General features: G+C 47.2%; 7 protein-coding genes across 11 annotated transcripts; 3 read left to right on the forward strand and 4 right to left on the reverse strand.

The window, feature by feature from the left end:
- Window positions 1-18,924: 18,924 nt before the first annotated feature.
- GNPNAT1 (glucosamine-phosphate N-acetyltransferase 1) lies at window positions 18,925-33,485 on the forward strand. Of its 2 annotated transcripts, none has more exons than XM_082219996.1 (6): window positions 18,925-19,055; window positions 25,371-25,567; window positions 26,139-26,201; window positions 27,267-27,394; window positions 27,488-27,549; window positions 32,281-33,485. In XM_082219996.1, exons 2-6 carry the CDS (start codon window positions 25,396-25,398, stop codon window positions 32,426-32,428), a joined length of 573 nt encoding a protein of 190 aa, XP_082076122.1. In that variant the 5' UTR covers window positions 18,925-19,055; window positions 25,371-25,395; the 3' UTR covers window positions 32,429-33,485. The 2 variants fall into 2 exon arrangements, with proteins under 2 accessions (XP_082076122.1, XP_082076121.1); XM_082219995.1 differs by lacking the exon at window positions 18,925-19,055 and adding an exon at window positions 19,325-19,347.
- A 1,042-nt stretch (window positions 33,486-34,527) lies between these two features.
- Window positions 34,528-53,433, reverse strand: STYX (serine/threonine/tyrosine interacting protein). Its single transcript, XM_082219940.1, has 11 exons — window positions 53,002-53,433; window positions 47,397-47,429; window positions 45,420-45,473; window positions 43,414-43,511; window positions 41,942-42,002; window positions 39,998-40,034; window positions 38,362-38,401; window positions 38,221-38,271; window positions 36,787-36,859; window positions 35,927-36,011; window positions 34,528-35,050 (listed from the first exon to the last, which is right to left on the reverse strand). The coding sequence occupies exons 1-11, from the start codon at window positions 53,056-53,058 to the stop codon at window positions 34,980-34,982; spliced, it is 660 nt and encodes a 219-aa protein (XP_082076066.1). The 5' UTR covers window positions 53,059-53,433; the 3' UTR covers window positions 34,528-34,979.
- A 6,587-nt stretch (window positions 53,434-60,020) lies between these two features.
- Window positions 60,021-82,004, reverse strand: PSMC6 (proteasome 26S subunit, ATPase 6). Its single transcript, XM_082218927.1, has 14 exons — window positions 81,844-82,004; window positions 75,985-76,064; window positions 75,684-75,723; window positions 75,346-75,398; window positions 74,760-74,827; window positions 73,120-73,234; window positions 71,815-71,902; window positions 68,556-68,617; window positions 68,333-68,456; window positions 66,472-66,533; window positions 63,446-63,566; window positions 63,271-63,351; window positions 61,167-61,238; window positions 60,021-60,520 (listed from the first exon to the last, which is right to left on the reverse strand). The coding sequence occupies exons 1-14, from the start codon at window positions 81,926-81,928 to the stop codon at window positions 60,402-60,404; spliced, it is 1,170 nt and encodes a 389-aa protein (XP_082075053.1). The 5' UTR covers window positions 81,929-82,004; the 3' UTR covers window positions 60,021-60,401.
- An 11,360-nt stretch (window positions 82,005-93,364) lies between these two features.
- Window positions 93,365-131,093, forward strand: ERO1A (endoplasmic reticulum oxidoreductase 1 alpha). The gene is made up of 16 exons (XM_082219369.1): window positions 93,365-93,624; window positions 102,738-102,857; window positions 103,574-103,657; window positions 107,193-107,234; window positions 110,555-110,631; window positions 112,234-112,307; window positions 115,313-115,433; window positions 118,237-118,283; window positions 119,179-119,196; window positions 120,768-120,794; window positions 121,049-121,141; window positions 122,367-122,613; window positions 125,833-125,902; window positions 127,778-127,864; window positions 129,429-129,562; window positions 130,741-131,093. Exons 1-16 carry the CDS (start codon window positions 93,529-93,531, stop codon window positions 130,799-130,801), a joined length of 1,398 nt encoding a protein of 465 aa, XP_082075495.1. The 5' UTR covers window positions 93,365-93,528; the 3' UTR covers window positions 130,802-131,093.
- GPR137C (G protein-coupled receptor 137C) lies at window positions 128,897-165,912 on the reverse strand. 2 transcript variants are annotated; one of them, XR_014218650.1, is made up of 8 exons: window positions 165,300-165,912; window positions 154,302-154,345; window positions 149,052-149,280; window positions 146,239-146,388; window positions 144,863-144,988; window positions 142,179-142,288; window positions 138,452-140,229; window positions 128,897-128,955 (listed from the first exon to the last, which is right to left on the reverse strand). XR_014218650.1 is itself a non-coding variant. In XM_082218926.1 (7 exons), the coding sequence occupies exons 1-7, from the start codon at window positions 165,651-165,653 to the stop codon at window positions 140,064-140,066; spliced, it is 1,179 nt and encodes a 392-aa protein (XP_082075052.1). In that variant the 5' UTR covers window positions 165,654-165,912; the 3' UTR covers window positions 137,972-140,063. The 2 variants fall into 2 exon arrangements, 1 of the variants encoding a protein (XP_082075052.1); XM_082218926.1 differs by lacking the exon at window positions 128,897-128,955 and having other exon boundaries at window positions 137,972-140,229.
- On the forward strand, window positions 165,439-212,455 carry TXNDC16 (thioredoxin domain containing 16). Of its 2 annotated transcripts, none has more exons than XM_082217133.1 (21): window positions 165,439-165,545; window positions 167,146-167,389; window positions 175,240-175,440; window positions 176,318-176,400; window positions 179,278-179,351; window positions 180,506-180,580; window positions 182,814-182,935; window positions 183,479-183,566; window positions 185,376-185,532; window positions 187,674-187,840; window positions 190,097-190,157; window positions 190,322-190,472; window positions 192,073-192,219; window positions 195,499-195,558; window positions 199,146-199,314; window positions 200,200-200,312; window positions 204,583-204,667; window positions 207,106-207,238; window positions 208,978-209,138; window positions 209,886-210,079; window positions 211,548-212,455. In XM_082217133.1, exons 3-21 carry the CDS (start codon window positions 175,278-175,280, stop codon window positions 211,847-211,849), a joined length of 2,505 nt encoding a protein of 834 aa, XP_082073259.1. In that variant the 5' UTR covers window positions 165,439-165,545; window positions 167,146-167,389; window positions 175,240-175,277; the 3' UTR covers window positions 211,850-212,455. The 2 variants fall into 2 exon arrangements, with proteins under 2 accessions (XP_082073259.1, XP_082073258.1); XM_082217132.1 differs by lacking the exon at window positions 165,439-165,545 and adding an exon at window positions 166,143-166,267.
- Window positions 212,456-243,489: 31,034 nt separating this feature from the next.
- On the reverse strand, window positions 243,490-266,562 carry PTGER2 (prostaglandin E receptor 2; the record flags this gene model as incomplete). 2 transcript variants are annotated; one of them, XR_014218743.1, is made up of 3 exons in its annotated part: window positions 243,490-244,483; window positions 244,820-247,767; window positions 265,645-266,562. XR_014218743.1 is itself a non-coding variant. In XM_082218943.1 (2 exons), the coding sequence occupies 2 exons, from the start codon at window positions 266,560-266,562 to the stop codon at window positions 247,519-247,521; spliced, it is 1,167 nt and encodes a 388-aa protein (XP_082075069.1). In that variant the 3' UTR covers window positions 244,672-247,518. The 2 variants fall into 2 exon arrangements, 1 of the variants encoding a protein (XP_082075069.1); XM_082218943.1 differs by lacking the exon at window positions 243,490-244,483 and having other exon boundaries at window positions 244,672-247,767.
- Window positions 266,563-284,726: the final 18,164 nt, after the last annotated feature.

Below are 284,726 nucleotides of genomic sequence, written 5' to 3' on the forward strand. Positions count from 1 at the left end.
TCCAGGTGCTGTTTGGGCACATATGAAGAGGCCTTGGACTGTCCCCTCTCCAGGAAACGTTTCCTGGCTCAACTGTCACAACATTTCTCCTGCCAGATGACACACTGGAAGCAGCTTCCAGGGGTCTGGAGGGAGCCCTGTGGCCGCAAAGCCATTCCCAACATATGGCTAGTCTTCTTGCCTTCCCAGCTCCACTGAAATAACAAAAAGGGGTGAACCGAAAAGCAGACAAACTAATCCCCCTATCCTTCTAGAATTTTTTTCCCCCAGACAAACTGCCCTGGTGAAATTCATCGAAAAACACACCTCTTTATACTTAGCAGAGAACAATACAGTCATACCTCGGGTTACAGATGCTTCAGATTGAGTTTTTTCAGATTACGGACCTGCCGAAACCTGGAAGTACCGGAAAGGGTTACTTCCAGGTTTCGGGGGTCGCGCATGTGCAGAAGCACTAGATCACGCTTTGCACATGCGCAGAAGCGCCGAATCGCAACCCGCACATGCACAGACGTGCCACTGCAGGTTGCGAACGCTGGGGATTGCGAACATCCATGCCGCACGGATCATGTTAGCAACCCGAGCATCCACTGTACAGAGGTTTCTTCCTATATACATAAAACGTAAGGGTGTCGTCAAGCTGCAGTTGGCATGGTTGCCAGGAGGCAGCCATGCAAACTCCAGGGGGATGACAGAACATCAGGCAAGCAGGTGAGTGAACGCACAGGGCAAGTGGCCGTTGGTCGCAGAATTGTACATTTGGAAGGGATCCCAAAGGCATAGCTGCCAATGTTTCCCCTTTTTAAAGGGAAATTCCCTTATTCTGAATAGGACTCCTCGCAAGAAATGGGGAAAGTTGACAGCTATGCCCAAGGGTGCCATCATCATAGCTGTCAGCTTACAGATTTGAAAATAAGGGACCAGCAGCCTCGAAAATAAGGGATCAGCAGCCAAAATAAGGGATTTTCCAAGCACAGGTATGTTCAACTTCCGAGCCCCTCCAAGCCAAAGGCAGAAAGCCCAGCCAGCAGCCAAACGAAGCCTCAAGCCTCAAGGAAAACCACCGCCACCTCTCTGCTGGGAAGCGCTGAGCAAAGGCGAGTCCCCAGGCAACGCTCCACCCCCCAGTCGTTCTTAGACTCCTTATTGGGTGAGCAATGCAGCCAAGCAACACAGTTGGAGACTTCCTCCTCCCTGGCTGGCAGGGAGGGAGGGAGAGGAGCTGCTTCCTTTGAAACCCGGGAAATTTAAGGGACATCATCAATAAGGGACAGCAGCAGGACATGGCGCTGGGATAAGGGACTGTCCCGCCAAATAAGGGACGCTTGACAGCTATGGCCATCATCATCATCATCATCATCATCTAAATGAGCTGGACTAAAAGAGCCATTGGCTTGACCCAGCAAGCTCTTGGTATGTTCTTATGAAATGTCTGAAGGGCACCAGGTTAACAAAGTCTGCACTAACGGATCTGCTATTGAATCTATTCATTCGGCGAATTCTTCCTGGTTTAGAGGGTTGGGTGTGGTTCTTTTCTTTTCCTTGTTGCTGCTGACATTGCATTTACTTGACAGTTGTGCCAAAGCAAGTCCGGAGAGCATTTTGCATGACAATATCACTAGAGTGTAAACAGCACCACCTAGAGATGGGCTGATCTCCATGTCACCAAGTCAGTTCTGAGAAAGGAGCTGGAGGAACAGATTGTAGACGTGGATAGCGAATGGAAGCATGTGCTGGGCTGTGACCCAGGGGGGTAAAGGTAAAGGGACCCCTGACCATTAGGACCAGTCGCGGATGACTCTGGGGTTGCGGTGCTCATCTCACTTTATTGGCCAAGGGACCTGCATACAGCTTCCGGGTCATGTGGCCAGCATGACTAAGCCGCTTCTGGCGAACCAGAGCAGCGCACGGAAACGCCATTTACCTTCCTGCTGGAGTGGTACCTATTTATCTACTTGCACTTTGACGTGCTTTCGAACTGCTAGGTTGGCAGGAGCAGGGACCAAGCAACGGGAGCTCATCCCGTCGTGGGATTCGAACTGCCAACCTTCTGATCAGCAAGTCCTAGGCTCTGTGGTTTAACCCACAACGCCACCCATGTCCCAGGGAGACCCAGGTTCGAATCCTTGTTTGCCCATGAAGCTACTCTGCAGGACTGTTGTCAGGATATTGTGGGATTTCCCCCAGAGGTCCTTGGAAAGACAAGTGCAAAGGCATCTTTCTGGACAATTTCAAGATGAATGGGGAGATGACGTTCTTCTCACCGTTTGAGGGAGCTCCTCAAGGAGTGTAGCCTTGAAACGCAAAGGATGGTCGATGCAGCCTGACATCAAAGGCCATTTCCTGCAATCCGGAAGAGGCAGAAAGTTGCAACAGACGCATTTGGGGCCGATGTGGTTTGAGTTAAATGTAAACTTCCTCCCCTACAGAATCTCATGGTATTTCCTGATTCCTACACAGACCCACGCTCACCCCACCCAACCCTGGTGTGATTCCCACAGTTTATTTTTCCCTAAGGGAATTTTGCTTTATGGAAAATCCTGGCACGTCAAATTCCGTCCTGGATTTTTGCATGATTGTTATCTTTTAAATACTTGCTGTTGCAGATTGAATCTCACCACTTCCTCTTAGAAATAATCTCTTGGTCCTTTTTCCTTCCAATCCACCCCCCCATCAAAAAGGTAACTTAAGATGAGGAATGAACGGGGTAGTTTTGTTGGAATAGAGCAGTTTTATTTATTTTTATTTCACCACATTTATATACTGCTTGACTGAAATAAAACATCTACGTGCTTAACAAAAAATCAAAAATCAAAACATCAGAAACATCAATAAAAGATAGTTAAAACATATTTTAAAACATTTAATATATACAGGTGAAACTTGGAAAATTAGAACATCGTGGAAAAGTTAATTTATTTCAGTAATTCAACTTAAAAGGTGAAACTAATATATGAGATAGACTCATGACATGCAAAGCGAGATATATCAAGCCTTTATTTGTTATAATTGTGATGATCATGGTGTACAACTGATGAAAACCCCAAATTAACAATCTCAGAAAATTAGAATATTAAATGAAATCAGCAAAACAAGGACTGCAAATAGAGCAATATTGGACCTCTGAGAAGCAGAAGCATGCCCAAACCAAGTACTGAGCACATGTGCATTTTCTGAGACTGTTAATTTGGGGTTTTCATCAGCTGTATGCCATGATCATCACAATTATAAGGCTTGACGTATCTCACTTTGCATGTCGTGAGTCTATCTCATATATTAGTTTCACCTTTTAAGTTGAATTACTGAAATAAATGAACTTTTCCACTATATTCTAATTTTCCAAGTTTCACCTTGTCAGAGCTGCCACCCAGTCCCAGCTCACATAGGACCAAGTCCGCCAGCGTTCACTTTATAAGAGTCTTTATTAAGTTACAGGTTTCATTTCCGAACTGCAGCGTGCAGCTCTACACCTTCTGCCCTAGGTCGGCGAAGACCCGTCTGAGTCCCCGCCTCTTGCACACCAGCTTAATACCCTAGCCTTGCTCCACCTCCTTCGCCTCTCCCTACGTCTCTGGGTCCTTCTGCCCCCCTGGGCCTCCTCCCTTCTACTCTCCTCTGACGCTGACCCCCCTGATCCTTCTGCCTCCTTGCGGCGGGCTTTAGGACCTGGCTCACTCTCCGGGCTGCTTACTGCTCCAGCTTCCGCTGCATTTGAACTTGGCGCGCGCGCCCAACTCTCTACTTTCCTCTTAACCGTTGCCTCGCTCTCTGAGGAGGGCGTGACCACCCCTGACTCGTGCCCTCCCTCCTGCTGACAGCCTCCGGAACCCGATGCCTGGCTACCTTCCTCCCTGCTGCTCTCAGTCTTGAGCGTGGGTCCCGACTTCCAGCTGCTGCCGCCCTCAGTTATGAGCGTGGGTCCCGACTTCCAGCTGCTGCTCTCTGAATCTCCTCTGTTCCCTTCCTCCTGGGGTGTCCCCCCGGATCCCCCCCTTGCTCTGCTCACTGGGGCTCCCTTTTGGGAGTCCTCTGACTCACTGCTTAGGCTTGGAGATCTCGGGTCGTCATCATCACTCATTTTCCCTTCGGATTCCTCCCCCTCGCTCTCTGCTTCCTCCCTTCTCTGCGTCTCTGCTCCTGAACCCCTGACATCCATCCCCCCCTCGAAGCCCCCCCTTCCCCCCTCCCCGCTTTCAGGTGTGGGTGCTGGGTGCTCCATCATCACGGGAGGGAATGCCGGATACAGTTCGCTCCCCGTGGTTGGCCGCCAACTGAAGACCTCCGAGTCTTCCTCCTCTCGGTCGCCGACGTTGACCTGTTCCGCTTCCATCTCTGTACCGCCGTGCTCGAACCCAAGGTCCTCCCCGAACACGTCCATGTCAGTCTCTGCGTCGGTCGCTCGACCTGGCATCTCCAGCCACTTCCGGCGCCATTGCTCCTCCGGTCGATCGTCCCACCAATACGAGGTGTCTGACGCCGAACCCGCCGGCGATCCTTCTGGGGAACGGGTGCTCAGTGCGGGTTCCCCGTCCGAGTCGAATCCATGGAACGTGCTGGAAGAAAGTGTGGGCGTGAACAGCCAGTCGTCGAAGAAGCTCGCTGGCATGGGTCTGTGTGGGAAAAGGGCATGAAACTCGTCCTTGAGCAGGGGTTCCTCCAAAGCGTAGTCTGGCACCCAGCTATTGGCGCTGGCCCGGGTGCCCTCTCTGGCTAGGAGGTATTCGACTCCCTCTTCTCCCCATCTGGAGTCCAAAATCTCCGTGACCTCGTTGATGGGGTCTTGCTGCGTCACCCCTCGCGTCTCCGTCCGCTCCCGGAACGGACTCGGTGCCGTCCCTGGCTCCTGGAATCTGTGAGGTGCCTTGTAGGGAGTGAGCACCGACCTGTGGAACACCGGATGCATTCTGGAACCCTCCGGCAGCGCCAGTCGGAAGGCTACCGGGTTGATCTGTGCTTCGACTTGGTACGGACCAATTTGCTTGTGCCCCAACTTCTTCTTGGCTAGTGACCTGGTCGGCACTGCGTGGGCTGCCAACCAGACCCAGTCTCCCACTTGGATCTCTTCGCCAACCCGCCTGTGCTTGTCAGCTTGCACCTTGTAGGCGTGCTTAGCTAGCTCCAGCTGCCGTCTGAGTTGATCGTGTACCGCCTGCAACTCTGACGCGAACGCGTCCGCCGTCTGTGGTTCTCCGTCCCCCACTCTCTCCCGTCCCGGGAAGGTTCTGGGATTCCTCCCATTGTTGGCGAAGAACGGCGTCACCCCTGTGGACACGTGCTTCGTGTTGTTGTAAGCGAACTCGGCGAGCGGCAGGTAATCCACCCAGGTCGCAGGTTGTTGATTGGCATAGCATCTCAGGTACTGCTGCATGATGGCATTGACCCTCTCTGCTTGCCCGTTGGTCTGCGGGTGTCTTGCTGATGCCAGATCGACCTTGACATTTAGAAAACTCATCAGCTTCTGCCAGAAATTCGAGACGAACTGGCGCCCGCGGTCGGACAGGATAGACCGCGGCAGACCATGCACTTTGAACACGTGATCTATGAACAGTTTGGCTGTTTGTTCCGCCGTGGCCACCTTCGCACACGGAATGAAATGTGCCATCTTGGTGAACAAGTCCACCACCACTAGTACAGCTGTCTTGCCTCTCGAGCTGGGTAGATCCGTAACAAAGTCCAGGGCCACTCTCTCCCACGGTTCAAACGGCGTTTGCAGCGGTTCCAGCAGTCCCGCCGGTGGTTTGTGCACCGGTTTGGCCCTCTGGCAGGTGTCGCACCTCGCAACGTAGTCCGCGACTTCCCCTCTCAGTCTGGGCCACCAAAAGTCCCTTGCGACTAATTCCACCGTTTTTTCCGTGCCAAAGTGCCCGGCCGTGGGTGCGTCGTGCAGCTGCTGCAGTACCCTGGCGCGAAGTTCGTCTCCCGGCACGTAGATGGCCCCTTTACGTAAGAGCAAGCCGTCTCGTATCTGGAACTCGTCGCCCTTCGCCGTGCCCTTGTGCACCTCTGCCATCTTCGCCCGCGCGAAGGAGTCGTCCTGCAACGCCCGCCGCACCGCATCCAGGTCTACTGTGGCTGAAGCGCACGCCCACGCTGTTGGCGCGAAGATGTGCATGGCTGCCGCTGGCGTCGCCTCTTCGAGGTATTGCGGTTTGCGGGACAGTGCATCCGCCATGACGTTGGTGTCGCCTGGGACGTACTCTATTCGGAAATTGAAGTCAGCAAAGAACTCCGCCCAACGTATCTGCCTCTGGTTCAGGAACTGAGCCGTGCGCCAGTGCTCCAGATTCTTGTGATCCGTGCAGACCTGCACCGTGTGCTTGGCGCCGATCAGGAAGTGCCTCCACGCCTTGAAAGCTGCATGAATGGCCAGCAACTCCCTGTCCCAGATGGTGTAGTTCTGCTCCGACTTGCTGAGCTTTCTGGAGTAGAACGCTCCCGGCCTCCAGACCCCCTGTGGGTCCCTTTGCAGCAGGACAGCTCCCACTGCTCTATCGGACGCGTCTGTCTCTACCCGCATCGGTTTGCTGGGGTCGATATGCAGCAGTTGCTCTTCCGACGCGAAGAGACGCTTGAGTGCCTGAAAGGACTGCTCCGCCTGCTCCGTCCAGATGAATTTCTTTTTCTTGGAGCTTAGCGTGTCCGTAATGGCCGCCGTCTGCATCGCGAACCCCTTGATAAACTTGCGATAGAAGTTGGCGAAGCCGACAAACCGCTGGACCTCCTTCCGATTGCGCGGGCTCTTCCAATCCAACACCGCACGAACCTTGGCGCTGTCCATGGCTAGCCCCTTGTCCGACAACTTGTAACCCAAGAAATCCACCTCCGTCGTGTCGAACTGGCACTTCTCCAGTTTGGCGTACAGTCTATGCTGCTGCAGCCTCTTCAGCACCTCCCGAACATCTTGGTCATGGGCTTGCTGCGAGTCGGAGAATATCAGGATGTCATCCAGAAAGCAGACGCACTTCTTGTAAAGGAGTCCCGCCAACACATGATGCATGAAAGCTTGGAAACAGTGAGAACCGTTTTGCAATCCAAACGGCATCACTCTGTATTCGTAGGTGCCCAGAGGCGTGAACATGGCTGTCTTCCACTCATCGCCCTCCCTCATGCGGATGAGATTGTACGCACCTCGCAGGTCCAACTTGGTGAACACGCGTCCCTTGCGCACCGTCGCTAGCAGGTCGTCAATCCTGGGCATGGGGAAATCAGAAGGCTTGGTCATCTTGTTTAAGAGGCGAAAATCCACCACCAGTCTTTTCTGGGGCGTGTCCTTCTTCTTCACGAAGAAAACAGGACTGCCCCCTACTGCCCTGGACTCCCGGATGAAACCGCGCTGCAAATTGTGATCTATGAACTGTTTGAGTTCCTGTAATTCGTCCTCAGACATGGAATACAGCTTCCCTTTCGGCAGCGTCGCCCCTGGTAGGAGGTCAATCTTGCAGTCAAATTGCCTGTGCGGTGGTAGCTTGTCAGCCTCTTTCTCGCAGAAGACCTCCAGAAAGTCCGCGTATTTGTGGGGGACTGCTTGCAACGTTCCCAACTGCAGTTGTGATTCCTCCTCCTCTCCCTCCTGTCTGGGCAGGATGCAGTGTTCTGCGCAATAAGAGGAGCCGAAGATCAGCTGTCTCTGGTACCAAGCCAGTGTCGGACTGTGCCTGTCCAGCCAACTCATGCCCAACACAATGGGCGTGTCCGACAGTTGGGTGACATTAAAACTGATGACTTCCCTGTGGTTGCCAAGGCGCATCACCATCGGTGGCGTTTGCTTCACCACCTGCCCCCCTAGCAACTCTCTGCCATCCACTGTGACGACTTGCAGGGGCAGAGTGGCAGGCAGTAGCTGTATAGCGTGCTGCTCCACAAAATCCTGCGCTATAAAGTCTGCGTTGCTTCCAGAATCCACAGAAAGCGGCACTTCGATAGTGACGCCATCGGGTAGCTGGAGAGATGCTGTGAGCTGCACTACTGGTTTGGGTGGGAGGGGGTCCGTGGGTTGCAAGATCGCTGGGGACTGCTTCACTGATGCGTCTGGCTGGGCCCCAGTGCCTCTGTCTCCAGCCAGACATCGTCGTTTCCCTGCTGTGGTTCTCCTTGCTGCGTTGCTGCAGTCACCATTGCTGAGGCTGCAGTGTGCTTGTGGAGCCTCCGGGGACACTCTTTCGCCAAATGGCCTGGATCCTCGCAGATGTAACACTTCCTGTTCCCTCTAGGAGGCTTCGCTTTCACTGCTGTCGGTGCTTGGGCTCTGGCTGCTGACTGAGCCCTTGCACCTCCAACCTCCATCGGTTCCCCTCCCCCTCCTGGCGGAGGTGTGGATTGCGCACGCGCTGCTTCTCTTGGAACGAAAGAGAAACTTCTCGCCGCTTCGCGCCCTCCACGTCCTTCATCTCTGCACCAGGGACGTTCTTCCAGCCTCACCCCCACAGTCAGCGCCCTTTGGACCACCTCCTGCGTGCTTCGGGGCCTCTCCCCCCTTGCAATTTCATCCTTGACCGCTGAGCTTAGACCCTCCCAGAACAGGTCTCTGACAGGGGGCGAATCCCGGTCCCACTCTAAGGCACTGACCAGCGCAAAAAAGCGGGCGTGGTACTGCCGGACGCTTGCCCTCCCTTGTTTCAGTCCATGAATCTCCCGTCGGGCAAGATCCACATCAATAGTAGACAAAAAACACGCATCCATCGCTTTGATAAAGGCATCTGCATTCTGAAGCGCCGGATCTTTATCCCTCCACAAATTGCGTAGCCACGCTTTAGCATCCCCATGCAAATGGGATAGTATGAACCCCACTTTCTCTTCCTCATCTCTAAAGTCTTTTGCCAGCAGTTGCAGTGCGCACATTACGTCTGCTCGAAAATTGGGGTACTGTTGTAAATTCCCATCGAAGTGAGCCACAAGCCCTCCTGCTCTCCGTGCCAACCCAACCCCCTCCGGTCTGGGTCCTGGCTGCCCGTGTTTAACCCATGCTTCAAACCTGGCGTGGAGATCTCTGTAGGCGGCTGCCGCATCCTCCTCCCTCTTCTGGGATGCCAGTACCTCCGCGTTCAATTGGGTAACTGCCTGTTGCAGCGCTGCAACTTTCTCTGCTTCCGTCATCTCTGCTAACCGTCGTGAGCTTGCTCCCAAACACCGATCCCCTCCTCCAGCTGCCTCTCTCTCCGCTGCGAGATATCAGGTGTCCGAAGCTTTTTAAGTGACGGGTCTTACTGTCAGAGCTGCCACCCAGTCCCAGCTCACATAGGACCAAGTCCGCCAGCGTTCACTTTATAAGAGTCTTTATTAAGTTACAGGTTTCATTTCCGAACTGCAGCGTGCAGCTCTACACCTTCTGCCCTAGGTCGGCGAAGACCCGTCTGAGTCCCCGCCTCTTGCACACCAGCTTAATACCCTAGCCTTGCTCCACCTCCTTCGCCTCTCCCTACGTCTCTGGGTCCTTCTGCCCCCCTGGGCCTCCTCCCTTCTACTCTCCTCTGACGCTGACCCCCCTGATCCTTCTGCCTCCTTGCGGCGGGCTTTAGGACCTGGCTCACTCTCCGGGCTGCTTACTGCTCCAGCTTCCGCTGCATTTGAACTTGGCGCGCGCGCCCAACTCTCTACTTTCCTCTTAACCGTTGCCTCGCTCTCTGAGGAGGGCGTGACCACCCCTGACTCATGCCCTCCCTCCTGCTGACAGCCTCCGGAACCCGATGCCTGGCTACCTTCCTCCCTGCTGCTCTCAGTCTTGAGCGTGGGTCCCGACTTCCAGCTGCTGCCGCCCTCAGTTATGAGCGTGGGTCCCGACTTCCAGCTGCTGCTCTCTGAATCTCCTCTGTTCCCTTCCTCCTGGGGTGTCCCCCCGGATCCCCCCCTTGCTCTGCTCACTGGGGCTCCCTTTTGGGAGTCCTCTGACTCACTGCTTAGGCTTGGAGATCTCGGGTCGTCATCATCACTCATTTTCCCTTCGGATTCCTCCCCCTCGCTCTCTGCTTCCTCCCTTCTCTGCGTCTCTGCTCCTGAACCCCTGACACACCTGTATATTTTTTAAATGAAGCAGTACAAGGAGTCATCCAACCGCCATAGGGACTCTGCTCCAGATTTGTGTAGGGTTTACTCTCGAGCCTTTTCCCGAAAATATCCCACAAGGTAGCAGAGGTTTCGGATCAGTGAGTTCCTTCTCCTAGATGGGCTCCCTTCCCAGGTGGACAAGCCCCATCTGCCCCTCATTTCCTTCTACGGCATTAAAAGATAGATTTATTAGACGTTTATTTATTAAACGGGTATTATGTGGCATAATAGACAGCATCTTAAAAAGCAGAGACATCACCTTGCCAACAAAGGTCCGTATAGTTAAAGCCATGGTTTTCCCAGTAGTGATGTATGGAAGTGAGAGCTGGACCATCAAGAAGACTGATTGCCAAAGAATTGATGCTTTTGAATTATGGTGCTGGAGGAGACTCTTGAGAGTCCCATGGACTGCAAGAAGATCCAACCTCTCCATTCTGAAGGAAATCAGCCCTGAGCGCTCACTGGAAGGACAGATCCTGAAGCTGAGGCTCCAATACTTTGGCCACCTCATAAGAAGAGAAGACTCCCTGGAAAAGACCCTGATGTTGGGAAAGATGGAGGGCACAAGGAGAAGGGGACGGCAGAGGACGAGATGGTGGGACAGTGTTCTTGAAGCTACCAGCATGAGTTTGACCAAACTGCGGGAGGCAGTGGAAGACAGGAGTGCCTGGCGTGCTCTGGTCCAGGGGGTCACAAAAAAGCCGACACGACTAAACGACTAAACAACAACAACAAATCATGTGGCACCTCTAGCTGTGCCACTTCTGCAGATCAAAGTGCCCAGGTGGTGCCACGCAGGGTCAGATGATCTGCAAGCAAACCGGTCCCAAGGTGCTAAGGGCTTTATATACGAAGAGCATCATCAGGGATGATGTGAGCTAGCTTGATCCAGCAGCCTCTTTTTACATCCTGCGTTCTTTGGATTTCCCCGGAGGCTCGCAGAAGGCTTTCGCATTGAAGGAAATGAGTTGCAGTTGGGGAAATATGTGACAGATGAAGTTAGACAAAGCCACAGAGTATCCGAGCTCCAGACACCCGTCTCCAAAACAGAACACAAACAGAGTTGAACATTTCCGCCAAAACCAAACTTGCGAAATTGGGTGTGCTTCATATATCCAAAAGACTGGTTTCCAGAACATCCAAGTGTCATTCCTCCTCTTCTGCTTCTGGTGGCAATCCTGGCCGGTGCTAAAGACTCTGACTCAGAAGAGAGCATTGCGATGGGTGGGGTACCAGCGACTAGGCTGTCTCTGTTGTAAACAAAATCTGCCCTTCTTCCCTTATGGGGTATCCAAGAGCCCATATAGAGTCCTTACATAGGTTCCCTATTGGTAGGAGAAAATAACAGAGGCCAACCAGAGAATATTGGGAAGCAAAGCAGCTAGTAAGCCTGATCTTTATTGATCTGTTGCAACAGGGTGCTCCCCTCAAACGCAGGAAAGGGGGAGGAAACCAGAATAATGGTGCACAAGGCCTTATATAGACATTTTAAATTCTCTGCCCTGGAGCTCAAGACCACCCCTCCATAAATCATACCTACATCACAGAAAAGGCTGTCTACAGCAGAAATCTGAGTGCGTTGTTTATCTCGTCTGACAGGTTACCGATTAATACTCACTTGATTGGATACCCTGGGGAGCCTGGCCAGTCTTTTGTAATGATCTGTTCTGGAGCCCTGTTCGCATCCTGAAACGAACGCAACCCGCGTCTGTGCGTCTGCGGGTCGCGATTTGCCGCTTCTGCACAGGCATGTGACATCATTTTGAGTGTCTGTGCGTGCGCAAGCGGCGAAGCCCGGAGGTAACGGAATCCGTTACTTCTGGGTCCCCGCGGAGCACAACTCGAACACGCTCAGCCTGAAGCAACTTCAACCTGAGGTAGCATATAATCAACACAAAAAACAGTGACAATTTGTTGTTGACAAAGGACAGCTGGACATCGAAAGGGCCCCATTACCTTCAGTAGCTTAGGGCCGCACTGAACCTAAATCCGGCCCTGGATAAGGACCATATTTAAGTCACCTGGGGCTGGAAGTCATTTTGGATTGAATAGCAGGGTAGGTAAAGGTAAAGGGATCCCTGACCATTAGGTCCAGTCTGAATGACTCTGGGGTTGTGGCGCTCATCTCGCTTTATTGGCCGAGGGAGCTGGCATACAGCTTCCGGGTCATGTGGCCAGCAGGACTAAGCCGCTTCTGGCAAACCAGAGCAGCGCATGGAAATACCGTTTACCTTCCCACCACAGTGGTACCTATTTATCTACTTGCACTTTGACGTGCTTTTGAACTGCTAGGTTGGCAGGAGCAGGGACCGAGCAACGGGAGCTCACCCCGTCGCGGGGATTCGAACCACCGATCTTCTGATTGGCAAGTCCTAGGCTCTGTGGTTTAACCCACAGTGCCACCCGCAGAGTATAAATGCTCTAAATCAGTGGCTTTCAACCAGTGGGCCGTGGCACCCTGGGGTGCCTTGAAGGATGGCCAGGGGTTATGCAGCCTTCGTCCCTCTTTCCCTCCCTTCTCGGATGCCCTCCTGCGTCTCTGCCTCCCAAAGGCTTGCATGGATGTTCGTTGCTGCAGGTCCCTGGGCTACTGGTTTCTGGAATGTCTTGAGAACTCCATACAGTCATACCTCGACTTGAATGCGCTTCGGATTGAGCGCCTTCGAGTTGCACTCTGCGGCAACCCGAAAGTAACGGAGCGCGTTGAGTCCGGGTTTCGCGGCTCGCGCATGCGCAGATGCTGAGAATGACGCCACGTGCATGCGTGGAAGCGGCGAAACGTGACCCGTGCATGCGCAGACGCACCGTCGCATCTTGCGTTCCGTTCTGGATGTGAACGGGGCTCCGGAACAGATCCCGTTCGCATCCCAAGGTACCACTGTACAGTGGTACCTCGGGTTACATACGCTTCAGGTTACATACGTTTCAGGTTACAAACTCTGGTAACCCAGAAATAGTACCTCGGGTTAAGAACTTTGCTTCAGGATGAGAACAGAAATCGTGCTCCGGCGGCACGGCAGCAGTGGGAGGCCCCATTAGCTAAAGTGGTGCTTCTTTTTTTAAAAAAAATAATAATATTTATTAAGATTTGAAAGGTTACAAAAAAGAAAAAGGAAAAGTCGAAAACAGCATATTAAGCAAAAACAGAACATCACATCAGAATACAGAAGAAAAAAAAACCAAAATAACAACAACAATAACAAAAAAATAAAAAATGCAATGAATCTTCCCATAACTTATCTTTCATTATTTCCTTGACCTCCTCACACCTCCCTTTTTTGTATTCTAGTTCAGTTAGCTATTTCAGCAAATCCTTTCCATCTTTTCCAGTTTTTGTCCTATATTTTATCTTAATATAATGTAACCTTACTTTCCCTCCTTTCACCATTTAAGAATCTGTTTTTTCTTAATCCTCTATAGCATTTCTGCTAAAACCACATTGCTTCATTCCAACATCCATCTAACATTCCTTAATTTTACAATGTTTCTGTAAATAAACTTTAAATTTCTTCCAATCTTCTTCCACCGACTCTTCTCCCTGGTCTCGGATTCTGCCAGTCATTTCCGCCAATTCCATATAGTCCATCACCTTCATCTGCCATTCTTCCCGGGTGGGTAGATCTTGTGTCATCCAATACTTGGCGATGAGTATTCTTGCTGCTGTTGTGGCATACATAAAAAAAGTTCTATCCTTTTTTGGCACCAATTGGCCGACCATGCTCAGGAGAAAGGCCTCTGGTTTCTTCAGGAAGGTATATTTAAATACCTTTTTCATTTCATTATAAATCATCTCCCAGAATGTCTTGATCCTTGGGCACGTCCACCAAAGGTGAAAAAATGTACCTTCAGTCTCTTTACATTTCCAACATTTATTATCGGGCAAGTGACATATTTTTGCAAGCTTGACTGGTGTCATGTACCACCTGTAGATCATTTTCATTATATTCTCTCTTAAGGCATTACATGCCGTAAACTTCATACCTGTGGTCGCTAAAGTGGTGCTTCGGGTTAAGAACAGTTTCAGGTTAAGAACGGACCTCCGCAACAAATTAAGTGCTTAACCTGAGGTACTACTGTATATGAATTATTTCCTCTTGCCGAGGGAGAAGCAGAGGAGGTAGCTATGGTGACGCTGGCCATGGAAGTGATTTCGCGGGTGTGTCCCTCGTAGGCAAATGTGCGCCTGGTGGTTCCCCACGCCAGAAGCTGAGTCACCAAAGTACTGGAAGATGACTCACCAATAAGGAGGACTAAGGAGGGTGGAAAGCACCAAAATGACACACTGGGGCTCAAAAAGGGGAAACCGTTTTCATTTTGCGCTTAGCAATGGCTCTTCTCCCACAAACAAGAAAGATGCCAATATTGGAAAAGGGAAATACTTTTAGCGGTTTTTAAACTGTGACAGATGGGCGGGGTATAAATAAATATTATTGTTGTTGTTATTATTATTATTTCTTTGGGGCACAGCTACTTGATTTTCGTCCCTCTGTAAAGCATCAGACAAGATCATATTCATTACTATGACTTATTATTTTTAGTAGTAGTGGTAGTAGTAGTGTTGTTGTTTAGTCGTTTAGTTGTCTCCGACTCTTCATGACCCCCTGGACCAGCGCACGCCAGGCACTCCTGTCTTCCACTGCCTCCTGCAGTTTGGTCAAACTCATGCTGGTAGCTTCGAGAACACTGTCCCACCATCTCGTCCTCTGTCGTCCCCTTCTCCTTGTGCCCTCCATCTTTCCCAACATCAGGGTCTTTTCCAGGGAGTCTTCTCTTCTCGTGAGGTGGCCAAAGGATTGGAGCCTCAGCTTCAGGATCTGTCCTTCCTGTGAGCACTCAGGGCTGATTTCCTTCAGAATGGAGAGGTTTGATCTTCTTGCAGTCGATAGGTAGTAGCAGAAGTAATAATAATAATGATGATGATGATGATGTATAATAATACATTTATTTATTCCAAAAATGTGTGAACAACAACTCAAAGCACTTTACAAAAAGAACAATACAATTATTAGTAAAAACAATTAAAACATCCAGAAAATTAAAATTAGTGTTTCACACCACCCCATTATCCAAGCAATATGAGATTTCAGGGGTTCCAGGCACTTGTCCAAGGTTCTGTGTCCTTGGAAGGAGACAGAGCTGAGACTGTGGAGCTTTATTTACACATATGCCTCAACGTCCCAGGAGGTCTTGCTTCTCCCATAGCCTTGGATCCCAGGAGAAATCAAGCACGGCTCCTCTCCCTCTTTGGTGTCATGGACGCTTTGGCCAAGAAGATTCCTGCACTGCAGGGGGTTGGACTACATGACCCTGGGGGTCCCTTCCAATTCTATGATTTCTATAAAACCAAAACGCACGCCAGCTTTCTAGGTATCTGGGTAGGCTCCGTTATCAAGAATCATAGAATCATAGAATCATAGAGTTGGAAGAGACCACAAGGGCCATCGAGTCCAACCCCCTGCCAAGCAGGAAACACCATCAGAGCACTCCTGACATATGGTTGTCAAGCCTCTGCTTAAAGACCTCCAAAGTAGGAGACTCCACCACACTCCTTGGCAGCAAATTCCACTGTCGAACAGCTCTTACTGTCACGAAGTTCTTCCTAATGTTTAGGTGGAATCTTCTTTCTTGTAGTTTGGTTCCATTGCTCCGTGTCCGCTTCTCTGGAGCAGCAGAAAACAACCTTTCTCCCTCCTCTATGTGACATCCTTTTATATATTTGAACATGGCTATCATATCACCCCTTAACCTCCTCTTCTCCAGGCTAAACATGCCCAGCTCCCTTAGCCGTTCCTCATAAGGCATTGTTTCCAGGCCTTTGACCATTTTGGTTGCCCTCCTCTGGACACGTTCCAGTTGGTCAGTGTCCTTCTTGAATTGTGGTGCCCAGAACTGGACACAGTACTCCAGGTGTGGTCTGACCAGAGCAGAATACAGTGGCACTATTACTTCCCTTGATCTAGATGCTATACTCCTATTGATGCAGCCCAGAATTGCATTGGCTTTTTTAGCTGCCGCGTCACACTGTTGGCTCATGTCAAGTTTGTGGTCAACCAAGACTCCTAGATCCTTTTCACATGTACTGCTCTCAAGCCAGGTGTCACCCATCTTGTATTTGTGCCTCTCATTTTTTTTGCCCAAGTGCAATACTTTACATTTCTCCCTGTTAAAATTCATCTTGTTTGTTTTGGCCCAGTTCTCTAATCTGTCAAGGTCGTTTTGAAGTGTGATCCTGTCCTCTGGGGTATTAGCCACCCCTCCCAGTTTGGTGTCATCTGCAAATTTGATCAGGATGCCCTTGAGTCCATCATCCAAGTCGTTGATAAAGATGTTGAATAAGACCGGGCCAAAGACAGAACCCTGTGGCACCCCACTAGTCACTCTTCTCCAGGATGAAGAGGAACCATTGATGAGCACTCTTTGGGTTCGGTCAGTCAGCCAGTTACAAATCCACTGAGTGGTAGCATAGTCAAGACCGCATTTTACCAGTTTCTTTACAAGAATATCATGGGGCACCTTGTCAAATGCCTTGCTGAAATCAAGGTAGGCTACATCCACTGCGTTTCCTTCATCTACCAGGCTTGTAATTCTGTCAAAAAACGAGATCAGGTTAGTCTGACATGACTTATTTTTCAGAAATCCATGCTGACTATTGGTGATCACAGCATTCCTTTCTAGGTGCTCACAGACTGTTTGCTTAATGATCTGCTCCAGAATCTTCCCTGGTATTGATGTCAGACTGACTGGGCGGTAATTATTTGGGTCCTCTCTTTTCCCCTTTTTGAAAATAGGGACAACATTTGCCCTCCTCCAGTCTGCCGGGACTTCGCCTGTTCTCCAGGAATTCTCAAAGATGACTGCCAGTGGTTCTGAGATCACATCTGCCAGTTCTTTTAATACTCTTGGATGCAGTTCATCTGGCCCTGGAGACTTGAATACATCTAAACTAGCCAAGTATTCTTGTACTATCTCCTTAGTTATTCTGGGCTGTGTTTCCTCTGCTGAATCATTTGCTCCAAATTCTTCAGGTCGGGCATTGTTTTCCTTATCGGAGAAGACTGAGGTAAAGAAGGCATTGAGGAGTTCAGCCCTTTCTGTGTCCCCTGTTTGCATTTCACCATCTTCTCCTCTGAGTGACCCCACTGTTTCTTTGTTCTTCCTTTTGCTACGAACATACCCATAAAAGCCTTTTTTGTTGCTTTTAACCTCTCTAGCAAGCCTGAGTTCATTCTGTGCTTTAGCTTTTCTGACTTTGTGTCTACACGTGCTGGCTATTTGTTTGAATTCCTCTTTGGTGGTTTCCCCCCTTTTCCATTTTTTGTACACATCCTTTTTTAATCTTAATTCAGTTAAAAGTTCTTTAGATAGCCACCCTGGCTTCTTTAGGCACCTTCCATGTTTCCGTCTCATTGGTATTGCCTGAAGTTGTGCTTTTACTATCTCCCTCTTAACAAACTCCTAGCCATCATGATCTCCCTTTCCTTTTAGTATTGCTGTCCATGGGATCTCACCCAGCACTTCCCTAAGTTTTATGAAGTTGGCTTTCTTAAAGTCAAGAAATTGAGTCCTAGTATGCTTGGCTGCTCCTTTCCGCTGTATAGTAAACTTCAGAAGAGCATGATCACTCGCGCCTAATGATCCATCCACTTCTACCCCACTAACCAGGTCATCAACATTGGTTAGGACCAGATCTAAAATGGCTGTTCCTCTTGTTGCTTCTCCCACTTTCTGGACAATGAAGTTGTCTGCAAGGCCAGTGAGGAATCTGTTTGACCTTATGCTCTTGGCTGAGTTTGACGTCCAACAAATATCCGGGTGATTGAAGTCCCCCATTACTACTATCTCCCTTCCTTTTGCATGCTTGGCCATCTGTTCCAGGAAGGCATCATCTATGTCCTCCGTTTGGCTTGGGGATCTATAGTAAACTCCCACAATGAGGTCTCTGTTATTCTTCTCTCCCTTAATTAGAGGCAAGGAGTTCCAAAGCGTAGGAAGCACCGCACTAAAGGATATATAGTAAAACACAAACAACAATACTTGGTTGTGGTTAAGATTGATCTCACAGATATAATAGAAAAAAACTGGTTTTAGTAAATGAGTACAGAATATTTGTCACTCAAGAGAAGTGTTGAAGCAAAGAGATAGAGGGAAGTCAGCTAATATAGCAGGGATTCAAACTAGTTTTCCTGAACTGAAAGTGACTGCAAAGAAAGAAAGAAAGAAAGGAAGGAAGGAAGGAAGGAAGGAAGGAAGGAAGAAAGAAAGAAAAGAAGGATTACAAATGTAATTTATTTCTGAGAACCTGGCTTATGGAATATTCAAATTACTGTTTGTATCAATTATGAACAATTTTGTGTACTTGGCTAATTCGTTTTCATTTTTCATTTATTGTTATTTTTCTTTTATTCCTTTTATTCCTTTTAATATTTTTACCTTTTTTGTATTTTTTCTTTAACTTTTTAAATATTTGGATGTAATGTTTAATTCATACTTTCTCTCTAATTCAATAAAGATAATAAAAAATAAAAGATACATAGTAATAATAATAACAACAACAACAACAACAATAATAGCAATAACGACGATAACAAGAACGACGTTTAAATACAACGCGCTTTTGCATGGGACCACGCTGAACCATGGAAAAGCAGTACGCATGCGCGCCCCGGGGCGTTCGGCATTTCATTTTGCCCGCCCCGCTTGCCTTCCTTGAGAGGCAGAGCGCATGCGCACTGGCCAGCCTGGCATTCTTCGGCCCTTGCGGGAGGGAGATGGAGCGAGCAAGCGAGAAAGGAGGCGGGGCTAGGCAAGGAGCGCCCTTTCCCGATTGGCTCCTTTTCCACGGCCTCCGGGCCCCGCCCCTCCCGGCGAGCCGCCACGTCAGTCACAGCTACGCCCGCCGCCGGGATCCTGCGCCTGCGCGCTGGGAGGCGCCTGGCCGCTTCTCCCCTCAGCCGGCGTCTCGCGAGGGGGGGGGGGTGGAGAAGGCGGGAGAGCGCGGCGCGTGCACGCGGAGGGTAAGTGCGTGGGGAACGTGGGCGCGCGTGGGTGAGGGGGGAGTAAATCAACGGGGGGGGCAGGAGACGGGGAGAGCCCTATGGAACCTAGAGGGACGAGAGCGCCTCTGAGCATGGGCAGAGCGCCTGCCGGCTAGCCAGGGGGAAGGGGGCTTCCAGGCCAGCCAAGACTTCTTCCCTTTGGAACCTCTCGCTTCTTATGGGCGGGGGATAAAATCTTGCCCGTTGCCTCAAGGATTGCAAGGACCCTCCAGGTCCCCCCCCCCGTTGCAGGTGTGGCGGCGCCTCCCAGGTAAGCTCTTGGAGGGGGGGGGGTTGTAACATGGCAGGTGCCATAGCTGTCAACCTTCCCTTTTTTTGCTGGAAATTCCCTTATTCCAGCGACGTTTCCCGCTGCTATCCTGTAGACTGTCCCCAGGACAGGTGAGGCTGCCGGTTCCTTACTTTCGAGGCTCCCCAGGACAGGTGAGGCTGCTGGTCCCTTATTTTCGAATCTGAAAGTTGACAGCTATGGCAGGTGCCAGTCTGGTTTTAAAAAAAATGGTATTTATTAATTTTTTAACATTTCCAACACACTTCAAACAAAAAAAGGAAAAAGGGGAAAAAACCAATGCAAATACAATACAAAATTGCTACATGGACTAAAAAAACAAACAAAAACAAGCAAAAACAGTTTAAAAACACCTCAAACATTTTCAATATCTTATACAGTGGTGCCCCGCAAGACGAATGCCTCGCAAGACAAAAAACTCGCTAGACAAAAGGTTTTTTCATTCGCGATTTGCCTCGCAAGACGAATTCCCCTATGGGCTTGCTTCGCAAGACGAAAACGTCTTGCGACTTTGTTAAACCGTTTAAACCGTGCTTCGCAAGAAGAAAAATTCGTTAGACGGCAAAAATTGCGGAACGAATTAATTTCGTCTTGCGGGGCACCACTGTATTTCATTCACTTATTTCCAACGACCTCTTCCCACCTCCCTTTTTGTATTCCACTTCTATTATTTGTTTCAGCAATTCCTTTCCATCTTACTCTGTTTTCTGTTCTATAATTATCTTAACACATTCTTGCCATACTTTTCCTTTAATTTTCTATTAATCTATCTATACCTAATTCCTTATGACATTTCTGCTAAAGCCATATAATTTCATTCCAACATTTTTCTAACATTCCTTAATTTTACAATATCTCTATAAATGGTCTTTAAACTTTTTCCAATCTTCTTCCACCGACTCTTCTCCCTGGTCTCGGATCTTGCCAGCCATTTCCGCCAATTCCATATAGTCCATCAATTTCATCTGCCATTGTCCAACGCTTCAATGTTTTCAAAAAGCAGCCATTCTCTCAACCAGCAAAAAGCAGATAGTTCACAGCAAAATTTAAAGGTCTGGCAGGGCAGGTCCACCCCCTTCTTTGGCATCCATCAATATCTTAAGTTTGACTCGAGGCTTCCTGTGCCAGTCTGGGATCGCAGCTCCCAGGCAGCAGGGCTGTGTGATCACTTGCCTCTTATTTTTGCACGTTTTGTGTGTTTTTTTGCAAGATGCTCCCCTGAACCTTCCTTTTTGCTACACCTGAGTGATCTGTGGCAGAAATGCATATTGGGCGCATAAACTGATTCAGGTGCGATCTGCTGTGGAGCTGGATTTGCTGATGCCCAGGTCCCGGTTCCATGGCTAGAAGACTCTCCCGAAATAAATTAAAAAATTAAAAAAAAATTGCCCAGTAGCACCTTAGAGACCAACTAAGTTTATTCTGAGTATAAGCTTTTGTGTGTATGCACACTTCTTCAAGAAATACTCTCTGTGTTTCTATATACCTGTATATGAGAGAGTGGCTAAGAGTTTTCAGACTCGGACATGGGAGAGCAGGGTGCGAATCCTCCCTTGGCCATGAAGCTCTCCCTGGGCCATTCCCTGCCTCTCAGCCTAACCCGCCTCACAGGGCTGTTGTGGGGATTGAAGGAAGCGTCTGTCTGGCCTCCCAGTTGTCAGGCTAAGGGAGCTGGGCATGTTTAGCCTGGAGAAGAGGAGGTTAAGGGGTGATATGATAGCCATGTTCAAATATATAAAAGGATGTCACATAGAGGAGGGAGAAAGGTTGTTTTCTGCTGCTCCAGAGAAGCGGACACGGAGCAATGGATCCAAACTACAAGAAAGAAGATTCCACCTAAACATTAGGAAGAACTTCCTGACAGTAAGAGCTGTTCATCAGTGGAATTTGCTGCCAAGGAGTGTGATGGAGTCTCCTACTTTGGAGGTCTTTAAGCAGAGGCTTGACAACCATATGTCAGGAGTGCTCTGATGGTGTTTCCTGCTTGGCAGGGGGTTGGACTCGATGGCCCTTGTGGTCTCTTCCAACTCTAGGATTCTATTCTATGATTCTAGAGCTGGCAGGGAAAGAAGCCCAGTCCGGCTTGTGGGCTTTTCAGTGGGGCATATGCCTGGCACCCGTGAGAACGAGATACTGGACTAGGCAGATCTTTGGCCTAATAGAAGGCGGCTTTTCTTATGTTTGTTCTTATGGGTTATTCATAGAATTGTAGAGTTGGAAGGGACCCCAACGGTCATCTAGTCCAGCCCCCTGCAATGCAGGGATCCTGACCTTAGCCGTCCTTGGGGGGGACTTGTACCACCAACTTTAAGGTTAACAGCCAGACATCATTTATTATATTATATTATACTCAAGGTCCATAAATAGCAACACCCTAGAGGTCCCGGGCCCTAAGGAAGTCAGATTAGCCTCAACCAGAGTCAGGGCCTTTTCCACACTGGCTCCGGCCTGGTGGAACGCTCTGCCTCATGAGACCAGGGCCCTGCAGGATCTGATCTCTTTCCGCAGGGCCTGTAAGAGTTGTTCCGCCTGGCCTTTGGCTTGGAGTCAATTTGATTCCCTCCCCCTCTTTCCTTTTTCCTTTCTCCTCCTGTGATGGAACTTCTATTTTGGGATTTCCCTGGCTTTTTTCTGGATAGCTGGCCTTGGTGAAGATTTGACGTTTTCATCCCCAAAAAGTTTTTTATTTGAGTTTCTACTGAAATGAGGCTGCATTTTAATGTTTTAATGTCGTATTTTAATCTTGTTTTTAAGTTGTATTTCAATCAGTTGTTTTTACCTGGTGTTAGCCGCTCTGAGCCCGGTCGGTCTTGGCTGGGTAGGGCGGGGTATAAATAATAATAATAATTATTATTATTACATTTATATCCCACCTTCCCTTCAAGGAGACAAGGTGACGCACACAATTCCGTTTAATCGTCACACCCACCCTGCAAAGTAGGCTAAAGTTAAACTAAGAGACAGCAACTGCCCCAACGTCACGCAGCAAGCTTCATGGCAGGGTAGGGATTTGAACTCTCGATCTCCCACACCCTGTTCCAGCGCTCTTTAAGCATTTTGCCGCAATGGGTTAGAAGGGAAGATGCCAGCAGCTAGTGAGAGCTGTGGAACATCTACGTCTCTGAAATAAATATCCAGTAAAATGTAATTCTTTCAGTCAAAGAGAGTTGAGCTCAAATGACAGCATGGGGTTGCTCCTTTAGGAATGGTGTGCCAAGTCAGACGAGAAGGATAACTGTGAATTCACGCCCACTTTTCTACAAATGTACACGGATGCAAAATGTAGCCAGCTATTTCCTTGTTTGCTTTCTTCACATTATAGCAAACATTGCCTTCATGTCATTCTTTACCCTTAACAGTTGACTCAACTGCAGAACTTATTTCTGTATGTTGAACAGGGATCCGTATACCTTGCAACAGAGGTGTTGCCGTCAAGGAAAGAGGTCTGGCATTGAGAGCTGCTTTAGGTCTGGATTTGGCCAGTGGAATTCTTCACTCTTCCTATGAACAGCAGACACCCCCTTCCAATCCACACAGATGAACTTATTTTGTCATACTGTGTACTGCCTTAATAACTCCAGACTGTGAATCAGTTTATAAATTGGTGGTGTTGTTTTTTTAAAAAGTATTTTTTAAAAAGTACTCCTGGTTCCACCAGTGGCTTGTTATATGTTACCAGCTGCACTGGCTCCTGGTGGAGTACAGAGTCAGGTTTAAGGTGCTGCTTTTGACCTTTAAAGCCCTATGTGGCCTAGGACCTACGGGACCGCCTCTCCTGGTATGTTCCACGGAGGACCTTAAGGTCCACAAATGACAACACCTTGGAGGTCCCAAGTCACAAGGTGGTTAGATTGGTCTCAACTAGGGACAGGGCCTTTTCAGTACTGGCCCCGACTTGGTGGAACGCTCTCCCACAAGAGACCAGGGCCATGCGGGACTTGACATCTTTCCGCAGGGCCAGCAAGACAGAGCTGTTCCACTGGCCTTGGGTTTGGACTCAGTCTGACCCTTATGTTTCCCTCCCCTTATGGTTCTGATCCATGGGCTACTTTTAAAATGAGGCTGCATTTTAAATTGTATTTTAACCCTTATTTTAATAAACTGGTTTTTGTTTGTTTGTTTTCCCCTGTTACGTTTTATTGTAATTTTATTGGTGTTAGCCGCCCTGTGCCCGGCTCTGGCCGGGGAGGGCAGGGTGTGTGTGTATATATAATATAAATATATTATTATTATTATTATTATTATTATTATTATTATTATTATTATTAAGATGGGGGAACCTGTGATCAGGTGCCTTTGGACTCCAGCTCCCATCATCCCTTTCACTGTCCATTCTGGCTGGGGCTGATGGGAGTTGGAGTCAACAACACTTGGCGGACCACAGGTTCCCTACATCTGCTATACAGCATGGGAAAGGGACCTTTGAATCCTCGCCTTCACACTTTGCATTCTGTAGATCCCCAACATGCTGCCCTCCAGATGTTTTGAACTGCAGGTCCCACCAGCCCCAGCCAGCGCGGTCAGCAATGACGGAGCTTTTAGTCTGGATCACCTTATAGATCACGTGTTAAGGGTAGCCAAGAATTGGTGCAGTGAGTTCTACTGGCACTCATTTTGGCTTATGAACATTAGCGTGGGGAAATGATTGTTGGTGTGTACAAGACCCTTCCCTTTTGCCTGCTGATACACAAAAGGGGAAGGATGAAATTGGCTACCTACTTTCAGTCTTTGCAGAGATGACTGGCTTTAGGCAGACTATAAGAGAAAGCTCACTCTCTTGGCTGGAATAATGCTAATTTCTTGTAATTTTGTGGTCTGCACAAATTACAGTGTGAATGATAGTAGCCCTTGCTCTGTAAAATGTTTTGTAATTTTGTTCCCCTGAGAAATGAAAGCCCTCCAAACACAAACATGGTTATCTAAAAGTTCATATTCTGTGCTTGGGGTGTTTGTTTAACCCCAGATCCTGGTGTATTATTTAGTTCAAAGAACCTGTCTGATGAAAAAGTAAATATTGCTTTAATGTTAACCTTTTGTTGCGTCAGAGACATCAAGGTAATAGGCTGCTATGCAGTCATGTTCTTATTTATCTTACATTTCAGAAGGGTGGCATTGATATGGAATGTATATTTTAATGTCTGAAAGTTTCGGTACAAGTGTCAAATATTTTTAGATGGTATCTTTGAATCACATGCATTATTACGATTTTATGTTTTAGCTGTGAGTTAAAGTAAGGAACATGGCTAGTTTAAAAGATATTTGGAAGAGGAGCAACAGCAGCCCCTTGTCAAATTCTTATCTCTCTTGGCCCCTGAAAGGAATAGTTTAAATTATTCCTGTGTTCTAGATGCCATTTTTCTAGCATTTCTTAACCTGGGGAAAAATTTGTGTATTTGCACTGGCGCTGTGGGTTAAACCACAAAGCCTAGGACTTACCGATCAGAAGGTCGGCAGTTCGAATCCCCCAATAGGGTGAGCTCCCGTTGCTCGGTCCCTGCTCCTGCCAACCTAGCAGTTCAAAAGCACGTTAAAGTGCAAGGAGATAAATAGGTACCGCTCCGGCGGGAAGGTAAACAGCGTTTCCATGCGCTGCTCTGGTTTGCCAGAAGCGGCTTAGTCCTGCTGGCCACATGACCCGGAAGCTGTACGCCGGCTCCCTCGGCCAGTAAAGCGAGATGAGCGCCGCAACCCCAGAGTCATCTGTGACTGGACCTAACGGTCAGGGGTCCCTTTATCTTTTACTGGGACAGAAGGCAAGTCAAAATTGGGAGCAGAGCCATAGGCTGCCTGGAAAGTTTAGGACAAGACAAAGGTCAGTTTGGCATTATTTAAGGCTGGTCTAAGGACTGAAACACCCAAAAGCTGTTAGCCACATTGAGTAACTGCATGGGGTTAGAAAGGCAGTAAATAAACTTAAAACGAGCAAGAAACATAGAAACGCTAAACTATTTCCAAATGTGAATCATTGTGTTTTTCAATTCCAGTACGCCAGTTGCAGTCTCAGCTGCCATGATGCCTGCAGCAACAGTAAAGCCTGACACCACGCCATTGTATGACCCTCGCCTCCTTCAGGAACTGGACTGGAGTCAGAATACCGTGACGTTTTCTCCTGCTATTTCTCCTGTGGAACCGGGCAGTGGTTTAGTTTTGCGACCACTTTGCATTGCCGACATCAACAAAGGTACAGCTCACTTTTCTCTGAATGCCTAAGTCCACTTGAACTCAAAGGCTACATATGCACATCATAACCCAGGAATGCATTCAAGGACAACGGCCAGAGCAAAATATTAAGTCTTACAGTGGATAGTTTTGTAGAAAATGCATTGTAAGAAGAGCAGGACTGTTGGTCTTGGATAGGCGGGGCTTAAAATAATTCCGTGTTTATGGAAGACTATCTTACTCGGCTACAAGTGATCGCCAAAGAAAAATAATTCTGAATGTAGAAAGCACTGTCTGCTTTGCTAGGTTTTGTGTGGTTCCTCTCCTCTGCTATTTTGTGTGTGATTTTCCATTTTTGGGGGTGTTTTTATTAACTTTATTCTATGCTGCCCTGATAGCTTTGCTGAAGGGCTGTCTAAAAATCTTGCCCATTTCACTACACTTGAAGAACTGTAGTGGCTTCTTGGTTCTTGTCTCCCACATCACTCCAGACACTGAATTGTGGACACTACCTGTGGAATCTCTACTTGAATATCGAGTTTTGTGCTTGCCTTGAAGAATACATTTATGCAAACTCTTTCTCTCTCTTGCAGGCTTTTTAAAAGTTTTAGGTCAACTGACTGAAACGGGAAGTGTGAACCCTGAGCAATTCATCAGTGAGTACCTTGTTGTATTTTGCAGCTTGGATGAAGGGAACGGGGGGTTTGCTTCAGTGCAGCTGTCTCACTGACCTTGTTTGGCTTCGAAAAGAGATGCCTTGTTGGTAAATCATGTGTTCATGGGTGTGAGGAGTGGTTTAAGTAGCAAAAAAAGCAGGGGGAACCCAGTCATTGGGCAGCCTATACATTTGGCTACATCGACAGTTACACATCGCTTGCCTTTCCCATAAGAGACCCTCACATTCTATTCACCTGCTTGTCAAGGGTTAGGTGCAGTATATCCTGGCAGGTCGTTTTTAGGTGCCAGGCAAAATCGTTTCTCTATAACTAGGCCTTTCTTATAACAAAGTTATAACTATAACTTTGGCTGATTGAACATTCTAGGGCCTTTTAAATGTGTTTGTGGGAGGGGAGGTTATTGGTTTGCTTTTGCTTTTGTTTTATTAAGTATTTTGTGTTCCCATTTTGTATTTTTATGTTGTCAACTGCCCTGGGATACAAATTTAGTAAGTAAGTAAGTAAGTATGTAGTAGTAAGGTAAAGGTAAAGGGACCCCTGACCATTAGGTCCAGTCACGGTCCGACTCTGGGGTTGTGGCGCTCTTCTCGCTTTATTGGCCGAGGGAGCCGGTGTACAGCTTCCGGGTCATGTGGCCAGCATGACTTAGCCGCTTCTGGTGAACCAGAGCAGCGCACGGAAACGCCGTTTACCTTCCCACGAGAGCGGTACCTTTTGATCTACGTGCACTTTGACGTGCTTTCGAACTGCTAAGTTGGCAGGAGCAGGGACCGAGCAACGGGAGCTCACCCCGTTGCGGGGATTCAAACTGCCAACCTTCTGATCAGCAAGTCCTAGGCTCTGTGGTTAGACCCACAGCGTCACCCATGTCCCATGTATGTAGTAGTAGTAGTAGTAGTAGTAGTAATAATAACAACAACAACAACAACAACAACAACAACAATAATAATCTGGGTATGCAAACCTGAGCAGAGCTATAGGAAAACCCCATACCAGGGGAATGTAGATCCTCTTACCAAGAATGCTCCTACCTGTATTTTCTAGAAACATTCGAACACATGAAGAGTTCTGGGGACTACTACGTTACAGTAGTGGAAGATACTATTTTAGGAGAGATTGTGGCTACTGCAACTTTAGTCATAGAGCACAAGTTTACTCACTCGTGTGCAAAGGTATGTTGGGTAGTGCGGGAAATACTGTTGCTGTGAATAAGTTCTGGCACTTTCTAGTACTCAGCGGCTAAGTGGTATTGCCTGTCTTCACAGAGGGGAAGAATAGAAGACGTTGTTGTAAGCGGAGAATGCAGAGGAAAACAACTTGGGAAATTGTAAGTGGCTGTTAATCGTCTGCAGTAGCTTACCAGCCGGGTTGTGGGGAGTGGTGTCAGCTGCCTCTCCTGCTATGCCCCATGGAGAGCCTCAAGGTCCATAAATAGCAACACCCTAGTGGTCCCGGGCCCTAAGGAAGTTAGATTAGCTTAAACCAGAGCCAGGGCCTTTTCAACACTGGCCCCGGCCTGGTAGAACGCTCTGTCTCATGACACCAGGCCCTGCAGGATCTGATTTCTTTCCGCAGTGCCTGTAAGACAGAGTTGTTCCACCTAGCCTTTGGCTTGGAGCCAATTTGATTCCCTCCCCCTCTTTCTTTTTTATTTTCCTTTCTCCTCCTGCGATGAGGCTACATTTTAATATTTCAATATTTTAATGTTGTATTTTAATTTTGTTTTTAAGTTGTATTCATTCAACTTATTTTTATTATTGCTTGTTAGCCGCCCTGAGCCCAGCCTTGGCGCCTTCATTACGTATTTTTAAGCCCGACAAAAACTTTCCTCTTCTCCCAGGCCTTTGCCGGATTAAGCAAGCTATGGTTTTTTAAACTGTAGGAGGTGTTGTTTGCTTGTTACTACGTTATGCATTCTTTTGTTTTTATACTGTAAGCTGCCCTGTGACCCTTAGATGAATGGTGACACAGAAATTTAATAAAAAAACAAATAAAAATCACCAATGGTGTCTGACGCTCTCCCCCAAACACACATTCTGCAAGGCTAAACTTCTTCTAAAGCAATAAATTGATATTTATATAGCACCTTTCAAGCATCCCAAACTAGTCATATTCATTCTTTGCAACCATTCTGTAATATGGGGCCGGTATTATCCCTCTGTTCCAGGAGTGAGGTTGAGGCAAGTGGCTTTCTGAAGACCACGTAGCCTTATGACAAGTTCTCAACACTTGATTCGGCAATTTTACAGCTCATACCCTTTGCCCATGGATGGGGAATTTGTGGGTCTCCAAATGATGTTGGATCGATTCACACCAGCCGCGCCCAGTATGACATATGCTCAGAGTTGATCTGGTGGGCCACAGCTTCATCACCCTGATTTGAGTCTCCTAAGCACTTCCAGAAGTGTGGTGCTGCAGCTGGGAGCGTTGGGCTTATGGGAACATAAAGAGCTGTCTTATACAGTGGTACCTCGGGTTACATACTGTCAGGGGCTCAGGAACAGAGGCACAGGGGAGAGAGGAGATGGAGAGCGAAGGGGAAGGATCTGAGGGCAGCGTAGGGGAGTATGGCAGTGACCCGAGAGATTCCATGAGCTTCTCCAGCGAATCAGAAGATTCCCAGAAGGAGGCGCCGATGGTCAGGGCAAGGGGGGCCAGCGGGGACTCCCAAAGCAGGAGCTGGAGATCAGGGCCAGCTTCCCCACCAGAGCGTAGTGGGGGGGAGGAGTCCCAGGTGTCAGGGCCAGCGTCTCCTCCAGCAGGGAGAGGAGTCGAGACTGACCAAACCTCCAGCGGAGAGTGGGGGAACGGAGGGGAGGTCAAGTACAGCTAGCCTCCCCGAAGGGGGAAGCAGTGACAGGAGCAGTGTAACGGTCAGGAGGAAGGTTGCCGGCTGGGCGCGCGCGCCAAGTTCAAATGTACAGGCGCGCGGGACAGCAGAAAGCCCGGATCGGGAACCAGGTCCTAAAGCCCGCCGGAGGCAGGGGGAAGACTCAGGGGACTCAGCATCAGAAGAGTCTAGGAAGGGCGAGACCCCAGCTGACAGGCGGACCCAGAGGAGGAAAGAACAAAGGAAGAGGTAGAGCAAGGCTAGAGTCTTAAACTGGTGTCTGGGGGGGAGGAGACTCAGACGGAGCTTCAGCGGTCTAGAGTTTAAGACGTAGAACTGCACGCTGGGACTGTGAAAGAGAAACTGAACTTCAAGAAAGACTTTTGTATATAACAACGAACCAGCGTTGGTCCTTTGTGAGCTGGGACCTCGGGCAGCTCTGACACATACGCTTCAGGTTACAGACTCTGCTAACCCAGAAATAGTGCTTCAGGTTAAGAACTTTGCTTCAGGATGAGAACAGAAATTGTGCTCTAGCGGAGCGGCAGCAGCAGGAGGCCCCATTAGCTAAAGTGGTGCTTCAGGTTAAGAACAGTTTCAGGTTAAGTATGGACCTCTGGAACAAATTAAGTACTTAACCAAAGGTACCACTGTACAGTCAGATCTTTGGTCTATCCAGTTCAGTATTGTCTACAGTAAATGACAGCAGCCATCCGGTGTTTCTTAAGAGATGCCAAGGATTTAACAGGGAACCTTCTAATTGCTGAGCATGCAGCCTAATAACAATAACCAGATAGCTCTCCAGAAGCTCCAAATTCACATCCATACGCACACACCCCAAAACCTGTCTCACCTGAAGCCAGTTTATTTGTAACCTACCTTATTAGGTTACTTGGTTAAAACACAGCCCCTGATCTCCTTTGGATGTAAAGGTAACACCACCCCATCTCCGTTTGGACTCATTGTGCTTCTATTCTTTCCAACTGGCATAGTTCTTTGCTTGCCTTTTAGGCATTTAATCTGTACCCAAATTGCAGGACCCTGCCCAAGGTATATACTTCAAACCTCCTTCGAGAGGAATGTCTCCCTAGTTCAGTGGTTCTCAAAGGGTGTGGCAGGAGAGGGAGGCAAGGGTGGCAGGAAGATTCAAAGACAATCAAATAAATTTTTAAGCATTTCAGTCTAGTGTAGTATTGGGGGGGGGGTATACAACCAGAAACAGTATCCACACCTATCTTCAAGAGCATCAGCCATTCTTCTGCAGGTGAAACTCGGAAAATTAGAATATCGTGGAAAAGTTCATTTATTTCAGTAATTCAACTTAAAAGGTGAAACTAATATATGAAACTAATATATGAGAGAGACTCATGACATGCAAAGCGAGATATGTCAAGCCTTATAATTGTGATGATCATGGCATACAGCTGATGAAAACCCCAAATTAACCATCTCAGAAAATTAGAATATTAAATGAAATCAGCAAAACAAGGATTGCAAATAGAGAAATATTGGACCTCTGAGAAGTAGAAGCATGCATATATACTCAGTACTTGGTTTGGGCCCCTTTTGCATCAATTACTGCCTCAGTGCGGCGTGGCATGGATGCTATCAGCCTGTGGCACTGCTGAGGTATTATGGGTTTTCATCAGCTGTACATCATGATCATCACAATTATAACAAATAAATTAAATAAATAAGTAAATTATAACAAATAAAGGCTTGACATATCTTGCTTTGCATGTCATGAGTCTATCTCTCATAATAGTTTCACTTTTTAAGTTGAATTACTGAAATAAATGAACTTTTCCACGATATTCTAATTTTCCAAGTTTCACCTGGACAGTTCCCCATGATATCCTGTTGTGAACAGGGATTTTCAACTCTTGACAAATGTGAACAATCAGAAAAGAGAAAGGCTTCTTTGTGCTGATAAGATGAGTTTGTTTGAGAGCCAGTGTGGTGTAGTGGTGAAGAGCGGTGGACTTGTAATCTGGTGAACCAGGTTCGTGTCTCCACTCCGCCACATGCAGCTGCTGGGTGACCTTGGGCTAGTCACACTTCTCTGAAGTCTGAGTGTTTGTTGTGGGGGAGGAAGGGAAAGGAGAATGTTAGCTACTTTTGAGACTCCTTCGGGTAGTGATAAAGCGGGATATCAAATCCAAAAACACTCAAATTAGACCTAATACAAATGAGATTACCTGGCAAAAGCAAGCTCACACCTCTCATTGGGTCTTTCTACATACTTAAGGTACATATGTAAGAGGCTCATTTATAATTATATTTTGGGAATTATATTTTGGGAATTCTGGATGTCCCATGATCATATTATAAAATAGTTGCGTTCTGGGTTATAAACCAAGCACTGCTAGGAGTTGCTTCTTTTTGTTTTCCAATGTATTTATCAATAAAAAAAATTGGTGTGACACAAAGTAATTTTTATTCTGAACATGTGGCCCGGAGAAAAATTGAGAACCCCTGCCCTAGTTAAGAGACTCCTTTTGGACTTTCCTTATTCAATCACAACGACATATCTATTTCATCTTACTGTATACTCTCTCCCTCTGAAATTCTTGTCTCCTTCCACCTAAACATTAGGAAGAACTTCCCGACAGTAAGAGCTGTTTGACAGTGGAATTTGCTGCCAAGGAGTGTGGTGGAGTCTCCTTCTTTGGAGGTCTTTAAGCAGAGGCTTGGCAGGGGGTTGGACTCGATGGCCCTTGTGGTCTCTTCCAACTCTATGATTTCTTGCAGGGTTAGGGTTGGAAAGTGAGGGCTTCCTATTGTTTTCCTTTTGCTGAAAAGTGGCTCCTACTATCCATTTGGGCATGGTGGTGATGGCAGCAGTGCTGATGTGTAGATTCACGGTTGCCTGGTACATGCAGTTTGACGTCCTCTTGCAAGAACATACCCATAGAGTTTGTTTCAGAGTACAGTGGTACCTCTAGTTGTGGACACGATCCATTCTGGGGTGCCATTCGCACCCTGAAAAGTCTGCAACTAGAGCGGCGCTTCTGTGCAACCATGGAGCGCAAGAGCGCTTCTGTGTATGTGCGAAGCACGCAGAATGCTTTTGCGCATGCACAAAGCACACAGGATGCTTCTGTGTGCATGCGGCGAAACCCAAAAGTATCCACTTCCGGGTTTGCCGGGTTCTCAAGCCGAAAAGGCGCAACGTGAACCTAACGCAACACAAGGTATGACTGTATTAACTCTTCCTCCTTCTCCTAGATTGATGTCAACTCTCACATTGCTAAGTAAGAGACTGAATTGCTACAAAATCACTCTCGAGTGTCAGCCCAAAAATGTTGCTTTCTATGAAAAATTTGGATATTCAGTATCTGAAGAAAACTACATGTATCAAAGATTCTTCAATTAAAGAACTTCCAGCTGTAATCTCATGTAATGGACCGTTGGTGGAGGACTGTCTCTTTTCTCTTTGTCTCTTTTCTCTTTGTGGAAAGCAAATGGCTGCAAATGAAATTAACACCTCCAGAGATGGGACAACAAATACAGTACAGCAGACTTTGATTTAGGTTTCCTTGCTGACAGGAAACGTTTTAGAAGCCATTTCCTACTGTTAATGCTTTTTGCTAGCTGGGATGTGAAAGATTATTGCCAGGTGGGGGTGGTTTTTAACCAAAGGTTATATTTTTACCTGATTCCTTTCTTGCCTTGTATTTTTCTAAGTCTTGTGCTGTTTTGTGTTGCCAATTCAGTGGTGGTTAATGAGGCAGGACTGACTTGCGAGATTTCTAGTCATGTGGGTAGGAAAAATGCAAGGTCTGTACCAGGCTGTCACTGGTCTTGACGTTAGTACGCCTCAGATCTTCATTGGCCCCAGAAGAGCCCTGAAATGACTGATTTGTCGAGCAGCGGCCTGAGCGGTTCTATTAGTCCCCTAGCAGTCACAATTGGTAAAAATTATTGCTTAAAGAACCTGCATTTATAAAATATTGTATTCTTATCTCTTGTAGCTGTGAAAAGACTGTGGGGCCAAGGGGCCGTCTTTTCCAGCATGGGCTATATCACATGTATGCTTTGCAAAAGCAACCTTCTGCCATGCTAACCCACTCAAGCAGATGTTCCAGATCCCAAATCCACATCTCAGAGGCTCCCCCATGCTTTGGGGCTTTAGATAAAGCCATGTAGCACTTCTTGCCATGAGCCGGCAATAATGGTACAACTTTCCTCCCACCATTTCAGCTTGAAGGGGGCAGTCTTGGGCATTACAAGCAAATGAAGGGCACTGCAGAAAATTTTTGTAGTCGAGTAAATAGCTTTATAAAATATTACTGAGGGCTACTGTAAGCGGATTTCATGCATTTTGTGGTACTCTAAAAACTTTATTGGGGGTGACTAAAGTTATTTATTCAGTTTTTTTAAAAAAGCACTGTTAAGACATAAATAAACGAAGGCTGTTAAAATCTTTTGAATTATGGTCTTCCTTCTTCATTGGTCTAGATGTGCTCTAGTTGGACTGCTGTTTTACTTGGGTAATTTTGAGAAGTGTTAACGGAGTTCATCCACATGGGACAATTAAATACTGTTGGATGGAGAATATGTTTGAAGTTAAGTGGACCATAACCTGTGGAGGGGGGCTAATCCACAACTTAAAGTTCTAAATGAGATTGCAGATTCCATTGGCCTTTAAACTACAGTGGTGCCCAGCAAGACGAATGCCTCGCAAGACGGAAAACTCACTAGACGAAAGAGTTTCCCGTTTTGGAGGTGTTTCGCAAAACGAATCTCCTATGGGCTTGCTTCGCAAGACGAAAATGTCTTGCGAGTTCCTGGCGGTTTCCCCCCCTCCCCCCCTTTTCTAAGCCTAAAAGCCGCTAATAGCGCTAATCCGTCAATGGGCTTGCTTCTTGCTTCGCAAGACCAAAAAACCGCTAGACAAAGAGACTCACAGAACGGATTCTTTTCGTCTTGCAAGGCACCACTGTATAGCCAGGGAAAGGCGCGAGAGTCCCCCAGAGCCTGGTAAGCAAGGCGGACAGCTTAAAAGCGCTCTGCCTTTCATAGGGAGCAAGGCACCAGCTCCAGAACAGTAGGGGTGGTCTTGCAGGGGCGGTTTTAGGGCTGTTTTGGCTGTACATAATTTTGGCTTTATGTGCAAGTCCTGAAGCCTCACGTAAATTACGAATCATCTGTAGAGGTTTGAAGAACAGAAAACCAAAAATACTGGCAATATGGCTAGAAGGCTAAGTTCAGCAGTAAGGCTGTACAACCGCATTTGCCTGTCAGGAGTCAATTCTTGTGGATTTTCATAAAGCTGGGGGAAATTTATCTTCTTGGAGGCCTTTTCAGGGAAAAGCCAGAAAGGATCAAGAAAAGAGCAGCCATTTAATCTGGAAGAGACCTTGACTTTGCTCTTACGACTTCATGATGGCCAAAACAATGATTTCCAATAGCTACTAAAACTTGTTTCCTTCTGCCTCAAGCCTTGGGAAATGAAACAAATACAACCCACAGTGAATTTTAGGAAGTTGTTTCTTTTCATTCTTTTCCTTTTTTTACTAAAGACTCTTGTTATAAATTACACAAATAACTTTATAAACAAATCATTCCCCCCACGTTTTGTTTAAGTAATAACTTTATCAATACAAATAAAGAAATTTCAAGTATGAAAAGTGCATTATTGCAATAATACCTCTTTGCAAGTCCAAAGTCTTGGTTTAGGGTAAAACTATAAAGTGTAAAAAAAGGAGCAAAACAATCAGTGCCATCTAGTCAGTCAAGGAATCCAATACCCTTAACCGTGTTGCCTGGTGTGCTACTGGAGGGGCAGGTTTGCATAAGGAAGTTGGACTCGTCTCCCATTTTATATATATAAAAAATAGATCTGGTTGTTCATCTTGCTGACGTTCGCAGCTGCCATGAATAGAAATTTCCAGCCAGCAAGTCCAGAGTGCCTGCCCTTGGTGTCAACCGTTCTGAGCTGCGGCTTGCATATTGCTGATTTCCTCATCCTCTTCATGGGTTCGTTTCAGACTTCCTGCAAAACAGGTGGGGCAGGTGGAGAAGGTGGCTAAGAGGACAGAAACAAGCTTTCCAAAATGGTTCGAGTGGAACCAGACCTGTTCCACAAAACATTTTCATTTTGCTGCACAATTCCAATTAGAAGCCAATTTTTCTATCCTTGTTTTGCCCATTTTAAGCATCCAAAAAGAGTTAACAGCCTGTCTCCCTGTGCTTCTCTTCCTACTTCTGAAATAACTCATTTCAGTCATCATGTATTACAAGATTATTTAGTTTCAAGGGATTGCTGCAGAAGTTCAAATAGATTTAATCAAATATGAACCAGGTTGGTTTCTATCAGCTTTGAGTAGTAGTTTTTATACTCTGGATGTAGGCGTGGGGAACCTTTTCGATTCTACAGGCCAGAACCTCATCAGAAATGGACTAGGGGGGCACATTTGACAGGTGGGCGGGGCTGCATGCTTGTCAATCACAGGACATCAAGAAGTTGGTAATTTGACCGTGACAGTTGCTGCTAAAACAATGTGTCCCCCCCCCATTTTAGCAGGGCGTTTTGATGCATACACCTTCCTAATTAGGGAGGGGTTTGTATTGGGAGCAAGTGAAGGGGAGAAATACATGTACATGAAGAAGGGTAGACAATGTCCATACCGCCAGTACTACCTATTTTATTCTGGGTAGAGGTAGCAGTTAGCAAGGGATTGCATACAAATCTAACTCAGGAAGGAGTCTGCTTGGAATTCCCTGCTGAAAGGAAGGTTTCCCCCTTTGTTTTAGAGGGGATTACAATGCAAATCTTTGAGAAGGCAGGCTTGGCAGTGACTGCTCTGGAAATGTGCCCCTTGGGCTGAAAATGTTTCCCCGCCCCTGCTACACAGAAATACATGCTCACCCGTACTGACAGACAGTGATTGCTCCAGCTGCCGAGGAGACATCATCTGGATAGTTAACTTTGCTAGATAGATGGCTTCATATTCCTAAAAATAAAATAAAAAATGAAGCAGCAACAGAATGACTGGATTGGTACAAATGGGCAAGAATTCACCTGACATTGGGATCCTGGGATAAAAAGAACAAGAGGGCAGCTAAAGGAACATAAATGTTTACAGCCATGAAGGCTGGAATATTGCAAGAAACTGAGGTGAGGGAGGAGAAAGAGTGGTTCTGGATAAAAGTAATTGTTTCTATTTGGCTGACCTGAGCAGTTCCAGAAAGCCACGCCCACTGTTTAGGGGCAGGCACCAGTGAGCTACTCAAGAGTCAACATGGACCAGGACTACACCTGGTCTACCTGTTCTGGTCTACCAGAGCAGAGCAGAAATGGGGCATCTGAGAGAATTTTGGACACTGTGGCGCAAAGAGATTTTATGCCACCTGCCTCAAGCTCAGCCATGTAAGGCACAGAGACCCCTGCTGTTGAGACCTACTTCTCTACACCGGCCACATGGTTATCAACATAAAGCTGATAAGTTGTTTATCAAATATCATTAATTTTAGGTATCTTATGCTTCTGTTTTACATATTTTACATTTGTGAGAATTGCTCACATCCTCAGTACAGCATCAAAGCAAACAAAATGATAGAAAAGGCCAAATACCGGTAATGTACCAATTAAAACTCCAAACAGCCAGGCAAGATATAATGAAGTTTTTCATTTAAGCCAATGCGTATCAGATACTTGGGGAGGCCGGGCCGGACCATCAGTACGAATATCATATTTCTACATCATCAACAGGTAGGAAAACAACTTACCTGAAGTTGATGAACAAATCCAGCATTGGGATTAATACAAAACCTTCTTTCTTGCACGTATGTAAATGCATCCCTACAAGAAAGAGATTCTCCATTTTCATCTTTAATACCAGTTTGCATTTGGTTTCTGACTCATTCTTTTGGTATTTACTTTCAGTTTAGCTATGCCTGTATTCTGCCTTCAAAAAGTTTAGAATGACATACAAGGGCTCCCATTCAGGAATTAGTCATGCCCAGACCTGCTTAACTCCATAAAGGCTTACAGCCAACAACAACTCGGTCCAGTTAGTTACTTAAACAGGTTTTCCTTATAGAAGATGCTGAGAACTGACCCTGCTGTTACATGTGAAATTTATGTTATAAGCATTAAACACTGAACAGAGGGCCAACTCAATGGGAACATCTGTTGTGCGAGGCCTGCCGAAGTGAAGAGGCCAACTGAAACTAAAACCTCACCCCACTCATCATCTTCATCCTCACAACAGTCCCATGTTGAGTGCCACTCCTATTTCACAGATGGGGAATTGAAGCTGAGAATACAATGATCCCCAGGCAGAAGTAGGACTTAAATCCAGGGACCCTGGCTAAATGTTCCATTCACTGGACCAAGACAGAGTTATTGTGCATAAGCTCACTTGCTTGGGACCCATCACACAAACCTCACCTATCTCAGACTTCAAGTTCTCTATTAAAACATGAAACAGATGACCCACATAGCCAATCTTTATCCCCAAGAGTCCATTACCCCTAAGAAATTCTCGCTGGTATCAGAATTCTCTACAGATGTTTCAACCCCAGAATTCCCTTGCCCTACAGCATATCCAAGACCTGTTTTGTCTCTGGCTGTCATTCCAGTCAGATGTACTGCAAGCACCGCACTCTATGTCAGCTGAGGTGGCGATGGAGGAGTAACAAGGCATGAGCATACTGGAGGCAATCAGTACTGGAGGAAAGTTCTGTGCACAGGGAACATGCACACCTTTCACTAAAAGATCTTGGTCTTTTTGCTGGGAGAGGTCACAGCACCAGTAGCAAGTGTTACAACCACCACCATCACAAAGGCTGAGAAAGGGGAGAGAGAAGGAGCAATTTGGCCTGGCACTGAAAGAACACAGCAGACACATAGGCCTGTTTTGCCAACTTCAGTCTGCAATATTTTATGGCAGTTTTTTTGAATAAGTTGCACAATATTGATCAAGTTGTACAACTGTTTTTAATCCCTTCTTGTTGTAAAGCAGGGTCCCACTCAGCTAGTCACTAGACATGGAGAGCTGCATTAACAACAAACTACAACTAGATGGCCCTCGTGGTCCCTTCCAATTCTACAGTAGAATCATTCAAGATTCCCATTTTGGCCACGTCATGCAAGACTCAGCGGCTGAAGACCAATATCCTCTCCAAGGGATGGAAAGCAGTTTAAAATCACTTCTGTACCTGTACTTCACTCCAAATGTTTCCATAATATATGCAATAACTAAGGCAGCACTGAAAAACAGAAAACAAACCAACAAAAGCAAGTTAAGATATGTCAGCCATGCCTTGGGATATTTTCTTAAAATAAGTGAGCCTTGTTACCTTCTAGAAATCCCCGCGTTCCCATGGACAAGAACTTTTCCTGAGAATGAAAAGAATTGCTTTACACAAAGCAGCCGGAGCTTTTACAGGCATTTTGTATTGTTTGTACTATTTAGTTTATATCCCACCATTCAGTCCTCAACAAGATCCAAACACGTAACGCCCAGTGGTCTCTTCTTATATTAAAATTAATTTAAATCATTAGCATAACCAAACACAGTCAGTAGCAAAATCAGCATAAACATCTTAAAACACATACAGTGGTACCCCGCAAGACGAATGCCTCGCAAGACGGAAAACCCGCAAGACGAAAGGGTTTTCTGTTTTGGAGGCGCTTCGCAAGACGAATTTCCCTATGGGCTTGCTTCGCAAGACGAAAGCCCATAGGGAAATCTCCGGGGACCTGTTTTAAATTGCTGGCGGTCGGGAGCAAAGACTTTCGCCCACAGCCGGCCTTCAGAAGAGGTCCTGGACCTCTTCTGAAGGCCGGCGGGGGGCGAAAGTCTTTGCTCCCCCCCCCCGCCTGCCTTCCCGGGACAGCGGAGACTTCTCTGCTGTCCCGGGCGATCTTAAAATGCTGGCGGGCGGGAGCGAAGCGTTCGCTGCCGACCCCCAGCATTTTAAAATCTCCCCGGGACAGCAGAGACTTCGCTGCCACCCACCAGCATTTTAAAATCGCCCCGGGACAGCAGGGGCTTTTAAAATGCTGGCAGTCGGCAGGTGGGAAGAAGGGCTTTTCTTCCCACCACCAGCCTTCAGAACAGCCTTCTGAAGGCTGGTGGTGGGAAGAAAAGCCCTTGTCCCCCCCCCCCCAGCCTTCAGAAGAGGTCGGGGGACAGACTGTCCCCGGACCTGGTCTGAAGGCGGTTTCCCTAGGAACGCATTAATTGATTTTCAATGCATTCCTATGGGAAACCGTGCTTCGCAAGACGAAAAACTCGCAAGAAGAAAAAACTTGCGGAACGAATTGATTTCGTCTTGCGAGGCACCACTGTATAAGCAGGAAGCAGAGTCCGAGCCTCAGGAACTTTATTTCCTTCCGCGTTACCTGCTATGTGGTATGTACCCCAATGAGCCTCCAAGAAATTTGGCCAGTAAGGCTTAACTAGATGACACCAACTATCACTACACATCTTATAGCATTCACAAGAGGGACTGTATCCCAGTCCATTACCAAGTACATCGACCCCATCTGTATTTAGGTAAAGGTAAAGGGACCCCTGACCATTAGGTCAAGTTGCGGATGACTCTGGGGTTGCGGCGCTCATCTCGCTTTATTGGCCGAGGAAGCCGGCGTACAGCTTCCGGGTCATGTGGCCAGCAGGACTAAGCCGCTTCTGGCGAACCAGAGCAGCGCATGGAAACGCCATTTACCTTCCCACCGGAGTGGTACCTATTTATCTACTTGCACTTTGACGTGCTTTCGAACTGCTAGGTTGGCAGGAGCAAGGACCAAGCAACGGGAGCTCACCCCGTTGCAGGGATTCGAACCGCTGACCTTCTGATCCTAGGCTCTGTGGTTTAACCCACAGCCCCACCCGCGACCCTTCATCTGCATTTACATATGGCTAAAATGCAACACATTTGCATCAAGCATCTGGTAAATTAGGTGGACAAGCAAAGTGAGCATACGTACCTCCGGTTTGTAAACTCCCATCAATAAATGCCTTAGTCTAAAGAAAAACATAACAGACACAGATTCCCTTCCAATTACTGCCATCTCGAAGAGTTCTTAACACAAATGCAGCCTATTTGTGTGTTCTAGAGTATCATGCACTTGAGGAAATTGTAAATAACTTGGGCCCCAAAAGATTTATAATATGAAGACTTAAAACATTTAGCAACCATTGATCATATTCATCTTTATACTGTATTCTTGCTAACAGAACGCCAATACAAAAAATGCTTAAATGCACCTGCTTTTAAAAAGCACCCTAAAAACACCTGCTGCTTTCAAGTTGCTTTACATTGATAGCAGCAGGTGCAATGGTTTAAAACTACTTCCTCAGAATCCAGTGTACAGCAACTCAAAGGCCCTGAAAGGTGCAACTAGATTCCCACACATGGTGTTTGTAGCCCTAGTTATATTTATATTTTGCTATGGACATCAACATTCTCACAGGAACACTTCCAAGCGGAAAGATGTGTTTTGTAACTCATGGATGTGTGCAATCAAGGTATTTCCTGCCAGGCCAGAAAAATAGTGTGAAGATTTAAACTGCTCATAAAATGTTGACAGCACTTGGGTTACAGACTACCAGTGATGTTTATCTACCCCAAAACCTAAACAATGACTTTAGCTACTGCATTTCTTTTGAATTCTGATTACTGTTTATCATTTTTATTGTGGATAGTATCACAGGCAACTCCCTGTTTGTGCAGGGATTGCGTTCCAGTCATGGCACAGCCAGCCCCCAACCCCGTTCTGCCCCCTTCCAGGGCCAAAAACTGCACTCACGTTGGCAGTCACGCACAAACGAACACGTGCAAAATTATCACTGCCCATATTTCTGCTGTTAGCCTCCCTGGGCACTTTTAGTGGAAAAGCAGAATAAAAACATGTAAAATAAACAACTTTTTCAGTGCTCAGTTTTATGGCAAGAATTAACACCCAAGATTCATTAAAAAGTTTTTAAAGTGACATGGCAATTTAACAGGGCAGAACGGAAGTGGGGGGGGGGATTCCTCATGGCCCTCCTAACATAATTATTGTTAAGATGTTGTTAAGATGTGGGGGTGGGACAGCAGAATTGTTAAGATGTTGTGGGGGTGGGACAGCAGAATGGAGAGCTCATTATTTTTATTTCCAGTGTATCTGAAGAAGTGTGCATGCACACGAAAGCTCATACCAAGAACTAACTTAGTTGGTCTTTAAGGTGCTACTGGAAGGAATTTTTTTATTTTTATTAAGGTTTTAGTGCTCCTTGTCTTGAAGCAGCAGCAAGGGGGCCTAGAAATATGAAACTCCCTAGCCAGCTTGGCCTGGCACAAGTATTCAGACATCTACACAGCCATTTCAAGAGGCTCCCTCCATTACCAACAGTTCACAAGAAGTCAATGGAGTGCACTTTCAGCAGATGCCTGCCACGGACAATGGCCATCCAAGGGGCAGGAGAGAACAAAGTGCAGAAAGTAAAAAGACAGATGCTGAGAAAGCAACTCAGATATCTTGCACAGAGTGAATAGCAAGCAGACACAGCCATTTTTGAGCTGAGAATTGCATTCTGTGACCCGTCCCCCTTAATATCTGATATGACAGTTACCATGGGTACAATTCACTGGGAAGTTTCTCCGGCATGCTAAAATGAAAGGGAATCCTGCAAAAGCACTTTTATGCAGGAGAACTTCCCAGAGGACTGTACCCAGGGCAACCAGAAATACTACCAGTCAGGGGCTTATCCACAAGACCATTAAATTAGGTGGACATTGCAGGAAGAATTATTTATCAATTTAGCTGAACTGCTTCAGAGATGGATTGTTTCTTCTCTTTCACTCGCACATTGGGCTGCATTTGCTCACATGATTTCTGAAAGATATTAGGATGAAAGAGTTTAACTCACAAGTCATGCTAAACACTTACCGTCGGGAAAAATCTGATTATATTTTCAATGGGATGATCTGCAATATCCAAGACTAAATACCTACAATTAAAGTAAGTGTGTTAAGTACACAACCAGAATCTTCTAGAACATAATATTCTCATCTTCTAGAACATTAACACCCAGCCTGAAAAATGTTTCTTTTATCATTTGAAGCAGATATAAATATTATATATATTATATAATATAAATATAAAAGTTAAAAGGTCCAACATATTGTTCTGTAACGGAATGTACAATAGCCAAATGACCCCTTCTCTGTTGTAGCAAAATTCCCTCATGAAACCCATGAGGCAAGACTTCAGGAGAATTTCAGGAGAAAAACTACTAGCAGAGTAAGGTTCTATCCTCCATTCTCTTCACTGCTGCAAAACAGCTCTAAAGACTGATCTGCATTCCAGGGCAAGCAGGGCTGGGAAAGACTATCTGAAAGCATGGGAGAGCCACTGCCAGTCAAAGCAGAAAGTACTGATCTAGATTATCATTAAGACAGCTTTCTGTGGGTTGTATCCAACTGTCATTCTTGCCCCGTCAGTGGAAAAAGGTGACAAGAATTTCTCAATGATTTCTCATCCCCTCTGTAGCTCCCTGCTCCAGAAGGCTGGTGGACTCTCCAGAGTAGTTTTGGTGGTGCATGGAGGGCTGCGGAGGGGAAAGGGAATAGCTGAAAATTGCTTCCTTCTTCATTTCACTGAGGGAAGTCGTACTGCCAGCTGAGCAACCCTTCTTGGGCTATCGCCACATGCAGCTGCGGTGTAACATGTACAGTGGTACCTCAGGTTACATATGCTTCAGGTTACAGACTCCGCTAACCCAGAAACAGTGCTTCAGGTTAAGAACTTTGCTTCAGGATGAGAACAGAAATCGTGTTCCGGCGGCGCAGTGGCAGCAGGAAGCCCCATTAGCTAAAGTGGTGCTTCAGGTTAAGAACAGTTTCAGGTTAAGAACAGACCTCCGGAAAGAATTAAGTACTTAACCCGAGGTACCACTGTACTTTGGTCCTTAGGCTTCCTGTCTTTGAACACCAGTTTTGGTCAAGTTCAACAGGAATCACTTTCAGCCACGTTTGAAAAGAATACAGTGCAACTGTGGGAAGGACTATGTCATGGATGAGGAACCTCAGGTGTGGGGGCCGAATGTGCACCCCAATCTCTCTATCTGGCCCTTGGAATACCCCAGCCACACCCCTCACTGTCCCTGCTTCCTCCCCAAAGCATTTTGCCTTGTCCTTACAGCAATCTCGTTCCTCACAGGAAGTCATAAAGAAGTTCTTGCACCTGTCTTTCTGACATTCACGCTATGCAATATACCTGCCAGCTATTGCGATCAACTGAAACGTTTAAGCATTACCTGCAATCTTGCTTTGCAGTGTAAAGACGGAAAACAACACTAGCACAACAAGCACACATTGAACATGACGTATTTTCACAACATTGATTTATAGGTTACTTACCTAAATAACTGCTGGAAGTTTGGTTTAATAAAGTTTGCTTCAATATTTTGTCGTATGCATATTACATGGGTAATTCCATGTTTCTGAAGTATAGGTAGCTGCAAAATGAATGTTTGAAAAAGCGAAAGCTCCTTTAAACTAGCATACAGAGTAATAATATTGCATTATGACTAGCTGATAGCTTTATTAAGACATTTTATTAAGACAATATATTTAGATATTTAAAATGTTCAGTAAGACCATGAAGGCTTAAAACCAAACACACACAACAAATTCATTCTTGTGGCCAGTGCAAAACAAGCCGGAAGCCTGCAAAGTTACTGTGTGGCTTTGTTTTAAAAAGGTGACTTTGTTTAAAGCTGACAAAAACTCAGAAGGAATTACTTTTCCACATTCATTTGAACCTTTCAAAATAGGCTGGACAAGCTTCTGGTCGTTTTGGGTTGGCAGAAAGGTGCAGCTCATCAATAAACAGTGCAATTCTATTCAAAGACAATTAACATTGTGGCAGAAAGTGTGCATTTTGCAGTTTGTTTATTTAAAACACCTTTCTCTGTCTTTCCTCAAGCAGAGTCCAAATAGCAAACAGTAGAAAATTAAAATGTTACGGGGGGAAATTTACACATGACAATCAAGGAGAAGGAATTTATATTGGTTTATATGTATCAATAATTGTGTATTACTGTAAGATTTTTATATGTAACTGTATTTTTGTAAAATTTGCTGTTGTTCAAGTTATTGTGGTTGTTATTGAATTTATATACCACCCTATACCCGCAGGTCTAAGGACAGTTTACCAAATAAAATCAGAATATAAAACCACAAAATACAGAATTAAAATGAAACCAACAACCCAATAACACCCCCAAACAACCACCACCACCCATTAGTGGCATAGTGGTCTACTGCAGCTTTAGGGATTTTTTTAATACCGCTTAGGTTTTTTATATTATAAGTGGCACAGAAATGGACAGGAAGAGGGTGATCAGGAAGAGTGGGGGATATTGAAACAAGTTCCTTCTCATGGCCAGGTCACTTCCTGCTGAGATTAAGCTTTCAACACTTTTTCTCCTCTGCAGAGGCGGGGGACCTATTAAGATAGTCTGCCCTAGGAGGCTGATGGATCCAAAGAATTTCCAGATAGCTGATATGATTGGCGCTCCTGTCAAAGCCCTGGCTAGCCTCTGGAACACCCAAAGGGCTTGGGCCGTTGACATGATCACCCTGAGTGCCTTTTCCCTCTTCATTATGCCCATTTGGCTCCCCACACTACTCCAGAGCTTAGGCTAAGGAAACAAATTGGGGCACTGCTCAAACACGAGTGGAGGAAAATTCCAGTAAAATGCAATCAAACAATGGGCCTACCCAGCAGCAGTGAAGGCAGCTAAGAAAGTATGCTTTGCGGTCTCCATTGCATCCTAACTGAGCCATCCAGCAGAGCATTTCTGGGTGGTGCAGGGCCTTTTAGTCTGCCCCAAAGGAGGTGACAGAACTGACGGCTGTTTACTGTGACTTGTTTGCAAAGTATTTTGAGGATCATAACATCATTTGCATCCACACCGGGACTGGGACCGGGACTCCACGTACAGCAGATGAACCTTGAGAGGTACCAGAGAACCGTGTAATTGTTATGTTAGATGAGTTTTAGTTAGTAAGGACCGATGATGTGGACAAGGTGCTTAGATTGGTCAGGGCAAACATTTGCGCTCTAGACATGCAGAGCTGACACGCAGGGAAGAAACCTCCTTGCATGTCAGTTCTGCTGGCTCTTTGGGACCTCTTTGGGCTTTGGGGTGGGTCTCATCTTTGAACCACTAGGACTCTCCAGTGTGCTCCCCATTATATACAATTTTGGGTATGCGTGCAGGGACCTGGAACCACCGTCTAATTTGGGAGTCCCCTGTACTACTAGTACAAGGTCTGTTCAAGATTAGTTCCTGTACCTTTTTTTCCTAGAAAAAAGCACCAGTGACCAGCATTAAAATATTCTAGAAAGACACACCTACCTTGCTTTTCATAGCTGAAGAATACGGGCCCAGGAACAACCCAGGTAAAATTTCCTTTAAAAAAAAGGAGAGAGAAAGAGAGGAATAAAAACTCGATCTACCTCAGTAATCTGTTAGAAGCTACACAAGACCAACACTAGCAGTAGAGTTTAATTACACTAGTATTAACTGGATGCATATATGGGATCTGGAAAGAGCTCTGTGGTTTTACCTGAGAAATGGGTACTTTTTTCCAGTATTGCTGGCACTGGGGCTACGAGGGAATCTTGCACAACAAAAAACATAGGAGGTGAGAAAATCCCCAGCCACCCACTAAGCTTGCAAAGGCAATGACAGAGAGAAAACCACAAGCACACTTCTTGGTATTGACTAACAGAATTCAGGCACAATATAATAAAAGGTTTATGAGAAAGGCATTTATTCTTTGCTGATAAATGACTTGGTATATTCTGCCTGAGAGCAGGGGGAGAGAGAAACATGAACAAGTTTGAGGTGACAGAGAGGTGGAGAGAAAAATCTAAGCAGCACGGAGCTGCCTGCCGCCAAGGTAATAATATCCCAGAATAAGATTCCAGGAACTGTCTTGCCTCACTGAAGCTGCAACTCAAGCTTCCCTCCCCCACCAGCTCCTTCTAGACTAGAATGTTTCTCTTGCCTGTAATCCTCAAAGGCTTCTCAAAGCCTTCAAAGGTTTGAATGTAACAGGACTGAGATAAATGCACATCACTGACAGTATAGTTGCTCTGTGCTAAATGCAGAAGAAAAGGATGTGCGATCTTACACATAGGTTAACGTACCACCCCACTTTTTCATTGAATAGCTTCCTCCTTATCTGATACTAACTTACCATCACTCTGAACTAGATAACCTACAACCAAGATTCTCCAATACCCAGTATGCGGCTTGCTTACTTGAGCCATTTGGATTGTTTTACTTAACTATTTCTCAAGGTTCCTGCAATACAAGAGGTGTACTCTCTTTTCTGGGAGAGCTTCTGGCTGCTTAACATGAAAATCCAACAAGCAAACCATAATTCACTGCATCTCAATGCTAGAAAGAGCTTTTCCTGACAATTTTTTGCATGTCATGCAAACCACTTCTTGTTAACAAAGCCTACATCTACAAGAAATAATGAGGGCTTCCCCTGTTAGTGTTCTCTATCCAGCAAAAAGACTTAGAATTTAGGAAGTTTCCTATGCAAACTGCACGTTTAGGAGGGAGTTGAAATAGCCTATTAACATTTTAATTTTACTTTGCTGAGGCATCTGCCAATCCAGACAAATTCACTTTATTTCTCCCTTCACTAAATATGACCAGTACTTAGCAACCTACAGAATTGTTGTCTTACTCTTAAATTTAGGAACAAATTCAGTGAGTGTTACAGCATGAGCATCAGCTTTCCCTACTGTTCACAGACCAGGAGAGAAACAGCAACTTCCAAACAAAGAAATAGTGGCCCCTGCAGGCTCCTGGAACATGTGGAGAGGAGAATGAGTGACAGATATGTGCAGAGAGAAGCCAACTGGCCAGGAGCAAAGATAGCAGAGACAACCATTTTTGGAAGGAAGGTTAGGGCTGGGAATTGCCCACATGGCCCAAAAAGACAGCGAGGAAAGGGAAGGTCACAGATCTGAGGACCTTGAGTAGGTCTCTCTCAACTGGACATTAATGCAAGACAATGCCTAGATGAATGAGAGAAACTGGGTGTGAGTCTAGGGCAAAAAAGGAAGGTAACAAATCTCTTGGTAGCCCAAAACTGCACTTGGAATTACAACTATCCCTGTGTGTTAGCCCTGTCATTCCAAGTCTTCTCTTGGGTGTTTCCAGAGCAATCGTCCCCAGGGTACCTCTGCAGCACACCTGAGTGTCTCAGGGCATATGGGTTTTGCTAAACCCTAGCAGCAGCACCACCACCACCACCACCACCAAGTATCTAATGAACCAGGAGCTAGCTTTGGTTAAAAGAAACAGCCATACCTGCATCTCTCTTCTCATCGGATATGTCCAGTCCTAGAGAGAGAAAAATGCAGTGTTCACTTAACAATCATTTTCAGTATTGCCCTTAAGAGAACCAACTGTTTTTCAAGGAAACTCTGGTAGACGCAATGTTTTTAAGTCTTTGAACTGGGTGGAAAAGACACACACATATATAACACGATCTAAGTTACATCTTATTCAACATGTTAAATTGTGTATATTTCTCAACATAATTACAGTTTGAATAGTGAATGATGAATTATAGCTTCAATCACATAAAAACTAGCAGAAACTTCACAGACTGTCAACAAAAAGGAGTCTTGCAAATTACAACTTTTATATAGGCAAAGCAAAAGAATACACATTTATTCAGTTAGCAAGTAGTTAAATTCCAGATCCTGAATAGACATGTTTTTCAGACATCAAACAGACTTTTACTTCATCATCAAAAAGGCCTTCTGAGATTCAACAGAACATTTAAGTGTGCTTGGAATCAAAAGACTACCCAGAGTGGAAGTTTTGTAATGTCAAGGGTGCTAGCTACCACGAAAAGCATATCTAAGAGTTGTTAGAAATGACAAGAGCGGCAGCAAGAATTTTTATCAAGTGCTGATTTTTGTCTGTTGAAATCAACATTCTTAACTCTCCCCCCCCCCCCAAGGACGTGCTCTACAGGGAGCTCTCTGCCTGTTGGCAGACCAACTCTGCATTACCAAGATGTCTGCAAACATGACATGAAGACTGGCAACATTAACTCCACAGTCCGCAGCAGAGCACAGAGAGACACAGAAACGAGACCCCTTCATCTGCCCCAACTGCAACATGTCTGTCCCGTATAGGTCTCTGCAGCCACATCAGGCGCTGCAGTCTTCCAACAATGGAACACTCTTCCACTGTCTAGAGACAGACAGCTGCCATCAATTCCAGCAAGGCTCTGGTGTAACACTGACAGCTCCTTTTGGAGTGGTAGAGAAGCAGGAAACATGCAGAATGAACTGCTAGACTTACCGTATTTTTCGCTCTATAACACGCACCCGACCATAACACGCACATAGTTTTTAGAGGAGGAAAATCCGCAGGCATGTCACCCGTAGGCATTCCCTCCATAACACGCACAGACATTTCCCCTTACTTTTTAGGAGGAAAAAAGTGAGTGTTATGGTGCAAAAAATACGGTATTTAACTCCTCTGCATTAGTTTTTACCTATTTGCATTTTGAAAGGTATACTTTCATGCCAAATAAAAGCTGGTTTGATCCTAGATATTTGGCAACCTGCTTTTTATAGAATATTTACAAATCTAGAAAGTGTTGAATGAACAACAGTTAAGTGCAAATGGTCAGCTGTTGGTTTCATATTAAAATATGAACATATCTTGCTAAAAACTGATTTAGAAGCACATGCATTAAATATTACTCATACTGTTGCTACAAATTCACTATTTCTGGTCTGTTCCTACCAATGAGCTTTCACAGAATTCTGGCATTTGCTATGATTGTGTATTTTAAAGGGGAATTACAGTTAAATGCAGATCATGCAAATTCCGATTACCGCTCTTTGTTTACATATTTATTAAATACTTCAACAGGCTATGGTGTCTTAGAGAATTTAATGTGGACAATCACAACAGGTTTGCAATCTAACAATTGGATAAGCTGCACTATTCAATTTGAACAAATGCTAGGTTTTATCTGTCACTCTAAAATGATATTTTTAGGTTTTAATAAAGTTCTGCTTATCTCATGCCTTTGAAATGGAGTTGGTTCCATTTTGAAAAATCTAAACTTCATAAAACCTGCCCAGATATATGCCTCACACAGTAGAGGCGTGTGGTCTTGTCAGATTCTCTCCAAGAGTATCTGCAAGTCAGCATCTGACCATGGTTCAAATGTGATGTGGTCAAAATGAATGACTCTGTATCCCAACAATAGGATAGTAATGATGCATTATAAGCCCTGTAAATTGGAAGGAATGGAGGACTTGTAATTTTACCTCCTCTATTTATGAGCTCCAGGGTACATTGCTGTGTCTGGACCTTCAAATAGCAACAGTGGCTTAGAACATTTTTCTCCAGCACCTCCAGATGAGAAGATTGCTGGGTTTCCCCCCCAGACTAAGATGTACCAACTGCTATTCATGATTTAAAACCTCAAGACTTGGTTATTGCAACATGCTCAGCATAGACCTGCCCTTCCTTTATTCAGGACTGTAGCTGATGCAGAACTAAAAAGGATGGATAGCCAATAAAATCAGCAATCCTGCATCTATTTTAAAGCTTTCCTCAATTTAATGTACTGGTTTTAAAACAGGGTTTAAAAGGTTGGGCTATAGTTTAATCAGTCTTAGAAACTCAATATTAGCTAGGCACCAAATAGCTCCTTAAACCAGGGTTATAGTCACAAAACGGAATGTCAAGTTGCCATTTTTGGGCCAGATGGCTCGAAAATCGTATTTTTCAATACGGCTTTTTGGTTCCTGAAATTTGTTCTGATTATGTAGGTAAAATATCAAGGATAGAATTCTACAGGATGCGGCATGAGTGTATGAAAACGGTCAAAGTCCCATGATCCCCAGGCATGCATCTCCAGATGGTGGAGATGTCAGGCAGCCCAGGCAGCTTCACTTGGTCGCAAGTGGCCAAGAGTCAGGCGCAAAATGCGCCTGGCAAATTTGGAACACTGATTTTAATTTCTGTTTTTCTTTTGTCCCCTCACAAGATATGTCGGCTGAGGAGAAACTCCTGCATGGAACTGCCCCTCCATGAAGCAGGCTGGCCAGCAAGGGCATGAAGGACAGCATTTTCTGTGTGCCCCCCCCCCTACTTTTTAAAAGTACCAGTACTTTAATACATCACACAGCTGACTGAGTTGGGGCAATGGGGAAAACCTTACATTCCTTACAAAGCACAATTATTGCTAAACAGGGATGGTAAAACAAACAGCAGTTAAGATCATTCTGGATTCTGAAAGGAAATGGGAGAGTCTAAAAATAGAAATGAAGTACAGCATGATTGTTTGCGCATAGGGGTGTGTGAAACAGTAGGAAGCACCAAGTGGGGCTGTACATGAGATAAAGTTTAAGACCACCACTTAGGATTTATTATATCTTAATTTTATTGTCTGCAGGTGGGCATTTTACTGCCCTGCAACTTGCTTTTGGTGTAATATATAATAATATATAAGGTGTAATATATAAGGTGATGAAAAAAGAGAATTAATAAATCTATGAGCTGACAAACACAAGTAGGAATGAGCAAAGGTACACACCACTGGGTAAGGTTTCCCAATAAACCTTTGTCAGGTAGAAGCAGCTAAACAGGAGAGAATAAGACGGATGCTGGCAGTGACAAAACCCTGGAATTCTCTAGGGTGAAGGACTGAATAACATGGACCTTCAAAAACCTGCTGTATGGGACTATAGGCACATCTAGTCCAGGATTCTACTCTCAGAGGACGACTAGATGCCTCTGGGATGCCTGCCAGCAGGATATGAATGCAACATGAGCACAGCAACTGCCTCTAGTAATGCACAGCCATCATAGAATAATCGAATTGTTGAGTTGTAAGGGATCCCAAGGGTAGTTCAACCCCCCTGCAATACAGGAATGACAACCAAACATTCCTTGAGAGATGGCCATCCAACCCCTATTTAAAAACTTCAAATGATATAGAGTTCACCACTTTCTGAGGTAGCCCTTTCCACTCCTGAACAGCTCTTGCCATCAGAAAGTGCTTCTTAATGTATAGCTGGCATTTCCTTTCTTGTAATTTGAATCCACTGGTTCAAGTCCCCCACCCCGCAGAAATCAAGCCTGCTCCATCTTCCATGTGACAATCCTTCAGATATTTGAAGATGGCTCTCATATCTCCTCTCAAGTCTCCTCTTTTCCAGACTAAACATCTCCTTCAAGCATCCCTCGTAAGGCTTGGTTTCCAGACCCTTGCTCATATTGGTTGCCCTCCTCTGCACACATTCCAGCTTGTTAATATCCTCATTAAACTATGGTGCCCAGAACTGGACAAAGCACTCCAGGTTGGTTCTGACCAAGGCAGAATAGGTTGGTACAATTTCTTTCCTTGATCTGGACACTACTTCTGTCAGGCTAGAATTGCACGTGTTTTTTGCTGTTGAATTGTACTGATTGATGAAAAGTAGCCATTGATAATCACACCCTCCATGAATTTGTCTAAACCAGTTTTAAAGCAAACCATCATTGGTGGCAATCACTGCATCTTATTATAGTGACTTCTGCAACTGAATATGCACTGTGTGAAGTACTTCTTTTTACCTGTCCTGAATATTGAACATTTAGCTTTGCAGAATGATCCTTGTTTTTGGCACCGAGTATAAAAACTTTTCTCTATCCAATTTCACTATAATTTTTTTAACCCTCTTATGCGCCTTTTCTCTAAATTAAAAAGCCTTAAATGTCACAACTTTTCCACATAGGAGAGTTGCTGCAGCCACTTGATCATTTGGGTTGCCCTTTTCCAGTTTTTCCAGTGCCACAATAGCCTTTCTGAGGTGAGGCAAACAGAATTGTACACAAACCACAGATCTGCGTAAGGGCTTTTTGTTATGGGCAACCTTATTTCCCAAGGATCCCTAACATGGACACCTCCTTTTACACATACTGGGTTTACCTTTTCATCTAACCATCCTCCATGACCCCAATACCTCTTTCCTGGTGACTTCAAGCCCTGACCCACAACCAGCGTTATAGGGTGGAAGAAAGAGAACATCACTCTTTACGCGGTGTTGCTGTATTCTCCCGTTTTTTGTAGTAAACGGATGCTGAGTCAAATGCACCCATGTAGTGTGAAGAGTCACACACACCCATTCAGGGCAGAATGGAAAAAGGAGATGAGTTGTGGGACTTCCCAAAAGAAGCTGCAGGCTACAAAATGTTAACCACTCCCCCCTCCAAACACACACACACACACCCCAGCACTGCCACAATGGTGTGGCAGAAAAATTACGCCAGATCTAATAGGGTGAAGAGAGAACATACGAAATAAACACACATATGCACATACACACACAATCACACGTAGGAACACGGGGCGCTGGATGAACCACAACGCGACACGCCCCAACCGAGAAACGTGTCTCCCCCAATTCACACACCCCCAAAACGGGAGGAGGGTGGGCGAACCCTTGAAGACCCACAAGGGTCCAGACACCCAAGGGTGGGAGGAGTCCATTATCAAGGTCGGTTCCTGAAGCCCCCCCCCTCATTGCAAGCGACCCCCCCTTCCCACGACGGGTGTGTGTGTGCAGTGGCGTAGCGTGGGTTGTCAGCACCCGGGGCAAGGCAAGTAATTTGCGCCCCCAAACCCGTGGATTTGCGCCCCCTAACCCTAACCCCCAGGTGTTGCGCCCGGTGCGGCCGGCCCCCCCTGCACCCCCCACGCTACGCCACTGTGTGTGTGTGTCTTGTGTGTGTGTGCAAGTAGTAGTAGAGGACAGACAGCACAGCCCGCCTAGTGACCGATTCCAGCCATTGAGATGCTGAGGCGTCGGGAGGGGGGAGGAAAAGGCGGGCAGGGGGAGAGGAGGGGGAGAAGAAGAAGACCCTCGCCGCCGCCGCCCCCCCCCCAGCTCACCTCAGAGTCCTCTTTGGGCTGCGGCAGCGCGGGGAAGACCGGCTTGGCGAGCTCCATGGTCTCTGGTCTCCCCCTCGTGCCTCTCCCTCCCCCCCTCCCTCAGGCGCTCTCCTTCCCCTCAGGCGGTCAGTGGGGCAGGAGCAGGACGTCGTCGTCGTCGTCGTGGTGGGCGGCGGGCCTCGGCGCTCGGGAGGCGGCCAGGGCGAGGGCGGCGGGGAAGCGAGAAGGCGGAGAAGGCGAGGTAGGAGAGAGAAGCGGCGGCGGCGGCGGCGGCTCGCGCCCAGCCGCCATGCCGCTGGCTGGGCTTGGTCGGCGGCCCCTCCTCCTCCTCCTCCTCCTCGGTCAGTCGGTCGGTGTGAGGGAAGGCCGGCCACTCCGCTGCTGCTTCTCCCCTCCCCTCCTTCGTGCCCCCGCCCCCTCACAGGCGCCCCGCGCGCTCCGCCCGTGCGCGCGGCCGCCGCCGCCGCCCCCTCCTCTTCCTCCTCCTCAGGCACCAACTGTCGAGGGCTGAGGCGAGCCGGCCGGGAAAAGGGAGGGGGCGTGGCGCCAGAGACGTGCCGTAAAAGGAGTGGGCGGGGCGCACGGAGACCCCGAGCGGGGAAGAGGAGGTGGGCGTGGCCCCAGGAAGGGATGTACATAGAAGGAATGGGCGTGGCAAAGAGCGGGACGTCGAAGCGTGGCAGGCAGACCAGCGCGGGGAGGGGGAGGGGGCGTGGCCCTAGGAAGGGGCCGGAGATGGGATGGGCGGGGCAGGAATCCCGGGGGAGGAGGCGGGGCCGGGCAACAGGCAGAGCGCCCCGCTAGTCCTCCGGTTGTGCGCATGCGCGAAAGTGTGCCCGGTGGGAGGAAGAGAGCTTCGAAAGCGTCTGTGTTGCCTCAGGCAGTATGGCGTGGCTCTGGGAGCTGCGGGTTCGAATCCCCGCTTCGGCCGTGAAACTGGCTAACCTTGGGCGCCATAGTCACCGCAGCCCCTTCTCCTCACCTGCATCGCAGTGGGAGGGGGGGTTGTGGGGATAAAACGGGGAGCAGCAGCAGGAGTTTAATAGAAATGTAATAAATGCACCAGGTGCTTCCTCCTTGAATTTGCCTCATGCTTTAAAAAAAAACCCATTTTGATCAACATCAGTATTAATGGATTAAATCTATGCTTCCAGGAGTCATAAGAAAGCTGCAGAGATAGCGCAGGATAGTGCACACCCCAGAAATTATCTCTTTCAGCTTTTGCCCTCCTCGAAGAAGGTACAGGGTTATAAAGACTGAGAAACAGTTTCTATCCAAATGCGATTTTGGTTTTAAACGCAGTGTAAGGTAGTCTCTGTGGGAGTATATTGTATTTAAAAATGGGGTATCAGACTTTTTAGGGGGCTAAACAGGCTGGGATAGCAGGCTTGTGGGTTTTTGAATGTCTGATGTAGATTTTTTCAATTTCGTTCCGTATGGGACAGTGACAATAAAGAGTATTGCATCGTAATACTGAACCAGGCAGAGGGCCTTCTCGGTGGTGGCCCCTGCCCTGTGAAACACCCTCACATCAGATGTCAAGGAAATAAACAACTATCTGAACTTTAGAAGACATTTGAAGGCAGCCCTGTTTAGGGAAGCTTTTAATATTTGATGAATTATTGTATTTTAATATTTGGTTGGAAGCCACCCAGAGTGGTTGGGGAAGCCCAGCAGGATGGGTGGGGTATAAATAATAAATTTAATAATAATAATAATATTGCAGATTTATAAACTGCCTCACAGCCCAAAAAGAGGTGGGGCACTTTCCCCAGGAGGCTTGCCTGACACCTTCATTGCATATCTCTAGGCAGCATAGGAAAATGTTTCTCTTCCTCCAGCTGTGGGCTGATTAACAAACTATAGCCTTTTAAATGTGTTTGTGGGAGGGAGGCTATTGGTTTGTTTTGGTCTGTGTTTTGTTAAGTATTTTGTGTTCTCGTTTTTGTATTTATATGCTGTGATCTTCAGGTGAAGGGCAGTACAGTGGTACCTCAGGTTAAGTACTTAATTCGTTCTGGAGGTCCATTCTTAACCTGAAACTGTTCTTAACCTCAGGTACCACTTTAGCTAATGGGGCCTCCTGCTGCTGCCATGCCGCCGGAGCACAATTTCTGTTCTCAGCCTGAAGCAAAGTTCTTAACCTGAAGCACTATTTCTGGGTTAGTGGAGTCTGTAACCTGAAGCGTATGTAACCTGAAGCGTATGTAACCCGAGGTACCACTGTACACAAATTTAATAGATAATTATGTTCAGCAAGATAACATGCAAACGCTTATGGGCTGCATGAAATTAAAGCAATCCCGTCTACACTTGTACGATAACATTCCATAACAAAACAATTGGTCACAAGGAAAGTCATCTTGAAGAAAATGTCTCCAGTAACTGCCTAAATGTCAGCATGCCAGGTGCTTGTCTAATTTCAGAAGGCAACGGATTTTGGATGGATGAAGTTGCAACACTGCTGCACTTGTGGCCATCGCAAGGGCACATTGCTTTGTGGCAGCGAATAGTACTCAAGAAGCGAGCATTCATGGAGGGCCCATGCAGAAAATGATCTACTTTGCCCATTGGTTGCTCTGACACCATGCTCTTTGACTTATTTATTTTTATTTTACTTCTGTCCTGATAATTATATACTGGGGTGTGCTATACAAATCTGGTAAGGGGACGGGGGGGCACACAGATCTGAAGCCGAAACAGCAGAGCTGTGTCCCAGATTCAACCCCCAGGATTTCCAGGTAGGACCTACACGTGAGATAAGTAAGTACATTTAAATGTGGCACTTCTACATTTCACGTTGGGTTGGCCTACAGCTTAGCATGCTTGAGCACAGCGCATTATTCTTAGGAAAGGTTTGTGTCCAATCCTCCACACCTCCACTTACAGCAAACTCACCTGGTAAGGTGTGCCTAGGAAAGGGCTGATTCTGGCTTGCATAATTGGCTTCCTGGGAAAGGTGCTTCCCGTCAGAGCAGACAGTCCTGAGTGTGACAAACCAATGATCTTCTCACTAACCGTAAGGAAGCTTCATATGTTCATAAATGTAAATGAACATGGGTTATGGCCCACAACGAATCTATTGCCACTGGCAATCCAGTCCTCAAGTGAGGCACATTTGGCGTCATGCATTGCAGCGGCTTGGACTACTTGTGCAATTATGTTATTTTCATTAATACGGTGTTTGTCTGATAATGTGTGGTTTGTTGTTGTTTAGTCGTGTCCGACTCTTCGCGACCCCCTGGACCAGAGCACGCCAGGCACTCCTGTCTTCCACTGCCTCCTGCAGATTGGTCAAACTCATGCTGGTAGCTTCGAGAACACCGTCCCACCATCTCGTCCTCTGTCGTCCCCTTCTCCTTGTGCCCTCCATCTTTCCCAACATCAAAACTCATGCTGGTAGCTTCAAGAACACTATCCAACCATCTCATCCTCTGCCGTCCCCTTTCTCCTTGTGCCCTCCATCTTTCCCAACATCAGGGTCATTTCCAGGGAGTCTTCTCTTCTCATGAGGCGGCCAAAGTCTTGGCGCTTCAGCTTCAGGATCTGTCCTTCCAGTGAGCACTCAGGGCTGATTTCCTTCAGAATGGAGAGGTTTGATCTTCTTGCAGTCCATGGGACTCTCACTAGTCTCCTCCAGCACCAGAATTCAAAAGCATCAATTTTGCTATGCCTAATAAAGGATTGACTTCTTGTTATTTTCATTATTAAAGGAAATCTGGCATACACCTCCAATGCAGCCACTGTGTGAAAGCAGGAACTTTTTAGGTAAAGCAATATTCAGCTGTTTTTTTCTAGATTTACTCCTCTGTCATAGTAACAAGTTGCTGCAATTTGTATCCTGCTGAATATTAACCACTTGTATAAGAGAAGGGCATTAGATCAGTGTTACAGCTCCTGTTTTGCACGCAGAAGGTCCCCAGGTTCAATCTCTAACAGCTCCAAGTAGAGTGAGGAATGTCCCTTGCTTAAAACCCTGGAGAGCTGCTGCCAGTCGGTGTTGACATTACTGAGCTTGATGGACCAGTGGTCTGTCTCAGTAAAAGGCAGCTTCCTGTATTACCATGTCTTTCATTGGGATAACTTCTATAAGCGTAAGAAGCTGCAAGTCTTGGGTTTTAGTTACTTCTTACTGACAAACTAAAAATACGCTTGGAACCTGCTTTGCTCCGTATGCAACTGAGAACTGTTTTCATTTCTGCTAAGGAAGACTTCGGTGTAACCGAAATCCTCGTTCAGGCGGCCAGCAAATGTCAAGTCAGTAAAAGTTTGCCAGATTTGCTTCTCTTTGGGGCAAGGCCAAGGCGCATTCTAGGGCTGTAGGATTAGCTATTTATGGGGACTTGCCAATGTTGCAATGCTATATCGTAAACCGCCCTGTGATACTTGGATGAAGGGCGGTGTCGAAATTTAATATAAATAAATAAACGTTGAACGTATGCCCTAACCCTCCCTGGTGCATGCTCAACGTTTTGGCACGAGAATGTAAAAGTTCCTCAAGCATGAATTGCACGAATGCTGCGACTGAGCATACGCAGGGCGTTTTTCCTTCACTGTAGGTACCAGGTGCATAGGACTGGTTAGACAAAATAATAATAATGGGGAAGCTATCAGAACATCTGGGCTAGCTACAGTTATGGCTCCTCTGTTTTTATTATTCCATTTTATACCTTTTTATGTTGCGAACAGGTCTCCGGAACGGATCCCGTTCGTGACCAGAGGTACCACTGTACACTGATATTAGTTCGCCTGTCTTCCCAAGTGATGTGTAAGCCACCCAGAGACCTGTGGGCATAGGGCAGTATACAGTGGAACCTCAGTTCCTCAACACCTTGGGAGCCAAACGTTCCGGCTCCCGAACGAAAACTGGAAGTAATTGTTTTTGAACATTCTATGGAAGCCAAATGCCCAGCATGGCTTCTGACTTGCTCCAGGAACCTTGGTGGCCGAACAGTTTCAGGAATCGAACAGACTCCTGGAATAGATAAAAGTTCGGGAAGCAAGGTTCCACTGTACAAATATAATAAATAAAAATAATCCATGCTGGCCACCGCAACGTCTTGTGGGAGCGAATTTCTTTAACTATGTGTGAACACAGGCTTTTCCTTTCTTCTCCTGGCTCTTCCCACATTTGGCCCCATCAAATCCTAGTATGGTACCAAAGGGAGACCCAACAGCCCCTATTCACTTTCCTCCCTATGTATCTATTGCCCTTGTAACAACGGCTTCAGCTCGTTTCAGAGATCAAACCGAGTCCCCGATTTCAGCATCCCAATCCCAAGGACGCTCCATATATTGTGCTCACCCGTTTCCATCATCCATGCGTTTCCGCGCACAATTCAGGGCAGTAAATATAGGTCACTTCATGGCCCACAGGCTGGATACCAACCAAGCAGCTCCGCCAAGCAGAGTTTGCCTGCCTTAACAAACACACAACCCTTCGTTTTTGGTGTGTTTTAACAACGTGCTTCGTCTGTTGCTCCTGTGGTAACATACACAGAAAATATGTCTCAGAATTCATCCAGTATACCTGAAGGAGCGTCTCCACCCCCATCATTCTGCCCGGACGCTGAGGTCCAGCGCCGAGGGCCTTCTGTCGGTTCCCTCATGGCGAGAAGCAAAGCTACAGGGAACCAGGCAAAGGGCCTTCTCGGTAGTGGCACCCGCCCTGTGGAACGCCCTCCCACCAGATGTCAAAGAGATAAACAACTACCTGAAATTCAGAAGACATCTTAAGGCAGCCCTGTTCAGGGAAGTTTTTAACGTGTGATATTTACTGTATTTTTGGTTTCTATGGAAGCCACCCAGAGTGGCTGGGGAGGCCCAGCCAGATGGGCGGGGTATAAATAATAAATTATTATTATTATTACTATCATCGCTGCCCTTTCAGTCTTTACTCAAGCATTGAAAGCTGATTATATTTACATTAAACTACTTTCTTACTGTATTTTCTGCACTTTTTCCTACCTCTTTTTCAGTTTCTTCATCACTTTATTTCCTATAACTGAAATTCTTTTATTTTTTAAAAAAAAATTGGAAATGGCTTTTAGATGAACAATTGTGCAGCTATGAAGTTTTTAGCATTTTATGTTGTATTGTGTTGTTACTGTTTTTTGTTGGGAGCTGTAGCAACGCAGTCAGAATAATATATTTATAATTAATTTGTGCAATTTTACTTGTGCAATTACGTTATTTTCATTAATACGGTGTTTGTCTGATAATGTGTGGTTTGTTGTTGTTGTTGTTTAGTCGTGTCCGACTCTTCGTGACCCCCTGGACCAGAGCACGCCAGGCACTCCTGTCTTCCACTGCCTCCCGCAGTTTGGTCAAACTCATGCTGGTAGCTTCAGGAACACTGTCCAACCATCTCGTCCTCTGTCGTCACCTTCTCCTTGTGCCCTCAATGACAAACAATGACAAGCCTAGACAGCATCTTAAAAAGCAGAGACATCACCTTGCTGACAAAGGTCCGTATAGTTAAAGCTATGGTTTCCCAGTAGTGATGTATGGAAGTGAGAGCTGGACTATAAAGAATGGATGCTTTTGAATTCTGCTGCTGGAGGAGACTCTTGAGAGTCCCATGGACTGCAAGAAGATCAAACGCATCCATTCTTAAGGAAATCAGCCCTGAGTGCCCACTGGAAGGACAGATCGTGAAGCTGAGGCTCCAAGACTTTGGCACCTCATGAGAAGAGAAGACTCCCTGGAAAAGACCCTGATGTTGGGAAAGATGGAGGGCACAAGGAGAAGGGGACGAGAGAGGACGAGATGGTTGGACAGTGTTCTCGAAGCTACCAACATGAAGTTGAGGAAAACTGTGGGAGGAAGTGGACAGAAATGTTTGGCATGCTCTGGTCCATGGGGTCATGAAGAGTCGGACACGACTAAACAATAACAAGAAACACTAGTATAAAGAAAATGAAGGTGTTTTCAGATTTTGAACACGATGCTGGTAAGCTGTATCATGAGGGCCAAATACCACTCTGCTCTAAACTGTGGAAAAAACAGACGACGGAAGCTGGATTTAAACACGTTTTATTTAATTCTTCAATGGGAAGGGGTGGGGGAGTTAAATGATATAAAATAAGAAATGCACTGCCTTACAATCTGCCGAACCAAACCAGCTGTACGTTTTTCTGTAAGGTTCTTGTACGAGGACACATGTTGCTCTGCGCTTAAGAACGGGACTGTAACAAAGGCCATGTTGGGTTCAGGGTGCTGCCATGAGCTTCCCAGCAGCAGGAGCACCACTAATACAAACAGCTGGCAAGCTCGCTGGCGCAATGCAGACACTTGTAATAAAAACACAATCAAGGGATACTTTTGCTTCTCATTTCACCTATCGCAAGCCCCATATTTTCCCATGCAGTCTCAGCCAGCCATTAACCACGTGGTCATGCTTAGATGGGCTTGTAGTCCAACTTAGACTCCAGCTTCTTGGAGTCGGCAACTTTCCTAACAGCCTTCATGAAGTCCTCCTGCACCACGAAGTCGTGATCGGCACGAATGGCAAACATCCCTGCAAAGACACGAGAGTTTGGGAATCAAGCTGTCAGAGAGAAGGAAAGGGGCGCAATAAGGTTCGTGCAGGCAACTCTCTGTGCTTCAGCTTTAATTGCAACGTTACGATCGCAATCCAGACCCTACAAGCATGTTAAGGCTCCCCTTCATGAGCTATAGCCATGCATATGCTCCTCCTTCCATAACTGTGACACATCATGAATTATTTGAGCTTTATAATAAGTCTCCGGGACGCGGTTGTCGCTGTGTGTTAAACCACAGAGCCTAGGACTTGCCGATCAGAAGGTTGGCGGTTCGAATCCCTGCGACGGGGTGAGCTCCTGTTGCTCGGACCCTGCTCCTGCCAACCTAGCAGTTCGAAAGCAAGTCAAAGTGCAAGTAGATAAATAGGTACCACTCTGGCGGGAAGGTAAACGGTGTTTCCGTGCGCTGCTCTGGTTCACCAGAAGCGGCTTAGTCATGCTGGCCACATGACCCAGAAGCTGTACGCCGGCTCCCTCGGCCAATAAAGCGAGATGAGCGCTGCAACTCCAGAGTCGGCCACGACTGGACCTAATGGTCAGGGGTCCCCTTTACCTTTACTAATAAGTCTCCAAGGGATCAGGAAAATGGAAAGTGATGTCACAAAGATCTCGTTTCCTTACCTGCTTCAGTGCATACGTTTCTCAGATCAGCACCATTAAAACCATCGGAAAGCTTCACAATTGCTTCATAATCTATAAAAGAAAAATTCCTGGGTTAATGGGAATTGTGGACTAAGAGCAAAAACCTGTTTCAAAAATCAGAACTCTTTGCTTCTGACTGACGCAGCAGTCCTGATGTGTGAACAAGCCAGCCAGGGTGGCTCTGTCCTGCCTCCACATTCAGAAGCAGCAAAGCTTCTGAATTCCAGTTACCGGAAACTCTTGCGCCCGGATCCTGCTTGCGGGTTTTCCATAGGCACCTGGTGGCCCCTGTGAGAACAGGAGGCTGGACGAGATGGGCCACTGGCCTGATCCAGAAGGTTCATCTTACTCCCACCCGTTCATCGTTTTATTTGCATGCCGTCTTTCCATAGTTAAAACCCTGCTCAAAGGTGGCTCACAACATGAACAAAAGTAACATAATTCAAAACGCAACAGTAGTAGTCATAAACTATAAATAAAAGATTAAAAAGTACACAATCAAATTGAACTACAGTGGATGCCCGGGATGCGAATGTGATCTGTGCGGGATGCACGTTCGCAACCCGCAGCATTCGCCAGCCACGTCTGTGCATGTGTGGATTGCGATTCGGCACTTCTGCGCATGTGCAACTGCTGAAACCCGGAAGTAACCTGTTCCGGTACTTCCGGGTTTTGGTAGTCCGCAACCTGAAAAAACGTAACCTAAAGGTATAACTGTATCTCCACATTAATCAAAATAAGGACACAAAAAATCAATACAGTGGAACCTCAGCTCCTGAACAGCTTAGCTGATGAACAAATCGGCTCTTGAACTCCGCAAACCTAAGTAAGTGTTCCGGTTTGCGAACGTTTTTCGGAAGCCAAATGTCCATTTCGGCAGTCAGCATTGTTTCCAGGGCCAATCAGAAGCCACGCCTTGGTTTTCGAACATTTTGGAAGTCGAATGGACTTCCAGAATGGATTGAATTCGAGAACAAAGGTATAAAAAACAGCAGTAACATTCCCCTCAACCCCCGTCCCCCCAAAAAACCAAGCAATACAACACTCAAAGAGTCTGTTCAGCAGCCGGAGTTCACAAGTAAGATCAGGAGCAGGTCAGACAACCTGATACAACATACTATTCATGATGCCACCATAACAAAATGTTTCTTTGGCTGTGCCAGCTTCACTATTCCATCAGCACTAAAAATAAGTGTGGGTCGGTATGGTGCGATGCACGAGTGGGAAACAGATACGGCTGGTGGGCCAGGTTGTTATCTCTTCCACCCCCTGGTGGAAGAGGTGATCTCTTCGTCACACCCTTGTGGCTGGCCAGCTGTCAACTGCCTGATGTCCACAATGGGAGAGTTGGGGGAACTCCCAGAACAGATCTGGGCAGTATGGGGGGGTAGGGAGGGGGCAGTTCCAACATCCTTCTGTGAACAGGACAACCCAAATAATTTTGTGGCAACTTAAAGAGCAACAAATTTATGATGGCACAAATTTTCGTGGACTGTAGTTATTAAGGTGTGCTTCTCAGTGATGGCTCTGACCTGGGCCCTGCAGGATTTAACCTCCTTCCGCAGGGCCTGTAAGACAGAGCTATTCCGCCTGGCTTTCAATTTGAACTTAGCCTGATCTTTCATTCCCCTTCCTTCCCTCCCTCTCCCCTTTTCATGAAGATCACCCGCTCTGGGATCCCACAGCTAATTCTCCCCTGGTCTCCTCGCTGACCCAAACAGGACTAACTTAGCCAGCTAGCCCTGGTGATCATCTAATGTTTATTGGATGGATTTCCCCCCTAAATTGATTTTTGAATTCTGAATTTATTGTTGTTCATGTTTTATACTGTATTTTATGCTGTTTTTTGTTGCATCAATTAAGTGTTTTAAATTTGTTGTTAGCCGCCCTGAGCCCGGTTTTCTGAACTGGGAAGGGTGGGGTATAAATAAAAATTTATTTATTATTATTATTATTATTATTATAAAATTTTGCTGCAGAAGACCAAGCTGGAAATTTACAATCTGTTACAGGAAACAGACTTGAATATGCAAAGCCCAGCCCCCTCCCAGATGCACCTGTGAAGCCCTGGGTGGGGACTTACCTATTTCCCCATGTTTCGTTATAGGTCCGGCGTGGATCTTCAGTATGTCTAACCTGGCCTGTTCATTTGGCAAATCAATATCTAGAAGGGGGGAGAAGCTATGTTAATTTCGAAAGCTACGCAAGCGAAGGGGAGGCACAGGATAATGCAAACCCTACCGAAACTCAATACTCACGGATTTTCCTGTCCAGTCTTCCAGGACGCAACAGTGCCGGATCCAGAGTGTCTGGTCTGTTTGTCGCCATTATCATTTTAACTCTGTGCAGAGTATCAAATCCGTCCATCTGGTTCAGCAACTGGAACGTGTGGCGAGAAAACAAAAGCTTTGGTTAATCGGCAAAGAACTTGCCCCACTGAGAGGGCTGAGAGGAGCAGTGTGGGGCAGCATCTATGCAGCAGGTACCAGGTCCAGTCTTGTCTTGGCATCTCCAGCTTCAGGCTGGGAATAATCCCTGCCTGGAATCCGGGAGAGCTGCTGCCAGTCTGAACTACTGAGCTGAACAGACGAATAGTATGGTAGTCCTGGTCTGCCCCGCGGAGGACCTTAAGGTCCACAAATGACAACATTTTGGAGGTCCCAAGTCGCAAGGTGGTTAGGTTGTGTTGGATGTAGTGAAGGGTTAACCTTCTATGCCTCGGGACTGAGGGGACGGGCTTACAAGGGAAGTAAGCCAGGACGTGACGAAAGCAGCTTGGAGTGCTGTGTACTGAGTGGAAATCGAAAGCAGTTTGTTGCGTCGCTGCAAGCACAGGGAGAAGATGGAGCTTGAATCAGATGGAAGTTGGAGTTTGTAAAGACGCTACTTTTGTGCCAATAAAGAGATACTAGGACAGAAGAAACGTTTGGGACTCTTTTACTGCTCTTTCGACACACGCCGCTGTGTAACTCCGCTAATTGCTTTACGATCTACGGTTCCCAGGGGAAGCGTGGCTGGGCGCCGAACAATAAAGCAATAAATCTACCATACCGAAGTATGGTAGTCCTGGTATGCCCCGCGGAGGACCTTAAGGTCCACAAATGACAACACTTTGTAGGTCCGAAGTCGCAAGGTGGTTAGATTGGTCTCAACTAGGGCCAGGGCCTTTTCAGTACTGGCCCCGACTTGGTGGAACGCTCTGTCACAAGAGACCAGGGCTCTGAGGGACTTGACATCTTTCTGCAGGGCCTGCAAGACGGAGCTGTTTAGCCTGGCCTTTGGTTTGGACTCAGTCTGACCCTTATGTTTCCCTCCCCTTATGGTTTTGACTTTTAAAATGAGGCTGCATTTTAAATTGCATTTTAACCTGTATTTTATTTTTTTCCTTTTTTTCTTATTCTGTTTTTACTGAATTTTTATTGGTGTTAGCCACCCTGAGCCCAGCTCTGGCTGGGGAGGGTGGGGTATAAATAAAATTTATTATTATTATCATCATCATCATCATCATCATCATCATCTGACTCAGTATAAGGCAGCTTTCTATCAGAGCTGCTGTTCTGCAGCCCTTCTTTTTTGTGTATAATTTTTATTTTACTATTCAAAATATTCATTAAACTACCTTAAAATGTCAATGACTTCCCTTCTCCTCTTTCCACGGTTCAATCTGCATTTCATAAATCCCTGCATTATTTCCATAAACTAAACCATTCGGCATTTCATTAATACATCCATCAAAACTTGTTCACACTGTTGGAATTTATCTTAATGCTGCCAACGTTTTCATGTGTACACAGCCCCCCCCCCATATATTCAATAAACATTTTCTGTTCTGCAACAACAACAACAATTGCCTACGTACCCACGGGACCGCCTCTCCTGGTGTGCCCCGCGGAGGACCTTAAGGTCCACAAATGACAACATTTTGGAGGTCCCAAGTCGCAAGGTGGTTAGGTTGGTCTCAACTAGGGCCAGGGCCTTTTCAGCACTGGCCCCGACTTGGTGGAACGCTCTGTCACAAGAGACTAGGGCCGTGCGGGACTTGACATCTTTCCGCAGGGCTTGCAAGACAGAGCTGTTCCGCCTGACCTTTGGTTTGGACTCAGTCTGACCCTTATGTTTTCCCTCCCCTTATGGTTTTGATCTATGGGCAAATTTTAAAATGAGGCTGCATTTTAAATTGCATTTTAACCTGTATCTTAAATTGGTTTGGTTTTTTTTTTCTATTATGTTTTTACTGTAATTTTACTGGTGTTAGCCACCCTGAGCCCAGCTCTGGCCAGGGAGGGCGGGGTATAAATAAAATTATTATTATTATTATTATTATTATTATTATTATTATTATTATACTCTGCCCATGGGACGCGGGCGGCGCTGTGGGTAAAACCTCAGTGCCTAGGACTTCCCAATCGTATGGTCGGCGGTTCGAATCCCCGCAGCGGGGTGAGCTCCCATCGTTCGGTCCCAGCTCCTGCCCACCTAGCAGTTCGAAAGCACCCTTAAGTGCAAGTAGATAAATAGGTACCGCTTTATAGTGGGAAGGTAAACGGCGTTTCCGTATGCTGCGCTGGTGCAGGCTCACCAGAGCAGCTTCGTCACGCTGGCCACGTGACCCGGAAGTGTCTCCGGACAGCGCTGGCCCCCGGCCTCTTAAGCGAGATGGGCGCGCAACCCCAGAGTCGGTCACGACTGGCCTGTACGGGCAGGGGTACCTTTACCTTTATACCCTGCCCATATGGCCTGACCTCCCCAGCCCCTCTGGGCGGCTCCCAACAGAATATTAAAAACACGATAAAACATCAAACATAAGAAATTTCCCTAAACAAGGCTGCCTTCAGTTGTCTTCTAACTAGAATTAGTTATTATAAACCCATGGAAACCAGCAATGGAGACATGACATTAGGATCCAGGAGAACGGTGGCTCTATCGTTTACTCAGAAAGAACACGTGTGAAGGTTCTAGTCTTGGACATGGTTCTAGTCCAAGGTTCTAGTCTAGACATGGAGATGGGACTGCAATTCAGACACAGAATGGCTGCTTTATGCCAGGAGCTGTTCAGTATGTGCAGCTTTTGGCGTTGTCTACTTCCAAGGAAAAGACCTCCTCACATAAATGATTTCAGGAGGCACCAGTGGTGAACAGCTGCAAACAATTTCAACATCACCGTTCAGCTATTTCATCTTAGCAACTGATCCTTAAGTCTCACATTTTTTGCTGCCTGCCTAGGATTACAAAGATGTTTGTGTACACGTGAAAGACGACTGGCTCCAGTTCAGAGAAGTGTTACCTCCATTAGAGTTCTCTGAATCTCTCTGTCAGCTGACGTGCCCTCCGAGAAACGACGGCCACCTAAGGAGAAAATCAGCGGGAAAGAAGTCAGACCCTTTCCCTGGGCACCACGCAGGGCAGCTCATGAAAGGAGCGAGGGGAGTTAAAAAGTCAAGTTGCAACCTGAGGTGCAAGGTTTCTGTATAGAATCTAGGCAAAAGAAAACAACAGAAAGGGGGTTTGGAAGGTTCCCTTCAAGAGATCACTCAAAAGCAACTTCTGGGTAACATAAGGTCTTGGGGAGGCAATACCTTTTTCAGGTACTTACCTGAGTAAATTAGTTTTACTTTCATGCGGTTACCCTCAGCCCCTGTCCCACTGACATACTGTATTAAGCTCCAAGTAAACAGCTCCAGGGGGACGTGGGTGGCGCTGTGGGTTAAACCACAGAGCCTAGGACTTGCCAATCAGAAGGTCGGCGGTTCGAATGCCCATGATGGGGTGAGCTCAAGTTGCTCGGTCCCTGCTCCTGCCCACCTAGCAGTTTGAAATCAAAGTGCAAGCAGATAAATAGGTACCACTCCGGCGGGAAGGTAAACGGCGTTTCCGTGCGCTGCTCTGGTTCGCCAGAAGCGGCTTAGTCATTCTGGCCACGTGTCCCGGAAGCTGTACGCCGGCTCCCTCGGCCAATAAAGCAAGATGAGCGCCGCAACCCCAGTGTCGGTCACGACTGGACCTAATGGTCAGGGGTCCCTTTACCTTTACACAGCTCCAGCCTTCGAAAGTGGATGTCATAATACAGTATAGCTGCTAGTTGTCAGGTGCCAGAAGACTCTGCAAGGTGGTTTTTTTTTTGGGGGGGGGTTCTTTTCAGCCCACGTTTCCGTCACGGGTAAACTTTTGGGGCCACATTCCAGTGGTGTGGCCAGAGCCTAAAGTGGGTTTGTCTTTGTACAATAGCCTACATCCAAACCATGCAGAATTGAGGCAAGGGGCAGTGCAAGGACAAGCAAAAAGCCCTTGAGGAAGAGGGCAAATCAGGACTTGCGAGGAGTGTGGCATCTAATGTGTGGGATGGTCTGGGGAGAGTCCCGAGGACCAGAGAGAGGACTAGCCCCTGGGGTTAAGGTCCTCCACATCTGCACTCGTATGTTTGGTGTATAGCAGAGGTGCTCAAACTTTTTTTTTGCAAAGAGGACCAGATCTGATGAAGCGAACATACATGAGGGCCGAGCAAAGTTGATGAGCTTTTTTTTTAAGGACATGAACTTAAATCGATAGGCGGGCCAAATTCGGAACGGACTTTGGACATGCCTGGTGTAAAGGCTTTTGGCACAGCCGCCCTTCCTGCATCTCCCTGGTCTTGACTCTTGCTCACCTGTAGGAAAACTTTATCAGCTACCTTAAAGGTAAAGGGGCCCCTGACCATTAGGTCCAGTCGTGGCTGGCTCTGGGGTTACGCCGCTCATCTCGCTTTATTGGCCGAGGGAGCCGGCGTACAGCTTCCGGGTCATGTGGCCAGCATGACTAAGCTGCTTCTGGCAAACCAGAGCAGCGCATGGAAACGCCGTTTACCTTCCCACCAGAGCGGTACCTATTTATCTACTTGCACCTCTGACGTGCTTTCAAACTGCTAGGTAGGCAGGAGCAGGGATCGAGCAATGGGAGCTCACCCCGTCGCGGGGATTCGAACCGCTGACCTTCTGATCGGCAAGTCCTAGGCTCTGTGGTTTAACCCACAGCGCCACCTGAGTCCCATCAGCTACATTACGTGTAGGCAAAGTGCAGTACAGGTAAGCAGAGCAGTTCTTTGGGCAGCTGGTTGGGGGGGTGCGGGGGTGAAAGCTTGATGGGCTTCTTGTTGAGCTGCTCAGCCTTACCGATAGCGTCAATTTCATCCATGAAAATGATGCAGGGCTGATGATCCCTGGCGTAGTTGAACATCTCTCGGATCAACCGGGCGCTTTCGCCAATGTATTTGTCCACAATGGAACTAGACACCACCTGCGGAAAGTTGTTACAGGTAGCATGAGCGGGGGCTGCTGCAGATCAAACAGGTCTGCTTTAAGATTCTGGAAAGGAATCTTAAAGAAATTGTTTTACCTTTAAGAAATTGCAGTCAAGCTGGCTGGCAACAGCTCTGGCCAAGAGAGTTTTCCCCGTACCTGCGTGGAGAATACACGCTGCATCAAGAAGCAGTGAAAACAAGTGGCAAGAGGTATATATTTAAAAAAACGTACAAAGCAACATCGTGTTACAGGTGCAGTGTAGGCCTTTGACCAGAGACCCATGCTCAAAATTTCCATTCATTCCCTCCGGGTGAGCCTGCCCCTTAATCAAGTCTGCCCGTTAAGCCTTATCAGTCCTGTGTCATAGGGTTTAAGACTTTCTATCTTGTTCAACTGGCCTTCCAGGATTGATGCTTATTGGTTGGACTGTGACTACCTTTAATTATGTTTTTCTGCCTCTGCTATTCCTGTGAGAAGGATGGGTGTGTTGTTTTGGTTTTAAAACTTGTATTCTTGGGTTGGCTTTTATGGCTGGCTAGGAAGTGGACGAAAATGCGGCCTATACAATCATACCTCGGGTTACAGCCGCTTCAGGTTGCGTTTTTTTGGGTTATAGATTATGGAACGGGTTACTTCTGGGTTTTGACAGTTGTGCATGCACAGAAGCGCTAAATCACGCTTTGCGCATGTGCAGAAGCGCTAAATCGCAACCCACGCACGCGCAGATTGCGAACGTGCATCCTGCACGGATCACGTTCGCAACCCAAGCATCCACTGTAAATGTTTTTAAATGAATAAACTAAACCTCACCTGGAAGATTCATTCCCCACCTCCCTCTCTCAGCCTGACCTACCCCCCAGGACTGAGCTAGCCCTGAGGGACAGCAGAGTTCGTAGAGCAAGAGATTCTCTAGGCCATGGGTCGAGCCCTATGTTGAGTGACAGCTTCCTGCACTGCAGGGGGCTGGACTAGGTCAGTGTTTCCCAAACTAGGGACTCCAGCTGTTTTCAAACTGCAATTCCCATCATCCCTGCCCAGTGGTCTTGCTAGCTAGGGATGATGGGAGTTGTAGTCCAAAAACAGCTGGAGACCCAGGTTTGGGAAACACTGGACTAGATGATCCTCGTGGCCCCAACTCTAAGATTCTAGGAGGATTGTTTTGAAGAGAAAAGGGGGAAAACTCATGTTTGCTATTATGAGCTCATGGGACAATAGAGGCACAACTGCTATGAGTTCTTTTGTTTTTTTTACAGTCAAGCTACATATAAATTCTACGAAACAATGTGATTAAAAATGTATAGAATAATGGCATTCAAAGAGCATTTCAAAAGGGATTAAGAGACACGAAATTACTGCATTATTTGTACAGGGCTGGAATAACTCCGACAATGCCGGTGTTTATTTTTTTTTTATAATCATGTTTATTAAAATTTCCAATAATAACAGAATAAGAAAATAAGAAAGATAAAGAAAAGAAAGAAAAAGAGAGGCTAGTTTAGACCCTTCTTTTCATAACCTTCTTTCTGGGACTTCCTCCTTCCCCTCCCGACTGTATTCCCCTTTCCCTAAGTTGGTTCCACAAGTTCTCCTTCCCAATTTAAACCTAATATATTTTACTCACAGACCAATTTAAATTTACACCATCTTAACATCACTCTCATCTTATAATAGAACAAAATTTTCCCCCAAGATCAGCTCTCATTCCTTCCATGAGTTCCCCCTCTCTAAGAAAAGAAAAAACAGAAACATATAATATCAAAGTTATAAAGAATATCAGATAGAAAATATAGAAAAGTTCAAAAAGTTGGTTACAAAGCCTTTGGATTCTAAGATTCCCCCCTCCCTTCCCCGGTTTTGATTCCCCATGTCCATTTGTCTGTATGTTGTCGGCCTGGAGATCTTAAGTCCACAGCCAGATTTTTCTCAGTCCATCTTGTTGGTTTCTTCAGATTTGGTTGTTTTAATAATGTTTAGCTTCAAAAATCCAATCTAATAGAGGCCTTTAATTTCCTTTAATCTTTTGTTGCTCCTCCCGTTGTTCTTTCCGTGTCGTAATTCAGTCATTTGCTCTTTTATTTCTTGGTTTCTCAGGTTTCTGTCTTGTTCAGCTGTCAAAACATTCTTGTTCCAAAATTTAATGTCTCTACAGAGGTTTGTTATTCAGGGACAAAGACTTACGTCCAGTTCCTTTCTTGCTTCAATAGAAAATTCTATTGTATTATGGTCACCTCTGTAGACAAAATAATATTTCAGTTCTGCAGCTTTCCCAGGAGATAAGGCCTGTGCATATCCCAGAGTAGTTTTCCACATACGACACTTGTAATGTCCCGAAACCCCTCTAGAGGGATTACAATAACTTTGTATCCTCTAATCCAAAAGTCAATTTGTTGTTTCTTTTTCCCCGACAGTTTATATCCATATTTGTATCAAATTGTAACAAAATTAACCAACAAAAAACTTGTAACAAAGTCCTCTTTGTATTTTCCAGTTTTGACAGCTCCTTTGACAGCTGTCAAAATCTTCATCTCTCTTCGCCAGGCTATCCGAATCGCCCCGGTTCCCAGGGGGGGGTTGCTTTTTTCTCCTCACCCTCGACTCCTCTCCTCCAGCACAGTTCTTATAATTCACATCGTGGAGTTGATAATTTTTGTCATCAATAAGCTTCTGAATAGATCTTGGTTTCTCAGTCCTTGTTTTAGCATGTTTACAATCAGGGAGGGGACTGACTTCCTTTTTTGGATCCCCTCCCGCTCGTGCCAAATCCGGAAAAAAATTTCTTTTTTCCTCCTTTTATGCCCGGTTGCCCAATTACTCACGGGTTGTTGATCAATTGTCCGAATTTCCTTTGGAAGAAGCCAGCGCTCTCCGCCGGATGGCATGCGGCTGCGCCCGGCAGGGGAAGCGGAGGACTCAAAGCACCACGCCACTCCCCGGCGCCCGATCCGTAGCCTTTAAAAAGGCTCCTTCACGAGCCGGGAGGGCGATAACGGTGCCAGCCGAGTCACCATGTCCACGGGATCCGTTCCCGTGGTTTCTAGGGGTCCCCGCGTCGCCGGCGCGGTAGGACCCAGCCCCTGCCGAGCCGACTCCCTCCGGAGCTCGGAGGGAGTCCGCCATTCGGCGATGGCGCTAACCCGGAAGTCTCCGACAATGCCGGTGTTTAAAATGTAACCCCTCCATTTCAGTACTCTATCTGCTGGCTCCTAAAAATGTGACACCCCCCCCCTTCACACCCACCCACCCACTGCTACTTGAAGGAATATTGCCACAGAGCAGTTGATGCGGCATGAAATCTCCCAAGAGTCATACTGTTTGTTCAGCAGTCAAGAGGCAAGCAGACCAAAGACACCAACCTGGTGGGCCATACAGCAAGCAGCCTTTGGGAGGTATAATCCCCACACGCTGGAACAATTCTGGATTTGTCAGTGGTAACTCTATAACCTGCGAAGAGAAGTAACAAAACGTGCCTTGGATTCAAAACAGAAGGTAGACAAAGGCCTGGTTCACGTTAATGATGAACTATGGTTTCATCAAGTCATAGATTATTGAAACATGGTTTGTTTGATCACTGAAACATAGCTTCACCATGGGTTGTTTGCCCATCTACAAATCAAAATGTTGTAGTGGTTTTGCTGGTTTACAAACCTTGGCTTGTTTTCCATATGTCTGAACCTGCCACCTTTCCCTAACCATGATTTGTCTGGCCACCTCAAATTCAGGTAGGACAACCATGGGACAATTTTGTGTCAACTCAGAGTTTTGTTAAAGAAACCATGGTTGAAATTTAGTGGTATTCAGCTATGTTTGTTCAGTATATTCCCACTGAAATTAATGGGCCTAGCTTAGTTATGTCCATTGATTACAACGGGTCTACTCTAAACCAGGTGAACACAACTCCAAAACAAGTCAACTGTCTATGCTACTTTCTGTTGTATGCAAGACTTTTGTGCAATGGTGTGTAAGCCAACTTGAATATCCTACATAAACCTGAGCTGCTTTAGGCTCATCAGACAATGTTCTGTATCGATAAATTGATGGTGGCAGGGGAGTCCACAGCTGGCTAGCAGAAACTAATGCTGAACTACCAAGGCCAGCAATGATTTATTCAATGCTGCCCAACTTAGATATCACACCAATCTAGGATTAGAGGATATCAGGAAAGGGAAGAGAAACTGGTTTGACATTTAAGGACTATTTAAAGAAATATTGTAAAATGAATGAATGTTAGAAAGATGTTGGATAGAAACTAAATGGTTTCCAGCTGTAATGCTCTAGGAGACATGAAAAAAGGATTATAAATGGGTAAAAGTTTAATGGTAAGGATTTGCTGAACTAACAAATTGAACTGGAATACAAAGAAGGGAAGTATGAGGAGGTCGGAGGAAATAAGGGTATGGAAGTTATGTCATTGAAAATTAATGTGTGTTTTTAACTGTTTATTATTTTGTATGTTTATTTTTCATTTTTTTCTTATATCCAAAAATTCTTAATAAATATCTTATAAAAAAAAAGGAACTGGCTTGACAGCAGGGAAGAAGTGTGCATGCTTGTTCTGAAACCCAGCGCTACGACCAAATTGTACCAAAGACTTAAATGTCTTCCCTGCCAACAAGGTAAACATATCCATCATTCAGACCAATAAAGAATCAGGCAATTACCTCTCTTAGTTCCCTGATTTGTTCCGACAATCCTCCAATCTCGGAATAAGATACATCTCCAGGATCTTCATGAGACATGTTGTAAACAAGGGGATCAACTTCTCTTGGCAAATATCTAAATTGGAGAAGCAATACAACTGATGTCACCCGCTGATTTCTAAAGCCCCTCTAAAACAACTTCCCACCCTTTCCACCACCCACAGTTTGTAAGCCACGTATAAAAACGAAGATACCCAAGTAAGCTGACTGCCTTGGGGGTAGGGAAGGCTTGATCTACACGTTGGGGATATTTAAGAAATAGGCTGGGTAACATTCAGTCAGGGACAATGCAGTTACCTTCTGTCATGGGAAATCCTGCTAAAAGCAGGAGGAGGGACTGGATAACCCATCTAACTCCATGAGCGTGAGTAGTCAAACTAAGGCCCAGGGGCCGGATCCAGCCCCATCGCCTTCTCAATCCAGCCCACAGACGGTCCGGGAATCAGCGTGTTTTTACATGAGTAGAATGTGTCCTTTTATTTAAAATTCATCTCTGGATTATTTGTGGGGCATAGGAATTCGTTCATTCCCCCCCCCCCAAAAAAAAACCTATAGTCAGGCCCACCCACATGGTCTGAGGGATGGTGGATCGGCCCACGGCTAAAAAAGGTTGCTGACCCCTGCTCTATGATCCTAGAAAACTAATGAAGTTTTTATTTAACATTGGTTAACATATATATCAGCTGATTCAGTAACTACTCTTTTTAATGGGGTGGGGGGGTGTCTCTTCATGTCATCTTTGCAAATATTTTAAAAACCACCATCAAATTTTACAGCTATTTTTAATACCTTCTGTGATGCTAACTAAGATTAGCACTTGATTTAAACTTATGGTAGTTCCCCCTATGTCTGGTATTACTAGTTGCAACGTCCATCCAATAATCATGAGCTTTCTGGCATCTCTACACAACCACACACGGATATGGCCTGCATTAGGAATACCGTGCTTCCAAGATTTAAATAGTGTAATGGAAATGTTTTTTGAGCTGAGTGCCAAAATAATAATAATATTGTAATTTATACTGTGCCTCCTGAACCAAAAAGCTTAATGTTACCCTGTTCACCAAATATGCTTTATAACCCACTTTTATTCCCGGATTGGCACACCACGTGCTACGACGCACTGAGTTTTGGTAGAAAACTGGTTCTGCTTTCCATTCTGATTGTCACTGTACCAAATCAAGATGCCAAAGGAAGCAGGTGGAAGCAAATGCTTCAATACCCTTGGAAATTTAATCAAGTAAGAAAATACTCCATCTTAGCCCTTGGTTTGGAATGCCCAGTTCTGTTTCTGCACCAAGAGCAAGTGAGACTTTGAAACACAGGTTGTTGTTTTTTAAACAAACATCCTTTAAAAAAAGGGTTTTTATAGCCCCTAAATCAACCTTTCTCAACCTGTGGGTCCCCAGATGTTGAACTACAACTCCCATCACCCCTAGCCAGAGCTCAGGGATGATGGGAGTTGTAGTCCAACAGCATCTGGGGACCCACAGGTTGAGAACTGCTGCAAATGCTTCTGTGGCCAATACTTTGCAGCAGCTCCACTGCAGGCTTCCTCCATCCCACTCTCCCTTCCCGCCCACTTGATGAAAAGACCTTACCTCATAATAGTTAGGGTGGTCATATCCAGTGCAACTCTTGTCCCAGGCTTCAGCTTACTTTTATCGAGCTGAATGCAAAAGGAGAGGAAGGCAATTGTTAAGGGGAAACTCAGCCAGATGGGGGTGGTATAAATAATAAATTATTATTATTATTATTTGGAAAGCTAAGTGTAAAAGAAGTCGTTTCTTACGGTGCTGTCAGAAACTGACAGCTCCGACCACACTAGTAATCAGGCATTGTCAGCTCCAGAGCTGAATCCAAACCAAATGAGGCGACTCGCCAACTTTCTGATATGAACTGGCCCTGTTTTACAGATTTTACTCTCCGAAGTTGTTTGAAATCTAAGCCAATTAAAGTATCAAAGTATCAAGGGGTGCTGTTCAGGACAGGGATAGTACCATCACGACAATATCTCTCCCAGTCCACACTCTCACAAGCAATTTATGGCACTCACCAAAGGGAAGAACGAGCTGAGTGTCAAAAAGTCATATCTGCCCATGCATGCGCTACAGCCCTAAAGTCTGTGCACGTCTGAGTTATGATCTGAGAGACTAAGACCCATATTCTCAACCGCAGGATGCTCACCTGACGACGGCAGCCGACAACATATCTTGGTCCATTTGTTGCTTTGACAATGACTGGAAGCAGCAAAAGAAAGCACATGGCAGTATTTAAATTTTTCTGCAATTGTGGCTGCAAAAGGACATGTTGCTAAAACATTTTCACAGCGCTGGATGCACCAGTGGTGCTGCGCTATTCGTACTTGGCTTTTCATTTTGCCCTGTTAAATTATTTTGTCAGCGTGCCTTGAAATGTGGCAAAAATGTAACTTACTAAATTAACAAAACAAACATTAAATGCACCAGTAAATTAATAAAACAATCAGTAAATATACTAATAAATATCCCTCTTAATGAACTCACATTTCTCTTCTGTTAACTGTTTAAGAACCTCACCAACGATCTGTTTTTAAAAAAGAAAAAATATTAGACCTACTGACCAACAACAAGAATCCTGCCTATCTGGGTCCCACAAAGGGACATGAAGTTCATTCACCACAGTACCCTCAGACGTTCTGAATCCAGACCCATATATGGAAATCTAATAAACTGTTTAGGGCCCCAGAAAAAAACCCATTTAACCCAAGAAAAACTGGAGATGCTAAGGAACCCCACCCAAATGGCTCATTTACTGACACATTCCTATCCATATATAAGCACTCACCTGTCCAACACTCTGCAAAGCCTTGAGGTCATTTTCAGACTTTTCATACTGCTTGGTGAGCTCCTTCAGCTGTTCCCTTACTACAGACAAAGAAACATTGAAAAAACTTGTTATGCATGTCCTAAATCAGTGCTCTATTTTTCCCCTCGGACAAAATGATCACATAGGAGCTGTAAAATGTTATTTTCAGATGTGCACAAGGCAGACTAGAAAGTGCAATTCTTTATACAGTGGTGCCTCGCAAGACGAAAAGAATCCGTTCTGTGATTCTCTTCGTCTAGCGGTTTTTTCGTCTTGCGAAGCAAGCCCATTGACGGATTAGCGGATTAGTGGCTTTTAGTGGCTTATCTGCTGATCGGATCAGCTGATAAGCGGCTTAGAAAAAGGGGGGGGGAGGAAAAAAAACCAGCAGGAACTCGCAAGACATTTTCGTCTTGCGAAGCAAGCCCATAGGAAATTCGTTTTGCGAAGCACCTCCAAAACGGAAAACCCTTTCGTCTAGCGAGTTTTCCGTCTTGCGAGGCATTCGTCTTGCGGGGCACCACTGTACTTTGATTCTCCCCCACCCCAATCAAACAAACGTGGCATAATGACCCTCACAGATGCTTTGCTAACCAATGTGTGCTGTGATCCTGTGAACACTTATGTGAAAGCAAGTTCTACTGGAAAAGAAAGCAAGGCAGGACTAGGGCACCTGTGGCCCTCCACCCTGTGGCCCCCAGCTGTGCCAATGGTCAGGGATGCTGGAAGTTTGGGTCCGGCAACATGTGGAGGACCACAGGTTCTCGCCCTACCCCCGCCTTTCAAAAGGAACCGACTGGAACAGATGGAGCTTTAGCAGCAAATGCCTTCCTCTGCTTTCCTTTGGACCACATCAGTGAGGCCGAGAGCGGGGTCTTGCTGCCTGGACAGCCCAGGAGCTCCATACAAACTGCCCAGGCTAATGTCCCAAGGAGGTCACTTTGGTGCTGCAAACGCAGTAAAAACATTGCAGGATGCAGCGGTTACAAGTTACCGGTCTCTGCAGCCACAACAGGTGCTGTGATTCTCCAGTGGTTTGACTTCACCTCCAGAGGCACACTCCATTGACTCTTGAGACAAGACAGATGCCAATAGCATGTGTTCCCCCCATCACCTTTTCATGCACATAAGGGGCCTCTTGACCCTACCTGCTTTTTTGCTGAAGGGGGGAGCTGGAAAAGAGGGATCTCTCAGAGCACCTCCTCCACCAGGCAGGTCTACCCAAGGCGAAGGCATTCCAAGGGGATCACAGGAAAGTAGGAACTGGCCACCTATCCTGAGCCAGACTGCTGCTTCACCTCGCTCAATATTGTCAACAGAGAGTAGCAGTAGCTCTCTGGAGCTTCAGAGTCCTACCTGGGGATGCTAGGCATCTAACTCAGGTGGTTGTGAACTCTCCTCCTTTGGAGGTTTTTAAGAAGAGGGGTTTTTTTTGGATTTGATATCCCACTTTATCACTGCCCAGTCCCTGACATCTAGAGAAGCCACAGATACTTGCATGGCCGTAACATAGCCTACTCTACAAAGTGAAGGAGGAGGAGGAAGAGGAGGAGTTTGGATTTGATATCCCACTTTATCACTACTCGAAGGAGTCTCAAAGCGGCCAACATTCTCCTTTCCCTTCCCAACATTCCTCCCCCACAACAAACACTCTGTGAGGTGAGTGGGGCTGAGAGACTTCAGAGAAGTGTGACTGGCCCAAGGTCACCCAGCAGCTGCATGTGGAGGAGCGGGGAAGCGAACCCGGTTCACCAGATTACGAGTCTACTACTCTTAACCACTACACCACACTGGCTCCAAGCAGAAGTTGGATGGCCATCTGCCATGTATGATCTAGTTGAGATTCCTGCATTGCAAGGGGTTGGACTAGATGGCCTTTGGAGTGCCTTCCAAGTCTATGAGCTCCTTGGAGGGAAATGGCAGGGTAGGAATCACAGAACTGGAAGCTGTCCCCTCCCCCCCTCTCACACAGACAAAACCCACTGCAGTCAACTATAGGCAACCAACCATGCCCTGCCCGCCATTTCTCTCACTGCCAACAAAACCCAATACAGACGTACCTTGGGTTACAGACGCTTCAGGTTGCGTTTTTTCAGGTTATGGACCCGCCAAAACCCAGAAGTACCAGAACGGGTTACTTCTGGGTTTTGGTGGTCGCGTGTGTGCAAAAGCGCCGAATTGTAACCCGCACGTGCGCAGACGTGCTGCTGCGGGTTGCGAATGTGCATTCCACACGGATCACATTCGCAACCCGAGCGTCCACTGTAAATGAATAGAAATACAACCTGCCCATGTGACGCTGACACAAAAACCTTACACGTACACTTTATGGAAGAATGAAACTTTACTACCTCTCCCCTCAATGTCTCCTTCCCCACCTCTTTTCTCCCCCAATGTAAATGCTGTCTATATCATTGTATGTCTCACACTGAATATGAATGATCTGTAGAAAGAACTCTTATCAGCTGGAAGCAGACGCTGTAGGTACCTTTGTGACACAAGAAAACCTTTAATAAAAACCAAAACAACGAAGAATCGGAAGGGACCCTGGGGGTCATCCAGCCCAACCCTTCAGGACTCTCAACTAACTATTCTTATTTTTATTGCCAACAGCAACTTGAAGTAGCTCTCCAAAGCTTCATAGTCCTACCCGGAAATGCCAAGCATCTAACTGAGGAGCTTGCAGCCTCTGGAGGTTTTTATGCCTGGGTTGGACGGCCACCTGCTGCCATGTGTGATGCTAGTTGAGATTGTGAGGGGGTTGGGCTGAATGACCCTTGAGGGTCCCTTCCAACTCTATCAACCTAGGACAGTGGTGGCGAACCGATGGCATGTGTGCCAGAGGGGGCACCCAGAGACCTCTCTGTGGGCACATGTGCCATCGCCCCAGCACAGAGTTCATAGGCAGATGGCCATTCAGCTTCTGCTTCGAAATCTCCCAAAGAAGCGTTTTTTGAAGGGAAATAATCAAAATGGCCATGTTGTCTGGGAGGAATTCCCTTTTCGTGATTTCCCAAACAAGGGTAATGCAAACTTTCACCTTTCAATAAAGAGTTGTTTGTATCATTAAAAGCTCTATTATTGTGTTTTCTTTTAAGACAAAATATGTTAATGTATGAGTTGTTGTTTCCCCTTAAACTAAAACTGCATTCCAGTAGCACCTTGGAGACCAACTAAGTTTGTCCTTGAGATGAGCTTTCGTATGCATGCACACTTCTTCAGATACATTGAAACAGAAGTCATTCCATTCCAGTGTTTCTCAGGTGTGGTGACTTCTTTTTCAATGTATCTGAAGAAGTGTGCATGCACACGAAAGCTCATACCAAGGACAAACTTAGTTGGTCTCTAAGGTGCTACTGGAAGGAATTTTTGTTTGTTTGTTTCGACTACGGCAGACCAACACGGCTGCCTACCTGTAACTACAACCGCAGTACGGTATTCAGGTTAAATGGCAGTGTTGGCACTTTGTGATAAATAAGTGGATTTTGGGTTGCAGTTTGGACACTCAGTCTCTAAAAGGTTCGCCGTCATTGTCCTAGGTACAGCAATGCACTCTATGTGGGGCTACCTTTGAAGGTGACCCAGAAAATACAACTAATCCAGAATGCAGCAGCTAGACTGGCCTCAGCCCAGTATACCTAAAGGAGCGTCTCCACCCTCATTGTTCTGCCCGGACACTGAAGTCCAGTCTTGAGGGTCTTCTGGCGGTTCTCTCCCTGCGAGAAGCCAAGTTACAGGGAACCAGGCAGAGGGCCTTCTTGGTGGTGGCGCCGGCCCTGTGGAACGCCCTCCCACCAGATGTCAAAGAGATAAACAACTACCTGACATTTAGAAGACATCTGAAGGCAGCCCTGTTTAGGGAAGCTTCTACAGTGGTACCTTGGGTTAAGTACTTAACTTGTTCTGGAGGTCTGTTCTTAACCTGAAACTGTTCTTAATCTGAAGACCACTTTAGCCTATGGGGCCTCCTGCTGCTGCCGTGCCGCCGGAGCACGATTTCTGTTCTCATCCTGAAGCAAAGTTCTTAACCCAAGGTACTCTTTCTGGGTTAGCGGATTTACTATGGAAGAGAGGGTTCTAGATCAGATGGAAAAGTCCTGTGTTCCTAAGACCTGCCACACATCATGCCGTTTACCCAGTCCTTTTTTAAAAAAAATAATTTTCAAAAAGCCCAAAAGGTTATACAGTGGTACCTTGGGTTAAGTACTTAATTCGTTCCGGAGGTCCGTTCTTAACCTGAAACTGATCTTAACCTGAAGCACCACTTTAGCTAATGGGGACTCCTGCTGCCGCCGTGCGATTTCTGTTCTCATCTTGAAGCAAAGTTCTTAACCCGAGGTACCATTTCTGGGTTAGCGGAGTCTGTAACCTGAAGCGTATGTAACCCGAGGTACCACTGTATAAGGGCAGGCACACCTTTGTTCGAGGTCCTCCTCCTTTCCTGCGTGTGAGGGGAACACCCTGTTGCAACAGTTCGATAAAGATCAGTCTTACTAGCTGCTTTGCGTCTCAATATTCTCTGGTTGGCCTCTTGTTATTTTCTCCTACTGATGGGGAACCCACTTAAGGATTCTGTAGGGGCTCTTAAGATTCCCTTATGGGGAAGCAGTAACCCGAGGTACCACTGTACCCAGAAACTACAACTAATCCAGAATGTGGAAGCTAGACTGGTGACTGGGAGCGGCCGCGGAGACCACATAACACCGGTCTTGAAAGATCTATATTGGCTCCCAGTACGTTTCCGAGCACAATTCAAAATGTTGGTGCTGACCTTGAAAGCCCTAAACGACCTTGGTCCAGTATATCTGAAGGAGCGTTTCCACCCCCATCGTTCTGCCCGGACACTGAGGTCCAGCGCCGAGGGCCTTCTGGTGGTTCCCTCCCTGCGAGAAGCCAAGTTACAGGGAACCAGGCAGAGGGCCTTCTCGGTAGTGGCGCCCACCCTGTGGAACGCCCTCCCACCAGATGTCAAAGAGAACAACAACTACCAGACTTTTAGAAGACATCTGAAGGCAGCTCTGTTTAGGGAAGCTTTTAATGTTTGGTGGACTACTGCATTTTAATCTTTTGTTGGAAGCCACCCAGAGTGGCTGGGGAGGCCCAGCCAGCCGGGTGGGGTATAAATAACAAATTATTATTATTATTATTATTACAGTGGTACCTTGGGTTAAGAACCTAATTCGTTCTGGAGGTTCTGAAACTGTTCTTAACCTGAAGCACCACTTTAGCTAATGGGGCCTCCCGCTGCCGCCATGCCACAATTTCTGTTCTCATCCTGAAGCAAAGTTCTTAACCCGAGGTACTCTTTCTGGGTTAGCGGAGTCTGTAACCTGAAGCGTCTGTAACCCGAGGTACCACTGTATATGACGTTTAGAGGACACCTGAAGGCAGCCCTGTTGAGGAAAATTTGTAATGTTTGATGTTTTATCGTGCTTTTAACATTCTGTTGGAGCTGCCCAGAGTGGATGGGGAAACCCAGCCAGAGGGGCGGGGTATAAATTATTATTATTATTATTATTATTATTATTAACGAAAGAATATAAGCCTCACCACCCCACCCCTCCTGTCAAGCGGATTTTAGGTTTGCATCGCTTAAACTCTGGACTCCAAAACTTCTTTTAAAAAGCAGCTTGGAGGGAAAAGGCGGGGTGTGGGGGACCCCCAGGGGCCATCCATCCCAACCCCCTTGGGACGGGAGCAGAGGCCTCCGCAGCAGCTCCTCCTGTGCTCAGATAGGAATACAGGCCAAGGAAGAGAAGGGGGAATGAGGGGCGGCCTAGGAAGCCCCTCCCTCCCTGCCAGGCCCGGCGAGGGAGGCCCCTCTCCCCGGCCACTCACGCTCCTTGAGGCGCCCGTCGATCTCCTTGTGCTCCAGGAGCTTCTTGCGGTAGTCCTGCAGCGCCTTGTCTCGGGGCTCCGCCATGATGATGATGAGGCCGATGCGGCTCTCGGCCGGGAGGGGGGCACTGCGCACGCGCAGGCGCCGCCAGGGACGCCGGGAGCGGAAATTACACCGAAGAAAGGGAAGGAAGGAGGGAGGGGCTTCCTCTCTCTATGGCTCATCCCGCCGGCCCTAGACTTCCGGCAGCTCTTCGGCCGGCGGCCTCTGAAGAGCTCCCCCTGCCGGCTCGGAGGCGACCTTGCGGGTTAACCTGAAACCCCACAAAGAAATAGGACTTTGAATTTGGAATAAATGTATAATCTAATGCAAAGCCTTTAAGCTTTGTGTATAGATATTTACATTAGTATAACTTTTGAAAGTCACTTGTAATAAGATCAAGAAGGTTTAAAATTGGATTACTAAGAATATAAACAAGCACTAAACAATGACTGCATTTTAAATTATATTTTAACTTGTATTTTAAATTGGTGTTTTTTCCCCTATTATGTTTTTACTGTAATTTTACTGGTGTTAGCTGCCCTGAGCCCAGCTCTGGCTGGGGAGGGCGGGGTATAAATATTATTATTATTATTATTATTATTATTATTATTATTATTATTAATAATGGAACCAAGAGGGAGAGTGGAGGGAAGTCAAGCAAAATTATGACTTAAAAATTTGTTCATGATGTTTTGTTTTGTTCTTCCAGTGTGAGGTTGTTGTTATTTTTATTTTTTCTTCTGCCGTTATGTTATTTTTGGATATTAATAAATTTTTATTCCCCCGCCCTGAAAAGGAGGTGACCTTTAAAAAGGGATTCAAAAATGGGGGACGTGAGGAAGTCAGGAAAATAAGTTAACTAAAGATGAGAAATTAAGAAAGAGGGAAATTTTGCTTTTCTTTTATATGTGTCTTTTCTTTTTCTCCTTTTTGTGTTTAATGCCTGTATTTTTTGAATTTGGATTTTGGTATTCTTGTGTTTTGTACCTCTTTTGTTTTTGTATTTTTCTAAACTTTTTCATTGATAAAACTTAATAAAATATTATTTTAAAAAAATGAAAAGGAGGTGACCTTGTGGGTAGGAGAAATGTGAATTTCGAAGGGGCTCCCCAGGGCCATCTAGTCTAAACCGCTTGCAGTGTGGGAATCGCAGCTGAAGACTGGCTAGCTTCAGGGCAAGGCGTTTGCCTGAGGTTGCTGGGAGGGCAGAATGGTGGAATCACAGTAGAGTTGGAAAGACCCCCAGAGGGTCTGATCCAGGGAGCTTTTCTTCTTCTTAGATTCTCACTGGGGTTTCAAAAGCAGCTCCTCCTAGCCAAAAGGGCGTTGAAATAGCTGTCGAAAGCATCCCTCCTGGCATCCCATAAGCAATTGTCTGAGCAATATCATTTTTAGCCATACAGTATTGCAATGCGTTCTAGAGAGGTCGGTCGCATGTACTCAGAAGGCAGGCACAAGAAATGAGGAGACCTCCAGTGCCGCATTTACGTATAAGCTAAACAAGCTCTAGCTTAGGGCCCCACTCTCTTAGGCCCCCCAAAAAAAATTAAAGGGGGGAAAACTGGATGTATATTTCCAAAATATAAGATAAAAAACAAATAAAATAAAACCTATATACAGCAACCATGTTTTGTGTTGTGTAGGCTCCTAGGATGTAAGTCATGGGCCCCGCCTGCTAGCCTGCTCCCTCAAATATCACTGGTTTGCTCATTTCTAAATACAGTGGTGCCCCGCAAGACGAATGCCTCGCAAGACGGAAAACTCGCTAGACGAAAGGGTTTTCTGTTTTGGAGGTGCTTCGCAAAACGAATTTCCTATGGGCTTGCTTCGCAAGACAACAATGTCTTGCGAGTTCCTGCTTTTTTTCCCCCTCCCCCCTTTTTCTAAGCCGCTAAGCCGCTTATCAGCTGATCCGATCAGCAGATAAGCCGCTAAAAGCCGCTAATAGCGCTAATCCGCTAATCCATCAATGGGCTTGCTTCGCAAGACGAAAAAACCGCTAGACGAAGAGAATCACAGAACGGATTCTTTTCGTCTTGCGAGGCACCACTGTATAGGGTGCCTACATTCTGCATGGACTGTTATGTGCAAATGGCTTTGGATACCTATGAGGTCCATAAATTACCATATAGCATATGTTCAACACAAAGAACAGCAACAATTTGTTGTTGACAAAGGACAGCTGGACATATAAAGGGCCCCAATACCTTCAGTAGCTTAGGGCTCATCAAACCTAAATCTGGCCCTGCTTCAGGCATTGTGTCTTCTTCATCGCAGTCATGCTGTCAGGCCCTGCCATAAGCCATGCAACGCACTTCTCTGTGAGCTTACTCTGATGTAAGTCTGGCTGCATTCTCTAGGACTTTTTTTTTAAAATTGTATTACATTGTGTGCTAGACGCTTCTAATCCCCTGGAATCAGCAAGTGCTGTAGATGTGTGTCAATAAACCATATATCTGTTGTGCGTCATTTCTAAAAGGAAACACAGACCCTGAGCAAAGCTAATGGAATGCCTGGAATCCCACACTGCTTGGATATTGGGGTGGAGTGTGTTGCAACCTTATCCATACTGCACTATTTGTAATCTAGTGGTGCAGCAATGAAACTGTTAGCACATTTGCAATACCTAAGCAGGGTCCAAGGTCCGTATAGTCAAAGCTATGATTTTCCCAGTAGTGATGTATGGAAGTGAGAGCTGGACCCTAAAGAAGGCTAATCGCCGAAGAATGGATGCTTTTGAATTCTGGTGCTGGAGGAGACTCCGGAGAGTCCCATGGACTGCAAGAAGATCCAACCTCTCCATTCTGAAGGAAATCAGCCCTGAGTGCTCACTGGAAGGACAGATCCTGAAGCTGAGGCTCCAAGACTTTGGCCACCTCATGAGAAGAGAAGACTCCCTGGAAAAGACCCTGCTGTTGGGGAAGATGGAGGGCACAAGGAGAAGGGGACGACAGAGGATGAGATGGTGGGACAGTGTTCTCGAAGCTACCAGCATGAATTTGACCAAAATGCGGGAGGCAGTGGAAGACAGGAGTGCCTGGCATGCTCTGGTCCAGGGGGTCACAAAGAGTCGGACACGACTAAACGACTAAACAACAACAAAGCAGGGTCCAGTCTGGATAGATTGGATGGGACATCCTGTACTCACGGGGTCCAGCCTGTGGGAAACACGCAAGCAGAATTTGGGCACGAAGCCTCTCTCCCCTCCTGTGATTTCCAATATCTGGCATTCAGAAGCATGTACTGCCTCCATTATGGGATGCTGGCAGCAACTGGAAAACATTTATGGACTCAGGAGGACACGTTCTCCTTGAGAATTGGGACCCTGGTGAAAGAACTACTGGTGCAATGAGTATTGCTGTCCTCTGGTGTGTGCACACCCTTCTCAAAGATGCATTTCCTGTCTTCCTGCTCTATTCTTGGAGCGCCTGAAGCAAGTCATCTCATAAGCATTAGAAAAGCAAGCCCCAAGGAAAAGAGTCAACAACAATAGCACAGCAGATGTTATAGATGAACAAGCAACCACAGTCCAATAAGCCACGGGGAATATCTACGGTTGCCACGATGGGGCCTGCGTCATAGAGATGGTCCTCAGCTTGAAGAATCCTGGGAGCGGCACCCTCACAAAACTACAATTCCCAGCACCCTTAACCTACAGAACTACAAGTGGGGCTCCCTCCTAGGCCTATCTGGAGATGCCAGGGATTGAATTTGAGACCTTCTGCATGGAAAACATGTGCTCTAACCATTGAGCCACTGCCTTTTCCCTAATAACACAGTACAGTGCATGCCATCCTCTATAGTGTTTGCAATTCCTGCTTGTTTTGCGTGATATATGTAGATACAATAAACACACACGGCATAACTGGCTGTACGTTTGAAGAAATAATATATACTATTCATTGTACTGAATTGTAGATTTCAACAGCAGCTACTACTATAAGATCCACTGTCCTGCGATATCATATATGAGTTTGTACTACTGATGAAGCCCAAGACGGCGGAACAAGGCTAATATTAGACTCTGTGAAAGGATTCTGTGGAACTGCAACAACCTCTCGTGTGGATTGTTGGGCTCTATGAACAGAAAGGTGGAATAGACATTTTCACATATATGGACTGTCAGGGAACTGACATCAGAGTGAGAGGCGAAGGGGAGGCTCCCAGATTCTGCGGGCGAAGGACCCAGCACCAGGGGGAGAAGCAGCTCGGTAGAGGAGGAAGGAAATCAGCGCAACACCAGGGATAAAGGGGGGCAAATGGGGGAAGTGGAGGGAGAGCTCCAGGATTCTTCTCTGGAGATTAGTGAGGAGAGCACAGGCCCTCCACTACACACGCCCTCCCTGCGCAGAAGACTCCCACGCAGTGAGAGAAGGCGGCGACTGGGAGTCAGACAGCTTTTATGCTGGAAAAGGTTTAAGAAACGCCCACAGACATATTCTGCCAGTGACTGAGACAGCCACACGGAGATGGGCTGTGCAGTCAGAACGGTTTAACCAAGGCAATTAAGCCTAGAGAGGCGGCAGTTTACGCACGAGTAACTCATACCCACTACATGGACCTAATACATAAACTGATTAGAGAATGAACTGATCCACTGGGTCTTCGACATTTTTCGTTGAACTTTATGAGTTACTTCTGTTGAAATCTACAGTTCAATACAATGAATGGTGTACATGATTTTTTCAAACATACAGCCAGTTACGTCTTGTGTGTTTATTGAATTTGTTTATATATGTAGATACAGCATGCATATTCCAAACTCCTGTACCCCAGACATTGATGAAGATATTGAACAACATTTGACCCGGGACAGAGGCAATTGGACCATGGGTTCTGGCATATCTGGCGCCGTGGTGCAAAGATCCCTCCGGCGCCCTCCCCCCGGCAACTCCAAAACAAGGGGGGTAAGGTGGGAAATGTCCTCTGCCTCCCCCACCGCCCGGATCCCCAATGTGGTGGCAGGAATCAAGCAAGAAAACGTGCTGGCGGACATGCTCTCCGGCGTTGGGGCGCCCAAGAAGGCAGCCTGGGAAGGCTGTGCGTCGCCTTTTGCCAGGAAGCAGGAGGAGAACAACGACCGGGAGCAGGGTTGTCTTAAGCAGATGCAGAGGCTTGGGAGGGAAGGTGGCAGCTTCCATCCTAAGCCTCTGTGAGGTTCGGTCTCCTCCTGCGGAGGCTTGGGAAGGAAGCTGCATGCCTGCCAGCCATATACCGTATTTTTCACTCTGTAAGACGCACCAGACCATAAGATGCACCTAGTTTTGGGAAGAGGAAAACAAGAAAAAAGATATTCTGAATCCCAGAAGCCAGAACAGCAAGAGGGATCTGGCTTCTGGGATAGCTTCTTGCTGTTCTGGCTTATGGGATAGCAGTGCGCAGCCTTTTCCGAGCAGCAGGATGAAGGCTCCCCCAAGAGCCGCGCTCCCTTTAAAGAGTGTGCGGAGCGTGTGCGGAGCTCTTGGGGGCTTTTCCCCTAGGAGGGAGAAGGGCAGCCCCTCAGTCCCTCCTCTCTCCTCGGGGAAAAGCCCTGCTCCAGGCGGCTCTTTAAAGGGAGCGCTGAGCAGAGCCTCCTGCCTGCATTCGGTCCATAAGACGCACACACATTTCCCCTTATTTTTTAGGAGGGGAAAAGTGCATCTTATAGAGCAAAAAATATGGTAGTTGGCAGGGCGCAGCTGGCTGGCGTGCAGGGAAAGGGGAGGCTGCCGGCAAAGCGGCACAGCTCCCCCACTCACTAGGGCACCCCTGAGAGGCCGGTGCCCTGGCGCAGCGAACCACTAAGACCAATGGGAAAGACGGCTCTGCATGGGTTGTCACCTCCACCTGGAAGGACAGGGATTTATAAGTTACAGATAGGTAGCCGTGTTGGTCTGCCATAGTCAAAATAAAAAAATTCCTTCCAGTAGCACCTTAAAGACCAACTAGGTTAGTTCTTGGTATGAGCTTTCGTGTGCATGCACACTTCTTCAGATACACTGAAACAGAAGTTGCCAGATCCTTCTATATAGTGAGAAGGTGGGGAGGGGTATTACTCAGAAGGGTGGTGGGAATGGGAGATTGGCAGATAGCTGAGATGAGCCTGTTGACGACTCTTAACGACTGCAATAGGTCTTACAGGAAAAGGCAAGGGGTGAGAAGGTGAAAAATGGCTTAGTCATGTATAATGAGATAAGAATCCAATGTCTTTGTTCAGACCAGGTCTCTCCATGGTTTTAAGTTTGGTAATGAGTTGCAATTCAGCAGCTTCTCTTTCCAGTCTATTTCTGAAATTCCTTTGTAGTAAAACAGCTACTTTGAGATCTTGTATAGAATGTCCTGGGAGATTGAAGTGTTCTCCTACTGGTTTCTCAAGAATCACAAAACAGAGAAACCAGTAGGAGAACACTTCAATCTCCCAGGACATTCTATACAAGATCTCAAAGTAGCTGTTTTACTACAACTTCTGTTTCAGTGTATCTGAAGAAGTGTGCATGCACACAAAAGCTCATACCAAGAACTAACTTAGTTGGTCTTTAAGGTGATACTGGAAGGAATTTTTTTATTTTGAGGGATTTATAAATTACTACCTGATGGGTGTGGCTACCTCCCAACTGGTTGTGTATCCACCTTATGATAGTTCCTTCTAATTTGCATTTATCCAATCTGCAGGTACCACTGTGAGCTGTCCTTGATAGGTACATTCACAGCTCTGCTATTAATCATTAACACGCCCTGATGCCTCAGCAAGTTGGCCCACACAGTTGCATTTAAGAGCTGATGCAAAGGTTGCTCACTGCAGCACACAGTCCCCGGCACCTCCCAATTCCAGGGTGTGCTTTCTTTCCAACGCTGGCTGCCCAAATTGTGACCCACAACCAAATCCCAGGACCAATTCCACCCTTGTGGAATTCCACCACCTGTGAGCAAGCTCTGTTGAACTCAGTGGAGTTTAAGCAGGCATAAGACTGGGCAGTAAATGCATGCCAACGTGTGTCTTCTTAGAATTAAGGTGGCCAGAATAGCAGATGAAGGTGATAGACTATATGGGACTGGCAGAGATGACCGGCAGAATCCGAGACCAGGGAAGAGAGACAGCGGAAGAAGACTAGAAGAAATTTAAAGACTATCTTAGGAAACATTGTAAAATTATTGAATGTTAGAATGACGTGGCTTTAGAAATTATGTGGTTTCTAGCTGTAATGATTAAGTAAAAAGAAAAGAAAGTCTAAAAATTTAAATGGATAACAAGGGAGAGGATTTGCTGAATTAATAATTGGAAATTGGAATACAGAAAGGGGAGGTATGAGGAAGTCGTGGAAGTAAGTTACAAGAAAATAAGGGATTGAAATTATACTTGTTTTTGTTTCTTTCTTTGTTTGTATTATTGTCTTGTTTGTTATTATATAATTTGTGAAACTTCAATAAAAATCTTTTTTAAAAAATAGAATTAAGGTGGCCATTTGATGCATGCTTACACAGGAGTAGACGCACTCTTGGCCTGATCCCACAGAATCTTATTATGTTCCCCAAAACAGGACCTGAGTCCAAAAGCATCTCTTGTTTCCCAGCAAAACTGACTCCAAGGGCGGAGTCCCCATCCAACTATACATTTAAAACACCATCATACCATTTTCGAAGGGACTCGGGTGGCACTGTGGACTAAACCACAGAGCCTAGGACTTGCCGATCAGAAGGTCAGCGGTTCGAATCCCCGCGAAGGGGTGAGCTTCCGTTGCTCGGTCCCTGCTCCTGCCAACCTAGCAGTTCGAAAGCACGCCAAAGTGCAAGTAGATCAATAGGTACCACTGCGGCGGGAAGGTAAACGGCGTTTCCGTGCGCTGCTCTGGTTCGCCAGAAGCGGCTTAGTCATGCTAGCCACATGACCCGGAAGCTGTATGCTGGCTCCCTCAGCCAATAAATTGAGATGAGCACCGCAACCCCAGAGTCGGTCACGACTGGACCTAATGGTCAGGGGTCCCTTTACTTTTACATACCATTTTAAACAGGCATGGATTCTCCCATAGAATCCTGGGACCTGTAGTTAGGAGCTGTAGGACCTGTAGACTGTTGTTAGGAGACCCGGTTCCCCTCCCTGCTCTACAACTCCCGGAGAGTTCCCTGGGAAGAGGGATTGATTGTTCAAACCTTTCTGGGAATTGTAGATCTGGGAAGGGAATAGGCTTCTCTCAGCAGCTCACTGCACCTGTAACAAACCACAAGGTCAAACTCAAGGTGCTAGTATACAAAGCGCTGGGGACCAGTTTAACTATGAGGTCACCTTACCCCACAAATGCCCACTCATCCAGTTTGATCTGCAGAATGCGCTGTGGGTTAAACCACAGAGCCTAGGGCTTGCCGATCAGAAGGTCAGCGGTTCGAATCCCCGCGATGGGGTGAGCTCCCGTTGTTCAGTCCCTGCTCCTGCCTACCTAGCAGTTCGAAAACACACCAGTGCAAGTAGATAAATAGGTACCACTCTGGCGGGAAGGTAAACGGCGTTTCCGTGCGCTGCTCTGGTTTGCTAGAAGCGGCTTAGTCATGCTGGCCACATGACCCGGAAGCTGAACGCCGGCTCCCTCAGCCAATAAAGCGAGATGAGTGCCGCAACCCCAGAGTCGATCATGACTGGACCTAATGATCAGGGGTCCCTTTACCCTTTACCTTTACAGGCATCTTCACTGAACTCTTATTGGCACCTGCTAAAAGCATCTTGGTTCAGACAAGTCTACCCAAATGTTTATATTGAAGATTCCACCCCTCATTTATTGCTGGTGTTAATTTTTGGAATGTTTTGATTGCTTTTCCTAACAATTTTGTTGGTTTTTCCTTTTTGCAACCCATGTTGAGGCTGTTTTTCAGAATACGGTAACTAGACTGGTGACTGGGAGCGGCCGCCAAGACCACATAACACCGGTCCTGAAAGACCTACATTGGCTCCCAGGACATTTCTGGGCATAATTCAAAGTGTTGGTGCTGACCTTGAAAGCCCTAAACAGCCTCAGCCCAGTATACCTGAAGGAGCGTCTCCACCCCCATCGTTCTGCCTGGACACTAAGGTCCAGCGTTAAAGGCCTTCTGGCAGTTCCCTCACTGTGAGAAGCGATGTTACAGGGAACCAGGCGGAGGGCCTTCTTGGTGGTGGCGCCCTCCCTGTGGAACGCCCTCCCATCAGATGTCAAGGAAATAAACAATTATCTGACTTTTAAAAGACATCTGAAGTCAGCCCTGTTTAGGGAAGTTTTTAATGACTGATGTTTTAATATATTTTTAATATTTTGTTGGAAGCTGCCCAGAGTGGCTCGGGAAACCCAGCCAGATGGGTGGGGTATTAATAATAAATTACTATGATTATTATTTATTAAATTTTTAAAAAACCACGTGGTATATATAGTTTATGAAATAATAAATAAATCACAGCTCTGGGGATTCTTTGGGGAAGCCATGATTACAGTCATACCTTGGGTCACAGATGCTTCAGGTTGTGTTTTTTCGGGTTACGGACCTATTGAAACCCAGAAGTACCAGAACGGGTTATTTCTGGGTTTCAGTGGTCGCGCATGCACAGAAGAGCTAAATTGCGCTTTGCGCATAAGTGCTGAATCGCAACCCGCACATGTGCAGACGTGCGGATCACGTTCGCAACCCGAGAGTCCACTGTATTTAAAGTTGCTGTATGTACAGTGCAGATGGTGTCGGATTCTCAAGCCTTATCAGAGGTAACTGGCCACTCTCCCGGCACTCGGCCTGAGCTCCTTGTTGACCTCCCCGTCTGCGTCTCCCGGCAGGATACAGGCAAGGTCACTATCGGCGATCCTCCTCGAGCGTGAGAAGAACACACCACTCTTCCCTCCTCCCTGCCTCCCCCAGGGAGGGGAAAGAGATAGACAGATATGTATTTACATGTCTTTATTTCTGTCTTTGCAGCAGTACAGAGAAACGCGTCTGCTCTCATCAGACTCCAACAGCAGAGAGACATAAACTCCACCCCTGTACTTCCAGTACAGGTCAGATGACACTCTGAGCTAACATCCGGTGCTCAGTACAGTGAATACACTGCCCCTTTGTTCCCATGGTACAGTCCCAAACATTCACACCCTGTTTTGCATTCCAGCCACCTGCAGCTCGCTCTCGCATTGCTGCTTTTCCGTAACAGATGGGGCCACAGCCATGGTGGCTAGTAGCCACAATAAGAACCCAGCCCATCTTTTTCAGCATCCTCTTCTCACAACCAGATGCCTGTGGGAAACCAGGGAGCAGGATTCAGGCACAAGCGCCCTTTCTCCCTTGCTGTGGTTTCCATTCCAACGATTAGTATTCAGAAGCATTTCCTGCCTCCAACTGTGGCTTGTAGCCATCCATAACCCTTTCTCTTTGAAAGCCATCACTTCCTCCTGGGCTTCTCCCTCCTGAAATACAACAACAACAACAACAATTTATTATTATTATTATTATTATTATTATTAGTAGTAGTAGTAGTAGTAATATAATAATAATTTATTATTTATACCCCACCCATCTGGCTGGGCTTCCCCAGCCACTCTGGGCGGCTTCCAAAAGAATGTTAAAATACTATAATACATCAAACATTAAAAGCTTCCCTAAACAGGGCTGCCTTCAGATGTCTTCTAAAAGTCTGGTACTTGTTTTTCTCTTTGACATCTGGTGGGAGGGTGTTCCACAGGGTGGGTGCCACCACCGAGAAGGCCCTCTGCCTGGTTCCCTGTAACTTGGCTTCTCGCAGTGAGGGAACTGCCAGAAGGCCTTCGGAGCTGGACCTCAGTGTCTGGGCAGAACGATGCGGGTGGAGACGCTCCTTCAGATATACTGGACCAAGGCCAGTAGTAGTACTACTACTAGTAGTAATAGTAGTTGTAGTTGTAGTAGTACCCCACCCATCTCACTGGGTTGGCTACTCTGGGCAGCTTCCAACATAATATAAAAACATAATAAACCACCAAACATAAAAAAAGTCACTGTACAGGGCTGCATTCTAAACGTTGTTTCCTGGACATCTGAATTGCTGCCTTCCCCAGCGCTTCTAATATTGGATAGCTTTTCCTGTCTCTGTAGGAAATGTATGCTTTTGTTTGCGTTCTACAATTTCCATTCCCATTTAATTCGGCAAACCGAATGAATAACAACAACAACAACAACAATAATTTTTATTTATAGCCCGCCCTCCCCAGCCAAGGCCGGGCTCAGGGCGGCTACCAAGCAATAATAAAAACAAGTTGAATGAATACAACCTAAAAACAAGATTAAAATACAACAATTAAAATACTGAAACATTAAAATATTGAAATGCAGCCTCATCACAGGAGGAGAAAGGAAAAAGGAAAAAAGAAAGAGGGGGAGGGAATCAAATTGGCTCCAATGAAGGCTTGCGTCCGGCTGATGCGGTGCACGCATGCGGCTTCCTCGGGAGCAAGCGTGCGCCTGGCAACGTCCGGCGCGCCTGCCAGGCGGGGCCGGGCGGCTTCCTCCTCCAATGAGGCCGGGCCAGATCAGGCCGGGGAAACCCGCCGGCCGCGCCGCTCCTGGCCTGCGGGCCGGGCCGCACGTCCACCGGCAGGAGGCGGAGGCAGGAGGCGGGACGGAGCCGCCCCGCCGCCGGCGCTTCGGAGCTGAGGTACCCGGCAGAGCCACACTCGCGCGCAGCCATGCAGCCGCTTCTCGCCTTCCTCGTGCCTCTCCTCCTGGGCTGCGCAACTTGCGCGCAACCGCCGGGCTCCGCCGAGCAGCGCTGCTTCTGCCAGGTGAGTGTCCCGCGCGCTCCCCAACCTCGGCTGCCACCGGTCCCGGGGCGCGTCCGGTGCGTAAAAACGCAGCCCCACGGGATTTGATCCAGAGGAAAGGGGTCCAATCCGGTTGGGGGTTCGGGTTGCGCTGGAAACAGCCGAGGGGGAGAACTGGTCCCGGAGCCCCCATCCTCTGAAGGCACTCTGCACATGCTCAGGGCACGATGGCGGCCTGGATTCAGGAGCTGAATTGGTGATGGGTTGGAGACGTTCGGGGGTCCCGTTTCCTTCTCCACGCGCCTCCCCTAGGAAAGGTTTTTTTTTGCTTTTTGGCTGAGCTTCTCTCATTAGTCTTTAGGAGACGCAAATCACTGTTGATCTCCTTCTCCTTAATTACATTATTCATTGATGATTTGCATTGCTTAATGAGACTTGCGGTGGCGGTTAAGCTCCTCGGCGTGTCCTCAGTCCCAAAGGCGCTGCTCCTTACACCGGCTGCTAATTGCGCCTTCCTCCTTTCAACGAGAGCAGGGAACTCCCCGGGCGCAACCTGCCGACAACTGGCAGTCCGATCCTAAACATACGCAGCGGTAAATCCCGAAGAGCTATCTTTTCAGGAAGCGCACACAGGGTGGCAGAGCCGTGGACCCTTTGGGGAGAAGGAAGGGGTGAAGAAAGGCAAGAACTGGGGTTCCATCCTGCCTTGGGAAGTGTTGCCTTGACTGTAGAAGCTGAGACCCCTAAAAGTGTAATAGTAGTAGTAGCAGTAGTAATAATAATAAATTTATGTATATCCAGCCACTCTGGGCAGCTCCCAACAAAAAATAGTAAACACACGTTGCAACATCAAACACTAAAATCTTCCCTAGGTAGGTTGTGGTGGGTACTCTGGATATGCCCAGAGGCACTCTCTTCTTCAGGGGTCACAACTTTTTTCAGCCAGGGGCTGGTCCACTGTCCCTCAGACCATGTGGTGGGCCGGAGTGTACAGTGGTACCTCGGGTTACAGACGCTTCAGGTTACAGATTCCGCTAACCCAGAAATAGTACCTCGGGTTAAGAACGTTGCTTCAGGATGAGAACAGAAATTGTGCGACGGCGGCATGCCAGCAGCAGGAGGCCCCATTAGCTAAAGTGGTGCTTCAGGTTAAGAACAGTTTCAGGTTAAGAACGGACCTCAGGAATGAGTTAAGTACTTAGCCTGAAGTACCACTGCATTTTGAAAAAAAATATGAACAAATTCCTATGCCCCACATATAACCCAGAGATGCATTTTAAATAAAAGGGCACATTCTACTCATGTAAAAACACGCTGATTCCCGGACTGTCCGCGGGCCTGATTGAGAAGGCGATTGGGCCGCATCCGGCCCCCGGGCCTTAGGTTCCCTACCCCTGCTCTTCTTCATTGTTACTTTGTACATTCCAAGCCCTGCTTCAGGTCATGCCCTGTTCAGCCCCCATCCTGCCCCAGACATCACCTACAGCACTCACTTTAATGGAACAGAGCCAGACTGTCTTATGGCAACCCTGTTATTTCAGAGAGTCTACCGGTACTTCCTAGTGGATCAGGCTTCAAACTGCTTGCTCAGTCTTTGACTGAGCAGGGGATCCAGACCTGGTATTGCAGCTTTCCCCAACCTTGTGCCCTTTTCTTGCTTTGGGCATTCCTAACTCACCAGCTTAGGGAAGGCTGGGATAGATTCCTGTCTCAGTTTTCTAATATTTTGTCTATGTGCCTTTTGCAAAATGATATCGGATGCATAAGGTGGTATTCCAACAGAGTAATACTGTTAGTGCGAGGAGTTTCGGCTGTGGAGCAAAACTTCCCGTCCTTTCTCTGTGCACCCCTTAAATTTGTTTTGGGGGTTCTCTGGAGCAGGCTTTGGAGAGGATGCAAAGAAACAGTTCTGTGGTGCAATTAGAAATCTTGCACTAACAGGACTGCTTCACTGGATGCCGCCCATAGAGTTGTAGTCGTGTAAACAGACAGTCACTGCCCCAAATCCTCCTGGTTTGACTCTGATCTACTGTCCAGCTTTTCTTGAATTAACAATGCTTGCCGTTTTAGCCGTAACAGTAATTTCTCCGTATTTTCTCCATGGCCTTCTCCTCCCTCTGTTTGCTGAGTTCTTTTTATAGGGGGTGACTAAGACTAATAAGTTATTCCTCTGTCACTTGCAATGCTTTCTCTCTCTCTCTCTCTCTCTCTCTCTCTCTCTCTGTGTGTGTGTGTGTGCCTGGAGTTCTTTAATATGTTCTTTTGAACTCTCTTAATGTGCAAATGACAGAGTGGTGGAGAAGGAAATGCGGAAGGTGTAAACAGAGGTGGCGTGGCGTGTGAGCAATTACGCCAGCCGTTCTGAAATGTGTCCTTTCCTGGGTGGTAGACAATACTAGACTGCGCTGCCTGGTGGAAAACCCCTCCCCGTGGGCTGTATTTACCCAGGAGAAATCTCACTCGCAAATGTGTTTACTCTTGAGAAGTTGCCCCTAAGCTGCCATTGAGCTGGTGGATTTATTTACCCTTTGCCCAAAAGATCCCACCCTGTCTGGGTTGCATAGATCATAAAATCACATTGATCATAAAAAAAACCCTGCAAGAACATTCTGCATGTGATTGCCATGAAACGAGAGCAAAAATAATGGAGTGGCCAAACAGAGACAGCAATATGCTTCTGAATATCAGTTGCTGGTAGCCACGGGAAGGGAGAGGTGTCATGTGTTTGAATCCTGCTTCCGGGTTTCCCAGAAGAGGCATCTGATTGGCCACTGTGAGAAAAGGATGCGAAAAAGTGTGCATCCTCAGCAACTGCTAGAAAGAGATTGGCACGGGTTCAAGACAGGGCAGGTCTTTCCAGAGCTGGGGTCCTGCTGTTGCACTTGGCCATTGGGGGTTGCCCTCAGCTGTGGGTGGGAAAGTAAAGGTAAAGGGAGCCCTGACCATTAGGTCCAGTCGTGACCGACTCTGGGGTTGCGGCGCTCATCTCGCTTTATTGGCCGAGGGAGCCGGCGTGCAGCTTCCGGATCATGTGGCCAGCATGACTAAGCCGCTTCTGGCGAACCAGAGCAGCGCACGGAAACGCCATTTACCTTCCTGCCAGAGTGGTACCTATTTATCTACTTGCATTTTGACATGCTTTTGAACTGCTAGGTTGGCAGGAGCTGGGACCGAGCAACGGGAGCTCACCCCGTCAAGGGATTCGAACCACTGACCTTCTGAGTGGGAACGCCCCCCCCTAAAGATCCCAAGGCAAAGGCAAAACCAACGTGGAAGAAACACCTGCTGAATATTTGGGTCCTTGGTTGTTTTAGGGCGGAGCTTTCCAGACTTTTCACTTTTTTAGACCCACATCATTTCGCGACACAGTAATTCAGTTTTACTAGCTAACTGGAGATTAAACTAACCTCTTTCCAGCCCCGGGAGGAGTGCAGGGAGCATTCATTCAACACACCTACACACTCCAGCTGACACACAAATGTGTCGCTTTCCACCATTTGGAACGCTCTGCTTTAGGGCTTTATAACTTAACATCTTGAACGGGTTTAGGATTTAGGTTTGACGAGGCCCTAAGCCAGGCTTCCTCAACCTCAGACCTCCAGATGTTCTGAGACCAATTCCCAGCATCCCTGACCACTGGTCCTGCTAGCTAGGGATCATGGGAGTTGTAGACCAAAAACATCTGGAGGGCCAAGGTTGAGGAAGCCTGCCCTAAGCTACTGAAGGTAACGGGGCCCGTTATACGTCCAGCTGTGCTTTGTCAACAACAAAATGTCGCTGTTTTTTGTGTTGAATATATGCTCTATGGTCATTTATGGACCTAATAGGTATCTAAAGCCATTTGCACATAACAAAATGTGTGATATTTTAGGGAGCAGGCTAGCAGGCAGGGCCCATGACACATCATAGGAGCCTACACAACACAAAACACTGTTGCTGTATGTAGGTTTTATTTTATTTGTTTTTTATCCTATATTTTGGAAATGTTCAGTGGTACCTCTGGATACCAAACTGTGGGAGGCAGAGGAAGACAGGAGGGCCTGGCGTGCTCTGGTCCAGGGGGTCACGAAGAGTCGGACACGACTAAATGACTAAACAACAACAACCACCTCTGGATACGAACGGGATCCATTCCGGAGCCCTGTTCGCATCCTGAAGTAAACGTAACATGCGCCTGCGCACGCGCAGGTCGCGTTTCACCTATTTCGCACATGCATGTGATGTCATTTTGAGGGTCAGTGCATGCGCGAGCGGAGGAACCCGAAAGTAACATGCTCCGTTACTTCCAGGTCGCCATGGAGCACAACCCGAAAATACTTAACTTGAATCTACTTCAACCTGAGGTATGACTGTACATCCAGGTTTTTCCCCCTTTAAATTTGTTTTGGGGGCCCCCTAAGCTATAGTTTTAAATGGACGTGGGTGGCGCTGTGGGTTAAACCACAGAGCCGAGGACTTGCTGATCAGAAGGTTGGCAGTTCAAATCCCCGCGACGGGGTGAGCTCCCGTTTCTCTGTCCCTGCTCCTGCCCACCTAGCAGTTCGAAAGCACACCAGTGCAAGTAGCTAAATAGGTACCGCTCCGGCAGGAAGGTAAACGGCGTTTCCTTGCGTTGCTCTGGTTCGCCAGAAGCGGCTTGGTCATTCTGGCCACATGACCCGGAAGCTGTATGCTGGCTCCCTTGGCCAATAAAGCGAGATGAGTGCCGCAACCCCAGAGTCGGCCACGACTGGACCTAATGGCCAGGGGTCCCTTTACCTTTAAGCTATAGCTTGTTTAGCTTATATGCAAATCCATAGCTGTCAACTTTCAGATTTGAAAATAAGGGATCAGCAGCCTCACCTGTCCTGGGGATAGTCTGTGGGATATCTAACAATCCGGGATAGCAGTGAGAAACATCACTGGAAAAAGGGAAGGTTGGCAGCGATGCGCAATCCGGCACTGATCTTGAACAGGAAGCATGTCAGGTTTTGCATCTCTCTGGCGTTTGGAAACTTCCTCTTTGACCTGTGTGCTGCAAAGCCGCTTCCGAGATTTCCTGGGCTGGACGCAAGTGATCTCCCAAGGTGTGATTCTTGCATTTCATGGGGTTTGGTAAACTCATCCTCTGTGATTCCATGAACGTGGGCAACTGGGAGCCCCACAGGTGGGATATATACCCTGAGCACCCACCCCCCAGTAGGGCCCAATGAAAAGTCCTGAAATGTCCTGAAATCTGGTGGATCCCAAACTGGTCTCACAGTCATCATGAGAGCAGGACCTCCACCTTCTGTTGCAGCTGCCATGCTCCATAAAGCCGCTCCAACACGATGGGGAGTCAGGATTGTGCCCAAAAGCTTCTGTTATTTCACCGCTGGGAGCAACTTGCAATTGTAGAAGCTGATACAGGAGGACGGGACTCCATTTCCTTAAATTGCAACTTGACTTCCTTTCATATTTCAGAAAGCAATCTATATTGAGGTTTTAGGCAGGCCTGGTTTTCAATCGCTGCTTGCCTGAGTGACAAACCTTTCAGGGTTCTTGTGAGAATTTAGTGTAAAGCCTTGGGAGAGGGAGAAATAAAAATACGACGGCGTTAAAAACTCCTTCGGGAGGAAGGGCAGGATATAAATTCAATAAATGAATAATAATAAAACGCAAAAAACACCAAAAACATTTTAAAAATAAAAACATACACATATTTTGTTGATGGTGAGTGATTAAAAATAATAAATTCTTTAATTAGTTGATCGGTCTGGTGAATTAGAATCTAAAGATCGCTTTGCTTGGTCAGAGCTAGGTACGCCCAATATTCTTTTTCTATCAGGTGACAGCTAAATTTCTCCAGTTGGCCATGATGAAAATGCGTCCTGTGTTTTCTGCCCAGCATCTGACTCCAACATCTGTAGGTACACTGGCACTGACTATGGAGGCTCAATTTAGTTGGGGGTGGGGGCTAACAGACCTTGCATTCTGACTCATCCTTTCGTTTGAACATCACACCCAAGCTATTGTGCTGTTGCCACATCTCGAGGGAGTGCATTCTGCAAGTTAATTATGTGTTGTGTGTCTGTGCAAAAGTGCCTTGCTGCCAGCCGGTGTGTCTGCTGGGTGACTCATTTGCAAGGCTGGGAGGGGAGCAGATTCCTTCTCTCCTGGAGAGAAAGAGAGAGAGAGAGAGAGAGAGAGAGAGAGAGAGAGAGAGAGACTTAGAGGTATAGAGGGGATACACCAGGGGTCAGCAAACTTTTTCAGCAGGGGGCTGGTCCACTGTCTCTCAGACCTTGTGGGGGGCCGGACTATATTTGGGAAAAAATATATGAACGAATTCCTATGCCCCACAAATAACCCAGAGATGTATTTTAAATAAAAACACACATTCTTTTACAGTCATACCTCAGGTTACAGCCGCTTCAGGTTGTGTTTTTTCGGGTTGCGGACCACCGAAACCCCAAAGTACTGGAATAGGTTACTTCCGGGTTTCGACGGTTGTGCATGCGCAGAAGTGCTAAATTGCACTTTGCGCATGCGCAGAAGCACCGAATCGCAACCCGTGCCTGCGCAGACGCGGGTTGCGAACGCTATGGGTTGCGAACGTGCATCCCGCATGGATCACGTTCGCAACCCGAGCGTCCGCTGTATTTAAAATTAAATGTTAAAACACTAGGCAGGCCCCACAAATAACCCAGAGATGCATTTTAAATAAAAGGACACATTCTACTCATGTAAAAACATGCTGATTCCTGGACTCTCCACAGGCCGGATTGAGAAGGCGATTGGGCGGATCCGGCCCCCGGGCCTTAGTTTGCCTACCCATGGGATACACACCTTCTCCAGCTTCAATGAGATTGGAAAAGCCATGCATTTGAAAAGCCAAGCCAGCTAAACCGGCCACCTGGAACACAGCAGGTGGACAGGTACCGGATTGCCAGGCTGTGTCAACAACAGCCCTGGCCATTTAGGAGGGTGCCCAGTTGGCAACGCTTTGCATTTGACTAGGAAGTACAAGGAGAGGTTGAATAAGAAGCAAGCTGGGATTTGCATCTCTCTGGCATTTGGCAACTTCCTTCCTGCCTACGTGCTGCCGGGCCACCTTTGACGTTTCCTTTGCCGGAAGCAAATGCGCTCATAAAAGCTTCTCGAATTCAGTTTCCTCAGGGGGGGTGTTGCATCACGTTTGGGATCTCATGCCAGCAATGGCAGGGCAGAAAAAGTGACCTGAAAGCGTTTTCTTTCAATGGCAAGGCTCCAGAGAGGGACAATTTCCTGCATGCATTGAAGCCTTTTTATTATTATTAATTATTATTATTATTATTATTATTATTATTATTATTATTATTATTATTATTGCTATTGCTATTGCTGCTGCTGCAATTTCAGGCTGAGCTCAATCATAAATATAGTCTGCATTTGAGGGTTTGGTGTACTCCTGTAACCTGTACAGTGGTACCTCAGGTTAAGTACTTAATTCGTTCTGGAGGTCTGTTCTTAACATGAAACTGTTCTTAACATGAAGCACCACTTTAGCTAATGGGGCCTCCCGCTGCTGCCACGCCACCAGAGCCCGATTTCTGTTCTTATCCTGAAGCAAAGTTCTTAACCTGAAGCACTATTTCTGGGTTAGCGGAGTGTGTAACCTGAAGCGCATGTAACCTGAAGCGTATGTAATCCGAGGTACCACTGTAGTAGTACCAATGTTATATTAAAAAATAATTATCTAAAGACTTTGCAGGATAGATAGGACACTTCCATCACATATGATATGATACGATAATCTTTATTGTCATTGTCCCATACAGAACAACGAAGTTGAAAAAAATCTACATCAGACATTCAAAAACCAACAAGACTGCTATCTCAGCCTGGTTAGCCCCCTAAAAACTCTGATACCCCATAATGAAATACAATATACTCCTATAGAGAGTATCTTAGTAAAGGTAAAGGTAAAGGTACCCCTGCCCGAACGGGCCAGTCTTGACAGACTCTGGGGTTTGTGCGCCCATCTCACTCAAGAGGCCGGGGGCCAGCGCTGTCCGGAGACACTTCCGGGTCACGTGGCCAGCGTGACAAAGCTGCATCTGGCGAGCCAGCGCAGCACACGGAACGCCGTTTACCTTCCCGCTGGTAAGCGGTACCTATTTATCTACTTGCACCCAGGGGTGCTTTCGAACTGCTAGGTTGGCAGGCGCTGGGACCGAGCAGCGGGAGCGCACCCCGCCGCGGGGATTCGAACTGCCGACCTTTCGATCGGCAAGCCCTAGGCGCTGAGGCTTTAACCCACAGCGCCACCCGCGTCCCTATAGAGAGTATCTTACACTGCATTTAAAACCAAAATTGCATTGGATAGAAACTGTTTCTCAGGCGGCTAGTCCTAGTCTTTATAACCCTGTAGGTCCTTGTCCTGCCACATAAGGTACTTTCTAAAATTATGCCGTAGTGAAGCTAAATATAAAGCTTAAAGTGCAAGGGAATCAGGTGGGGCAGGGTGATATTTTGGGGGGGCAGGGGGAAGTAGCCAGAGTTGAGCCCCTCTGCCACTCAAAATCGCAGCCTCTTGATGATGCTTTTAAAAGGTAAAGGGACCCCTGACCATTAGACCATTAGGTCCAGTCATGACCGACTCTGGGGTTGCGGTGCTCATCTCGCTTTATTGGCCAAGGGAGCCGGTGTAAAGCTTCATGTGGCCAGCAGAACTAAGCCGCTTCTGGCAAACCAGAGCAGTGCACGGAAACGCCGTTTACCTTCCCGCCGGAGCAGTACCTATTTATCTACTTGCACTTTGACGTGCTTTCGAACTGCTAGGCGGGCAGGAGCAGGGACCGAGCAACGGGAGCTCACCCCGCCGCAGGGATTCGAACCGCCCACCTTCTGATCGGCAAGTCCTAGGCTCTATGGTTTAACCCACAGCGCCACCCGCGTCCCGATGATGCTTTTACTTACTTTTTTTTAAAGTTGGGGTTTCATTACACACACCTCTGTGTAACATTCAATTTACCCCTGGTATGTTTGTTTTAAAGGTGACCTGGATCGAGTATGTAAAGTACTTTCATCATTCCAGTACACATATAAATGTTAATTATGTTGTTGTTTTTGTTAGACGTCCCCTAATTATTTCGCTGCTTTCCAGTCCTCATTGCTTCTTAATTTCTCCTCAGGTGACTGGCCATTTGGACGACTGCACTTGCGACGTTGAGACTATTGACAGCTACAACAACCGCAAGATTTTCCCCAGCCTGCAGAAACTTTTGGAAAGCGATTATTTCAGATATTACGAGGTAATGCTTATACTTTTCTTTTTTTTAATGTCCCCCCCCCCTCCAATGCCTTGGCAAACCATTTCTCAAAAGAAAAAACTGTGCTTGCCTCATCGGAACGCATATCGTAAATCTAAAAGTTTTTCCATCTTTTCCTGACAAGTTAAAATCTCTTGCCTGGAACTAAAAATCCCCTAGACCAGGGGTTTGCAACCCGTGGCTCCAGAGCCGCACGTGGCTCTTTTACACCTTTGCCGCGGCTCCGGGGCGGATACTAGCGAGGGGAGGAGGCGCATTGTGCGCCCCGACACTCCCCACTGTGGCGGGCGCTGTACTGGCTGTGACGTCGCATGGGGGCGGTGCGTGTGTTAGTCACGCACCGTCCCAACGTCACCTTCCCGGCTGCCCGCTACATTGTAAGGGGCATGTACGCTGGTCACTGCATTGAAAGGGTGCATGTACGCTGGTCACTGTTTTGAAGGGGAGTGAAGAATACACACACACAAAAAGGTAACTTGTAAATTTAACGCTTATTTCTATGAGGAGGAGTAATTCTGAGGGGTCAAACAAAGAAATAATAATAAAAAGTGACAAAAAAGTTATTTTTATAATGACGAGTTTTGCGGCTCCCAGTTTTTTTTTTCTTCGGAAACGGGTCCAAGTGGCTCTTTTTGTCTTAAAGGTTGCAGACCCCTGCCCTAGACCAACCAAAGCCTTTTCTGCCTTGATCTCTGCAGGTTAACCTAAAGAAGCCTTGTCCTTTTTGGAGCGACGACAGTCACTGTGGAATTAGAGACTGTGCTGTAAAGCCATGCCCATCGGTAAGTGTGAAAGGTCACGGAATCACAGAAGGGACCACAAGGGGCATCTAGTCCAACCCCCTGGCATGTAGGAATCTTTGGGCCCAACGTGGGGCTCAAACTCACAAAACCCTGAGATTAAGAGTCTCATGTTCTGCGCAGCTTGCAGACTTATCATATACAATAAGAGAACAAGAAGAACATACGTTTAGAGAAGATTGGAAAACGTTTATTGACTACGTTGGGGGAAGGAAATTGTGTACAGTGGTACCTCGGGTTACATACGCTTCAGGTTACAGACTTCGCTAACCCAGAAATAATACCTCGGGTTGAGAACTTTGCTTCAGGATGAGAACAGAAATTGTGCTCTTTCAGCGCGGCGGCAGCAGGAGGCCCTATTAGCTAAAGTGGTGCTTCAGGTTAAGAATAGCTTCAGGTTAAGAACGGACCTCCGGAACTAATTACGTACTTAACCTGAGGTACCACTGTACACTGGAAAACGTTGGCAGCATTAAGATAAATTCAGCAGTGCAAATAAGTTTTGATGGTTGTCATAATGGAAAAAAGATTGGTATAGCTTATGTAAAATATGCAGGGATTTGTTGTTGTTTAATCATTTAGTTGTGTCCGACTCTCCATGACCCCATGGACCAGAGCACGTCAGGCACTCCTGTCTTCCACTGCCTCCCACAGTTTGGTCAAACTCATGCTGGTAGCCTTGAGAACACTGTCCAGCCATCTCGTCCTCTGTCGTCCCCTTCTCCTTGTGCCCTCCATCTTTCCCAACATCAGGGTCTTTTCCAGGGAGTCTTCTCTTCTCATGAGGTGGCCAAAGTCTTGGAGCCTCAGCTTCAGGATCTGTCCTTCCAGTGAGCACTCAGGGCTGATTTCCTTCAGAATGGAGAGGTTGGATCTTCTTGCAGTCCATGGGACTCTCAAGAGTCTCCTCCAGCACCATAATTCAAAAGCATCCATTCTTTGGTGATCAGCCTTCTTTATGGTCCAGCTCTCACTTCCTTACATCACTCCTGGGAAAACCAGAGCTTTAACTTTACGGACCTTTGTTGGCAAGGTGATGTTTCTGCTTTTTAAGATGCTGTCTAGGTTTGTCATTGCTTTTCTCCCAAGAAGCAGGCGTCTTTTAATTTCATGACTGCTGTCCCCATCTCCAGTGATCATGGAGCCCAAGAAAGTAAAATCTCTCACTGCCTCCATTTCTTCCCCTTCTATTTGCCAGGAGGTGATGGGACCAGTGGCCAAGATCTTCGTTTTTTTGACGTTGAGCTTCAGACCATATTTTGCGCTCTTTCACCCTCATTAAAAGGTTCTTTAATTCCTCCTCACTTTCTGCCATCAAGGTTGTGTCATCTGCATATCTGAGGTTGTTGATATTTCTTCCGGCAATCTTAATTCTGTCTTGGGATTCATCCAGCCCAGCCTTTCGCATGCAGGGATTTATAATATGCAAAATGAAGAAGGGAAGTCACTGATTTTTTAAAGGATGTTAAAAGGAGTATTTTAAATTGCTAAACAGAAAATTTAATAAAAGACTTGAGGCAAGTGCCAAGCCCCAACACAGAACTGGCATCTCCTCCCCTCCTTACATTGTATGACATGAATTTGGGAAGATTCCTGTCTTGCGTCCGGATTAGGGACTCCTTGCATCAGCACTGCAGGCAGATGAAATCAGGTTTGTGATTAGGGTTTCCTGACAGGCTCTTGTCGCCAAACACAAGGTATCGCTTGAGAGGAAGGAAAATATCTTTATTTAAAGGCTGCTGGTGGCGCAGGCTCAGCAGCAAGCAGAAGGCCCAGAAGTCGAGATCTGCGAGGAGAGGAGCACAGCCAGAGATTTGCAGCCGCCTTAAATCTCCGGTATCCAAGGAAGCTGAACGTTAGAAGAATTGGGACAGATAAGAGAAAGGACTTATTCACCGCAGAGTTGATCTGTGGAACTCACTGCCACAAGAGGCAGCGATACCCACCAGCTGGGATGGTTTTAAAAGACTGGATAAATTCATGGAGGAGAGGGCTGCTGATGGCTGTTAGCGCCTTCTCTTTCCTCCTCCACCTCCTCCTGCTCTTCATCCATCTGGGGCTGCCAAACCGTGCCAAATCCTGGCAAGAGGGGACCGTGATAGCAAACAGCAAGTGGTGAGGGCAGGTGGAAACAGAGCCAAGCAAGGCCAGGGAGAAATGAAGGAGAAGGAGCTGAAGGACAGGGGTGCAGTTGAAATCCGTGCGTCGCACGGGGTTTGACTCTGGGGGTCCCTTCTAATTCTACGATTCTTTGATTCTACGAAATTTACAGAATACCAAACAGGGAAAACCTGCACCAATCCAGCCACTCTGGGCAGCTTCCAACAAAGATTAAAAATACATTAAAATGTCACACATTAAAAGCTTCCCTGAACAGGGCTGCCTTCAGATGTCTTCTGAATGTCAGGTAGTTGTTTATCGCTTTGACATCTGATGGGAGGGCGTTCCACAGGGTGGGTGCCACTACTGAGAAGGCCCTCTGCCTGGTTCCCTGTAGCTTTGCGTCTCGCAATGAGGGAACCGCCAGAAGGCCCTTGAAGAAATCTGAAGGCAGCCCTGTTTAGGGAAGCTTTTAGTGTTTGATATTTTATTCTGTTTTTAGTGTTCTGTTGGGAGCCGCCCAGAGTGGTTGGGGAAACCCAGCCAGATGGGAAGGGTATAATAATAATAATAATAATAATAATAATAATAATAATAATACAGTGGTACCTCGGGCTAAGAACTTAATTTGGTCTGGAGATCCGTTCTTAACCTGAAACTGTTCTTAACTTAAAGCACCACTTTAGCTAATGGGGCCTCCTGCTGCCGCTGCGCCGCCGGAGAACAATTTCTGTTCTCTCTTTTTTTTTTTTTAAAGAAATATTTATTGAAAGTTTTAAACAGTATAACACCAAACACATAAAACACCATCACCAACATAAAACAAACAGAAAAGAAAAAAGCAAAGAATTAACATACAATAAATAAAAATACAACATAATTAGTTTCCAAACCCCCCCCCCCCATATTTCCATAACCTTCTTTTTGGGACTTCCTCACATCTCCCTTATCTGCGTTCCCGATTATAAAGTTGAGTCAGCAATGCTTCACCTTCTTTCAACTCTTACTTTGTAGTTTTCAAATATTATGTCTCCAATTTTAATTTCTATTTTCACATACTTGAATATTTAAGTTTGACATAATAATAAATAAAGTTTCATCCTTGTTCTTATAAATCACTTATTTTCATACTTCTTTCAACTAAATTACTAGTGCCAAGTTATTTTCTATCCTGCATCATCTTAGCATTCATACAATTTACAGTGTTTTTGCAAATAGTCCTTAAACTTTTTCCAGTCCAATTTCTGTTCTCATCCTGAAGCAAAGTTCTTAACCTGAAGCACTATTTCTGGGTTTGCGGAGTCTGTAACTTGAAGCGTCTGCAACGTGATGTGTCTGTAACCCGAGGTACCACTGTAATAATAGGGGAAATGGCTTACAGTGAAATGGGATTTAATCTTGCAACTTCTCTTTTCAGGATGAAGTCCCTGGCAGAATCAGGTCAGAGAGTCACAACAAGGTAAGTCCTGGAAGGGTCCCGGGCCAAACGGCGCTACTGGACAGTGACCTAGTTCTGCCCTGTCCTAGGGGAAGAATAATAGAATTGTAGAGTTGGAAGGAAAAATAAAAAAGTTCCTTCCAGTAGCACCTTAAAGACCAACTAAGTTAGTTCTTGGTATGAGCTTTCGTGTCCATGCACACTTCTTCAGATACACTGAAACAGAAGTTGCCAGATCCTTCTATATAGTGAGAAGGTGGGGAGGGGTATTACTCAGAAGGGTGGTGGGAATGGGAGATTGGCAGATAGCTGAGATGAGCCTGTTGACGACTCTTAACGACTGCAATAGGTCTTACAGGAAAAGGCAAGGGGTGAGAAGGTGAAAAATGGCTTAGTCATGTATAATGAGATAAGAATCCAATGTCTCTGTTCAGACCAGGTCTCTCCATGGTTTTAAGTTTGGTAATGAGTTGCAATTCAGCAGCTTCTCTTTCCAGTCTATTTCTGAAATTCCTTTGTAGTGAAACAGCTACTTTGAGATCTTGTATAGAATGTCCTGGGAGATTGAAGTGTTCTCCTACTGGTTTCTCTGTTTTGTGATTCTTGATGTCAGATTTATGTCCGTTTATTCTTTGGCGTAAGGTTTGGCCTGTTTGTCCAAAGGGTTGGAAGGGTTATCTAGTCCAACCCCCTGCAGTGCAGGAATAGGCAGCTATCCCTTACGGGGATCGAACCTGCAACCTTGGCGTTATCAGCACCATGCTTTAACCAACGGAGCTACCGGCAGTTCATAACTCAGTTGGTAGAGCACCTGCTTTGCATCTAGAAGGATCTCAGTGCAGTCCCCAGCATCTCCAGTTAGGGCTGGGACTGCCTGAAGCCCTGGAGAGCTGCTGCCAGCCAGTGTAGACAGTATTGAGCTGGAAGGACCAAAGGCCTTGTCTCCGTATAAGGCAGCTTCCTTCGTTCCTGGCTATGGCATTTCTTTTTGGAAAAGAAATGAGGTGAGGTTTTTTGAGTCATCATGGCCGTCTAGCAAGCATCCAGCCAAGGCCTGTCAGTTGAAGGTTTGGCCGGAAGTAGTAAGCATACACATACCTATTTATTTAATGCCGTGAATTTATATATACCGTTCGTGATGTGAGGTGAGAATAATCTCCGGAGAATATTCTCAAGAATGAGAATATTCTCTGCTAGGAAATTCTCCGGGGAATATTCTCCCCAAACTGTAAATTCTAATGTAAGAACCAGTTTTACAACCCACATTTTAAAAACCTAGTAATAAATCAAGCTGTGATATTGCTAGTGCAAGTAATGAATAATGATTTTTTTTTTTTGATTCAGTTACATTACTGGGCATTGTGTCATTCACCATTGGCAGTTCTGAAAAGTGAGCTACAGAAAACATTCTTTATTTTAGTTTTAAAAATGCTATTCATTTAATTTGATGAACATTTGAATGTGTATATATTTCAGCTATATGTAAAGCTGATAGTAAATATACAGTTAGTGGCAGGCCTAGTGATTAACGTGAGTCATTCACATTGAATTTTCAGTTTCAAGTTTGGTGCCAAAAAACCCAAAGAATGTGAATTCACTTCATTGCCCCATTGAATAAAAGTATCTGTTCAGTTTTTGGTTGCCATCGGAACAAGTTTACCCACGAATAAACATGTATATGAACTAATTATATCATTTTCAATGCATTAAAATGAATATTCTCCTATTTTAAATGAAAATTTTCTAATATTCTCATTAATTTAACATTGCTATATGCCATCAATGGTGTAGCGTGGGGTGCAGAATGGTTAGGGATGCAAAAGTTCAACATCCAGTTGTGTCGCTGGGCTCTGTTCAAAACGGCTTCCCCGTGCGAACCAATGACATAACCAGACAATTCAACAACTCTTCTTATTTCTGCAACTCCGATCTCCTGGGTAACACGGATGCCATTAGGCAGTTGAATGCGCATGTGTACGCCGTCCATTTCCCTCCCTCCAAACCCCATCCCTCCGCGTGGCCCCGAACGCTGGCAACCCACGTTATGCCACTGCACACCATTCTTGGATTAGCTATTTCCGGGGCGTTCACACCCATGAGATTTCACCAAACGCACCCTCTCTTTCCCCCACAAAAGTTGCTGCACCAAAACAATGGGAGGATGACCTAGGCTATGAGATTAACCCCACTCAATGGACAAGAATGTGGTCTAAACCCCCCTTTAAATCCATATCAACGATAAGAAAAGAACTCACACTGAAACTCACTTATAGGTGGTACCTAACACCCAGAAAACTAGCGCTAATATGCCCAGGAACCTCACCAAAATGCTGGAGAGGGTGCACCTCCACAGGCACATACCTCCACATGTGGTGGGAGTGCCCCAAAATCCAACTATTCTGGACAACAACCATACGAGAAATATGTAAAATAACTAAGCAAGTATTAGACACCACCCCATAATTGGCCCTACTAAACATCTTCCAAGACAGTAATGCTCATTTACACCACAAAGAACTCATAACCCACCTACTTTCAGCAGCCAGAAACATTATAACCAGACATTGGAGAGACTTGTCAGGAGTAAGCATGGACCAATGGTACCAAATAGTATGGGAAACAGCCTTACTAGAAAAATTAACCAATAAACTGAAACTGACACGGGAACAATAGAAGAAGACGCCTTCACCCTAGTATGGCTCCCCTTTATCACATACACAGCCCAACAAGACAATGACAAAAATCCACCAGCAGCATACAAATCAATATGGCTAACCTGATCCAAAACACCCACCCACCTCACCCACACACGAAAACAAAGACCACCACAGCCAACCACAAATGAACAGCCACCCTAGGCCAACCCCAACCTCTCTCACCACCAAAGGAACACAAGTGAACAGCAGAGAACCTGCACAAGCAACTCTGACACCAAACCCCACATATATTAAGTAAAATAGAAACAGCGCCACCCGATCCCACTTCCACCCATCTTCCACCCCTCTTCCCCTTTTCTTCCTAACATCTCAACAAATGAAACTGATTTGTAAAAATGTTACATGGAAAAAATACAAGAGAGAGACATTACACATACTTCTGTAAATCAAGAAAATCTTTAATAAAAGTACAAAAAAAGAGAGAAGTCGCCGCACCAGTTTGGCCAGCTCACAAAGCTGCAACGTGGGTGGTCTGGGTAGATGCAGATGTGACTTCCTGGGTGGTCCGTGGGCCGGCTGGTAGCTTTCTTCTGCCTTGGTTGGGTTTGGTGACTCCTGGTGGCCTTCCCCACGGCAGTGGACCCTAATCAGATTGAAAAGCAAACCTGTTGTTTTGCTTTGCAGTATTCTGAAGCCGCTGCCCACCTCGCGGAGGACTGCGAAGAAGCTGAGAGACTTGGAGCCGTTGATGGATCCCTGAGGTGCGATGTCTTCATCTCGATAAACTGGGGCGGCCTGTGAGGCAGGGTAGCCGCTGGTGTTTCTTAACCCCAAAAGCTGCAGAGACTTTCCTGCAAGCTCCCTTCTTGCTGGTTCGAATCCTACGGGCGCCTGAAGATCACAAAGGCGACAGGAAGCGTCCGAATCACACATGCAAGGCCAAATCTGCACCGCACACCTATATCACTACGATACCACTTTATAAACAGTCATGGCTCCTCCCCGGAGAATCCTGGGAGTTTGTGATGAGAGTTTTTCGGAGACCCCCTTTATTCCCCTCCCAGAGCTACAATTCCCAGAGTGGTTTAAACCACCACCATCATCATTTTTTATTTGTATGCCGCCTTTCCGCAGTTAAAAAAACAATGCGCAAGGCGGCTTACAGCATAACAAGATTTACATAATTACAATAAATAAACCACATCAGAAAAATACACAACCAAATGGGAAACCATTTCCACATAAATCAAAATTGTATAGTTGGAAAGGGACCGCAGGGGTCACCTATAATGGTTATCTTATTATGATTATTTTACTATTAGGCTGTCTGTCATCATGTTTTTTATAAGGTTTTTCTGTAATGTGTTTTTAATGTTGTACACCGCCCTGGGAACTTCTGGTACAGGGCAGTATATAAATTGAATGATAATGGCAATACAGTGGTGCCTCGAAAGACGAAATTAATTCGTTCCGCAAGTTTTTTCTTCTTGCGAGTTTTTCGTCTTGCGAAGCACGGTTTCCCATAGGAATGCATTGAAAATCAATTAATGTGTTCCTAGGGAAACCGCCTTCAGACCAGGTCCGGGGACAGTCTGTCCCCCGACCTCTTCTGAAGGCTGGGGGGGGGGGACAAGGGCTTTTCTTCCCACTGCCAGCCTTCAGAAGGCTGTTCTGAAGGCTGGCGGTGGGAAGAAAAGCCCTTCTTCCCACCTCCCGCCCCGCAAGCTCCGGGGACAGGAGGGCTTTGCTGCCGACCACCAGCATTTTAAAAGCCCCTGCTGTCCCGGGGCAATTTTAAAATGCTGGCGGGCAGGAGCGAACGCTTCGCTCCCGCCCGCCAGCATTTTAAGATCGCCCGGGACAGCAGAGAAGTCTCCGCTGTCCCGGGAAGGCAGGCGGGGGGGGGAGCAAAGACTTTTGCCCCCCGCCGGCCTTCAGAAGAGGTCCAGGACCTCTTCTGAAGGCTGGCTGTGGGCGAAAGTCTTTGCTCCCGACCGCCAGCAATTTAAAACAGGTCCCCGGAGATTTCCCTATGGGCTTTCGTCTTGCGAAGCAAGCCCATAGGGAAGTTCGTCTTGCGAAGCGCCTCCAAAACAGAAAACCCTTTCGTCTTGCGGGTTTTCCGTCTTGCGAGGCATTCGTCTTGCGGGGTACCACTGTAGTAATTATTGTTGTTGTTGTTACAGCCCTGTGCAATGTAGGAATATTTCGCCTACTTGGGGCTCAAATCTGTGCCCCTGAGATTAAGAGTTTCATCCTCTACCGAATGAGTTATTCCAATTGTTTTTAATATTATGTAATAATGCTATAACCTGGGACAAATGAAACATCTAGTGACAAATATTTTCTTGCTTGATTTGCAGTGAGGAAACAGTGAGGGCTGTGATTCGATGGACTCGGCACGATGATTCTGCAGACAGCTTTTGCGAAGTGGACGGTATTAGCTCTTGTGGTTTAACATGTTTCTGTCCCACCTTCCTCCCAAGTTGGGATATTTCCTGGGGTTTTTTTTGAAACTCCTGCGCTTAACGCAGCTGGAAGAATTTTATTTTAAAAAACCCAAATTCTTCTAGACTCGTGCTGCGTAAATAGGGACAGCAACATTATTTGTTTGTTTGTTGCCTTGTTGCTGTTGACATCGGCTTTAAAAAACCCTCGAATTAAACCAGGCTGGTGGAGGCGGGGGGACGTAAAAATGAAAAAGGAAGATGTGTGTGGAGAGAGAGAGAGAGCAGGGCAAAGACGTAAATACAGCTCATATGTATTCCATATGCCCAGTCGTGTGGGGCAAACAGTAGCTGTTCTCAGGCAATCGTCGTGCAGCGGTGAAACTCACTGCCACAGGAGACAGTGATGGCTAGCGAGCTGGATGGCTTTAAAAGGGAATTATGCAGATTCCTGCAGGAGGAAAGGGCTATCAATGGCTATTGTTGTTTAGTCGTTTAGCCGTGTCCGACTCTTCGTGACCCCCTGGACCAGAGCACGCCAGGCACTCCTGTCTTCCACTGCCTCCCGCAGTTTGGTCAAACTCATGCTGGTAGCTTCGAGAACACTATCTAACCATCTCGTCCTCTGTCATCCCCTTCTCCTTGTGCCCTCCATCTTTCCCAGCATCAGGGTCTTTTCCAGGGAGTCTTCTCTTCTCATGAGGTGGCCAAAGTCTTGGAGCCTCAGCTTCAGGATCTGTCCTTCCAGGGAGCACTCAGGGCTGATTTCCTTCAGAATGAATTGGTTGGATCTTCTTGCAGTCCATGGGACTCTCAAGAGTCTCCTCCAGCACCAGAATTCAAAAGCATCTATTCTTCGGCGATCAGCCTTCTTTATGGTCCAGCTCTCACTTCCATACATCACTACTGGGAAAACCATAGCTTTAACTATACGGACCTTTGTTGAGGCATCATAGTGTAGTGGTTAAGAGCAGTAGACTCGTAATCTGGTGAACCAGGTTCGATTCCCTGCTCCTCCACATGCAGCTGCTGGGTTACCTTGGGCTAGTAAATCAAAATATCAATGGCTATTAGCCAGAATAACTCTGCTCTGCTTCCACAGTTGGAGGGATTGATGCGTCTGAATGCTGGAAACCACAGGAAGGGAGAGTTGCTCCTGTGCTCAAATCCTGATTGCAGGTTTCCCACAGGCATTTGGCTGGCAACTGCAAGAACAGGATCCTGGACTAGATAGGGCATTGGCCAGATTCAACAGGCTCTTCCTATGTTCATAAGAACATATGGAATAACATATGGGATTTGGGTGGCGCACAGCGGCAAGAGTATTGTTTGCCCAGAAGTGGAAGCAAGAAGAAATTCCGACGAAAGAAGAATGGCAGACGAAATTAATGGACTACGCAGAATTGGACAAAATGACAGGAAGGATTCGAAACTTGTGGGACCAGAGATTTGCAGAAGATTGGAAGAAGTATATGAACTATCTGAAGAGAAATTGTAAACAACAAATTATGCTAGTAGGACTGCAAGAAGTTTTGTAAGGAGAATATACGAAGTGTTACAAAGTAGAAAAAGATAGAGATATTGGTTATGAGTTTTAAATGTAATAGGGAAGATAAGAAATGCATACTAAGAGATTAGATTGGGAAATTTTCAGACAGGACGAATGGAAGTCAAAAAATTGAATAAGATGTAAAAGTAGATTTAATTATTGTTGAAAATGGTATGTTAAAAAAACTAATAAAATATTATATATATATATGTAAAAAGAGATTTGGGTGGCTCTGTGGTCTAAACCACTGAGCCTCTTGGGCTTGCCTATCAGAAGGTTGGCGGTTCGAATCCCCTTGACAGGGTGAGCTCCTGTTGCTCTGTCCCAGCTCCTGCCAGCCCTGCAGTTCAAAAGCATACCAGCGCAAGGAGATAAATAGTTACCACTGTGGCAGGAAGGTAAATAGCATTTCCATGCGCTCTGGCACTCATCATGGTCCGCTGTGCACCCAGTAGCGGTTTAGTCCTTCTGGCCACATAACCCGGACAACTGTCTGTGGATAAACGCCAGCTCCCTTGCCCTGAAAGCAAGATGAGTGCTGCAACCCCATAGTCACCTTTGACTGGACTTAACCGTCCTGAGGTCCTTTACCTTTAGTTTTACCTATGGAGTATCCACATCTTTACAGGGACGAGGGTGGCGCTGTGGGTTAAATCACAGAGCCTAACACTTGCCAATCAGAAGGTTGGCGGTTCGAATCCCCGCGACGGGGTGAGTTCCCGTTTCTCGGTCCCTGCTCCTGCCAACCTAGCAGTTCGAAAGCACGTCAAAGTGCAAGTAGATAAATAGGTACCGCTCTGGCAGGAAGCTAAACGGCGTTTCCGTGCGCTGCTCTGGTTTGCCAGAAGCGGCTTAGTCATGCTGGCCACATGACCCGGAAGCTGTACGCCGGCTCCCTCGGCCAATAAAGCGAGATGAGTGCTGCAACCTCAGAGTCGGTCACGACTGGACCTAATGGTCAGGGATCACTTTACCTTTATCCACAGCCTTACAGAGGTCAGTATCCTGTCCCTTTCTTGCAGACTGAAACGGTACACTTTGCAACGGAGATATCGCATGAGTCTTCTTGCTTGAGCTCTCAGACCAGGCAATTTCAAAAGCAAGAAGGTTATTGGCTGGAGAACACATAGGAACGAGGGAAGGAAGGAAATATGGGGACTGTTATTTACTTGCAGCTTCCCCCAAAGACAACATTTGATACAACCAACACAGTCCATAATCCTTGAAATGATCCTAAAATGGAGTCTAAACCTTGGGCCAGTCACACTTCTCTGAAGTCTCTCAGCCCCACTCACCTCACAGAGTGTTTGTTGTCGGGGAGGAAGGGAAAGGAGAATGTGAGCTGCTTTGAGACTCCTTCGGGTAGTGGTAAAGTGGGATATCAAATCCAAACTCTTCTTCGTCTTCTGTCTTTCTGATTAAAATATGGAAATGTTTTTTTCTTAGATATCCAGTCTCCAGAAGCAGAGTACGTGGATTTACTTCTCAATCCAGAACGTTACACTGGCTACAAGGGACCTGAAGCCTGGAAAATCTGGAACAGCATCTATGAAGAAAACTGTTTCAAGTAGGTTCCTTTTGAGTGGCTGGATTCTGAGATTTATTAAATTAAAAAAAACACACACATCCTTTTACAGCCCATGGTTTCCTGCCATGGGGTTATTTGCTTGTTTATAAAATGCTTATCGCCCAATAATAGACTTTTTGCTATCAAAAAAGTGCATGTGCTCTGCATGTTTTTATTGGAAGCCTTGTCTATTCATATGAATGTGTATAAGGTTATATCCAATTGTATAAATTGTCTGTAATTTTTTATTCAAGCAAACAAGTTCAAAGTAATAGTAAAAACAGACATAAAAGCAGGAAGAATAAAATTACAAGATAATAATAAGAAGAAAAAGAAGAAGAGGTTGCATTTTATTTGAAATTGTATTTATATCTGTAACAGCTTTTGCTTGCTTTTATATATGCAATAGTTGATTTATATTTTTATTGTATTGTGAGGTCGCTTCAAAATGCCTCCTAGGAAGTGCTTTGTTAATTAATTAATTACTAATGGATTGCATTTGCATTTGTAATAGCAATTATATTTTTAAATGTTTAAAAATACATTATAAATCATGAAAAAAGCTTATCGCCTGCCTCTCAAATCTGCTTTCTTAGATGACCTTTAACAAAAAAATTAAAATCCGTATGAGAAATAAAAGCAAAAAACAAACTAATCCTAAAGCAGCAGTGAAAGCAGCCAAATTGCAAAAAGCCTACAGCGCCCGAAGACCCATAAAACAGGGCCACAGCAATCCTGACATGCGCCCATAATTTTAAATGTTTCAGTAGGAAAATACAAAGAACTCTGTTTAAAAGCTTGAACAAATAGGCTTTGGGCACCAGTGTAAAATGCTGTCATCATGGCAGGCGATAGGTTAAATGGTTAAGGGGAGGGTGCCCCAACTCCCAGGGGGCCACAGCCAAAAAGACCCTGCTGTTTGCTGCTGTTTGCCTTTCTTCCATAGATGCAGGTGTTGAATTAAGATGTCGAATGACTATCTTGACAATTGGGGGAGTAAGCCGACCTTTGCTAACCCGGCCCCTGCCATATTTTTTTGGACTACAACTCCCATCACCCCCAGCCAGTGCAGCAAAGGCTGCTGCAATAAGCAGACTCTTTGCAGGCACCTGGCTCACAACAATAATAATAATAATAATAATAATAATAATAATAATAATAATAATAATAATAATAATATAGTATTTATACCCCGCCCATCTGGCTGAGTTTCCCTAGCCACTCTGGGCAGCTCCCCATCAAATGTTAAAAACAGTGCAGCATTAAATATTAAAAACTTCCCTAAACAGGGCTGTCTTCAGATGTCTTTTAAAGATAGGATAGCTGCTTATTTCCTTCACATCTGGTGGGGGTGCCACTACTGAGAAGGCCCTCTGTCTGGTTCCCTGTAACCTCACTTCTTGCAATGAGGGAACCACCAGAAGGCCCTCGGTGCTGGATCTCAGTGTCCGGGCTGAACGATGGGGGTGGAGACGCTCCTTCAGGTATACAGGACCGAGGCCGTTTAGGGCTTTCAAGGTCAGCACCAACACTTTGAATTCTGCTCGGAAACATACTGGGAGCCAATGCAGATTTCTCAGAACCGGTGTTATGTGGTCCCGGCGGCCACTCCCAGTCACCAGTCTAGCCGCTGCATTCTGGATTAATTGCAGTTTCCAGGTCACCTTCAAAAGTAGCCCCACATAGAACGCATTGCAGTAATCCAAAACATGGGCTTTGTAAGTCTGCGTTCTGAATTGCCTCTAGAAACGGACGAGATTCCTGTGAAGTTCTTTTAAAGAGTTGGCATGATGTGTTCCCTAACACATGTGGAAGGATTGTATCTCATCTGTGAAATATTGGAATTGTGTACAGATTACTTTTGCCTTCAGAGCTTAAGCCAAGGGCAGCCTAGGACGGGGCCTTTTCGGTGGTGGCACCCTGTTGGTGGAAAGCCACCCAAGCAGAGATGTACCTTTAGCAGGCTGTCTTTGGGCTTCTGGGAACAGTCAGCACAATTTTATTTCCCCGGCCTTTTTAGCAGAATGTTTGCTCTTTCCCACAGTCGATTGGCTTGTTTTAGTGATGGCTTTTTATTAGAGATCGTTTCTTTTCTTTTTCCCCCAAATAATATTTATTATTTTCAGTAGATAAGCATAGTAAAAAAAAGAAGTTTAACAATAATAAAAACAAAGAATAAAAGAAAAAGAGAAAAAAGGAAAAAGATACATACAGCATATTACCACTTAATTAATTAAAATTAAGTACCATCCATCTTTATAAACATAGTATTTGACTTCCTCGAATCCCTTCCATCCGAATTTCTTAGTAATTATATGTAGCAGTTTCCAATATCAGTGTTTCAAAAGACCATATCACAGTCCTAATCATATTACATAACTTTCCTTATCGTACATTTTCTTATTTATAAATTTAATTCCAGTTTAATCCTAGGCCTAATTGTTTCTTTCAAGTGGTTACATATCTTTAATATTACAATATTTATTCAAATAGTCTTTAAATTTCTTCCAGTCTTCTTGGTGTTCCTCTTCTTTCTGGTCGTGGATTCTCCCGGTGAGAGCAGCCAGCTCCATAAACTCCATCATCTTCAGTATTAGAGATTGTTTCTGGGGGGGAAATGTATGTCACCTGGAAATCTGATGGAATGGTGGGGTACAAATTTTTTTTAAAGAATTATTGTTTCCTGCTTGGCAGGGGGTTGGACTCGATGGCCCTTGTGGTCTCTTCCAACTCTATGATTCTATGATTCTATGAAAGCACCCTTTTGATTTATTTATTTTTTAAATACTTCTTTGTCTCCTAGACCTCAGTCCGTAAAAAGGCCTTTAAATCCCTTGGCTTCTGGAAGAGGTGAGTTCATATTTTGTTTGACACTGCCTGCTTGATAGTGCTGTAAAATCAGTTTTTATAGAAATACAGTTTAAAAAAAAATTGGGGAAAGCAGCTGATACAAATGAGAGAACGGTTAAAGAGCCTGAAGATTTTGCCAGGTGTGCAGAAAGATAGCGAGGAATTCGGTTTGGAATTAGCCGCAGATTTCAGAATCCCCAGGGTTTCAATTTTCATTGAACCAAAAAGTAAAGTTTCTAGTCCCTGTTGATGCAAATCTAGACTTGAAAAGTATGCTGGCAATGGTTGTGTGGTGGCTGCATAAGATTCCCCATTATGGTAGGATACAGTCAAATAAGACAGGAAATGCAAATTTGTACAGGACTGGGATGCAGAATTTTAATACCTTATAATGCAGAATACGGACGCGGGTGGCGCTGTGGGCTAAAGCCTCAGCGCCTAGGGCTTGCCGATCGAGAGGTCGGCGGTTCGAATCCCCGCGGCGGGGTGCGCTCCCGCTGCTCGGTCCCAGCGCCTGCCCACCTAGCAGTTCGAAAGCACCCCCGGGGGCAAGTAGATAAATAGGTACCGCTTACCAGCGGGAAGGTAAACGGCGTTTCCGTGTGCGGCTCTGGCTCGCCAGAGCAGCGTTGTCACGCTGGCCACGTGACCCGGAAGTGTCTTCGGACAGCGCTGGCTCCCGGCCAATAGATGTGAGATGGGCGCACAAACCCCAGAGTCTGTCAAGACTGGCCCGTTCGGGCAGGGGTACCTTTACCTTTACCTTTAATGCAGAATACACTTAGTCCTCGTTTTAGGTGGTCAGCCAAATAATCTAGACATGCAGGGGGAAGTTGTCGCTCCTTTTTGAAAGTGTAGTGTGAGTGGTAACATTATCTTTTTCTTAAATTTGCAGCTGCAGGAGAAAATGAAGGTGAGTCTCTCTCCAGCTGGGGCCACGAAGGACAAATTTCACGGAGGACAGAAAGCCTAATTCCTGCTGTCAATTAATTCCATGTTCCATATTATTTCAACATAACTTTGAAATAAACAACTTATATCAAGTAAAGTAATATTCAATAATCCATTAGAATACAATAAAAAGGTAAAGGAGCCCTGACCGTTAAGTCCAGTCGCGGACGACTCTGGGGTTGCAGCGCTCATCTCGCTTTATTGGCCGAGGGAGCCGGCATTTGTCTGCAGACAGCTTTCCAGGTCATGTGGCCAGCAGGACTAAGCCGCTTCTGGTGAACCAGAGCAGCGCACGGAAACGCCGTTTACCTTCCCGCTAGAAAGCGGTCCCTATTTATCTACTTGCACTTTGACGTTCTTTCGAACTGCTAGGCTGGCAGAAGCTGGTACTGAGCAATGGGAGTTCACTCCATTGCAGGGATTTGAACCACCAACCTTACAATCTGTCCGCAAATGGTCCGGGAACCAGCGTGTTTTTACATGAGTAGAATGTGTCCTTTTATTTAAAATGCATCTCTGGGTTATTTGTGGGGCATAGGAATTCGATCATTTTTTCCCTTTTCAAAATATAATCCGGCCCCCCACAAGGTCTGAGGGACAGTGGACCGGCCCACAGCTGAAAAAGTTTGCTGACCCCTGATATATAATGCCTGTGGCAGCAACTCTGTTATGAAGCCTCCTAGGGCTGGAGAGTGAGGGGCGAGGCAGGTGGAAAAAGCCATCGCCTGACGGCCAGCACAAAGCCTCTCTCCCCGGCTCCCATCGCGCTTGACCACTGGCCATGCCAGCTGCGGCCGATGGCAGTTGGACGCCAGCAGCATCTAGAAGCACCAGGGAAGCTGGAAGTCAGGTTCATAATCTGGGGCCAGATCCCCTTCGGTCTGAATCCTGGCAGGGCTGTTGTGTTTAGCCCAGCCTTTTCCAACTTGGAGCTGCGCTCGCTGTGGCTGATGGGACTTGAAGTCAATAATAATAATAATTTGTTATTTATACCCTGCCCGTCTGGCTGGGCTTTCCTAGCCACTCTGGGCGGCTTCCAACACAATATTAAAATACAGTAATGAATCAAACATTAAAAGCTTCCCTAAACAGGGCTGCCTTCAGATGTCTTCTAAAAGTCTGGTAGTTGTTGTTCTCTTTGACATCTGGTGGGAGGGTGTTCCACAGGGCAGGTGCCACTACCGAGAAGGTCCTCTGCCTGGTTCCCTGTAACTTGGCTTCTCGCAGTGAGGAAACCTCCAGAAGGCCCTCGGAGCTGGACCTCAGTGTCCGGGCTGAACGATGCGGGTGGAGACGCTCCTTCAGGTATACTGGACTGAGACCGTTTAGGGCTTTAAAGGTCAGCACCAACATTTTGAATTGTGCTCGGAAACGTACTGGGAGCCAGTGTAAAATATCTGGAAGAGGCAGGAGGTTGACAGAGGCCAATTACAACCTCTGCTTTGCATGCAACAAATGTGATTTTTTAAAAAACATTCACCTTTCTCTCATGGAAGAATCGTCCTGACTATTGTCTTGTTTCTGTATTTCCAGGGAACATGTTTTACAGCTGGCTGCAAGGTACCCACCTTTTCTTGTTTGCTTTGCCCTCGATAACCAAGGCAATATATTATTTATTGCAACGTTGTTGTTATTAGTAGTATTAGCATTATTTTAACGTATTACCTACCCTTCTTCCAAACTGCAGATTGCATGAGTTTAAAACACAGTTTAGAAACCTACGCTGCATTTATTCCATTGCCTAATTTTTATACTCTCAGCTGCAGGTGTGCTCCCTTCGTTTCTTTTTCAATATCTCTGAATATTTCTTGCAGGTGTCTGTGTGGAGAAGAGGGCTTTTTACAGGCTCATTTCGGGCCTCCATGCCAGCATTAACATCCATCTCAGCGCCAGGTACCTTTTGGAAGGTACTGCATTCTAATTCCTTTGGGGAGGCTATTGTTTTTTTGCTTGTTTTGCTGTTACTTATTTTGTGTGCAGGACCGTCCTGCAGCCAATCGGAAGCTGCGCTGGACCTTCGGCTTCTGAAAATCGTTCAAAAACTGGAACACTCATTTCCGGGTTTCAATCGTTCAGGAGCCAAGGCGTTCGGCTTCCAAGGTATGACTGTATAGTTGTACCTTGGAAGTAGAACGGAATCCATTCCGGAAGTCCGTTCAACTTCCAGAATGTTCAGAAACCAAGGTGCGGCATCCGATTGGCTGCAGGAAGCTCCAATCGGAAGCCAAGTTGGATGTTTGGGTTTCAAAGAACATTCGCAAACCGGAACACTTGGTTTGCGGCATTCGGGAGCCAAAACATTCAACTCACAAGGCCTTTGCGAACCAAGGTATGACTGTATATAAACTTAACTAATAATAATACAGTCATACCTCGGGTTACAGACGCTTCAGGTTGCGTTTTCTCGGGTGGCGGACTGCCGAAACTCGGAAATACTGGAACGGGTTACTTCCGGGTCTCGGCAGTCGCGCATGTGCAGAAGCGCTAAATCGCACTTTGCGCATGCCCAGAAGCGCCAAATCACAACCGGCGCGTGTGCAGATGCGGGTTGTGAACGTGCATCCCGCACGGATCACGTTTGCAACCCGAGCGTCCACTGTGCAGTGGTACCTCGGTTTAAGGACAGTCCTGTTTGAGAGCAATTCGGTTTACGAACTCCGCAAAACCAGAAGTAGTGTCCTGGTTTGCGAACTTACTTTGGTCTAAGAAGGGAATCCAAATGGTGGAAGGGCACCAACACCTCATTAGGGAAAGCGTGCCTCAGTTTAAGAATGGTTTCAGTTTAAGAACGGATTTCCGGAATGGATTAAGTTTGTAAACTGAGGTACCACTGCAATAGTAGTAATAATAATAATAATAATAATAATAATAATAATAATAATAATAATAATAATTTATACCCCGCCTCTCCCCGGCCAGAGCCAAGCTCAGGGTGGCTAACACCAGTAAAATTACAGTAAAAACATAATAGGGTGAAAAAAACCAATTTAAAATACAGGTTAAAATGCAATTTAAATGCAGCCTCATTTTAAAAGTAGCCCATAGATCAAAACCCTAAGGGGAGGGAATGTTCCACATACTTCCAGGAAGGCTGAGAGTCCTTTGACGCCTTTCCCTTTTCCTTTCCCCAAGACACGTGGGCAGCCGAGCGTTGGGGCCACAACATCACGGAGTTCCAGCAGCGCTTTGATGAGGTCCTGACTCAGGGCGAGGGTCCCAGGCGGCTGAAGAATCTCTACTTCCTCTACCTGATAGAGCTGCGGGCCCTCTCCAAAGCCCTCCCGTACTTCCAGCGCCCCGATTTCCAGCTGTTCACGGGGGCCGAAAGCCAGGATGAAGAAACCAAGAGCCGCCTTTTGGAAATCCTGCATTTAACCAAGCAAGTGGCTTTGGCTTGAGGTCTCGTGGGTGGGAGGGGTTGGGGGGGTGTCTTGAGGAAGGGGGAGGTGGCAGCAAGCTCTTTTGCTTGCTTTTTTATAATAATTTTTATTAGTTTTCAATTACAGTCCAATAATAGCCTCATTATAAAGGTAAAGGGACCCCTGACCATTAGGTCCAGTCATGGCCGACTCTGGGGTTGCGGTGCTCATCTCGCTTTATTGGCCGAGGGAGCCGGCGTACAGCTTCCGGGTCATGTGGCCAGCATGACTAAGCTGCTTCTGGCGAACCAGAGCAGCGCACGGAAACGCCGTTTACCTTCCCGCCGGAGTGGTACCTATTGATCTACTTGCACTTTGACGTGCTTTCGAACTGCTAGGTTAGCAGGAGCAGGGACCGAGAAACGTGAGCTCACCCCGTCACGGGTATTCGAACCGCCGACCTTCTGATCGGCAAGTTCTAGGCTCTGTGGTTTAACCCACAGCACCACCCGCGTCCCTTTAGCCTCATTATAGCAATGCCATATTACAATACAATTGCTAATACCAATCATTCACATACCAAATTATATAATTTAGGTGCCCCCCACCCCATGTGCTAGAATTGATGGTTTGATGATATTCTTTATTTCTCCGTTCTAAAATCTTATTAATTTCAATTACACTCCAGTCGAGAAAACAATCACTTAGACAACAACTGCAATATTAACAGCTTCCATTCGTGTCGACACATTAAATGGTTTATGAAACTACAAATGAGGCACTGAAAACTAAATCCTCCTTCTTCCTGTGTGTGGCAATTATTCTGTCTGTGACATTTCTTCCTGTCAAGCTATTTTGCTTTATGTGTGTGTTTTTCTCGGTGTGTAGAATTTGAATTACCTGGATGTAGTGATAGATTTGAGGCTGGTGAGGACATGTTGCCACCTGTCTCATACGTGATGGGGCTTGCCCTCCCTCTGCTGCCAAAACTGTTCCAGAGGGACTCCCAATCCTCAAGAGCAGATTTGGGGGTTGGTTGCTGGAAGGGGCCTGCAGGGGGCTGACATGGTAGAAGTTTATAAAATTATACATGGCCTGGAGAAATATAATCATAATTATAATTTATTATTTGTACCCCGCCCATCTGGCTGGGTTTCCCCAGCCGCTCTGGGTGGCTTTCAACAAGATCAAAAATACATTAAAATGTCACACATTAAAAACTTCCCTGAACAGGGCTGCCTTCAGATGTCTTCTAAAAGTCTGGTGGTAGTTGTTCTCTTTGACATCTGGCGGGAGAGTGTTCCACAGGGCGGGTGCCACTACCGAGAAGGCCCTCTGCTTGGTTCCCTGTAACTTGGCTTCTCGCAGTGAGGGAACTGCCAGAAGGCCCTCAGCGCTGGACCTCAGCGTCTGGGCAGAACGATGGGGGTGGAGACGCTCCTTCAGGTATACAGGACTGAGGCCGTTTAGGGCTTTCAAGGTCAGCACCAACACTTTGAATTGTGCTCAGAAACATACTGGGAGCCAATGTAGGTCTTTCAAGACCGGTGTTATGGGGTCTCGGCGGCCACTCCCAGTCACCAGTCTAGCTGCGACATTCTGGATTAGTTGTTTCTGGGTCACCTTCAAAGGTAGCCCCACGTAGAACGCATTGCAGTAGTCCAAGCAGGAGATAACCAGAGCATGCATCACTCTGGCAAGACAGTCTGCGGGTAGGGAGGGTCTCATCCTGCCTACCAGATGGAGCTGATAAACAGCTGCCTTGGACACAGAATTGACCTGCACCTCCATGGACAGCTGAGAGTCCAAAATGACTCCCAGGCTGCGCACCTGGTCCTTCAGGGGCACAGTTGCCCCATTCAGGACCAGGGAGTCCTCCCCACCAGTCCGCGGGCAGAGAAGTTTTTCTCCTCCTAACACTAGAACTGAACCTGAATGTTGGAAGATTCAGGACAGAGGAAAGAAAAACCCTTCTCGCAGTGCTGAGTTAAACTGTGGAACTCCCTCCCACTGGAAGCAGTGATGGCCACGGACTTAGATGGCTTTAAAAGAGGATTGGGCAAATTCCAGAGGAGGGGGCTATTGATGACTTCTAGCCAGGATGGCTCTTTTCTGTCTCCCCGGTTGACGGCAGCAATGCTTCTCAACACCAGCTGCTGGATACCCCAGGAGGGGTGAGATGCTCTTGAGTTCGAATCCTGATTCCTAACTTCCTACAGATATCTGCCTGGCCCCTGTGAGAAAAGGATATTGGACTAGAGGGGCCATAGGCTTGACCCTGCAGGCTCTTTTTATGTTTTTAAGCAACTAAACAGCACAGCAAATAGATAGGCTAACTTGCAGTTTTTTAATGTCTCCGAAGGTACAGTGGTGCCTCGCAAGATGAAATTAATTCGTTCCGCAAGTTTTTTCTTCTTGCAAGTTTTTCGTCTTGCGAAGCACCGTTTCCCATAGGAATGCATTGAAAATCAATCAATGCGTTCCTATGGAAACCGCCTTCAGACCAGGTCCGGGGACAGTCTTTCCCCGACCTCTTCTGAAGGCTGGGGGGGGGGGACACAAGGGCTTTTCTTCCCACCGCCAGCCTTCAGAAGGCTGTTCTGAAGGCTGGCGGTGGGAAGAAAAGCCCTTCTCCCCACCTCCCACCCCGCAAGCTCCGGGGACACGAGCGCTTTGCTGCCGCCCGCCAGCATTTTAAAAGCCCCCGCTGTCCCGGGGCGATTTTAAAATGCTGGTGGGTGGCAGCGAAAGGCCAGGCAGGGGGGAGGCAGGCAGGGGGGAGCAAAGACTTTTGCCCCCCGCCGGCCTTCAGAAGAGGGACCTCTTCTGAAGGCCGGCGGTGGGCGAAAGTCTTTGCTCCCGACCGCCAGCATTTTAAAAGAGGTCCCCGGAGATTTCCCTATGGGCTTTCTTCTTGCGAAGCAAGCCCAGAGGGAAATTTGTCTTGTGGAACGACTCAAAAACGGAAAACTCTTTTGTCCTGCGAGTTTTTCGTTTTGCAAGGCGTTCGTCTTGCGAGGCACCACTGTATTGATTTTATACAGTGCTTTTTTAAAAAAAATGTTTAGGGATTCTCTCATTTTCCGGCTCATATTGAAACATCCCCTCAATGAGGCCAAACTTCGATTCACAAAATGTTTAGGGGTATGCGTACCCCCCCAGAAAAAAGCACTGTTTTTTTGTAAATGGCATGTCAACGAAGGACTCCAATTATAAACGATGTTTCGTTTCCTCTTTAGATCGTTCCCTTTGCACTTCAACGAAAATTCGCTCTTTGCTGGGAGCCAAAAAGAAGCGGCTAAATTGAAGGTAAGATTCTGTCTCTGGTGGCAAACAAAACACTTTTTTGGGGGGGGTGGCATTTCCCATTTGCACAGCAGAATTTACTGTGTCTCTGCTGCAATTATGGCAGTGATCGTTATGTGAAGCTCAGAGGGCGGGAGTGGCTTCCTCCCCCATTATTTTCTGGATCTTCATATGTATAGGAGGTGACGTCTTGTACTCTGACTGCAGAAACTAGTGTGACGTTACTGTAAGGTTACCAGATTTTTTTTCAAAGAATCCGGGGACACTTTTTTTAAAAAAGAAAAAAAACATTTATTTAAAAAAAGAAATATCTTCTCTTCTGTGGTCTCCTCTATTGCGCTGCCTTCCTCTGGGTCCCAGCCTGCCCTCTTGGAGCGCTAGCCACCGTGGAGTAGTCTCGGATTGGGCCTGGGCTCGGCCCCGTGTCCTTGCCCTCCCAGTGTTCTCCTACCTCTCCCCTCTTTTTTCTCCTTCCTCTTTCTCTCTCTCCCTTCTCCTTCTCCTCTCCTCCTTCTCCCTGCCTCAGCTCCGGGGTTTTCATGGCCCCGGAGCGCCGCTGGGCAGTTGGACGGGCGGCCAGGCGCTCTCGCTCCCGGTTCAATTTGGGTCGCGGGTGTGTGTGTGTGTGTGTCAGCAGTTCCCCCAGTTGACACGCCGGGCGTCCCCGGTTCCCCTTCGGCAGTGACAGCAGTCAGCAGCCCGGAGCCAGCCTGGTAGCGCAGTTGGCTCTGGCTGGCTTCAGGAGCTGCCCGCTGCCGTGGTGCCCGCCATTTTGCCTTGCTGGAAGTCCCCTAATGATAATAATAATAATAATTCATTATTTATATCCCGCCCATCTGGTGTGTCTTGTGCCATTGAACTAATCATGCAACATAAATCTACAACACTTAAAATATAAATCCGGGGACATTAAATGAAATCCGGGGACTGTCCCCGGGAAAACGGGGACGTCTGGTACCCATATGTTGCTGAATATTCCATCGGCACCTGGGGGCGGCAGGGAGCCCTCGTTGACAAAATGTTCCATGTCCAACTTCTGTGAGGGAAGTGTAGCTGTCAGTTTGGCTGGGAGGAAAACTGCCCAGAGGCTGCATAGGAGCAGGAGCTGTGGGGAGGTCTGGAAATTCCCAAAGGTGTGGAATTCAAGGGGCAGAAAGCCTAGGGCAGCCTGCAGCCCAGGGGTGTCAAGGCAGAGGGAAAGATGGGAGAAAGGGGTTGGCAGAGAGACAAAGATTTTCAGCGCCATTCTCACTCCACTGCTCTCAAGTGGCCCCCGATGGACTGCTCCAAAGAATGTGGCCTTTGACAGAAAATAAGGCCCCCACAGCAGGTCTAGAGGCAGGTTAGTCAGCGGAAAGGGGGGTTGAGGTAAGCAAGGGAGGTGACTTGAAGAAACCTGACAGAAATGGAGGTGGAACTAAAAAGGCGCCTTCAGAAAATAAAACTTCTACTCAGAATCCAGAGGTTTGCCACATCAAGACCCTGGCAAGTGAAATTCTGCCTAAAATTTAAGGAGAAAAGATAATTCTTTCAGATCTGGTTTGTAAAATCACAGCAGTAGCTCGGACTGGGAAGTCCTAAAGGAGCAGAGAAGTGTGCTTGTATGCGTTGAATTCCCGCACGTTTATACGAACCAAATGTAACTGAGGGACTCCAAAATGGATTCTGCATATGGCAGGGTTTTTAATCGTCAGCATGGATTTTTTGTGTGAAATCACTTCCAAGATATTTCATGGAAAGTGATTCATGAAAGGAATGAATTAATTAACAGAAGCTAAACATCCCAACCTGGAGTTTCTTAGCAATCGGGTGAAAGACAAACCAGTGGACTGCTTTCTAACGACATTTTCTTCTCTCTTTCCCTCCTTGCCAAACCAGGAAGAATTTAGACTCCATTTTAGGAACATTTCAAGGATTATGGACTGTGTTGGTTGCATCAAATGCCGTCTTTGGGGAAAGCTGCAAGTAAGTAACAGTCCCCATCTTTCCTTCCTTCCCTCGCTCCTCCAGTGGCGTAGCGTAGGTTGTCAGCACCCGGGGCAAGGCAAGTAATTTGCGCCCCCTAACCCGTGGATTTGCGCCCCCTAACCCGTGGATTTGCGCCACCTAACCCTAACCCCCAGATGTTGCGCCCGGTGCAGCCGGCCCCCCCTGCACCCCCCACGCTACGCCACTGCGCTCCTCACAAAGATTTTTCATTCCTTTGCATATTTACTGCAGGCTAATGCACACAGGAGGGACGCGGGTGGAGCTGTGGGTTAAACCACAGAGCCTAGGGCTTGCCGATCAGAAGGTTGGCGGTTCAAATCCCCGCAACAGGGTGAGCTCCCGTTGCTTGGTCCCTGCTCCTGCCAACCTAGCAGTTTGAAAGCACGTCAAAGTGCAAGTAGATAAATAGGTACCGCTCCAGCGGGAAGGTAAACGGCGTTTCCGTGCGCTGCTCTGGTTCGCCAGAAGCGGCTTAGTCATGCTGGCCACACAACCCAGAAGCTGTATGCCGGCTCCCTCGGCCAGTAAAGCGAGATGAGCGCCGCAACCCCAGTGTCATCCGCGACTGGACCTAATGGTCAGGGGTCCCTTTACCTTTGCCTTTAATGCACACAGGTATAGTCTGCTAAGTACTTAAAAGTTTTGTTGTTGATCATCGCAAGCCACTCTGGGAATCTGTTTTGGCTGAAGGGCAAATACTTCAGTTTTTAATACTTAAAATAAGGCTTCCCTATCCTGGTGCTGTCCAAATGTTGCTTGACTATCACAGAATTATAGAATTATGGAATTGAAAGGGACCTTGAGGGTCATCTAGCTCAGTGTTCCCCAACCTTGGGCCTCCAGCTGTTTTTGGACTACAACTCCCATCACCCCTCGCTAGCAAGACCAGTGGTCAAGGATGATGGGAATTGTAGTCCAAAAACAGCTGGTGGTCCAAGGTTGGGGAACACTGATCTAGCTCAGGCATAGGGAAACTCCAGCCCTCCAGATGTTTGGACTACAATTCCCATCATCCCTGACCACTGGTCCTGTTAGCTAGGGATGATGGGAACTGTAGTCCCAAACATCTGGAGGGCCAGAGTTTGCCTATGCCTGAATTCTAGTCCAACCCCCTGTGATGCAGGAATCTCAGCTAAAGCATCCATGACAGATGTCCATCCAGCCTCTTAAAAACCTCTAAGGAAGGAGAATCTTATCACCTCCCGAAGGAGACCATTCCACTATCAAACAGCTCTTACTGTCAGAATATTTTTCCTGATGTATAGTTGAAATCTCCTTTCTTGTAACTTGAATCCATTGGGCTCAGGTGCTTTCTTCCAAATCAGGAGAATACAAGTCCTATAATTCCTTACTCTTTAGCCATGCTTGCTAGGGATGATGGGAGTTTAAGGTTATAGCCAGGGGTGGAGATCCTCAAGGCCAAGGACTGAGTGTGGCCCTCTATGCCCCTATCTGGCCCTTGGAATTCTCCCCAGGCCACACCCCTTCATTGGCCCTGGACAGGTAGACGTAACCCAATTCTTGTTCCCGTTGTGTACAGACTCAGGGCTTGGGAACAGCTCTGAAGATCCTGTTTTCTGAAAGCCTGATAGAAAACATGCCGGAGAAAGGACCCTCGCCCAAATTCCATCTAACGAGGCAGGAAATTGTGTCCCTCTTCAATGCCTTTGGAAGGTGAGTGTGAGGTTTCGTGTCTGGAAACCTGCAGCTTCAACATAGTTTTGCGCATGCAAAAACCGGAGACCCCAATTTGCTTGGAATTTTATGCAAGGTTATATACGGGAACTTGTATCGCTCAGGCTGTGTATTCATCCCTTGGATGGGCTCTGCCTGCGCTGTTTCAGGCATATTACTGTACTTTTCCGTTTATAAGATGCCCCCTATTTTGGGACTCAAAATTAAGAAAATGGGGGGAGATTGCCCAGAGTTGTTGAGATTTGCGGGGGGAGGGTGCCAAAAAACGCTCACGCGATGCAGAAGCCTCCAATCATATTTTCGCTCGCCGCCTTGTCTTATACACGGAAAAGTATGGTAATCTGCAAACATAGGACTAGAAACATGCTCATTTTTTTCAAAAAAGCCGCCAATCAACGGCCCAATTGCCATAGCAGCCACCAATCGCCTACACTAACGCCAGTGACAATCTACTGCTCGCAGCAGGAAACAATCCACCGTCCCCCCATCTGCACTACACGTGTATAAGACGACCCCAATTTTTTAACATTACTGTAACGTAAAAAAAAACACCCTCGTCTTATACACGGAAAAGTATGGTAATCCGCAAACATAGGACTAGAAACATGCTCGTTTATTTTCAAAAAAGAAAAGCAAGCTGCGATGCTCAGGGAGCCGAGTTCATTCTGGGGTTGTTGTTTTTGGTGCCTCTGTGGAACTGCAGAGTGCAGACGGCTCTGCCTTTGGCTGTGTTTCGAGTCCAAAAGCTACCGTATTTTTCGCCCCATAGGACGCACTTTTCCCCCTCCAAAAATGAAGGGGAAATGTGTGTGCGTCCTATGGGGCGAATGTAGGCTTTCGCTAAAGCCTGGAGAGCAAGAGGGGTTGGTGCGCACCGACCCCTCTCGTTTTCCAGGCTTCAGGAAGCTATCCGCAAGCCATGGGAGAGCTGCGCAAAGTCGCGCAGCCCTCCCACGGCTTTTGGAGAGCTGCCTGTTCTGGGGGCTGGGGTCGGGGGAAGCTCGGGCTTCCCCAGCCCCGCGCCTGAGAGAAAAAAAATTCCCCTTTATCCCCCCCCCAAAAAACCCTAGGTGCGTCCTATGGGCCGGTGCGCCCTATGTGCCAAAAAATACGGCACCTAAGATCACGCTCTTTCCCTCTTGTGTCTCCCAATTCAGGATTTCAACAAGTATTAAGGAACTGGAAAACTTCAGGAACCTGCTGAGACCTCTCCACTGAAGCCGTTTCCTGATAAAGACTGGCACTCCTGTTCTCCGCTGATGGTTGCTGCATCGTGGCCAGGCTAGCCCCCCAACCCCACCCTGATCTTGGCAAGAAGGGGGAGCGTGGGATTGTAAACCAGCAACCTTGCTTCCCTAGCTTGCGAGTTTTATACTGGCCGCAACTCCCGATGCAAGACTTAATCTTCCAGGGCTTCCTGGTCCTGTCGTCTTTGTGATCTGCCATGCAGCGTCTTACGTGAACGAATCTCTCTCAGTGGTGGAAGGCAAAACTCACCTCGGTTAAGTAATCCTCAGCCTGCACTTTTCATTTCAGGATCTATGAAGTGCCTTTCTGGATCAGGCCCAAGCCCAGAGGTTCTTTGCAAGGATCCCGGTACGGTGCCCCCTCTGTTTTAGGGGGTGCAATGGAGATACCGCTTCTGGGGGAAACCCTTGCTTTTGAACCATTTTGTTTTAATTAGATGAGAGAGCCGGCAGCTGCCCTTTAAAAAGACCCCCCCAATAAATGCAATTAAACCCAAACACAACTTAGATCTAGAGCAGTGGGTAGCACTCCTCTTTGGGAGTTTTGGACTAGAATTCCCACCCAGTGGCGTATCGTGGAGAGGGTGGTGGTCCACAGGGGGGTTGCCTTGGAGCAAAATTTCAGCACTCAGTTCCATCACCAGGCTCTGTTTGAAAATGGCTTGTCCATGCAAACCAGGAACTGGTGATGCACTGTTAGGAAGCTGAACGCGCATGCGTATTCCGTCCATTTCCCTGCTTCTGCGCAGCCCCGGGCACCGGCAACCCACGCTAGGTCACTTCTCCCACCATCTTACCTAACCATTGACCGCACTGCCAGGAACCAGGAGTCCAAAACAGCCGGGAGGGAGCACCACGTTAACTATCCCTTGCTCTACAATGTTGTATGGCACAGTCCTCAGGGAAAGGGAAAGGGACCCCTGACCATTAGGTCCAGTCGTGTAAAGGTAAAGGGACCCCTGGCCATTAGGTCCAGTCGTGGCCGACTCTGGGGTTGCGGCGCTCATCTCGCTTTATTGGCCGAGGGAGCTGGCGTACAGCTTCCGGGTCATGTGGCCAGCATGACGAAACCGCTTCTGGCGAGTCAGAGCAGCGCACGGAAGCGCCGTTTACCTTCCCGCCAGAGTGGTACCTATTTATCTACTTGCACTGGCATTCTTTCGAACTGCTAGGTTGGCAGGAGCAGGGACCGAGCAACGGGAGCTCACCCCATCACAGGGATTCAAACCGCCGACCTTCTGATCGGCAAGCCCTAGGATCGGTGGTTTAGCCCACAGCGCCACCCGCGTCCCTAAAGGTAAAGGTAAAGGTACCCCTGCCTGAACGGGCCAGTCTTGACAGACTCTGGGGTTTGTGCGCCCATCTCACTCAAGAGGCCGGGGGCCAGCGCTGTCCGGAGACACTTCCGGGTCACGTGGCCAGCGTGACAAAGCTGCATCTGGCGAGCCAGCGCAGCACACGGAACGCCGTTTACCTTCCCGCTGGTAAGCGGTACCTATTTATCTACTTGCACCCGGGGGTGCTTTCGAACTGCTAGGTTGGCAGGCGCTGGGACCGAGCAGCGGGAGCGCACCCCGCCACGGGGATTCGAACCGCTGACCTTTCGATCGGCAAGCCCTAGGCGCTGAGGCTTTTACCCACAGCGCCACCCGCGTCCCTAGCTGCTATTAAAAGGGAAAATTACGATGGATGTGACTTGACATCTTTTGCTAAGAGAAGGGTGACCTCCATCCACCTTCATGGAGGTTAGAGAAACATTCTCCTCCTCTTGTAACGCCGGAACTCATGGGCACCCAAGGAAGCTGCAAGTCGGAAGAGTTAGGGTAGATAAAAGAAAGTGCCTCTTTGCACAGCGCATAGTTAAGACTGGGGAACTTGTTTGCATAGGAAGTAGCTATGACCACCAGCCTAGAGGGCTTTAAATGAGGATTACCATATGTTCCGGCGTACAAGATGATAATAATAATAATAAAATAATAATAATAATAATAATAAAATAATAATAATAATAATAATAATAATAATAATAATAATAATAATAATAATAATAAATAAATAACTTATTATTATTATTATTATTATTATTATTATTATTATTATTTATTACTTATACCCCGCCCATCTGGCTGGGCTTCCCCCATTTGGGCGGCTTCCCAAAAAAATATTAAAATACTGTACTGCATCAAACATTAAACGCTCCCCTAAAGAGGGCTGCCTTCAGATGTCTTCTAAATGTCAGGTATTTGTTTATCTCTTTGACATCTGATGGGAGGGCGTTCCACAGGGCGGGCGCCACTACTGCCTGGTTCCCTATAACTTGGCTTCCTGCAGTGAGGGAACCGCCAGAAGGCCCTCGGCACTGGACCTCAGTGTCCAGGTAGAACGATGGAGGTGGAGACGCTCCTTCAGGGATACTGGATGAATTTTTATTCCTGGAAAATCACCCCAAAAGTCGGGGGTTGTCTTATACGCCGGGTATACGCATTGGGAAGGAGGAGGCGGAGCCAGTGAGCAGAGGCGCCCTTCTGCTGTCGCTCCTCCTCCCTCCCCACAGAAGGGGATGTGGAAAGACCTTCCGAGCGCGGCATTCACCCGCCTGCCCGCCAAACGCCTCGCCTCGGGCTGCTGCTGCTGCGACGGCAGACGCAGCGAAGGGGTGCGCGCTCTGTCCCTGGCGGCACTCAAACTCTATAACTCTAAAACTGAACAGCAAAAGTTGAGGGTCGTCTTATACTTCCAGTCGTCTAATACGCCGGAATCTACGGTAGGCAAGTTTATGGAGGAGAAGGCTAGCAATGGTTACTATCCAACCAACAAAGACTGCCCCTTCGGGTATCTGGCTGGCCACTGCAAGAACTGGATGACGGGCCTTGGTCTGATCCAGGAAGGCGGTTCTTAGTATTTTTGGTCCCAGCACTGAACCTGAAATGTCCATGTGCCCTTTTGGGTTTCCTCTGCCCAACCCTTCTCTCTCTGCTTAATGTTACCTCATTTGACAAAACGCTTCGCACTCTGGAACTGCTACACTGGTCTCAGGAAAAAGAGAGAGGCTCCCGAATGATTTTTTACTGTGAATGTTAGCAGAGAAGGGCACCCCCCCAATTTCTCTCCACTCCTCCTGAGAAAGCAGAAAGGAATTCCGAGCAATAATTTGTGCAACTGTACTCGAAGTCCTGTGACCTGCAGGGGGAAGTGATGTGGAAAGGACTCAGGTTTGTAAAAAAACAAAACCCAAAACGTGCATGAATACAGAAGTGGGACATACAGACCTGAAACAGAACGCTCTTGCTCTTTCATTTTATTCTCCTGAATTTGCGTTGCAAAGGGGTAGACTTTGCGCCCCTCTGAACTCTACAATTCTATGATTGCAAAGGGCTGGCTGGGTGAGCAAAATGATGTTCCTACACTGGTACGTTTCCTTGAAGAGATGGTTATTATTATTTATTGAATTTATATAGTGGTACCTCTGGATGCAAACGGGATCCGTTCCGGAGCCCCGTTCACATCCTGAAGTGAACGCTCCACACGGGTCGCAATTTGCCACTTCCGCAAATGCGCGTGACGTCATTTTGAGTGTCTGCGTATGCACGAAACCCGGAAGTAACAAGCTCCGTTACTTCCGCGTCACTGCGGAGCGTAACTTGAAAACGCTCAACGAGACGCACATTCAACACGAGGTATGACTGTACTGCCCTGTACCCTCAGGTCTTGGGCCGCTTCACAGGATAAAATCAGAATATAAAACCACAATGTACATAATCAGAATAAAAGGTAAAGGGACCCCTGACCATTAGGTCCAGTCGTGGCCGACTCTGGAGTTGCGGCACTCATCTCACTTTATTGGCCGAGGGAGCCGGCGTACAGCTTCCGGGTCATGTGGCTGGCATGACTAAGCCGCTTCTGGCGAACCAGAGCAACACACAGAAATGCCGTTTACCTTCCCGCCGGAGCGGTGCCTATTTATCTACTTGCACTTTGACGTGCTTTCGAACTGCTAGGTTGGCAGGTGCAGGGACTGAGCAACGGGAGCTCACCCGGTTGCGAGGATCCGAACCACTGACCTTTTGATCGGCAAGTCCTAGGCTCTGTGGTTTAACCCACAGCGCCACCTGCATCCCAATCAAAATAAAAACAACCACCCAAATAACAACTTCCCCCTTCCCCTGCAAAAGGAGCTCTAGGGGGTGACATGGTCTGCCTCATTTAATCCCCACAAAAACCCTGTGGGAACTTCATGGCAGAGTGGGGATTCGAACCTTGTTCTCCCAGGTCGAAGGCTAACCGCTAGACCGCACTGTTTCTCAGAGCTGACCCTTGGAAACTATCAGCACTCAAGGCTTCCCCCCCCTCCAGCGGTAGGCGGGAATTGGCACATTCTTCATCCTGCCTCCAGCTATTTCCCCCAATCCTGCTAATTCCCCTCGCTCCAAAAAACCTCTACATCCATCTGCTCCCCCTCCAGCTGTTTTGGTCTGTGCCACAGTAGCTGATGGGAGTTGTAGTCCAAAACAGCTGGAGAGCAGCAGGTTAACAAAGGCTGATCTTTCAGGTACATGCAATTTATTTATTTTTTAAAAAGCATGCATTTTTGTTGAAATTATCAGGCATTGTGAACACACTGCCTTTGGGAGCATCCGTGAACCATGGCAGAGAATTCCATTTCATGCCCCCCCCTTTAAAAAATACTCTACCACTCTAGGAGTCTGTGGTACAGATTTACCAGCTTTTGTTAACAACAACAATAATTTATTATTTATACCCCGCCCATCTGGCTGAGATTCCCCTGCCACTCTAGGCGGCTGCCAATCAAGTGTTAAAAACAGTACAGTGTTACATATTAAAAACTTCCCTAAAGAGGGCTGCCTTCAGATGACTTTTAAAAGTAAAATAGTTGTTTATTGCTTTGACATCTGCTGGGAGGGCGTTCCACAGGGCTGGCGCCACCACCGAGAAGGCCCTCTGCCTGGTTCCCTGTAACCTTACTTCTCTCAATGAGGGAACCACCAGAAAGCCTGGATCTCAGTGCTGGATCTCAGTGTCCGGGCTGAACAATGGGGATGGAGACGCTCCTTCAGGTATACTGGACCGAGGCCGTTTAGGGCTTTAAAGGTCAGCACCAAAACTTTGAATTGTGCTCGGAAACGTACTGGGAGCCAATGTAGGTCTTTCAAGACCAGTGTTATGTGGTCTCTGCGGCCGCTCCCAGTCACCAGTCTAGCTGCCGCATTCTGGATTAATTGCAGTTTCCGGGTCACCTTCAAAGGTAGCCCCACGTAGAGCACGTTGCAGTAGTCCTTGTAGGTTTTTTTGTTTTCGTGCTTCTGCAGATTTCTCCATTCCCCCCCCCCTAGTTTTTTCCTCTCCATCGCCATGAGCCAGTCAGTCCTAAACCCTCTCCTTCCACGAGCTGGGGCAAGCTGTAAAGGTTGAAGAGGAGCAAGAAAACCCAAAGCCGAGCCTTTGAAAACTCCTGTCTCACAAGATAAAAACAAACCTTTATTTTCAAAACATGAATGGCATTACAGTTCAGAGTGAAGGAGGTTTAAGCCTGGGGTACATTCATTAGGCGCAGCCAGCCAAGGGGGGACAGCTGGCAAAATGGCGTCCCTCAAACCATACCACAAATGGGCGAACTCTCGCACATGGCAGGATTTCTCCATTTAAATAAGAAGTTGTCCACGACAACGAAAAGGGTGCCCACCTCTCGTCAGCCATCACTACTTCTCCGTTCTACAACCCCACCCCACTGTCCTAACCAGTTGTGGCTCCAACGAGTGGGAAAGATCAGCTTCGGTCGACGCAGTTCAGTGCAAAATGTTGAATAAGGAGCTCTTAGCCCTTAACACAGTGCCCTCCTCCCGCCTACAAAACAAAAATTATAAAGTGCTCCCAGTGCATTGTAAAACTCTTAAGCGGAAAAGAAAACGGGTGGGTGAGGGGGTGTTAATCTGCCTTTGGTGGGTGAAAGAGAGCAGCACAGAGTTCGAGACACGACTTGTTTCACCCGAGTCAGGGATCAATCGATGCCGGGGGGGTGGCCCTAGTCACACATTAGCTTGGGATGGGGGGGGGGAGGAAGAGAGAGAGCGCATATCCTGATGCGCAACGCCAATATGGCCTTTTTCTTAAAATTTAGCAGCTGTCAAAATCTCACATGTCGACACTAACATGTTTACGAATCGCCCCCCGCAAAATGGCCACCCTGACCGGGCCCTGATGCAATGCTAAAAACCATAGTTTACTGTTGCAAGAGAACAGCTCGGGTGCTTTTCCCTACCGCAAAGCGCAACATGAGGTTTCCTTCAAAACACAGTTTATGAAGCTGGCTTGTTCCAATCAGATTAGCCACAGGTTAGCACTGCTAAACTGGTGAATTTAAAATGCAGTGAAAGCTACATTGGAGGAGGAGAGTACAAGTCTCTCAGGGTGGGGACCCTAGGCTTGGCCCTGTAACACTAAACTAGGGTTTAATGCTATTATCTCAATCTGCAGCCACTCTTGAAACATTGCCAGCACTTTGGTGTGACTTCAAAAACCGGTGTAACATGTAGTTTTCCTTTTCAATCTGTGAACAGGAGATACACCCATTATTCCAGCCAGATATCCTCACGGGGTATCAGAATTAGCTTGCGAATTGAAAGGGACAGCTACACAGTTCTACCCCCGGGAAGATACCTTGAGGTTTGAAAAGCAAAAGAGCTGCTGGAATGAGAAATGTTTCCCTCCTAAGCAAACGCTTACAGATGGCACCTGAGGTTTTGCTCCATGTATACCTTGAGGAGGGAAATATCCTTTTTGTCCTGGGGCTGTTAAGAGTCTGCTAATGGAGATGAACCGTCACACATTTCCCAAAGCAGCCTCTGAACTAAGTCCCAAAGAGCAGCAAAATGCCCTGGTTGGTCAGAGTGAGCCGAACAGAAAAAAACAGAGTCAAGAAATCTATGCCAAGTCAAGAAATCTGGGGCAACCCAGCCCAATGGGCGAGGAATAAATAATAAAATTGTTATTATTAATATTACACAAGAATTGCCTTGCCTACACTGTTTCTACCAAACGTCTGAATTTGTGAGCACAGCGCTAGGAATGGGCAAACGTCTCCCAGCAAGTCTTTGGCAGGTTAGTCCCAGCAAGTCTTTGGCAGGTTAGCGTCACTTGGGAGTGGAATTTGCTGACAACTTTGATGACTTTAGGCCCCCAAAACAGCTACTCTCGAACACATGACCTGAGCCCAGGGGTGTTTCTCTGGGGGTGGACGGGTGGACCCACCAGGTGCCGCTGAGCTACAGCTCCCATCAGTCCCAGCAAGCACGGCCAATGGCCAGGGATGTTGGGAACTATAGTCCAGTTGATGGGTGAAAGATTCCCCGGATCTGTGAAGAGGCTGAGCTGCAAGCAGGTATTTGGGTGAAGAGCTTGTGCAAGAACCTAAACTTGTTCGGGCACTTTCGCAAGCACGACACCCCCCAACAAATTCTTAAATCGGCACTTTTTGCTGAAGTCATGTTCACTCCGAGCAGGCATGGCCAAACCTGGCCCTCCAGCTGTTTTGAGACTACAATTCCCATCATCCCTGACCACTGGTCCTGATAGCTAGGGATGATGGGATTTGTAGTCTCCAAACAGATGGAGGGCCAAGTTTGGCAAGATACTGCCTTCTACCTCTCAATGTTAGGGATAACTCACCTGGTTCTCAAACTGCCTGAGAAGCAGAATGCGCGCAACCTGGTGGAACAGAGAGCTCCAACTCTGGGTCTGAACTTCTACGCAATGGGGACATGTCTTCATTCCGTCACAAGGGAGCAGAATCAGATTTTTGCAGCCAGAAGGTGGTGGAAATCACCCAATATAAGAAGGGGTTCATCCAGCCTGCCTCTTGACCCTTAGGGAGTCTTCACTTCATCCCAATACTATCCACTCAAGAGTGTACATTCCCAGCTTAGATTTTTTAAAAATGAGCGGATTGCAGCTTTTCTAGACAACACAGCTGTGTGCATTATAAACAGGCAACCGCCCCCTATCCCCTCTGCTGAGAAGTATGACTGCCATGAACTGCAAAATCATCCAGAAGATGAATCAATGGCTACACTTCTCTATTAAGAAGAAGCAGGGGGTAAAGGAGAAGAGGGAAAGTTTTCTTCAACTCTGCTAGAGAGTGCAACCAAACATTTTCTCCATTGCAGATGACAGTGCTATTTCGTGATTGCTAAGCAGTCCAAACGCTAACCGTGCTGCTTCCCGACTGCTAAGCGAACCCTAAGAAGGCTCTCCCATCCCGGACCACACCTGTAGTTGGCTGGCTAAAAGCAGTCGAGGTATCAACCTCAGCTGCTTCTGCAATATCCCTAGCAAGCATGCAACTAGTCCCCATGGAGCCATTCTGTCATTAAAAAAAATAAAGCACCACCGAGTAACAGCTCTGCTTTCCCCCGTGTGTGAACCAAGTTTTTTAGTTTTATAAATCAATGCTCAACATAAGTCAGTCGGTCGCAAGGGGCTTCATACCACATGCAAAAAAATATCGATATGAAGAACTGGCTTCAACAGCCCCAGGAATAAACAGATTGATAGTAAAGCATAGCTGCAAGGTAACTTAACCCTTGTGAGACCACGACACTTGTGCCACACTTGTTAACATTCTTTTTTGTGTGTTATGGTTTCCCCATTTTAAAACTCTGAAAAGTTTGGAAGCAAGGAATTCCCCACCCGACCCGAAACGTCCCCACCGTTAGTACGCAGAGATGCTCCAGTCATCGCAGGAAGACCGAACAAACTTCCCCAGCTATGGATGTGCAATTAAAAGAGTTACCCAGAACCGTCTTTCCAAGCTGATGGAGACAGTTGACTGGCAGGAAGAAGGAGTGTTCCTTGGGAAAGTTCGGTTAAAAGTGCAAATTATCAGCCATCAAGGTCTGCCAGCAAAGCTGTGCTGCTGTTTTCGGTTGCCAAGGTATCGTCCTCCTCTGGAAGGCCCGACCCACTGAAATGAAATACTTCTATAGGGCTGTGATTTGACCTCGCCGGCTTCCATCATTGCAAGTACCATTTGGCAAGAAGAGTTGGCTTTGCAAAGCTCCTGTCCTTCCGTTCCCACGTCCCGGAAACTTCGGGAGCCGTGCTGGGTATTTGGGGACCCAGCGGGGAGCTGCCGCCCGAGTCCTGCGCACCTGGTTGGAGCCCTACTCCGTCCGCGTCCCACCCAGGCGCAGCCCCCCAGAGGCGCACGAGTTCCAGTCCTACGGCACCAGGCGGGGGTTCGGGTGGCTTCTCGAATCCAGACTCCCGTGGGTGAAAAGCAGCGGGGCCACGTCCATCGGAGGGGCCACCAACGGCGGGATCATGACGCAGCTGTCGCTCCCCGTCAAGGAACCGTACCAGCCAGAGCTCTGGGGGGTAGCCAGGCTGCAGAGAAGGAAGAGGACAGGAGGGAAGTCTTGCGGGTCCGGGAAAACCAGTCCAAAACCAAATGCACCAATGAAGGAATGGGTTTCCCAAACCCAAAACTGACTGTGCAGGCAGTTTTGCACCAAAAATCCCTATTTTTCCTTAGCTGAAATGCTTTAACTTGAGCTCATGAGCCAAAAACCCAGCTGTATAGACAAGTGCTCAGAGCCCTCTCCTTTATCAGTTTGTGACAGCAAGAATGGCCTTGACTGTACCAGTAGAACAGGGAAGACACGTCTGTGCCTTATCTTATATCCTGACTACAAAGGCGCACAGACCTAGTTTGGGAACAACGCCAGGGGGTGTTCTTGGAGACAGTGACCTCTTGCTCCAAGATAAGAGTAGGAACAGGAAGATCCTTTTATGGTCAGAAGTACAGGAAGGAAAACCCTTTTATGGTTAAGAGTGCCGGAGCAGGAACATCTGTGATGTCAACCTGCGTGTACAAGCTGACGTGGCTGGATTCCTGGGGAAGGGGGAGAGGGTGCCTGGAGGATATATATACTGCATGAAACTTCTCATTTCTTTGGACTTCCTGTGGACTGACCACGCAAGTGCCTCTCTGCTGTTCCAGAGAGCAGAAATAAAGAACTCTTTCTCTGAACCAACCCTCGGTGTCATTTGACTTCCTTCCTCCTGTCCGGGAGCAACGCAGACCCAATCGGTGAACTCCAATAAGGCTACACCTAAACCAGTGAATGGCCAAACTTGGCCCTCCAGCTGTTTGAGGACTACAATCCCCATCATCCCTGACCGCTGGTGCTGTTAGCTAGGTATGATGGGAGTTGTAGTCCCAAAACAGCTGGAGGGCCAAGTTTGGCCATGCCTGACCTAAACAGTCTTGGCCCAGTATACCTAAAGGAGTATCTCTGCTCCCATTATCCAGCCTGGACACTTGAGGCCCAGCTCCAAGGGCTCTCTGGCAGTTCTCTTGCTGTGAGGCAGGGTGGATAAAAATCAATGAAAATAAAAAAATTGATTTTTAAAAATTTAAATCAGATTTTTTTAAAATTTAAATCGGATTTTTAAAATTTAAATCAAATTTTGTAATAAAATGCTTTTGGAGAAAAAATCTTTCTAAAGGTAGTTTTCTATTTAAGTTACATTATAGTCTATTTAAGTTACATACGTTTTTCACGTGTGCTAAAACTCAAGTCTCTTTTTAATAAAATAATTGTTTAACCACATCAGTTAACAAACATGGATACATATGTTATATTGTTATTGTTTTAGTTAAACAAATTGTTAAGGAACTTATTATTTTTCTCCTTCCAGTAAAGTACAGCAGGAAAGTTATCCAAATATAAACATTTAACTGATTAAACCTCACAATAATTTCATAATTACTTGTCTATGTATTTCTAATTGTATGACCAAATCAGTAAATTTTGATATTGTAAAAGCTACTCTGAAAATTTATTATTCCAAAAATGAAACCTTCATCTGGTTGTAAATATTAAGAGTACCAGCAAGAATGAGAGTTTCTGTAAAAAATAAATAAATAATGATTTAAATCAAGTCTTACTGACTAGTAATTTAAATCCATTTGATTTAAATCAAATCCACCCTGCTGTGAGATTATAGGGAACCAGGTAGAGGGCCTTCTCGGTAGTGGCACCCACCCTGTGGAACACCCGTCAATGAAATAAGCAACTACACAACTTTCTAAAGCAGGCATAGGCAAACTCGGCCCTCCAGATGTTTGGGGACTACAACTCCCATCATCCCTAGCTAACAGGACCAGTGGTCAGGGATGATGGGAATTATAGTCCCGAAAACATCTGGAGGGCTGAGTTTGCCTATGCCTGTTCTAAAGCACGTGCCCTACCCACTGAGCTATACAGCCCTTCCCTACGCTTTGAAGTGGGCTGCCGACAAAACGCCCTCTCCCCCGTCAACCGCGCTACCTTCCTCCGCTGAGCCTCGGAAGATCGTCGTCACTGTCGTACCGCCTTGGATTGTCAAAGAAATAGGCGCGGGAGTTGTAGCTGTGGCTGTTTATCATTCCAGCCGGCGCCTGTTTGGTTAAAAGAGGCTGTTAGCCAAGTGAGCAAAACAGACAGCGATCTCAGAACATGGGTCTGGGGTGCAGACAGTCTTGGGGCGCATCCCACTTAGGGGGAGATGGGGAGGAAAGTCTCTCTTAATTTCCTTTTCCTCTTTCAGTGGTGGTGGTGGGGAACCTTGCAGAATTTGCAACGTTTGCTTCGATGTAAAAATGTGTGGAGCTTAGCATTAGCTGAAAAAATAACTCGTTAAACGAATGCGCTGCCAAAGAACTGTAGCACACAGCCCCCTGTTCTGGAGTAAGCATATCAGTATGGAATGAATGATGCTTTGCAGGGTTAAAGAAAGCGAAAAATGGTGTAAAAAAGAGGTAATATACATTAGACACAACAACCTAGAAAGAGTAAAAATTTTAAGGTCTTAGGAATAAAGGAAATAAGTCAGTATGTATATACACCGTATTTTGCACTTATAAGACGCACTTTCCCCCTCCTAAAAAATACAGTGGTACCTGGGGTTACATACGCTTCAGGTTACAGACTCCGCTAATCCAGAAATATTACCTCAGGTTAAGAACTTTGCTTCAGGATGAGAACAGAAATTGCGCAGCGGCAGCGGGAGGCCCCATTAGCTAAAGTGGTGCTTCAGGTTAAGAACAGTTTCAGGTTAAGAACGGACCTCCGGAACGAATTAAGTACTTAACCTGAGGTACCACTGTAAGGGGAAATGTGTGTGTGTCTTATGGAGCGAATGCAGGCGGGAGGCTCTGCTCAGCGCTCCCTTTAAAGAGCCGTGTGGAGCGTGTGTGTGGTTCTTTGGGGCTTTTCCCAAAAGGGCTGCCCTTCTCCTTCCTTGGGGAAAAGCCCCCAAGAGCCGCACCATAGCTGTCAACCGTCCCTTATTTGGCAGGAAAGTCCCTTATCCCAGTGCTGTGTCCCGCTGCTGTCCCTTATTGATGATGTCCCTTAAATTTCCCGGGTTTCAAAGGAAGAAGAAGAAGAAGAAGAGTTTGGATTTGATATCCCGCCTTTCACTCCCCTTCAGGAGTCTCAAAGCGGCTAACAATCTCCTTTCCCTTCCTCCCCCACAACAAACACTCTGTGAGGTGAGTGGGGCTGAGAGACTTCACAGAAGTGTGACTGGCCCAAGGTCACCCAGCAGCTGCAGGTGGAGGAGCGGAGACGCGAACCCGGTTCACCAGATTACGTGACTACCGCTCTTAACCACTACACCACACTGGCTCTCCCAGCTCCTCTCCCTCCCTCCCTGCCGGCCCTCCCTCCCTGCCGGCCAAGGAGGAGGGAGGCTCCAACTGTGTTGCTCACCCAATAAGGAGTCTAAGAACGACTGGGGGGGTGGAGCTTGCATGCCTTGTGCCGATCAAATCGGGGACTCGCCTTTGCTCAGCGCTTCCCAGTGGAGAGGTGACAGTGGTTTGCCTTGCTGCATCCCCTTTGCCGGGTTGCTGCGCTGTGGGAACCACTGCTGAAGGCTTCGTTTGGCTGCTGCCTGGGCTTTCTGCCTTTGGCTCGGAGGGGCTCAGAAGTTGAACATACCTGCGCTCCGAAAATCCCTTATTTTGGCTGCTGATCCCTTATTTTTGAGGCTGACGGTCCCTTATTTTCAAATCTGCAAGTTGACAGCTATGCACACACACTCTGCACGCTCTTTAAAGGGAGCGTGGCTCTTGGGGGAGCCTTAGCCGTGTGCAGCCTCTCCCGGGCAAGGGGAGCCTTCATCCCGCTGCCCTGCGGAGGCTTCAGGCAGCTATCCCTGGCTTTTGCGCGGCTCTGTCCCTTCCCCCACCTTCCAGAAAAGCCCCCAAGAGTCGCGCTCCCTTTAAAGAGCACGCGGCTCTTGCGGGAGGTGGGGGGAAAGCCAGGAGGGAAGAGGGATCGGTTCGCACCGATCCTGCTTGCTCTCCTGGCTTCAGGGATAGCCCCGCAAAGCCTCCTGAGCGAAGATGGAGGAGCGCTCCCTCTTCGCTCAGGATGTTTTGCATTCCTTTCTTATTTCTTGTTTTCCTCCCCTAAAAACTAGGTGCATCTTATGGTCCGGTGCGTCTAATAGAGCGAAAAATACGGTATGTATGTAATGATTAGATTAGAGTGATTATATGGTTTTATTTGTAGACGTGCGTTTCTGTTTTTTGTGTTCTTTTTTTCTCTTGTGTTTTTTTCGGATTCAATGTTTGTAATTTTTGTCGTCGTTTCACGTTGAAAATAAAAAAAAATTAAAAGAGAAAAGAAAGAAATGTAGCACACCCACCCACCCACCACCGCCAAAATCCTATTTTGGTGGGGTTTTATCTTACGCACAACAACAGATGCACACAGTGGTGAAATTTTGTTTTCCTCATGGTCTTCAATACCCCACCAAACAAATATTAATCCTCTCTTGGATATACTGTGCTGCTTCTTGCCACTTCCATTATTTCCGCTCTATCAATTTGTTTGATTTGCTTCATCAAAATCTTTTTAAAAAATAATAATTTCCTTTCGAAACGGTCTTCACAGTTTGAGGGGCATGCTCTGTTTTTAACTGGGAAAAGTAGTTGGTCCGCGCAAACCCTGCGTGATCGTACCAGGTTCTGTGCGATCCTCTGAGCCCGGAAGAAGAGAACCAGGAATGTTGTAGGGACAAATTCCCAGAGGAACAAGACGACCCCAAAAACCACGTATTCTTCGCTTCCAGCTTCTTCGCCTCGAACCTGCGGGAACAGGGCATGGATTCAAGTCTAGCACTCAAGGAGACAGGTTACAGTGGCCAGGGGTCAGCAAACATTTTCACTGTCCCTCAGACCTTGTGGGGGGCCGGACTATATTTTTTTGGGGGGAAATGAACGAATTCCTATGCCCCACAAATAATCCAGAGATGCATTTTAAATAAAAGCACACATTCTACTCATGTAAACACACCAGGCAAGCCCCACAAATAACCCAAAGATGCATTTTACAAATAAAAGGGCACATTCTACTCATGTAAAAATATGCTGATTCCCGGACTGTCTGGGGGCCGGATTTAGAAGGCGATTGGGCCGGATCCAGCCCCCGGGCCTTAGTTTGCCTACCCATGGGCTACACTGTGTCTGGGACTGTCCTTCGAGTACAGACTTCCATTGTGGGACGCCTCTTATTTAGAAGATTCAGGACTGATAAGAGAGAAGGTACTTTTCAACATGGTGCACAGCTGAACTATGGGACTCATTGCCACAGGAGGCCGTGATGGCCACCACCTTAGATGATGATGATAATAAATAAATAATAATAATAATTTATTATTTATACCCCAGCCATCTGGCTGGGTTTCCCCAGCCACTCTGAGCAGCTTCCAACAGAATATTAAAATACAATAACCTATTAAACATTAAAAGCTTCCCTAAACAGGGCTGCCTTCAGATGTCTTCTAAAAGTCTGGTAGTTGTTTATTTCCTTGACATCTGGTGGGAGGGCACTCCACAGGGTGGGTGCCACCACTGAGAAGGCCCTCTGCCTGGTTCCCTGTAGTTTTATTTCTCGCAGGGAGGGAACTGCCAGAAGGCCCTCGGAGCTGGACCTCAGTGTCCGGGCAGAACGATGGGGGTGGAGACGCTCCTTCAGGTATACTGGACCGAGGCCGTTTAGGGCTTTAAAGGTCAGCACCAATACTTTGAATTGTGCTTGGAAACGTACTGATGGGCTTTAAAGGAGGACTGGACAAATTTTTGGAGGAGGAGCGGGCTATCAAGGGCTGCTAGCCACGAAGGCTGTGCTCTGCCCCTACAGTTGGAGGCAGCAAAGCTGAATACCAGTTGCTGGAAACGACCTTGGAGCGGGTCTTGTGTTCGAATCCTGACACTGGGTTTCCCACAGGCATCTGCTCAGCCAATGCGAAGACAGGATTTCTGGACTAGGCGGGCCACTGACTCTTCTTCTGTTCTTATATGGAAATTCGAAAACACCTGGATCAAAGCCCACTGACCTTATCCGAAAGGTTATCCCAGCCATAGTTGAAGGGGCTGGGCACGTGGTCCGGCGAGATCGCCACCGCCACCAGGTTATAGAAAGCCCTCGAGGAGTACAGGAGGAGGACGACAGAGCCCACAAGCAAGGCTTGGCAGACAGATGTGCCCTAGTTTTTTTAAAAAAAGAAAAACACATATATACAGAAAGAGGGCATTAAAAATACAGGAAGCTGGTGCTCAGATCTTTCTTCTTAAGTGGTTGTTTTTACGCTGGGTAAATTGTTCGCGAGAGAACTGAACCAGAAGAGATGTTCATCTTTCTTTCTTTTAAGAAAAACAGCTTTTAAATATTTGAACATGCCAAGTTCACAAAGAATCAGATGCGACAGAGAAGGAATCTCTCACTCTACCAGCCTTGAAGATGGAGAGGATGCTCTTACTACCCTATGGGATGACTGGTCAGCCCAGGCACTTACCGTATTTTTCACTCTATAGGACGCACTGGACCATAGGAGGGGGAGAAAAGGGGATTTTCCCCCCCTTGTTCTCCCCCTCTAAGACAAGGTGCGTTCAAAAGCAGGTCGGGGAATAGCGCAAAGGCTGCATGCAGCCTTGCCGCTGCCCCCCGAGCTTGTGGGGCTGGCAGTGGAGGGAAGCACTGCTTTCCTCCACCGCCAGGCTCAAAGATCCCTGAAGCCTTTGGAGCTCAGCTGCACTCCAAAGGTTTGAGGCTTTGGAGACATCCTTTGTAGCCTCCGCATGGCAGCGGGGTGCAGACAGACCGCTGCCCTGTGGAGGCTTTGCGCAGCCGTCCCGAAGCTAGAACAGCGAGACGGAGGGCTGCGCAGCGCTCCATCATGCTGTTTCGGCTTCGGGGACAGCTGTTTTGGCTTCAGGGGAGGCTTTGCGCAGCCATCCGGCTCCCCGGGCTGCAGGCTGCTATCCGCAAGCCTTCAGCGGGCACTCCCGCCTTGCTCAGAAGACTTGCGGATAGCTGCCTGAAGAGCAAGAGGGGTTGGTGCGCACCGCCCCCTTTCGCGCTCCAGGCTTCGGCGAAAGCCTGTATTCGCTCCATAGGACACACACCCATTTCCCCTTCATTTTTGGAGGGGAATAAGTGCATCCTATAGAGCGAAAAATACGGTATTTTCAGACACGAGATAAAAGCAACCGGTTCAGGCATGGAGCGGGACGCCATGTCCTTAGAGATCATCACCCAGGGTAGAGACCTGTCTGTTCTCGCTTTGGTTAAGCCCGTAAAGCTCCGCGCACAACGGACTCTGCTCCATGAATATTCTATGCTAATTGATGCAAATTTATTCAGAGCTACTTTGGTGTGGTTTTTTTGCCGATTCCGTACGGGCAGCCTGCTCTTCCAAAAGCAGATACGTGTTGGAACTTGAGAAATGGGCTGCAGGGTCACGGAACGTTCACAAACATTCCACAGAGGCATGAAAGGGAAAGAGTCACAGAGGCAGGTAGTGTCCATAAAAAGAGGAGTTGAGGATGGGCAGGGTAATGAAAGTGGCTCTTGCTCTGCTGTGAGACTCAATAATAATTATTATAATAATTTATTATTTGTACCCCGCCCATCTGGCTAGGTTTCCCCAGCCACTCTGGGCGGCTTCCATAGAAACCAAAAAACACTAAAATATCATACATTAAAAACTTCCCTGAACAGGGCTGCCTTAAGATGTCTTCTGAATGTCAGGTAGTTGTTTATCGTTTTGACATCTGATGGAAGGGTGTTCCACAGGGCGGGCGCCACCACCAAGAAGGCCCTCTGCCTGGTTTCCTGTAACTTGGCTTCTTGCAGTGAGGGAACCGCCAGAAGGCCCTCGGTGCTGGACCTCAGTGTCCGGGTAGAACGATGGGGGTGGAGACGCTCCTTCAGATATACTGGACCGAGGCCGTTTAGGGCTTTAAAGGTCAACACCAACACTTTGAATTGTGCTCAGAAACGTACTGGGAGCCAATGTAGGTCTTTCAAGACCGGTGTTATATGGTCTCAGCGGCCACTCCCAGTCACCAGTCTGGCTGCCGCATTCTGGATTAGTTGTAGTTTCTGGGTCACCTTTAAAGGGAGCCCCACGTAGAGCGCATTGCAGTAGTCCAAGCGGGAGATAACTAGAGCATGCACCACTCTGGTGAGACAGTCTGTGGACAGGTAGGGTCTCAGCCTGCGTAGCAGATGAGGCTGATGAACAGCTGCCCTGGACACAATTAACCTGCGCCTCCATGGACAGCTGTAAAAGTCATGTTAAATTGCTGTTTTAGGGGTCGTTTTTAAAAGACTGGAATGGATTAATCCGTTTTGCATTCCTCTCTATGGGAAATCGCGCATTGGTTTTGGAACGCTTTCGTTTTGGAAAGGACTTCTGGAACGGATTAAGTTTGAGAACCAAGATAATAATAAATATTAATGTTATTGTTGTTGTTTAGTTGTGTCCGACTCTTTGTGACCCCATGGACTAGAGCACGCCAGGCACTCCAGTCTTCCACTGCCTCCCGCTGTTTGGTCAGACTCATGTTTAATAATAATAATAATAATAATAATAATTTATTTATACCCCACCCATCTGGTTGTACCACTGTACACAAAGGAAATGAGCTCTTCAGCGTTAAAGCTGGCCTTGCCTCTACACCCTGGTGTGTGGCAGATTCCAAGATTCAGGGACAATTCAATTTTCCACTTTAACAACCACACCCTAACTTCGCGGAGACCAGCCACTCATCCCTCCTTGGAAATGGGAGACTTTAAGGCGAGGAAAAACAACAACAACAACAATAACAACAACAAGGAACCAACCCACCAACCCATCTCCCTTACCTTGGACTCAAGGTAAGCATTGGCCGAAGACATTTTGGACAGCTTGCACATGAAACAGGCTAGCAGGACGGCGCAGAGAATGAAGAGGCTGTCGTTGATCAGAGCCCGGGTGAACACGGTCCACCGCAACTGGTCCTCAGGGAGGTCGCTGTGCGCCAGCAATGCGCACGTCAAATTCACAAAGACGAAGAGGAGACTGGTGAGGATGGAGCCCACGTACAGGCTGGCCCTGGAAAAGGAAACAGGAGGTTATCCCATCCCAACATGGAGGCCTTCTGGTCATTGCGTGGCGATACCCGCCCCCATCCCCAGAAGGAATAAATAAAGACACCAGACACCGGAATTTAGGTTAATGGGCAAAAAATGGCCACAACTTTATTGATTACAGGTAAGAGGGGTATTGGCCTTAGGCATTGGCCCTACCAGTCTATCCGGTCTAACCGGGGAGGGTTAAGCACCAACAGGGGAAGCCCCCCAGATGTACATCCGTAGGTGCTCCCCAAGGGGTTACCGCTCGGGGGGGCGCTTTAGGCCCTAGCCTCCGTAGGTTTCGGACGAGGCGACGCCCCCCGGAGTCCTTTAACGAACTACCCTCCAAGCAATGGGGGGAGGTGATGCGATCCTCCCCCCCCCGACCTCATCTGCATAACAATACCCCGGCCAATGCCTAACCACCAAAACCCAAGAGTTGTGACGTTTTGCTATGAGGTAGGCGAAAAACCAAGTGGCATCAAAATTCAGCCAATTAGCCAAATGGAAAAACTCCTACCAGGCCCCTTGCGGCGACCAGCCGAAGCCCATAGCAAAGTCCAAATGCCTGCCTAAAGGGTGGGTGGGTGGGTGGGAAACCGCAGCCGCTGCAAAGGGAGAAAAGGGGCGAGCCCGGGCTGCCCTGACCTTATGCGCCCTCAGTTAGCCCCGCCCCCGGCGGCAGCCTATTGGCTGGTGCAGCCCGATATGCATATGGATGAGTTCCCCGAGTCCTTGCGGGGCTGGCGCCAGCCCCGCAAGAGTGTGGATAGGGGCGTGCGCCCGCAACACCCCCCCCCTCCGTAGATCGGGAGTGGCTTTGGACCGCAGTTGCTGTCTTGCTTGATGCTCTGGGAGGAACGGGACATAGCCAGGATTTAGGTTTGATGAGGCCCTTAGCTACTGAAAGTAATGGGGCCCTTTGTATGTCCAGCTGTCCTTTGTCAACAACAAATTGTCGCTGGTTTTTGTGTTGAATATATGCTATATGGTAATTTATGGACCTGATAGGTATCTCAAGCCATGCAACCAGTCCATGCAGAATGTAGGCACCCTATATATAGAAAGGAGGAAACCAGCGATATTTTAGGGAGCAGGCTAGCAGGCAGGGCCCATGACTTACATCATAGGAGCCTACACAACACAAAACACTGTCGCTGTAGGTAGGTTTTATTTTATTTCTTTTTTAATCTTATAGTTTGGAAATGTACATCCAGGTTTTCTTCCTTTAAATATTTTTGGGGCCCCCAAGAGAGTGGGGCTCTAAACTATAGCTTGTTTAGCTTATATGTAAATCCGGCACGCGGATGGCTATGTGGGTGGCGCTGTGGGTTAAACCACAGAGCCTAGGACTTGCCGATCAGAAGGTCGGCGGTTCGAATCCCCGCGACGGGGTGAGCTCCCGTTGCTCGGTCCCTGCTCCTGCCAACCTAGCAGTTCGAAAGCACAAAGTGCAAGTAGATAAATAGGTACCACTCCAGCGGGAAGGTTCGCCAGAAGCGGCTTAGTCATGATGGCCACATGACCTGGAAGCTGTACGCCGGCTCCCTCGGCCAGTAAAGCGAGATGAGTGCCGCAACCCCAGAGTCGGTCACGACTGGACCTAATGATCAGGGGTCCCTTTACCTTTACCTAAATCTGGCACTGGGAGTTGTAATCCCTTTTAACAACTCTTGGGTTGGGGCAACTGGCTAAAATGTTTCAATTTTGGTTCCTCTGTTTTGTTTTCGTAGGGGTGGGGTTGGTTAAATGTTTAGGTGGATGTTATTTTAATTTGGGTATAGATGTAAACTGTTTATTCTTATTCTTGGTTTCTATTGGTTTATTTATAGTCTGTTTAAGATATTCCGGTTTTTGGTTTTTTTATTTTGATAATAATTTATTAGTTTTTAGCTACAACAACCCAATAATAGCCGCATTGCAACAATGCCAAATTATAATACAATTAATAAGATCAATCATTGAGATGCCAAATTATACAATTTAGGTGCCCCCCACACACTAGAATTAATGGTTTGATTATTTTCTTTGTTTCTGCATTTCAAAATCTTATACATTTCAATAGATGTTCCGGTTTTTTATGTTTGATGTTTTATTATGTTTTTATATATGCTGTAAGCCACCCAGAGTGGCTGGGGAAACCCAGTCAGATGGGCGGGATATAAATAATTTTTAAATTTATATTTATTATATTTATTTATTTATATGTATATTATTATAGCTATACCTAGAAGCAGCATGTTGGCTATTCCTGCCTTAAGGTGCAGTAAGACATTAGCTGCAGGAGAAAAGGGGGAAGGAAAGGGGGCAGAGAGGACCCCAGTGAGGCGACACGGAAGCCAAGTGGGGAAAGAAATCTGTTCAAGTACAGAGCGTTAAAAGCCAAAAAAGTTCAAGATCCATCAGTATTACAAAAGATAAAGCGCTCTCAAAATCTGTGTGTTGTATTCAGCATAGCAATGAGCTGATATCAGCAGAAGGATTTATCCTTGCGCTACGGAATATTCTCCCTTTCTCTCCCTAAATCCACTCTGTTTCTTTTTAAATTTAGGTTTCTTTTAATTTAACTCTTTTTATTATTTTTTATTGATTTATTAGCAACAACAAGTGCAAACAGACAGAAAACAAAGAATCAAAGATTTAAGCCATAAAAGCATTGGCAGGTTGGAAGGCCAAAGCTACCATGTAGCTCCAAAGGGAGAATAAAGTATTGACCCATACAAATATCCCATTTACAAACAATTAAGATTTATAAAAGTATTGCCCACCAGTGAGTTCCATGATTGAGAATAAAGGTGCTATATAGTCACAAATAAGCTGGACATTTGTACATAGTGGTGGCACTGAGTAACATGTGCCTCTAGATTTGTATAAGAAATAAAATAACCCCATGTATTTTTTTAAAAAGGGCCATTTGAGCTCTCTCCTTCATATACTTTTTGGTTTATCAGATGTCTTCTCAAAATGGCGCATTTGCACAACCCCTTGAGTACCAGTAATCCAAACTATTATAATAAATAAATAAAATTTTATTTATATGCCGCCCTTCCCGGTTTAAAAACCAGGCTCAGGGCGGCTAACAGCAAATATAAAACATTGATTAAAAAGCGACTTAAAAACAGCATAAAACACAACATAAAATGCGGCATCAATATCAATAAAATTCAGGGTCATTGAGGGATGGGTGGAAATCCCAGTCACTGAATGATCACCAGGGCTAACTGGCCAAGTTGGTCCTATTAGGGGCAGCAAGGAGTCCAGGGAAGAATTTACCGTATTTTTCGCCCTATAGGACGCACTTTTTCACCTACAAAAATGAAGAGGAAATGTGTGTGCGTCCTATGGAGCGAATGCAGGCTCCTTGGCTTCAGCAATAGCAACGCAAAGCCGCCGGAGCGAGGCGGGACCTCGCGCCGCGCTCCGAAGGCTTCGGGTTCCTTTTGCTGAAGCCGGGAGAGCAAGACTCTCCTGGCTTCAGCCAAAGGAACCCGAAGCCTTTGGAGTGTGGTGCCACGTCCCGCTGCGCTCCAAAGGCTGCCTGGAAGCCGGAGGAGGAACAGATGGGTCTCCTTCTGTTGCTCCTCCAGCTTCGCTTGAAGGGGCGCTGCGCAGAGAGGGAGAACTGCGCAGCGCCCCTTCAGCCACGCGCCTGTCCTTCTGCCTTACCCGCGCTTCTGCCTTACCCACGCACAGCCTCTTCGGGCAGGGGGAGACTTCATCACACTGCCCTGAAGAGGCTTGGCGCGGTTATCCCAGAAGCCAGAATAGCCACACGGTATCCCAGAAGCCAGATCCCTCTTGCTGTTCTGGTTTCTGGGATTCAGAATATTTTTCTTGTTTTCCTCCCGCCCAAACTAGGTGCGTCTTATCATCTGGTGCGTCCTATAGAGCGAAAAATACGGTAAATGTGGGGTCCCTGAAAGGGTTTCTTCATAGAAGAGGAAAGGGGGGAAGGGAATAGAGGATCAGGTTAATTCAAATTGAAGGCCAGGCGGAATAGCTCTGTCGTGTTAGAATTAAAAGTCCTCCAAAAATTGGCAATACAGTCCCTTCTCCTCACATTAACCCCTAACTTTTTCCTGGGGGCTTCCCCAACCCTCCAGAGCAGATTTGGGGATGGTGCATGTTTCACATACGGAAAAGTTAAGAGGGAGGAATTCCCACTTCATTAGCGCATAAAATTAGTTGAGTATCTCCCCATGAATCCACATGGCTTTGCCAAGAACACCATCTGCTTCAGCTGCACTACAATTATTTATAGGAAGCCGCAGCAAGAGTGCTGGGAACCTGTACTGGACTCCAACTCCCATCAGCCCCGGCCAGCATGGCCAATGGTCAGAGCTGACACGAGCTGTAGTCCCAAAGACCTGGGAGGCCCCAGGTTCCTCCTTCCCGAACAGGATTGCTCCGAAATGCATGCCACGTCGAAATGAAACAAAAAAAAGTTGCGCTTTTCCGAAATCGTGTTTTTACGCCAAGAAGGCTGAGCGGCTCGGACGCCGTTGCGGACCCTTTGGGTGCCTTTGCGCATTTATCAAGCCATGTTGATTCATCAGCGGCAAATTTTAACCTGCGATTAAAACCTGTGGTAACTAATTTATTGGGACACGGGTGGCGCTGTGGGTTAAACCACAGAGCCTAGGACTTGCTGATCAGAAGGTCAGCGGTTCGAATCCCCGCGAAGGGGTGAGCTCCCGTTGCTCGGTCCCTGCTCCTGCCAACCTAGCAGTTCGAAAGCACGTCAAAGTGCAAGTAGATAAATAGGTACCGCTCCGGCGGGAAGGTAAAGGGCGTTTCCGTGCGCTGCTCTGGTTCGCCAGAAGCGGCTTAGTCATGCTGGCCACATGACCCGGAAGCTGTACGCCGGCTCCCTCGGCCAATAAAGCGAGATGAGTGCTGCAACCCCAGAGTCGGTCACGACTGGTCCCAATGATCAGGGGTCCCTTTACCTTTACCTAACTAATGTGTTACAAGGCACCACCCCTCAAAGGTTAGACTCACTTGTATTTGTTGAATTCGGCGGCACACTTCACTTTGAAGATCACCTGTTCAGAAAAAGAGAAAACGTGGGTTTGGGTGAGGTTTTCTCCTATCCCATCATAGGGCTCCCTCCGGGTATCCTTTATGTTGTGCATTTGTGATGACGTACTAATGATTCTTCAACATCAACTTTGTCGGACTGGTCATGTTTTTCGGACGCCTGATTATCATTTTCCAAAGCAACTATTCTATTCCGAACTTAAAAATGGAAAGGGTAATGCTGGTGGTCAACAAAAGAGGTTTAAAGACTCTCTCAAGACAAATCTAAAAAAATGTAGTATAAACACCTACAATTGGGAAACATTGGCCTGCAAGCGCTTCATGGGGGTGATCTTGAAAGATCGGCTTGGCTTCCAGTACGTTTCCGAGCACAATTCAAAGTTTTGGTGCTGACCTTGAAAGCCCTAAACGGCCTCGGTCCAGTATATCTGAAGGTGCGTCTCCACCCCCATCGTTCACCCTGGACACTGAGGTCCAGCACCGAGGGCCTTCTGGAAGTTCCCTCATTGCGAGAAGTGAGGTTACAGGGAACCAGGCAGAGGGCCTTCTCGGTAGTGGCGCCTGCCCTTGGAACGCCCTCCCAGCAGATGTGAAGAAAATAAGCAGCTATCCTATCTTTAAAAGACATCTGAAGGCAGCCCTGTTCAGGGAAGTTTTTAATATTTAATGCTGTACTGTTTTTAACATTTGATTGGGAGCCGCCCAGAGTGGCTGGGGAAACTCAGCCAGATGGGCGGGGTATAAATAAATTATTATTATTATTATTATTATTATTATTATTATTATTATTATTCAGTTGGAGAACAGCCTTGACCAAAGGTCTCATGGGTTTTGAAGATGCTCAAACTTAGGACAAAAGGGAGAAACGTGCTAAGAGGAAGGCACGCTTGGCAAATCCACACCGTGATCAACTCCCACCTGGAAACCAATGTCCCCACTGTGGAAGGATGTGTGGATCCAGAATTGGCCTCCACAGTCACCTACGGACTGACTGTTAAAACCGTGTTTATGGAAGACAATCTTATTCGGCTACGAGGGATCGCCAAAGAAGAAGAAGAGGAGCTTATTCCCATGATGCACGGGGAAACCGGGACCTGTTTTTTTAAAAAAAATTCTGCTAGGTATGAGTCCCCGTGAGCACTTTGCTCCAGCCTTCCAGCATCCACATTGACAGCTTCAGCTGCTGTTTCGATCTGGAGAAGTTTGAATTTTGGAGCCTGGCTGTGTTTCAGGTCACATCTAGGTTTGAGTAGTGCGAGTTAAGGACATAAGAACCACCTGCTGTGTTAAGTTGTGGGTGAACATATCAGACAACACAGCAATTCTTCAAACGGCTCTCGTTTATTCACAGGCCAGAACAGAACTGAACTGAAGGGTGCAGCCAGCCTGCTTATATAGAGCTCCACTAGAACGCAACAGTAACAACTTTCTGTAACTAGCCAATCACTGAACGTCACTTTCAATCCCTTATTTGCATATGTGGACCTGAGTGAAAACTATCTACAGTATCCCCCTGCTGGCCCAGGGTGAGAACTTCAGTACATAATATGCAGGATCCGGCCAGTGGCCCCTCCAGCACAGCATCTCATTATCACTGTGGTCGACCAGTTGCCTGTGGGAAACCAGCAAGCAGGATTCGAGGACAAGAGCCCTTCCTCCCCCTTATTTTGTCAGGAGCCAGAGTCAGGCAGAAGTCAACAATGAATGTAAGAGCCTTCTGGACGAGAACAAAGTCCCATCTATCCCATCGTGGCTTAGGGCCCTCGTATCTACGGGACCGCCTCTCCTGGTCTGCCCCACAGAGGACCTTAAGGTCCATGAATAATCATAGTTTAGAGGTCCCGGGCCCTAAGGAAGTCAGATTATCCTCCACCAGGGCCTTCTCAGTGATGGCTCCGACCTGGTGGAATGCTCTGTCCCATGAGGCCAGGACCCTGCAGGATTTAACCTCCTTCCGCAGGGCCTGTAAGACAGAGCTGTTCCACCGGGCTTTCAATTTGAACTTAGCCTAGTCTTTTATTCCCCTTCCTTCCCCCCCTCTCCCCTTTTTATGAATATAACCCACTCTGGGATCCCACAGCTAATTCTCCCCTGGTCTCCTTGCTGGCCCAAATAGGACCAATTCAGCCAGCTAGCCCTGGTGATCATCTAATGTTTATTGGATGGATTTCCCCCCAAATTGATTTTTGAATTCTGAATTTATTGTTATTAATGTTTTATACTGTATTCTGTGCTGTTTTTTGTTGCATCAATTAAGGGTTTTAAATTTGTTGTTAGCCGCCCTGAGCCCGGTTTTCTGAACCGGGAAGGGCGGGGTATAAATAAAAATTTATTATTATTCTCACAGGCACCAACCAGATACCTATGTTGAGGACCCTGAAACCAGGACTGCTGCTGGTAGCGACAGAGAGCCCGAACCTCCATGAATTTCTCCAATCATTTTGAAGCCAAGCTGTTGGCCACCTTGGTAAAATTCAGAGTTGAACCAAGCATGAAGGACAGAGCCCTTTCTATTGTCTGCCCTGAATCTTCCGGCATTCAGTTCCACTGGCTGGCTCTGAGTTCTAGTATTAAGAGAGAAATAAAAATATTCTCTCTAACCACTTCCTCCATGCTTAATTTTACAGTTCTGTCATGCCCAACCTCGCTCACCTTCTCGCTAAGCTAAAAAGCCCAAAATCAGGGGCAAAACTAGGCTTTATTTCACCCGAGTCAAAGATCCAGTTTGCCACACACCCCAAGCGCATTTGTGTACACACACAGCGGCTGGGAGCCTCAATGGCGTCTCTCTGGGGCTTCACCCGGGGCAAAAACCCCTGGCAAATCCCCCCCCCCCAGCTATTGTTGTTTAGTCGTTTAGTCATGTCCGACTCTTCGTGACCCCCTGGACCAGAGCATGCCAGGCACTCCTGTCTTCCACTGCCTCCCGCAGTTTGGTCAAACTCATGCTGGTAGCTTCGAGAACACTGTCCCACCATCTCGTCCTCTGTCGTCCCCTTCTCCTTGTGCCCTCCATCTTTCCCAACATCAGGGTCTTTTCCAGGGAGTCTTCTCTTCTCATGAGGTGGCCAAAGTATTGGAGACTCAGCTTCAGGATCTGTCCTTCCAGTGAGCACTCAGGGCTGATTTCCTTCAGAATGGAGAAGTTGGATCTTCTTGCGGTCCAGGGGACTCTCAAGAGTCTCCTCCAGCACCAGAATTCAAAAGCATCCATTCTTCGGCGATCAGCCTTCTTTATGGTCCAGCTCTCATTTCCATACATCACTACTGGGAAAACCATAGCTTTAACTATACGGACCTTTGTTGGCAAGGTGATGTCTCTGCTTTTTAAGATGCTGTCTAGGTTTGTCATTGCTTTTCTCCCAAGAAGCAGGCGTCTTTTAATTTCATGACTGCTGTCACCATCTGCAGTGATCATGGAGCCCAAGAAAGTAAAATCTCTCACTGCCTCCATTTCTTCCCCTTCTATTTGCCAGGAGGTGATGGGCCCAGTGGCCATGATCTTTGTTGTTTTTTTATGTTGAGCTTCAGACCATATTTTGCGCTCTCCTCTTTCACCCTCATTAAAAGTTTCTTTATCCCCCCAGCTATGGCACTGCCCAAATGTTGAAACTTTTCATCTTTGGAGAGTTGCTCCATCTCTGTGATTTTTGCTGTTGTTTTCTGAGCGTTTTTCAGCTGTGCAATATCCTTTCTGCAGTGAGCTGACCAGAACGGCACGCAGTATTCCAAGCGCGGCGGCGGCACCGTAGGTTTGTGTAATAACATTTCGCAGACTGGTACAGACACATATGCACACACAGTGCTGCACGCACATGAGAGCAAAAAAATAATAATGCCTGAAAGCAAAGAAAGCCAAAATACTGAATATTTGAAAAGGGTAACTACCGAAAGTTGGGACACCATGAGAATGGACTGCTGAAGGAGAAAGGCGTTTGGCCTCATCTAGTTGCAGGGACCTAGGCAGCATCTTAAAAAGTAGAGACATCACCTTGCCAACAAAGGTCCGTATAGTTAAAGCTATGGTTTCCCCAGACCCTGATGTTGGGAAAGATGGGGGGCACAAGGAGAAGGGGACGACAAAGGACGAGATGGTGGGACAGTGTTCTCGAAGCTACCAGCATGAGTTTGACCAAACTGCGGGAGGCAGTGGAAGACAGGAGTGCCTGGCGTGCTCTGGTCCAGGGGGTCACCAAGAGTCAGACAAGACTAAACAACAAAGCTGCAGGGATCGTCTTATGGGTATGCAAAAATGCAGAGCTGCTGAGGAAGGGAAGAAGAGAAACAGCGAGGGGAATTGTGCAAACGGCAAAGTGTTTTGCTCTGCACACACTCGAGTTCCTGCTTCGCAGCTGTGGTGCTCTGGGCAAGCTAAAGAATTCTCTACAAAGGAGATAGTGGCAGTGGTGGTTTCTGCTTAATCATTCCCTGGCAAAAGACAAACTGGCATTCTTGGGCAACGCAAAGCTTCATGACTCAGTATTCCAGATCTGTAAAAGGGACCCGTTCTCCAGCAAAATCTTCACTGCCCCCTTCCATGACATGAACTGTAGCTCATGGAACTGGGGCAAGCTCCCAATATGTGAGATTATTAATTATTATCATCATTATTATTACCATATTGGCCTGAATATAAGCCTCACCTTTTTTCCAAATTCTGACCATGAAAAGTTAAAGCGCGGCTTAAATTCGTGACCTTACAAAAACTGGCTTTTACGATATTGCTGCTGAAACAGACATACGGCAAAACAGAGCGGGTGTGAGTGCCTGCAGAATTTTAAGGGAGTGGTTTATATTCGGGTGCGGCTTATATTCGGGCCAATACGGTATTATTTAATTCAACTTATACACTTCCCTATACCCAGAGGTCTCAGGGCAGTTCACAACAAGACCACAACATATAAAATCAAACCAAAAGCACAAACCCAATACCCCCCCCCAAAGCCACTTTCTAAAAGGTCAATAAGATCAACCAAAGGCCTGGTTAAAAAGGAACGCTTTTGCCTGGCGCCTAAAGGTGTGTGATGAAGGCATCAGGCGAACTTCCCTGGGGAGAGCATTCCAGACGGGGAGCCACCACAGAGAAGGCCCTGTTCTTGTGTTGCCACCCTCTGGACCTCTAGAGAAGGGGGCACATATCCATGCATTATTTTTTTGTTCCCAGTTACACCTCAGTTGCAATTTGGATTGCATTGGCTTGATCTCCCTATCCCTGACCCCTGAATTTTTATGTGGCAACAACTCCCTGGGGGCAGGGGACTTCTCCAAAATCCCTCCGCAAATATGCACAGGCTTGAGCAATGGTCTTCCTTTCTGAGTAAGTGTGCACAGGATATGCTCGGGGTTAATCATCAGTCTCAAGTCTTCCTTTTCTCTTTGATACTGTCTGTCCACGCAGCCAGATTTTTAGACCAGTTCCCACAATCAATCTCTAGGGACTGAAGTTAAGACTCCTTGCTCTGTAGTTAACTTGAGATGTGGATTCATAGCTCATAGAGTTGAGGAGGAGGCAATTGCGGCAGATTCCACCTCAAGCTGCCGTTTTGAAAGCTGGCTTCACCCTTTAAGTGTGGTTGAAGAAGAGGACCCTGAAAGCTTGAGATCAGCAAGATATTTCCCCCTCCTTCAGAACTAGCGCTTCTAATCTGCAGATTTGATTTTAAAGAGCTGTTACATCAGTTAACCCTGTAGTCTAAAGTCAACAGGCCTGCCTCGCTGCTGCACCCCATAATATATCAGCTCAATCTTTAGACCTGCAAACAAACTGAATGCAGTTTAAAAATGTGGAGTGCAGATACACCTAAGGAGATCATTGTGAGACAGAAGGAGCTCCGTCTTTCCCTAAACTCATTGGTCTCAAGCCGCTCTGCTTGGTTCCCCATGCTTCCAGATCCTTAATTAACACTAGATTCTGAGGGGAACACCATGGAGAAACAGCTTGTCAAATACCGTATTTTTTGCTCTATAAGACTCACTTTTTCCCTCCTAACAAGTAAGGGGATATGTGAGCGTCTTATGGGGCGAATGCAGGCTGCGCAGCTATCCCAGAAGCCAGAACAGCAAGAGGAATTGCTGCTTTCACTGCGCAGCGATCCCTCTTGCTGTTCTGGCTTCTGAGATTCAGAATATTTTTTTTCTTATTTTCCTCCTCCAAAAACTAGGTGAGTCTTGTGGTCTGGTGCATCTTATAGAGCGAAAAATACGGTACATTTTGGGGAGCCCCCAGAGGCAGAAAATCCGGAAACGAACCCAATCCCCAACTTACTAGCCATCAGGGGATAGAGTCCATTGGAAATTGACCTATGCACTTTCCAGGAGGGCACAGCCAATGGGTGCATAACTTTGCATGCCAACATGCTCTGGGAGAGCTGCTGGCTGCCAGTCAGAGCAGAGATGTCCTGCCATGGAACACAGCTTTTCTTGTTGCCTTTACCGCCTCACAAGCACCGTATTTTTCACTCTATAAGACGCACTTTCCCCCTCCTAAAAAGTAAGGGGAAATGTGTGTGCATCTTATGGAGCGAATGCAGGCTGTGCAGCTATTGCTGAAGCCAGGAGAGCAAGAGGGATCAGTGCACACCGATCCCTCTTCCTCTTCTGGCTTCAGCGATAGCAACACAAAGCCTCTGGAGCACAGTGGGAGCGCTCCTCCCTCTTCGCTTAAGAGGCTTTGCGTTGCTTTCTTGTTTTCCTCCTCTCAAAACTAGGTGCGTCTTATGGTCGGGTGCATCTTGCAGAGCGAAAAATATGGTAGTCCTCTTTACCCAGGGGGGAATCAGGGGACACAAAAGGTTAAGAGCAGGGGTCAGCAAGGTTTACCTCGCCTGGGCCAATTCACTCCAGCGGAGAGCCCTCTGTGGGTCGGAGTGTGCACACGCAACGCGCATGCCCGCGATTTCCAGTGTCTGCGTTTTTTGGCATCTGTGCATGTGCAGACGCAATTTCTGGCGCCGTGGAAGCAAGTCCCCACGTCGCGCTGGTTTAGCACAGCGCACAGGGACTTGCCTAGCAGGTGGCTCAGTTCATGGGCTGGTTAAACGACTTGTGGCCCATGGGCCTTAGGTTGCCAACCCCTGGTTAAGAGCCTGCTCTTCAGCAAGATCTGGGTTGACACTTAACAACTTTCGAGCCCCGTTCTCTTAAGCCAGACCTTCTGAAGAGCACGACTCTTCTAGCGCTTCTTTTCGATAGCCTTAAAACCTTGCAACTGGTATGTCATGTTTCAGTAACAGCCCTGAAACCAGCCAACACCGCCCTGATCTCTTAGCTTGCCTTCGCAAGGATTATGGGATGCCTATGGGTGATGCTGGGAAGCAGGTGGCGTTGGGTTATGGCTTGCCAATCAGAAGGTTGGTGGTTCGAATCCCCACGACGGGGTGAACTCCCGTTGCTCGGTCCCTGCTCCTGCCAACCTAGCAGTTCGAAAGCACGTCAAAAGTGCAAGTGGCGGTAAGGTAAACAGCGTTTCCGTGTGCTGCTTTGGTTTCACCAGAAGCGGCTGAGTCATGCTGGCCACATGACCCAGAAGCTGTGTGTTGGCTCCCTCGGCCAGTAAAGCGAGATGAGCGCCGCAATCCCAGAGTTGGCCACGACTGGACCTAATGGTCAGGTGTCCCTTTACCTCTTATGGGTGATGCCACCTGCAAATGTCACCTCCTCTCCTCGGAAGGTGCGGCACAGTATTTTGTGGTCCATCGATCCTATGCACACCCATTTGTTTTGTTTTTTTTTTAAAATTTTTTATTGGGTTTTCACATTTTATATAGACAAAAACAAAAACACAAAAAACAAGTAAACACATAAACAAAGAAAAAAAAAAGAAAACAACAACAAACATATATACTTTCCCGAAAATGTTATTTCCTAACCCTGGTCATTGACTTCCCCCTACCCCCTCTCTTGCATCCCCATTTCCAAATTTATGTCAGCAAATTGGCATTTCCCTGTCTTAATATTAGTCCTTTTATAAAAGCAAACAAAATTAATTTTTTCTAAGTTGGACCTCAATTCCCTTCCATCGATTTCCCATTTTGTCTTGAATAATGATCTTTTTAACCAAATCCCATAATCATGAGTGTTGTTAGAACTTAATTTTTCCCTCCCTCCCATCCCCGGTTTGCGTCCCTTCCCAAAGCATGTCCAAAATAACAGTTATTAGCCCGGGTTCCTCACGTCCGAGGCCCTCCAGTCTCTTTCAGTCCCTCTCCGCCGGTCTTGTTGGTAATCCTTTATGCCAGTCGTCACATCTCGAAAGAGTTCTTTCACCATCAATCCAAAGTCTCTTCCCATATTTGCAAACAGCTGCTGAAGAGTTTCCACAAGGCATGAATCTTGAAGGTAATCAAAGTCAGAGTCTATGTGGAGGCCCCGATTATATTTCTTTATTTTAAATTCCTTAATTTCATAGACTCCCAGGGCCTCCACTTTCGTCTTCTGCATCTTTCGTGGATTTATAGTAGATTTACTCCAATAATCTCCTTGTTTGTATTCCACAGGCGTCAGCTTCTGCTCAGTATTTTCCCACATCACTTCTTCTCTTTCTTGTTTTGTCTTCTCCTCTTCTTTTATTATCATTTCTGGTTCAGCTGTGGATTCTTTCTCATTGAGGTCCTCGTTACATTCAGCAGGACTACTTGTTTCAGAAGTCAAGGTCATCAATTGTTCACTCATAGCCGTAGTCTGCTCTTGTAAGATTCCAACCAAATAAAACATCCTTTCGATTTCTCCCAGTATCTTTCCATCCACAGCCATTGTAGTTCCACAGAATTCCCTCTAGAGGGAATCTGGTTACTTAGTATTCTTTTCCCCAACAGTCCTCTGTCTTGTTATTGTTTCTTTATTTCCAACAATTTTAGATCAATTGTAACTCTTTTTAATCCAGAGGTAACTTAGGTAGCAATTTTCCACTATTAACAGTCCGTTTGACAGCTTTGACAGCTGTCAAACTCTGCACTTCTTAAACCAGCTCCAAAGCAGGACGCTCCCGGGCCCGGGAGGGGGGGTTGTTTACAACAGAGCATAAAACATCCAACACTCCTCTCTCCTGCTCAAAATTTCCAAATCTTGGAAGTCACTGTCTTTTTTAAAACTCACCCTTTACAGGGTAGGCACTCCAGCTTAGTTCTTTTTTCGTTGCTCTAGATCGTCTGCAAGGTAGGGGGTGCGGACTTCCTTTTAGCACATCCCCCGATCGTCTCAAATTCAGTGGATAAATTTCTTAAAAGCCAAGTCCAAATTACTCACGGGTTGTTTTTTCAGCCGAATTTCAAGGAAGGAAGTCAGCGCTCTCCGGTCATGGCTCGCGGCTTCGCTCAGCAGAGGTAGCGATGGACTCTCAGTGCCGCGCCACCCCCCGTATCCCCTCCGCAGCCTTTAAAAAGGCTCTTCGCGAATCAGGGGGGGCGCTTAAGGCACCCGCCGAGTCTTCAGTCCGCAGGCACCGCGCCTGCGGTTTTAAGGGTCCCCGTGTCGCCGGCACGGCAAGACCCGTCCCCTGCTGAGCCGATTCCCTCCGGAGCTCGGAGGGAATCCGCCATTCCCAGATCGCGTCAACCCCGGAAGTCCTCCTATGCACACCCATTTGAAGAGCAACACCACGCTCAGCGGTGCTAGAGGATTGCAGCCTTACGGTTGCTACTCCCGCATCAACTCTCATTCGCCACCCCAGAGATCGCCTTACGAAAAAGCAAGCCTTGAGAGGCCAGTGCTTATTTCTTCCTGGGGATAACAGCCTCTCTCTCACTCGTGCTTATCACGTGAACATCCCTGGGAGAATGAAATCATTGTTGACACCACATCCTAAGTGACAAGACACTTTTGCACACACACAGAGAGAGGGAGTGTTGCCCGAGACGCAAAAGAAACACACCCACCAAAAGAAAGGAAATTTTAAGGAAATTCAGCCAACTGCTGTAGAGTGGGGGGCATCATCCTGTTCAGACAAGGGGTGCCAAAACTGAAATCGGGAGAGAGGAGGTTTGTGTTCAAGGCTGTATGGAGGTCCTGGGTACCTGCCTGGAAATAACCCCCCAAAGAACCTGGTATAACCTACTCCCAACTCAACAACAAGGGGGTTGCGATGCAATATGCTCAATGGAACATCCAAACCTTGAAGCCAGATAATTGAATGTTGGTTTTTTTGGGGGGACAGGGGGAGTTTGCAGGGGTTTGGAAACAGCTGATCAGCAATACACAGGGTGGAAATTAACCCCAGCAGAAGGGGGGGGGGGACAGCCACAAAAATATTTCAGTTCTGACCCTTTCATCTTCTGGATTATAGAAAGTGGTAAAACTCGCTTACTGTTTTAAAAGAATAGTTTCCTAGGGTGATGTGGAGATGCCATCAAAAGGACTAAGCAGGTAAAATGGGAATAGGGTTAATAGCCAGATCCTTTCAAAGGTCTTGACACTGAAGGAGGAGAGAAAGCAAAAACAGGGAGAGGAGGAATGAAGCAACAATGGGGGGGGGGGAGAGAGGCTCCGGAGCGATGACGTAATGGCTGACAGCGCTCCCTGCCCCAGCTGAGACAACCTGGGAGGCTGTTGCTGGTGCTCTGCAAGCGCTGGCCCCTTATTTGCAAGAAAAAGGAGAAAAAAAGCACATATATTTTACATGCACATCTAGAATTACAAGAGCTCTATACAGCAAGCCCGGGTGCGCTTGCAACCTCTGCAAAAACTGCAAGCCAAGCCTTGCAGGGGAAAAAAAACCTTTTGGGTTTCTCCAACACCAGGAGGAGGAAAATCCATCCCAAGTTTTTTTGCAGATGCACCAGAATGTGGTAAACAAGAAGCGGCAAACAAGCCGGAGGAGGAGGAAGGGGGGGCGTGCCTGGGCTGCCGGGTGCGCGCGCGCTTGTTTTGTTCTGCTGTTTTTAAAACACCATGCAAAAAAAAAATATCCAAACAAACATATATTTATTTGAAACGCACAGAGACGACCCTCCCCACCCCACTTACCTCTGCAAAATAGAGATTGAGGAGGCAGCCGGTGGCGAAGAGGAGGCAGACGGGGAAGCAGAAGAGCAGCCAGCGGGGGAAGGGAGGCAGCCGGGGCTGGCGGTGGTGGGGCGGCAGGAGGGCGCCCTGCAGGTAGCAGGAGAAGAGGACGGTGCGCAGAGCCGCCCAGAGCAGGCAGAGGAAGAGGCAGACGGTGCGGTAGCTGAGCCGCTTCTCCCGGTAGTAGAGGAGCAGCCAGAGTTGCAGGTAGGCGAAGAGGAAGAGGCCGGCGTAGAGGAGCGTGTGCAAGGTGCTCAGTCCCAGGGCCAGCGGGGAGCGGGGATCGGGGCCCGGATCGGGGCCCCGCAGCACCATGGCACCCCCGGGGCACCCTTGGGCGCCCTGCAAAGTAACAAACCGGGGGTTGTGCAAAGGGGTGCGTGGGGTGCAAAACTGGGGGGAAGGGGTGCCTTGCACCCCGCAACGGAGAGGCTCACAGCTCCATGCAAATCCAGCTTCCAAAATAATCCATATATATATATATAAATATATTTGCCCTGCCAGTGAACCGCCCGCCCGCCCGCCTGCAGCGCCGGCTCGGCTCTCCCCGAACCAGCCAACTCTTCCCTCCCTCGCTCCAGCTGCGAAAGAAACAATCAGCTGAGCGGCCGCGGCGATTTGAGGCGCTCGCTCCGGGCCACGCGCCGCTCGCCATTGGCCGGCGGGGAGCTCCGCCCACCAGAGGCCCGCCCGCTGGCTGCCGGGCCGCGTCGCTCAAGGGGAGAAGCCCCGCCCACTCCCCTTTCAGCCCCGCCCCTCGCTGGCTGGCTGGCGGCCCCGCCTCCGGAATGCTTTTCTTAGGTTGGCGCCGCCCGCCCGCCTCGCGTTTGGCCGAGCCCACTCTCTCGGTGTTTTTGCACAGCCGCCTCTGCGCCTTTTCTCGCCCTCCTTTTTACTGGATCGGCAGGAAGAGGGAGGAAGAGGCCTGTGTGCGTAAGATGCTATGCATTGGGGGGAAAAATAATATTTATTTATTTGGGTTTAATTCCCCCGCCCCCCCCAGTTTCCCTTGCGTGCTGTTGCTCTGTGTAGCCAATGAAGCTTGCACCACTTTGCAAAAAGGGGAAAAAAGGCTTTAAGACAACCGCTTTTTCCTGATGTGCAGAAGAAATCGGGCTTTTTTAGTGCCCTGCAATGCCCCTTCTTCGCCTCCCAGCTGTTTAAAGGGACTTTTGCACAAGTCCTATTGATTGATTTGCTTGCAGCTTCCAGGTGGATCCCTGGTCCCACGCCTGAGCTCTGCCTGCATTGAGCTCCAAGGAGGCCCCATGGATTTCAAGGCGGCTTCCGATTTGATGTGCTTCAGGGGGGTGGTCGCCTCAGAGGGCTGGGTCTCTATTCTATAGGATCCCCTGTTGCTAAGGGGAGTTTGGAAAAAAGGGCTCTATTTAGGACGGCCAACAGAGGCTCCTCCTGCGTTGCTGTAGGGCATGGGTAGGCAAACTAAGGCCTGGGGGCCGGATCCGGCCCAGTCGCCTTCTCAATCCGGCCCCTGGGCGGTCCAGGAATCAGTGCGTTTTTACATGTGTCGAATGTGTCCTTTTATTTAAAATACACCTCTGGGTTATTTGTGGGGCTTGCCTGGTGTTTTTCCATGAGCAGAATGTGTGCTTTTATTTAAAATGCATCTCTGGGTTATTTGTGGGGCAAATGTTCATTTATTTTCTTTTCAAAATATAGTCCGGCCCCCCGCAAGGTCTGAGGGACAGGGGACCGGCCCCCTGCTGAAAAAGTTTGCTGACCCCTGCTGTAGGTCAATGATGCTCAAAGGCTGACAATCAATGGCTGCTTTCCTCCCTTTTTGCAGTGGGATATTTTGGGTCCTTTCAGAACATGGCGGCACTCTAGCGCTGAGCATGAAGTCATCGGACTGGTTTTACTGGGATGCATCAGGATCCAGGAGAGAAGCCACAGGAACCCCAGGTTGCTTGGGAGGCGACGGTGCCACGTGGACCCCAAATATTTAGCAGAGGCAGGCAACTGGGATCTGCCACCTTCGCAACTGGGGGAGAAGCGAGCAGCCATCTGGAAGGCAACGGCTGCGCGTGGAGGTGAGTTGCTGTTTCTTTGGCACTGTGATGCTGTGAGTAACCAAATATTGCTGAACGGTCGGAAGATTCAGGACAAAGAAAAAAAGGGACTTCCTCGCACAGAGTGTAGTTAAACTGGAACTTCCGACCTGAAACCATTATTTATTCCCAAACTGACCAAATGCTTTCTCTGCAAGGTCAAAGGAAAATGGAAAAGCCTCCCTATTGTCTTTTCCTTCACAAATCCTGTCTTAAGGGTATGTCTGTGTTTGAATAGGGTGAGCCTGTGACCTGGCTCAGGAGCTAAGTATTTATAATTACAAAAGACTGGCCAGGCTCCCCAGGTAATCCAGTCAAGTGAGTATTAACAGGTAACCTGTCAGACGAGAAAAACAACGCACTCAGATTTCTGCTGTAGACCACCTTTTCTGTGATGTAGGTATGATGTATCTGGGGGGTGGTCTTGGGTTTATACCCCTTCTGTGATATATGTATGATGTATGGAGGGGAGGTCTTGAGCTCCAGGGCACGGAATTAAAAATGTCTATATAACGGCAGGCACACCTTTGTTCTGGATCCTCCTTCCTCCTGCTTGTGAAGGGGGCACCTTGTTGCAACAGATCAATAAACTAGCTGCTTTGCTTCTCAATATTCTCTGGTTGGCCTCTGTTCTTTTCTCCTACCAATAGGGAACCTATGTAAGGACTCTATATGGGCTCTTGGATACCCCATAAGGGGAAAAGGGCAGTTTTTCTTTACAACACCCCGCAGGAGTCAGGGATGGCCGTCAACTAGGATGGCATTTAAAAAGGACTGGGCAAATTCATGAAGGAGGAGAGGGCTGCTAGCTCTGCTTACATAGTCAGAGGCAGCAATGCTTCGGAATACCAGTTGCTGGAAACCACAAGAGGAGAGAGGGCTCCTGTGTTCGAATCCTGCTTGCGGGTTTCCCACAGGCATCTGGGTGGCCACTGTGAGAAGAGGATGCTAGTGGCCTGATCCTGCAGACTCGTCTTGTGTTCTTGATGCTAAAAATAAAAAATGTGCATTTGTACTTGGCCATGTATTTTTATTTTATTTTTTTTAATTTTTTTTACGCTTTCCATTTTACACACCATAACAGCAAAAAAGAAAACCCCCGCAGATATCATTCCTTTATGCCTAATATGCCTAATAAAGGAATACAGATATCATATCTGCTTTGACTTCCCTTCCCTTTTGTGGATCTTTGTTTACATTTTCACTCTCCATTTTTATTACTAACTCCAGTTGTTGTTGTTGTGTCATTTAGTCGTGTCCGACTCTTCATGACCCCCTGGACCAGAGCACGCCAGGCACTCCTGTCTTCCACTGCCTCCTGCAGTTTGGTCAAACTCATGCTGTAGCTTCGAGAACACTGTCCCACCATCTCGCCCTCCGTCGTCCCCTTCTCCTTGTGCCCTCCATCTTTCCCAATATCAGGGTCTTTTCCAGGGAGTCTTCTCTTCTCCTGAGGGGGCCAAAGTCTTGGAGCCGCAGCTTCAGGATCTGTCCTTCCAGTGAGCACTCAGGCCTGATTTCCTTCAGAATGGAGAGGTTGGATCTTCATGCAGTCCATGGGACCCTCATTAGTCTCCTCCAGCACCAGAATTCAAAAGCATCAATTCTTCGGCGATCAGCCTTCTTTATGGTCCATGGACGAAGACAATTCCAGTTATTATAAATTCTTAATCAGTCCATGGTTCAGATTTTTGCTGGAAGTCTTCTGTCAAACCTGCTAATAAGTGTAGTTGTTTGCAATAATTTTTCAATTACATGTTATACTTTCCCCATTCTTTGCTGAAGTTTGATTCTTCCTGGCTTCTGATTCTTCCTGTGAGTTTTGCCAATTCAGCATAGTTCGTTCATTTTAACTGCCACTCCTCTCTGGTCGGAGCTGAATTTTCTTTCCATCTCTGGGGCAGCAACATTCGGGCAGCTGTGGTCACATACCTGAACAATTTCTCCTGGTCTTTCGGGATCTCCACACCTAAAATTCCTAAAACGAAAGCTTCTGGTTTCTTAGAAAAGGTTATTTTCAGCATCCCCCCCAACTCATTATGTATCATTTCCCAGAAAGCTTTTATCACTTTATATGACCACCACTTGTGATAAAAGGTCCCCTCTTTCTCTTTACATTTCCAGCACATATTATAATTTGATATATATATCTTAGCTAATTTACTAGGAGTTAAATACAAAGAGAACATAATTTTCATATAGTGTAGCATGCTGTAAATTTCAGATCTGCAATCCATAATCTGTCTCACACTGCTAATTCAATATTATAACCAAAATCCTTGCCCAGTGTATCTTCACTCATTTGACCTGTTTGCCAGTCCCATAGACGTTTATACATTTTAGAAATCAATTTGTTTTTATTTTCCAACACCTATCTTTCGAATCGGAAGGTTTTATATGAAAAACGTTTCTTTTTATCCAGCTTAAATACTTCATTAAGCTGGTGATATTGCAGCCAATCGGTTATTAGTCCTCTTATTTCTTCATACCACCTTAATTTTAAATCTTGATCTACCTCTTTTAATAATTCTTTATAAGTTACCCAGTCATTCCTTATATTTATTCTTTTCATCGATTTTGCTTCAAGTGGAGAAAGCCACCACAGTATCTTTTGTTCTAATAATTCTTTTTACATTTATGCCACAACTCTCATGCCAATTTTCCTGCTTGGCAGGGGGTTGGACTCGATGGCCCTTGTGGTCTCTTCCAACTCTATGATTCTATGATTCTATTCTATGATTCCTTTGTTATGGAAAAATCTAGGCGCAAGGCTGCTCAGTCTCCCAGCTGAGCCCGCGGGTCCCTGCGGAGTAAAGGAAGGAGTCCAGCCACCAACCGGAGCAAATAGCTGTAGACTAAAGTTTATTGCGCAACAGGTTCAAAGAGGAATTTTGAACCCCGAGGAGGGGGTGACCAGGACTTTTAAAACTTTCCCACCATATCCCAGAATACAGTTCGTTTGGCATCATTGCTACATCACTGACATGTCACAAAAGGGGAGGGGTAGACAGGGGTTACGCGGGTGGCTCTTTGGGTTAAACCACAGAGCCTAGGGCTTGCAAATCAGAAGGTCGGTGGTTCAAATCCCCGTGACAGGGTGAGCTCCCGTTGCTCGGTCCCTGCTCCTGCCAACCTAGCAGTTTGAAAGCACGTCAAAGTGCAAGTAGATAAATAGGTACCATTCAGGTGGGAAGGTAAATGGTGTTTCTGTGCGCTGCTCTGGTTCGCCAGAAGCGGCTTAGTCATGCTGGCCACATGACCTGGAAGCTGTACGCCGGCTCCCTCGGCCAATAAAGCAAGATGAGCGCCACAACTCCAGAGTCGGCCACGACTGGACCTAATGGTCCCTTTACAGGGGTTACACTCGTTTTACCTTGGCAAACATGTCCAGACAAGTCCTTGGTACAAGATGAGCATAAGCAGACATGTCAGGGCAAGACCCAGGTATAAGATGAGCATAGGCAAACACCTCTGAAGTCCCACCACCCAAAGTACAATAGAACTTCGTCTGCATGTCTGGCCCCTTGGCAAGTTTGGTGATGGGATTAGGCTTTCCTTGGCCAACAATCAGCTCAGCAATTGTCCCCTCTGGGCACTTCCTGGGTAGGAGGTATGTATAGTTCTCATGCTTGGGGGTTTTTCCAAGACCAAAATAGTGTTGAAATAGAGGAAACTGGCAAAGGAGTTGATTTTATATGATTGTTAAAACTAGGTAACTTCCCTGAGCTGTCAAGTCAAAATGATACATTTATGCATAACATTTGTAACATTTAACAACTTTAAAGATGTGCCCCCCCCTTATAACAATGGTTCAAGAAAGCTTTATGAACTTTAACCTTATCATACCACAAATACGGGTGGCAACCAAATCTATTATCATGTCCTTCCAGATTTTTTTTCCTATAATATTTGTTATTTTTCATACATAAACATAACAAAAAAAGAGAAAAAGTTGACAATAATAAAAGAAAAGGAATGAAACAGAAAAGAAAGAAAAAGAAAAAAGAATATGAAACATACAATACAACTGATCATCACTTGACTATCAATTGATTAATTAAAATCCATCTTCATAAACATATTATTTGGCTTCCTCAAATCTCTTCCATCTGAATTTCTTAGTAATTATATATAGCAGTTTCCAATATCATTATTTCATAAACCATATCACAATCATAATCAAATTTCCTTACTTTTCTTTTTGTACATTTTCTTATTTACATATTTAATCCCAATTTAATCCTAGACCTAATTGATTCTTTCAAGTGATTACATATCTTTAATATTACAATATTTATTCAAATAGTCTTTGAATTTCTTCCAATCTTCTTGGTGTTCCTCTTCTTCCTGGTCGCGGATTCTCCCAGTGAGATCAGCCAGCTCCCTAAACTCCATCATCTTCATCCTATGTCCTTCCAGATCTAATACATAACCATTTTCTAACAATATCCATTCTTTTAGCCAACACTTGGCCAGGTAGGTTAAAGGTACAGTCCTAAGCACGTGTCTGAGAAAGGAAGTAACTAAATTGTGCCCTGGGGTCAGTGGAGTTTATTTCAGATGAACATAGGTATGCTCAAGATTGGGGAAGGGGGAATCAATGAAAAGTTTCATACTGATTGCCACTGGAATGAGATGACCAAAGCAGTGAACTTCGAACAAAAAAGATCTTTGGTGTTCACGTTAGATTTCGTTATTTATTCTACGTAAAACAAATGCAACATAATTCATCAGAAATAAAACACCCCCCCTCCCAGCTTACAAGACAATATTATGTAAGTTTCCAAATATGGCTCCCTGATCTCTTCCACAGAAACATTTGTCTGTCTCCATCTGTCACAACTTGTTCAAATACAGTCATACTTCATTTTGCGTCCATTTCATGTTGCGTCTTTTTGCCTTACGTCCCGCGGCAACCCGGACGTAAGGTTACTTTCGGGTTTCGCCGCTTGTGCATGGGCAGAAGCGCTAAATCATGCTTCGCGCATAGCTGTCAACTTTCAGATTTGAAAATAATGGATCAGGAGCCTCACCTGTCCTGGGGACAGTCTATGGGATATCTAACAATCCGGGATAGCAGCGGGAAACGGCGCTGGAATAAGGGAATTTCCCGCAAAACAAATGAAAGGTTGACAGTTGTGGCTTTGCAGTGCTTTGAGTTGCGGGCATTTCACGTTATGGACGGGTCTCTGGAACGGATCCTGTCCGTAACACAAGGTGTTGTTGAGTCGTTTAGTCGTGTCCAACTCTTTGTGACCCCCTGAACCAGAGCACTCCAGGCACTCCTGTCTTCCACTGTCTCCTGCAGTTGGGTCAAACTCATGCTGGTAGCTTCAAGAACACTGTCCCACCATCTCGTCCTCTGTCGTCCTCTTCTCCTTGTGCCCTCCATCTTTCCCAACATCAGGGTCTTTTCCAGGGAGTCTTCTCTTCTCATGAGGTGGCCAAAGTATTGGAGCCTCAGCTTCACGATCTGTCCTTCCAGTGAGCACTCAGGGCTGATTTCCTTCAGAATGGAGAGGTTGGATCTTCTTGCAGTCCATAAAGAGTCTCCTCCGGCACCATAATTCAAAAGCATCAATTCTTTGGCGATCAGCCTTCTTTACGGTCCAGCTCTCACTTCCATACATCAATCCTGGGAAAACCATGGCTTTAACTATACGGACCTTTGTTGGCAAAGTGATGTCTCTGCTTTTTAAGATGCTGTCTAGGTTTGTCATTGCTTTTCTCCCTAGGAGCAGGCGTCTTTTAATTTCGTGGCTGCTGTCACCATCTGCAGTGATCATGGAGCCCAAGAAAGTAAAATCTCTCACTGCCTCCATTTCTTCCGCTTCTATTTGCCAGGAGGTGATGGGACCAGTGGCCATGATCTTCGTTTTTGTTTTTTTTTATGATGAGCTTCAGACCATATTTTGCGCTCTCGTCTTTCACCCTCATTAAAAGGTTCTTTAATTCCTCCTCACTTTCTGCCATCAAGGTTGTGTCATCTGCATATCTGAGGCTGTTGATATTTCTTCCAGCAGTCTTAATTCCGGCTAGGGATTCCCACTGTACAAAGTCATTGCAAGGTGTTAACTTTGCAAAGTTCCCCCGTCTAAGCAACAAGAGCGGCTGTCTTGTTTAATCTCTCGTCTAAAGTCTCAAAAGAAGGCCAGTGATAAATCCTATTACATACCATTCACTGTGGTGCAATTAATCCTCCAGAAGCTATGCAACGAAGGTGCCAGGCACACCTCTGGGAAGAGGGAGTTTCGCAGCTTAGGGACCACCACAATGAAGGCCCTGTCTTTGGACACGGACACAGCAGGTCATAGGTTTGGGCAACTGGTTAATTTTTAACATCGGCTATGGTTACCAAAATTTTAGGTGCCTTCAGCGGATGGAGGAAAACATTGGGAAATGGAGAAGAGAATAATAACCCTCTTTCAAGCAAGCAGTGTAGCAAGTTTTAAGTATGAAGAAAACCACACTCCTGAATTGACAGATTTGTTTGCCAAGAAGCTCGTAATCTTATCAGCAGATAAGTGCATAGGGCTGGATCTGGTGGTTCCCTCGCCCTCCGACAAGGTGTTGAAAAATTCCCCAGGATTCCCTGATAGCCTGGTTAGGGAACCTTCTTCTCCACAGCTGCCTTTCTGCTGAAATTGGGTGGCAAAAGGAGTACAGTGGTACCTCTGGTTGCGAACATGAGCAGAATGCAGCCTGCGCGGGTCACGATTCGCTGCGTCTGTGCATGCGCGTGGCTGGGGAAACCCAGCCAGATGGGCGGGGTACAAATAAATTATTATGATTATTATTTTGCATGTCTGCGCATGCGCGAGCGGTGAAACCCGGAAGTAACCCTTTCCGGTACTTCCGGGTCACCACGGGACGCAACCTGAAAAGATTTAACCTGAAGCAATTGTAACAAGAGGTGTGACTGTACCAGTGAATGCGGCAAACTTGGAATTTTGGCAGTGATGCAGTTGGCGGGGACCTCCAAAGGTCATCTAATCCAGCCCCCTGCAATGCAGGAATCAGAGCTAAATTATCTCTGGCAGATGGCCTTACAACCTCTGCATAAAAACCTCCAGCGAAGGAGAGTCTATCACCTCCCGAGGGAATCTGTTCCACTGTTGAACAGCTCTTGCCTTCAGAAAGTTCTTCCTAATGTTTAGTCATAATCTCCTTTTTTGTCATTTGACGCCATTGGTTTGGTGTCCTGCCTTCTGGAGCAGCAGGAAACAAGCTTGCGCCATCTTCTATACAGCAACCCTTCAGATATTTGAAGGTGGCTCTCGCGTCACCTGTCGGCCTTCTCTTTCCCAGGCTAAACGTACCCAACTCCCTCAACCATTCCTCAACCAGTGTCTTTTCGTTCTTGGGAAATCTCCTTTTGTCTTCCTTTGCGAAAAGTTTCACCAGTGTAATAAACGAAAATCTGCACTCAGGGCTGTTCACAGAATAAAATACAAGATAAAAACACGAGTAAATATGTGAAACAAAACAGCAAAACAGTAACGCGCCCCCCTTTCCCATAGACACATTTAAAAGGAACCTTTTTGCCTCTAGTTTTAAAATATGTAATGAAGGCGCCAGGTAAACCTCCTCCTTGTGTTGCTACCCTCTGGACCTCGTGGAGAAGGCGCATGAAGACCGGTTTCAGATGATGAGCGCAGGGTCCAGATGGATTACGTTCCTTTCTGCTGAATTAAAAACTTTTGCAGCCTTTCCCCCATAAGGGAGTTGCTCCAAGCTCCTTGATCATCACGGTTGCCTTTTTCTGAACCTTGTTAGCTCTCCAGATCTGGCGCTCTGTTTAATCAGCGGTTGTAACTATTTTTCTCCCCAAGGTCTGGGCTCCCTGCGCCAGCTGTAAACCAGCGAAGTCATGCCATGGCCAAAAATGAACGGGTGCGCAACCCCCTTCTCTCTCCTCTTCTTATGGGCTACCTACATGTCTGCAACAAGGCAGGCAGAGGACATGGGGCCCCTGGAACAGCTCAGCAGCTTGCAACCATCCAAAGCGTCTCTGGTTTATTTTCGGAGGGACAGTGAGTATTTTTCCCCATCTGCGTTTTTATTGCATTTGGTTAGTAGGGTTGGTTTGTTGTTGCAATTTAATGGATTTGTATCGCACCTTTCTCCCATTCAAGGCGGCTTGCAACATTTAAAAACTATGTTATAAAATAAAAAGTAATAAAAAGATACACATTAAAAACAGTAGCTGAAAATCAGAACCAGCAATTAAAATCCAGTTTGCCCTGATAGCAACCCAGTGATCAGCCTCATGTGCACTTTCGTTTCTAAAAGGCCTGTCTGAGCAGGAAAGTCTTAGCCTGAAAGAGGCAGCCAGACTAACTTCTCTTGGGAGAGACTTTCACAACATATGAGCTCTGGGAGAGTGAGGTTTGGAAGAGAGGTTCTTACTGGGTTATTTGTGGGGCATAGGAATTTGTGCAAATTTTTTTCCAAAATATATTTCGGCCCTCCACAAGGTCTGAGGGACAGGAGACCGGCCCCCTGCTGAAAAAGTTTGCTGACCCCTGTAATATACCTATTAAATGTGGAAACATGGACTTAGCAGATGGGCAATGAAAGCAGATCAGGTTTGGGGGCCTTGATGGTTGCAAAGAGCCTTGGACTACAAGGCAAAACCACCTTGTGACTGGGAAGATCTCACTGTCCTTTTTGCATTAGTGCGAGGATTTTAGATTCAGTTATAATTTCTTGTGGCGAGTGCTGCATTTTGACTCCTGCTTTTGCATTTAATTTACCGGTACATTTGGTTGGGGAGCTGGTGGCAGCCCCCCCCCGTTGCATCAGAAAGCCCCGTGAAGTCCTGCGCACATTAAACAGCGTCCCAGAAATGTTTTAGCGATAATCGCAATTGTTCTTGTGAAGCAGAGCAGGCTCTTGTTTATCTTCCAGCTTCTCCATCTGCTGAGATGTTCTTGGAACAACTGGAGAAATCCACAGAAGCGCTCCGAGATTATGGGATTGCAGTCCTCAAGGTACAAGGAAGTATCTCTCTCCCCCCCGGCCTGGTAAACAATCAAGGAAGTTTTTCCCTTTATTTCAAGCCCCTAGAAGGACTAACTGGTGTCTTCCTTGTTGCAAATGTTCCTCAGGGCTATTTGGCCGTAAGTTGCCCGCAGATTCCTGGCAAAAGTTTTTCTCTGTTGCTCCAAACAAGGGATACGGGTGGCTCTGTGGGTTAAACCACAGAGCCTAGGACTTGCCGATCAGAAGGTTAGCGGTTCGAATCCCCGTGACGGGGTGAACTCCTGTTGCTCAATCCCTGCTCCTGCCCACCTAGCAGTTCGAAAACACGTCAAAGTGCAAGTAGATAAATAGGTACCGCTCCGGCGGGGAGGTAAACGGCGTTTCCGTGCGCTGCTCTGGTTCGCCAGAAGTGGCTTAGTCATGCTGGCCACATGACCCGGAAGCTGTACGCCGCCTCCCTCGGCCAATAAAGCGAGATGAGCGCCGCAACCCCACGACTGGACCTAATCGTCAGGGGCCCCTTTACCTTTACCTTAGAAGGACTACCATATTTTTCGCTCTATAAGACTCACCAGACCACAAGACGCACCTAGTTTTTGGAGGAGGAAAACAAGAAAAAAAATATTCTGAATCTCAGAAGCCAGAACAGCAAGAGGGATCGCTGCGCAGCGAAAGCAGCAATCCCTCTTGCTGTTCTGGCTTCTAGGATAGCTGTGCAGCCTGCATTCGCTCCATGAGACGCACACGCATTTCCCCTTACTTTTTAGGAGGGAACAAGTGAATCTTGTAGAGCAAAAAATACGGAACTGGTGTCTTCCTTGTTGCAAATATTCCTCAGGGGTATTTGGCCATAGGTTGCCTGCAGATTCCTGGCAAAAGTTTTTCTCTGTTGCTCCAAACAAGAAATGGATCTAGAAAGCTGTTAGAGCATTTGACTACCTGGCTCAGCGTTGCATAGTTCAGCCTTCATCAATTACAGTGGTGCCTCGCAAGATGAAAAGAATCTGTTCTGTGATTCTCTTCGTCTAGCGGTTTTTCCGTCTTGCGAAGCAAGCCCATTGACGGATTAGCGCTATTAGCGCCTTTTAGCGGCTTATCTGCTGATCGGATCAGCTGATAAGCGGCTTAGCGGCTTAGAAAAGGGGGGGGGGAGGAAAAAAAAAACCAGCAGGAACTCGCAAGACATTGTCGTCTTGCGAAGCAAGCCCATAGGAAATTCGTTTTGCGAAGGACCTCCAAAATGGAAAACTGTCTCGTCTAGCGAGTTTTCCGTCTTGCGAGGCATTCGTCTTGCGGGGCACCACTGTATTTGGGTTGGGAGGGGAGTTTCATGACTTTGTTCCATTCTTGTTTTTATTATACATTTTGTGTCTTTGATCATGTGTTTTTATGCTGTGGATTGCCCTGAGATCTAGGGATGAATCTTCGAGACCAAAAGTTCATCGAGGACTGGGGAAAATTTGTTGAATATCTGAAAAAAATGTGTGGTGTGCAAACAACGCTAGTGGGGTTTCAAGAAGCACTGTGAAAGTTGAGATATATTGTTAAAAAGAAATAGAAGTGGGAGGGAAGTTTAATGGCAATATAAACAGAAGAAATGCGTAGCTGAGAAGTAAATATGGATGATTGTCAGAGAAGCTGAAGGAAGTCCAAACAGAACCAAATTTGTGGAAATTTTGATATGATTGTTTATTTGTGTTGGACAATTAATAAAAAATATTATAAAAAAGAGATCTACGGATGAAGGGTGGTATGCAAAGTTGGTTGCTGTCATAATTATTATTATTAATAATATTAATAATATAATAATATAATAATATAATAATATAATTGATCCTGAGTGCAAATGAATAAGAACGATGGCTCTGCATATTGATATAGAATAATAATAATAATAGTAATATAATTTGTGCTAAAATTGTTTTAATGGGGGATGGGGTTTTGACTTGGGTGGGTGTTGTTTTATATGGGGGTGGGGTTGTTTAAAATTGTTTTTAAATGTTATCTGTTGATTTGGATTTTTGTGGGCCAGGAAATTTTTTTTTGGGGGGGGGCTTTTTCTTGGGGAGTGTATATTTTATTCGTTTGCTTACATTAGTATTGCTAATTGTTTTGATTATTTTTATTACCTATTTTGTGCTGTGACTTTGTGTTGTGAACCACTCTGAGACCTACAGGTATAGTGTGGTGGTATAAAAAAATAAATAATAATAATAATAATAATAATAATAATAATAATAATAATAATGATGCTGTGTGAACAATGACAAGCGCATAGCCAGGAGCATAGCATTGTCTTTCAAACACCTGCCGAAGGAAGAAGCAAGGGGAGCTGTCCTTACATTCTGTACAGTTGAATTTGCTTGTGATGCTTACTGTATTTTTCGCTCTGTAAGACGCACTTTTCCCCTCCTAAAGAGTAAGGGGAAATGTGTGTGCATCTTATGGAGCGAATGCAGGCGGGAGGCTCTGCTCAGCGCTCCCTTTAAAGAGCACCGTAGAGGGTGTGTGCGGCTCTTGGGGGCTTTTACCCGAGGAAGGAGAAGAGCTGCCCTCATCCCATTGGGGGAGCCTTCATCCCGCTGCCCTGAAGAGGCTTCGTGCGGCTATCCCAGAAGCCAGAACAGCAAGAGGCTATCCCAGAAGCCAGTTCCCTCTTGCTTTTCTGGCTTTTCGCTTTCAGAATATTTTTTTTCTTGTTTTCCTCCTCCAAAAACTAGGTGCATCTTATGGTTTGGTGCGTCTTATGGAGCGAAAAATACGGTATTTATCATTCTGTCCAGATAATAAGAGTTAATATAAGCTTGTGAGTGCGAGTGTGTTCCAAACGTTTTGCCTAAGTTATTTCAGCGAAGACTTGAGCATGCCTGACTTCTTCCCCGCAGGTCAACTGTCACAGCGGAAAAGCATCCGGTTACTGCAGAGATGACAGCTCAGTGGGAAAAGCATACCTGTTCAGGTGAGCGATAGATCTGAGTGCAAATGAATAAGAACGATGCCTCTGCATATTGATATAGATTTGGGGAGGGACCCCCTCCCAAACCCTAGAAGTTAATAAATGGTAGGATTTTGATTATTTGGGATATGGATGAAAGTACAAGCTGCAGAATTGTGCCAGACAAGGAATCCCTAAGCTAGCTTCTACAAACCGCCTTGGTTGGCCTAGCGAAGAACAAATCTGTTCACATGACAAAAGGTGTTGGTGATGGACCATCTGAGAGGAATCCTATGGCAGACAGCTGTTGCTGAGGTGATGGGGTGTGTGAAGGGACAGGAAAAGAGAGTTTTTAGTAGGACGTTCTGGGAAGAAGAAGAAGGGGAGAGAAGAAAGGCTGGGATCCATCTTGGGCAGGTTGGCTGAAGGCTGGCTGCACTGCTGTGGATGCCAAGACCCTCTGGAAATGACCGTGCTGTAAGATCTGGATTCCATGCAGACTGAAGGTGTAAATGGGCAAATAAACCACATTTCTTAAAGCTATGACAGTCTCTGCCGTGTCTCAATCCTCCAAAGGAATTACAGACCCTGGGTGAGTGCCTGGAACACCCCCCCCCCCAATTGCTCAGCAGAGAGTTGGGGCGGCACCCAACTTTTGTAACAAAAATATTTTAAAGGGTCCAGAATTGAGGTAATGGACCCCAGGGTGCCTTATAAATCAAGCATTGCTGGATCTTGTTTTCTTTTCGTTTTCCAGTGTATTTGTTGTTCAAATTCGGCTCGAGCAAATTTTTATGCTGAAAGCAGTTTGAGAACCTCTGGCTTTGGCTGGATCAGGCCCAGAGCCTAGGACTTGCCGATCAGAAGGTCAGCGGTTCGAATCCCCGCGACAGGGTGAGCTCCGTTGCTCGATCCCTGCTCCTGCTAACCTAGCAGTTCGAAAGCACGTCAAAGTGCAAGTAGATAAATAGGTACCACTCTGGTGGGAAGGTAAATGGTTCACCAGAAGCGGCTTAGTCCTGCTGGCCACATGACCCGGAAGCTGTACACCGGCTACCTTGGCCAATAAAGTGAGATGAGCGCCGCAACCCCAGAGTCGGTCGCGACTGGACCTAATGGTCAGGGGTCCCTTTACCTTTATCTTTATCTCCCTCTCACGTTCTTCTCCTTACTTCCAGGGGACATGTGCTGCTTCGTGAGCTCCCCACGGACGCCTTGTTCAGTGTGGATGCCATTGTGGCCAACGTGCTCTTGTGAGTCCTTTCGACATCTGTTTGGCGTCTGTTCCCTTTGCAGCCACCTGCCTGCGTTCTGCGCGGAAAGAGGGTGGTGACAGCAGACTGGTGCTGAGTCAGTGACGGCTGTGGGTGGGGGAACTGGAGGTGACCGACTTGTAGAATCAGAGAACTGTAGGATTGGAAGGGAACCTCAGGGGTTCTCTAGTCTAAATCCCAGCAAATCAGGACTCACAGCTGACAGGTGGCCATGCAACCTCTGTTCAAAATCCTCCAAGCCCACCATCTCCCGAGGGAGTCGGTTCCACTGTCCAACAGCTCTTCCTCTTGGAAAGTTCTTCGTAATATTTAGTCGCAATCTCCTTCCTTGTCATTTGAACCCATTGCTTTGGGTTCCCCTCTCTGGAGCAGCGGAAAACAAGCTTGTTCTGTCTTCCATGGGCCCAAAGCTCTGTGGCAGGGCACCTAGTCCCAGGGCCGAATTTAGGTTTGATGAGGCCCTCAGCTACTGAAGGTAATGGGGCTCTTTCAATGTCCAGCTGCCATTTGTCAACAACAAATGGTCGCTATTTTTTGTGTTGAATATTTTCTATAAGGTAATTGATGGACCTGATAGGTATCTCAAGCCATTTGCACATGTTGCCCTGCAAACAGTCCATGCAGAATGTAGGCACCCTATACAGAGGTACCTCGGGTTACATACGCTTCAGGTTATATACGCTTCAGGTTACAGGCTCCGCTAACCCAGAAATAGTACCTTGGTTTAAGAACTTTGCTTCAGGATGAGAACAGAAATCGTGTGGTGGCAGCGGGAGGCCCCATTAGCTAAAGTGGTGCTTCAGGTTAAGAACAGTTTCAGGTTAAGAACGGACCTCCGGAACGAATTAAGTACGTAACCAGAGGTACTACTGTATATAGAAAGGAGCAAACCAGTGATATTTTAGGGAGCAGGCTAGCAGGCAGGGCCCATGACTTACATCATAGGAGACTACACAACACAAAACACTGTTGCTATAGGTAGGTTATATTTTAATTGTTTTTTATCTTATACAGTGGTACCTTGGGTTACAGACGCTTCAGGTTACAGTCTCCGCTAACCCAGAAATAGTATCTTGGGTTAAGAACTTTGCTTCAGGATGAGAACAGAAATTGTGCTCCGGCGGCGCGGCAGCAGCAGGAGGCCCCATTAGCTAAAGTGGTGCTTCAGGTTCAGAACAGTTTCAGGTTAAGAACGGACCTCCGGAACGAATTAAGTACGTTACCAGAGATACCGCTGTATTTTGGAAATGTACATCCAGTTTTGTTTCTCCTTTATTTATTTCCCCCCCCCCCATGAGAGTGGGGCCCTGAGCTATAGCTTGTTTAGCTTATACAGTGGTGCCTCGCAAGATGAAAAGAATCCGTTCTGTGATTCTCTTCGTGTAGCGGTTTTTTCGTTTTGCGAAGCAAGCCCATTGACGGATTAGCGGATTAGCGCTATTAGTGCTATTAGCGGCTTTTAGCGGCTTATCGGATCAGCTGATAAGCGGCTTAGCGGGCTTAGAAAAAGGGCGGGGGGAGAAAAAAAAGCCCGCAGGAACTCGCAAGACATTTTCGTCTTGCGAAGCAAGCCCATAGGAGATTCATTTTGCGAAGCACCTCCAAAACGGAAAACTCTTTCGTCTAGCGAGTTTTCCGTCTTGCGAGGCATTCTTCTTGCGGGGCACCACTGTACGTAAATCCGGCACAGCCTAGTCCACATTCCCACCGTGCATTTAAAGTACTATGAAACCACTTTTAAGCAGTCCTGGTGTCCCCAAAGGAATTCTGGGAGCTGTAGTTTGATGAGAGTGATGAGAGCTGAAATTCCCAGAGTTTCCTGCGAAGAAGTATTGATTGTTGAGCCACCTTCCTCAGCCCCTCTCACCCCAACTGCCTCAAATCGGTGACCCTCAGGCCCGCGGGACAAATACAACCTAAATCTGCCGTCCCTCCATCTTCCTCGAGTGTTTATGGCCTGGCTGTAACGTGTCCTAGAAGTCCGATAATTGATTTTCCTCACCTGCATAGAGAATAGAGAGCAGTGTGGGCATGCAGAAAATCGATTTCTGTACAAAGGTAAAAAGTAGGTTATTTTGCTCCGCCCACTTTTGCCTCTGGCCCCGCCCACCGCTGGAATATAGCCCTCAGGGGCTTGCCAAGAAGCGGATGTGGCCCTCGATTTGAAAAAACTTCCCTGGTTTACACGTCGCTCGTCGTATCTCCTTCCCAGCGCTCTCCTCTTCAATGAAGTGAAATATGTCGCCACTGTGGCAGACCTCCAGAAGCTGGAAGACTCTCTGAAGGGTCACCGGGACCTGGTCTTTGCTTATGTACAGGCTGTTGGGACGGCAGGTAATAAATTGGGCAACTTTTCTCGGCCGTGGAGGGGTCCCTTGTCTGTTTCCTCCCTCTAGCTCCAAAGTTTGTGGAATCAGCCTCGCTCTTGGTTATAATGGCAGTGGTTGAACCACATTGAGTCAACGGAGGATGCTCTGGGATATCTGGAGGGCCGTATTTCTCCCCTACGATCCTGCCTGGGCTCTGAGATCTTCAGGGAAGGCCCTTCTCTCAGTCTTTCCACCCTCCTGGAGGGAGCCAAGAGAGGGCCTTCTCGGTGGTGGCTCCTTCCAGCCAACTTTGGAACTCCCTCCCCAGAGAAGCCAGACTGGCTCCCCACCCCTTGTTGTCCTCCCGCAGGCAGGTGAAGACTGTTTTATTCCGACAGGCCTTTGCGGAAACCACTTGAAGCATCTCAATTGCTTTTCTTTGATTTGCTCATTGCAGACAGCTCAAGGTCTTGAAATTTTGATAATAAACCTGATTTGCAATGGGGGTTGAATAATTTTGAATGCGGCTGTAAATACGAGTCCCTAAGTGCAAATGTCTTTCTCTTAGAGCACAGAGCTTTGATGGAGGCTGCTTTCGTCTATGACTCTCTCAAGTTTGCCTTAACCACTGAAGTGATGGTTTTGAGGAGCATTCGGTATGTATTTGACACACACACACATGGAGGGAGGCTGTGTAGCAGGGTAGGCAAACTAAGGCCCGGGGGCCGGATGTGGCCCAATCGCCTTCTCAATCCAGCCCACGGACGGTCCGGGAATCAGTGTGTTTTTACATGAGTGGAATGTGTGCTTTTATTTAAAATGCATCTCTGGGTTATTTGTGGGGCATAGGAATTCGTTCTTTTTTTTTTCCTCTTCCAAAATATAGTCCGCCCCCCCCCCAAGGTCTGAGGGACAGTGAACCAGCCCCCCGCTGAACAAGTTTGCTGACCCCTGGGTTTCCTTTTGCATCAGCAAATAATTGGAATAATTGGGTGTACTCTTCCCACCTTAGATCAAATCTATGCTGCCAGGTCCCATAAGAAAGCGGCAGAGATAGCGCAGGATAGTGCGCACCCCAGAAATGATCTCTTTCAGCTTCTGCCTTCTGGAAGAAGGTGCAGGGTTATAAAGACTAGGACTACCTGCCTGAGAAACAGTTTCTACACAAATGCAATTCTGGTTCTAAACGCAGCATAAGGGGTCTCTATAGTATAGTGGATTTTAAAATGGGGTTTCAGAGTTTTTAGGGGGTTTTAAATGTTTTATGTAGTTTTTCAATTTCATTGTTCTGCATGGGACAATGACAATAAAGATATTTTTGAGGAGATTTCACCCCTCCCATATCCAAGAATCTCCTGAGGAATCTGCTGATTCTCCAGAGAGGAGGAGGTGTGTTCTGCTCTCTACTTATTCTGCTCCAGCGCCAAATCAGTCAGTCAGTGTTGGAGAGAGAGAGAGACTGAGTGTTAGAGATCGTGTGTAGAGATAAGGTTGCTGCTAAGAGCAGCTGCAGACACTCAGTGCAGCATTCATTTATGCTTAGACCTATTTAGCACTGTATATACCGTATTTTTCGCTCGATAACACGCACCCGACCATAACACGCATGTAGTTTTTAGAGGAGGAAAACAAGAAAAAAAATATTCTAAACGAAACAGTGGCTGTATGATTTTTGTGGTTCATGCTGTGGCCACAGACATGTGATCTGACGGTGAGTTTGGGGTAGCCCAATGCAAAAATCCTGAGGATCCATGTGGATCCATGTTTGTAACCATGTTTTTGCACCACTGCAGCCCCAGGTAACAGTGGGTGCATGTGTAAGCGGCTCCTCTCCCCTCTCGCTTTGCTCCTTTAAAGAAGCAGGCACTCTGTCCCTCTCTCCTCCCCACTCAGCGGCTCTTCTCCCGCAGGAAACCACGGAGGAGGGAAGCATTCGCTCCGTAACACGCACAGACATTTCCCCTTACTTTCTAGGAGGAAAAAAACGCGTGTTATGGAGCGAAAACTACGGTAGTTGTATTATAGTTGTAGTTATAGAATAAAGAAGATATTCTACAGAGCTGCTCTCCGAGTCGTTTATGCTCTGCTGTACTCTGCTGTGCGACGACTGTCTTCTTGTTGGAGTGAATCCGGTGCTCACAACTCTTAAGCTGTGAGTCCACAGCACTTTGACCTGTTCCTGTGCAGAAGGTGGTCTCTGGAAGTGCTACCCAGCTCGCCTAGCCCAGTCGGGGCTGAGTGGATGAGTCCAGTTAGTGGCACTGGCTCAAGGGCGATGCTGACAATTATATCGTATATCATATTCTGGGTCCAGTTTGGTGTTTTTGCAAAGGTGGACAAATGCTACGTGGCTGTGTTTCTGGGCACACCCCACCCGGCATCGAGTGTGTCTGCATTTAGGAATGCAAGCTCATGGGAGGCCAGGTCGGACCCTGTACTGATGCCCTTGTCTCTCCCTCCTGCAGCAGCGGAGAGCCGGACGTGCCGAGCTCAAAGCTCTTTTTCTGCCACTGCAAAGTGGCCACGGATCTGGACCAGCCGTGCCGGAGGACTCTGATGGGGCAGCCTCTGACCACGCTGAACATCCACAGGTTCCTGAAGCTGATGGCGGAGCCCCTCGTGGTACGGTTGGTGGTGGCCTCCTTCCCCCCTTCACCCGCACCCACTTATCCTGAGCTTTCTTCAAAGGCCTATTGGATTATAGAATCGTAGAGCTGCAAAGGGACACCCGAGGGTCATCTAGTCCAACCCCCTGCAATGCAGGGATCTCAGCTCAAGCATCCATGACAGACGGCCATCCAACCTCTGCTTAAAAAGGAGGCATGGGAAGCAGCTGCCTGTTCTTGCCAAGTCCCCCCCCCCCAGCATCCTCTCCGAAGAATGTTGGATTGGGAGACCAAAGTTCAAATCCCCCACTTAGCTACGAAGCTCCTATTTAACTCCTTTGTTCAGAATCATGAGGACTAGAAACTTGTTTATTTATTTTCAAATGATCTATTCTTAATTTCAGCAATTCCCAACCCCCCAGTATATATTTATTTATAAGGAAACATTGTGGTTGTTTAGTCGTGTCCGACTCTTCGTGTCCCCCTGGACCAGAGCACGCCAGGCACTCCTGTCTTCCACTGCCTCCCGCAGTTTGGTCAAACTCATGCTGGTAGCTTCGAGAACACTGTCCCACCATCTCGTCCTCTGTCGTCCCCTTCTCCTTGTGCCCTCAATCTTTCCCAACATCAGGGTCTTTTCCAGGGAGTCTTCTCTTCTCATGAGGTGGCCAAAGTCTTGGAGCCTCAGCTTCAGGATCTGTCCTTCCAGTGAGCACTCAGGGCTGATTTCCTTCAGAATGGAGAGGTTTGATCTTCTTGCAGTCCATGGGACTTTCAAGAGTTTCCTCCAGCACCAGAATTCAAAAGCATCCATTCTTTGGCGATCAGCCTTCTTTATGGTCCAGCTCTCACTTCCACACATCACTACTGGGAAAACCATAGCTTGAATTATACGGACCTTTGTTGGCAAGGTGATGTCTCTGCTTTATTTATTCCAACCCCCCAGTATATATTTATTTCTATGGAGACATAGCACAATATAATAACAGGTGCCCAATGAAGCAAAACATAAGTAAGGGGAGTATCTGGGACTAAGCATATAGGAACAGGTTTCCACACCAAAATCAAACACAATAAATTCCTATCACAGAGTTCCAGAGAAGATAAATGGGTTTGCATTCTCCTGTACCTTATTACTCCATGACGTTATCAAAAGGCTCCGTTTCCCAGTGAAGGCATGACCTTGTTGTCTTTCCTCTCTGGTTCCCACCATCTAAGTAAGCTTAGCCATACAACCAGGGAGGTTTACCTGGCGCCTTCACGAAGGAGCGTCTCCACCCCCATCGTTCAGCCCAGATATTTGAGGTCCAGCTCCGAGGGCCTTCTGGCTGTTCCCTCCCTGCAAGGAGCCAAGTTACAGGGAACCAGGCAGAGGGCCTTCTCGGTGGTGGCACCCGCCCTGTGGAACGCCCTCCCACCAGATGTCAAGGAGATAAAGAACTACATTAACTTTTAGAAGACATCTGAAGGCAGCCCTGTATCGGGAAGTTTTTAATGTTTAATGCTCTGTTCTGTTTTCTTATATTCTGTTGGAAGCCGCCCAGAGTGGCTGGGGCAACCCAGTCCAGGTGGGCAGGGTACATAAAGTAAATTGTTATTAGTAATAGTAGTGGTAGTATAAATTATTATTATTTTATCTTTAGGTGGCTGACAAAAATATTCCTCTTACCCCAGGCCTTTGGCTAATTAAGCAAGCTGTGCCCTCTTAATCTGGGGTGTGCATGTGTTGTTTGGATGTTGTGTATTTTTGTGTTGTGTCTTATGTTGTGTATTTTTGTGTTTTGATATTGTCAACTGCCCTGATATCCTTAGATGAAGTGCAGTATAGAAACTTAAGAAACAACAACAACATGCACACATACATACATACAATGCTTCATATTTTACAAATGATAATTCTGTCAGCAGTTAAGAGACGTTGTCTGACTCCTCTGGCTTCTGTTAGTACAATTTTATGAACATATATGAATAGTAAAGTACAGCCAGCTATTGCTTCAAAGAACTCAAATTTGTCACTGCATCTTTCTGTTTGTTTGCTTAAAGAATGTAGATTTTCAGGGGAGCACTCAGTACAGTATTCTTACTTCTTTTTTGGGGGGGGCAAATAAATTTGGGGATCTCTGGTCTATTTACCCTGAAATGGCCTCTCTCCTGCAGGCAGAGGCTATGGAAGACCCAGAGAAGGTTTCCACCACTCACCTCCACCTGGGCCTCCCGCTGATCTTCATCCTGGCTCACAAGGAAACCTTGGAGGCAGATAAAGGAATTGCAGAGTTTGTGGCCTGGCAGCTGCTGGGCAAAGCTGGAGTCCTCCTCCTGTCGAGGTATTTGAGGACAAGAGGTATTTGGGGAAGGGGAGCGATTTGGGGAAGGGGAGAAGAAGATGGGTGGGTTTCTTTTTAACCATTTATAACCTAAGTACCACCAATCATCCGGCAGAAGTTAATCGAAACAAGTCTGTCAAAAAGGGAGGTAACAATAAAGTATGAAAGAGACAGGTTACTAGAAGTGAAAAAGAAAGTCGTGTGAAGGATGAAGGAAGTCAAATGGAAGGAAATAAAAATGGAAATTATATATATATATAGAGAGAGAGAGTGTGTGTTAGTTAGTTCAGTGTTCTTTTGTACATTATTCTTTGTTCTTTGTTCCCCCCCAATCATTTTAGTTGTATTTTTGGGGAAGGTTGTTTGTTTTTGTTTTTGTTGTTGTTCTTTGTTATGTGTTTATATTGTAAATAAATTCAGTTTAAAAAGGGGGGGAAGATGGGTGGATTTCTGAGATATCTTCTCACTGTGGGAGCTGACCATCCGCACAGACGCATGAAGGGCCCGGTGCTCTGCGCATTTACACAGAAGTAAGTCCTGCTGAGCAATGACAAACCTAGGCAGCATCTTAAAAAGCAGAGACATCACCTTGCCAACAAAGGTCCGTATAGTTCAAGCTATGGTTTTCCCAGTAGTGATGTATGGAAGTGAGAGCTGGACCATAAAGAAGGCTGGTCACCGAAGAATGGATGCTTCTGAATTCTGGTGCTGGAGGAGACTCTTGAGAGTCCCATGGACTGCAAGAAGATCAAACCTCTCCATTCTGAAGGAAATCAGCCCTGAGTGCTCACTGGAAGGACAGATCCTGAAGCTGAGGCTCCAAGACTTTGGCCACCTCATGAGAAGAGAAGACTCCCTGGAAAAGACCCTGATGTTGGGAAAGATGGAGGGCACAAGGAGAAGGGGACGACAGAGAATGAGATGGTTGGATGGTGTTCTTGAAGCTACCAGCATGAGTTTGACCAAACTGCGGGAGGCAGTGGAAGACAGGAGTGCCTGGCGTGCTCTGGTCCAGGGGGTCACGAAGAGTCAGACACGACTAAACAACAACAACAAAGTCCCACTGAGTTCTTCCTGACAATAAACTGAAGGTGTGCCTAGGATTAAGGACAGGACTCTGGACTAGATGGGCCCCCTTGGGCCTGATCCTGCGGCCAGGCTCTCCTTAGGTTCTTAAAGGCAGGTCGTAGACCGGCAGGTGCAACAGGGGGAGCGATGATAACAGCCTTTGATTTGATTTGATTTATTGTACTTCTGTGCCACTGTCCATTCAGATGAATCCCAAATTGACTTACAAACAAGAAATAAAAGTAACATAATGGAACATCACAAATACAGCACAGATCACACAAAAGAATGAACAAATCATCAATAAAACAATCTACGGAACACTGTTAACAAAGCAGCAACTAAAAATTAAGCTAAACACCACAATTGCAGCAGTCATTTTATATCATCATCAAATCAGCAGGGCATTTATAATCCATAAAACAATATTAAGTTCATATACACACTCCCCATGCCTTTGAGATGTTTGCTGCTAACAATAGGCTGTTAGAACCAATTCTTAACTCTAGTCCTGATAGGTAGGAAGAGGAGAGTTAGCTCTAGAAATGTGGGTGTTTTTAGCCATTTTGGGCAGCGTTCACAACCTTTCCCCTGCTTTCTAACCCACAGCTCAATGGTAGAGCAGTCCAGTCCGGCCACAGGAGAGCAGGCCCTTAGATATATAATAATAATATAATAATAACAATTCATTATTTGTACCCCACCCATCTGGCTGGGTTTCCCAGCCACTCTGGACGCCTTCCACAAAGACCAGAAATACACTAAGATGTCACACATTAAAAACTTCCCTGAACAGGGCTGCCTTCAGATGTCTTCTGAATGTCAGGTAGTTGTTTATCTCTTTGACATCTGGTGGGAGGGCGTTCCACAGGGCGGGTGCCACCACCAAGAAGGCCCTCTGCCTGGTTCCCTGTAGTTTTGCTTCTCGCAGTGAGGGAAGGCCCTCAGAGCTGGACCTCAGCTTCCGGGCAGAATGATGGGGGTGGAGACGCTCCTTCAGGGATACTGGGCTGAGGCCGTTTAGGGCTTTAAAGGTCAACACCAACACTTTGAATTGTGCTCGGAAACGTACTGGGAGCCAATGTAGGTCTTTCAAGACCTTATGTGGTCTCAGCAGCTGCCTCCAGTCACCAGTCTTATTTACATTCCTCATTTCAGGTTTTAATGCCTCGTTTTTTATCTTGAAAGGAACTCCATCAGCTTGAATGTTCTTCCCCAGTGTAACGTCGCCCTCAAGACACCTGAGGAGGTTAGTTTGTTGTCGCTGGTGTCATTAGGACTTCCTCTCTGTTTTGCAGCCTGCAGTGGGCCTGCTCAGTAGCAAGTTCCATTGCAGCAAATGGGACTTACTCCCGGGTAAATGTCTGCAGGCTTGCAGCCTTGACTGGTTTCAGTGATCTGGTATTTCCACAGGGTGCGCCTGTTAAATACTTGGTTCTGAAAGACGTGGATGAGATCATAGCCTTGGTGGAAAACGGTAAGCAGAGGGAACCCACACAGGAGCGTGAGGAGGAGGAAGAAGAAGAAGAGGAGGAGGAGGAAGATGGTGAGAACTACGAACAAGGTAGATTTACTAACTCATTTTATCTGGTAAAAATTTTACGCCGCTTGATGGTTGAAGGAAAAACCCAAGATGGCTTACAAAGAGAGTAAGGCAATAAATATAAACAACTCATCAAAACATTCAAAAGATAAAATCAGCAACAAGCCACTAAACAGTTGAAAACATTCTCCATGTCTGAAGATGGTCTGAAGTGGCCATGTTGCTCACCGGAGCAAGACAGTTTGAGCTTATTGCACCGATCCTGGTCCAACTGCACTGGCTACCAATTAGTTTCTGGGCCCAGTTCAAAGTGCTGATTTTGAGCTATAAAGCTTTAAACGGCTCAGGACCGCAATACTTCAAGGACTGCCTCTTCCCATATGAACCTGCCCGGACCCTGAGATCCTCTTCCAAGGCCCTTATTCATGTGCCTCCTCTAGAGGTCCGGAGGGTGGCAACACGAGAACGGGGCCTTCTCTGCAGTGGCTCCCCATCTGTGGAATGCTCTCCCCAGGGACGTTTGCCTGGCGCCTTCAATGTACACCTTTAGGCGCCAGGCAAAAACGTTCCTTTTTAAACAGGCCTTTGGTTGATCTGATGGACATCCTATACCCTTTTAAAATATGGCTCTTTTTTGGGGAGTGGGGTATTATTGGGTTAGTGCTTTTATTTTTATATACTGTGATCTTTTTATGTGAATCGCCCTGAGACCTCCAGGTATAGGGCGGTATATAAATTCAGTCAATCAATCAATCAATCAATCAATCAATAGGTTTCTCTAAATAAAAATGTCTTTAGCAGGTGCTGAAAAGATGACAGCAAAGTTGCCTACTTGATATCAATAGGCAGGGAGTTCCAGAGTGTAGTTGCTTGTACGTTTCTGAGCACATTTCAGAGGGTTGGTGCTGACCTTTAAAGCCCTAAACGGCCTCGGTCCAGTATACCTGAAGGAGCATCTCCACCTCCATCGTCCAGCCCAGACACTGAGGTCCAGTGCTGAGAGCCTTCTGGCAGTTCCCTCCCTGCGAGAAGTGAAGTTACAGGGAACCAGGCAGAGGGCCTTCTCGGTGGTGGCACCCTCCCACCAGATGTCAAAGAAAACAACAACTACCAGACTTGTAGAAGACATCTGAAAGCAGCCCTGTTTAGAGAAGTTTTTTGAAGTTTTATTCTGTTTTTAGTCCTCTGTTGGGAGCCGCCCAGAGTGGCTGGGGAAATTAATAAATTTATTTTTTTATTATAATATTGCTGCCGCAGTAAAAGTCATTGATAGCTTCACCCTCTGTGAAGTCATGGGGTGCTCTCTGAACCCTGCCGAAAGCATGCAGTGGGAGAGCCAGTGTGGTGTAGTGGTTAAGAGCGGTGGACTCGTAATCTGGTGAACTGGGTTCGCTTCCCCGCTCCTCCACATGCAGCTGCTGGGTGACCTTGGGCCAGTCACACTTCTCTGAAGTCTCTCAGCCCCACTCACCTCACAGAGTGTTTGTTGTGGGGGAGGAAGGGAAAGGAGAATGTTAGCTGCTTGGAGACTCCTTTGGGTTTTGATAAAGCGGGATATCAAATCCAAACTCCTCTTCTTCTTCCTTGTCTTGAGAAGGAGCTTGTGTTGTTTGCCCTGCAGAGATCCAGGATGATGAGGTGGTGGAATCGGTCATCAGGGACCGGAAGCGTGAACTTCCTCTTGAGCACATCCAGACCCTGACGGAAGACTCCTTCGCCCCTGCTCTGGCAAAGACCAACTCCACGGCCGTGCTCTTCTATGCCAGCTGTAAGTAAACAGCCCCCAATAGCTCCGCGTTTCACCTTTCCAGGAACCAGCTCTCTCTGTTCCGCTGCTTGAAACAAAATAAAAAAATTCCTTCCAGTAGCACCTTAAAAGGTAAAGGTCAAGGGACCCCTGACCATTAGGTTCAGTCGTGGCCGACCCTGGGGTTGCGGCGCTCATCTCACTTTATTGGCCGAGGGAGCCGGCGTACAGCTTCCAGGTCATGTGGCCAGCATAACTAAGCCGCTTCTGGCAAACCAGAGCAGCGCACAGAAATGCCGTTTACCTTCCCGCCAGAGCGGTACCTATTTATCTACTTGCATTTTGACGTGCTTTCGAACTGCTAGGTTGGCAGGAGCAGGGACCGAACAACGGGAGCTTACCCCGTCGCGGGGATTTGAACCGCTGACCTTGTGATCAGCAAGTACTAGGCTCTGTGGTTTAACCCACAGCGCCACCCATGTAGCACCTTAGAGACCAACTAAGTTTGTTCTTGGTATGAGATTTCGTGTGCATGCACACTTCTTCAGATACACTGAAACAGAAGTCACCGGACCCTTATATATAGTGGGAGGGTGGGGAGGGGTATTACTCAGAACGGTGGTGGGAATGGGTGACTGGCTGATAGGTGTGGTAAACCTGTTGACGACTGTTTTTCTGTCTTGTGATTCCTGATATCAGATGTATGTCCATTTATCCTTTGGCATAGGGTTTGGTCAGTTTCTCCAATATAGAGAGCTGAAGGGCACTTTTGGCATTTGATGGCATAAACAATAGAAGAGCAGGAGGAGAACACTTCAATCTCCCAGGACATTCTATGCAAGATCTCAAATTAGCTGTTTTAATACAAAAGACAGCATCTTAAAAAGCAGAGACATCACCTTGCCAACAAAGGTCCGTATAGTAAAAGCTATGGTTTTCCCAGCAGTGATGTATGGAAGTGAGAGCTGGACCATAAAGAAGGCTGATCGCTGAAGAATTGATGCTTTTGAATTATGGTGCTGGAGGAGACTCTTGAGAGTCCCATGGACTGCAAGAAAATCAAACCTCTCCATTCTTAAGGAAATCAGCCCTGAGTGCTCACTGGAAGGACAGATCCTGAAGCTGAGGCTCCAATACTTTGGCCACCTCATGAGAAGAGAAGACTCCCTGGAAAAGACCCTGATGTTGGGAAAGATGGAGGGCACAAGGAGAAGGGGACGACAGAGGACTAGATGGTGGGACAGTGTTCTCGAAGCGACCAGCATGAGTTTGACCAAACTGCGGGAGGCAGTGGAAGACAGGAGAGCCTGGTGTGCTCTGGTCCAGGGGGTCACGAAGAGTCGGACACGACAACAAATACAAAAGAATTTCAAAAATAGACTGGAAAGAGAAGTTGCTGAATTGCAACTTATTCCCAAACTTAAAACCATGGAGAGACCTGGTCTGAATAGAGAGTTGGATTCTTATCTCATTATGCATGAAAAAGCTATTTTTAGCCATCTCACCCTTTGCTTTTTCCTGTAAGACTGATTGCAGTCGTTAACAGTCGTCAGCTGGTTTACCACACCTATCAGTTAATCACCCATTCCCACCATCCTTCTGAGTAATACCCCTCCCCACCCTCTCACGATATATGTCTGGTGACTTCTGTTTCAGTGTATCTGAAGAAGCGTGCATGCACACGAAGGCTCATACCAATAACTTAGTTGGTCTCTAAGGTGCTACTGGAAGGAATTTTTTTATTTTGTTTCGACTACGGCAGACCAGCACGGCTACCTACCTGTTCTGTTGCTGTTTCTTATATTTGGCCTTCCCTCTAGCGCGAATGTTGAATTGGGCTCTGGCGTGGAAATCCAGCATCCTTGAAATTCCAGGGCCCAGCAAATGCTCTGGGTGTTGCTGTATTTTCTGAAGCAAAGCCTTCCAGGGAAGGTACAGTAATAAAACCTCGACAGTGGTGCCTCGCAAGACGAAAAGAATCCGTTCTGTGATTCTCTTTGTCTAGCGGTTTTTTCGTCTTGCGAAGCAAGCCCATTGACAGATTAGCGCTATTAGCGGCTTTTAGCGGCTTATCTGCTGATCGGATCAGCTGATAAGTGGCTTAGCGGCTTAGAAAAAGGGGGGGAGGGGAAAAAACCAGCAGGAACTCGCAAGACATTGTCATCTTGCGAAGCAAGCCCATAGGAATTTCGTTTTGCGAAGCACCTCCAAAACGGAAAACTCTTTCGTCTAGCGAGTTTTCCATCTTGGAGTTTTCCGTATTTCCACTGTACTTTGCATGCAGAAACTCCCGTGTTGTCTTGCGAAAACGGGGAGCAGTCCTTCCTCCAGATCTCCACCATCCATTACGAACCGGTATTAGATCTAAACATTACTGACCTTTAGGTTAAAATCTACAAATTATCTTCGCTGGCTTTCCAGCATCTTCTCTATGATCATTTGGGCCTTTCCTTCTTTTTGTGCACTGGGAATAAGTCTGTAGTCTAGTTTCGTTATGGGTGTCTTGTTTGTAATTAAGTATTTTTTTGATCTGTGTGTGTGTGTATAATTTATTTAATCATTTTTCAGTACAAACAACAACCGTAAAAGATACATACAACAAAAACCATAATAACACTAATAACACAATTTGACAATTCAGATTTGAATACACTGACATTGAATATACCTATGACTACACCTTTTTAACAATATTTCCCCACCTCTCTCGCCTCCCCCTCCTTCCCCCCACTATCCACCTTATCGCTTAAGTATTCCTTCCATATTTATCCAGCCTTAATTTGCGTTGACATGCTATGTAGCTAATCTGTCCATATTATCAATCCATGTGCTCAACTGAATCTTTTTGCGGCTCTTCCAATTCATCAAAACAAGTTTTTTTGCTTCTAATACAGCACGGTACATCCATTTTTTTTTTACCCCTTGTAATCTCCCACGTTTCTGGAATATAGTTTAGAATTAAATTCAATTCCCCTAAATAACAATTTCTTTTTATTACTCTTGCTATAAATATCCTCACCTTGCACCGAAATGATCTTATCATCGGGAAGTTAATCATCATATGTACTAAGTTCGCTTTTTTACTCCCACATCTCCAGCAGTTGTCTGCATTTGTTATTTTCTTCTGGTAAAGTTTTTCTGGAGTCAATTGCACAATTTACCCAGGCTGCAAAATTCCTGTACGCTTTTGGTATGGACTTCCCATTTGTATGGAACTTTGCCTGCCTGCAGAGCAGAGCTGAGGAATTTCTGGTGGCCTGGAATAACATGATCTGTTTTTCTTTTTCCTCTTGGCCTCAGGGGAAGCCGTCTCCCTGGTCGTGATGCAGTCCTACGCCGAAGTGGCTGCCCGTCTGCAAGGTATGGAGGCCAGCTAGCGATTTCACTGACACACAGATTGCAGCTCACACACAGACCCCCCCCCCCGAGTGATATAGGACTTCCCCTATAGCCTTCTGCTCAGGCACACAAGTGGGGTGACTATCTTGGGCCAACAGGCCAGCTGGCAGGATGTCAATTTTTACAGGACCGCCTCTCCTGGTCTGCCCCGCAGAGGACCTTAAGCTCCATGAATAATCATAGTTTAGAGGTCCCGGGCCCTAAGGATGTCAGATTATCCTCCACCAGGGCCAGGGCCTTCTCAGTGATGGCTCCAACCTGGTGGAATGCTCTGTCCCAGGAGACCAGAGCCCTTCAGGATTTAACCTCCTTCCATCGGGCCTGTAAGACAGAGCTATTCTGCCTGTCCTTTAATATGAATTCAGTCTGATCTTTCATTCCCCTTCCTTCCCTCCCTCTCCCCTTTTTATGAAGATTCCCTGCTCTGGGATCCCACAGCTAATTCTCTCCTGGTCTCCTCGCTGGCCCAAGTAGGACTAATTTAGCCAGCTAGCCCTGGTGATCATCTAATGTTTATTGGATGGATTTCCCCCCTAAATTGATTTTTGAATTCTGAATTTATTGTTATTCATGTTTTATACTGTATTTTATGCTATTTTTTTGTTGCATCGATTAAGTGTTTTAAATTTGTTGTTAGCCGCCCTGAGCCCGGTTTTCTGAACCGGGAAGGGCAGGGTATAAATAATTTTTTAAAATTATTATTATTATTAATTCCCTGGTGGTTGCAGGAGGTCAGTGGCTTTGGGTATTTGTAATGGCCAGTAGCAGCAGACTGGAAATTCCCCGGCCAAAGACCTCCATACACATTGACCAGGCTTGCACCCCAGAGAGGTCATTTGGGTGCCACTAACGCAACAGTTGAGAAGTGGGTGGTGCTGTGGGTTAAACCACAGAGCTTAGGACTTGCCGATCAGAAGGTTGGCGGTTTGAATCCCCGCAATGGGGTGAGCTCCCGTTGCTCAGTCCCTGCTCCTGCCAACCTAGCAGTTCAAAAGCACGTCAAAGTGCAAGTAGATCAATAGGTACCTCTTCGGCAGGAAGGTAAACATCGTTTCCGTGTGCTGCTCTGGTTCGCCAGAAGCGGCTTGGTCCTGCTGGCCACATGACCCAGAAGCTGTACGCCGGCTCCCTCAGCCAGTAAAGCAAGATGAGCGCCGCAACCCCAGAGACCGTCACGACTGGACCTAATGGTCAGGGGTCCCTTTACCTTTAACGCAACAGTTACGAATGACCAGTCTTTGCAGATGCTGTGCTTCTCCAACAATTTGACTTCACCCCCGAGACACTGTCTCTTGAGACAGATGGAGGCCAACAACAGCAACATTATCTCCCTTCACCTGAGGATCACGAGGCAGTTTGCACTATAAAAATCCAAAATACGTACCGCCAGCATTTTAAGATCGCCCGGACAGCGGAGAAGTCCTCCGCTGTCCCGGGGTTTTTTAAAATGCTGGGAGTGGGAAGAAAAGCCCTTGTCCCCCCCCCCCCAGCCTTCAGAAGAGGTCCGGGGACAGACTGTCCCCGGACCTGGTCTGAAGGCGGTTTCCCTAAGAATGCATTAATTGATTTTCAATGCATTCCTATGGGAAACCGTGCATCGCAAGACGAAAAACTCGCAAGACGAAGAGACTTGCGGAACGAATTAATTTCGTCTTGCGAGGCACCACTGTATCTCTCGCCTCTCCCCCTTTCAAAGCAACAGAGGCTGGATTGCAAGGGAAATATTCTGGCCGCTAGATGGCAGCAGCCTATTAAACTCCCGCAGACCACAGAAATCTGGGCGCAGAGCTTTCCAAACCGTGAGCTCCGGTTTGCTAGTAAAGCTGAATTACAGTGGTGCCTCGCAAGACGAAATTAATCCGTTCCGCGAGTCTCTTCGTCTTAGTGGATTAGCGGATTAGCAGGTATTAACGGCTTAGCGGCTATTAACGGCTTAGCGGCTTTAAGAAAAAGGAAACAAACTCGCAAGAACTCGCAAGACCTTTCGTCTTGCGAAGAAAGCCCATAGGGAAATTTGTCTTGCGGAACGATTCAAGAAACGGAAAACTCTTTCGTCTTGCGCGTTTTCCGTCTTGCAAGGCATTCGTCTTGCGGGGCACCACTGTACTGTCTTGTGAAATGACGCATGTCTTAAAAGTGTGTCGCCAACATTAAAAAGTTTGGAAAGCTGTGGCTGGGTGCATAAGAGACAAGGTTGTCTCTCTAGTAACCTGCCCGTCTAGTCCAGCATCCCGTTCTCAAAGTGGCCAACCTATGCCTATGGGGAAACAGCGATCAGAATTCGAACTCAAGACCAACTCTCCCCCTCCTGTGGTCTCCAGCAACTGGGGTTCAGAAGTTTGGCTGCTTCTGACAGAGTAGAGCCATCCTGGCTAGCAGCCACCGATAGCCCTCTTAGTTAATGAATTTGTCCAGTCCCCTTTTAAAGCTGTCCAAATTGGTGGCCATTGTGGCCTCCTGTGGGAGGGAGTTCCATAGGTTAACTGCGCGGCATGAGGCAGCACTTCCAGCTCCTGCCACATCTCCCCTTAACTGCCGATCTTCTCCTGGGTGAGCACGCCCAGTTCTTCTCAACCCACCCTTGTGGGATTTGAGTGGGTTGGTGCAATGGGTTGCCCAAGGATAACAATTGCAAAACAATTGCCGTATTTTTCACTCCGTAAGACACACCTGACCATAAGACGCACCTAGTTTTTAGAGGAGGGAAACAAGAAAAAAAATATTCTGAACGAAACAGTAGATGTATGATTTTTGTGGTGCATGCTGTGGCCACAGACATGATATGTGATTTGACGCTGAGTTTGGGGTATCCCAATGCAAAAATTCTGAGAATCCATGTGGATCCGTGCTTTGTAACCACGTTTTTGTGCCATTGCGGCTCCACGAAACAGTGGATGCGTGATTTTTTTTTGGTGCATGCTGTGGCCACAGACATGCTTTGTGATCTGATGGTGAATTTGGGGTGACCCAATGCAAAAATCCTGAGGATCCATGGGCTTTTACCTTCCCCCTCCCAGGCAGCCTCCTTTATCCCGTCCCTTATCTCCCTCCTGATCGCTTACTGATCAGCTGCTTCCTTTCAACACTCCCTTCCCTCTTGTTTGCCTTAGTGTCTTTTCCTTAGCTGGAGCAGTTTTTTGCTCCTCCTTTTCTTCTAATTTCTCTCCTCATTGCTTAAGTCTTCCTGCTTCCCCCCTTTGCAAGTTTGCTGTCTTTACCTCCCCCCTCCCAGGCAGCCTCCTTTATCTCTAGCGTCCCTTATCTCTCTCCCCGATCGGCAAACGATCAGCGGCTTTGTTTCAACACCCCCTTCCCTCTTTCAAAAAAGAAAGAAAGCATGATCTGCTTTTTGCCCCTGGGCAATTCGGCTCCAGGGACCACGCACTCGCTCCATAAGACGCACCGACATTTCCCCTTACTTTTTAGGAAGAAAAAAATGTGTCTTATGGAGCGAAAAATACGGTATATTTAGTGTGTGCCTTTTAGAAAGGTGCTGATGAAACGTGCACCCTTTTCCACTTCGCTTTGCTCTCCTAAATACTTTACAGGGAGCCCTGAGATTACGCTTGCGAGGGTCAACTGCTGGGACTGGCCGGACCTCTGCGCACAGCAAAACGTCACTCAGTTTCCGACCATCAAGATGTATGTGGAAGCTGGGAGATGGCTGGCCTACTCTGGGATGTGGGGAGTCGAGGAGATGCTAAGGTTCATTGAGCTGTAAGTATCCTTCTGGTGTGTTTGGCTCTAAAGTGCACATGGGAGGCGGGTGGTCTGAGGTAGCAATTCCGGAGAATTCGGAGAACCTCTTCTCAGAACAGTCTTCTGCTTTAAATGTGCATTCTGCAGTCCTTTGTCATCTCTGCCCCCATTGCTCAGCCCGGACATGGAGGTCCAGCTCCAAGGGCCTTCTGATGGTTCCCTCACTGCGAGAAGCCAAGTTACAGGGAACCGGGGAGAGGGCCTTCTTGGTGGTGGCGCCTGCCCCGTAGAGTGCCCTCCATTCAGATGTCGAGGAGATAAAGAACCATCTCACTTTTAGAAGACGTCTGAAGGCAGCCCTGTATCTGGAAGGTTTTGCCTTTCAGTGCAGACTGGATCAGATCTGTCCCACATTGAGTAGGTCCCAATCTCCCTTCTTCCCACCCTGGGTGGAGAGATTTGGGGTACCCAAAATCTTAGGCAGTGAACGTGGGAAATATTATAAAATTAGTGAATGTTAGATTGATGTTGGACTGAATTTAAGTGGTTACCAGCTGTAATGATTAAGATAATTGGGGGAAAAAAGAAGAAAGAAAGGTGTAAAATTAAGTGAAAAGTAAAGATGAGGATTTGCTGAAGGAATTATTTGAATTGGAATACAAAAAGGGGAGGTAAGAGGAAGTCCGAGAAATAAGTTAAAAGAAAACAAGTGAATGAAATTATATGTGTTTTTAATTTTTGTATTTTTGTTTTTTGTCTTTTTTGTATAAACTTTGAAAAGTTAATAAATATTTTTTTAAAAAAAAAAATCTTAGGCAGTGAAATTAAGCATAGGAAGGAATTGAAAAAGACCCTGTAGACAGGCCTGAAAGTATTTCCCCTGGTTCCCTCTTACATTTGCAGAAGCAGAACCTCCTGTCCGGTGAAGTTGACAACAGCTGAAGAGGTGGAAGACTATTTAAGGATCAAAACTTCAGTTTCTGTTTTGGGACTGTTCGATTCCAGCATGAGTGAAGGTAAACACCTCCCTTGGTTACCAGAAATAATAATACTTCCTATTGCCCTTTACATGTAGAAACCGTTATATGTATTTTTTATCCTGCTTTCCTTCACAACAGCCCTGCCAGGTAGACCCTCTACCATCCTAATTTTGACCGGTGGGGAATGGAGATGGTAAAGGTAAAGGTAAAGGGACCCCTGACCAGTCCAGTCACAGACAACTCTGGGGTTGCGGCGCTCATCTCGCTTTACTGGCCAAGGGAGCCGGCGTACAGCTTCCGGGTCATGTGGCCAGCAGGACTAAGCCGCTTCTGGCGAACCAGAGCAGCGCACGGAAACGCCGTTTACCTTCCTGTCAGAGCAGTACCTATTTATCTGCTTGCACTTTGACGTGCTTTCGAACTGCTAGGTTGCAGGAGCAGGGACCGAGCAACGGGAGCTCACCCCGTCGCGGGGATTCAAACCGCCGACCTTCTGATCGACAAGTCCTAGGCTCTGTGGTTTAACCCACAGTGCCACCCGCGTCCCTAATGGAGATGGTATCATGACACAAATTGCTGCCCTGGTCAGTTGTCTCCTTCTGGGATTCTCCAGAACAGGGTTTCCCAAACTTGGGTCCCCAGCTGTTTTGTGACTACAATGCCTATCATCCCTGACCACTGGTCCTGCTCGCTTCATCCAGAATGCGGCAGCCAGACTGGTGACTGTGAGCGGCCACCGAGACCACATAACACCGGTCTTGAAAGTCCTACATTGGCTCCCAGTACGTTTCCGAGCACAATTCAAAGTGTTGGTGCTGACCTTTAAAGCCCTAAATGGCCTTGGCCCAGTATACCTGAAGGAGCGTCTCCACCCCCATCATTCAGCCTGGACACTGAGGTCCAGCTCCAAGGGCCTTCTGGCAGTTCCCTCATTGTGAGAAGCGAAGTTACAGGGATCCAGGCAGAGGGCCTTCTTGGTGGTTGCACCCGCCCTGTGGAATGCCCTCCCACCAGGTGTCATGGCAATAAGCAGACTTTTAGAAGACATCTGAAGGCAGCCCTGTTTAGGGAAGCTTTTAATGTTTAACAGACTTTTGTATTTTCATAGAATCATAGAGTTGGAAGAGACCACAAGGGCCATCGAGTCCAACCCCCTGCCAAATATTTTAATATTTTGTTGGAAGCCGCCCAGAGTGGCTGGGGAAACCCAGCCAGATGGACGGGGCATAAAAGCATAAAGCAATGACAAACCTAGACTGCATCTTAAAAAGCAGAGACATCACCTTGCCAGCAAAGGTCCATAAAGCTATGGTTTTCCCAGTAGTGATGTATGGAAGTGAGAGCTGGACCATAAAGAAGGCTGATCGCCAAAGAATTGATGCTTGTGAATTATGGTGCTGGAGGAGACTCTTGAGAGTCCCATGGACTGCAAGAAGATCAAACCTCTCCATTCTGAAGGAAATCAGCCCTGAGGGCTCACTGGAAGGACAGATCGTGAAGCTGAGGCTGCAATACTTTGGCCACCTCATGAGAAGAGAAGACTCCCTGGAAAAGACCCTGATGTTGGGAAAGATGGAGGGCACAAGGAGAAGGGGACGGCAGAGGACGAGATGGTGGGACAGTGTTCTCGAAGCTACCAGCATGAGTTTGACCAAACTGTGGGAGGCAGTGGAAGACAGAAGTGCCTGGCGTGCTCTGGTCCATGGGGTCAGGAAGAGTCGGACACGACTAAAAGACTAAACAACAACAACAACAACAACTATTATTATTATTATTATTATTATTATTATTATTATTATTATTATTATTTATTAATTTATTTATAGGGATGATGATGGGAGTTGTAGTCCAAAAACAGCTGGAGACCTAAATTTGGGAACACTGCCCTATATGATACTAACCACTTTCTGCAGCCTGCCACCAATGCAATAGTAGTGTGTTGGTGTTGGGCTTATTCTGAGCTGAGTCCAGGTCACAGGCTCACCCTATTCATACCCAAATATGCCCTTAAGGCAGGATTTGTGAGTACAGAGACAATGGGGAGGCTTTTCCCATTTCCTTCCTCCTTGCAGAGAAACATTTGAGGTCAATTTGGGAGAGTCAAAATGGTTTCAGGCTGTTTCCTGTACCGTTTCAGACATGTGGTTTATATATTTAAGTATACGTTTGCCTAGTACATTAATGAACATTTATTTTATATATTTGAGACCTTAAATTCTTATACAGCAGGAAGCTGCAGGACATGAACTGACTGGGAATGCAGTCTGCCCCAAAACGGTATTGGAAAGTGGGATCGTGTGTGACTGCCCTGATAGCATCACAATAATAATATATAATAATAATAATAATTTATTATTTATACCCCGCCCATCTGGCTGAGTTTCCCCAGTCACTCTGGGCGGCTCCCAATCAAGTATTAAAAACAATACAGTGGTGCCTCGCAAGACGAAATTAATTCGTTCCGCAAGTTTTTTCTTCTTGCGAGTTTTTCGTCTTGCGCAGCACGGTTTCCCATAGGAATGCATTGAAAATCAATCAATGCGTTCCTATGGAAACCGCCTTCAGACCAGCCTTCTGAAGGCTGGTGGTGGGAAGAAAAGCCCTTCTCCCCACCTCCCGCCCCGCAAGCTCCGGGGACAGGAGCACTTTGCTGCCGACCGCCAGCATTTTAAAAGCCCCCGCTGTCCCGGGGCGATTTTAAAATGCTGGCGGGCAGCAGCCAAGGATTCGCTGCCGCCCCCCAGCATTTTAAGATCGCCCGGGACAGCGGAGAAGTCTCCGCTGCCCCGGGAAGGCAGGCGGGGGGGAGCAAAGACTTTTGCCCCCCGCCGGCCTTCAGAAGAGGTCCAGGACCTCTTCTGAAGGCCGGCGGTGGGCGAAAGTCTTTGCTCCCGACCGCCAGCATTTTAAAAGAGGTCCCCGGAGATTTCCCTATGGGCTTTCTTCTTGCGAAGCAAGCCCATAGGGAAATTCATCTTGCGGAATGACTCAAAAACGGAAAACTCTTTCGTCTTGCGAGTTTTTCGTTTTGCGAGGCGTTCGTCCTGCGAGGCACCACTGTACAGCATTAAATATTAAAAACTTCCCTGAAAAGGGCTGTCTTCAGATGTCTTTTAAAGATAGGATAGCTACTTATTTCCTTCACATCTGAAGGGAGGGTGTTCCACAGGGCAGGTGCCACTACCGAGAAGGCCCTCTGTCTGGTTTCCTGTAACCTCAATTCTCGCAATGAGGGAACCACCAGAAGGCCCGCGGCGCTGGACCTCAGTGTCCGGGCAGAACAATGAGGGTGGAGACGCTCCTTCAGGTCTACTGGGCCGAGGCCATTTAGGGCTTTCAAGGTCAGCATCAACACTTTGAATTGTGCTCGGAAACGTACTGGGAGCCAATGCAGATCTCTCAGGACCGGTGTTATGTGGTCCTGGCAAACACTCCCAGTCACCAGTCTAGCTGCCGCATTCTGGATTAATTGCAGTTTCCGGGGCACCTTCAAAGGTAGCCCCACGTAGAGCGCATGGCAGTAGTCCAAGCAGGAGATAACCAGAGCATGCACCACTCTGGCGAGACAGTCCGCGGGCAGATAGGGTCTCATCCTGCGTACCAGATGGAGCTGGTACACAGCTGCCCTGGACACAGATTTGACCTGTGCCTCCATGGATGGCTGTGAGTCCAAAATGACTCCCAGGCTGCGCACCTGGTCCTTCAGGGGCACAGTGACCCCATTCAGGACCAGGGAATCCCCCACACCCGCCCGCCCCCTGTCCCCCAAGAACAGTACTTCAGTCTTGTCAGGATTATGCAAATCATAATGATTGGACAATAAAAAGGAGCATCTGTGAGGTGGCCTCTGTCTAATTGCAGGGTGCTGAGTCTTATCATTAGGTTCTGACATGATGTATGACGGGACATAGGGAGCTTTCGTCTCTCGAGGCGAGGTCTGCATTTTGCCACAAAGCGATAAACCTATTGGATTAAGCTTTCTCCAGGAAATTGAACCGGGGTGGCTGGATAAACACCAGCAAACCTGTTTTGATTTAATCTGATAATTAATTATCTGCAAAAAAATAAAAATGAGAAAAGCACTAAAGGGAAGGGGGGCTGAGCTGATTCCAGGGAGAGAAAAACTTCTTCTGAGTTGGATCTCTCTGCATTTGGTGCTTCAAGAACTCCTGCTTGTTCCTGTATATTTAGCTGACATTCTTGCGTTGCGGGGGACGGGGGCTGGATTGGATGACCTTTGGGTTCCCTTCTAACCCTACACTTCTGTGATTCAATGATTTACAGGGTGGGTTATCTGTTTTTACAGCAAGAGAAGCTTTCGTTGGAGCCGGGAGAGTCCTCAGCGGATACGTCACAACAGGAATCTATGACGAAGAGGATGTTGACATTCTGTAGGTAGATTGCTACCTTGCTCTGAACTCGTTGAGCGACTCACTTGGTCTAGCCAGGGGTCGTCAACTTAAGGCCCATGGGCCATAAGCAGCCCACGGGGGTCGTTTAACCGGCCCCTGAGCTGCCCCCAAACCGAGCCGCCCGCTCGGCGAGTCCCTGCGCGCTGCGCTAAACTGGTGCAGCGCTGCGCGGGGACTCGCTTCTGTGACGCCGGAAATCGCGTCTGTGCAGGCGCAGGCGCCGGAAATCGCGGGCATGTGCAGTCTGGCTCACCTTGTCGACCCCAAGTCTAGACCAGCCATTGCAAACCCTGCCGCCTAGTTAGAGCAGAGATAGGAAACATGTGCCCCCATCCGAAGTTGTTGTTGGACTACAACTCCCATCATCCGTCTCTGTCGGCCATGCTGTCTGGTGCTGATGGGAGTTGGAGTGCGGCATCAGCCAGAATGCCAAAAGGTTCTCCACCCCTGAATTTGAGTGATGAGCTAGGACAAGGGAACACAGGAAGCTGGAAGGCTACCTTATACTTATTCAAGCCAATGGTCCATCTAGCTCAATAATGTCTACCCTGACTGGCAGCAGCTCCCCAGGGTTTCAGGCCAGGGGGTGCTCCTATAATAATTAATAAAAATAAAAATAATAATTTATTATTTATACCCCACCCATCTGGCTGAGTTTCCCCAGTCACTCTGGGCGGCTCCCAATCAAATGTTAAAAACAGTACAGCATTACATATTAAAAACTTCCCTGAACAGGGCTGCCTTAAGATGTCTTCTAAATGTCAGGTAATTATTTATCTCTTTGACATCTGAAGGGAGGGCGTTCCACAGGGCAGGCGCCATTACCGAGAAGGCCCTCTGTCTGGTTCCCTGTAACTTCCCTTCTCGCAATGAGGGAACCGCCAGAAGGCCCTCGGAGCTGGACCTCAGTGTCCGGGCTGAACGATGGGGGTGGAGACGCTCCTTCAGGTATACTGGACCGAGGCCATTTAGGGCTTTAAAGGTCAGCACCAACACTTTCAGTTGTGCTTGGAAGTGTACTGGGAGCCAATGCAGATCTCTCAGGACCGGTGTTATGTGGTCCTGGCGGCCACTCCCAGTCACCAGTCTAGCTGCCGCATTCTGGATTAATTGCAGTTTCCGGGTCACCTTCAAAGGTAGCCCCACATCCTAGCCCTACTGGGAGATGCCATGCCCTAAAGTAGCATAAAGGAGCCTAGAGATGGGCCTTGGTCCATCTAAATCAGTGCTGTCCACACTGAGCGGCAGTGACTCTCCACAATATCAGGCTGGGGTCTTTCTCGGCCTTAACCTGGAGATGCTCAGGACTGGATAAAAGTATTGTTTTGTTCTTTCCCAAAAAAGAGATCCTCATTCACCTGCGAAGCTCACAGGGCAGTTTAGGTCTGGCAGCTGCCATCTCTCAATCTCTCAGCCTAACCTGCCTTACCTCGCAGGGTTATTGTGGGGTTAAAATGAGGGCTGGGCAGAGAGAACGTGAGGACTGTGCTGAGTTCCTTGGAGAAAGGGGAAAATAAATACCTTTTCTGAGATGCTTGCTGTGACAGAAAATCACAGAACTGTGGTGTTGGAGAGGACCCCAACACGGGTTTCGAACCCACAAACCCGGGATTAAGAGTCTCACGCTGTACCGATTGAGCTACCAAGGCGGACGGTATACGTTACCCGAAAACAATGTGTGCATTTTTCCTTCGAAAAAGTATTGTTTCATTTGTTTATAGTGGTTGACTGTCGGCCAATATATTGTATTTTTCGCTCCATAAGACACACACTTTCCCCCTCTTAAAATCTAAGGGGAAATGTCTGTGTGTCTTATGGAGTGAATGTGTGGTCCATGGGCCTGGGGGGGGGGGACCCGGGCTTCCCTGCCAGCCCCGACCTGGTCTTTGGGGCTGGCACCAGCCCCAAACAGCTGTTTGAAAGGAACCCGATGGCTCCGGACCACAGCGGGAACTCCTGCCGCGCTCCTGAGGCTTCGGGTTGCCTTCACTGAAGCCTGGAGAGAAAGAGGGGTCAGTGTGTACTCACCCCTCTCACTCTCCAGGCTTCCAAGGTAGCCGCCTGAAGCCTCCAGAGCATAGTGGGAACTCCTGCTGCACTCCAGAGGCTTTGGGTTGCCTTCACTGAAGGTGACTGAATGCATCTTGAACGCACTGAACGCACCTTGTTTTAGAGGGGGAGAACAAGAAAAAAAAACACCTCCCCTCTCTGCACAGCACCCCTTCAGCGAAGCGGGAGGAGAAATGGAAGGGGCATCCTATGGTCGGTTGCGTCCTATAGAGTGAAAAATACGGAAATTGATAAACCATCTGTAAAAAGCTTGTGCGATAATTTGGCTTATATTCCTTTCATCGGGTGATCTTCTGTATCTTCAAAAGAGTTTTTGAAATGTGTTTCCTTCTGTCTTTTCCTCCCAGGTCCCATAAATATAAGGCCCCCCTTCCAGCTCTGCTGCTGGCTAGGCCCGAGGCGAGGACGGTTATCCAGCTCTCAAAGTTTAGCGTGCAAGACGTGGTTGAAGTTATCCGCCGTGCATTACTGGAAACCTTTGTAAGCACGTTCCTCTGCTTCTGATCTCAGCGTTAAAGATGCAGAGCTCCTTTTTCCGGATTCGGATCTGGCACCCCTTCCTTCCCTTGTAACATTTGTCCCGTCTGCCCGCCCACCCCTCTCCTGGGATTCCTGCATTGCACGGGGTCAGGCTGGATGACCTTTTAGGTAGATTCCAACTCTACACTTTTTCTGATTCCTGTTGTTAGAGAGCCAAACGGATAAAAGAATTCTCTGTTACTGGTTTAGAGTTCAACAGATGGACAACACTAGGCTATCCAAAAAATGCCAGATTGAGCTGTCGAATGGATTAGCCCTTAAAAACTGGGTACATCACGCTGCCCAACTGATGGGCAAATATGACCTCTCAGTGTCTGAGATTAAAGAACTTCCCTTATATTCCCAGAAAAATATCTTTAAACGAACCATAAGGGCAGTGGCAACTAAAAACGATCTAAACTCTATGTACACATCTACATGCGCCCCATTGTACTTTAAACCTAGAGAGGCCAATGAAGATACCGTATTCTTTGCTCTATAAGACTCACTTTTTCCCTCCTAAAAAGTAAGGGGAAATGTGTGTGCGTCTTATGGAGCGAATGCAGGCTGCGCAGCTATCCCAGAAGCCAGAACAGCAAGAGGGATTGCTGCTTTCACTGCGCAGCGATCTCTCTTGCTGTTCTGGCTTCTGAGATTCAGGATATTTTTTTTCTTGTTTTCCTCCTCCAAAAACTAGGTGCGTCTTGTGGTCTGGTGCGTCTTATAGAGCGAAAAATACGGTACATCTTATTTTGATGAATTGACTTTTGCACAACTTCGGAAAGCTTTTACAGAGTTACACTTAAATACAATAAACTCTGCTTATAGAGATGGGAGACACAGAGGCATACCAACAAACGAACGTGTTTGCATTAGGGGATGTCCTAGAGGACCTTATGCATTATATCCTGCGCTGTCCCTTATATAATGAAGCAAGAGAGAGATTTTTAGCACCTATAATGACAAGGTCCCCTGGCCAGAACCCTTTTGACATGATTTTATATCTGCTCGCAGACATAGGTAAGTATGTGACCTGGCGTGTAGCACTCTTTGCAACTGCTGCTGGGAAAATTACAGCAAATTATATAGCCAATATAGCCACCAACTGTAAAGGAGATCAATTTATTTGACCCTATCTGCATCAACCTATATTCGATCTTTGATAATCACCAAACTCCGAATATAATTGCACTTTGTATTAATTAGCACTCTTTTTTAAAATATTAGTGGCCATGTGATAATTCTAGCTTATAAATTTTATTGTTTAATGTCTTAATTTGTATATTAAGGTACTTTTATAGCTCTGTTTTGAGTAGGTAATGTCTTGATAATATAAATGTTTTAAGTTTTTTGTATCAATTTAGTATACAGTGGTACGTCGGGTTAAGTACTTAATTCGTTCCGGAGGTCTGTTCTTGACCTGAAACTGTTCTTAACCTGAAGCACCACTTTAGCTAATGGGGCCTCCTGCTGCCGCCGCGCCGCTGGAGCACAATTTCTGTTCTCATCCTGAAGCAAAGTTCTTAACCTGAGATACTATTTCTGGGTTAGCGGAGTCTGTAACCTGAAGTGTATGTAACCTGAAGCGTATGTAACCCGAGGTACTACTGTATTTTCTTTTAATTGTTGAATGATTCTGTGTAGATTGCGGCAGCCTTTGGCTATGTGCAATAAAACTGACCGACTGATTCCTGTTGCAGCCGGAAATTACAGTGGGGAACCTCCCAGAGTACTTCCAGCTGGAGAAACCTTTGCTCCTCCTGTTCAGCGATGGGGCCCTGGCCGAAAGCCAGGAAGGAGAAATGAGGCGTTTGGCCACAGAAGAGCACCGGGAAGAGTTCGTTCCCTGCTGGATGAACCTGTAAGCAGCGTCTCAGGGCAGTGATTCTCCGAAGGTGTGGCAAGTGTAGTGGGAAGATTCGAGGGCAGGCAAAGGAACATTTCAACATTTCAGTGTAGTACAGTGGTACCTTGCTTCTCAAACTTAATCCGTTCCGGAAGTCTGTTCCAAAACCAAAGCGTTCCAAAACCAAGGCGTGTTTTCCCATAGAAAGTAATGCAAAACGGATTAATCTGTTCCAGACTTTAAAAAACAACCCCTAAAACAGCAATTTAACATGAATTTTACTATCTTAACTGACCTGAGATCTACGGGTGTAGGGCAGTATGCAAATTTAATAACAACAACAACAACAACAATAATAATAATAATATATTGTCGCTGGGCTCGTTCTTGAGTTAGAATTTGCTTGTTTCTTATCCCGCATGTGAGTTAAAAGCTTTTACCCCCAAAAGCTTTTTAGATTTGACTCTCTGTGCTGTAGAGTCTCCATTTTGTTTTGTTTTTAACGAATCCATTTACACCACGAGAGCGTGCCATTTCCCAGAATCCAGGGCAAACGCCTTCTGTGGCCTTCGTGATCCAGAGCCTGCGGTTGCGGCTTAAAACAACCCCAAATGCTTTTGGAGATCGAAATCAGTTTAACGGCATCTGCATATGCCAGGGAGCTCAGACTGGGTCCTTTTAAAGTGCCTCTTTAGAGCGCAGCTGTTTACTTTTCCACTCACTAAGTGCTATCATTTAATCTCCTGGTTTTTCCAATCACAGCAAAAACACCCCTGCAGGAAGAGGAATCCTAAAGGCCTATTTTGGGAGCTCCCTCCCTCCGCTGCCTCTTCTCCTCTGGATCAACCTCCATTCCGGGGGACAAGTGTTTGCCTTTCCTCCGGATCAGTTGGTTTCTGAAGCGAACGTCTTAGCTTGGATCGAAAAGCTGAAATCCGGCCAAGAAGTTCCGAGCAGTAAGTATGCAAAGTTGTCCCTTCTTAACCAAATACCGTATTTTTTGCTCTATAAGACTCACTTTTCCCTTCCTAAAAAGTAAGGGGAAATGTGTGTGCGTCTTATGGAGCGAATGCAGGCTGCGCAGCTATCCCAGAAGCCAGAACAGCAAGAGGGATTGCTGCTTTCGCTGCGCAGCGATCCTTCTTGCTGTTCTGGCTTCTGAGATTCAGAATATTTTTTTCCTTGTTTTCCTCCTCCAAAAACTAGGTGCGTCTTATGGAACGAAAAATACGGTATGTCTTGGACTCTTCTCCTGCTGGCGCTCAGTGTCGTTAGCACCCGAAGGTGGAAGGAGATCGGGAGAAAATTCACAAAGCATGAAGCAGACTTCTTTGGTCTGCGTCTTTGCTTCTGACGATGAGATTTCACCCCCTCCAAAAAAAATATGCCATCTGCATTGGGATTTCTTTCCCCCAAACTTACAGGTCCTCCATCATTGCTGAGAACTTGACTTCTCTTATGAGAAGTTACGCTCGTACTGGGAAATTCTAACCACTGAAAGGATGCTTTTACTGCTAATTCTAAAACAAAAATGATAACACCCACCCAGTGGAGATATCTTGCTCTTGCTAGCAAACGTGTCACATTGCTTACTGAAAAGGATTCTGAGATCATGCGAGACTGCTCTCTAGCGTAGGGTTACCAGACGTCCCCGGTTCCCAGGGACAGTCCCCGGATTTGCAAATCTGTCCCCGGACAAATTCCGTCCCCGGAACGTCCCCAGATTTGCAAATCTGTCCCCAGGAAACAAGGCAGCGGCAACCTCAGCTCTGGCTGGCTTCAGGAGCTGCCTGCTGCCGTGGCGCACGCCATTTTTCCTTGCCAGTGAGGAAAAATGGCGGGTGCCACGGCTGAAGGGGAACCAGGGGCGTCCGGCGGCACAGATCTTCTGCCCCCTTCCCTCTTTGTTTTGACTGATCGGGGGAGGCTCGGGAGTTGCGGGTGGGCGGCCATTTTTTAAAAAACTCTGCGCATTTCTGTTTCACAGGGTGCGAAAGAAGGGCTTTGCACCTTTATGCAATATGCATTTGTGCTGGGGCCCAGGGTCTTTTGCCTCACTATCCCCATTACTGACTCCCTGTTGATAAGGTAAAGGTAAAGGGGGCCCTGACCATGCGTGGCCGACTCTGGGGTTGCTGTGCTCATCTCGCTTTATTGGCCGAGGGAGCCAGCGTAGGTGGTGAGTGGGGACTCTTTTTTGGGGGGGGGCTTCCATCTTGTTCCACCTGGTGGCAGGTGGGAGTCCTGTCACGAGTCTTCAATAAAGACCAGGTCTACTGGCTGCTGTTTTGCTCTGGTATTCCTGGCTGGTGTCCTTGTTTTTTGTCCAAGGGAGCCCTCAGATCTCTCCGCTAACAGAACCTGTTAACACAACGGTAAGCGCTATCCTGACTTTTTGATGTGCTCTTCCTGTCCCGCCTCCAGCCGTCCTGTCGGGTGACGAGTGGAAGCCCCGCCTCCCCGCCTACGACTTCCTGAGCATGATGGAACCCTCGCTGCCGGAATTTACCATCTACAGCCGGGGGAGCGTCGGAAGCTACCAGACGGAAGAGGAGGAAGGCCCCCCCAGGGGAAAGGCATCACCGGGGACGGCAAGAGAGGACCCCACGGAAGACTCCGCCGTATCTGAGCTGGAGAAAGACCAGCCGACCGGAGGGGACCTGAGAGGAACAGCTCCCCGTCTGTCAGCAAGGGAGAAGCAGGCGAAACGCCACGCAGAGCTGTGAAACTCGCTGGATTTTCTGGAAGCAGGGATGATGGAGTTGTAGTCCACCTGGAGGGTCATTGGTGCCCCAGACTCCTGCTCTAGCCTACGACCTGTTGTAAACAAAAATTGCCCTTTTCCCTTATGGGGTATCCAAGAGCCCATATAGAGTCCTTACATAGGTTCCCTATTGGTAGGAGAGAATAACAGAGGCCAACCAGAGAATATTGAGAAGCAAAGCAGCTCGTAAGCTTGATCGTTATTGATCTGTTGCAACAGGGTGCTCCCCTCACACGCAGGAGAGAGGAGGGACCCAGAAAAATGGCATTCAAGGCCTTCTAAAGACTTTTGAAATTGCCACCCTGTAGATCAAGACCACCCCCAGAAACATCATACATACATCACAGAAGGGGTGCAACCTAAGACCACCCCCCAGATGCATCATACCTACATCACAGAAAAGGCGGTCTAAAACAGAAATTTGAATATTGTTTTTCTCCTGTCGTTGTTTATCTCCTGTCTGGCAGGTCACTTGATTGGATTTCCTGGGTAGCTTGGCCAGTCTTTTGTAGTGATAAATACTTAGTTCCTGGGCCAGGTCACAGGCTCACCCTATTCATACACAGACAGACATACTCTTAAGATAGGATTTGTGAAGGAAAAGACAATGGGGAGGCTTTTCCATTTCCCTTTGACCTTGCAGAGAAAACATTTGGTCAGTTTGGGAATCAAAAATGGTTCCAGGTGGGTCTTCCAGTGCTGATCTATGTACCTGCGGTTATGAACATTACCATATATCTAAGACCTCAAAATTCCTATCACAGATCCTACTCAAATTTGCTGGTTTTTCTCCCAGGGCATGGCCAAAAGCTTCTCTTGGTCCTTTCCGTACCAGGGCTGTAACCTTGACCCTTGTGCAGCCAAAACGTGGTTCCACCACTGAGCTGTGGCCTCTCAGTCTCTGGGCAGGTGAAGGAGCATTTTCTGGGATGTTTGGACATGGAAAATGGCGACCTCAGTGGTGGTAGCTTGGTGTTGTCTTCTTCGCCGAAGGATGACAGCTGACATCTCTTGAGGCCTGTCATTTGTAAACTCTTGGTGACTTTAGTTCCAAAATGAGCATGCATTCTGGAGCCAGGAGGAGCCTTGTTTTGGAAGGTTTGTGTATGTGTGTGTGTGAGAGGAGTTACGGCTCCTCCAGGCGCGCTGTTCCTCAATAACTCATTCTGATTTGCTTGCACAAAGCTTTCGTCGAATTGTAGAGTTGGAAGGGACCTCGAGGGTCATGTAATAATAATAATAAGGGGGGGGGGAATTATTTATATCCCGCCCTCCCCAGCCGAAGCCGGGCTCAGAGCGGCTAACAACAGTAAAAGTAACACAATTTACATAAAATCACAATCAATTAACTAAAAGACATTCTAAAATCAATTCAGAATCAAATTAATGGCAACCAACCACCTGCAATGCAGGAATCTTTTGCCTAATAATAATAATAATTTATTATTTGTACCCCGCCCATCTGGCTGAGTTTCCCCAGCCACTCTGGGCGGCTTCCACAAAGGCCAAAAATACACTAATATGTCACACATTAAAAACTTCCCTTAAGATGTCAGGTATTTGTTTATCTCTTTGACATCTGGTGGGAGGGTGATCCACAGGGCGGGTGCCATCACCGAGAAGGCCCTCTGCCTGGTTCCCTGTAACTTGGCTTCTCGCAGGGAGGGAGCCGCCAGAAGGCCCTCGGCGCTGGACCTCAGTGTCCGGGCAGAACGATGGGGGTGGAGACGCTCCTTCAGGATGTGTGGGCTCGAACCCACAACCTTGAGATGAAGAGTTTCATCCTCTACCAATTCAGCTGTCCCTGCCTCACAGAGCTTAGACTGTAGACACTTCCAGGAGGCTGCTGTTTTGGTTGGGATTCAATCACATACTGGCAAATTGAGGTGGCACAAGTGATGGGGAGGTCTTGTGCAACGAACCAGCCATAGCTCAGTCGCAGAGCAGGTTCAACATCTCCATGTGGGGCTGAGAGGAGTCCTCTTCCTGAAACCCTGGAGAGGTGCTGCCTGCCAGTGTAGACAATACTGAACTAGATGGACCCATTGGTCTGATTCAGTTTAAGGCAGCTTCCTAATATTCCAAAAGATGTGTGTTTGTGTGTGAAAGGAAGTACAGTGGTACCTTGGGATGCAAATGGCATCCGTTCCGGAGCCCCATTCGCATCCTGAAGCGAACGTAACAAGCGACGGCGCCTCTACGCGTGCGCGGGTCGCGTTTTGCCGCTTCTGCGCATGCGCATGACATAATTCTGAGCGTCTGCGCATGCGCGAGCGGTGAAACCCGGAAGTAGCGCGCTCCGTTACTTCCGGGTTGCCGCGGAGCACAACTCGAAGGCGCTCAACCTGAAGCACATTCAACCCGAGGTATGACTGTAGTGGAAAAATGTGCTGGAAAGTCTGTGGGATCACAGTTGCTTTGACGCAACTTCGCCCTAACCTCCCTGCAAACAAGCCAGTATGAGCGCTCATTAAATAGCCAATGTTATCTAATCTCCCTCCAAACAAATCAGGACGAATGCTCAATGAGCAAGTGAGCCAGAAGCAACCTTTATCCAGTCTTTATCGGGCATTCGTTCAGATTTGTTTGCAAAGTGGCTACACGACAATGAGCATTCTTCTTGATTTGCTTCCTCGGTGGTTCTATGTCTTCCCATTAAGCACCCAGCCTTTGCAGTGCTTTCCCTGTCCCCTTGCCAGCCCCCAAATAGCAGTATGCTGCTCCTGTTGCAGAACGTAGTTACCATATTTTTCGCTCTATAGGATGCACCGGACCATAGGAGGTGGAGAACAGGGGGGAAAAAATTCTCCCTCTCTCTGCTCAGCGCCCCTTCAGCGAAGCGGCAGAGAAACGGAGCCCCTTCCATTTCTACTCCCGCTTCGCTGAAGGGGCACTGCGCAGAGAGGGAAAACTGTGCAGCGCCTCTCCAGCGAAGCGAAGTCTGGAGAGCAAGAGGGATCGGTGTGCACCGACCCCTCTCACTCTCCAGGCTTCAGGCGGCTATCCGCAGGCCTTTGGAGCGCAGCGGGAACTCCTGCTGCGCTCCGAAGGCTTGCGGATAGCCGCCTGAAGCCCCTGGAGCGCAGCGGGCGTTCCCTGTTCTCCAGGGGCTTCAGTGAAAGCAACGCGAAACCTCTGGAACGCGGGGGGAGCTCTCCCTCTGCGCTTCGGAGGCTTCGCGTTGCTATTGCTGAAGCCAAGGAGCCTGCATTAGCTCCATGGGACACACACACATTTCCCCTTCATTTTTGGAGGGGGAAAAGTGCATCCTATAGAGCGAAAAATACAGTATTTATAGTCATACCTTGGATCCCAAATGCCTTGGTACTCGGACATTTTGGCTCCCCAATGCCGCAAGCCCGGAAGTGACTGTTCCTGTTTGCGAACGTTCTTTGGAACCCGAACGTCCTGACGTGACTTCTGCGGCTTCCGATTGGCTGCAGAAGCTTACTGCAGCCAATCAGAAGCCACTCCTTGGTTTCCAAATGTTCCGGAAGTCGAACGGACTTCCGGAACGGATTCCGTTTGACTTCCCAGGTACGACTGTATGACGAAAACAGGCCCTATTGAAAGCGCTCTGGGGGGAGGGGGGGAAGCAGAGCGGAATTGCTTGATGGGTAAAATCCCCTCCCCGTGAGGGGTGCCCAGGGGTTTGATGCCAGAGCGTCTTTCACAATTCTGCCACCTTGTAAAAGAGCCACCGCTGGCTGGCGTTCATTCTTCTCGTGACCAAATGCAAGATGATGGCTTCCAGATGGGTCTGATAGTTGGGCGGTTTTAATGGAGCTCTTGTTATCTGGCCCAGCCGGAGCTCAGACCTGTAAAAGTGACGCGCGTGATTAATAGAGCTTGCTAAGAGGGGCCCTGAAAGCTTTTACGAGCTCATGGGGAACGCTGGTCCACTAGGCATTAATTTTTATCTTGTGCAGCGACATTATACATATGGCTATGCTTTATGCCACCTTGAATGGAGGCTGTAAGAGCTCAGGGGCAGGTGAGCAGCAGCCGTAGGCAAACAGTGCATTTGTTAAAATAAAAAAAATTCCTTCCAGTAGCACCTTAAAGACCAACTAAGTTAGTTCTTGGTATGAGCTTTCGTGTCCATGCACACTTCTTCAGATACACTGAAACAGAAGTTGCCAGATCCTTCTATATCGTGAGAAGGTGGGGAGGGGTATTACTCAGAAGGGTGGTGGGAATGGGAGATTGGCAGATAGCTGAGATGAGCCTGTTGACGACTCTTAACGACTGCAATAGGTCTTACAGGAAAAGGCAAGGGGTGAGAAGGTGAAAAAAGGCTTAGTCATGTATAATGAGATAAGAATCCAATGTCTTTGTTCAGACCAGGTCTTTCCATGGTTTTAAGTTTGGTAATGAGTTGTAATTCAGCAGCTTCTCTTTCCAGTCTATTTCTGAAATTCCTTTGTAGTAAAACAGCTACTTTGAGATCTTGTATGGAATGTCCTGGGAGATTGAAGTGTTCTCCTACTGGTTTCTCTGTTTTGTGATTCTTGATGTCAGATTTATGTCCGTTTATTCTTTGGCGTAAGGTTTGGCCTGTTTGTCCAGTATAGAGAGCTGAAGGACACTGTTGGCATTTGATGGCATAAATGGAAGTGCATTTGTTGTTGCTTTTCAACTGGCCTTGGTCCTAAGATCAAGGAGGGTGTGTGCCTGGAGGTCTGGCCCACCTGCAGTCCCCTAAATGCCTCTCCAAAGTGTCAGGAGACCCTCCTGATGTCCTGGAAAGCCACTGCCAGGCAGTTTTGGCAGTGCCAAGCTTGGTGGTCCCGTAGTCTGGCTCAGCAGAAGGCAGTTTGCTATGTCCCTGTGTTCCTCCACTGAAAAGCCTCTGCAGAGGGCTGGGGTTATTGCATTGTGAACATTGTGGGCAGGAAAACTGCAGGGAGGAGATGGGATAAACTTACTGATGTCTTCTCTTCTTTGGGCTTTGTAATACAGTGGTATTGAAAAGATTAGAGAAAATCACAGCGGCTATGAATGGCGACTAACCCTGGTGGAGACTATGATTTTTGTTGATTATTTTATATGGTTTATGCTGCACTCATAATTTTCTGTTATGTTATTGCTAATTACTGTTTGTATGGTGCTTTCGGATTCATTTGAATGAAAAGCAGCATAGAAATGCAATCAGTAACTGATTTTATTTAATTTTTTTTTAATTGAACAAATTTAAGAAATCAGATTATAAATCAATATAACCAATTACATTTCCCTCCTTTTCCCCCTCCCTCCCTCTCCCACCCACCAGAGACTTCCCTCAGCTTCCGTCTCTGATTTCTTTATACGTGTTATTCTCTGTATGTTATAAAATTGTACACATCATTGCCTTGTCTATCATATACAGTGGCACCTCGGGTTAAGAATTCGTTCCGAAGGTCCGTTCTTAACCTGAAACTGTTCTTAACCTGAAGCACCACTTTAGCTAATGGGGCCTCCCCCCGCCGGAGCACGATTTCTGTTCTCATCCTGAAGCAAAGTTCTTAACCCGAGGTAATATTTCTGGGTTAGTGGAGTCTGTAACCTGAAGCGTCTGTAACCTGAAGTGTCTGTAACCTGAAGCGTCTGTAACTCAAGGTACCACCGTAGTGTGATGTTGAATGCCACTTGTTATTATGTTCATTATCTGCCCTACACCAGACAGCCCCAGGATGGCTTGCAGCAGTACAGTGGTGCCCCACAAGACGAATGCCTCGCGAGATGGAAAACTCGCTAGATGAAAGAGTTTTCCGTTTGGGAGGTGCTTCGCAAAACGAATCTCCTATGGGCTTGCTTCGCAAGACGACAACGTCTTGCGAGTTCCTGCTGGTTTTCCCCCTCCCCCCCTTTTCCTAAGCCGCTAAGCCGCTTATCAGCTGATCCGATCAGCAGATAAGCCGCTAAAAGCCGCTAATAGCGCTAATCCGCTAATCCGTCAATGGATTAGATTAGATTAGATTAGATTAGATAAATTTATTGTCATTGTCCGTATATACACAGTATACACAACAACGAAAATCAAACACCCACCCAAAGACCGGGTAAAGGTAAAGGTACCCCTGCCCGAACGGGCCAGTCTTGACAGATTCTGGGGTTTGTGCGCCCATCTCACATCTATTGGCCGGGGGCCAGCGCTGTCCGAAGACACTTCCGGGTCACGTGGCCAGCGTGACAACGCTGCTCTGGCGAGCCAGAGCCGCACACGGAACGCCGTTTACCTTCCCGCTGGTAAGCGGTACCTATTTATCTACTTGCCCTGGGGGTGCTTTCGAACTGCTAGGTGGGCAGGCGCTGGGACCGAGCAGCGGGAGCGCACCCCGCCGCGGGGATTCGAACCGCCGACCTTTCGATCGGCAAGCCCTAGGCGCTGAGGCTTTAGCCCACAGCGCCACCCGCGTCCCTAAAGACCGGGTACACATATACATTTGCACGTATCTCCGAACTCTCATCCTATTTAGACATAATCTATAAAACATAACATAATCCAGAATATAGCATGACCTATTAAAGGCATAACATAACCTAAAACCTATCTCATTCCTTCCACTCCCTACTTACTAAACCTTGGGCTTGCTTCGCAAGACGAAAAAACCGCTAGACGAAGAGAATCACAGAACGGATTCTTTTCGTCTTGCGAGGCACCACTGTATAAATCACAGCATTCAAAACACAGTCACAGCTAGAGTGGGTCTCTCCCCCCCTTGTGTATGTGTATAATCGTCAAATTTTAAGATTCTAGCCAATATATCTTCTTGTGCACAAGACTGCCCTGGTATCCACCTCTCTTTCTGCTCTGGCAGTCTTTTAGCTTCATCACCAACAAGACATGGAGGTGATGAATGGCTGAGCAAAACAGTACAGTGGTGCCTTGTTTCTCAAACAACGCCTTGGTACTCAAACAACTTGGAACCCAAACACTGCAAACCCGGAAGTAAGTGTTCCGGTTTGCGAACTTTTTCCAGAAGCCAAACATGCTCCGTTTTGAGTGCCACACTTCCATTTTGAGTGTTATGCTGAGGTCTGCCTGTTTTTGCTATTTATTTTGCATTTTTGTTTTTGCGGCTCTTTTTGTGACTATGTGGAACCCAGTTCAGCTACTGATTGATTGATTGTGTGACTCCAGTGCATTGTTTATTGCTTTCAATTTATGGATCTGTGGTCTCATTAGATAGTAAAATTCATGTTAAATTGCTGTTTTAGGGGTTGTTTTTAAAAGTCTGGAACGGATGAATCCATTGTGCATTAGTTCCTATGGGAAAGCATGCCTTGGTTATGGAACGCTTTGCTTTTGGAACGGACTTCCGGAACGTATTAAGTTTGAGAACCAAGGTACCAGTGTAGATCCATTTATAAGCTCCCCTGCAAGGTCTGTGAAGCCGGGACTGGCCAATTTGAAAATAACATTTTTTTAAAAAACGAACCTGCTGATTTTTGCAGAAAAGTCAAGTTTCAAGGACTGCTTTGGGAAGGGCGTTGCTGCAGACCTTGAGCATCCTGCCTGGGTGTTTATATTTGCTCTGTCTCCCCCCAGCCCAGCCCCACACGCACCATTCCTGCTCAACCTGTACATTTGTAAATAGAGCAGTTTGTTCCAAGGGAACCATAAATCCTTGGCATTCTTTCCTCTGCAAAAGGTGGCCTTGAACTTCGCACCACTCACAGAAAGTGGAAGTCCAAAAGTGTTCATCTGCTGGGGAGGCAGAAGATGTACTAAGATTAGGGGGAAGCCAGAAGAGGAAACTTAAGTAAATAAGCAGGGAGCACAAATGTCAGGACCCAAGATGAATTTCACTTAATTAGTGTGGGAACGCTGCTTTGATTCCGCATACCTTTCAATCTGCTCTGGGGATCTCGCTCTACTAAATACATTTTCCTTTCTGCTGATGGAGGAACCATAGGGATGGATGAGAGAGAGAGAACGCAAATCTATCCTCGAGGAGAGGAGAACTCGGCCAAAATAAACCGAAATGGCTGGATATGTAAGGGGGTCAGCAGCCAACATAAACTGCATGTAGATTGTAGACGTTCTCAAGCTTCAGAGGAAGAAGCCTCCTTTGGTCAAATTGAACTCCGGGTAGACTTCCTCGTGTATGTTGGGCCAGGCTTTGAGGCTTGTGGCAGGATCCAACCCACGAGGGATCGTTCCCATGAGTCGGGTAGGCATTAGGGCGATATCTGGTTTTCAACATGGTGAACAATCACCAGCTAAACATCACAATATACTGATATATCACAATGGCTGAAATAAAAATGGAGGCATTGACTGGCTTCATGGTTTTCCCCACATTGTGACTTTTTTCCACAGTACACACATCATGATTTGTGATATGTTGCCAGATCAAGAATTATGAAACGGATGTCATGATACGGACTTCAAAGCAGCTTTGGACAATATATTGATTTCTTGCCCACCCCAGTTGTTGTTGTTTAGTCGTTTAGTCGTGTCCGACTCTTCCTGACCCCATGGACCAGAGCACGCCAGGCACTCCTGTCTTCCACTGCCTCCCACAGTTTGGTCAAACTCATGCTGGTAGCTTCGAGAACACCGTCCAACCATCTCGTCCTCTGTCGCCCCCTTCTCCTTGTGCCCTCCATCTTTCCCAACATCAGGGTCTTTTCCAGGGAGTCTTCTCTTCTCATGAGGTGGCCAAAGTTACAGGGAACCAGGCAGAGGGCCTTCTCGGTAGTGGCGCCCGCCCTGTGCAATGCCCTCCCTTCAGATGTCAAAGAGAACAACAACTACCAGACTTTTAGAAGACATCTGAAGGCAGCCCTGTTTAGGGAAGCTTTTAATGTTTGGTGCATATCTGTATTTTAATATTTTGTTGGAAGTGGCTGGGGAAGCCCAGCCAGATGGGCAGGGTATAAATAATAAATTATTATTATTATTATTATTATTTGTCAGCGATGATGGGAGTTGTAGTCCAGGAACACCTGAAGAGCTGCAGGCTCCCTGCCATAGTTGTGATTTCATAGAATCTTGGAAGGGACCCAGGGGTCATCTAGTCCAACCCCTGCAATGCTGGAATCTCAGCTAAAGCATCCATGACAGATGGACACCTAACCTCTTCTTTAAAACCTCCAAGGAAGGGGAGCCCACAGCCGCTTAAGGGAGACTTCCACCGTCCAACAAGTTCTTATTTAATGTGGGAATGCCACAGACCACCTGAACGAAGCTTGCAAAACCACGATGGTCGATGGGGCATAGCTTGGGAACCCTTGTCCTATAGGAAATAGTGTGAAGGTTGTGTGGGGTTCATCCCCTCTGACAATGAAGCATTTTGCATCTTCAGCTATGGCTTCTTCTTTGTTTATTTGGTTTTCAAATCAAAGTTTTACAATCCCACACCCAATATATAACAAAACAAAACAAGATTCCAAGGTGTAGTGAAGTTGGGAAATCTTGGTGCAGTGGTACCTTGGTTTAAGTACTTAATTTGTTCCGGAGGTCTGTTCTTAACCTGAAGCACCACTTTAGCTAATGGGGCCTCCTGCTGCTGCCGCACTGCCGGAGCACAATTTCTGTTCTCACCCTGAAGCAAAGTTCTTAACCTGAAGCACTATTTCTAGCTTAGCAGAGTCTGTAACCTGAAGCGTATGTAACCTGAAGCGTCTGTAACCCAAGGTGCCACTGTATGTTAAACTTTGGTTCATGTAGGAGTGAGGCATTGTGGGAGAGTTAAAACTGTGGATTTCTGGGAAATGGATGTCTGGTTTCTTTAACTGCAAACCTCCCTGTCTTTAGAAGTGTGGATCAAATTGCATCCTGGCTCTGGGCAGGAAAGAGATGTTATCTGATTTGTAGATCCTGGCAGCTGGGGGCTTGGGTGTGAAACGGCTAGCAGGCAGTTTACAGCTCAAGAGCCTGGTACTGTCAGAAAAGTCTGGGAACAAAGAAGCAGCCTTTTCATCTCAAGGTCCTTTGAGCATAAACAAAATTCAGCTGTGCTGGCCTCCTGACAATCAGGAGATATAGTCCCATCATGCAGTCATTGGTAATTAACCTAAAGAAATGATTGGTCCCCAAGCCCCTTCTCCACGTGGGATTCTCAAGGATAAAAGTCTGGGGAATTCAGATGCAAATGTCAGACCACCTTGCCCTGGTGTTTGCACCTGAGGGCGCTGGACCAGAAAAGAGATTTTGATGATGTGCTGTGCTTTGAACTGTTGCTTTGAGTATGTTTGAGTTAGCTATACGGTAAAGGTAAAGGGAGGGACGCGGGTGGCGCTGTGGGCTAAAGCCTCAGCGCCTAGGGCTTGCCGATCGAAAGGTCGGCGGTTCGAATCCCCGCGGCGGGGTGCGCTCCCGCTGCTCGGTCCCAGCGCCTGCCCACCTAGCAGTTCGAAAGCACCCCCGGGGGCAAGTAGATAAATAGGTACCGCTTACCAGCGGGAAGGTAAACGGCGTTCCGTGTGCGGCTCTGGCTCGCCAGAGCAGCGTTGTCACGCTGGCCACGTGACCCGGAAGTGTCTTCGGACAGCGCTGGCCCCCGGCCAATAGATGTGAGATGGGCGCACAAACCCCAGAGTCTGTCAAGACTGGCCCGTTCGGGCAGGGGTACCTTTACCTTTACCTTTAAAGGTAAAGGGACCCCTGACCATTAGGTCCAGTCGTGGACGACTCTGGGGTTGCGGCACTCATCTCGCTTTATTGGCCGAGGGAGCCGGTGTTCAGCTTCCAGGTCATGTGGCCAGCATGACTCAGCTGCTTCTGGCGAACCAGAACAGCACACGGAAACGCTGTTTACCTTCCCGCCGGAGTGGTACCTATTTATCTACTTGCACTTTGACGTGCTTTCGAACTGCTAGGTTGGCAGGAGCAGGGACCGAGCAACGGGAGCTCACCCCGTCGTGGGGATTCGAACCGCCGACCTTCTGATTGGCAAGTCCCAGGCTCTGTGGTTTAACCCACAGTGCCACCTGCGTCCTTTTTTAGCTATACTGTACAAGGTTTTTATTTTCTTGTTTGTAACCTTTTAAGAAATGTGCAAGCTTTTACTTTCTGAGCGGCTTTTTCAATAAATTTAGAAAAGGACTTTTGCCTTTTTGTCTTCTGTGCCGCCTGGAGAAGCTAAACTGGTGCCTGACCATTTGGTACACCTACCTGTTGGATTTCTGTCTGCGTCACGGTATAGTGACTGTTATGGTAAAATCTGGGTGCGGGGTTACTCTGCCACCCAGTTCGTCCGAGTAAGTCCGTGGGTCCCTGCGGAAGAAAATGAGCTCAGCCGGAGACAGGAGCAAACTGCAGAAGATCCAAGTTTATTGCGCAACAGGTTCAAGGCGAGATTGAACAGCGAGAAAGGGGTGACATGAACTCTTGAAATTTCCCTCCATGTCCCAGAATACAGTGCAAAATACATCCCAGTTACATCATGAATACATTAAGAAGAGGTTGGGTTACACAGATTACATCACGAATACATTAGGAAGAGGTTGGGTTACACCGGATTAACATATGGAGGGGAATATGCAGAGCTGGAGATATGCGCAGATAAGCACATCCTGAGAAGACAATGGTCCATGTATGCATAGTCTGCCACCTGGCATTGCCCGGAGGAAAGGCTTGGCAGAGTGATTTGACAGGATTAGGGTCTTGACACCTTGCTTGAGGGATTATGGAGGACAGGGGAGGTGTCATGGAGTCCTAGAGAAATTGAGCAAATTGGCACGTTGATTTTCTATGAATTTTATAGATTTTAGCCCCTTTTGTCATTGAAAATTGGAAACAAATGGATATATTGTAGCGAAGAAGGAGGTGAAGAAGACATGCCCCCCCCTTCCGTATCAGTGACATAGGGCTGTGCAGCCCAGTAAATATCGAAGGGGCGTTCTCCTCCTTGAGCCCCATTCGAAGGTTGCACAGGGAAAGGAGGTGGCGGCAGCTTTGACCGTTTGGCTTGTGACTTGCAACACCTAGCGTAACTATCCCAGGTCCTGCTGGTCTCTGGAGGACTGGTTGGGGGGTGGATAGCCGGCGCGATTACTACACGAGGAATTTCCTGGTCCACCCTCCACCCCGTTGTGGGTCCTGTTGTTAATCATTTCCTCCTGCATCTTTTAAAATGTTGCAGGAATTTATGTATAGGTTGGGGGGGGTTGCCCCCTCCAGCAGATATCATGCACATGCAGCCCACTACCAAAATCAGCACAATCGCTTTTGTGACTTTTGTGATTTGTCCTCACAAAACACTTCATCACAGTTTCTTCCTATCTATTCAAAGGGCCTTTGCTGCACGATACCAAATGTTAACAATTCACTGATAAATGTCTCTATGTACTGGCTCACTGGGAAAACTTCAGAAATTCATCTAGACATGTGAGCTCAGCTACTCAGCAGCCCCTCTGCCTGAGGGATAATCCCTGGCACCCTGATACCTGAGTGCCAGGCAGGTAGCCCTTCCAGAAATAACAAACCCAGATGAAGACAAAAGGGTGTGATTAACTTGGCTGGGAAACAGGGAAATGTAAATCTCTCTTTTGTTACACTTGATGGGTGTTTGGTGGAGGGCAAGGGGAGCCATGGGGCAGGGTCCAGGATGCTCAGATTACTGCCACCAGACCTCCCCTTTCATGATGTAACCGTGATGTATGAGTGATGTAGTTTGGGGGGGTGCAACATGGGGATTAGCAGCTAACAAAAGTTTGGGGGCTCTTTTGTTGGGGGCTTCCATCTTGTTCCACTTGGTGGCAGGTGGGAGTCCTGTCGCGACAGTCTTCCTTAAAGACCAAGCTGACTGGCTGCTGTTTTGCTCTGGTATTCCTGGCTGGGGTCCTTGTTTTTTGTCCAAGGGAGCCCTCAGATTTCTCTGTTAAGAGAAATAATCCAAATATTTTGCCGCTGTGGTTTCCAAAGAATGAAACCATGTCAGGAATATGTGAATATGGTGCCTTGCAGATGTTTTGGACTACAATTCCCATCAGAGGACAGCTGGATTTCCCGCTTTGTTCAGCATGGCAGACTAGCCACCTGCTTCCTGGCTTGTGTTTACGTCTTTCTTTCTCTCTCTCCTGGAATCCTTTTGGCCCTTTCTTCCAGCACATGTTGCTGGTCCCTTGGCAGCTGCCAACCTAAACAGCGAATTCCCAAAGTGCTCTCGCAATGCCCTGCGCAATATCTAAATCTGATCCCTTGTGCAATTTTTATTTAAAGTAAAACCTTAATGGTTGACATTAACTCAACACTGTTTAGTCTTGTTTTTGAACAAAAGCCAGCCACCACCTGGTGAGCAGCGCCAGAACCCACTAGCTGGCTGGTGTGTTTGCTTTAAGATTTGCCCTCTCACTCACTAAAACTTTTTAAATGGAGGGCAAAGAATTTTAAGAGAATCTGCTCCTGCATTTACAAGTAACCCTGACATCCTTCAAGTGGGATCACAAAAGCATCATGTGCCATAGTGCTTCTTGCACTGCCAGTATAGAAACATCAACAGATGTCATCATAAAGGAATTAAAAATGCTTATTTACACAAAATGCCAGGCAGTGAGCGAACTAGTTATGCAGCTTGAAGTGCCAGTACAGAAATACAGTTGTTCTGAGTTGTAGAGGTTCCCTGACTACCCAAAAGCTGAGACGCCTGCTTCTTGGGAGAAAAGCAATGACAAACCTAGACAGCATCTTAAAAAGCAAAGACATCACCCTGCCAACAAAGGTCCGTATAGTTAAAGCTATGGTTTTCCCAGTAGTGATGTATGGAAGTGAGAGCTGTACCATAAAGAAGGCTGATCGCCGAAGAATTGATACTTTTGAATTATGGTGCTGGAGGAGACTCTTGAGAGTCCCATGGACTGCAAGAAGATCCAACCTCTCCATTCTGAAGGAAATCAGCCCTGAGTGCTCACTGGAAGGACAGATCCTGAAGCTGAGGCTCCAAGACTTTGGCCACCTCATGAGAAGAGAAGACTCCCTGGAAAAGACCCTGATGTTGGGAAAGATGGAGGGCACAAGGAGAAGGGGACGGCAGAGGACGAGATGGTTGGACAGTGTTCTCGGAGCTACCAGCATGAGTTTGACCAAACTGCGGGAGGCAGTGGAAGACAGGAGTGCCTGGCGTGCTCCGGTCCAGGGGGTCACGAAGAGTCGGACATGACTAAACAAGAAGAAGCTTAAAACAGTTCCTATTACAGTGATAAAGAAAGATGAAGGCCCAGAGGCTAAAAATAGTCATTTCATTTCTATACTGTTTTATATTTTTAAGGGGGGGAAATTTCAGAGCAGTTTGCAACCCATTATAACATCAAACCATTACTGAAGAAAGTCACATATAAAGTACACATTCAGAGCAATGTCCTTAACAGGAAACTATTATCGTAACGTTATCAAAATAAAACATTACAAAGGTCAACTACAGTATTCACATTGAGCACAGCAAAGTTAACCAAAATTACCATAACCATTTCAAAATGGAACATTACTAATGGAAGTCAAACGCATGTTTAAAATAGCAGAAGCAAGAGGATAAAATATTACCATAAACATAGAACTTAACTGCCGTTGTTGCCAGTGGTGCCAATGGTGGTTCATGGTGAGTGGTGGCTGTGGAAACTCAGACTCGATGACCTCGGTCTGCACTAAGAAGAAGAGAAGAGTTTGGATTTGATATCCTGCTTTATCACTACCCTGAGGAGTCTCAAAGCAGCTAACATTCCCCTTTCCCTTCCTCCCCCACAACAAACACTCCAAGAGACTTCAGAGAAGTGTGACTAGCCCAAGGTCACCCAGCAGCTGCATGTGGAGGAGCGGGGAAGCAAACCCAGTTCACCAGATTACGAGTCCACCGTTCTTAACCACTACACCACACTGGCTCTCTAAGAGATGCCCAGATGGCCTCTGGCCTCTTCAGCAGTCTCAGCTTTTGCAGCTGGAGCCAGTCAGAACCTGGCCCTCCCATGCCTTCCAGCGGTGACTCCAGCTGTTTACCATTCCTTGTAGGTAAAATATTAGAGGGGCTTTCTGGATCAGGCCAGTGGCCCATTTAGTCCAGCTTCCTGTTCTCACAAGTGACCAGCCAGTTGCCTGTGGTAAGTCTGCAAGCAGGATCTGAGCACAAAAGCATCTCTTCCCGTCCTGTGGTCCCCTGCAACTGGTATTGAGAAGCATCCCTACCCTCTACCTAGAATCATAGAATCATAGAGTTGGAAGAGACCACAAGGGCCATCGAGTCCAACCCCGTGCCAAGCAGGAAACACCATCAGAGCACCCCTGACATATGGTTGTCAAGCCTCTGCTTAAAGACCTCCAATGTAGGAGACTCCACCACACTCCTTGGCAGCAAATTCCACGGTTGAACAGCTCTTACTGTCAGGAAGTTCTTCCTAATGTTTAGGTGGAATCTTCTTTCTTGTAGTTTGGATCCATTGCTCCGTGTCCGCTTCTCTGGAGCAGCAGAAAACAACCTTTCTCCCTCCTCTATGTGACATCCTTTTATATATTTCAACATGGCTGTCATATCACCCCTTAACCTCCTCTTCTCCAGGCTAAAAATGCCCTGTGCAGGTTGCCTTGTGTGGGCTTGAGGTGGGACTGGAGAACCAGGGAAGCCTGAATTCAGCTAGGGAAGCTCAAATGCAAAGGTTTGGACCACATGGGAGCTGTACAATAGAGAGATTAGGAAGGTAGAACCAAGGGTGTGTGTGTGTGTGTGAAATGGGGAGGGCAATAACAGCTTCATCTCCTGCAGTGGCACAGTTGTGGCCGAGTCCAGGGAGTCTGGTGCAAGCTGAGCAATGTTTTGGGTGATGAGTCCTTCACAGTTAATAATGTGGGAGTGTTCAGGGATGCAGGAGAGGATATATTGTCTGATTATAGCCTTTCCAACTTGTGTTAACAAGTTCACAATTTAGCAGAGTAACATTCCCCTTTTTAAACTTGCAGCAGATGCATTTGCTCAGGCTCACTAAAGACTCTATAATAACTGTTCTGGTATTTTCCCCTTATTCCCTCATAAAAGATAAGACACGACAGAGTCTTCTATAAAAGTATAGAAAGGTTTACTCACACATCATTCTGTTCATAATCAGATCCCAGAAGGCATACTTAGCTTGGAAAAGTAACATATACCTGGAAACTCTCCATAAGGAGACAGTCCCTTTGTCCTCTCTTGGCTGGAGGCCAAGAGAGCATCTTTGGCTAAGCAGATGTTGCTTCTTCGATGCATGTAGTCAAAGAGAGAGAGGTGGCTGCCCTGCCCTGTGCTTTTCTCATTACCTGCACAGGTGAGGCCACGCCCACCTCTAGTTACATGCAGAGGAAGTCTGTCCCAGCCCAGAAGGAAACAGGAAGTTGACCTGCTGGCTGGACAAACCTTCCTCCCCATGTGTAAACGTGTTCACTCTACGAATGTTGTACTTGACTGCTCTTGTGTTTCACAACCCACAAAATAATTACAAGTACAAGTACAAGTATAATTATAAATATAATTATTATTTATACCCTGCCCATCTGGCTGGGTTTCCCCAGCCTCTCTGGGCGGCTCCCAACCGAACATTAAAAACACAATACAGCATTAAACATTAAAAACTTCCCTAAACAGGACTGCCTTCAGATGTCTTTTAAAAGAAAGATAGTTGCTTATTGCTTGACATGTGATGGGAGGGCGTTCCACAGGGCGGGCGCCACTACTGAGAAGGCCCTCTGCCTGGTTCCCTCTTGCCTGGTTAAGGTAACCATCATATAATCATAGAGTTAGAAGGGACCCTGAGGGTCATCTAGTCCAACCCGCTGCAATTCAGGAATATGCAGGTGTACTTTACGGCCGATCGAACCTGCAACCTTGATATCGCCAGCACTATCCTCTAACCAACTGAGCTGTGCAGCTGGTAAAGTCTGAGTTCCTTAAAGGTAAAGGGACCCCTGACCATTAGGTCTAGTCGTGGCCGACTCTGGGGTTGCAGTGCTCATCTCGCTTTACTGGCCGAGGGAGCCGGCGTACAGCTTCCGGGTCATGTGGCCAGCAGGACTAAGCCGCTTCTGGCGAACCAGAGCAGCACACGGAAATGCTGTTTACCTTCCCGCCAGAGCGGTACCTATTTATCTACTTACACATGACATGCTTTTGAACTGCTACATTGGCAGGAGCTGGGACTGAGCAATGGGAGCTCACCCTGTCATGGGGATTCGAACCGCCAACCTTCTGATCGGCAAGTCCTAGGCTCTGTGGTTTAACCCACAGCGCCACCCGTGTCCCCCCTTAGAGCACTTCAAATATTCCACAAATGTCCTTTGTGATGGAGTTTCTCACTGTGGCCAACAAGATTGCCTTTTTCTCTGAGCAAAAGATATTGCAAGCTTCCCTCAGCGGAAAGCTGCTCGATCATTTCGGTTCCCGTTTCTTGGACCTTCTCCAGCTCTGCAATCTCCTTTTCGAGTCGTGTGAAAAGTTAAAGAGGCTCAACTCCAATGACTTTCCCCCAGTTTTCCTTTACTCATTCCGGGACCCCCAAGGTTACACTTTTAAAAACATCACATGACCGGTTCCCAGGCTCTGCCTAGCAAGGCTTCCCCTTTTTCCCATCGCTGCTATATATATATGTATAAAGAAATCTTTGGAAACACAATTTATAATCGGACGCTGCTGTAAACTATCAGAGCTTTATGGATTTTCCTTGGATCTCCCTGCATTAGGACTCAGTGACGTCATGTCAGCTTTGACAGACGGAAAGAAGAATACAAGAATACCGTATTTGTCGCTCTATAGGACACACCAGATGATAGGACGCACCTAGTTTGGGCGGGAGGAAATAAGGCAGAAAAAATTCTGAATCCCAGACGCCAGAACAGCAAGAGGGATCTGGCTTCTGGGATAGCCTCTTTGCTGTTCTGGCTTCTGGAATAGCTGCTGGGATAGCTGGTCTAGCTTTGTGCGAAGTCTCCACAGGGCACGGGGAGCCTTCATCCCCATGCTCTGCGGAGGCTTCTGGGACAGCCCGCTAAGCCTCCGGAGGGCAGCGGGATGAAGGCACCCTGCTGCCCTGCAGAGGCTTTGCGCAGCTAACCCCAAAGCTAGAACAGTGAGACGGAGTGCTGCGCAGCGCTCTGTCTCCCTGTTCTGGCTTCTGGTACAGCCTGTGAAGCCTCTGCAGGGCAGCAGGGTGCCTTCATCCCACTGCCCTGCGGAGGCTTTGCGCAGCTAAGCCAGAAGCTAGAACAGCGAGACGGAACGCTGCACAGCTCTTCCTCTCCCTGTTCTAGCTTCTGGCTTAGCCACGCAGCCTGCACTCGCTCCATAAGACGCACACACATTTTCCTTTACATTTTAGAAGGGAAAATGACAGGAAAATTTGCTTCCAGGTGGAAAAATCAAAATTAGAAACAGAACTGTTAGAACCCAATACTAAGAACTTGTCAAGAATGTACAACTTGCTGTTGAAATGGAATACACAAAATGAAATAGTGAAATCAGCTATGATAAAGTGGGCACAAGATATTGGTCATAACATCATGTTTGCTGACTGGGAACAGTTGTGGACCACCGGTATAAAATTTACGGCATGTAATGCCTTAAAGGAAAATATTATGAAAATGATTTACAGGTGGTACATGACTCCAGTAAAGCTTGCAAAAATTTACCACTTGTCTGATAATAAATGTTGGAAATGTAAGGAAACTGAAGGTACTTTCTTTCACCTTTGGTGGACGTGCCCAAAGATTAAGGCTTTCTGGGAAATGATATATAATGAAATGAAAAAGGTACTTAAATGTACTTTCCTTAAGAAACCAGAAGCCTTTCTCTTGGGCATTGTCGGCCAATTGGTGCCAAAGAAAGATAGAACTTTTTTATGTACGCAACAACAGCAGCAAGAATACTCATTGAAAAGTATTGGAAGACACAAGATCTACCCACTCTGGAAGAATGGCAGATGAAGGTGATAGACTACATGGGACTGGCCAAAATGACTGGCAGAGTCCGAGATCAGGGAAAAGAGACGGCGGAAGAAGATTGGAAGAAATTTAAGATCTATCTTAAGAGACATTGCAAAATTAATGAGTGTTAAAATGTTGCGGCTATAGAAGTAAGCGGATTACAGCTGTAAAGATTAGGTTAAAAGAAAAGAAAGGATTACAATTAGATTAAATTAAGGGTGAGGATTTGCTGAACTAAATATTTGAAATTGGAATGCAGAAAGGGGAGGTAGGAGGAGGTCGGTGAAATAAGTTTTAAGAGAATAAGGATTTGAAATTATATGTGTTTGTTTTTGTGTGTGTTTGTTTGTATTGTGTTTGATTTTATAATTTGTGAAAATTTAATAAATATCTTTTAATACATTTTAGAAGGGAAAATGTGCGTCTTATAGGGCAAAAAATACGATAGCTTCCTGGATCAGGCCAATGGCAAATCTACTGTAGTCCAGCATCCTGTTTTCACAGTGGCCAACAAGACGCCTCTGTTGGAAAACCCGCAAGCAGGATGCGAGCACAAGAGCTCTCTCAAATCCTGCGGCTTCCAGCAACTGGTATTCAAAAGCATTGCTGTATCCAACTGTGGGGTAAGAACATAGCCATCAAAGCTAGTAGCCTTCAATAGCCCTTTTCTCCAATCCTCTTTTAAAGCCACCTGGGTTAAACCACAGAGCCTAGGGCTTGCCGATCAGAAGGTTGGCGGTTCGAATCCCCGCGACGGGGTGAGCTCCCGTTGCTCAGTCCCTGCTCCTGCCAACCTAGCAGTTCAAAAACACGTCAAAGTGCAAGTAGATAAATAGGTACCACTCCGGCGGGAAGGTAAACGGCGTTTCCGTGTGCTGCTCTGGTTCGCCAGAAGCGGCTTAGTCATGCTGGCCACATGACCCGGAAGCTGTACGCCAGCTCCCTCGGCCAGTAAAGCGAGATGAGCGCAGCAACCCCAGAGTCGTCCGCGACTGGACCTAATGGTCAAGGGTCCCTTTACCTTTACCTTTAGGTAGGTGGTCTGTGATAGGGAGTTCCACAGTTTCAACTATGCATTCTGTGAATAAATGTTTTCTTTTATTGCCCTGAAACCAAACCTTATGAGGAACAGCAGAGGAAGTTAGTCTGGAAAAAAAGAGGAAGAGGAGATGGAGCCAATATTTTATTGGGAGGGGGGGGCAAAGGGACCTTGGCCCCACCAGGAATTGGCTCCCATGGTCTGAGAATAAGGCAGCTTCCTGCAGAGCTTGCAAGATCTCCCAGACATGAACTCACCTGGTGGCCTCATAACATTGATTCTGCTCAAAACAGCTCTCAGGTTGGCTGGAATACCGTCAAATTTATGAGACATATAAACTGGATAAAAAGAACGGATTTGACAAGGAATGACTAAATAATAAAGCTAAGACAATTTCAAGAATGTACCGACTCCTCCTTGATTGGGAAGTCAAGGAGGAGGAGGTCAAGGCAGTTATGATCAGATGGGCACAAGATATTGGTCATCCCATAATGTTGGCAGAATGGGAAAGCCTTTGGAAAACAACTATGAATTTTACGGCATGTTACAATATTAAAAACATGCTAAAGTTGGAGTATAAGTGATAACTTTTATCCTTTTCGTAAACCGCTTTGAGGCTTTTTCTACAATAAAAGTAAATTTCATGAATTAAATGAATTTAATTCAAAAAATGAATGCAGCGGGGAGTGTTAATGAATCATCTCCTTCTCTTGCTCCCCAATTCCTGATGCCTGACTGTGGCTATTCTCCATTCTGGCTTCCCACTCCCTGAAAGCACAGCTGCTTTTAAGTTCTGCTCTGCCAGTGGCTCCCAGTTGCAGGAGCCAGTCAGGGACCATCTGTCCAGCTGGCTGGCACATTCCCAGCAAAGCGGCCCCTTCATCTACCCACGGCCTTGATGGCATCATTATCTCTCATCGCTGCCCACCAGCTGCTTTTGCAGAAGCCTTTTAATGTCATTAGGGCCGTGCTTTGGTTGACAAACATCCTTGCTAATTCGTGCCTCTCCCTGCCAGCTTCCAGAGAGGAGGGATAATTAGACCATAAGCAGCTCTCGGCTGATGGACCGGACACGGACTCCAGAGGATGAGAAATCTCAGAGGGGGAGGTGGTGGGGAGCAAAACTCTTTGCAAAGGATGTTGCTGCAGAGACCAAGGCAATAATTCCCTGTAGCGCTGGCGAGACCTCTGGCCCATCTGGCTCGCAGCGGGAGACCTCATGAAGAAGTCATCCCCCAAATCTCCAGAGAGGAATTTCAGCCTTATTTGGAAAGGGAACGTGCTTCGTCTCCTCCAAATTAAAGATTCAGATGGAATGGGGGAAACATACATTATTTAGGCAGGCACCCAGCCAGTGGTGCTTCCACATTCTGGAGTTCCCTCGGACAAACTGTTCTCTTTACTACTGCCCATTTGCTCCCTCCCCTCCCCTTCCCTTGCGTGGACCCAATCCACCAAGCGTGTGTGCAGTTCCTGCCTGGCTCCCTAGGCTTGCGGATAGCAGCCTGCATCCCAAAGCCTGTGTGGTGCACTGAGCAGCGCGACCCGGGCTTCAGGCAAATATCCACAAGCCTGGGGAGCCCGCGGGAGTTCCCGCCGGGCTCCCTAGGCTTGCAGATAGCAGCCTGTTCTGGGGGGGAAATATTTTTTTTTTATCCCCCCCCCAAAAAAAACTAGGTGCGCCCTATGGGCCGGTGCGCCCTATAGGTAGAAAAATACGGTGTTTGCTGTTTCCATTTGCCCCATTCCTGCATCAGTTCACATTTATAAGAAGTCTGCAGGGGGGAAAATCCCTCTGCCTTTTGCATGCATTTATCTTAAGATGTTCACTGTCTAATACACGGGTGTCAAACACAAGGCCCGCGGGCCGAATCCGGCCCGCCAGACCTCGTCATGTGGCCCGTGTAGCCACCGCCGGCCGCCAGCCTTCACCTTTTATTCTCGCTTTTTTTTTTTTGACACAAGAAAGCCGCCTCTTCAGCGCATGCGCGGCAGCCTAAAAGCCAGAGAACATCTGCCCTCTAGCAGCGCCGGCCGTTCTACACAGGAAGCCTCCACTTTACATGCATTCATGTAAAGTCCTACAGATACAACCGGCCCTTTGAGGGTGACCAAACTGCTGATGCGGCCCCCGATAAATTTGAGTTTGACACCCCTGGTTTAATATGTACTTTTTGCAAGCAATTTCCATGGGTGGATGGAAGGAGGTTGTTGAAGGGAGTGATTCCAGCTTCTTTATCTCCCGTTTTAAAGCCTCTGACTGATAACACTGCAAGCTCATGAATGGAAAGTGTTTGCATAATTCTACATAAATAAACAGTGGTTTCTTGGAAGCCAAATGCTGGATCTTGGAGTGAACTTGCGTTTCCACTGTGTCCTTCAAGCATTTTTTCTCACACAGAGGGGAAAAATGTCTGCCATTTAAAACGTCAACATTACTTTATTAAGCAGCATGTGGAGGGGAGATGGGTTGTTTATTTTTATTTGAATATATATTTTAAGGCAGAGGCCTGGAAGTTTTGTGACTTTGAAAATGACCAGACTTCAGTTCTTCCACATCCATTTGAAAAGGCGATTGCTATGTTTCGTTTGGCAGCGGCAATGCACAACTCTTTGGCAGTACGATCCTGGGCTTGTTTACTCATCAAAAATGGTTCTCGTCCATTGAGTTGGACTTATGGTGCAACCCTGGCCATGTGTGCTCAGAGGTAGGTGCCAGGTGGGGCTTCCTGCCAGGTGAGTGGGTTCAGGGTTACAGGCTAACTCCAGCAACGGCTTATGCCCATTGGGCAGAAGGCAAGGAGGCCACCAGTAGGTGGCGCCAGAGCCGATGACAGGCAGAGACATTAGACATTTGTCCTCCTCCCTGCTAAGTTGTGCAAGGGGCAATACTGAGACTAAGGTGGAAAAAGCTGGCAGGCAGATGGTCTGAGTGTAAGAAGACAGGCAGGAGGGGTCTGGATGAGGGCAGACTCAACTGGGCAGGGCAGTCGTAGGGCGTGCTGAATTTTTCAGCTTTCGGATTCCCCAAATGAGGGGTGCTAAAAAGTTGTAATGTGACTTGAGAATTTGTAAGATACTTTGCTTAAATTAATCCAATTTAGTTTTGCTTGGGAAGTAAAACGTGTGTAAAATGGCATATAAATCATTAAGAATGATTACCAAATACTTGCAGTTGTTGTTGTTGTTGTTGTTGTTTTATTTAGGGAAGTTTTTATTGTTTGATGCTTTACTGTGCTTAATGTTTCTAATTTGTTGGGAAATGCCCCAAGTAGCTGGGACAACTCATTTAGATGGGCGGCATATAAATCTATTACTATTATTATTATTATTAAGCATTACCCAACATTTTCAGAAGGTAAAATTAAAATTCTTTGGCTTTCTGAAAGCAGTTTTTGCACTTCTTCATCAAACGTAGACTTACCAAGAGAAATGTTGTCCAAGCACAATGGTAATAGCAGATTTGAATTCCTCACACCCCAAAACGACAAAATTCACCCCCTAGAACGACATGCTCTGGTGGTGCCCCATTCATCCTCATGGATCAGCCTCCATTATGCTTACTCCTAGGTCAGAGTAGACCCATTCACCTCAGTGCACGTAATTTGTTTTTGCTGGGTTTGCTCCAAGCCTGTCTAAGGTTGGATCTCACCCCATGTGTATAGTGTCACATTCTTGCTTAGAGCTCTTCTCTTTCATCACAACTGCAGTCCCATGTACACATTTACAGAGTGTGGTCCCCTCCCTAAAACTACATATTGTTTCTATTATGTTGTGAACTGCCTTGGCATTGCTTTTTGTCAATGAAAAGTGTGGCTCATGACTGAGCTTGAATCCAAGTGTGCCATGCCCGCGGGGCCATTAAAGCTGTAGGCGACAATGGCATTTTGAAATAATCTTACTCCACTTTGCAAGCCACCAGAAGGTCTCGGGGGACCTGGGGATTTTAAACAAAATTGTCCAAATTGGTTGTAGAAAGTAGAATGAACAAGAATGGATTTGTCTAATCTGTCTCCATGAATTTGTCTATTGCTCCTTTAAAGGTTTTTGTCTCTCACTGCCTGTTGTGGCAAGGAGTTCCAGGGTCTAACTTTATTTTATTTGTCCTGAAACTTCCAACATTTATCTTCATTGGATGTCCACAGGTTCTGCTGTTAGGAGAGAGAAAGAAAAATGCTTTTCTCTATTCAATTTCTCCATGCCATGATTTTTTTTTTTTTAATGAGCCTCTTATAAAAATATCCTCTTACTCCTCCAGGTGTTTTGGGACTACAGCTCCCATCATCCCTGACCCCTGGTCCTGTTAGCTAGGGATGATGGGAGTTGTAGTCCCGAAACATCTGGAGGGCCGAGTTTGCCTATGCCTGGTCTAATAGGTGTAAGAATTTAATCAATGCTTGGAGTGTTCAAACCAGGATACAGCCAGACCCTGGGCGATATCTGGTTTTCAACATTGTGATATATCACCATCGCGATATACTGATATATCACAATGTCTGAAATAAGGTTGGACCTATGTATTGGCTGGCTTCAGTTTTCCCCTCCTTGCAATTTTTGCATAGCGCGCACACACACACACCCCTGGTCAAAAATTATGAAACTAATATCATGGACTTAAAACTGGTTTTGGATGACATATCGATATATCGCCCAGCCCTACCCTGCTTATTAGACTCGTGTGTGTGTGTGTTTGGCCAGACCTTTTAATTTTTAAGATGTATTTTGACTGCGTCAGACCAACACGGCTGCCTACCTGAAGGCCAGGCCTGTATGTAATAAGCTGTGTGCTAGACAATGCTAATCCTCTGAAATCAGCATGTGTTAAGGGCTAATTAAGCCAGGCTGGCTTCCTTGGGAGGTGCCATTTGGAGGACACAAGGCGTCAGAGGGAAGTTTCTAATGTGTGTTAGAAACTTGGGGAGGGAAGTTTCTAATGTGCGTTAGAAACTTGGGGAGGGAAGTTTCTAATGTGCGTTAGAAACTTGGGGAGTTCTGTGGTGGGGAAGCGGAAAGGCAGGAGGTGAGGAGTCTCTGTGGACCCTGAGTTGCATCCATGGGGGAAGCAAGATGCTATTGAGCTGTAATGCTTACGGGTTTCCCACAGGCAGCTGTTGGGCCCCTGTGAGAACAGGATGCTGGCCTTCGTTGGCGGTTGGCCAGACCCATCAATCTCTTCTTATGTTTGGATGTCTCTGCAATCAGGGCTTTCCTTGACATAAGCCCAGCTCCTGCCCCATCCGTAACCCACTTGGCTGACCCTGTTCTAACAACCAGCCTTGGGTCTACTTGGCTGGCCCCCTCCGCCTGGTGCTGGGACTTCCTCTCTTCATTTCCCCTCTTTCTATTACTTCCTCCGAAAAGCGGCCGCCACCTTTGTACAACCATCTGGATATCTCCCCGAGGACTCTTCAGCATCCGTCCTGTTTGGGCTATTTACAAGGGGGGGGGGGTTTCCATCCGCGTTGCGGCTTTGTAGCACCTGCAGCAGCAGAAAGCGTGCAGCAAAGCCACGCAAACGCAGGAAAGTCAAGTTGTTATGGGGCAAAGGGAACGTTACCTGGTAAAGCCACTGACTCTGACTCTTCTCGGCTATTGATGGCAGATACATTTGGTTCCCCTGACCTACCGTATTTTTTGCTCCATAAGATGCACTTTTTTCTTCCTAAAAAGTAAGGGGAAATGCCTGTGCGTCTTATGGAGCAAATGTGTGGTCCCTGGAGCCGAATTGCCCAGGGGCGAAAAGCAAATCATGCTTTATTTTTATTTTTTAAAGAGGGAAGTGGGTGTTGAAACAAAGCCACATAGATCCTCAGGATATTTCCATTGGGCTACCCCATACTCACCATCAAATCACATGTCTGTGGCCACAGTATGAACCACAAAAATCATACATCCACTGTTTCGTTCAGAATATTTTTTTCCTGTTTTCCTCCTCTAAAAACTAGGTGCGTCTTATGGTCTGGTGCTTCCTATGGAGCGAAAAATACGGTAATTCACCCCTTCTGAAACAATATGAAACACGTTCTCCGAAATTCGCTCTTCTCTGATTTTTTCTATATTTATTTGTTGTTTGCTTTTTTACATATCTACGCCACCTTTCCTCCAAAGGAGCTCAAGGTGGCTTATACAGTTTTCCTGCTCCCCATTTAATGCCCACATTAACCCTGGGAGGTGGGTTAGGCTAAGAGAGATTGACAGGCCCAAGGTCACCCAGTGAGGTTCATGGCCAAGTGGGAATTCGAAGCCTGGCCTCCCGTGTGTCCTAGTCCGACACTCTAACCATGACACACCGATCAGACTTTCAGTGAAATCCTATACTGGTCTACTTAGAAGTCAATCCCATTGAGTATACTGGGACTTACTTCTGGGTAGGTGGACTTGCAATGTTAATCCTTTCCGGTTCGATTTCTGGGCACCACAATTCAAGAAGGACACTGACAAACTGGAACGTGTCCAGAGGAGGGCAACCAAAATGGTCCAAGGCCTGGAAACGATGCCTTATGAGGAACGGCTAAGGGAGCTGGGCATGTTTAGCCTGGAGAAGAGGAGGTTAAGGGGTGATATGATAGCCATGTTCAAATATATAAAAGGATGTCACCTAGAGGAGGGAGAAAGGTTGTTTTCTGCTGCTCCAGAGAAGCGGACACGGAGCAATGGATCCAAACTACAAGAAAGAAGATTCCACCTAAACATTAGGAAGAACTTCCTGACAGTAAGAGCTGTTTGACAGTGGAATTTGCTGCCAAGGAGTGTGGTGGAGTCTCCTTCTTTGGAGTCTTTAAGCAGAGGCTTGACAACCATATGTCAGGAGTGCTCTGATGGTGTTTCCTGCTTGGCAGGGGGTTGGACTCGATGGCCCTTGTGGTCTCTTCCAACTCTATGATTCTATGATTTGTTTTTGCTCTCCTTCGAAAAGAAAAAGAAAAATGAAATTAATGGATGTTGCACAGTAGTGTTCTGGTGCATTCGTTCCTATGGCCTTGAGCAACAGAACAAGTCTCTACATCTGTTATATCTCTGAGGGATCAGATCTATTTGCTTCCTGAGGGCCAGATTTAGGTCTGATGCGGCCCTAAGCTCCTGAAGGTAATGGGGCCCTTTATATGTCCAGCTGTCCTTTGTCAACAACAAATTGTCACTGTTTTTTGTGTTGAATATATGCTACTCAACACAAAACACTGTTGCTGTATGTAGGTTTTATTGTATTTGTTTTTTATCTTATATTTTGGGAATGTACATTACAGTGGTGCCTCGCAAGATGAAAAGAATCCGTTCTGTGATTCTCTTCATCTAGTGGTTTTTTCGTCTTGCGAAGCAAGCCCATTGAAGGATTAGCGCTATTAGTGGCTTTAAGCGGCTTATCTGCTGATCGGATCAGCTGATAAGCGGCTCTGCGGCTTAGAAAAAGGGGGGAAAGGAAAAAAAACCAGCAGAAACTCGCAAGACATTGTTGTCTTGCGAAGCAATCCCATAGGAAATTCGTTTTGCGAAGCACCTCCAAAACGGAAAACTCTTTTGTCTATCGAGTTTTCCATCTTGCAAGGCATTCGTCTTGCAGGGCACCACTGTAGTTTTTTCCCCCCTTTACATTTTTGTGGGGGCCCCAAGAGAATGGGGTCCTAATCTATAGCTTGTTTAGCTTATCTGTAAATCCAGCACTGGCCCTTAGGATCTACTGAAGGGCTGGGAAACCTCAAGAAAGGTGCAAATATTAGAATAGAATAGAATAGAATAGAATAGAATAGAATAGAATAGAATAGAATAGAATAGAATTTATTATTTATACCCCGTCCATCTGGGCGGCTTCCAACAGAGTATTAAAATACAGTGGTCTGTTCAACATTAAAAGCTTCCCTAAACAGGGCTGCCTTCAGATGTCTTCTAAAAGTCTGGTCGTTGTTTATCTCTTTGACATCTGTTGGAAGGGCGTTCCACAGGGCGGGTGCCACCACCGAGAAGGCCCTCTGCCTGGTTCCCTGTAACTTGGCTTCTCGCAGTGAGGGAACCGCCAGAAGGCCCTCGGAGCTGGACCTCAGTGTCCGGGCAGAACGATGGGGGTGGAGACGCTCCTTCAGGTATACTGGGCTGAGGCCATTTAGGGCTTTCAAGGTCAGCACCAACACTTTGAATTGTGCTTGGAAACGTACTGGGAGCCAATGTAGGTCTTTCAGGACTGGTGTTATGTGGTCTCGGCAGCCACTCCCAGTCACCAGTCTACTTGCCACATTCTGGATTAGTTGTAGTTTCCGAGTCACCTTCAGTGGTAGCCCCACGTAGAGTGCATTGCAGTAGTCCAAGTGGGAGATAACTAGAGCATGGCGAGACAGTCTGCAAGCAGGGAGGGTCTCATCCTGCATACCAGATGGAGCTGGTAGACAGTGTTATATGTGAACTGGGCAGCTTCCCTCAGGATTTCTGTGATGAATACAGCCTTTCTCTCAACCTCATAAAGATAGGCACCAGCTAAGGGTCACTGGATTGTGTCATGACCTACCAATGATGAAATTATAGGAAAATAAAGAAACTGACATCACATGCAAAGAGGATCACTGTTGTTCTCCCTTATCGCAGTTTAAAGCAACCATTTATGATTAAATCAGTCAAGAGAAAGCTCCGTTGGTTGCTCAAGATTCCTGCCCACCCACGTTTACAAAGGCCAGAGTACATCCTGTAGATATTGGCCCGAGGCCAAAGCACTCTCCCAATAAGGCCTGTTGCTTTCGTGTATTCAATTAAACTGTCTCCCTTGGGAGTCACAATCTCCTTGGAGGTTAATGGTAGCCAGAGCTCACACAGATGTAAATATTTTTACAGTGCACAGAAATGCACAACCTGTGTCTGGTAGTATTTCTTTTCCAATGGCATTGCGGTTTCTCACAGTGTAAGCCTATGTGTGTTTGCTCGGAGATAAGAAGAAGAAGAAGAAGAAGAAGAAGAAGAAGAAGAAGAGGAGGAGGAGGAGGAGGAGTTTGGATTTGATATCCCGCCTTTCACTCCCCTTAAGGAGTCTCAAAGCGGCTAACATTCTCCTTTCCCTTCCTCCCCCACAACAAACACTCTGTGAGGTGAGTGGGGCTGAGAGACTTCAGAGAAGTGTGACTGGCCCAAGGTCACCCAGCAGCTGCATCTGGAGGAGCAGGGAAGCGAACCCGATTCACCAGATTACGAGTCTACTGCTCTTAACCAGTGGCGTAGCGTGGGTTCTCAGCACCCGGGGCAAGGCAAGTAATTTGCGCCCCCTAACCCGTGGATTTTAGCACTCGAGTCTCTTCCGCGCCCCCCCCAGATGTTGCGCCAGGTGCGGCAGCCCCCCTGCACCCCCCACGCTATGCCACTGCTCCCACCACAAGTCTTCAGGACAGCCATCCGAAGGCTGGCGGAGGGAGGAGGTCTCTCCCGCCTTGGAGAGGTTCCCGCTTCCTCGAGGGGGGCCGGCCAAACGCGCCCCCCCCAATGTTGCGCCCGGTGCGGCCGGCACCCCTGGCACCCCCCCACGCTACGCCACTGCTCTTAACCACTACACCACACTGGCTCTCAGGCTTACTGAGATCACTGGGGCTTACTCCCAAGTAAGTCGCGCCAAAAAATGATTTGAAGTGGCTTCCCTCAACCTGGTGACCGCGGGAGGGAGGAATCTGCCCATTTCAGATTCTCAAACGCCTTGGTACTCAAAACAACTTGGAACCCAAACACTGAAAATCCGGAAATGTTCTGGTTTGCAACTTTTTCCGGAAGCCGAACGTGCTCCGTTTTGAGTATTACGTTTCTGATCTGAGCGCCACTCTTCTATTTTAAGTGTTACACTGAGGTCTGTCTGTTTTTGCTATTTATTTTGCGTTTTGTTTTGCGGCTCTTTTTTTGTTTGACTGTGTGGAACCCAGTTTAGCTACTGATTGATTGTGTGACTGCAGTGCGTTGTTTATTGCTTTCTTTTTATGGATCCATGGTCTCATTAGGTAGTAAAATTCATGTTAAACTGCTGTTTTAGGGGTTGTTTTTAAAAGTCTGGAACGGATGAATCCATTTTGTATTAGTTTCTATGGGAAAGCGCGCCTTGGTTTTGGAACGCTTTGGTTTTGGAACAGACTTCTGGAACGGATCAAGTCTGAGAACCAAGATACCCCTGTAATCTTAAATTCTGTTCTCTGCATTTCCACACGAATTTGTCCTCATGAAAATTCTTCACCATTAATGGAAAAATTATCCAGACGTACAATTTTCGTATGCAGTGTTTTGCATACAGCATTTTCCTTAATGTAATGCATCTACTGGGGTAAAGTGTGCAAGAACTGCAAAAATAGATACATTTTATGTGCCCTTCACTGCAGGAAATGCATTTCTGTGTACAATACTTGGCTGGAAAGGTCAGAGAAGTGTGAATTTTGAAGGATGGCTGTTTTGTTTCCCTTGTTCTTTCTGAAAGTGCGAACCAAGCATTTTTTTATTTCATAAAATTTATACAGTCCTTGATTGTAAAAAGAAACACCCCAAAGCGGTTTACAAAAGATAAAACAGCAAAACCGAGGAAAACTCACAGGAATACAAAAGTTAAATACTAAAACAGATTAAAATTACCTTGATTGTCTAAGCATTTGCACAGGCTTGTGTAATAAACAAGAATGTTTTTAGCAGGCACCGAAAAGAGTACAGCGAAGGCGCCTTCTTGATCTCAATAGGCGGGGGGTTCCAAAGTGTTGGCTCTGCCACACTAAACGACCAGGTTCTTATAAATGCGGTATAAGGTAAAGGGGACCCCTGACCATTAGGTCTAGACGTGGCTGACTCTGGGGTTGCGGCGCTCATCTCGCTTTATTGGCCGAGGGAGCCGGCGTACAGCTTCCGGGTCATGTGGCCAGCATGACTAAGCCGCTTCTGGCGAACCAGAGCAGCGCACGGAAATGCCGTTTACCTTCCCGCCGGAGTGGTACCTATTTATCTACTTGCACTTTGATGTGCTTTTGATCTGCTAGGTTGGCAGGAGCTGGTACCGAGCAACGGGAGCTCACCCCGTCGCGGGGATTCAAACCGCCGACCTTCTGATTGGCAAGCCCTAGGCTCTGTGGTTTAACCCACAACGCCACCCGCGTCTATTTTGCCTTTAAATGTGGACCGAATTGAGTTTCTCTTCCACCCTAGGCCTCCAGCTGTGTTGGACCACAGTTCCCATCAGCTTGTGTGAGCTGTAGTCCGAAGCAGCTGGAAAACATCACTTAGCGGAAAGCTGTTTAAAGAAAAGGAGACCTTAGTCTTGCCATTAAGAGTCATCAGATGTTGGATGGTTTCCTTTTGCAGCAGTAATATTTCCAGCCCAACTGGATTCCTGTAACCTAGGAGCTACGCCACTATAAAGCGGGAAGCATTTATAGAGGATTGTTTCTGTCCCGCCTTGAAATCCTAGCGGGATTACTTTCGTTGTTGAAAAACACCAGGCGGCTTTTATATAACAGTTTATTCCTTATGCCTCACCCTCCCAATTCGCCCAGGGGAAAATATCTTTCTTCAAGTAAACTCAAGACCCCCAAATGAATTCTCAAGTTATAATGCGAGTGAGGCGGCCCCTTGCTCAGAGGAAGAGAACTTTTTAGAAACAGGGAGGGCAGATCTCAGCACTATTTTTATCTTCTGAAAAGCCACGGGGAGCAGCAGAGAAATGCGAAGGAAACACGAGGAAGAGCAAAAAACACAAAAGACCCAAGAGGAAACCAAGTTTTATTTTGCACCTTTTACTTAAATATTTCTGAAACAGAATCTCAAAAGGAACAAACCATGGCATCCTTTCGCATTTGTTTCATTTATAAGGTTTCTTATATTCCCCTTTGCCGTTAAAAGTTCCCGGAGTGGTGTTACAGCAATACAGGTTATACAGCGTCATGTTAAAACAACAGCTTTGATTGGCAAGGAGTTTAAGGAATTGAAAAGTTCCCACCCCCTCACAGCATTAGCGTTGCCAGGGGTTGGACTAGATGGCCCTTTGGGTCCCTTCCATCTCTATAATTCTGTGATTTCAGCCATCTGCATTTCAGCAACCTGTTGGGTGCCCCTCCTGAATAATGTCCTGATTTACACGTAACACTAAACCATGGTTTGCTTAAACCACAGTTTGTTTAATAAGCAGCAAGCTAAAACAAGTTGTCTGACAGACGAGAGACAACAACAAACCACGGCTTCAGAGCAGAGTTTGTTGGCAATAAACAAACCATAGTTAAGTCGCTGGGCGGATAACACCATTGGTAAAGTTTATTAAACCACAAAACCAGGTTTGAGGAAGCTTTGGTCTTCCAGAACGACAACTCCTGGCTTGCTGGGGCTGATGGGAGTTGTAGTTCAGCACGATCTGTAAGGCTAAAGGTTCCCCATACCTGTACTAAGCCATGGTTTAACAGGCTATGGTTTAGTGTTGACTGCTAACCAGGGTAAGATGGGGCTGCTGCGAACTTCCTTGGCTTAGCATGGTAAGCCCTACGAACACCTATGCTGTTTGTCTCCACCATCTGGTATTCAAAGATAAACTGCCTATGTACATGGAGGCTCCATTTGCTATCATGGCTAATAAACAGAAACCCCCTTATGAAGAAAAGTTGCAGCAACCGGGACTCTCAACTGAGCGGAAAGGTGAGAGACAGGAGACAGGATTTAAGTTGACAAAATGATGCATGGCGAGGAGAAATTAGACCGAGAAAACATCCCTTCTCTCTCTCTCTCATTACACTGGAACTTGGTAAAGGTAAAAGACCATTAGGTCCAGTCGTGAACGACTCTGGGGTTGCGCCACTCATCTTGCTTTATTAGCTGGGCCATGTGGCCAGCATGACTAAGCCGCTTCTGGCAAACCAGAGCAGTGCACGGAAATGCCATTTACCTTCCCGCCAGAGTGGTACCTATTTATCTACTTCCACTTTGAGGTGCTTTTGAACTGCTAGGTTGGCAGGAGCAGGGACCGAGCAACGGGAGCTCACCCCGTTGCGGGGATTCGAACCACCAACCTTCTGATCGGCAAGTCCTAGGCTCAGTGGTTTAACCCACAGCGCCACCTGCGTACACTGGAACTTAGGGACATCCAATGAGGCTGAATGTGTTTTTTTTTGTGTGTGTGTTTTTATCTTGTAGTTTTACGCCATGAACTGCCCTGAGATCTGGGGACGGAGGGCGGCATACAAATTTAATAAATAATAGTAATAATAAATAAAATTCTAGGAGGAGAGGGCTATCAGCAGCCACTAGCGATGCCCTGCCTCCACGGTCAGAGGAAGTGCTTCTGGATCTCTGCTGCTGGAAACCGCAGGAGAAGAAAGGGCTCCGGAGGTTGGATCCTGCTTTTGAGTGCCCCACAGGTATTTGGGTGGCCACTGTGAGGAGCATATTCTGGACCAGATGGCCCAGGGGCCTGACCCAGCAGAGCTCTTGTTGTTCTTATGCTATTAATATTAATTATTAATATTAATATCTACATGGTGCCTAGGGAACAACTTGCACCTTAATATCAGCAAGACAAAGGAGATGGTGTTGGACTTTCGGAGGAAGGGAGGAGAACTAGCTTCGCTGTACATCAGGGAGGGCAGTGTGGAGAGAGTCTCTTCCTTTAAATTCCTAGTTGTTTATCTCAGTGAAGACCTTACTTGGAAGATCAATACAACCCAGGTGTTTAAGAAAGCCCAACTCCATCTCCTCAAAGTATTGTGGAAGAACGATGTCAATCAACACCTGATGATCTCCAACTACCGGTCCACAATAGAAAGTGTCCTTTCCTACTGCATCACGGTGTGGTACGCTGGTTTGACATCAACTGATAGGAAGTGCCTATAGAGCGTGCTGAATACAAAACAAGGTATTATGGGCTGTCCCGTGAATCCTCTGGATGACATCGCGGAAGAACGTTGCCTCAGGAGAGTGAGGAAAATTCTCAGGGATGATTCACACCCTGGCCGGCACTTTCTTGATCTCCTGCCCTCGGGCAGAAGATATAGAAGCATGATTAGTCGTACCAACAGGGTAAAGAACAGCTTCTATCTGTGGGCTGTTAGGCTGCTAAATGAAAAGATAACAACAGGGCAACTGACTTTCGGGTTTGGTGTGTGTGCGTCAGTAAACGAGGGGAATTAAGACTAAGAGAGCTGAGTGGGGAGTGCTCGTGTAGCCTCACTGTATACAAGTTGTACAAGTGACAATAAAATATTCCAATTTCAATTTCAATTCAATTAAAAGACCCAACCTCTCAGAAGCTAACGTCTCCACATTCTGCCTCCTCTCTGCTTTCCACACTTACTGGCCATTTTGTGCACAGTTTGCACTAGTAAATTATGCCTCTACCTGCTTCAGGTAAGAGCATCTTCCTTCTGGATTTGAAGATGTTGATTTCAGTGCGTAGACGACAAAGCTAATGGTCCATATAAGATAACGCAAGCTAATACGGATCTTACCACATTGACCAACGACCAAATACAGTTTTACTGACATATAGCATCTGAAGTCAAAGGAAACAGGAGGAAGAAAACATAGTGGGTTTCGAAGATAAATATCCATTGATAAAGTGTGCATCATGTTCTTTGCATTGGCCCCGGCCTTCTTCCGAGAGAAGAAACGTGCAAAGATGACACGTTTGGTTACAGAGTGTTTTGCAAACAAATAATGGTTCCTCGGGGAGATAATTCTCCCTCTGTCTCAGTGCAACATAAGGTTGACCCATCTAAGCATCAGAGCATGCAAAATCCCCCAAATTCAATCCTAGGCATCCCCAGGTGAGGATGGAAAAGACCCCTGCCTGAAATCCGGAAGAGAAAATTCCAGGAAGGAAAGACAATAATCAGCAAGATGGACCAATGATCTGATGTTGTCTCCAATCTGAACAGTCTCCAATGTTGCTACCTGAGGATTTCCTGGTGAACAGTTAGGATGGATGGCCATCTGTCAGGAAGTCGAAACAAGGTAAAAAAATTCCTTCCAGTAGCCCCTTAGAGACCAACTAAGTTTGTAATTGGTGTGAGATTTCGTGTGCATGCACACTTCTTCAGATACACTGAAACAGAAGTCACCAGACCTTTATATATAGTGAGAGGGTGGGGAGGGGTATTACTTAGAAGGGTGGTGGGAATGGGTGATTGGCTGATAGGTGTGGTAAACCAGTTGACGACTGTTAACGACTGCAGTTGGTCTCACAGGAAAAAGCAAGGGATGAGATGGCCAAAAATAGCTTTATCATGTATAATGAGATAAGAATCCAACGTCTCTATTCAGACCAGGTCTCTCCATGGTTTTAAGTTTGGTAATAAGTTGCAATTCAGCAACTTCTCTTTCCAGTCTATTTCTGAAATTCTTTTGTAATATGACAGCTACTTTGAGATCTTGTATAGAATGTCCTGGGAGACTGAAGTCTTCTCCTACGGGTTTCTCTGTCTTGTGATTCCTGATGTCAGATTTATGTCCATTTTTAAAATTTTGCTTCAACTACGGCAGACCAGCACGGCTACCTACCTATGTCAGGAAGTCTTTAGCTGTGATTCCCCCATGGCAGAACATTGGACTAGACTAGGATTCCTAAAAGTCCCTTCAAACTCCATCTAGGATGGAGTCATTTCAGACAATTGCCCTAGGGAAACGCAGGACAGCGCATACTTTTATGTCCAGCAGGCATGCCAACATGGGAATGGAGAATTCTAGCCATTCTCCTGGAATTACCCTGAGGAACTGTCCAGGGATGGACTTTCAAACATCTTCTCCAAAAGCAGGAGACCGTTCACTGCCTGCAAATGCCAGCCTGTTCGACAGGCTTTGGTTTGGCAAAGGGAGGCCTCTGCCTGTCTGTAGTTCGTGGTTTTAGGGGCACCCGGCAGCAGAGGACAGAGCGTATCACCCTCAGGATGGGGGGCCGGAGGATGGCAAACACCCAAGGGTCAATGATGGAATTGAAGGACAGGAACCGCATTGCCTGAAGGTCTTCCTTGTAATCCACACCTGGGTCAAAATGGTTCATAAAGGCACGGACCTGGAAAGAAACAAGAATAACAACACACTGTTTAGCAAAAGTAGAGACATCACCTTTCCAACAAAGGTCCGTATAGTAAATGCTATGGTTTTCCCAGTAGTGATGTATGGAAGTGAGAGCTGGACCATAAAGAAGGCTGATAGCTGAAGAATTGATGCTTTTGAATTCTGGTGCTGGAGGAGACTCTTGAGAGTCCCATGGACTGCAAGAAGATCCAACCTCTCCATTCTGAAGGAAATCAGCCCTGAGTGCTCACTGGAAGGACAGATCCTGAAGCTGAGGCTCCAAGACTTTGACCACCTCATGAGAAGAGAAGACTCCCTGGAAAAGACCCTGATGTTGGGAAAGATGGAGGGCACAAGGAGAAGGGGACGACAGAGATGGTTGGACAGTGTTCTCGAAGTGACCAGCATGAGGGAGGCAGTGGAAGACAGGAGTGCCTGGCGTGCTCTGGTCCAGGGGGTCACAAAGAGTCGGACACGACTAAACGACTAAACAGCAATAGCAGTTTAGCAATTGTATAGCGCACGAGGCTTAAAATGTTATGGGTTTTATTTTATAGAATTTATACGCCATGTGATTGGTAAAAACAGCGACTCCCTCAGAGTGGTTTACAAGGAGAACAAAACAATGGCATCGTCAGTAAAAAACAAGTCCTTAAAATATTCAGGAGGAACAAAACCCCAGCAATAAACTGAAAACAGATTGAATGTCAGAAGCAAGCTAGCAGTAAATCACACCATGCACATGGGAGTTAACTCTTGATTGGCAAAAATACGATCTGCCAGGACCTGGCAGAGTGTCAGGCCTAATGAGTACAGCAACTCCATCCCTGTAGGTCTTGCCCCCATGAAGCAGTTGCTGAGACTGAAGGTCCCCACAGCTGCCTAAGTCATCTCCTCTCCAGGGTTTTTTCCAAGCAATTGGAGACTGTGCCTGCATTCCAGCCTTTGCTCCTCGCTCTTCATGCCTCTTCTGGCCCTGGGAGACAAGGGGGAAGTTTGTCACAGCAGGAGGGGAAGACACCTGTGACTCTTCACCAGCCTAACTCATCTCTGCCTCTCTCTTTTTTAGAAATAATTTTTATTCTTTTTCAATTACAAAAACCCAATATAAGCCTTATTATATCAATACCAAATTGCAATACCAATTTGAATACAAGTCAATCAAATAGCCAACTATTAAATTTAGGTGGCTCCCTGCATGCTAGCCTTCAAGGTTTAATAATTCCCTTTAATTACGATCGAATCTTAATAACAACCCCTTATACCACAGCTACAATGTTTTAATTTCAATTTATATTAGCACATTTAATCATTTATGTCTCCGCTAGTGAAGTTCTCCTTTCTTCTTCCTGTGTGAGGTATTTATTTTAACCAATTATTCCTTTGCGTCTTTGCCAAATAGTATGTCCACCTTGGTTATTCCTGGTCTCCATCATGCCTTGTGTCTTTTTGTCTCAGTGCCATTCTAGAGCAGGCATGGCCAAACCTGGCCCTCCAGATGTTTTGGGACTACATTTCCCACCATCCCTGACCACTGGTCCTGTTAGCTAGGGATGATGGGAGTTGTAGTCCCAAAACAACTGGAGGGCCAAGTTTGGCCATGCCTGTTCTAGAGAGATCTCTCTTTCTTTGTCTTCCAGCCTCTCTGGCTGCAGTTGTAAAATCCCACCCACCTCTGTCTCTTGACCTCCCTTGTCCCTCTCGCCTGTTTCAGCTTCTGCCTCCAATTCTAGACTTCTCTCTGCCACAGACTCTCCCAGCTCACCAAGTCCTGTTACCCGGGTGAACATATCAGACGACACAGCAATTCTTCCCAAGCAGCTCTTTATTTGTAAGCTGGAACAGAACTGAAGAGCTCAGTCAGCCTGCATATACAGAGCTCCAGAACAACGTAACTGTTGCAACTTTCTAAAACTATCCAATCACTGAACGTCACTTTCGATCCTTCATTTGCATACAAACTATCCAATCACTGAACCTCACTTTCAATCCTTCATTTGCATAACTATCTACAGTATCCCCCTGCTGGCCCAGGGTGAGAACTTCAGTACATAACACCTTCTGTTGGAGGTTCCCCAACTGGTCCGTTCTACCATTCCTCTGCGTCCAACCGGTCCACGACATTGAAACATATATATCAACGTTCTCCATGGAATGTCAAATAATGGAACTCACTTCCGCAGGAGGCAGTGATGGTCAGTGGCTGTGATGGTCTGGGACTCAGGCTCGGACTCGGAACCAGAGGAGTCTCTGTCTGCACTGGATCCTTTGCCTCAGGCATCACCTGAACCAAGTCTGGGGCCTGATCCTGAAGAGTCCCAGTCTGCACAGGCTCCCCTGCAACAAGCACCAGCTGGGCCAAGTCAGGGGCCTGAGCCTGCCCTGGCTCCAGATGTGGGGATTACCTCGTCGCTTTCAGCTGGGCCATCACTTACAGCTGCTCCACTACCGGTTGGGTCAGGGGAGGCTGAGGTGGCCTCTGGGTCTAGTCACCCACCGACGTCTCCCTAGCTCCAGAGACTAAGGTCTGAGAGAAGGAGAGACCTGAGTACTTGCAGGAGGGCTGTTAACCTTCAGGTGAAACAGGGAGGAGAGTCGCCGGGGGATCAGGACTGGCCGCTACCCCGACAAAGATAAAAGGCTGTCGGACACTGCCCCAGGTTGCGGGAGCAACATTGCTGTATGCCAGATCCTGCCTGAGATCCTGTACCTGACCTTGCCTGGTTTCCTGCCTAGTGTCCTGCCTTGGCCCTGTCGGACTGACTCCTAGCAGAACCTTCGGATTCTGGACCTGGCCCTGGACAGCGTTGCACGGGTTATCCCCGGGCCCAGCACAGTGGCTGCTAGCCATGACAGCAATGTCCTGTCTCCACTTTTGGAGACAGCAACGTTTGTGAATGCTTAGTCATTTAGTGGTGTCCACCTCTTTGTGACCCCCTGGACCAGGGAGAAGAGGAGGTTAAGGGGTGATATGATAGCCATGGTTAAGGTTAAGGGGTGATATGATAGCCATGTTCAAATATATAAAAGGATGTCACATGGAGGAGGGAGAAAGGTTGTTTTCTGCTGCTCCGGAGAAGCGGACACGGAGCAATGGATCCAAACTACAAGAAAGAAGATTCCACCTAAACATTAGGAAGAACTTCCTGACAGTAAGAGCTGTTCGACAGTGGCATTTGCTGCCAAGGAGTGAGGTGGAGTCTCCTACTTTGGAGGTCTTTAAGCAGAGGCTTGACAACCATATGTCAGGAGTGCTCTGATGGTGTTTCCTGCTTGGCAGGGGGTTGGACTCGATGGCCCTTGTGGTCTCTTCCAACTCTAGGATTCTATGATTCTATGATTCTACGCCAGGCCCTCCTGTCTTCCACTGCCTCCCGCAGTTTGGTCAAACTCATGCTGGCAGCTTTGACAACACTGTCCCACCATCTCGTCCTCCGTCGTCCCCTTCTCCTTGTGCCCTCCATCTTTCCCAACATCAGGGTCTTTTCCAGGGAGTCTTCTCTTCTCATGAGGTGGCCAAAGTCTTAGAGCCTCAGCTTCAGGATCTGTCCTTCCAGGGAGCACACAGGGCTGATTTCCTTCAGAATGGAGAGGTTGGATCTTCTTGCAGTCCATGGGACTCTCCAGAGTCTCCTCCAGCACCAGAATTCAGTCGCAAAAAGCCGGCCACTGTGAGAACTAGCTGGGCCCATGGCCTGATCCTGCGGCCTCTTATGTTCTCATCCCGGGCTAGGCTTGTCTGAACAAAAATGTTTTCAGCAGCTGCTGTAAAGAGCACAGTGAAGCCCTGATGTCAAAACTTCACAGGGCAGCGGAAAAGGACAATAGCATGCCCAGGAATCTTCGTTAAACGGAGGAGGCATGTTGGGATCTGCTTTTGAACCTCAAGCGTTTTACGGGTGGAAAAGGCTGCAGAGAATTACGTCAGCCCCCCCTAACACAGGAAACGCTTCAAAGGATGCTCTGACTGTGTGGACTTAACTGCACTGCAGCAGCAAGAAGGTTCTTTATAAGGCTGGAGCAGAACACAGGAAATTGTTGAGGGTCTGGCTCACAGTCCAGGGTGAATTTGTGGCTGTGGTTTTGCCTCCAGGCCTACGCCAGCCTCCCTTTTCAGTCTCTGAGTCTCCCTTCGCTGCTCCTTCCCACTTCTTTTTTAAAATAAATTTATTTTTGCTTTTCAGGTTTATACATTTCACTAACTCGACAATCATCTTAAAAAGCAGAGACATCACCTTGCCAACAAAGGTCCGTATAGTTAAAGCCATGGTTTTCCCAGTAGTGATGTATGGAAGTGAGAGCTGGACCATAAAGAAGGCTGATCGCCGAAGAATGGATGCTTTTGAATTATGGTGCTGGAGGAGACTCTTGAGAGTCCCATGGACTGCAAGAAGATCAAACCTCTCCATGCTGAAGGAAATCAGGTCTGAGTGCTCACTGGAAGGACAGATCGTGAAGCTGAGGCTCCAAGACTTTGGCCACTTCATAAGAAGAGAAGACTCCCTGGATGTTGGGAAAGATTGAGGGCACTAGGAGAAGGGGATGACAGAGGACGAGATGGTTGGACAGTGTTCTTGAAGCTACCAGCATGAGTTTGACCAAACTGCGGGAGGCAGTGGAAGACAGGAGTGCCTGGCGTGCTCTGGTCCAGGGGGTCACGAAGAGTCGGACACGACTAAATGACTGACTAAACAACAACAACTTGATAATCATTTTAACATTTCAAAACTTGACTTCCTTTCCCCCCTTTCTGCAGTTCCTTAAATGCATTTTTCATAACTTCTGCATATCCAAATTAACTTAATTTGCTCATTTAATTTTCATCTGTTTTAAATATATACTTGTATAAAACCGCAGGCTATAACAATAATCCTGCCAGTGTTCTTAACTGCTTACAATTTATCTGTAAATATTCAATAAACCATTTCCATTCTTTTATATATAAAAAAGTTTGTTATCGAGAATTTCTTATTCTCCCGCCATTTCTGCATATTCCATAAATTTTTGTATCCATTTTTCCTTTGCTGGGACTTCCGCTTCTTTCCATTTTGGGGCAAGTAGCTTTCTTCCCGCTGTAGTAGCATAACAATGAGTCCGTAGGTGACTGTGGAGGCCAGTTTTGGATCCACACGTCCTTCCACAGTGTGGACATTGGTTTCCGGGCGGGAGCTGATCATGGTGAGGGTTTGCCAAGCCTGCCTTCCTCTTAGCACATTTCTCCCTTGCGTCCTGAGTTCGAGCGTCTTCAAAGCCCACAACATCTTTGGTCAAGGCTGTTCTCCAACTGGAGCGCTCGCAAGCCAGTGTTTCCCAATTGTCGGTGTTTATACTACATTTTTAAAAGATTTGCCTTGAGACAGTCTTTAAACCTCTTTTGTTGACCACCAGCATGACGCTTTCCATTTTTAAGTTCAGAATAGAGTACAGTGGTACCTCGGGTTACAGACGCTTCAGGTTACAGACTCCGCTAACCCAGAAATAGTACCTCGGGTTAAGAACTTTGCTTCAGGATGAGAACAGAAATCGTGCTCCAGCGGCAGCGGGAGGCTCCATTAGCTAAAGTGGTACCTCAGGTTAAGAACAGTTTCAGGTTAAGAATGGACCTATAGAACGAATTAAGTTCTTAACCCGAGGTACCACTGTACTGTTTCCGATAGTGGAAATGGACATATTCACCTTTCGTGGGGTTTATCGGGGACAGAATCCAAGATCTGCTTCTACATGCAGAACAGATGCTTCACCACTGAATTCAGATCATCCCACAAAGCAATCATGCTACTTGGTTCATGATCTTTGTCAGGTTCCAAAATGACCTGCAGCACTCACTTGTCACAAAGTGTAGTGCTGGTGACTAGTTTAAATAATTTCTTCTTTTATGTAAACAGCAGACGGAAAATTGGAATTTCCTCTTTTGCATTATTATTATTTTTGCTCATGTTTCTTTCCTTCTGCTTTCTTTCTCGCTCTCTCTTTCCTCCCTTTATCTCTATAGCCCCTTTCTTTCCTTCTTCTGTTTTTCTCCTTTGTTTTGTCCCTTTCGTGGCTGCAATTTTACTGGGAAATCTCAATAAAAAATTGTATTTTTTAAAAAATGGACCATGCCAAAAGGTTGAGTGCCTAACAGGTCCCTGTGAGAGTGCCTTTTCTGCAGATCGAAGCAGCGGAATGAGCATGCATGGATGGGGTAAGGCGATATTCAGTAGAGCTTACTCCCAGGGAAGTGTCTTGCACAGCCACCTTCAAAATGATGCACACTAGACAAAGATCCGTATAGTTAAAGCTATGGTTTTCCCAGTAGTGTTGTATGGAAGTGAGAGCTGGACCATAAAGAAGGCTGATCGCCAAAGAATGGATGCTTTTGAATTCTGGTGCTGGAGGAGACTCTGGAGAGTCCCATGGACTGCAAGACGATCAAACCTCTCCATCCTGAAGGAAATCAGCCCTGAGTGCTCCCTGGAAGGACAGATCCTGAAGCTGAGGCTCCAAGACTTTGGCCACCTCATGAGAAGAGAAGACTCCCTGGAAAAGACCCTGATGTTGGGAAAGATGGAGGGCACAAGGAGAAGGGGACGACAGAGGACGAGATGGTGGGGCAGTGTTCTCGAAGCGACCAGCATGAGTTTGACCAAACTGTGGGAGGCAGTGGAAGACAGGAGTGCCTGGCATGTTCTGGTTCTGGCGGTCATGAAGAGTCGGACACGACTAAACGACTAAACAAAAACAGACAAAGATGCTACAGATAGGTAGCCGTGTTGGTCTGCCATAGTCAAAATAAAAAAATTTCTTCCAGTAGCACCTTAAAGACCAACTAAGATAGTTCTTGCACACTTGCATGCACACGAAAGCTCATACCAAGAACTAACTTAGTTTGTCTTTAAGGTGCTACTGGAAGGAATTTTTTTATTTAGACAAAGATGTGCCACTGATCTCATTTTGCAGCATGCACCAGCTGCTAGGAGTCACAAGCTGGGAAGACGCGCTCTTCTGCTCAGACCCTGCTTGCAAGTTTCTCATGGGGCAGCGGACTGGCCACCATGAGAACTGCACGCTGTACCAGATGGGAGTTTGGCCTGGTCCAGCTGGACTTAAGTGCTATGCATCATTTGTCTTATTTTGCTATTTCTTGGGAAAGGAAGGAGTTATGCAAGACTCTGAGCAACGCTACCCCCCCGCCCCCACCTAACCACCAGAATTCTTACTGGCTTGTGAAGTGTCAGGCAGCGTCAGCCAGAAACTTACTTTTGTATCTAAATAATCTGTAATGAATTGGGGGGGGGCCGGTGTTTAAAATTCACTTTTCCCAAAAACAACAACCAGAGTCCTTTCTATTGGGGATAATTCAGAATGAAATTCCCAGGTGTCAAAAAAGGTTATTTATGTATCCTATTACTGTGGCCTGTGTTTCGTTAGCCCCCAAATGGAAAACGAGCGAGGTCCCAACCAAAGAAGAATGGGGATTTAAGATGACAGAATATGCACAACTCGCAGACATAACATTGAATAACAGAACAAGAAGAATGTATGTTTAAAGAAGATTGGAAAACGTTTATTGAATATATGGAGGGGGGAATTGTGTACACCTGAGAACGTTGGCAGCATTAAGATAAATTCAACAGTGTAAATTAGGTTTGATGGATGCATTTGTGGAATATTGAATGGTTTAGTTTTTGTAAAATACCGGTATGCAGGAATCTATGATACGCAAAATGGACAATGGAAGGAAAAGAAGGGAAGTCATTGGTATTTTAAGGATGTTAAAATGAGTATTTTAAATTGTGTAGCAGAAAATTTAATTTTAAAATCATATATGTAAAAAGAAATTTAATTTTGGTTTTATAATTTTATTTTACTTATTGTTTTTATTATTAAATTTATATACCGCCCGTCATTAAAAGGGCGGCTCACAGAATAAAATACAATACACAAGAAAGTAATTAAACCCAAATAACAAAACAATACCCCCCCTCCTTCTGAGAATTCACAGAAATAATTCTGAGATTTGCAGGAAGCTCTATTCATTATGGCACCCTCCCCTGCCCTCTGCAGAATTGTGGCGTTCAGGAAGCCCCGGAAGCAATAAGACCTGCAAAACTCCTCATGTATCCATGCCTCAGTTTATTCACCATTCAAAACAGGGATGGGAAAACTGTGTCCTTCCAGACTGTTGTATCCCTGAACATTGCCCAGTGCTGGCTGGAGCTGATGGGAGTTTGGGCTCCAATGGCAGCCATCATGGCTAGTAGCCTTTGATAGCCCTCTCTGCCACCATGGTTTGGAAGAACCTGTTGTAGGGCAGAGTCAGTGTGGCGTAATGGTTAGAGTATGGGTCAGCAAACTAAGGTCCATGGGCTGGATCAGGCCCAATTGCCTTCTGGCTGCAGCCCACGGACGGTCCGGGAACTGCCAGCACGCATGCATTCTTTCCCTCTCCTTCACATGGCGCCGCCAGCTGCGCCTCCTCCCTCCCTCCCAGCTTCTCCCTGTGCCTTCCTCTTAGCACGTTTCTCCCTTGTGTCCTGAGTTCGAGTGTCTTCAAAGCCCATGACACCTTTGGTAAAGGCTGTTCTCCAACTGGAGCGCTCGCAGGCCAGTGTTTCCCAATTGTTAGTGTTTATACTACATTTTTTTTTAGTTTTGCCTTGAGAAACTCTTTAAACCTCTTTTGTTGACCACCAGCACGACGCTTTCCATTTTTAAGTTTGGAATAGAGTACAGTGGTACCTCGGGTTACAGACGCTTCAGGTTACAGACTCCGCTAACCCAGAAATAGTACCTCGACTTAAGAACTTTGCTTCAGGATGAGAACAGAAATTGCACGGTGGCGGGAGGCCCCATTAGCTAAAGGGGTACCTCAGGTTAAGAACCCTTTCAGGTTAAGAATGAACCTCCAGAACAAATTAAGTTCTTAACCCGAGGTACCTCTGTACTGTTTCCGACAGTGGAAATGGACATATTCACCTGTCATGGGGTATATCAGGGACAGAACCCAAGATCTGCTTCTACATGCAGAACAGATGCTTCACCACTGAATTCAGATCTCCTCGCAAAGTAATCATGCTACTTGGTACATGATCTTTGTGAGGTTCCAAAAGTGACCTGCAGCACTCACTTGTCACAAAGTTTGGAATAGAGTAGTTGCTTTGGAAGACGATCATCAGGCATCCACACAACATGACCAGTCCAACGAAGTTGATGTTGAAGAATCATCGCTTCAACACTGGTGATCTATTATTAGCCCTCTGTTATGTGCTGAGTTGAATAGGATCCAAAAAGCAGCAGTTTGATTGGTCCTAGAACAATGGGGTCCAGAATGCAGCAGTCTGATTGCTCCTAGAACAATGCAGCAGTCTGATTGGTCCACAGGAACCACCCAATCAAGCTCCAGGTGGAAGTGAATCCGCAACCTGATTGGCCTACAGGAGAATCCCAGAATTAGCCAATCAGGTGCGACCCATTGTGTAAATAATGTATATAAAGCAGCTATTTTGGGGGAACTTTCATTCCTCACTACTATGAGCTGATTAGAGAGCATGAAATCCACACTCGACTCCGAGTCTATTTCACCCTCCTTTCAATATTTTATATTCCTCCCCTGAAAGTAATGGGGGCACACATGAACTAAATTACTGGAACCCCAGGCAGCACCAAACAACTGTCATAGGATTTCTGCTTGCGTAACGAGACTTCCGCTCATCTCTCTCCCTTCGCCTTGCACCCTCCCCCAAAATCTGCTTCCGAGTGCAGTGGGAGCCCCACAAAGCAGATTTAGGGGAGGAGAAGGTCCCACTGGGAAAGCGGGAATTCTCACACGCAGACACAGGACGGTGACTTATCGCTGTGCTAAATACCAGTTGAGAAAGTCCCAGGCAGTCCAGGAGGAAAGAACACACAACTGCGGCTTCCCCTTTCTGACCCGGCCCATTGCAGATCTGCCAGCTGCACCTTCTCCAGTTATGACTCAGCCGGGGGGGGGGGGATGAAGTGGAGAAGATGTTTCAAGGCTGTTGAGACCCAGAGCTAAATACTGGGGGCCAACAGCCGAATGTCAATATCCTGTTATAATAAACTTTGGGATGAGACTGTAAGGATAGAAAGAGAAAGAGAGAAATATCTAAATTAATGGTTCTTATTAGCCTGAGTAGCACAGAGTTAAAAACAAAAGAGTAAATGGGTAATGTAAATGGGTAAAATGGATGATAATTGCAGCCAGGCAGGTTACAGCGAGTAACTGGGAAAATGCAGAAAATGAGCTAGGGGTGAACCAATGGAGGAAAAAACTGAATCATATTATAATTTTAGAATACCTAACTGTGAAGATACATAGAATGAAAGGGTTTAAGGTCAGTGAGAAAGAGGAGGATTGGTTTGAGACAAGGGCTGTGATGCGATGGACACCACACCAAAGTATGGTGATCCATACTAGCAATGGAAAGGAACGGTTTATCCCTGCTTCCTCTTGTCCAAGTGCAAACGGCAATTCTGGTTTTCTCCCGGTTGACGTTGGCTCTGATTTAGAGCCGAACAGCAGGTTTTCCCTGGGAAGGAAGAATGGCAAGTGGAAAACCACACAGACCTGCGCACAGGGCAAGCGGAGGAAGTGTGAACCAGCCCAAAGTTTCTCCTCGTCATATATATTGACTCAGCATTTGCTTGTGGCTTTTCCATGTGTGGTATTTTCATTTTGTAAAAAGCCGCCCTCTGGCTAATTTGAGCTGGCTGCTGGGCTGTCTCTGTTGCTAGCAGCTCCCTGGGATTTCAGCCTTGTTTACACAGTTGGCTTGCTCATCTCATGCTGTAAAAACTAACGCATATAAACAGAAAGCCATTTAAATGTTTTGCATTCTATTGCACGGTTTAAGAGTTTCCCCTTTTTATGCCGCGAGAGGCTGGATAGAGTCCCGAAGGTGGATTGAACATTACAGATTGTATCCACCTAACCATCCCTGGAATACCGGGCAATGTTTTGTGTTATTGTTAAAATAAAAAAATTCCTTCCAGTAGCACCTTAAAGACCAACTAAGTTAGTTATTGGTATGAGCTTTCGTGTGCATGCACACTTCTTCAGAAGTTATTGTTATTGTTGTCATCCATCCGTCTCGAGAGACAACGGGGGTGAGCCTCCGGGGGTGAAGTCAAACTTCTGTGTTAGCAGGTCCAAAGGGACCCCCCCCGGGCGCAAGCCTGGGCAGTGGGTCTGGAGGTCCTGAACTACCCGGACGACAAGACCACCCCCTCTCGGCCTTGCTGGCGGGGTCCAAAGGAAAGTAGAGGAAGACGTTTGGCACCAGCTGGGCTGCAGGAGTTGCTGGAAGGAGGCTGTTGCAGGAATTTATATACCGTATTTTTCGCCCTATAGGACACACTTTTCCCCCTCCAAAAATGAAGGGGAAATGTGTGTGCGTCCTATGGGGCGAATGCAGGCTTTCGCTGAAGCCTGGAGAGCGAGGGGTCGGTGCGCACTGACCCCTCTCACTCTCCAGGCTTCAGGAAGCTCTGTGCAACCCTCGGGAGACCGGCTCCGAGGGTTGCGCAGAGCTGCCTGCAGTCCCGGGATCAGCGCAGCTCTGCGCAGCCACCGGGAGCCAGGGGCGAAGTCCCACCCTGCTCTGGATGGTGGCGCAGAGCTGCCTGCAGTCCCGGGATCAGCGCACTTCTCCCCATAGCCAGCCCCACAAGCTCGGGGGACAGCAGGGAGGCAGAGCGTACCTTCCCACTGTTCCCCGACCTGGTTCTTCCAGCCCCACACCTGGGGGAAAAATAATTTTCCCCCCTTTATTCCCCCCCCCAACTAGGTGCATCCTATGGGCCAGAGCGTCCTATGGGGCGCAAAATGCGGTAGGTTGCCGGGGGGAGGTTACCCCTCCAGCAGATATCATGATATCACAGATATCACAGGCAAAGGCACAGCCCTCTTCATGTCTTTATCTGCTCCACACCTGATATTCTGTGAAATGGACGCATGGGCCAAATAGGGGTGTTGCAGGAATTTATTTATAGGGTGGGGGGCGTTGCCCCTCCAGCAGATATCATGCACATGCAGCTCACTACCAAAATCATCACAATCACTTTTGTGACTTTTGTGATTTGTCCCCACAAAACACTTCATCACAGTTTCTTCCTATCTATTCAAAGGGCCTTTGCTGCACAATACCAAATGTAAGAATTCACTGATAAATGTCTCTATGTACTGGCTCACTGGGAAAACTTCAGAAATTCATATAGACATGTGAGCTCAGCTACTCAGCAGCCCCTCTGCCTGAGGGATAATCCCTGGCATCCGGATACCTGAGTGCCAGGCAGGTAGCCATTCCAGAAATAACAAACCCAGATGAAGACAAAAGGGTGTGATTAACTTGGCTGGGGAAACAGGGAAATGTAGAGATCTCTTTTGTTCCACTTGATGGGTGTTTGGTGGAGGGCGAGGGGAACCATGGGGCAGGGTCCAGGATGCTCAGATTACGGCCACCAGACCTCCCCTTTCATGATGTAACCGTGATGTATTAGTTATGTAGTTGGGGGGGGCATGGGGATTAGCAGCTAACAAAAGTTTGGGGGCTCTTTTGTTGGGGGCTTCCATCTTGTTCCACCTTGTGGCAGGTGGGAGTCCTGTCTCGAGGGTCTTCAATAAAGACCAAGCCTACTGGCTGCTGTTTCGCTCTGGTATTCCTGGCTGCTTGTTTTTTGTCTAAGGGAGCCCTCAGATTTCTCTGTTAACAAGGCGTACAAGCAGTGGCATAGCGTGGGTTGTCAGCACCCGGGGCAAGGCAAGTAATTTGCGCTCCCTAACCCGTGGATTTGCACCCCCTAACCCATGGATTTGCGCCCCCTAACCCTAACCCCCAGATGTTGTGCCCGGTGCGGCCGGTCCCCCCTGCACCCCCCACAGTACGCCACTACGTACAAGGAGTCATCCAACTGCCTTAGGGACTCCTCTCTGGATTTGTGTAGCGTGCACTCCTGAGCTTCTTCATTTTATTTAATTTTTGTTAAATAATTTTTATTAATTTTCAATTACAAAACTCCAATATAAGCCTTATTATATTAATTCCAAATTGCAGTACAAATTCAAGTACAAATCAATCATAAAGCGAATTATAAAAATTTATATGCCCCCCCGCCTGTACTTCAAGGTCTGTTGATTCCCTTTCACCCTGCTTCCGATCTATTACTCAATCCAATTACAATCCACTCTTGATAAAATCCCTTGTACCCCAGCTACAACGATTGACTTCAATTCGTATTAAGACATTTAGCAATTTGTAAATCCGCGAAGGAAATTTTCCTTTCTTCTTCCTGCATGAGGTTTTAATTTCCATCCACTGTTCCTTAGCCTCTTCATTATTGACAATATGAATGAACCAATAAAATTGATGATATTGGACCACTCAATGGACAGCCCTACCATCCTACTACAGTGAACGTGTTTGCTCTATGAATGCAGGAGTTCTTAAGTCTATTCCTCCCCCCCCCATCCACTGACACACCAGGGGTTCAAATTGCTCACCCAGCCCATCTCATTTCAGGACCACAGTGCTCTCTAGTTTCATCTTCGCTTCTGCCCAAGCCCCCATGTGCTTTCCAACGACTAAAATTGGCAGATTGGGAAAGGTTATGGAAAGCAGACTTGAAAATTATGGCATGTTGTATGTATGCTGAAAGAAAACTACCTCGGCTTACAGACGCTTCGGGTTACAGACTCCGCAAACCCAGAAATAGTACCTCGGGTTAAGAACTTTGCTTCAGGATGAGAACAGAAATCGTGCTCCGGCGGCGCAATGGCGGCAGGAGGCCCCATTAGCTAAAGTGGTACCCCAGGTTAAGGACAGTTTCAGGTTAAGTATGGACCTCCGGAACGAATTAACCTCTTAACCCGAGTTACCACTGTATATGAAATGATGTACCAGTGGTATTTGACTCCTAGGATGCAGCCTCTTGGGCTTGCTGATCAGAAGGTTGGCGGTTCGAATCCCCGCAGCAGGGTGAGCTCCCGTTGCTCAGTCCCTGCTCCTGCCAACCTAGCAGTTCGAAAGCACGTCAAAGTGCAAGTAGATAAATAGGTACCGCTCCAGCGGGAAGGTACACGACATTTCCGTGTGCTGCTCTGGTTTCGCCAGAAGCGACTCAATCATGCAGGCCACATGATCTGAAAAAACTGTCTGCGGACAAATGCCAGCTCCCTCCACCAGTAAAGCGAGATGAGCGCCGCAACCCTAGAGTCATCTGCGACTGGACTTAACTGTCAGGGGTCCTTTACCTTTTAAGCTAGCAAATAGGTCAATAGGACAAGTACAAACACCTACTGGAAATGTAAAGAAAAAGAAGGTACCTTTTATCATATGTGATGGACCTGTAAGGTACTAAAAGCTTTCTGGGAGATGATATACTGTACAGTGGATGCTTGGGTTGCGAACATGATCTGTGCGGGATGCACGTTTGCAACCTGCAGCATTTGCAACCCGTGTCTGCGCATGGGCAGGTTGCAATTCGGTGCTTCTGCGCATGCGCAAAGCACGATTTAGCGCTACTGTGCATGCGAGACTGTCGAAACCCGGAAGTAACCCGTTCTGGTACTTCTGGGTTTTGGTGGTCCGCAACCCAAAAAAACGCAACCTGAAGCAGGTGTAACCCGAGGTATGACTGGATAATGAAATGAAAAGAAAATGTTTTAAATAACCTTTGTTAAAAAACCCCAGAAGCTTTCTTTTTAGGAATTACAGGTACTGACATCCCAAAGGAGCTGAAAAGACTTTTCATGTATGGAACAATAGCTACTCAGGTGCTACTAGCCCAGAGACAGAAAAAAGACAAAATCCCTAACAGAGAGGAATGGGAAGCTAAGATAATGGTCTATGCCGAAATGGCAAAGCTGACTGGAAAACTCCGGAACCAAGAGAACAAAAACTTTTAAAAAGAATGGGATTTTTAAAATAAGTTATCTAGGAGACCACTATAAGCAGATGGAAACATTAGCAGGATTTTAATTCCGCTTGTAATGTAATAAATGCTATGGACAATATGGATTGATGTAAAAATTAGAGAATGGAAAAATATGCAGTTGTAAATGTTGAAAATAGGATTCCATGGAGGGGATATGGGGAAGTCGAGAGATTCAGAGTAATCTCAATATATGGATATGTCTTTGGATTGTTATAATTTCGTATTTGTAAAACCAAACAAAAATGATTAGAAGAAGAAGAAACGAAATTGCAGGCAAGACTTGAAAGGCAAGCAAAAGGATGTAATATAAGATATATGATTTTTTTTTTGGGGGGGGGAGTACTGTATTTAAGACGCGGGTGGTTCTGTGGGTTAAAACCACAGAGCCTAGGACTTGCCGATCAGAAGGTTGGTGGTTCAAATCACCGCAACGGGGTGAGCTCCCGTTGCTCGGTCCCAGCTCCTGCCAACCTAGCAGTTTGAAAACACGTCAAAGTGCAAGTAGATCAATAGGTACCGCTCTGGTGGGAAGGTAAATGGCGTTTCTATGTGCTGCTCAGGTTCGCCAGAAGCGGCTTAGTCAGGCTGGCCACATGACCTGGAAGCTGTACACTGGCTCCCTCGGCCAATAAAGCGAGATGAGCGCCGCAACCCCAGAGTCGGCCATGACTGGACCTAATGGTCAGGGGTCCCTTTACCTTTACCTTACTGTATTTAAGGATTTGAACAGAAACATCGTGGAAGTAAGGATGGGAGGTCAAAACACCAGGGGAAGGTTGTACGGGAACTGAACGGAATTGGTTAAACTGTATGAAAATCAATGAAAATTAACGGGGGAGGAAGAGTGGTTAGACACTGGCATAAATCGCAGGAGGAAATTGACTGATGTCTCACATTTAACATGCCTTTAAGGGTCATCCTGAGCCCTTAACGCTAAACATCCAAGACTCTGGGGCATCGGAAGCTGCCTTATCAGCCCTGCTGCGTCAAAAGGCTGCAGGGTCTTTGGGGAAGGCCAAGAGCTCACTGGGAGAACACCTGCTCTGCCTGCAGAAGGTCGCAGATTCAAACCCAGCTGCTTTCGGGGCCAGCAGCGGAGGGTGCTCAAGCTGGGCATCTGCCAGGGCCCCACAGCCAGCAGAAGACCCATGGATCCTAACTGTGTACTGTTCTGGTTGCCTCGCCTCAAAAAGGATATTGTACTTTTGGGAATTTCCCAGTAGTGATGTATGGAAGTGAGAGCTGGACCATAAAGAAGGCTGATTGCCAAAGAATTGATGCTTTAGAATTCTGGTGCTGGAGGAGACACTTGAGAGTCCCCTGGACTGCAAGAAGATCAAACCTCTCCATTCTGAAGGAAATCAGCCCTGAGTGCTCCCTGGAAGGACAGATCCTGAAGCTGAGACTCCAAGACTTTGGCCACCTCATGAGAAGAGAAGACTCCCTGGAAAAGACCCTGATGTGGGGAAAGGTGGAGGGCGCAAGGAGAAGGGGACGACAGAGAACGAGATGGTGGGACAGTGTTATCCAAGCTACCAACATGAGTTTGACCAAACTGCGGGAGGCAGTGGAAGACAGGAGTGCCAGGCGTGCTCTGGTCCAGGGGGTCACGAAGAGGTGGACACCACTAAACGACTAAAGAACAACAACACTTTTGGGAATGGTTCCAAAAAGGGCAGCCGAAATTATCAAAGGCCTGGAGAAGAGAAGATTTAGAGATGATGTGATGGCTGTTGTTAGCTGCTGTGAGCCCGGCTTTGACCAGAGGGGCGGGATACAAATAACATCATTATTATTATTATTATTATTATTATTATTATTATTATTATTATTAGCCTCCTTCAAATATCTGAAGGGCTGTGATCACATTGAAGAGGCTTGTTTTCTGCTACTCCAGAGTGTAGGACCTGAACTAACGGATTCAAATGACAAGAAAGGAGATTCCAGCTAAACATCAGTCTGCAGAGCATGAGACTGCATGTCAGGGTCATGGGTTCAAATCCCATGTTGGGGTAAAAGATCCCTGCATTGCAGGGGGTAGGACTAGATGACTCTTGGGGTCCCCTCCAGCTCTACAATTCTATGATCAGGAAGAACTTTCTGACAGTATGAACTGTTTGGCAGTGGAACGGATTCCCTTGACGGTGTCTCTGAAAATCGCTTGGGAAGACAGGCAAACTAATGCCAGTGTACTGGAAGAAGCAAAGATCACCAGTGTTGAAGCAACGATTCTTCAACATCAACTCCATTGGACTGGTCATGTTGTGCGGATGCCTGATTATCATTTTCCAAAGCAACTACTCTATTCTGAACTTAAGAATGGAAAGCGTAATGCTGGTGGTCAACAAAAGAGGTTTAAAGACTTTCTCAAGGCAAATCTTTAAAAAAAGTATTATAAACACTGACAACTGGGAAACACTGGCCTGCGAGCGCCGCAGTTGGAGAACAGCCTTGACCAAAGGTGTCATGGACTTTGAAGACACTCAAACTCAGGACGCAAGGGAGAAATGTGCTAAGAGGAAGGCACGCTTGGCAAATCCACACCGGGATCAACTCCCGCCTGGGAACCAATGTCCCCACTGTGGAAGGGCGTGTGGATCCAGAATTGGCCTCCACAGTCACTTACGGACTCATTGTTAAAACCGTGTTTATGGAAGACAATCTTACTCAGCTATGAGGGATGGCCAAAGAAGAAGTTGAGATTCTTATATTGCAGGGGTTGGACTAGATGACCCTTGGGGTCCCTTCCAACACTACAGGGCTACAATTCTACAACTGTAAACCTCTTTAAGAGCCCCTTTCACTCTGATGCAGCCCCAGCTCCATGACAGCTCACCCCGTACCTCTTGGCCAGCTCACAGGCTGGCTGCTTGTGCCCCAGGATTTTGGACTGCTCCCCCGGGGCGTCCCAGTCGCATCCTCCCTTCCCACTCACCGTGAAAGGCAGGGAGCACACGGCGAAGGTGATGGTGATGATGGCCAGGAGAATGAGGTGGTCGAGCTCCTCGAACATGGACAGCTGCTTTCTGGTCGCGCACCTGGGGCTGGGCGCCTGGCCGTCGGAGGACTCCGTCTGGCGGAGCTGGGAAGAGGAGGAGGACGAAGCGGCGGCGGCTGCAGCTGCGGTCGCCCGTCGGGTGGCTTTGCCCCTCCGCTGCATGCGGAGCAGGTTGACGATGACGCTGAGGTTGCAGAGCAGCACGGCCAGGATGAGGAGCAGCAGCAGCGACGCGTAGAGGAGCGAGAAGGCGCCCCCCGACGACAGCTCCGCCGCGCCGCCGGCCCGCGGGAAGTGCATCTGGATGAAGCACCAGGTGCCCGGGCAGTACTGGACGTAGCGGCCGAAGCCGAGCAGCGGCAGGGCGCAGAAGGCGGCGGCCAGCGCGTAGAGGGCCGGCAGGGCGGCCAGCAGGAGCGGCGCGACGGGGCGGGCGCTCAGGAGCCGCTCGTACAGGTAGGGCGCGCCGATGGCCAGGCTGCGCTCCAGCGCCATGGCGCCCAGGCATCCCATCGTGGCCAGGCTGAAGAAGCTCATGGCGAAGGCGAAGTAGAGGCACACGCCGCCGCCGTCGGACAAGCCGCGCAGCGTCCGCCGGCGCCCGTAGGCTGCCAGCACTACCGGGCTCAGCAAACAGGTTCCCAGCAGGTCCGTCAGCACCAGCGCCATCACCAGCACGTGGAAGGGCGCCAGGCGCTCCCGGCGAGCCCGACGGCGAGCCCGCGCCCGCAGCAGCAGCCCCAGCGCCGTCACGTTGCCCAGCACACCGGCCGCGAACATGAGCGCCGCGCTGGCCGGGCTCTCGCCCGACGGCGGACGCAGCTCCAGCGCCGCCTCGCAGCTCGTGGTGTTCATCGGAGGGGACTGCCCTCAGCGCGGTCCGTCAAGAGGGAAGGCTGGCGGAGGCGGAGAAGTCGGCGGGGGCGGGACCAGGCGACACCTCCCTCCTTCCTTGGAGAGAGACCGGGTGCCCCGTCGGGGGCGGAGCATCGGCCGGCCTCCCCAGTCCTTCGCCAGCAGCCGAGCCCCACGACGGCGTCCCCAAGGCGCACGAAGGAATCTACGGGGACCCCGAGGACCGTCGGAGGACTCAGTCTGGCAGAGCTGGGAAGAGGAGGAGGAGGACGACGACGACGAAGCGGCGGCCGCACCTGTTAGGGTGCTGGAGAAAGACCGGGTGCCCCGTCGGGGGCGGAGCGTCGGCCGGCCTCCCCAGACCTTCGCCAGCAGCCGAGCCCCACGACGGCGTCCCCAAGGCGCACGAAGGAATCGACAGGGACCCCAGGACCTCGCCAATCCCCGCCATCCGACAGCGTCCCGAAGGCGCACGCGGGGGGTGGGGGAGGGAATCGATGGGAAGCCAGAGGACTTCTCCAATTCCGCCCCCCACCACGGAGTCCCCAAGGCGCAGGGGGAATCGACGGGGACCTCGCCAATACCCCTCTCCCACGGGGTGCAGCACCTTTGCCAGTGCTTTCAACGCCGTGTAGTGTGAAGTCATCCGAGCCGTCTTGCTCCAGGGCCGGGATCCTGTCCTCCCACCGCAGCCCCGGATTCGCCCTCGACGGGGCGATGCGGCAGCCCCCGATCTCCGCGGCGTCCCTGGGCGCTACACGCGCGTGGGTCTCCTTCACGCGGGTCCGTTGGTAGATGCAAACTGAAAACACGTGGCGGGGGACGCGGCCCCGTCAGCTCTGGGTGATTGGAGAGGCGTGGAGATATTTTCTCTGGATTTCCTAAGACATCCCCCCACTTTTCCTGCCTCGGGCTTCCGCGTCGGACCAGTTTTCAGGGACTCTGAACACTCAGGGATGTAATGACGAGGTTGTCTCTGAGCATGTGTGGAGAGCGCTGCTGCTTCGCTCTCTCTCTGCGACTATTCGTGGAGGATTTTCAGGCAAAATCCACAGTTCTCTTTTCACGTTGCCTCCAGACTGTCACTGTTTCGTGTGGGAGGGATTCAGGTACATATCCAAAATATACTTTAGTGCAATTAAAGTAGATGAAAAGGGTTCTGCTACCACAGCCCTTCCTTGCTTGATTGCATAAAGGAAATGGATGATTTGGAGCATATAGGTAGCAATCACGATTTATCGTCTTGCACTTTTAAAGGATATTAAAGGTTAAGGTAAAGGGACCCCTGACCATTAGTTCCAGTCGTGGCCGACTCTGGGGTTGCGGCGCTCATCTCGCTTTACTGGCCGAGGGAGCCGGCGTACAGCTTCCGGGTCATGTGGCCAGCATGGCTAAGCCGCTTCTGGTGAACCAGAGCAGCGCATGGAAACGCCGTTTACCTTCCCGCCAGAGCGGTACCTATTTATCTACTTGCACTTTGACGTGCTTTCGAACTGCTAGGTTGGCAGGAGCAGGGACTGAGCAACGGGAGCTCACCCCGTTGCGGGGATTTGAACCGCTGACCTTCTGATCGGCAAGTCCTAGGCTCTGTGGTTTAACCCACAGTGCCACCCGCGTCCCTTAAAGCAGTGTTTCCCAACCGGTGTTCCGCGGCACACTAGTGTGCCGCGGAACGTTGCCTTGTGTTCCGTGGGAGGGAGGCGGGCGAGGCGGGCGGCGAGAGGCGGGGCGGCGGCGGCGAGCACACGCGGGGCGGCGAGCGAGCTCCCTCCCACATCCCATCACCGCTCGCTTCGGCCGGCCTACTGGAGGAAGGCGCGAAAACCTCGTGCATGCGCAGGCCTTCCGCCTGCGACAGCCCAGTAGGCCGGCCGAAGCGAGCGGCGATGGGATGTGGGAGGGAGCTCGCTCGCCGCCCCGCGTGTGCTCGCCGCCCGACTCGCCCGCCTCCCTCCCACGGCACACCAGCCTACCTCCGTGGGAGGGAGGCGGGCGAGTCGGGCGGCGAGAGGCGGGGCGGTCGCGGCGAGGAGAGGCCGCCCAGCGCGGGGCTCTCGCCGTCTGCCTGCCTGGCTGCCTGCGAGCTCGGCGGGCAGCGCCTCCGTCCGCAGCGCCCGCCTCCTCGCGGCTCTCATTCCCTGCCCCTGCCAAAGCTCACCCAGCCAAGCCGCGCTCTCCTTCCTGCCTCGCTTTGCTGCCCCCCCACCCCCAAAGCTTGGAGGTTCCCCGGCAGGAAGGAGGGAACTTAATCCTCTCCAAGGGCTGCGGAAAACAGACATGCAAATGGGGGCTTGCCAGCTCTTCAAGCGCCGCCGGCTTTCTTCGGGAATTACCGCCCGCCGAGCCCGGTAACGCTGACAGGCCGAGCCGCGGGGCTTGGCAGTGCAGCCGGCAGAGTGTGGGAAAGGGCGGCCGCCACGCGCCGGGCAAGGCAAGACTCGATGGGGAGGACACCGGCAGCAGCGCCCCCCCCCAGAAACCCGCTCCGGGCAGGTAATTCACAGAGAGTGGACAGAAGGAAGCCTTAAAGGGCTTCAGCCTCCCAGAGTGGCGGGGAATAATAATAATAATAATAATAATAATAATAATAATAATAATAATAATAATAAAAATTGACAGGTGGTGTTTTTCTAGGTGAGGGGGTGGGGACTGTAATAACAAAAAAATCAGCTGTATATCAACCGCTGTTTTGCAATGAGGAATTGCAAATAAGGAAGATCAAAAGGAGAATTTTTTTGGGGGGGGACTCTCTTCCTCTTCCTCCTCCTCCTCTCGTTCTTGCTCCTCTTCCTGGCAAAAGGGCTGCTGAGACCCCTTCTCTCTTGGGTGCCGGTGGGTGCTGTGACATTGACGCTGCTGTGGCAAGTGCCTTTACTTAGCAGAGTGCATTCCCCTTTACACAGGAGGGGAGGGGAAAAAATTGAAACTTACACTTTCGTGCGTCCCTCCCGGCGCGACGCTGCGCGCTGACGTCACGGGGCTGTAATGGTGGTGTGCCTCGAGATTTTTTTCATCAAACAAGTGTGCCTTTGCCCAAAAAAGGTTGGGAAACACTGCCTTAAAGGATATTGCTGGACCTCGAAGCCACATCTGCATAATTGAAAGGGAAAGTTTTGGGATCCAAAAGAGGGAGCCATTTTCTCAGCCCTTGATTAACTTTATGAGGGCTAAGGAATTGGTACTATTTTGTTCTCATTGTCTTTAGGAAAAGCTCTTTTAAGCACCAACAAATAACAGGCAGAATGAAACTCTGATGACGTCTTGTAACACCACATAAGATTTCTGGCTTATCCTTCTCATGGTTTGATAAATTATTGCCAGAATGCTAAGCAAACATTGGCCCAACTCTCTCGACAGCATCTTATAACGGAAGTAGCCACTCAAGAGCTCATAAAATCCACAACATCTTATAAATGCCTCTTACACAAACATACCCTGGAATATAACAGAACTCGCTGGGAGGCCTTGCGTATGGCTACTAGAGCAAAGAATGAGCCTAGATTTTGAGATATTTCTGCCCATGGCCCAGCTGAGATGAAAGGGATCATTGGAGCCCACATTAAAACTAATGACTGGACCAATTACAGCGGTGCCTTGGTTTACGAACTTAATCCGTTCCGGAAGTCTGTTCTTAAACCAAAGTGTTCTTAAACCAAGGCATGCTTTCCCATAGGAGCGGGGGACTCAATTTACAAATGGAACGCACTCAACAGGAAGTGAAACATGTTCTTATTCCAAGGCAAAGTTCACAAACCAAAACACCTACTTCTGGGTTTGCAGTGTTCTTAATCCAAGTTGTTCATAAACTAAGCTGTTCTTAAACCAAGGTACCACTGTATTATTTTACTAAATCATACAGTTCTCCATCAGTTTCTGAGCTTTGCGTAGACCGTGGAGTTTCTCTTCTTTGGGATCCAATGCAGGTGGCGCTGTGGTCTAAACCACAGAGCCTAGGGCTTGCTAATCAGAAGGTCGGCTGTTCGAATCCCTATGACGGGGTGAGCGTTTGTTGTTCGTTCCCAGCTCCTGCTAACCTAGCACTTCGAAAGCACGTCAAAGTGCAAGTAGATAAATAGGTACCGCTCCAGTGGGAAGGTGAACGGCGTTTCTGTGCGCTGCTCTGGTTCGCCAGAAGCGTCTTAGTCATTCTGGCCACATGACCTGGAGGCTGTCTGCAGACAAACACCAGCTCCCTTGGCCAGTAAAGTGAGATGAGCGCCGCAACCCCAGAGTCGTCCGCGACTGGACTTAACAGCCAGGGGCCTTTACCTTTACCTTTAACCTCACAGTCGGCTTGTGACTCCACAGCAGTGAGCAGAGGAGAAATGACCACTAGGAGAAGCACACAGAGAAGAAACGTCTTGGTGCATCTGCAGCAACACAACTGGACACCTTCTTCTGCCCCAGCTGCAACTAAACATGTCTCTCCAGTATCGGTCTCAACAGCCACAGCAGGCGGTGTAACCTTCCAACTATTTGACTTCACCCCCACAGGCACATCCTCCTCTATTTGTCTCCCGAGACAGACAGATGCCAACCAACAACCTCACACCAAGTTAAATCAATGACAAATCAACCTAATAAGGCTCCGAAGTCAACATTCCTTGCCCCCCCAGAAATGTTTAAAACCTGCTTCAACTGGTGGACTCCTGTCCTTGCTAAGCTGTTACACTGAGATCACTCTGACTGGCTCAGTTCCTCCAGGTTGGAAATTGTAGTACAATGGACGCTCAGGTTGCGAACGTGATCTGTGTGGGAGGCACGTTCGCAACCCGCAACACCGTGTCTGCACACACGTGGGTCGCGATTTGGTGCTTGTGTGCATGCGCAAAGTGAGATTTAGTGTTTCTGTGTAACCCTTTCCGGTACTTCTGGGTTCGGCGCGGTGCGCACCCCAAAAATGTGCAACCTGAAGCTTCTGTAACCTGAGGTATAAGTGTATATCCTATTTCAGAGCACAATTCAAAGTGTTGGTGCTGACCTTTACAGCCCTAAACGGCCTCGGCCCAGTATATCTGAAGGAGCGTCTCCACCCCCATCGTTCTGCCCGGACACTGAGGTCCAGCGCCGAGGGCCTTCTGGCGGTTCCCTCCCTGCAAGAAGCCAAGTTACAGGGAAGCAGGCAGAGGGCCTTCTCGGTAGTGGCACCCGCCCTGTGGAACCCCCTCCCACCAGATGTCAAAGAGAACAACAACTACCAGACTTTTAGAAGACATCTGAAGGCAGCCCTATTTAGGAAGCTTTTAATGTGTGATGTATTACAGTATGTTAATATTTTTTTGGAACCTGCCCAGAGTGGCTGGGGAAGCCCAGCCAGATGGGCGGGGTATAAATAATAAATTATTATTATTATTATTATTATTATTATTATTATTATTATTATTACATTCCCAGAATCACAGACCAATCAGGCTGTTGGAGACCTCTTCTGTGTGAAGAGCAAGCTGGTTTTTGGCATTTCTGTTCCGCCGTTGATCGTTGCTAAACTTTGCCCCAACTATTTGGGAATACTATTGAAAACCATGAGAGGCTCTTTGCTGTGTCTGTTGACCTGGCATCATCAGCTGACCCCCAGCCCTGCTGGAAGATAGCCACAGCCTAGGAGTTCCCCTCCTACCTGGGCAAGTGGAAGGGGTCAAAGAACAGCAGCAATGTCCTGAGCTACAAAAAATAATGGCAAAGAGTCTTAAAGACACTTTTCTCCTTCCTGCGGCAGACACACCCTGTAGAAAAACAAGTGATGATGCAAACTGTTGCCTCGCCGGAAGTTTATTGGGACGGGCACCATCTGTTAGAGTTGCCACGTATTGTCACCTGAAGAATAACCATCTTCCCTCCAAAATAAAGTTTGCTCAGGGCTGCAACTGTCATCCTAGGGCTCAGTCTGAGCAAGGACCCATCAGCATGCAAGCCTTGGCTTATTAATAATAAAAATAATAATTTTATTATTTATACCCCGCCCATCTGGCTGGGCTTCCCCAGCCACTCTAGGCGGCTTCCAACAAAATATTAAAATACTGTAATACATCAAGCATTAAAAGCTTCCCTAAAGAGGGCTGCCTTCAGATGTCTTCTAAAAGTCTGGTAGTTGTTTTTCTCTTTTACATCTGCTGGGAGGACGTTCCACAGGGCGGGTGCCACCACCGAGAAGGCCCTCTGCCTGGTTCCCTGTAGCTTTGCTTCTCGCAATGAGGGAACTGCCAGAAGGCCCTCGGCGCTGGACCTCAGTGTCTGGGCAGAACGATGGGGGTGGAGACGCTCCTTCAGATATACTGGGCCGAGGCCGTTTAGGGCTTTAAAGGTCAACACCAACACTTCGAACTGTGCTCGGAAACGTACTGGGAGCCAATGTAGGTCTTTCAAGACTGGTGTTATATGGTCTCGGCGACCGCTCCCAGTCACCAGTCTGGCTGCTGCGTTCTGGATTAGTTGTAGTTTCCGGGTCACCTTCAAAGGTAGCCCCATGTAGAGCGCATTGCAGTAGTCCAAGCGGGAGATAACCAGAGCATGCACCACTCTGGCAAGACAGTCCATGGGCAGGGAGGGTGTCAGCCTGCGTACCAGATGGAGCTGGTAGACAGCTGCCCTGGACACAGAATTGACCTGCGCCTCCATGGACAGCTGTGAGTCCAAAATGACTCCCAGGCTGCACACCTGGTCCTTCAGGGGCACAGTTACCCCATTCAGGACCAGGGAGTCCTCCACACCCGCCCGCCTCCTGTCCCCCAAGAACACTACTTCTGTCTTGTCAGGATTCAATCTCAATCTGTTAGCTGCCATCCATTAAGAGACCACCTCTATAAAAACATCATGCGGCTTTCCTTCTCCAGCTGTGAAGTGGTTCCTGGTTGGTGTCGTGGTTAGAGTGCTCGACTGGGACCTGGGAGACCTGGGTTCAAATCCCCCCTCACCAAACTTGGGCCAGCCAGTCCCCGTTGCTCCGAGCCTGGCCCACCTTGCGGGGCTGGTGTGAGGATAAAATGAGAGGGAGGGGAAGAAGAAAGTATGGCTTCCTTGAGCTCCTTGGAGAAGAAGCGGGGTAGGAATTTAAATAATAAGGGAATGACCCGAAAGAAAGAGACGGGCTTCTGAAAAGGAAGGCAAGTGGGGGCAAATGAAGGCGGCATCATCTCAACCTCAGAGGGAACTGGGGTACCAACATCCGAGGGTATTATGTAGGTGTCTTGGAGTGGTTTGGGGGGCTGCAGTTTTGGAGGAGGTGCACAGAGGCAGCTGGGAAACCTGTTAGGTGGGTGATACCCTGTATTTTCACCCACCTAACAGGTTTCCCAGCTGCCTCTGTGGGTGATACCCTGTATTTTGAAGGGACGCGGGTGGCGCTGTGGGCTAAAGCCTCAACGCCTAGGGCTTGCCGATCGAAAGGTCGGCGGTTCGAATCCCCGCGGCGGGGTGCGCTCCCGCTGCTCGGTCCCAGCGCCTGCCCACCTAGCAGTTCGAAAGCACCCCCGGGGGCAAGTAGATAAATAGGTACCGCTTACCAGCAGGAAGGTAAACGGCGTTCCGTGTGCGGCTCTGGCTCGCCAGAGCAGCGTTGTCACGCTGGCCACGTGACCCGGAAGTGTCTGCGGACAGCGCTGGCCCCCGGCCAATAGATGTGAGATGGGCGCACAAACCCCAGAGTCTGTCAAGACTGGCCCGTTCGGGCAGGGGTACCTTTACCTTTACCTTTACCCTGTATTTTGGGACACAGACCACCCACCCTCTGATTTCACTATCTATTGGGGTATAGGAAGAATTAAAGGAGGGGCACATGTTTGCTGAGTGGCTGGTGTGCATTTCTTTTAGGGTGATGTATACAGTGGCGTAGCGTGGGTTGTCAGCACCCGGGGCAAGGCAAGTAATTTGCGCCCCTTAACCCCTAACCTGCCGCTGCTGCCAGCTTCGTCTTGCTGCTGCCTGGTCTGGTCTGGTGTGGTTCTCTCCCGCGCTCAGCGCTGCGCTGGGCGGCCGCTGCACTGTCCCTCCCCCAGGATAGTCCCTCGCTCTCTCTCCGCACCGCACGCCTGGCACCCCCCCTCCACAGTGGGCGGCGACCCGGCGGCTCGGATCGGATTCACACAGCCAGCACTGCAGTGAGTGAGCCACGTAGGGGCAGAGAGCTGAGAGTGCGAGCGCGCCCCCCCCAGATGTTGCGCCCGGTGTGGCTGGCCCCCCCTGCACCCCCACGCTATGCCACTGGATGTATATATTTAGAAGGGACACGGGTGGCGCTGTCGGTTAAACCACAGAGCCTAGGGCTTGCTGATCAGAAGGTCAGTGATTTGAATCCCCGCGACGGGGTGAGCTCCTGTTGCTCAGTCCCTGCTCCTGCCAACCTAGCAGTTCAAAAGCAAGTAGATAAATAGGTAGCACTCTGGCGGGAAGGTAAGCGGCATTTTCGTGCACTGCTCTGGTTCGCCAGAAGTGGCTTAGTCATGCTGGCCACATGACCTGGAAGCTGTCTGCGGACAAATGCCAGCTCCCTCAGCCAGTAAAGCGAGATGAGCGCCGCAACCCCAGAGTCGTCTGCGACTGGATTTAATGGTCAGGGGTCCCTTTACCTTTACCTTGATGGGAATTGCAGTCCCAAACATCTGGAGGGCTGGACTTTGCCTATGCCTGGTCTAAACCTCTTTTAAGACTACCCAACTTAGTGGTCTTCTTTGCCTCCTGTGGGCGGGAGTTCCATGGTTTAACTATGTGCTGAGTGAAGAAGGACCTCCTTTTATCTGTGCTGGCCATGGGGTAACCACAGAGTTTTAGATTTGTTAAGTGTTGTGGGCTGCATATGAACTTTTGAAAAGTATGCAACAACATTGCCCTGAGCTCCGCTCAAAATGTGCCGAGAAGATGGATATCAGTTGGCAACGGTGCAGTCTGTCCAACTTCAATGTTCTGCTCGAGAGACTTTTTCATAACAAAAGCTGAGCTCTGAGGATTCCTTAAGGGAGCTTGTTGTCTTCTGGATTACTGTGGCTGCAGCCCTGCTCCTTTAAATCATGGAGATTAACAAACTGTTATGAAACCCCAGCCTCCTCCTATGAATTGCGAGCTGCTCAGAAGCTTAAACAGGACAGGCAGACTTGCTGGAGGTCTTTTGCACAGAAAAGGGGTGGGAATTGAGCAGCAGGAACATAAGAGCATCAGAACAGCCTTTTGGATCAGGCCACTAGCTTGATCAATAATAATAATAATAATAATAATAATAATAATAATAATAATATATTTATACCCTGCCCATCTGGCTGGGTTTCCCCAGCCACTCTGGGCGGCTTCCAACACAATATTAAAATACAGTAATGCATCAGTCATTAAAAGCTTCCCTGAACAGGGCTGCCTTCAGATGTCATTTAAAAGTCTGGTAGTTGTTTTTCTCTTTGACATCTGGTGGGAGGGCGTTCCACACGGCAGGCGCCACTACCGAGAAGGCCCTCTGTCTGGTTCCCTGTAACTTGGCTTCTTGCGAGCCAACATAGGTCTCTCAGGACTGGTGTTATGTGGTCTCGGCAGCCGCTCCCAGTCACCAGTCTAGCTGCCGCATTCTGGATTACTTGTAGTTTCCGGGTCACCTTCACAGGTAGCCCCACGTAGAGCGCATTGCAGTAGTCCAAGCGGGAGATAACCAGAGCATGCACCACTCTGTTGAGACAGTTTGCAGGCAGGGAGGGTCTCATCCTGCATCCCAGATGGAGCTGATAAACAGCTGCCCTGGACACAGAATTGACCTGCGCCTCCATGGACAGCTGTGAGTTCAAAATGACTCCCAGGCTGCACACCTGGTTCTTCGGGGGGTACAGTTGTCCCATTCAGAACCAGGGAATCCTCCACAGCTGCCCGCCTCCTGTCCCCCAAAACCAGTACTTCTGTCTTGTCAGGATTCAACCTCAATCCATCCTCCAACCGCCTCCAGCATCCTGTTCTCACAGTGCCCAACCAGATGCCACTATTGGGAAACCAGCAAGCAGGATCCGACCACAGGAGTGCTCCCCATTCCTGCAGTTCCTGTGGCAGGGCATTCCATAGTTTAAATCTGTGCTACATGAAGAAGAACTATCTTTCATCTGTCCTGAAACTTACATTATTCGGCTCCATTCTCTGGCCACTTTCTTTTTAATTTTTATAAACTTCTGTTGTGTTGCCTCTTACTAATCTTTTCTCTAAATGGAAAAATCCCAAATGCTGAAACTTTCCCCCTTAGGAGAGTTGCTCTGTCTCCTTGATCATAGAGCCTGTAGCACCTATATAAGTTGCTACTCTAATCTTCAAGCTCCAGCCTTCATAACCTGGGGAACGGACTTTCCCATGCACTATTCACTGTGGGTTAAAGCCTCAGCGCCTAGGGCTTGCCGATCGAAAGGTCGGCGGTTCGAATCCCCGCGGCGGGGTGCGCTCCCGCTGCTCGGTCCCAGCGCCTGCCCACCTAGCAGTTCGAAAGCACCCCCGGGGGCAAGTAGATAAATAGGTACCGCTTACCAGCGGGAAGGTAAACGGCGTTCCGTGTGCGGCTCTGGCTCGCCAGAGCAGCGATGTCACGCTGGCCACGTGACCCGGAAGTGTCTCCGGACAGCGCTGGCCCCCGGCCTCTTGAGTGAGATGGGCGCACAAACCCCACAGTCTGTCAAGACTGGCCCGTTCGGGCAGGGGTACCTTTACCTTTACCTTTACCTTTACCTATTCACTGCTTGAAAATTCCCTCCCCGCATCTGGTTGGTTTTTTTTTTTGCCCGGGTGCCCAGTGACTCATCCAGAGACACAGCAGACCCCTCCTCTGGGGGCAATTATTTCTGTGGCACCACATGCACTGAATGACCCTGACACGCCCGATGCAAAGAGTGCCAGAACTGCCCACTTCCAGCGGAGGCTAATTGTTTGAAGGTCAGGAGAGAGTGAATCACACCGATGCAGTTTGTGCTCAGGAGAAATGGGATATTTATTTCTTGTTTTGCTGCCTCGTGGGCACACTGGCCGTTATCCCAGGGGCATGGAGTGCGAGAATGTGACTGATCTAACCGTTTTAAGCTGGGAGAGTTAAATTAAGATGGGTAAAAGCCCAGAGTTAAGAGCACGGTAGGAAATGATTGTGGTGGGATGTGGACCAGGGATTTCCTGACTCACAAATTTAGCATCTTACAGCCGTGGGGCTGGTGCTGCTACTGAAATAATTCAATGAACCCAACCTAGAGGTGGAGATAGAGGCAGTCACAGTGGAAGAAGCAATGACTGACTTGAGTTAATCATATCCCAAACAGAATCGGGGAGCTGCTTGGAGAGCAGAGAATAGGATGAGGTTAACAAGACAGAAGTACTGTTTTAGGGGGACGGCGGCAGGCGGGTGTAGGGGACTCCCTGGTCCTGAATGGGGTAACTGTGCCCCTGAAGGACCAGGTGCGCAGCCTGGGAGTCATTTTGGACTCACAGCTGTCCATGGAGGTGCAGGTCAATTCTGTGTCCAGGGCAGCTGTGTACCGGCTCCATCTGGTACGTAGGCTGAGACCCTATCTGCCCGCGAACTGTCTCGCCAGAGTGGTGCATGCTCTGGTTATCTCCCACTTGGACTACTGCCATGCACTCTACATGGAGCTACCTTTGAAGGTGACCTGGAAACTACAACTAATCCAGAATGTGGCAGCTAAACTGGTGACTGGGAGCGGCCGCCGAGACCATATAACACCGATCTTGAAAGACCTACATTGGCTTTCAGTACGTTTCTGAGCACAATTCAAAGTGTTGGTGCTGACCTTGAAAGCCCTAAACGGCCTCGGCCCAGGATACCTGATGGAGCGTCTCCACCCCCATCATTCGGCCCGGACACTGAGGTCCAGTGACGAGGGCCTTCTGGCAGTTCCCTCACTAAAGTTACAGGGAACCAAGCAGAGGGCCTTCTCGGTAGTGGCGCCCACCTGTGGAACACCCTCCCAGCAGATGTCAAGGAAATAATCAACTATCTGACGTTTAGAAGACATCTGAAGGCAGCCCTGTTTAGGGAAGTTTTTAATGACTGATGTTTTCATGTATTTTAAATCTTTTGTTGGAAGCCACCCAGAGTGCCTGGGGAAACTCAGCCAGATGGGTGGGGTAGAAATAATAAATTGTTGTTGTTGTTGTTGTTACAGTTCTGGCACTCTTTGCACCGGGCGTGTCAGGGTCATTCAGTGCATGTGGTGCCACAGAAATAATTGCCCCCAGAGGAGGGGTCTGCTGTGTCTCTGGATGAGTCACTGGGCACCCGGGCAAAAAAAAAAAAAAACCCAACCAGATGTGGGGAGGGAATTTTCAAGCAGTGAATAGTGCATGGGAAAGTCCGTTCCCCCAGGTTATGAAGGCTGGAGCTTGAAGGTTAGAGTAGCAACTTATATAGGTGCTACAGGCTTTATGATCAAGGAGACAGAGCGACTCTCCTAAGGGGGAAAGTTTCAGCTTTTGGGATTTTTCCATTTAGAGAAAAGATTAGTAAGAGGCAACACAATAGAAGTTTATAAAAATTAAAAAGAAAGTGGCCAGAGAATGGAGCAGAATAATGTAAGTTTTAGGACAGATGAAAGAAAGTTCTTCTTCATGTAGCACAGATTTAAACTATGGAACTCCCTGCCACAGGAACTGCAGGAATGGGGAGCACTCCTGTGGTCAGATCCTGCTTGCTGGTTTCCCAATAGTGGCATCTGGTTGGCCACTGTGAGAACAGGATGCTGGACCAGATGCCTCTATTGGGAAACTAGCAAGCAGGATCCGACCACAGGAGTGCTCTCCATCCCTGCAGTTGAACTGAAATACAGTTAAGAAGTATATTAATTGTGAAATACAACCCTGTATATAGAAATGAGCAAATCAGTGATATTTTAGGGAGCAGGCTGACAGGTGGGGCCCATGACTTACATCATAGGAGCCTACACAGTACAAAACACTGTTGCTGTATGTAGGTTTTATTCATATGTAGGTTTTTATCTTATATTTTGGAAATGTATATCCAGTTTATTTCCCTTTAAATTCCCTTTAAATTTTTTGGGGCCCAAAGAGAGTGGGGCCCTAAGCTAGAGCTTGTTTAGCTTATACATAAATCTGACACTGGTTAGGAAATGCTTTTTGAAAAGTGTTAGCAGCTACAAAAATCCTGGGTTGGCTCAAGGTGTGTCTTTTCCCTCATCTGTCAAATGCTGCCACCTATGGGGTGAAATCATTAATATTTCTGTAATATCCAGCAAAATAGCTAGGGCCGTGGTTACCAATTCGCAAAGTATACTGCAAACTCCCTGTTTTGCAAAAGCCAAGACATGGACCCCCTACTTTGGAAAATTCTGGTATCTCTAAGGAAGTGGTTTAAAAAAAAAAAAAAGTGAATGGTGCCACGGAACTCCTTGGTAGTGTTACGGAAATTACGGGGGGGGGCACATCTTTAAAGTTGTTAAATGTTACAAATATTATGCACAAATGTACCCTTTCGACTTGACAGCTCAGGGAAGTTACCTAGCTTTAAAAATCATATAAAATCAACCCCTTTGTCAGTTTCCTTCATTCCACCGCCAATTTGCTTCATTGGCCAAGGACTTGGAAACCACTCGGTCCCCACCATAATCCCTCAAGCAGGAAGTCAGGTACAGTGGTGCCTCGCAAGACGAAAAGAATCCGTTCTGTGATTCTCTTCGTCTAGCGGTTTTTTCGTCTTGCGAAGCAAGCCCATTGAAGGATTAGCGGATTAGCGCTATTAGCGCCTTTTAGTGGCTTATCTGCTGATCGGATCAGCTGATAAGCGGCTTAGCGGCTTAGAAAAAGGGGGGGAGGGAAAAAACCCCCCGCAGGAACTCGCAAGACATTGTCGTCTTGTGAAGCAAGCCCATAGGAAATTCGTTTTGCGAAGCACCTCCAAAACGGAAAACTCTTTCGTCTAGCGAGTTTTCCGTCTTGCGAGGCATTCGTCTTGCGGGGCACCACTGTACCCACAGGAAGGTACTCATAGGTGTCAAATCTCTGGGCAAAGGCCCTCCTCCGGACTTGCCCAGGTGGCAGACTATGCAAACCAAAGTTCTATTGTCCCTTTGTAGTAGGTGCTTAGAATGTACTTCCCAATACATATCCTGTATCCGCCTGTTACCCCAACACATTCCTTTTATATTAATCATGTATAACTCTCCCCTTTTCCAATGTAGCAATGATGTAGTGATGATGCTTAATAAAATGTATGCTGGGATAAGATAGAAACTTTTAAAAGTCCTTGTCACCCCATCCTCGGGGTTCAAAATTCCTCTTTGAACCTATAATAATAATAATAATAATAAATTTTTATTTATACCCCACCCTTCCCGGTTTAAAAACCGGGCTCAGGGCAGCTAACAACAAATTTAAAACACTTAATTATAAAAGCAGCATAAAATACAGTATAAAAACATGAATAACAATAAAAATCAAAAATCAGTCAGGTAATCCCCAGGGCTAGCTGGCTGAATTGGTCCTACCTGGGCCAGCGAGGGGGTCAGGGGAGAATTAGCTGTGGGGTCTCAGAGCAGGTGATCTTCATAAAAGGTGAGGGGGAGGAAAGAGAAGGGAAATAAAAGATCAGGCTGAATTCAGTTAAAGGCCAGGTGGAATAGCTCTGTTTTACAAGCCCAATGGAAGGAGATTAAATCCCGAAGGACCCTAGTCTCATGGGACAGAGCATTCCACCAGGTTGGAGCCATCACTGAAAAGGCCCTGACCCTGGTGGAGGTTTTGCTCCAGTTGGTGGCTGGACTCCTTCCTTTATTCCGCAGGGACTCGTGGGCTCTGCCCAAAGCCTCGCACCTACATTTTCCCGTAACTGTAAGATATGAGGACTGTCGTCCCCCCCGTCCATGGACCACCAGTTGGGAACCACTGGTTTAAAGCATAATCCTGGCAACATTCTTCCCCTTAACAGATTTCAACAGGATACATTGAAGTGTGCAGTGGATGTCAGGTTTCCCCTACAGTTTCCCAAAACAAAGGCAAGAAATTCACCCGTGACTCATCAGCACGATGCAGCAAAACGCGAAGGGCTAGAATCCTGTTCTATTCAAAGGGCGGAAGGGCTATTCATTGTTGAGCTCTGGCCTGGGAAAAACAGCCTTCCTGGGAAGATTCTTGTAATAAATTTTTGATTGCCTCCCCAAGGGGCCCCCTCCTCAGAAGAAGGACCAGGGCCCTGGAAGGAGCGCAAGTGAAGGCTCTGTACCGGTCGGGACGAGACAGAGACCACACCAGGATTGGAAAAAGCAAAGCCTGATCTTTATTGAAAGAACAGGAAAAAACAACAACACAAAAAACTGTTGCAACAGGGTCCCCGCTCACGCAATGACACGGAGTCAGAGACCCTGAACAAAGGGACTGCCTTGATTCTTATACCTTTTGATTTTCATTCAGATCAATAGCAAGGAGGTGGGGGGGAAGCGATATGAGGGGTGTGAAGAGGATTAACATAAGGTAACCAGGATGTTGAAAGACTTTCTGGAGGTGTCAATTTGCTGAAGGGCTCAGGTGGTATGTGTCGATCTTCGTGTTATTTAATTTTGGATCTGCTTCAAATGGCTTTTCCTTTATCTACAGGAAAACCTCCGCAACTGCTGATAATCAGCGTGCAGATGTGAGGCTGGATGTTTGAGAAGATGTTCAGGAAATGACTTAAATGTTAATGTGAAATCCTATTCTGCATTGCTATCAATTCGGGTGTGATAGCCTGATGTTTGCATATTTTTTGGAAAATAAGACTGTTTTATCTGTGTGTATTGATGTTATGGTTTGCAGACCCAGTAGGAGGCAGTGTGGTGGATTGAGTTTTGGCAGCCTTTTGGATACAATATTGAGTCAAGTATATACATTTTGAAATATTTAGATTGTTACATTCTTTAAAAACTACATTCTGGATACATTTCAGAAAAGTACAGCATAGTACGGCATTTCATTAAAGATACATCCACGAATACATTTTAAAAGGATAGCTTCATGGAGAAAGAGGTACACAGGAATGGCAACAGGCACGTTACGTTAAGATGATGCATTAAAAAGGCACACATTATATTACATTCAATGGTACGTGAAGAGACACAGTAAGATGGCATCTTCCCAACAATGCGTTCTTTAAGGCACAGTTTATTATTATTGTGGGACTTTGGGGTAGCATGATATCATTAGGATCATTTTACCTTTATTCCCCTCTCTGACCCTGATTCTCTTATGACAATTCTCTACAATAGCGAATCTACAAGGTCTCTTCCTCATAAGAATCCCTGTTCAGTTGCAGCCACAGCCAAGCAGAATGTGCCACGCAGATTGGGCTGCACAGTATCACACACCTATTGTGTGGCTGAGGCCACATTCCTGATATGCGCAGCCCTGACACACGCAGGCAAAGGCACAGCCCTCTTCATGTCTTTATCTGCCCCACACCTGATATTCTGTGAGATGGACGTGTGATAGGAATTTTGAGGTCTTCGATATAGGTTAAATGTTCATAAGTGTACCAACCAAGCAAAGATCAGCACAGGAAGACTGACCTGAAACCATTTTGATTCCCAAACTGACCAAACGTTTTCTCCGCAAGGTCAAAGGAAAATGGAAAAGGCTCCCCATTGTCTTTTCCTTCACAAATCCTGTCTTAAGGGCACATTTAAGATATGAATAGGGTGTGAGCTGTGACCTGGGTGGGGGTGAGGTCAGGTGGCGATGTTTCTATTTTGCTTAATGTATGTAGGGTTTGGCATCAGCGTCACTTGTGCAGGTTCTTTGCTGTTCACTTGTGTTCCTTTGGTGGTGAGAGAGGTTGGGGTTGCCCTAAGGTGTGGTTATTTTCTTTCTTTCTTTCTTTCTTTCTTTCTTTCTTTCTTTCTTTCTAAATGATATTTATTGCAACAAACTTTTTTTAAAATTACACAGAAAAAAGACCAAAAAAAACCAAAAACACACACACAAAAAAAACCCATCACTTTCAAATTCTCCATTTTCATTACCTTCTTTCCATGACCTCCTTCTCCTCCCATCTCTTGTATCTTGATTAATAATTGTCACAGCAAATCCTTTCCATAATTCATAATATTTTGTCATTACGTTACCTTACTCTATTATCATCTTGTCTTATAAAAACAACCTTAGATCTTAAAACTTAAATCTTATTTTTACTAACTTCTCATAACCATTACCTTTTTACCTAGTTCTTTAAACATTTTTACAAGAGCCAAGTAATTTCATTTCAACATTTTCCCAACGTTCATAAAACATTACTGGTAATAAAAAGAAATACAATAGAATAAAAACAATCCAATCTTCTTCCAGCGTCCCCTCCCCCTGGTCCCGGGATTGTCAGTCTTCTTTCTTTCTTTCTTTCTTTCTTTCTTTCTTTCTTTCTTTCTTTCTTTCTTTCTTTCTCTCTCTCTCTCTCTCTCTCTCTCTCCTGTGATATTTTTTCCACACTTCTCTTTCCTTTTTCCGAAGGCATTGTTAATTTTAGAGAGAAGAAAATCAAACTGCACTTCACAAACCACTCAAGTGATTTCGGTGGAGCTGAAGCCCAGAGTGGATGGTCTTGCGGCTAACATTACTCCCATGACATTTTAAAACAGGAAGTTCTGCTGCCACCAGAAGAGCAATCAAAGTCTGCCCAGTGATTACTTAGTTGTTGAGTTTATTGCTTTGTTGTTCCTATTTATTGTACTTGTTATCTTTCTGCTGGAAACTTTGCTTTTTTAAAAAAAGGTGGCAATAGCAGGAGTGGAGGCGGCTCTAGACTCTGTCCCTACCTCATTTCTTCACTCTGAATTGCCCTCAATCAAAGTGGCTTTTGTCCCCAAACAATCCCAAATAAATGTTTGCCTGCATTTAAGGAGGTAGACTGATGTGTGCTAAAATAAATGAGCAAAATTCTGCATCGGGAAAAGCTGAATTCTGCAACCAGTTATGAATTCTGCAACCGTGTGTCATTCATTTGCAAAATTTATTCTACTTTTTGCTAGCCACAAGGAAAGAACGAAACAGGGCACCAATGCTCAGCCGCTTCTCTGGCTTAAGATTTTATTAGTCATTGTTCACACAGCTTCTAGAATCTTGCTTGCTTCTTTACGAAAGCAGAGATCCTGAGGGAGCTGAAATCCATGTAAAAAACCCCAAATACTGCATTCTGCAACATTTCCGTGCTCCTGCCAAATAACAGCAAGCAGAAAGTCATG

This window comes from Podarcis vaucheri (genome assembly GCF_965113315.1).
Source record: "Podarcis vaucheri genome assembly, chromosome: 1".
Taxonomy (NCBI): Eukaryota; Metazoa; Chordata; class Lepidosauria; order Squamata; family Lacertidae; genus Podarcis; species Podarcis vaucheri.

Excerpts from the sequence above, each read along its gene's own strand:
- GNPNAT1 (XM_082219996.1), top strand. The coding sequence starts at position 25,396 with ATGATGCCTGCAGCAACAGTAAAGCCTGACACCACGCCATTGTATGAC. Across the intron at positions 25,568-26,138 it reads CATTGCCGACATCAACAAAG|GCTTTTTAAAAGTTTTAGGT; the intron begins GTACAGCTCACT and ends TCTCTCTTGCAG. Across the intron at positions 27,550-32,280 it reads GGAAAACAACTTGGGAAATT|ATTGATGTCAACTCTCACAT; the intron begins GTAAGTGGCTGT and ends TCCTTCTCCTAG.
- STYX (XM_082219940.1), bottom strand. The coding sequence starts at position 53,058 with ATGGAGCTCGCCAAGCCGGTCTTCCCCGCGCTGCCGCAGCCCAAAGAG. Across the intron at positions 43,512-45,419 it reads CTTCAGCTATGAAAAGCAAG|CTACCTATACTTCAGAAACA; the intron begins GTAGGTGTGTCT and ends TTCATTTTGCAG. Across the intron at positions 38,272-38,361 it reads AACGCGGGGATTTCTAGAAG|TGCTGCCTTAGTTATTGCAT; the intron begins GTAACAAGGCTC and ends TCTGTTTTTCAG.
- PSMC6 (XM_082218927.1), bottom strand. The coding sequence starts at position 81,928 with ATGGCGGAGCCCCGAGACAAGGCGCTGCAGGACTACCGCAAGAAGCTC. Across the intron at positions 75,724-75,984 it reads CTTTGCAGAGTGTTGGACAG|ATCGTTGGTGAGGTTCTTAA; the intron begins GTGAGTGCTTAT and ends TTTTAAAAACAG. Across the intron at positions 74,828-75,345 it reads TTGTCGGCTGCCGTCGTCAG|CTCGATAAAAGTAAGCTGAA; the intron begins GTGAGCATCCTG and ends TTTTGCATTCAG.
- ERO1A (XM_082219369.1), top strand. The coding sequence starts at position 93,529 with ATGCAGCCGCTTCTCGCCTTCCTCGTGCCTCTCCTCCTGGGCTGCGCA. Across the intron at positions 125,903-127,777 it reads AAGAAGCGGCTAAATTGAAG|GAAGAATTTAGACTCCATTT; the intron begins GTAAGATTCTGT and ends TTGCCAAACCAG. Across the intron at positions 129,563-130,740 it reads CTCTTCAATGCCTTTGGAAG|GATTTCAACAAGTATTAAGG; the intron begins GTGAGTGTGAGG and ends CTCCCAATTCAG.
- GPR137C (XM_082218926.1), bottom strand. The coding sequence starts at position 165,653 with ATGGTGCTGCGGGGCCCCGATCCGGGCCCCGATCCCCGCTCCCCGCTG. Across the intron at positions 146,389-149,051 it reads ATGCTTACCTTGAGTCCAAG|GGCACATCTGTCTGCCAAGC; the intron begins GTAAGGGAGATG and ends TAAAAAAACTAG. Across the intron at positions 142,289-144,862 it reads AGAGGATCGCACAGAACCTG|GCGCCGGCTGGAATGATAAA; the intron begins GTACGATCACGC and ends TTAACCAAACAG.
- TXNDC16 (XM_082217133.1), top strand. The coding sequence starts at position 175,278 with ATGCCATGGCCAAAAATGAACGGGTGCGCAACCCCCTTCTCTCTCCTC. Across the intron at positions 204,668-207,105 it reads GAAGAGGATGTTGACATTCT|GTCCCATAAATATAAGGCCC; the intron begins GTAGGTAGATTG and ends TTTTCCTCCCAG. Across the intron at positions 207,239-208,977 it reads GTGCATTACTGGAAACCTTT|CCGGAAATTACAGTGGGGAA; the intron begins GTAAGCACGTTC and ends TTCCTGTTGCAG.